The sequence below is a fragment of the Chlorocebus sabaeus genome, chromosome 16 (assembly GCF_047675955.1).
Source record: "Chlorocebus sabaeus isolate Y175 chromosome 16, mChlSab1.0.hap1, whole genome shotgun sequence".
In the NCBI taxonomy this organism is placed as follows: domain Eukaryota; kingdom Metazoa; phylum Chordata; class Mammalia; order Primates; family Cercopithecidae; genus Chlorocebus; species Chlorocebus sabaeus.
Window position 1 is genome coordinate 49,958,318 of NC_132919.1, and position 260,436 is coordinate 50,218,753.

Here is a 260,436-nt window from a genome sequence, read left to right on the forward strand (position 1 = left end):
GTGGTGGCTCACGCCTGTAATCTCAGCACTTTGGGAAGCCAAGGTGGGTGGATCACAAGGTCAGGCATTCGAGACCAGCCTTGCCAACACAGTGAAACCCCCGACTCTACTAAAAATACAAAAAATCAGCTGGGCCTGGTGGCGGGTGACTGTAATCCCAGCTACTCAGGAGGCTGAGGCAGGAGAATTGCTTGAACCTGGGAGGTGGAGGTTACAGTGAGCTGAGATCACACCACTGCACTCCAGCCTGGGTCACAGTGCAAGACTCAGTCTCAAAAAAAAAAAAAAAAAAAAAATAGCTGGGCGCAGTGGCTCATGCCTATAATCCCAGCACTTTAGGAGACTTAGGCAGGCAGATCATGAGGCCAGGAATTCAAGACTAGCCTGACCAACATGGTGAAACTCTGTCTCTACTAATAATACAGTAATCCCAGCTACTCAGGAGGCTGAGGCAGGAGAATCACTTGAACCTGGGAGGTGGAGGTTGCAGTGAGCCGAGATTGTGCTACTGCACTCCAGCCTGGGCAACGGTGTAAGACTCCGTCTCATAAAAAAAAAAAAAAAGCATTTCCAGCCCCTCCCCTTGCCCTTGGGTCCTGCTGGCCTGGTTGGAGGGGTCAGAAGAAGCCCACAGTTGGCAGGCAGTGGAGGCCTGTGTCCAAACAGGCAGAGGACTCCGGGGAAGGGATTGGGGTGCAGCAGGGTAAGTCCTGCCATTCAGGAGCCCAAACTCAATATACTGAGAGGGTGGACCAGGAAACAAGAGGAGTGGGGTGTTTCCCAGGCAATCACAACAAACCACCACAACCTGCGTGGCTCAAGGCAACCGGAATTTATTTCTTCACATTCACCCTGCTCAAGGGGAGGGGCTGGAAGTGCTGTATTCAGGGCACCTGGGCGAATGTGCCCTGCCCTGCATTTGACTGATTGTGGATCTGTTGATAGCCTCAAGAAACAGTGAAGAGGGAAGGGGTTTGGCTACAGGGACACCTGATGCCAGTCCTTGTTTATCTATTTATTTTATAAGAAAGAGGGCATCGCTCCATCACACAGGCTGGAGTGTGGCGCTATGCTCATAGCTCACTGCAGCCTCGATCTCCTGGGCTCCAGCGATCCTCCTGCCTCAGCTTCCTGAAGGCCAGAAGTCTGAAACCAAGGTGTTGATAGGGTCCGTTTCTTCCAGACTCTAAGAGATAAACCACCCCATGCTTTTCTCCCAGCTGCTGGTAGCCCCAGGCAGCCCTTGGCTTGGAGTGACATCACTCCAGTCTCTGCCTTATCTCCATCTGGCCTTTTCCGGGTGTATCTCTGTGTGCCTGAATATCCCTTCTCTGGTAAGGACACTACTCATTGATTTAGGACCCACCCTAATCCTACAGGACCTCATCTTAACTAGTTAAATATGCAAAGACTCTAGTTCCCAATAAGGTCAGAGTCTGAGGTTCTGGGAGGACATGGATCGGGGAAGACACTGTTTAACCCACTACAGGGACCTAGTTCAAATGACCAGCATGGTGAAAGACCATCAAGGGCGGCACCCCCAAAGGGGACATGCTGCCATCGTGTTTGTGTGACTGTGGGCCCAGTTATTTCAAGAGAAGCCAGAAATCTGGACTTCTCCTGTGAAGTCGCATAATTTTAAAATGTAGGCTCAGTATTTTTAGAACATTGTGCAAGACCAATAAAATCCACTGGAAGGCCTGCCATCTGGGCCCCCTGCGGGTGTCACTGGAGGGCAGAGCAGTGAGCCCACCAGCTCCCCGACCTGGCAAGTCCAGCTTCCCTGAACTACCCCACCACCCTCAAGCCTCAGGCCAAGCTGCCCAGCCACCTCTCTGCCCCAGGGAGGAAAATCAACTCTCCTAGGTGCACTCTGGGGGCGGGAAGGCTAGGTTGCTTCCTAGGAAGCCCTGGACCCCCTCACTGGTCCTGCTGGAGCCTCACTGGGCATCAGAGCCTCGACTGCCACTCCTACCTTCTCAAGGCTTGAAGGTTGTTTCTGGAGCTCACAGACGGGGCCTGGGGTATGCAGAGGGAGAAGAGAAACAAGCCGTTTACCATGTTTGAAATCCCCATTTAATGTGATCTGACTGCAGCAGCACACAACGCATTACTAGGCAATAGGCCATTGTCCTTTGCCAGAGTGTGCAGCATTAATAATGACATAACAGCATTTACTGACACTGCGTACAAATCAGCAACAGCGGCACTGTGCGAGGACAACTGGCCCGCACACGCCAGCCACCTCGAGTGCAGAAGCCGCGAGGTAGGGAGAGTTGCTTCTCCAATGCGTATTTTATGCTTTCTGTTTTGCAACATTTGGCTAATCCTCTGATTGAAAGGCAGCATCTAGGATTTATTTTTATTTATGACAGAAGGCCATTCTACTGCACAGCTTGTGGGAGCTGGGAGCAGAGCTATTATACTTGCCCTGTTCTGCAGGAAAGATAACCACTGTGTCTGGGGTGTGTGTGGCCAGCCAAGCAGGCACTAACAAGACAGGCAGCCCTCCCCCTCCATAGAGGCCCCATCCCAGTGCTGGAAACACAGGTGAACGCTTTATCGTGATCAGGAGATTCCATTTATTGAGCATCTACTATATGCCAGTGATACAGTTTGGCTCTGTGTCCCCACCCAAATCTCATCTGGAATTGTAATCCCCATAATCCTCACGTGTTGAGGGAGGAGCCCTGTGGGAGGTGATTGGATCATGGAGGTAGTTTCCCCCATGCTGTTTTCAAGATAGTGAGTGCATTCTCAGGAGGTCTGATGGTTTTATAAGGGGGTCTTCCACTTCATTCCTCACTCTTCTCTCTGCTGCCACCTTGTGAAAAAGAAGGCTGCTTCCCCTTCCACCCTAATTGTAAGTTTCCTGAGGCCTCCCCAGCCACAAGGAACTGTGAGTCAATTAAATTTCTTTCCTTCATGAATTACCCAGTCTCAGGTAGTATCTTTATACCAGTGTGAAAACAGACTCATACAGCCAGGAAATGAACCAGGGACTCTAAATGTGTTACCATGTTCACGTTGTTATTTAGATTTGCTTTAGCAGGGCAACTTTTTTTTTTAATGACCCTGATATGGTTTGGATTTGTGTCCCCACTCAAATCTCATGTCAAATTGTAATCCCCACTGTTGGAGGAGGAGCCTGGTGGGAGGTGACTGAATCAGGTGGCAGATTCCCCCCTTGCTGATAGTGAGTGAGTTCTCACAAGATTCAGTTGTTTAAGAGTATGTAGCACCTCCCCCTACCTTCCTCCTGCTCCTGCCATGAAGTCACACCTGCTTCCACTTTCTTCCATCGTGATTGTAAGTTTCCTGTGATTGTAAGTTTCCTGAGGCCTCCCCAGTCATCCTTCCTGTACAGTCTGTGGAATAGTGAGCCAATTAAACCTCTTTTCTTTATAAATTACTCAGTCCATTCTCACATTGCTATAAAGAAACACTAGAGACTAATACAGACCCCCTTTCTTTCTGAACAGTTTCTCTGGTTGCATCACAGATCACTGCAGAAATATGGGATCAGCAGAATCACCCCCAAAGATGTCCACCTGTTAATCCCCAGAACCTGTGAGAATTAAGTTGCTAATCAACTGAGTTTAAAATGCAGAGATGAGGTCAGGCATGGTGGCTCACACCTGTCATCCCAACACGTTGGGAGGCTGAGGTTGGTGGATCACCTGAGGTCAGGAGTTCAAGACCAGCCTGATCAACATGGAGAAACCCGTCTCTACTAAAAATACAAAAATTAGCCAGGCATAGTGGCACATACCTGTAATCCCAACTACTTGGGAGGCTGAGGCAGGAGAATTGCTTGAACCCAGGAGGCGGAGGTTGTGGTGAGCTGAGATCATGCCATTGCACTCTAGCCTGGGCAAGAGCGAAACCCCATCTCAAAAAAACAAAAACAAAAACAAAAAACAGAGATTATCCTAGATTATCTGGTTGGGCCTGCAACCGAACTCAGGTTTAGCTGCTTGCCACCGAAAAGCCAGACATGAGCAGTAAGGTTGGAGGGAGGAAAAGCACGGTTTATTCAGGAAGCCAGCAAAACCAGGAAGATGGTGAACTAGGGTTCAAAAGTAACAGCTCCAAGTTTTTAGGCTGGCCAGAGAGTTTTTATGGGAGGGGGATATGGGGAAGAGGAGAGTGTTGGAATCTAGAGGTGATGAAGGACCACAGACATCCAGACATCAGTGAGGGTGAGAAGAGGTTGGGAACTTCTTTGTCCTTGGTCCAGTCACAGTGTGCCTGTAAACCTTCAACAAAACATAGCTAGTTGTTTACAGACTTTGCCTTTAATCCCAGAGTTAGTTTCAAAAACTACATGATTGCTGTTTTGCATTTTGTCTCAGCGCTCTAAAATTATCCTAGCAGACGTGCAGGAATGAGTAAAGGCCTCTTAAACACAAATAGAGGGAGTGATGTTTGTTCTTTGCTTCTTCACTGTTACAGGCCTAATGTAACCCCAAGTGCCAGAACTCAGAAAATGACACCCCAAAATACGGTGCTTTGACATGCTAAGTACAGTCACCCCTCAGCATCCATGCAGGATTGGTTCCAGCACCCCTGCAAGTGCCAAAATCTAAGGCTGCTCAATTTCCTTATATCATATTTGCATGTTATCTGTACACATCCTCCCATATACCTTACAGCATCTCTAGATTACTTATAATACCTAACACAACACAAATGCTATGTAAATAGTTATACTATATTTTTAAATTTGTATTTGTATTTGTATTTTTTTTTTTTTTTTGGAGACTGAGTCTCACTGTGTCACCCAACTCACTGCAACCTCTGCCTCCCAAGTTCAAGCGATTCTCCTGCCTCAGCTTCCCAAGTAGCTGGGATTATAGCTGGGCACCACCAGGCCCAGCTAATTTTTGTATTTTTAGTAGAGACGATGTTTCACCTTGTTGGCCAGGCTGGTCTCAAGCTTCTGACCTCAAGTGATCCACTCGCCTCAGCCTCCCAAAGTGCTGAGATTACAGGCATGAGCCGCCATGCCTGGCCAGTATTATTTTTAAATGTTGTATTGTTATGATTGTTTTTTTATGTTTTCCATTCACAGTTGGTTGAACCTGCAGATGTGGAACGCACTGATGCAGAGGGCTGTATTTTGAACTAAAGAAGCAGCCTCAGAACCAAGGTCTCTCTGCCCTTCTCCAGTCTCCATCCTGTCTCCATCCCTTCTTTCCCAAAGCACAGGGAGGGGCTTTCCTGAAGCTTGCCTTATCTAAGGGAAGTTCCTCCAGAAGGAATGCAATTTTCTTGTCCCCGGAACCTACATACGCTAACCAGAGGAGAGACGAATGCCTTTGTTCCCAGTGCAGCTCCTGCCCTCACCCTCCATCGCTGGTCGCCACCACCCTCCAGGAGCCTGTAAGCCCCTAACTCTTTATGTAGCTCAAAATGCTATTTAAGCTTCAACCCTCTGGTCCTTCTTGGAGGCGCCTACCCTGTGTGACTCCTGTGCACATGTACCTCATAAATGTGTGTCTTTCCTCCTGCTTATCTGTCTCCTGCTGAGTGCATTTTTCAGGCTCGAATATTGAACCTCCAGGATTACAGGCACCCGCCACCACACTGGGCTAATGTTTTTTGCATTTTTAGTAGAGACTGGGTTTCACCATGTTGGCCAGACTGGTCTCAAACTCCTGACCTCAGGTGATCCACCCACCTCGGCCTCCCAAAGTGCTGGGATTATAGGCATGAGCCACTGCTCCAGGTCGATCTGATGGTTTTAAAAAGAGAATTTTCCTTGCACAAGCTCTCTCTTTGCCTGCTGCCATCCACGTAAGATGTGACTTGCTCCTCCTAGTCCTCCGCCGTGGCTGTGAGGCCTCCCCAGCCATGTGGAACTCTAAGTCCAACAAACCTCTCTTTCTTTTGTAAATTGCCCAGTCTCAGGTATGTCTTTATCAGCAGGGTGAAAACGGACTAATACAGAGGTGATGGAAATGTTTTAACTGGAAAGTGACGTTTGCGCAATGGTGAATATACTAAGAATTTATAAATATACTAAAAACCACTGAATTGTATACTCTCAAGGGGTGAATTTTATATGAATTATATCCCAGTTTGTTTGTTTTTTTTTTTAATGAAGTAACTTGCCCATGATTACACAATTAGTAAGGAAAGTCGGGATTTGAACTCAGATTTGATCTCAAAGCCTGGGCTCCCTGGCTGCCCTGTGCTCTGACATCTTAACAGACATGGTGTGTTGGTTAATATGTAGGACCGGCACTGAATAAATGTCGCATCTCTGATGAGAGCTTAATAAAGAGAAAACAAGGAAGAAAGACTCGAACCCATCCTTGAATTCCCATGGTGAAGACAGCCCTCATTACTGCTGGCCACTAAACCCTCACAAGGGCCTCTGACATATTATTTTGGGCACTTAAACCTTTCCTCCTAGAATATGGGTCATAAGCCCTTTCTCTCCCCCATCTTCTCTCCTCTGACTGATGACAAAGAATCTTAATTAAGTGTCCCTTGGCTGCTGGTTTAATTTGATAAATATAAAATTGAAGCATGTTAATAAAGCCATCCATCATCCCAGATCTCAGCAGTTCTTTGAGCTGAAGGCTCTACTTTTTTTTCCCCTAAATCAATATTTAGGATGATAATGGATTGGGTCTTGTTCAGGAATATAAGAGAACACAGGGACTCAGTGAGATGCCAGTGGGGGCTGCTGGAGACCCAGGAAAAGGGGACACCTCCAGGGACCTCTGACCCCGTTCTCCCGAACTCTCTCTCTCTCTCTCTCTTTTTTGAGACAGAGTTTCACTCTGTCACCCAGGCTGGAGTGCAGTGGCACGATCTCAGCTCACTAAAACCTCCGCCTCCCGGGTTCAGTTGATTTTCCTGCCTCAGCCTCCTGAGTAGCTGGGATTACAAGTGCCCTCCACCATACCCGACTAATTTTTGGGTTTTTTTGTTTTTGTTTTTGTTGTTTTTCCTGAGATGGAGTCTCGCACTGTCGCCCAGGCTGGAGTGCAGCGGCATGATCTGGGCTCACTGCAACCTCTGCCTACCGGGTTCAAGTAATTCTCCTGCCTCAGCCTCCTGAGTAGCTGGGATTACAGGCACCCGCCACCATGCCTAGCTAATTTTTGTATTTTTGGTAGAGATAGGGTTTCACCATATTGGTCAGGCTGGTCTTGATCTCCTGATCTCAGGTGATCCACCCGCCTTGGCCTTCCAAAGTGCTGGGATTACAAGTGTGAGCCACCGCGCCCAGCCTAATTTTTGTATTTTTAATAGAGATGGGGTTTCACCATGTTGGCCAGGCTGGTCTTGAACTCCCGACCTCAGGTGATCCGCCCGCCTCAGCCTCCCAAAGTGCTGGGATTATAGGTGTGAACCACGGCCCCTGGCACCTGCCCCCAAACTCTCTTCCAGAACCCCATAATGCCCACCCCGTCCGTCCTTCCCACACTTTCCCTCCACCTACCCCACCATGTGGCCCATCCCCCACCTCCGCACCTGGCCCCAACCCCTCTGCCTGTTCCTCTAACTGCCAGGCCCAAGCCCTTATCAGGTGCCTCTCCCACCTCCTCGCCCAGCTTCTAGAACTGCCCCCTCTTAGTTCCACGCCCTCACTCCATGGAGTAGAAAGCATTTTGTGTGACTTGCAAGTCTCAGAGAAGCCAGCCCCAGCTCCTGGGCTGTGCTCAGCCCCACCAGGCACACCTGAGCCCCAGGCATAGCTCGTCCAGTCCTAGCCTTACCCTTGGCCGAGCTCAACAGCCTTGGGCGGTAGGATGTCCTGACTCTGTCCTTAGCGGCTCTTGCCTTGGAGGAAGAATTGAGTCAACACAGGCAGGGACCACTCAGACATGTAGGGGCTGCCCTCCAAGTTCCCCGTCCTGAGTTGTCCAAATTTCTGTTTGCCTCAGGGCTTCTGTCATCCAGGGTCCCGGATGGCTCAGCATTATTCTCTTTCAAAAGGCCCCTCCTCGGCTTCCTGACAATCCCGCCTGTGATATTTGAAGCACGCAGAAATACCACTCGCACATGGTTGAGAAAAAGGTCATTGCCTCACAATGAGTGCATGGTCAGCTCGTGCTGCAGTAACAGATCAAAGACCAGGGACTTAAACAACGGGCCTCACTTTCTCACAGGTCTGGCTGCCGGAAGCCCAGGATCAAGATGTTGGCGGATCTGAAGGCTACTGAAGGACTGTCTTTCTGGCTTGCAGGTGGCCTCTCCTTGTTGTATCCTCACTGGTGGAGAGCGGAGCGGAAGCAAGCTCTCTCTCGTCGTCTTTTTATAGGGGCTTTCATCCATCTACGCAGGCTCCACCCTTTTGACCTAATTACCTCCCCGAGACCCCATATTCAAATGCCGTCACGCTACTTGGGGTTTCAACATATGAATTTGGCAGGGGCAGGAAGCACACACTTCAGCCACAGCCCTGAGGTGACCCTAAGACCACCCAGCATAGAGGCGGAGGTTGCAGTGAGCTGAGATCACACCCCTGCACTCCAGCCTGGGCAACAGAGCAAGACTCTGTCTCAAAAAAAAAAAGAAAGACTCCTTAGTGTAGTATCTCATGTAAAAGCACAGACTTTGGATCAGACAGCCCTGGGTGCACATCTCAGCACTGCCACTTACAGGTTGCATAGGCTGGAGCACCTCTCCTGCCTGGTTGGGCTTGGCCTCCTCAACCATATAAATGACATACATCATAATGCTGGGCTCAGTGGCTCACACCTGGAATCCCAGCACTTTGGAAGGCCAAGGTGGGAAGATCGCTGGAATCCGGGCTTTCGAGACTTAGCCTGGGCAACATGGCGAAATAAAAAATACAAAAATCAGCCAGGTATGGTGGTGCACCTGTGGTCCCAGCTCCTAGGGAGGCTGAGGTGGGAGGATCACTTGAGCCCAGGAGTTTGAGACTGCCGTGAGCCATGGTTGTGCCATTGCACTCCAGCCCAGGTGATGGAGCAAGACCCTGTCTCTAAATAAGTAAATGAATGATGCCATAAAAGCACCTCCCTCCAGCCAGGCGCGGTGGCTCACACCTATAATCCCAGCACTTTAAGAGGCCAAGGTGGGCAGATCACCTGAGGTCAGGAGTTCAAGACCAGGCTCAGGCTGACCAACATGGAGAAACTCCATCTCTACTAAAAATACAAAAATTAGCTGGGCATGGTGGCAGATGCCTGTAATCCTGGCTAAGGCAGGAGAATTTCTTGAACCTGGGAGGCGGAGGTTGCAGTGAGCCGAGCTCGCGCCATTGCACTCCAGTTTGGGCGACAGAGCGAAACTCCATCTCAAAAAAAAAAAAAGTACCCCCTTCCTTGGGCTGTGGTGAGGACTGTGGGGCACTCAGCGGGGCCTGCACATATAGCTTTCAGGATTCATATCTCACAGGGGAGCCCCAAGGTTCTGGCGCCTTCTCTCTTTCTCCGCAGCTAAAACCAAAGCCTTGACAGCCACCAAGATCTGTCCTCCCGGTGCTGAGGCCCCGCTTCTCCTTCTAATTTGGTGGTTTTATCAACCAAGTCCAGAGTCATCCTCAGGCCTAATGGGTAGAGATAAGAATAGTCTTCATTCCTGTTTCTTAGAGAAAGCAGCCACTGCCTGGAGGGACCCGAAGTAGATGGGCTTGCAGTTGGCTCCCCGGGTGACACTGACACTTCCCTCAGTGTCACCATCTGCGAGCCGTGCAGTCTGGAGATGCTGCAGGCCTGAGGTTAATGGCAGACTCTGTCATTTCCTTGTACATTCTGCAACTACAGCTATTTGTAAGACACGGCTGGGAGTTTGCCCCTAAGAGCTATTTTGGTTGGTTGCTGGTTAGGTGTATGTATGGTGCATCACTGCATTTAATTGGCACGATGGTGTGCACTGTTGACATACTCCCTTTGATGTCTGGAACCTGGGAAATCCAGGGACCAACCAGGTCAATGAGTGCAGACACGGGGCCCCAGTGTGCACTTGGCCAGGGCACCGAGAATTCCAGTCCCTCTAGAGCTCACGGTAATGATGGACAGGGCACTTCCCCCTGAGCTGAACCTTACCAGAGCATACTCTGCTTCTTGTTTAAAAACAACAACAACAACAACAACAACAACAAGGAGAAATTCACATAACATAAAATTAACCATTTAAAAACATACAATTCGGCCAGTAATCCCAGCACTCTGGGAGGCCAAGGCGGGTGGATCACCTGAGGTCAGGAGTTCGAGACCAGCCTGGCCAACACGGTGAAACCCTGTCTCTACTAAAAATACAAAAATCAGCCGGGCGTGGTGACATGCACCTGTAATTCCAGCTACCCAGGAGGCTGAGGCGGGAGAATCACTTGAACCCCGGGGTGGAGGTTACAGTGCCTACTTCACTCCAGCCTGGGAGAAAGAGCGAAAGTCCGTCTCGAAAAAAATAAATAAATAAAATACAATATACAGTTCAGTAGCATTTAGTACATTCACTTTTTTTGTGCAACTACCACTTCTATCTCCAAAACTTTTCATCACCCCAGAGGAAGACTCCATTCCCACTAAGCAGCCAACTCTCCTTCTTCCCTCCCCCAGCCCCTGGGGACCACTAACCTGCTTTCTCTCTCTATGATTTACCAATTTGGGATATCTCACGTACATGGGATTATAAAATATGTGCTCTTTTATGCAGTTTTCCTCTTTTTTTATTGAGACACGGTCTTGCTCTGTCACCCATGCTGGAGTACAATGGCATGATCACGGCTCACTGCAGCCTCCACCTCCTGGGTTCAAATGATCCTCCTACCCCAGCCTCCCAAGTAGTTGGGACCACAGGTGTCCACCACCCAGCCTGGCTATTTTTTTTTTTTTTTTTTAGAGATGAGGTTTTCCTATATTGCCCAGGTTGGTCTCAAACTCTTGAGCTCAAGCAATCCTTCTTCCTTGGCCTTCCAATATGATGGGATTACAGACATGAGCCACCATGCCCGGCCTTTTGTGTAATATTTTCAAGGTTCATCTACATCGTAACAGATATTAGAACTTCATTCCTTTTTATGACTAAATCATATTTCATGGTATGGCTACACCACATTTTGTTTATCCATTCATCAGATGATGGACGTTTACTGTGAATAATGATGCACTGGCTCTCCACCACTGCCTCCTCCTTCTTCTCACCCTCCTCCCCCTTGTCCTCCTCCTCCTCCTCTTCATTTTTCTCTTTCTCCTTCGTATGATTATTCTTATTCCTCTCCCTCCCCCTCATCTCCTTCCTCCTCCTCCTCATCTCCTTCCTCCTCTTCTTCCTTCTCTTCTTCTTTGTTTTAGTTAAAAATTTTGGCTGAGTGAAATAGCTCATGTTTGTAATCCCAGCACTTCAGGAACCAGAGGTGGGAGGATTGATTGCTTGAGCCCAGGAGCTCAAGACCAGCCTGAGCAATGTAGTGAGACTCCCATCTCTACAAGCACTCAAAAACTTAGCCAGGCATAGTGGCATGTGACTGTAGTCACAGCTACTCAAGAGGCTGAGGTGGGAGGATCACTTGAGCCCGGGAGGTTGAGGCTGCAGTAAGCTGCGATCTCAGGAGGCTGAGGTGGGAGGGTCACTTGAGCCCGGGAGGTTGAGGCTGCAGTAAGCTGCGATCTCAGGAGGCTGAGGTGGGAGGGTCACTTGAGCCTGGGAGATTGAGGCTGCAGTAAGCTGCGATCTCAGGAGGCTGAGGTGGGAGGATCACTTGAGCCCAGGAGGCTGAGGCTGCAGTGAGCTGTCATCACACCATTGCACTGCAGCCTGAGCGACAGAGTAAGACCCTGTCTTTAAAAATAATAATAGTAAAATAAAATAATTTTGCTTGAAAAAGTAATACTTGTACATAGTACAAAATTCAAAGGGCTCTCATAGGGCACATGGTGAATTTCTTTTCCACACCTGCCCCCCACAGCCATCCAGTTCCCCTCCATGGAGCCAACCTATGGCACCAGTTTCCTGTACCTTCCTGTATCCTTAGCACTGTTTGTAATGTGTGGCAATAGGCACTAATACAGACCCTTCCTGCTTTGTGGGTTGAATGTTTGTGGAAAGCATCTGGAAGAGCTGTCCAGTTAGAAACAGTTCATTCTCTTCCTGGCTAGAAGCCCCCTCAAGAAAGAATCCAAGCCTCCAGTGAAGACCCCATTATGGAGGTGTTAGAAAAATGTATCCAGAGTGGTAGAAATGGTATGAACACAGCAATAAATTAAGAGTCAGTTGTGGCCAGGCGCTCACGCCTGTAATCCCAGCACTTTAGGAGGCCGAGGCAGGTGGATCACCTGAGGTCAGGAGTTTGAGACCAGCCTGGCCAACATGGCGAAACCCCATCTCTACTAAAAATACAAAAATTAGCCAGGCATGGTGGTGGGCGCCTGTAATCCCAGCTACTTGGGAGACTGAGATAGGAGTATCGCTTGAACCCAGGAGGCAGAGGTTGCAGTGAGCCAAGATCATGCCACTGCACTCCAGCCTGGGCAACAAAGAGCTAAACTCCATCTCAAAAAAATAAAAATAAAATAAAATAAGTCAGTTGTGAAGATGGGAAGACTAATTAGCAGAGGGAGAGGCTCTTCAAAGCAGGCACGGAGAGCCTCATGCAACAGCTGTGCCTTAACTACGATGGGAGGTCCCCATGGCAGGGAGGGAGGAAGTCAAGGGTCGTAGCTGGAAGAAAAGTGAGCTGAGAGGAAAGCAACCCCGTAGTTGATCATTTATTTGGGAGAGCCGGGCCACGTCCCGACTGAGAAAAGACCTCGTGGACTTGAGGCCCAGGGCTGCTATCTTTAAAACAGTCCGGCCGGGCGCGGTGGCTCAAGCCTGTAATCCCAGCACTTTGGGAGGCCGAGACGGGTGGATCACGAGGTCAGGAGATCGAGACCATCCTGGCTAACACGGTGAAACCCCGTCTCTACTAAAAAGACAAAAAACTAGCCGGGCGAGGTGGCGGGCGCCTGTAGTCCCAGCTACTCGGGAGGCTGAGGCAGGAGAATGGCGGGAACCCGGGAGGCGGAGCTTGCAGTGAGCTGAGATCCGGCCACTGCACTCCAGCCTGGGCCACAGAGCGAGACTCCGTCTCAAAAAAAAAAAAAAAAAAAAAAAAAAAAAAAAAAAAACAGTCCGCCCACGAGGTCAGCTCTGAGCTGGCTTCTGGGAACTTGAACCATTCCTCCATTCCCTGGCTGATAAGGGTGACTCACTGTGCCTAGCCTGTATATGCAAACAATATGGGTTAGGATAAATAACTGCTTTTTTTCTTTTCTTCCTTTATTTATTTATTTATTTATTTTTGAGACAGTGTCTTGCTCTGTTGCCCAGGCTGGAGTGCAGTGGTGTAATCTTGGCTCACTGCAACCTCCACCTCCCAGGCTCAAGTGATCCTCCACCTCCTGAGTAGCTGGGACCACAGGTGCATGTCACTACGCTGGGCTAATTTTTTTATTTTATTTTTGTACAGATTGGGTCTTGTAATGTTACCCAGGCTGGTCTAGAACTCCTGAGCTTAAGCAAGCCTCCTGCCTCGACCTCCCAAAGCGCTGGGATTACAGGCATGAGGCATTGAACCTGGCCCAACACCTGCTTTTCTTATGGGAGGGTTTTTTTTTTAAGTTGCTCAGCAGGGATTGCCTATGTGACCAACCGTCAGTAAAAACCCTGGGTGCTGAGTCTCTAAGGGGTATCCTTGGGCAGACATAGTGCACATGTGTTTTTCATGGCTGGGGAAGGAGCATGCTCTGTGAGCACCCTTGAGGGAAGGAGGAAGCCCCTGATGGCTGTAACAGAATTCTGCAAACTCCACTGGGTCCCATGAGCCCTTCTGGCAAATCACCAAGTGTGTGGGCCGTCCCAGGGACCGCCACAACCCAGCACCAAAAGGAAAGATGGAAACTGAGTAGCAATCTAACAAAAACTCTCTGGGGAATTGAGAATCGGTTTGTGCTATATTTATGGGTTGCCTTGGTTACGAATAGTCAAAAAATTTAGAACCCCTGTGGGCTTAGCAGAGCAGTCATGAAAGACTGGCCTGAGTGAGGTTCATGATGAGAGAATGCAGAACAGGACCTAGGAGAGGCATTGCAGGGAGTTGAGCCCTCACAGAACTGCCCAGCATACCAGGTTCCAGGTCCAGCACGGCTGTACTGTCTGCTGTTTGAGGACCATCAGCCATTCTTCACTGTTAAGACAGGAGCACCCCACAGCAGCCTGACCACACCCCCCACTCCAGGTCATCCCTCTTCATGTCATAGCCCTTTTCCAGGGCTGTCATTCCAATCTGTCCCGCAAGAGGTCTTTCTGGTGACTTGTCTCCATATCCATCCCCCTTCTCTCTTCCCCAGAATACATTCAGTCGTCAGTGATTCCTCCCAAGGGCAAATCTCCCAGGCCTGGGGCCTGTCAAAGAACCCCACCTGCCTCTTGTCTTGGTCCACAATGCATTTAGGGCATCACGATTTTGCAGTGACCTTCAGAAGGTCTCTATAATGAGAGTGCCCAGCAGGCACGACTGTGACCATGGAGGTGATGGCAAGAGTATGACTCAGAGTTCCAGAGGGGCCGGGAGTCATCAGCAGCTCTGCACAAGCTCCACTCCTGCCTCTGGCACCACAGGAAAGACCATCTGGGACAGGCACATTTCAGGAAACACAAGCTGAACTCAGCCGCTCCTGCCCCAATGGGACACCTATTGATTTTCTGAGATCCTCGTAGAAACGGTGCACTGTGTGCTCTGTGGGCTGGGGAAGGGATCTAAGCTTAATTGCTAAGCCTGACCAGTCTCTCCTGTTTGAACACACAGAAGCACACAGACACATTCCCATGTGCACGCCTGGCACCTGCATGGGTCGACTGGCTGTGATGCAACTGAGTCCCCTTCCCCAGGAGGCCACCAGATGTCCCCAACTCCAGGGTTAGGCCAGCAGAGGGGCCCAGCTTCATTTGACCACCCCAACTGCTGGTCCTGGAGCTGGGTTCCCAGGGGGGCTTCCTCAGAGGCAAAAGTGCTTCCTGCCTCCCAGACAGCAGCTGCATGGCTCCCTCCCAGCCGAGGATGCTAAAGAGCCACAGACCACGTGCCTTAACCAGCAGAAATCTATTATTTCACAATTTTTCTTTTCTTCTTTTAGAAACAGAGTCTCACTCTGTTGCTCAGGCTGAAGTGCAGTGGTGCAATCATGGCTCACTGCAGCCTCGACCTCCTGATCTCAAGCTATCCTCCCACAGCAACCGGAATAGCTGGGACCACAGGTGCATGCCATCATGCCCAGCTAATTTTTTTTTTTTTTTGTAAAGATGGGGTTTCAGCTGGGTGTGGTGGCTCATGCCTGTAATCCCAGCACTTTGGGAGGCCCAGGCTGGTGGATCACCTGAGGTCAGGAGTTCGAAAACAGCCTGGCCAACACGCTGAAACCCTGTCTCTACTAAAAATACAAAAATTAGCTGGGTGTGGTGGCGGGCGCCTGTAGACCCAGCTACTTGGGAGGCTGAGGCAGGAGAATCGTTTGAACCCAGAAGGTGGAGGTTTCAGTGAGCTGAGATCGCGCCACTGCACTCCACCTGAGCGACAGCAAGACTCCATCTCAAAAACAAAAAGATGGAGTCTCACTATGTTGCCCAGGTTGGTCTCAAACTCCTGGCCTCAAATGATCCTTCTGCCTTGACCTCCCAAAGTGCTGGGATTACAGGCAGGAGCCACCACAACCAGTGATTTTTCCACAATTCTGAAGCCTAAAAGTCCAAGTTCAAGGCGTTAGCAGGGTTGGGTTTTTGTTCACGCCTCCTACGTTGGCTGCATGACCTTCACCGGGTCTCCCCTCTGTGTCCCTCTTAAGGACACCCATCGTGTTGGATTAGGGTCCCTTTTCACCTAATTACCTGTTTTATTTTATTTTATTTTGAGACAGAGTTTCACTCTCGTCGCCCAGGCTGGAGTGTAGTGGCGCGAACTTGGCTCACTGCAACCTCCGCCTCCCAGGTTCAAGTGATTCTCCTGCCTCAGCCTCCCAAGTAGCTGGGATTACAGGTGCTGCCACCACGCCCAGCTAATTTTGTATTTTTACTAGAGACAGAGTTTCAACTGTTGGCCAGGCTGGTCTCAAACTCCTGACCTCAGGTGATCCACCCGCCTTGGCCTCCCAAAGTGCTAGGATTACAGGCGTGAGCCACTGCACCTGGCCTAATTACCTCTTTTTTCTTTTTTCTTTTTTTTTTTTTTTTTTTGAGACAGAGTCTAGCTCTGTTGCCCAGGTTGGAGTGCAGTGGCTGTGATCTCAGCTCACTACAACCTCCACCTTCTGGGTTCAAGCGATTCTCCTGCCTCAGCCTCCCGAGTAGCTGGGGTTACAGGCACCTGCCACCATGCCCGGCTAATTTTCGTATTTTTAATAGAGACGGAGTTTCACCATGTTGGCCGGCTGGTCTTGAACCCCTGATCCCCCCACCTCAGCCTCCGAAAGTGCTGAGATTACAGGTGTGAGCCACAGCGCCCGGCCCTAATTACCTCTTTAAAGACCCTGTCTCCAATGGTCACATTCTGAGCTACGGGGTTTGGGGTTCTAACGTACGAATTTGGTGATGGGAACGCAATTCAGCTCTTAACAGGTGCCCACTCAGAAAACTGCCACCCAGCAGCAAAAGGGTTAAAGGCAGAAGCCGGGTAGGGGTGGAGAGTTGGGGGGAGTGTGTGTCTGCATTAAGTAGATTAAGGGGGAGGGACTGCTCCCAGGCTCAGCTATAATTAGAGAAATTAAAGTCAGGGCTGGAAAGAGCAGGAGCTCTCCTGCCTTATCATTAGTGGGGAGTGTGCTGGTGCTCCGGGGGAAGTTTGGGTTTGCTGCCGCTGGGATCTGTAATAAGGGGAGGAAGTGAGCCAACTCCAGCCAAGGTGCTTGACGCTTGGCTCAGAATAGACCTGGGTGAACATGAGACCATCCTAAGGTCTCTGGGAGACCAGCCTGCAAGCCTCCGGGTGCCCCCAGCCAAAGTCCACCCCAAGTGTTCCCCCCACACTCTACCAGAGGAGCACTGGCCGGTCCAGCTCCGACTGCTCAGAGCACTCGACCCCTCTCCCCACAAACAGTGCAATTTGCTGCCTGAGCTACAAGAGGTGTTTGAAACGTGAAGGTACCGAAAGGACTGATCCAGGTGCCCTGGATGCACTGGGTACAATGGGAAACTAGTCCCTTCCAGAGGACGCTGCTAGAGGGGGTGGGGTCGGGTCCCATAAGGAGCAGAGTGGAACCCCCTTGTGTGGCTACATCAGAGGCCACCCAGGGGCCACAGCATGAGCAGTCACAACTTCAGTGTGGGGCAGTGATGACTTCCCTTGCTCAGGAATTCCAGCTTTTGTCTTCCTTCTACCCTTCACCCAAAAGACAGGAACGGGGGAGAAAAAAAGGGAGTGTCCTGGGGCAAAGGGAGACACAGCCCTCCACAGACGTGGGTGGGTAGGGGTAACAAAAGGAGAGAGGGCGGGGGAGAGACTGAGAGGCAGAGGCAGAGAGAGAGAGGGAGGGAGAGGCAGAGAGAGGGGAGGGGGAGGGAGAGACAGAGGGAGAAAGAGACGGAGAGACAGAGAGGCAGAGAGAGAGGGAGAGAGAGACAGAGGGAGAAAGAGACGGAGAGACAGAGAGGCAGAGAGAGAGAGAGGCAGAGAGACATAGAAAGAGGGAGAGAGAGGAAGAAAAGAGACAGAAATAGAGAGAGAGAGAGGGAACAACAGGGCGGGGAGAGGAGAGAAAGAGACTGACAGAGGGAACAGAGGGAGTCAGGGAGAGAAGGAGGGAGAAAAGGAGAGAGAGGAAGGGACAGGTGGGGAGAGAGGGAGGGAGAAAAGGAGAGAGGGAGGAAGGGATAAAGAGCTTGGCTCAGGCAGGCCAACAAGACTGTTTTACCAGGAACACAGTGATGAGAACAGAGCTCTAGCCTGGAGGGGCTGATGCACCCTGTGGAAGTCACTTCATCGGAGGGGCTGCGTGCTGTCTACGAAGAAGACGATGTGCTGCGCTAGTGCGTGGTGGGACAAGACCTCTCTGAGGAGGTAACACTGAATTCAGACTGGAGCGAGAAGGAGACACAAAGGCGCGGTGGGGAGTTCCAAGCAGCAAATGCAGGAGCCCTGGGTGGGAGTCAGCACTGGGCACTGGAGGGGAAGAAGGCCAGGTGCCTGGACCCCAGGAAACTAGAAGGGGAAGGAGGAGACAGGGTGGGAGAGCTGGGCAGGCCAGACCACAGAGGAGCTGGGATGGATTCTAGTTGCATTTGGGGGTGCAGGGAATGAGGTGCTGGGATTTGTGCTGTAGCCGGGTCACTCTGGCTGCTGGGCTGGGGGACACGGGAGAGGAGTGGAGAGGCAGAGAGCTGGGAGGGCCAGCCTGATCCGGAGTGGGCTGAGGCAGTGGGGGTGGAGGGAAGTGTAGGTTGGGATATGTCTGGAGGGACAGCCTAGGTGACTGGCTCAGGACAGGAGAAAGAAGGAAATAAATGCAACTCCTGGGTCTGGAGGCTGTGCAGTGGCAGGTGCTGTTCCCTGCAATGGGGAAGGTGGGATCAGAGAATTTGCACATGCTCAATTCATGGGCCTATCAGCACCCAGGAGAGGTGTCAAGAATAGATGGGTCTCATGGGGGCTCAGGGGAGGTGTCAGCGCCAGGAACAGAAATGCAGAAGACAGTGGCAGATGCTCCAAAAAGGCATGGCACAGGTATTAACAGCCTCCTAGGAGGCGCTGTCCAGCACCGCAGCCAGCAGCCACTGTGGCTTTTTACATTTAAATTCATTAAAATGAAACAAAAAGGAAACTTCGGGCTCAGTACGGTGGCTCACGCCTGTAATCCCAGCACTTTGGGACGCCGAGGCGGGTGGATCACCTGAGGTCAGGAGTTAGAGGCCAGCCTGGCCAACATGGTGAAACTGTCTCTAATGAAAATACAAAAATTAGCTGGGCATGGTGGCATGCGCCTGTAATCCCAGCTACTCAGGAGGCTGAGGCAGGGGAGAATCGCTTGAACCCACGAGGCAGAGGTTGCAGTGAGCCGATATCATACCACTGCACTCCAGCCTGGGCGACAGAGGGAGATACTCCGTCTCAAAAAAAAAAAAAGGAAACCGGTTTCTCAGTCACAGTGGCCACCTTGCATGTGGCTCATGGCTACTGTGTTGTACAGCACAGAGAGAACATCTCCAACATTGTAGAAAAATGGGGCTGGGCATGATGGCTCACATCTGTAATCCCAGCACATTGGGAGGTGGAGGCGGGCAGATCACTTGAGCCCAGGAGTTTGAGACCAGCCTGAGCAACAGAATGAGACCCTCATCTCTACAAAAAACAAAAAATTAGCCCAGCGCGGTGGTGCATGCTTGTAGTCCCAGCTGCTCAGGAGGTTGAGGCCTCAGTGAGCCATAATTGTGCCACCGCACTCTAGGCTGGATGACAGAGCAAGACCCTGTCTCAAAAACAAGAAAAAACCCCTGCTGGACCATGCTAAGACAGAAAAGAGAGCCAAGGGTTGAGCCAGGCACAGGCCAGCATTGAGTGTTCAGAAAGGACACCTGGAAAATGTGCTGTCTGCGGGGCCTGGAGCTGAGAGGTAAGGTCACTCATCAGAGACCTGGTCAACGGCCAGCTTAGTGAAGAGTGAAGCAGACTGAAGTAGCGGAGGGGAGGAAGTGTAGACCATGAAAGGAAAGAAATAAGCATCAGGCCGGGCGCAGTGGCTCACGCCTGTAATCCCAGCACTTTGGGAGGCTGAGGTGGGCAGATCAAGAGGTCAGGAGTTCGAGACCAGCCTGGCAAACATGGTGAAACCCCGTCTCTACTAAAAATACAAAAATTAGCCAGGCGCAGTGGCGCGGGCCTGTAGTCCCAGCTCCTTGTGCAGGAAAATCACTTGAACCCAGGAGGCGGAGTTTGCAGTGAGCCAAGATCGCACCACTGTACTCCAGTCTGGGCAACAGAGCAAGAGTCCGTCTCAAAGGAAAAAAAAAAAAAAGGCATTAGCTCAAGGGTGGTCACCTAGGAGGTGTCATTGTCACAGGGGGAAGGACTGGAGTCTTCAGGCCTCTATGCCATTGACTGTTCACAGCCTGGCTGACCCCTTTCTCAGGATGTCCTACAACAGCTGGAGCCCAGAGGACAGAGCCCAGGCTGAGAGTCAGCAAGGGGAGGGGGCACTCTGCCCTGAAGCCCGGGCTCACTCCCTGCACCGTGAGTTAAAGGTGGCACTGAGCTGTCTTTCTGCTTATTCTAGATCCAGGTTCACTGGCGCTGGCCACATTCAAGGCCAGGGCCTGAGCTCACCAGCTGAACTGGAACCTGTCTCAGGGGGTCCAGGCCAGCAGAGCCATTTCAACAGCGTCGTCTTCTCAGCCCGGGGCAGACCCCAGATACAAAAGGCTCCCACTCCAGGGCCCTGTGCCAAGGCTCTGAACCACTTCCTTACACCGTGTGCTCAAGGCGAAGGTGGGCAACCCCAGACAGGGCCCGGGCACAGTGTAGGTGGCCTCCTACGTCTTTCCTGTGTGCCCCTTCCCTACTGTCTCTTTGTCTTTGTGTGTCTGAATTTCCTCTTCTTTTCTTTCTTTTTTTTTTTTGGAGACAGAGTCTTGCTCTGTTGCCCAGGGTAGAGTGTAGTGGTGTGATCTCAGCTCACTGGAACCTCCGCCTCCCAGGTTCAAGCGATTCTCCTGTCTCAGCCTCTCGAGTATCTGGGATTACAGGTGCCTGCCACCACGCCTTTTAGTAGAGACAGGGTTTCACTATGTTGGCCAGGCTGGTCTCAAACTCCTAACCTCAGGTGATCCACCCGCCTTGGCCTCCCAAAGTGCTGGGATTACAGGTGTGAGCCACCGTGCCTGGTCTGAATTTCCTCTTATAAGGACACCAGTGAGACTGGGTTATCACTCGCTGAGCCTCATTTTAATTTAATCACCTCTTTAAAAGCTCCATCTCGAAATAAACTCACATTCTGAAGTACAGGGGTTAGGGATTCATTATGAATTAATTTTAATTTTTTTTTTTTTTTTTTTTTTTAGAAATGGGGTTTTACTATGTTGGCCAGGCTGGCCTGAAACTCTCGGTCTCAAGCAATCTTCCCACCCAGCCTCCTGAGTAGCTGGGATGACAGGCACATACCACCATGCTCAGCTTTCATCACGAATTTTTTTTGAGAGGGACAAATCAGCTCCTCACACACAACCTCAGGTCCTATTCCAGGACACTGTCAGAATGTGAAGAGATGAAAAGCCAGAAGCCCCTTCCTCACTTGGCCTGTCTGAGCTCTGGGTTCAAATCCTGCTCTAGAATATAAAACGGCACAGACAATACGACTCAGGTTATGGAAATTAAATATGAAGACAAAGCAAATATTCTAAAAGATTAAATGGCAGGCTTATATGGGTAGATTGATTTTTTCATTTTCCATTTTTTTGTATGGTATGTATTAGCTGTTGTTTTTAATAAAGAAATGTTTTTATTTTTTTATTTTATTTTATTATTATTTTTAAGAAATGTTTTTAAAAATCCCAATTCAGCTGCTTAATGTAAAACCATGGACAAATTACTTTTTTTTTTCTTTTTTTGGAGACAGATTCTCACTCTGTCCCCCAGGCTGGAGTGCAGTGGCACAATCTCAGCTCCCTGCAACCTCCACCTCCAGGGCTCAAGTGATTCTCCTGCTTCAGCCACCTAAGTAGCTGGGATTACAGGCATGCACCCACCATACCTAGCTAATTTTTGTATTTTTAGTAGAGACGGGGGTTTCACCATGTTGGCTAGGCTGGTCTCAAACTCCTGACCTCAGGTGATCCACCTGCCTCAGCCTCCCAGAGTGCTAAGATTACAGTATGTGCCACCACGCCCAGCTAATTTTTGTATTTTTAGTAGAGACGGGGGTTTCACCATGTTGGCCAGGCTGGTCCGGCCTCAAGTGATCCACCCACCTCAGCCTCCCAAAGTGCTGGGATTACAGGCGTGAACCACTGCACCTGGCCAAGACATGCTTTTTAAATTCCAACTCAGTTGCTTAATGTAAAATCAAGGACAAATTCCTTCTGAAAGGCTTCCCTTCTCCATCTGTGAAATCGGGTTTATGCTGCCTCCCATAAAGGGAATCGAAGGATTAAATGATATAACTTATATCAGTGATTTTCTAACTTACTGGCCATAGAATCCCTTTACTCTCCTAAAAATTATTGAAGCCTCAAAGTGCTTTTGTTTCTATGCATGTTACTCACCAATATTTATTATATTCGAAATTAAAACAGAAATTTAAAATTTTATTTAACTCCCTTACAATAACAACAATAAACCACTAATGCTAACATAAGTCACATCTTTCTATGAAAAAAAAACTATGTCTTTTAAAACAACACAATGTTAGTCAGAAGGTGCTGTTTTAAAGTAGTGCAAGTCTGGGCACAGTGGCTCACGCCTGTAATCCCAACACTTTGGGAGGCAGAGGTGGGCAGATCACTTGAGGTCAGGAGTTCAAGACCAGCCTGGCCAACATGGCGAAACCCCGTCTCTACTAAAAATACAAAAATTAGCCGGGCGCCGTGGAGCGCACCTGTAATCCCAGCTACTCAGGAGGCTGAAGCAGGAGAATCGCTCGAATCCAGGAAGAGGAGGTTGCAGTGAGCTGAGATCACACTACTGCACTCCAGCCTGGACAGGAGAGTGAGATTCCGTCTCAGTAAGTAAATAAATAAATAAATAAAGTAGTGCAGATCTCTTTAATGTCTGGCTTAATGGAAAGAAGCAAGTGGACTCTTCTGTCTGCTTCTACATTCTGGCCATTGTGATATGTTGTTTTGATTGAGAAGAACGAAAGCTTCCTTGCGACTGGGCATGGTGGCTCGTGCCTAGAATCCCAGCACTTTGGGAGCCCGAGGCGGGTGGATCACCTGAGGTCAGGAGTTCAAGAACAGCCTGACCAACATGGCAAAACGCCGTCTCTACTAAAAATACAAAAAATTAGCTGGGCGTATTGGCAGACGCCTATAATCCCAGCTACTTGGAAGGCTGAGGCAAGAGAATCGCTTGAACCTGGGAGGCAGAGGTTGCAGTGAGCTGAGATCGTGCCATTGCACTCCAGCCTGGAGGACAGAATGAGACTCTGTCTCAAAAAATAAACAAAATAAAATAAAAACGCCTTGGGTCTCAGAGGGTCCCACTTTGAGAACTGCTGACTTACACAAAGCCCCTGGCATAGGGCTGGGTGAGGTGCCCCCAGCCTGGGTCCTACAGGGACAGTCAGGACTGTTCTGGTCCCGATTCCAATTCAGCAGCACAGGATTGGCCTCCCAGGGACAATGGCAAGTGACAAGAGCCGCGAAGGCAGCTTGGGAGGTGGTGATGACAGAGGATAGAATCGACCCAGAAAAGCAAACTTTGATTTGCTAAAAATATCCCTGAGTTAGGAAAGTCTCCCCCTAACGGCCCCTCCCCATTCAAATCTATGAAAAGGCAGATGCAAGGCACCAAGCCAGGATTGAGATCAGGCAATTAGACCATTTCAGACAAGCTTACAAAGCTCTCAGACGCACAGACATTTCAACCGCACAAAGAAAATGTGCACTTTGTGGATACAATGACAGCAAATCATTTTCTCTTTTTGTCCCTCTTCTTCGTCCCCGTTCATAGACAAATGATGGAGAGAAATAAGCATGATTCTGTGCAGACGAGACGAAAATAAGTTTAACAACAAAAGGAACATCTTTTAGGGAAGCTTTAGGGCTGATGCAGCCCCGTCGGGGTGGGGAGCAACTTCCCACCCCCCTCCCCCGCACAGCCTGCTGGGGTCTGCCTGGCCCCTGAGTCCACGAAGTCCCTGGATGACAGAGGCTTGGGTGGGGGAGCATCTGCCCTGATGTGGGGTGCACAAGGGGACCGAAGGCACCAGCTGGAATCAGAGAGACCACTCTGTGGACGTCCTTGCCAAAGCTGCAGGTGTCAGGCTGGAGAGGACCCCAAAGAGCCTCTCACAGACTCTGTAGTAATGGAATTTGCAGCCGGCCACTGGACGAACATAATCTAATCACTGCTCTGAGATACCTACTGAGCTCGGCCCCAGCTGACTACCCATATGCCTTTCTCTCAACTATGAGAGGCCACTCAGTATCAGGGGTTCCCAGCCACGCCTTACTGTCCCCCTGGCCATTCCTTCCTCTGCTGAACAATAAGCAACCTTTTCCCAAGAAGAGTGCCTCCACTCCCCTCCTCTGCTCCTGGGTCCCAGCCTCCAGCAGGAAGAGACATCCCATAGCCACACCGTGTGGGAACTGCCAGCCGCAAGGCTCAGCAGGGGCTGCTGGGAAGCCTCTCTCTCCTAGTCGGCTCCAGCTACCGTTGCAAACTACAGATTGGGAGGCCTCTTGACAGGCATGTGTGTCTCATGGAGCTGGAGGCTGGGAAGTCCAGGATCAAGGTGTTGGCAGATTGTGTTCTCAGGGAAGACTCTTTTTCTGGCTCGCGGCTGGCCACCTCCTTGCTGTGTCCTCACATGGCAGAGAGAATTCAAACACAACCTCTCTGGATCTCTTCTTATAAAAGCACTAATCTCATGGATAGGGACCCACCCTCATGCCTTATCTAACCTAATCACTTCCTAAGGCCCGTCTCCTAATACCATCATACTGACAGCTATGGTTTCAACATAGGGATTGTCAGGGGCACACAATATTCAATCTAGAGCATTCTGTATGGCTCCTCCACCATCCCCCACCGCAGCTCTTCACAAGGGACTCTCCACCATCCCCCCAACCCCTCACAAAGGACTCAGCCATAGAACTCACTGCAGAGGAATTGACTGGGCTGTCCTGGGGAAGGGCTGGATCAGTGCCACCATCTGTCCTGCAACAGGAGGCCCCGCCCTGGACAGCATGGTCATTTGCAGGGAGACACGATGCTCTGTGCTCCCTGTCTCCATTGAGCCGCCCTCCCAGCCCCTGCAAATGCATACGCTCTTTCCACCTTCCTCACTTCCCACACAGAAAAGAACGTCCTTCTGCAACAAGCTCCACGTGAAAAGTCAGCATTCAATATTAGGAGAAAGGCTTTGTTTTGGGGAGGAAGGAGGAGAGAGGAGAGAATTGAAGAGTCATGTGACCCTAATATGTCTAGAGCTCTGGTGGGGGCTTTGTATCTATGCATTATCTCATTCTCACACATCTCATGAAGTAGGTGGCATTATCCCCATTTTACACAGGGGAAATCTAAGTTCTCACAGCTGGGGAGTCAGGAGGCCAGGATCCTCAAGGGTCTGTCCAGTCCCAAAGTTATTCACTTTCTTTCTTTCTTTCTTTTTGAGACGGAGTCTTGCTCTGTCTCCCAGGCTGTAGTGCAATGGTGGGATCTCGGCTCGCTGCAAACTCTGCCTCTCCTGCCTCAGCCTCCCAAGTAGCTGGGATTACAGGTGCCCGCCACCACGCCCAGCCTGCAGGTGCTATTAACATCTGCATATTTGTAGATCAGGAGCATTCTCTAGGCTATCGGAGGAGCCTCATTTGATGGTCCATTAATTTATTTGACTTGTATATTTTGCAAACAACTTGCTCCTGCCTATGATAGAACATCCAGTTGAAATCCACAAATTACAGATACGTGTGACAGCAGGCAGCTGCACATTCTTGAAAACATCAGTTATGAAATGTCAGCATGAAAAGATGTTTTACCAAAGATCGTAGGCTTCTAGATGGGGGCTCTGCCTGAAAGGTGGGTGAGACTTTATCCTTCAGGGCAGCTGGGTCAATCTGCATTAATGAATCCACAGGCTGGTGCTTGTCCTGGACATCAAGGTGGTAAGAATTACTTGGCAAGCCTCATCTGACCCCACTGAGCAGGCCAGGCCAGCTCCTTAGCAACTGGGCCGAGTACTTGGGGACAGCAAGCAGTGCCAGACCACTCGTTTGCTTTCCCGAACAAAAACATATTTTACTATTTTTTAAATAATTTTTGTTTTTTCTACCACACTTGGCTAATTTTTGTATTTTTTGTAGAGATGAGGTCTCACTACGTTGCCCAGGCTGGTCTGGAACTCCTGAGCCCAGCAATCTGCCCGCTTTGGCCTCCCAAAGTGCTGGAATTACAGGTGTGAGTCACCGCACCCGGCCGAAAGTGTATTTTATTATTTTATTTTATTTTACTTTTTGAGAGAGTCTTGCTCCATCGCCCAGGTGGGAGTGCAGTGGCATGATCTCAGAGGCTCACTGCAACCTCTGCCTCCCGGATTCAAGCAATTCTCCGGCCTCAGCCTCCAGAGTAGCTGGGATTACACACAAGTGCCACCACGCCCGGCTAATTTTTGTATTTTTAGTACAGACGGGGTTTTACCATGCTGGCCAGGCTGGTCTCGAACTCCCAACCTCAGGTGATCCACCAGCCTCGGCCTCCCAAATTGCTGGGATTACAGGCATGAGCCACCATGTCCGGAAAAAAGCATATTTTAAAGCAACTCAGAGTCCTGGGAATGTTCAGGGTAGGCCTTGGGCGTGTTGTCCCACTCCATTTAACTAAAGGGGATGTATTGGTCAGGGTTCTCTAGAGGAACAGAACTAATAGGATAGATGTATATATGAAGGGGAGTTTATTAGGAGAATTGATTCACACAGTCACCAGGTGAAGTCCCACAATAGGCCATCTGCAGACTGAGGAGCAGCGAAGCCAGCCTGAGTCCCAAAACCTCAAAAGCAAGGAAGCCGACAGTGTAGCCTTTACTCTGTGTCCGAATGCCTGAGAGCCCCTGGCAAATCACTGGGGTAGGTCCAAGAGTCCAAAAGCTGAAGAATTTGGAGTCCAATGTTTGAGGGCAGGAAGCCTCCAGCACGGGAGAAAGAAGAAGGCCGGAAGACCCAGCGAGTGTCCTTATTCTACTTTCCTCTGCCTGCTTTATCCTAGCCACGTTGGCAGCTGATTAGATGGTGCCCACCCAGATTGAGGTGGGTCTGCCTCTCCCAGTCCACCGACTCAAACGTTCATCTCCTTCGGCAACACCTTCATAGACACACACAGGAAGAATACTTTGTATCCTCCAATCCAATCAAGTTGACACTCAATATTAACCATCACAGGGGACACTCCAGGCGGATCACGAGGTCAGGAGATCGAGACCATCCTGGCTAACACGGTGAAACCCCGTCTCTACTAAAAAAATACAAAAAACTAGCCAGGCGAGGTGGCGGGCGCCTGTAGTCCCAGCTACTCGGGAGGCTGAGGCAGGAGAATGGCGTGAACCCGGGAGGCGGAGCTTGCAGTGAGCAGAGATCCGGCCACTGCACTCCAGCCTGGGCGACAGAGCGAGACTCCGTCTCAAAAAAAAAAAAAAAAAAAAAAAAAAAAAAAAAAAAAAAAAGAATAATCACCTTAGGTCAGCACTGTTGGCCAGACATGACTTCTGCTTCTGTACCCCATCCCTTCCCCCATCATCTTCTGCACTTTGGGGGAGGCCCTGCTCAACCTGGGGGGGAGCTTCCAGTTATTCTAAAAGTGTGATGTGGTGGAAAGTGAATGACTTGGCCAGGCGCGGTGGCTCATGCCCATAATCCCAACACTTTGGGAGGCCGAGGCGGGTGGATCACCTGAGGTCAGGAGTTTGAGACCAGCTTGGCCAACATGGTGGTACCCCACCTCTACTAAAAATAGAAAAATTAGCTGGGCCTGGTGGCCTGTACCTGTAATCCCAGCTACTCGGGAGGCTGAGGCAGGAGAATTGCTTGAACCCGGGAGGCAAAGGTTGCAGTGAGCCGAGATCAAGCCATTGCACACAGCCTGGGCAACAGAGCGAGACTCCATAACCCAAAGAAAAAAAAAAAAAAAGCACCTGCAAAACCAAAACCGCATGCCTCTCCTGCCAGCATGTATACACTTCCCTAACCAGTAGAGATGAGGCAGCAGCCTCCCGCATGGCCGCAATGGTCCTCACCTCCTGGTCTCCATGCCCTTGTGGAATCTCCTTCCCTTATGTGTGGGCTGGACCTGCTTCCAACAAATATAACACAAAAATGATGTCACTTCCAGGTTACAAAAAGAAACCATGGGCCAGCATGGCGGCTCACGCCTGTAATCCCAGCACTTTGGGAAGCCGACGGGGGAGGATCACTTGAGCCCAGGAGTTAGTGACCAGCCTGGGCAACATGGCAAAACCTCAACTCTACAAAAAATACAAGAACTAGCCAGGCGTGATGGCACATGCTCATAGTCCCAGCTACTCGGGAGGCTGAGTTAGGAGGATCACTTGAGCCTGGGAGGTGGAGGCTGCAGTGAGCTGTGATCACACCACTGCACTCCAGCCTGGGCAATGGAGTCAGACCCTGTCTCAAAAAAAAAAAAAAAAAAGGGAAAAGAGAAATAAATGGTGGCTTCTGTCCACTTGCCCCTCTCTCACTCTCACTAGCTCTGAGGGTGACTCTTCCTGCCATAGCTGCTTTACAAAGAGGCTCTTGCAGCAGGAAACTGAGGGCAGTCCTTGATCAGCAGCCAGCAAAGTACTGAGCTCTGTCAGGAACCAGGGAGCGAGCTTAGAATTAGATCATTCCCCAGTGGAGCCATCTGATGACAATACGACCCCAGCCAACTCCCTGACCACGGGCTTCCTGAGAGACCTTGAGGCAGAGGCACCCAGCTAAGCTGTGCCCAAATTCCTGACCCATAATAATAATGAGATAATACATGTTTGCTGTTACAGGCCTTTGTGTGTTGAGGCGTGAGTTACATAGCAAAAGCTCCCTGATACACAGACATACACACGTGCTATATGGACAATTACCAAGTCTCACATCAGTTCTTACACACATAGTCACAAATAAGAGGTAGAGCCAGAAAAACACGAGCGCAGATTTCTATTATCAAACCTTCAAGGCTGGGTGTTGTACTATTGTGGTTTTTTGGTTGGTTGGTTGGGGTTTTTTTGTGGGGGTTTTTTGTTTTTGTTTTTGTTTTTGCTTGGTTTTGTTTTTGAGACGGAGTCTCGCTCTGTTGCCCAGGCTGGAGTGCAATGGCGCCATCTCAGCTCACTACAACCTCCGCCTCCTGGGTTCAAGCAATTCTCCTGCCTCAGCCTCCTGAGTAGCTGGGATTACAGGCACCTGCCATCATGCCTGGCTGATTTTTGTATTTTAGTAGAGATGGGGTTTCACCATGTTGGCCAGGCTGGTCTCGAACTCCTGACCTCAGATGATCTGCCCGCCTCGGCCTCCCAAAGTGCTGGGATTACAGTCTTGTAATCCTGGCCTTTTTTGTTTGTTTGTTTGTTTGTTTGTTTGTTTGTTTTCAGACAGGGTCTCGCTCTGTTTCCCAGGCTGAAGTGCAGCAGGGCAAACACAGCTCACTACAACCATGACTTCCTGGGCTCAAGTGATCCCCCTGCCTCAGCCTCCCATGTAGCTGGGGCCATAGGCGCACACCACCACACCCCAGCTATTATTGTCATTTTAGTATTTAAACTTTCCAAATTCTTCTAAAGTCAAACAATCCACTAACCCTGAGGCAGGAGGAAGCTGGGCAGGAGAGGCAGATAGCTTTTGTTTTCAGATTTCTTTTTTCTTTTTTGAGACAAGGTCTTGCTCTGTCACTCAGGTTCGAGTGCAGGGGCACAATCACAGCTCACTGCGGCCTCAACCTCCTGAGCTCAAATGATCCTCCCACCTCAGCCTCCCAAGTAGCTGGGACTACAGGCATGTGCCACCATGCCTGGCTATTTTTTTTTTTTTTTTTTTTTGGAGAGACAGGGTCTCACTATATTGCTCAGGCTGGTCTTGAACTCATAGACTCAAGCGATCCTCCCTTCTCAGGCTCCCAAAGTGCTGGGAATACAGGCGTGAGCAACCATGCCCGGCCTGTTTTCAGGTTTCTGAAGCTAAGTAGCTCAGTTTGTCTGACTTACCTACGATGGCTCTCTTTCCCTCTTCTATGTAAAAAACAGCCTATCTGGGAGAAAATTAAGTGCCAGCCAAAGGGGTATCTACCTTGCTTACTGTGGGACATTACTTCTATTCCTAATTCAAGCTTTTAAGAATAATTTTTATTTTAATATCTTGAATGGATGAGAAGAATCCATCCATAAAATAGACTGCTCAATATTTCATTACACTCAGATCCCAGCCGAAGTACCCTGCCAGCTGCCTGCTTTCCCTTGGCCAGGAGGGTGCAGGTGTCCCCATGAAGAGAGGCAGCCTGAACTCCTTGGCTTTGCCCAGTTCCAATGCCAATACCCTATGCCAGGCCCCACTGGCTTCAAAGATTCCCTCCACACCCTGGCATGCCCTACTGACTCATCCTCTTGCTGCAGGATACACATAAGCATCCATCTTCCTGAAAGTCATTTATTAAAAGACAGTCTATCTTAGAAAGAGCTCTAGGCCAGGCACGGTGGCTCACCCCTGTAATCCAAGCACTTTGGGAGGCCACGGTGGGTGGATCACGAAGTCAGGAGTTCGAGACTAGCCTGGCCAAGATGGTGAAACCCTGTCTCTACTAAAAATACAAAAATTAGCCAGGTGCGGTGGCGGATGCCTGTAATCCCAGCTACTCGGGAGGCTGAGGCAGGAGAATCACTTGAACCTGGGATGCGGAGGTTGCAGTGAGCCGAGATCGCACCACTGCACTCTAGCCTGGGTGACAGAGCAAGACTCCGTCTCAGAAAAAAGAAAAGAAAAGAAAGAGCTCTAGTGCCCCAGGAAAGGCCTGCTGGGGTGCAAGCTCAGGTGTGTGTAACTGAGCTGGACTTGGCTAAACTCCAATCGCAGAGGCAGCTTGGAAATTAGCCCAAGGGGAAGGGAGGGTGAGTAAGAAGGCGCCGGAGCAGGGTGGACCTGTGTCCTAGAAAGAGAAATGGGATGAGCACAGCACGGCAAAGGGCCCATGCAGATGAGGCGTCTCCAGTCAAGGTGGCCCAAGAGAAAAATTCTCTGTGGGGACTGATCAAGAACCACCCACGTTGGGAGGCTGAGGTGGGCAGATTGCTTGAGCCCAGGAGTTCCAGACCAGCCAGGGCAACATGGTGAAACCTCATCTGTACTAAAAGTTGTTAAAATTAGCTGGGCACAGTGGCACATACCTGTGGTCTCAGCTACTGGGAGGCTGAGGTGGGAGGATCACCTGAGCCTGGGGAGGTCAAGGTTGCAATGAGCCATGATCATGCCACTGTACTCCAGCCTGGGCGACAGAGTGAGATCCTGTCTCAAAATAAATAAATAAATAAATAAATAAAGCCACTACGTGGGGAGGGGACAGCCAACCTCTTCTGAAGAACCCGTGTCAGGACTGAGGGGTCATCCAGAAGGCTTGGACCAGCACCCTTAGCCTTTCCCACCAGCACAAGGGACTGAAGGTGGATGGGATCATCAGCCAGGAGCTTGGTCAGCCCCGTCCCGGTGGCACCCTCATACACAGCACAGAGAGGCACCCACAAACACCCACACAAGGGCCAGGCGGGTACAAAACACACACTCTTGACGCTCCACAGCCAGATACATGAACCCACGAGCACCGCTGGGACACCCAGGGCCCATGCTCAGATCAGAGCTGCCGTCAGGCATGGACAGGCCACGGCCCCGAGCAGGGGCAGGATGGAAACCAAGTTTCCTGAGGCCTCCCTGCAGAGTGCAGGCCCTCGTCAATGGAAAAAAGAAGGAAGAGGAGGCTCCTACTTCTCTGCAGGAGAACTTTCTAGAGGGTTATTCTGCCGGCCTCTCCCGTGCAGGGCATTTCCAGTTCCCTGTGGCTTCAGGATATGCAAGGATTTAAAGCCACAGAACTGATCAGCTTCACCGCACCCCCTATATGCACGTCCCAGCCCCAGGAGCGTGCCTTCCACCCCCCGCACTCCACCAGAGGAGAGGCCGCAGCACACCTGTAACAAGACGCCACAGTGATGGCTCCGTCTCCTGGAAGCTGGTGAATAATTCAGGAGAAATACTTACTCCCATTTTAATTAATCCACATAGAATTTCAGCAGCAGAAATGCACCATCGCTCCAGCCAGGAAGCAGCAGGTACAGGCATCTTATTACTCGGCATTTGATGGCCCGGCTCTCACTTGGTTGTTAACAGAGGCTTCGCAAGAAGAAACCTCAAACTGCACAGAAATGATGAGGCCTGTGCAGAGCAAGACATCCTGGGGCTCGGATGTGTTCAGGCCTCGTTTCCTCCCCAGCCCACCCTCAGAGCAGAGTGGGGGAGAGAAGTCCTGCTTGCCTCATTTTGGAAAGCAGCCCACCCTTGCATGTGGAAGTTACACACATACACACACACACACACACTCACACTCACAGGGACCTGCGCAGGGAGAAACAGAAATGGCTACCTCCACCCCAGTGCTCCCCTTCTGATCACGGGCACCTGCCACTGCTCCGTCCAGTCCTGCCCTCCACGGTGCCTTGAGGGCTTGTGTGGTGCAGCTGAGCAGGCCAGGACCCAACAAAGAGGTGCCTCCCTCAACATTGTCACATAGCCACAAAGGGGTCAAACTGAGACCCCAGGTCTGTTCACTGCTGGTACTTAACCCCCAGTGGGTCCCTGGATGCTAAACTAGGGAGGGTCATGAGGCTCAGGGAAGGAATTCCCCCACCAATTCCCACTACACCAAATACAGGAGAGAGACAGAGGATGCCAAGACCAGGAAGAGAGACTGTGTAGCTACCAGGGGGCTGTGGGTGCCCCTGGGAAAGCAGGGTGCTTGGCAGATGGCACACAGTAAAGGGGGAAGAGCCCATGGTGGTGAGACAAGGAATGTGACTGGCTTTTCTGGGCAGCCTGGGAGCTAAGGAAAATTAGACGAATGGAGTTCAAGGGGTCATGGTCTTAAGAAAAACGGTATTTTGGCCCAGTGCGGTGGCTTATGCCTATAATCCCAGTGCTTTGGGAAGCCAAGGTGGGCGGATCACTTGAGTTCAGGAGTTCAAGATCAGCTTGGCCAACATGACAAAACCCTGTCTCTACTAAAAATACAAAAATTAGCTGAACGTGGTGGTGGGCACCTGTAATCCCAGCCACTTGGGAGGCTGAGGCAAGAGAATCACTTGAACCCAGGATGCGGAGGTGGTAGTGAGCAGAGATCGCACCACACCACTCCCGCCTGGGCAACAGAGCGAGACTCCATCTTAAATTTAAAAAAAATAAAAATGGTCTTTGGTTTGTTCATATGTTCAAGAGGGAAGAGTTTATAAAGTGAGGCAAAGGTGCTGGAGAGAGGGAGACAGGAGAGAGAGGCTGCCCCAGGACACTGCAGCCCCCCTTGTAGAGAGCCCTTGGAGGGGAGGACAGCTCAGAAACACAGCTGCCGCTGCACCTGATACACACGCGCCTCCTCTGCAGTGGGCTGGACAGTGGCCCCCAAAAAGCGACATCCACATTCCAGAATCTGTGAACAAGGCCTCACTTGGAAAAAGATGATTTGCTGATGTAATTACATTAAGGGTCTAGAGATTTAAGAAAATCCACCTGGATTTTCACTGGAAAATGAACATTTTCTCTCTCTCTCTCTCTCTCTCTTTTTTTTTTTTTTTTGAAAGGGAGTTTCACTCATTTTTTGAGACAGAGTCTCGCTCTGTCACCCAGGCTGGAGTGCAGTGGCATGATCTCAGCTCACTGCAAACTCCACCTCCCAGGTTCACGCCATTCTCCTGCCTCAGTCTCCCGAGTAACTGGGACTACAGGCGCCCACCACCACGCCCAGCTAATTTTTTGTATTTTTAGTAGAGATGGGGTTTCACTGTGTTAGCCAGGATGGTCTCGATCTCCTGACCTCATGATCCGCCCGCCTCGGCCTCCCAAAATTCTGGGATTACAGGCGTGAGCCATCACGCCCGGCCTGGAGTTTCACTCTTGTTGCCCAGTGGCGCGATCTCAGCTCACTGTAACCTCTGCGTCCCAGGTTCAAGTGATTCTTCTGCCTCAGCCTCCCAAGTAGCTTGGATTACAGGCATGTGCCACCAGCCCAGCTAATTTTTTTTATTTTTAGTAGAGACGGGGTTTCTCCATGTTGGTCAGGCTGGTCTGGAACTCCTGACCTCAGGTGATCCACCTGCCTCAGCCTCCTAAAGTGCTGGAATTACAGGCGTGAGCCACTGCACCCAGCCCATTTTCTCTTATAAGGACACTTGTCATTGGAGTTAAGCTCCAGTGACATTTTCCTGAATGGAAAATCCAGGAGAACGGAGGAGGAGGCCATGTGAAGACCAAGACAGAGATTGGGGCAATGCAGCCACAAGCCAAGGAGTGCCTGGAGCCCCCAGATGCTGGAGGAGGCAAGAAACAGACCCTCCCCTCGAGCCTTCAGAGGGAACATGGCTCTCCCACACCTTGATTTTGGATGTCTGCCTTCCAGAACTGAAATAAATGCCTGCTGTGAGCCGGGCGCGGTGCTCACGCCTGTAATCCCAGCACTTTGAGAGGCCAAGGCGGGTGGATCACGAGGTCAGGGGATCGAGACCATCCTGGCTAACACAGTGAAACCCTGTCTCTACTGAAAATACAAAAAATTAGTCGGGCGTGGGGGTGGGCACCTGCAGTCCCAGCTACTTGGGAGGCTGAGGCAGGAGAATGGCGTGAACCCAGGAGACGGAGCTTGCAGTGAGCCGAGTCTCCCATTCCAGCCTGGTAGACAGAGTGAGATTCCGTCTCAAAAATAAAAATAAAAAAAGAAAAAGAAAAAGAAAAAAATACCTGCTGTCCAGACATCCAGTTTGTGGTCATTCATCACAGCAGCCACAAGAAACCAACACTCCTGCTACGCTCAGCCCCATGAAAGGACAGGAATCAGTCAACTGATGGGCCATCAAATGGCAGGGAGGGAGGGATCCTACTCAGCCTGGCTGACCGTGAGGAAACGAGCTGAAGAGGGAAATGCAGGATGACATTGAGCTCAGGAAAGCACGAGGTGAACCCCAGAGCCGGGGGTAGGTTTATGGTGGAACACTCAAGGCGGGTGGAAGGAGGTTGAAGGCAAGGCTGTGGGCAGCTGAAGGACAGTCAAGAGGAGACACAGCCCAGGAAGGGCAGCTGGGGTCGGGGGAGCAAAACGGAGGGTGAGCAGATCAACTCCACTTCCAGATGTGTCTCGGCGAAGCTCAACCATCCAAAAGCAGGAGCAGGGGGGACCAGCAAGGTGCTCTTGGCAGGTGCGTGTGTGCAGAGGTGTGCAGGCAGGGAGTGTGTGTGGTGTGTGGTGGTTGAGTGTTTGAGTGTGTGCAAGACTTTATGAGGGGCCTGGCGTGGTGGCTCATGCTTGTAATCCCAGCACTTTGGGAGGCCGAGGCGCGTGGATCACTTGAGGTCAGGAGTTTGAGACCAGCTTGGTCAACATGGTGAAACCCTGTCTCTACTAAAAATACAAAAATTAGCCGGGCCTGATGACGGGCACCTGTAATCCTAGCTACTCGGGAGGCTGAGGCAGGAGAATCGCTTGAACCCAGGAGGCGGAGGTTACAGTGAGCCAAGATCATGCCATTGCACTCCAGCCTGGGTGACAACAGCGAGACTCTGTCTCAAAAAAAAAAAAAGAGTTTATGAAGGAGAGTGTGCAAGTGTACAAGCGCATGTGCAAGTGTATAAGCGGATGAATGTGTGTATGTGTGCAGAGGCACCCAGGAGAGACGAATACAGAATCAAGAAGGTTAAAGGAGGCCAAGTGCAGTGATTTACGCCTATAATCCCAGCGCTTTGGGAGGCTGAGGCAGGAGGATTGCTTGAAGCTAGAAGTTCAAAATCAGCCTGAGTAACATAGCAAGACTATGTCTACACCAAAAAATTAAAAGTTGGGCCAAGCACACTGGCTCACACCCGTAATCCTAGTACTTTGGGAAGACAAAGCCGGAGGATCACTTGAGCTCAGGAGTTCGAGACCAGCCTGGGAAACATAGTGAGACTTCAACTCTGTTTAAAATAATTATGGCCAGGCGGGGTGGCTCACGCCTGTAATCCCAGCACTTTGAGAGGCTGAGGCAGAAAGATCACTTGAGCCCAGGAGTTTGCGACCATCCTGGGCAACATGGCAAAACCTCACCTCTATACAAAAGAAAATACAAAAAGTAGCTGAGCACTACGGTGGGTACCTGTTAGTCCCAGCTACTCGGGAGGCTGAGGTAGGAGGATTGCTTGAGCCTGGTTGGTTGAGGCTGCAGTGAGCTGTGATCGTGCCACTGGACTCCAGCCTGGGTGACAGGACAAGACCCTGTCTCAAACAACAACAAGAAAAAATACTCACTTCTCCTTGCCTTGAATGCTACTGGGTGAAGATGGTGGTTAGAGTTCATCAGATCAACTCAGTTGAAGTAGAAATGTCCCAGGGGGCCCCTAAGACATGCCACTGAGAGTGGGAATTCCAGGTTTCCCAAAAGCCGTCCTGCCACTTCCCAATACCCACCTCCTCCACCTTCCACCTCATTCTAAAGCCTAGGCTCATACCCAGAGGGAGCTAGACCCAGTGGCCCACATACTCCTCCTCCTCACTGGCCTCCTTCAGAGGCCCAGGCGCCAGCTGGGCAGTGCTTGTGGGCGATCTCAGCATGAGCACCCAGGCTTTTAGCTGCAGAAGACAGGAGCTTGAACTAGATGATTGCAAAGATGAGGGATAGCTCCAACATAACGCTGCTGGCTGTACACTAACAAAGTGCCTTGAAGATCAGGGGCTTGATGTCAACATAAAGCGATGCTGAGTGGAGGCCAGCATCCGCTGACCCCATGCCAGAAAGGAACAGAGCCTCCCACACTCCACTCTGCCGGATCCAGAGCTTTGGAGCCTCTCTGCCACAGCCAGGGCTGACCCCACCCCCTTTCCCATCCTGACCCAGGCCTCCAGGACCCCAGCTCCAGATTAAGTGGCAAAATCCATTGTTTAAAAGGAAAAGGTGGGCCGGGCATGGTGGCTTACGCCTGTAATCCCAACGCTTTGGGAGGCCGAGGTGGGTGGATCACCTGAGGTCAGGAGTTCGAGACCAGCCTGGCCAACATGGCAAAACCCCATCTCTACTAAAAAATACAAAAATTAGCTGAACAAGGTGGCAGCCGCCTGTAATCCCAGCTACTCAGGAGGCTGAAGCAGGAGAATCACTTGAACTTAGGAGGTGGAGGTTGCAGTGAGCTGAGATTGCACCATTGCACTCCAGCCTGGGAAACAGAGTGAGACTCTGTCTCAAAAAAAAAAAAAAAAAAAAAGGAAAAAGGAAAAGATAGGCTGGGCCCTGTGGCTCACGCCTGTAATCCCAGCACTTTGGGAGGCCGAGGCGGGTGGATCATTTGAGCTCAGGAGTTCAAGACCAGCCTGGCCAAGATGGTGAAACCCCATCTCTACTAAAAATACAAAAATTAGCCAGGCATAGTGGCAGGCACCTGTAATCCCAGGGAGGTTAGGCAGAGAATTGCCTGAACTTGGGAGGTGGAGGTTGCAGTAAGCTGAGGTTGGGTGGAGCCTTCGCTATCCCCTCTCCTGCAAGCCCAGAGGAGGCAGCTCAGAGCAGAAGGGAACCTCTGAACTCTCAGAGCTTGGCCCCAGGTTAGGGCAAAGGGGATCCAAAAGGATCCAAGTCTCTCCTTTCAGAGCAGGTCTCACCCGGGCCAAGCACTCCGGGGCCCTCTAGAACAACCCTTGCTATTTGCCCTCCCCACCAGGAGCGGCTGCCGAGCTCCTGCCCACCCCATCTATCCAACAGCATGGGACCTGGCAATTATGGCAAGCTGGGAAGTTATCAAAAGGTAAAGTCTATTTTTAGGAATTCAACAACAAACTGAGGACAAGGTAGGATAAAACAATATCCACCTTCTGGGACTTTGCAGCTTCTGACACATGTGATTGGGCCTCAAGACGTAAGCAGCCCACTCTGGCTGCGAAGTGAGGGAAGAGGCAGCCCTCCACCCGCCAGGCATCCCCAGAGCAGAGCCTGCTGGGAGGTGACCTCTGGGAGGAGGAGAAGTGCCAAGGGAAGTCTGCAGTGGCCCAAGGGAAACGGACACAGAAGGGATGCATCTAAAAACGAAGTCCTAGAACATAAATTATTCAAAAACAGGATTATTTAACTGGAAGTTAAAAATGAGAGAATCATTACACATCCTTGCCCAAATGTTAATGCCTTAAAGAGAAGGTGTGTTATTTTCCTCGGGTCACCATAGTAAACTATCACAAGCTGGGTGGCTTAAAACAACAGACACGTCTTTTCTCACAGTTTGGAGGCCAGAAATCTGAAATCAAAGTGTTGGCAGGGCCGGTTCCTTCTGGAGCCTCTGAGGAAGAATCCACTCCATGCCCTCTCCCAGCTTCCAGTGGTTCCCAGCAATACCTGGAGTTCCTTGGCTTGTCGATGCATCGCTCCCATCTCTACCTTCATCTTTTTTTTGAGACAGAGTCTTGTTCTGTCACCCAGGCTGGAGTGCAGTGGCATGATCTCGGCTCACCACCACCTCCACCTCCCGGGTTCAAGTGATTCTCCTGCCTCAGCCTCCCAAGTAGCTGGGATTACAGGTGCACACCACCACGCCTGGCTAATTTTTGTGTTTTTAATAGAGATGGGGTTTCGCCATGTTGGCCAGACTGGTTTCGAACTCCTGGCCTCAAGGGATCCACCCACCTCGGCCTCCCAGAGTGTTGGGATTAAGGTGTGAGCCACTGTGTCTGGCCTCTGCCTTCATCTTCATGCCACCTTTCCCTATGTGTCTCTGTGTCTCAAATCTCCCTCTCCTTTCTCTTATGAGGATGCTAGTCATTGGATGTAGCAGGTACTCTGAATCTAGGATGATCTCCTCTGGGGATCCTCACCTTAATGACATCTGCAAAGACCATATTTCCAAATAAGGTTAAGTTCACAAGTACCGATGGTTAGGGCTTGGACCTATCTTTCTGGGGGACACTACTTCACTCACTACAGAGGCATAATTGACTCACCCTAGAAAGAGAACAGGGAAATTCATCTAAATTCCAGCAAGGGCCGCTTAAGTTGGATGGCACCTACGTCTTTCTGATGGCAAATGTTGAGGATGGGAGAATCTATTCCTTGAATGCGGGTGAGGGACAAATGACCTTGGAGTCAGCCTGAGGATTCCCATACTAAGTTCACGTAGAAAAGCAAAGGGGCTGGGCTCGATGGCTCTTGCCTGTGATTCTTGCAATTTGAGAGGACAAGGCAGAAGGATGACTTGAGCTCAGAGTTCGAGATCAGCCTGGGCAACATAGTGAGAAGCCATTTCTTAAAAAAAAAAAAAAAAAAAAATTGTAATTAGCTGTGCACGGTGGTGCACACCCTCGGTCTCAGCAACTTGGGAGACTGAGGTGGGATAATCACTTGAGCCTGGGAGGTTGATATGGTTTGGATTTGTGTCCCCACCCAAATGTCCTGTAAAATTATAATCCCCAGTGTTGAGGGAGGGGCCTGGTGGGAGGTGATTGGGTCATGGGGGTTGACTTTCTCCTTGCTGTTCTTTTGCTAGTGAGTTTTCATGAGATCTGGTTGTTTAAAAGTGTGGGGCCCCTCCCCCTCTTCCTCCTGCTCTAGATATGGAACTTCACCTTCCACCATGATTGTAAGTCTCCTAAGGCCTCCCCAGCTGTGCTTCCTATATAGCCTGCAGAACCGTGAGCCAATTAAACCTGTTTTCTTTATAAATTACACAGTTTCGGGTATTTCTTTATAGCAGTGTGAGAATGGACTAATACAGAGGTTGAGGCTACAGTGAGCTGTGATTGCGCCAGTGCACTCCAGCCTGGACAACAGAGCAAGACCCTATCTCAAAAAAAAAGAGAAAGAAAGAAAGAAAGAAAGAAAGAAAGAAAGAAAGAAAGAAAGAAAGAAAGAAAGAAAGAAAGAAAGAAAGAAAGAAAGAAAGGAAGGAAGGAAGGAAGGAAGGAAGGAAGGAAGGAAGGAAGGAAGGAAGGAAGGAAAAGGGATTGCAGCAGTCACTGAGGGCTAGAGGAGAATGTTATTGAATGACTACAAGAAGCAAAACTCCCCAGCAATAAGGGCCACCAAAAAGATGACAATGGTAAAGACACCAATGACAGTGGACTAAAGTCTCTACTGTGAGCACAACTTTTCACTCTTCAGCCTCCTCTTAGCAAACCTGCGGCAGGATTAAGTGTTTTTGTTGTTGTTGTTTTTGAGACGGAGTCTTGCTCTGTCATCCAGACTGGAGTGCAGTGGCGTATTCTCAGCTTACTACAACCTCCACCTCCCAATCATTCAAGCAATTCTCCTGCCTCAGCCTCTCGAGTAGCTGAGATTACAGCCACCCACCACCACGCCCGGCTAATTTTTATATTTTTAGTAGAGATGGGGTTTCACCATGTTGGCCAGGCTGGTCTCAAACTCCTGACCTCCGGTGATCCATTTGCCTTGGCCTCCCAAAGTGCTGGGATTATAGGCGTGAGCCACCCCACCTAGCCTAAGTGGTTTTGATGTAAAAAAAAAAAATATATATATATATATATATATATATTTTTTTTTTTTTTTTTTTTTTTTTTTTGAGACGGAGTCTGGCTCTGTCACCCAGGCTGGAGTGCAGTTGCCGGATCTCAGCTCACTGCAAGCTCCGCCTCCCGGGTTTACGCCATTCTCCTGCCTCAGCCTCCCGAGTAGCTGGGACTACAGGCGCCGCCACCACGCCCGGCTAGTTTTTTGTATTTTTTTTAGTAGAGACTGGGTTTCACCGTGTTAGCCAGGATGGTCTCGATCTCCTGACCTCGTGATCCGCCCGTCTCGGCCTCCCAAAGTGCTGGGATTACAGGCTTGAGCCACCGCGCCCGGCCTATTTATTTTTTATATTTTATATATAAATATATATATTTATATTTTTATAAATATATAAGTATATATACTTATATATATACTTATATACATATATAAATATATATACTTATATACATATATAAATATATATACTTATATATATAAAAATATACCTGTTCTACTGCAGGAATTCTAGTGCTGGAGAAAAAAAAAAAGACTCTTAGTTCAAAATGAATTTATATATTTGTTTTAACTGTGACTTTCCAGGCTTCCGGTTAGGTGTTTTCTTCTGAGGTCAAAGGCAACAAGAGCTAAATGAATCTCATTCTTACTAGAGCTTATTTGCTGTTTTTTTTTTTTGGCAAAACCACTTTCAAAAGAGTAATATCTGGAAAGGTTTTCAATTTTCCATGAATTGAGTTCTCAGTGCCTTTCAAAGAGGAAATGAAAGATAAGGACAGTGTATGAACTCAGGATTTAAATAGGAACATCGGATACCTCCATGCCACCTCAGAGAAGAATTGAGGAGCGGTGTCAGGAGAGTGCAGCAGAGCCTCATTTGAAAGGCTGCACTGAAGTTTAAATTGCATTTTAATTTACTATGCCAGTTCAATTCCTCTTCCGTCCCAGCCCTGGGGGTTAGTCACACAAAAAGGAGGCCCACTTCACAGCAACTCCCTCCCAATACAGAAAATCCCATTGCAAGAGTGGGTCGCCCTCTGCAGGGCACGAAAGGACATGAGCCTGGTCTCCGATCCCTGAGGTATCTTTCATGCAAGACTCCAAAAACAGCACAGTAATTCCTACACACTTCAAGAGACCATTTCTGCCTGGAACTTGTTAATTTGGCAAGCCACGAAGGATTAGAAGGCCAGAGGACCGTGGCTAAAATTTTTGTCAAGGCCTTTGGAATTCATCTGAAGCTACTAGCTAAGGGTTGGTAGTGCCTGGTTGACTAGGGACATAGACACAAATAGTGGTAAGCATGGGTCCTGCAGGGGCTCTGCCTGGGTGAAATTCAGAATATTTTCTTTTTCTTTTTTTTTTTTTCAGATGGAGTTTTGCTCTTGTTGCCCAGGCTGGAGTACAACGGTACCATCTCGGCTCACCACAACCTCCACCTCACAGGTTCAAGTGATTCTTCTGCCTCAGCCTCCCTAGTAGCTGGGACTACAGGCATGTGCCACCATGCCAGGTTAATTTTGTATTTTTAGTACAGACTGGGTTTCTCCATGTTGGTCAGGCTGGTCTTGAACTCCCGACCTCAGGTGATCCACCCGCCTTGGCCTTCCAAAGTGCTGGGATTACAGGCATGAGCCACCGTGCCCAGCCAAATAAGAGCGTTTTCTTTCTTTCTGTCCTTCCTTCCTCTATCTCCCTTCCTTTTCTTTCTTTCTTCTTTCTTTCTTCCTTCTCTCCTTCCCTCCCCTCCCTTCCTCCCTCCCTCCCCTCCCTCCCTTCCCTCCCTCCCTTCCTGTCTCCATCCCTTCTTTTCTTCCTCCTTTCTTTCCTCCCTTCTTTCCCTCCTTCTTTCCCTTCCTTCCTTCCTTTCTTCCTTTCTCTGTCTTCTTCCTTCATTTTCTTTCTTCCTTCCTTCTCTCCTTCCCTACCCTCCCCTCCTCCCTCCGTCCCTCCTTTCCTTCCTTCCTCCTTTCCTCCCTTCTTTCTCTCCTTCTTTTCCTTCTTTCCCTTCCTTCTTTTCTTTCTTTTTCTTTTTCTCTCTTCCTTCCTTTTCTTTTCTTTCTTCCTTCCTTCTCTCCCTCCCTCCCCTTCCTCCCTCCCTCCCTTCCTTCCTTCCCTCCCTCCCTGTCTCCCTCCTTTCTTTCCTTCATCCTTTCTTTCCTCCCTTCTTTCCCTCCTTCTTTCCCTTCCTTCCTTCCTTCTTTCTTTTTTTTGAAATGGAGTTGTGTTCTTGTCACCCAAGGCGGAGTGGAATGGCACAATCTCGGCACACTGCAACCTCTGCCTCCTGGGTTCAAGCGATTCTCCTGCCTCAGCCTCCCGAGTAGCTGGGATTACAGGCACCCGCCACCATGCCCAACTAATTTTTGTATTTTTTTAATAGAGACAGGTTTCACCATGTTAGCCAGGCTGGTCTTGAACTCCTGACCTCACGATCCTCCCACCTTGGCCTCCCAAAGTGCTGGGATGGATCTTGCTCTGCTGCCCAGGCTGGAGTGCAGTGGCACAATCAAAACTCACTGTAACCTTGAACTCCTAGGCTCAAGCCATCCTCCCATCTCAGCCTCCTAGGTAGCTGGGACTACAGGTGCATGCCACCATACCCATCTAATTTTTATTTTATTTTTTGTAGAGATGGGGGGGCTTGCTATGTCACTCAGGCTGGTCTTGAACTCCTGGCCTCAAGCAATCCTCCCGCTTTTGCATCCCAAAGTTTTGGGATTACAGATGTGAGCCGCCACGCCAGGCCCAGAATATTTCTTGACTAATAGACACCCTGGAAGCCGTAATGTCCAAATCTTTATTTTCAGATGAGGATATTTGGTCCTAGGGTGTCTATGACTTGCCTACAGATGCCCACGTGGGACCAGAATCCAGGTTTCTCTGTTGTCATCCTTCTTCGGACCCCAACAGGGCAAGCAACAAACTGGAGGAAAGAGGAAACCTTGGGTGAGAAAACCTGCGCAGGGGTCAGGCATCCTGGAACTTGGCCTGGCCTTGTTTGACATAGGACTTTGCTAGGAGCTGAAAGCCCAGCTCGAGTGTTTCATAAGAAAGTTGCGTTGTTTTATCCGGGCAAATCCTGGCTTGTTCCAGGTGTGCAGACTGTGCATCGCCAACGTTGCTGAAGCTCTCTGTGGGATGCTGTGCTGGACTGCAGGTTCTGGGAGGGCGCCGCTCTGTGGCTTTTGCTCTCTGGTGTATTCCTTTCCTTTAAACTACAGTAGGGGCTGGGGATTTGCAGAATTTATCCCAATAAGGAGGCATGCCTTAAACATTTTTCATACAGTTGGGGTGATTTTTACACTGACCTTTCTTGCCTGCTCCTCCTTATAACAAATAATAGACAGCTGGCCAAAGTTCTAGGTGCTGGGTGAAGCTGCGCGGGAATGACACTGGGTACCTACTGAGTAAGCTGATCCCGACAATGCTAGCATTTCTTGTGGTTCACAGTCTGCATTAAACGTAAAATTTTGCTGGGTGCCGTGGCTCATGCCTGTAATCCAAGCACTTCAGGGGACTGAGGCAGGTGGATTCCTTGAGGCCAGGAGTTTGAGACCAGCCTGGGCAACATGATGAAACCTTGTCTCTACAAAAAATACAAAAATTAACTGGCATGATGGTGCACACCTGTAGTCCCAGCGTCTTGGGAGTCTGAAGTGGGAGGATCACTTGAACCTGGGAGGCAGAGATTGCAGTGAGCCAAGATCACACCACTGCACTGCACTCCAGCTTGGGCAACAAAGCCAGACTTTGTCTCACAAGAAAAAAGAAAAAGTAAAATTTTGCCCAGTACACTGGCAATTTCAGGATTTCGAGAGGACCACATGGGTAAATTGCTTGAGCTCACGGGTTACCAACCCGGGCAACATGGCAAAACTTTTTTTTTTTTTTTTTTTTTTCCCCCGAGATAGAGTCTTGCTCTGCCACCCAGGCTGGAGTGCAGTGGTGCGATCTCAGCTCACTGCAACCTCCGCCTCCCCGGTTTAAGCAATGCTCCTGCCTCAGCCTCTGAAGTAGCTGGGATTACAGGTGTGTGCCACCACTCCCAGCTAATTTTTTGTATTTTTAGTAGCGACGAGGTTTCACCGTGTTGGCCAGGCTGGTCTCGGACTCCTGACCTCCTGATCCACCTGCCTTGGCCTCCCAAAGTGCTGGGATTACAGACATGAGCCACTGCTCCAGGTCTGGCAAAACCCTGTTTCTACAAAAAATTCAAAAATTAGCTGGGTGTGATGTTATGTGCCTATAGCCAGTGGCTGAGGTGGGAGGATCACTTGAGCCTGGGAGGCCTCAGGCTGCAGTGACATTGCAGGGAGCCAAGAGTCACACCATTGTGCTCCAGCCTGGGGCAACAGAGTGAAACCCTTTCTCAAAAAAAAAAAAAAAAAAAAAAAAGTAAAATTTTGGTGAAACTATTCTATGTGACACTATAATGGTGGACACATGCCATACACATTTGTCAAAATCCATAGAATCGAGAGTGAACCCTCGCGTGAACTAGGGACCTGGGGAGATGACGATGTGTTAATGTGGGCTCATCAGTTTTGTTTTTGTTTTTTTTTTTTGAGACAGAGTCTCGCTCTGTCGCCCAGGCTGGAGTGCAGTGGCTGGATCTCAGCTCACTGCAAGCTCCGCCTCCTGGGTTTATGCCATTCTCCTTCCTCAGCCTCCCGAGTAGCTGGGACTACAGGTGCCCACCACCTCGCCCGGCTAGTTTTTTGTATTTTTTAGTAGAGACGGGGTTTCACCATGTTAGCCAGGATGGTCTCGATCTTCTGACCTCGTGATCCGCCCGTCTCGGCCTCCCAAAGTGCTGGGATTACAGGCTTGAGCCACCGCGCCCGGCCAAAATAATGTCTCTTTTTAAAAAAAAATTTTTTTTTTTTTGAGACAGGTTTCTGTCTCTGTTGCCCAGGCTGGAGTGCAGTGGCATAAACTCAGCTCACTGCAGTCTTGACCTCCCGGGCTCAAGCAAACCTTCCACCTCAGCCTCCCAAGTAGCTGGCACAACAGGCACACACCACCACGGCACAACAGACACACACCACCACAGCACAACAGGTGCACACCACCATGTCTCGCTAATTTTTGTATTGTTGTGTAGAGATGGGGTCCCACTACATTGCCCAGGCTGGTCTGGAACTCCTGGGTTCAAATGATCTGCCCACCTCAGCCTCCCAAAGTGTGAGATTACAGGTGTGAGCCACCGTGCCCAGTTTCTTGTTTCTGCCTCTGACATGACATCATCACGTCTCCTTCTCTGACTCTGACCCTCCTGCTTCCCTCTTACAAGAGCCCCATGATGACATTGGGCCCACCCAGATAATCGAGGACAATCCCCTCCTCAAAATCATTAACTTAATCACAGCCGAATAAGGTAACAGGGTCTGTGTATTAGGACATGGGCATCTTTGGGCACATGATTCTTTCCACCACACCCACCAAACAATTAAGTGCTAAATTATGTGAAAACTTTTTTTTTTTTTTTTTTTTTTTTGGAGATAGGGTCACTCTGTTGCCCAGGCTGGAATGCAGTGGTACAATCTTGGCTCACTGCAACCTCCACCTCCTGGGTTCAAGCAATTCTTGTGCCTCAGCCTCCCAAGCAGCTGGGATTACAGGCACCCACCACCACGCAGGCTAATTTTTTTTTTTCATATTTTTAGTAGAGATGGGGTTTCACCATGTTGCCCAGGCTGGCCTCGAACTCCTGAGCTCAAGCGATCCACCTGCCCTGGCCTCCCAAAGTGCTGGAATTACAGGTGTGAGACACCACACCCAGCCCATGGAGACAATTTTACTCAAAGAGATAAGTTTGACTCATTCCAAACCCCAGCAGTTCCTTTTCAATTCTGAGTGCCTCAGAAGTCTTCAGACTCAGCTAACTCTTGCCACTCCCCACAACAGTGCCGCTCAGGGAGCAAGGGAGACAGTTTTGCTCCCAGGAGACATTTCACAACACCTGGGGTGGTTCTGGTTGTCATAACTTCAGGAGGGGGAGCTCCTGCCATCTACTGGACAGAGGCCGGGGGCACTGCTCAACATCCTGCAATACACAGGACAGCCCCCCACGACGCCATATGCAACCACAAAAAATGATGAACTCTGAATGTCAAAGGGGCTGGGCTGAGAAACCCTTCTGAGAATACAGAGAGGAATATCCAGGGAGCGCTGTAGCTCACACTTGCAATCCCAGCATTGTGGGAGACCGAGGCACGAGGATGGCTTGAGGAGTTCAAGACCAGCCTGGGCAACAAAGCAAGACCCCACCTCTACAAAAAAGAAAAAAAATTAGCCAGACATGGTGGCACACACCTGCAGTCCCAGATACTTGGGAGGCTGAGCAGGAAGATCGTTTGAGCCTACGAGTTGGTGGCTGCAGTGAGTTATAAGTGCACCACTACACTCCAGCCTGGGCAGCAGTGCAAGACCCCATCTCTTAAAAAGAATCCCAGCTGGGTGTGGTGGCTGACGCCTGTAATCCCAGCACTTTGGGAGCCTGAGACGGACAGATCACCTGAGGTCAGGAGTTCAAGACCAGCCTGAACAACAAGGAAAAACTCCATCTGCACTAAAAATACAAAATTAGCCAGGCATGGTGGCAAATGCCTGAAATCCCAGCTACTCGGGAGGCTAAGGCAGAAGAATCGCTTGAACCCGGGAGGCGGAGGTTGTGGTAAGCTGAGATGGTGTCATTGCACTCCAACATGATGAAACCCCATCTCTACTAAAAAGACAAAAATTAGCCAGGTGCAGTGGTGTGCCCCTGTAGTCCCAGCTACGCAGGAGGCTGAGGCAGGAGAATCACTTGAACCTGGGAGGCGCAGGTTTCAGTTGGCTGAGATCATGCCACTGTATTCCAGCCTGGGCGACAGAGCGAGACCCTGTCTCAGAAAAGAGAAAGGAAAAGGAAAAAGAAAAGGAAAAGGAAAGGAGGGCAAGGATCCGGAAACTAGGAAGGCCGGCAGCTGCTGCAGAATTGAAAACACATGCCTTCAGATCAACCAGCAGCCTAAAAACCACAGTGACAGGGACAGCGACTCCAAGAGGCGTCTCTCTGACCTGAAGACATATTGACTGTGTAACTCCCACCTCCCCCTTCTTAGGCAGCACAGAGCGGCCCAGACATTGAAGTACCCTGCTCGGCACACACCCTGCTCCATTGATCACTTCTCCCCTGCCACCTGGGACTGCTGGTTTATTCGCCCAGTGCTGGCACTTGAAGATACTTTATTGCCTTGAAATATTTTTAATCTCGCTTTTCTTCGCATGAAATGAAATTCATTCTGCATCTCCCCCAAGGTCATTTTTCATTTTTCATCTCTTCACTCCTGGCAACACTGGTAAAGAGAGCTCTGAGGCCTTTCTTTGGCAGGCTCTATCACTTTATCCATTTTCAAGCAGAAGTATTAATTAATGCTTGCAGGCTCGACTGAGTTTAAATTGGCTTTACCGGCAGGGCACTGTGGCTCACGCCTATAATCCCAACACTTTGGGAGGCTGAGACGGGCGGATCACAAGGTGAGGAGTTTGAGATCAGCCTGGCCAACATGGTGAAACCCCGTCTCTACTAAAAATACAAAAATTAGCCAGGTGTGGTGGCGGACGCCTGTAATACCAGCTACTCGGGAGGCTGAGGCAGGAGAATCCCTTGAACCCGGGAGGCAGAGGTTACAGTGAGCCAAGAAGCTGACATTGCGAGAATCCGTCTCAAAAAAAAAAAAAAAAAAATTGGCTTTACTGTGGATACCTTGCAGTTTCCAATAACACAGAGAGACAAGTGGTAAAAAAAATCTGCACAGGACGGCCGGGCACGGTGGTTCACACCTGTAATCCCAGCACTTTGGGAGGTGGAGGCAGAATGGCTTGAACCCAAGAGTTCAAGACCAGCCTGGGCAACATAGTGACACCTTGTCTGTATAAAAAATAAACAAAATTAACCAGGCATGGTGGTCCACACCTGTGATCCCAGCTACTCAGGAGGCTGAGGTAGGAGGATCACTTGAGCACCCGGAGATCAAGGCTGCAGTGAGATCACGCCACTGCACTCCAGCCTGGGCAACAAAGCAGGACCCTGTACCCAAAGAGGAAAAAAAAAAAAAAAAAAAAAAAAAAGATAGTTAACAGAAAAACCAAACTCCGTAAAATGTTTTAAAGAGGTTTATTCTGAGCCAATAGGAGTGACTGTAGCCTGCGGTAACAGTCTCGAGCAGTCTTGAGAAAGTGTACCAGAAGTGGTTGGGCTACACAGAGTTGGATTTTTTTTTTTTTCTCCTGAGACAGAGTCTCGTTCTGTCACCCAGGTTGAGTGCAGTGACATGATCTCAGCTCACTGAAACTTTTATCTCCCAGGTTCAAGTGATTCTCCTGCCTCAGCCTCCCGAGTAGCTGGGATTACAGGCACGTGCCACCACATCCAGTTGATATTTTTTATTTTTGGTAGAGATGGGGTTTCACCAGGTTGGCCAGGTTGGTCTAGAACTACTAACCTCAAGTGATCTGCCCGCCTCGGCCTTCCAAAATTCTGGGATTACAGGCGTGAGCCACTGCGCCTGGCCTACAGTTTGATTTTATACATGGAAGGTATACATTGATTTCGTCCGAAAAGGTGGGATACCTTGAAGTAGGGTAGGGGCTTATAAATCATAGATTCAGAGGGTTTTTTTTTTTTTTTTTTCTTTTTTCTTTTTGAGGCAGAGTCTTTCTGTCACCCAGCCTGGAGTGCAGTGGCACAATCATAACTCACGGCAACCTTGATTTCCTATGCTCAAGCAATCCTCCTGTCTCAGCCTCCCAAGTAGCTGAGGCTATAGGAGCATGTCACCACACCCAGCTAATTTTTAAATTTTTTGTAGAGATGGGGTCTTGCCATGTTGTCCTGGCTGGTCTCCAACTCTTCAACTCAGGGGATTTTCCTACCTTGGCCTCCCAAAGTACTGGGATTATAGGTGTGAGCCACCTTGTCCAGCCTCAGAGATTCTTTTTTCTTTCTTTTTTCTTTTTCTTTTTTTTTTTTTTATGACAGAGTCTCACTCTGTCACCCAGGCTGGAGTGCAGTGATACGATGTCAGCTCACTGCAACCTCCGCCTCCCGGGTTCAAGCGATTCTCCTGCCTCAGCCTCCCTAGTAACTGGGACCACAGGCACACACCACCACTCCTGGCTAATTTTTGTATTTTTAGTAGAGATGGGGTTTCACCCTGTTGGCCAGGCTGGTCTCAAACTCCTGACCTCAAGTGATCTGCCTACTCTGCCTCCCAAAGTACTGGAATTACAGGTGTGAGCCACCACACCTGGCCTACTCAGAGATTCTTTAACCTGCAATTGGTTAAAGGAACATAACTTTGTCTAAAAACTTGGAGTTAGCAAAGGCCAGGCACGGTGGCTCACACCTGTAATCCCAGCACTGTAAGGGAGGCCGAGGGGAGTGGATCACTTGAGGTCAGGAGTTTGAGACCAGCCTGGTCAAAATGGTGAAAGCCTGTCTCTACTCAAAATACAAAAATTAGCTAGGGCGTGGTGGCGAACGCCTGTAGTCCCAGCTACTTAGGAGGCTGAGGCAAGAGGATCACTTGAACCTGGGAGGTGGAGCTTGCAGTGAGCTAAAATCACACCACTGCACTCCAGCCTGGATGACAGGGCAAGACTCCATCTCAATAAATATAATTAAATAAATAAATAATAAATAAATAAATAAAAAACTTAGCAGAAAGGAATGTTTAAGCAGAGTCAGCCACAATATGACCTGTACAATATGATCAGGTTACAACGTGCTGGATGGCCCACAGGCATGACTTAGCCCTAGCCTGCCATAGCCTTATATCTTGTTTATAATTTGGTGTCTTATTGCTACAGAGTCTGTTTTATCAGCCTCCTGATCTCTATTTTATTGTTAACGCTGGTAAGTTGCGGCTCCAAAAGAGAGGAGATATAACAAGGTGTGTCCGACCTCCCTTCCCATGATGGCCAGGAACTCCATTTTATTTATTTATTTATTTGAGACAGAGTCTCGCTCTGTCACCCAGGCTGGAGTGCAGTGGTGGGATCTCAGCTCACTGCAGCCTCCACCTCCCAGGTTCAAGCAATTCTCCTGCCTCAGTCTCCTGAATGGCTGGGATTACAGGAACCTGCCACCATGCCCAGCTAATTTTTGTATTTTTAGGAGAGATAGGGTTTCACCATGTTGGCCAGACTGGTCTCAAACTCCTGACCTCAAGTGATCTGCCCACCTCAGCCTCCCACAGTGCTGGGATTACAGTTGTGAGCGATCACGCGTGGCCAGGAGCTCAATTTTAAAGGTTTCTCTGGGGTCCTCTTCACCAAGTGGGGGTCTGCTCATTTGGTGGGGGGCTTAGGGTTTTTAGTTTACAGTGTCATATGCTTAATTCAACTTCTGAAATTCTAGTTCGTTCGACTGTATTTAGTAAGCACCTGGGCAAAGGCTCTGTGGAGAGGCAACTGAACACAAGTGCAGGGCAAGGAAGCCCATTTTGGAGCTGGCTGTGCTGCCCACCTGTCCTCAGGCAGGTCCCCATCTCTCTGAGCTCGGTTCCTGAGCCATCACATGAGGATACAAATCCATTCCCTAACTGGGGAGCTCAAGTAAGGATATACTTGAAAGGACTCTGAAAAGTCAGATTCTGCAAACTGCTGTCTTATTCTACAGGGCAAGGCTGTGGGAGGAGACTTACTTTCACTCAAAAGCACAGCAACAGAAATTGCCTGGGGCACACAAAATTCCAGGGAGAGGATAGAGCCCAAACCTGAACTTGACCAAGCTGACCCAAGTCCTCACAGCAGTTTGGCTGACTCACCCTTCATGTGGGTCATGTAATTTAACCTCCTCTGTGTCATATCTTCACGTTAATAACAGGAAGAAGGGCCAGGCGCAGTGGCTCACGCCTGTGATCCCAGCACTTTGGGAGGCCGAGGCAGGTGGATCACCTGAGGTCGGGAGTTCAAGACCAGCCTGACCAACATGGAGACACCCCATCTCTATTAAAAATACAAAATTAGCCGGGCATGGTGGCGCATGCCTGTAATCCCAGCTACTTGGGAGACTGAAGTGGGAGAATCGCTTGAACCCAGGAGGCAGAGGTTGTGGCGAGCCAAGATCAGGCCATTGCACTCCAGTCTGGGCAACAAGAGCGAAATTCCATCTCAAAAAAAAAAAAAAAAAAAAAAAATGGGTAAGAGTTGTTTCTTGCGTTTGGGGTAAGGTGTTTTAGCGAGGATGAAGCACTCTGCTAAAGTGGGTAGTATTTCTTCACATCTGGCTGGGTGTGGTGGCTCATGCCTGTAATCCCAGCACTTTGAGGGGCCGAGGCTGGTGAATCGCTTGAGGTCAGGAGTTCGAGATCAGCCTAGCCAACATGGTGAAACCCCGTCTCTACTTAAAAAAAAAAAAAAAAAATTAGCCGGGCATGGTGGCATACGCCTGTAGTCCCACTGCACTCCACCCTGGTCAGAGTGAAACCCTGTCTCAAAAAAAGGTAAAAATGGCCCAGGCGCCGTGGCTCATGCCTGTAATCCCAGCACTTTGCAAGGCCAAGGCAGGCAGATCACTAGAGGCCAGGAGTTTAAGACCAACTTGTCCAAACCGGTAAAATTCTGTCTCTACTAAAAATATAAAAAATTAGCCGGGAGTGGTGGCAGGCACTTGTAATCCCTGCTACTCAGGAGGCTGAGGCAGGAGGATCGCTTAAACCCAAGAGGCGGAGGCTGCAGTGAGCCGATATCGCACCATTGCACTCTAGCCTGGGCAACAAGAACAAAACTCTGTCTCAAGAAAAAAAAAAAAGAGAGAGAGAGAGAGAGAAGTATTTCCTCGTGTCTCACCTAGTCAAAACCCAGGGCCCACACACCCTATCCCATGAGTGTGAGACGCTCACCCTGTCAACATAAGCAGTCCCTTAGTATCACCTCATTACCAATAGCAGCACAAGTCAAGTTAGAGGTGAAGCTCAGTTCACTAATCAGGTTATTCTAATTTGGATCAGTTAGAAGGAAAGGCAGGAGAGGCCCATAGCTTGAAAACAGCGCTCATTTGCATACATAAATACTTAATGGCCAAGCGTGGGTTCCATCAATACAGAAGTAGTGTGCATTCACTCCCCACTGTGTTCTGTGAATAGCTCTTCTCTTGGTGCTCTAAATTACATTTCCCACATTAACAAAAAGGACAGATGTGTAGCACAATCTATCAGAGGCAGTCATAAAAGTCTTTAAAGTCTCTGTCGCCAAAAACGTGGTCCCTATCCAAACCCTAAGGGAGGGTTCCTGGATCTTGTGCAGGAAGGAATTCAAGGCAAGTCACAGAGTGCAGTAAGAAGAGATCATTGGCCAGGCGCAGTGGCTCACACCTGTCATCCCAGCACTTTGGGAGGCTGAGGCGGGTGGATCACAAGGTCAGGAGTTCAAGACCAGCCTGGCCGACATGGTGAAACCCTGTCTCTACTAAAAATACAAAAATTAGCCGGGTGTGGTGGCAGGCGCCTGTAATACCAGCTTCTCAGGAGGCTGAGGCAGGATAATCACTTGAACCCAGGAGGCAGAGGTTGCAGTGAGCCAAGATTACACCACTGCACTCCAGCCTGGGTGACAGAGCAAGACTGCATCTCAAAAAAAAAAAAAAAAGACACAGACAGAGAGAGATCATCTTTGAAAGCTACTCATTTTGCAAGTAAGCCTTACGATATAAAAAATAAAACTAATTTTTTAAAAAATAAATAGTAAAGCTACTCAGTTAAGCAGGGTGTGGTGGCTCACATCTGTAATCCCAGGACTTTGGGAGGCTGAGATGGGGGGATCCCTGAAGCCCAGGAGTTTAAGACCAGCCTGGGCTACACAGCAAAACCCCATCTCCACAAAAAAATACAAAAAAAAATAGCTGGGCATTATTGTAACTACCCAATGGGCTCACCTTGCCCACGGCCTAGACAGAGCCAATTTATCAAGACAGGGGAACTGCAATACAGACAGTGTAATTCAGGCAGAGCCGGCTGTGCAGGAGACCAAAGTTTTATTATTACTCAGATTAGTCTCCCTGAGCATTCTGGGACCACAGTTTTTAATTCAGGATAATTTGGTGGGTGGGGGAAGGCCATTGAGTCAAGAGTGCTGACTGCTGGGTCAGAGATGAAATCATGCAGAACTGAAGCTGTCCTTTTGTGCTGGAGTCAATTCCCAGGTCAGGGGCCACAAGATCAGATGGGCCAGTTTATGGATCTGGGTGATGCCAGACGACCCATCAAGTGCGGGGTCTACAAAGTATCTCAAGCACTGATTTTAGGAGCAGTTTAAGGAAGGTCAGAATCTTGTATCCTCCAGCTGCATGACTCCTAAACCATAATTTCTAATCTCGTGGCTAATTTGTTAGTCTTACAAAGGCAGTCTAGTCTCCAGGCAAGAAGGTGCTTTGTTTTGGGAAAGGGGTGTTATCGTCATTGTTTTAAACTATAAACCAAGTTCCTTCCAAAGTTAGTTCGGTCTATGCCCAGGAATGAACAAGAACAGCTTGGAGATTCAAAGCAAGACGGAGTTGGTTAGGTCAGGAGATCGAGACCAGCCTGACCAACACAGTGAAACCCCGTCTCTTCTAAAAATACAAAAACAATTAGCTGGGCATCGTGGTGGGCGCCTCTAATCCCAGCTGCTTGGGAAGCTGAGGCAGGAGAATTGCTTGAACCCGGGAGGCGGAAGTTGCAGAGAGCTGAGATCGTGCCATTGCACTCCAGCCTGGGTGACAGAGCAAGACTCGGTCTCAAAAAAAAAAAAAAAAAAAAAAAAACAAATGCTGCTCTGCCTATGCAGTTGCTATTATTTCCTTTTCTTTCTTCTTTTTTTTTTTTTTTCTTTTTTTGAGATGGTCTTGCTCTGTGCCTCTGGCTAGGAGTGCAGGCCATGCTCTCAGGTCACTGCAACCTCTGCCTCCTGGGCTCAAAGCTGGAACCACAGGTGCATGCTACCAAGCTTGGCTAATTTTTTAAGTTTTTTGTAGAGACAGGGTTTTGCCATGTTGGCCAGGCTGGTCTCAAACTCCAGGCCTCAAGTGATCCACTCTCCTCAGCACCCGAAGTGCTGGGATTACAGACATGAGGCACCACACTCGGCTGGAGTAGCCATTCTTTTATTCCTTTTTTTTTTTTTTTGAGACAGTCTCCCTCTGTTGCTCAGGCTGAAGTGCAGTTTGCAATCTTGGCTCAAGTAGCTAGGATCACAGGCACGCGCTGCTGCGCCCAGCTGATTTTTATATTTTTGGTAGAGACGGGGTTTCACCATGTTGCCCAGTCTGGTCTTGAACTCCTGGCGTCAGGCGATCTGCCCACCTTGGCCTCCCAAAGTGCTAGGAATACAGGTGTGAGCCACCGCACCCGGTCTGAGTTTGGTATTAATACAGGGATAAATACAGGAAATTCTAAGCATACCCTCTACACTGAAACATAGAAACACATCTTAAGGTTATTTTACTGCAGTCAATCAGTTCTGTAGCAGCAAGAAAAGTGTATAGACAGCTATGCACTGCCCTCACTGTTCTGTAGCCAGAAAACAAACAATAATGTACCATTAAAGGGCTTTTTCAAACAGGTTATTACGTGTGTCATTTTCTTTCTTGAAGAAAAGATTAATAGCAGCAACAATCCATTGCGAGTTGGCTATTTCCCACAGACAAATGGCCCCACCGATATAGAGAGACTACAGCACAAAGGAGAAGGCTGTTTAATTGGAAAGGATTTCATAGGTGACCATTACGAAGTCAATCCTTCCCTCTGTGCCATTTTAAGTGATTTCTTACTGGACACGTAAGCCAGCTTTTGGACTTTTTACCTCCCTTAAGGATACCACTTCAGTACTAGCTCCAAGAAAACCCTTTTAGCCAGATACTTAGCAAAAAGAGAAAACAGAAAAACCAAAGGCTAAGCCGATCATTTTGGGAGGCCGAGGCAGGTGGATCGCTTGATGCCAGGAGTTCGAGAGCAGTCTGGTCAATATAGTGAAACTCGTCTCTACTAAAAATACAAAAATGGGCCAGGAGTGGTGGTGGGTGCCTGTAATCCCAGCTACTTCGGAGGCTGAAGCAAGAGAATCACTTGAATCCAGGAGGTGGAGGTTGTAGCGAGCTGAGATCGCACCACAGTACTTCAGCCGGGGTGATGGAGGGAGACTCGGTCTCAAAAAAGAAAGAAAAAAAAAAAAAAAAAGGAAAGAAAAGGCTATAGGAATGGCTGGAATAGCAAGAAGAAATGCAGGAGAAATCATGGGGAAAGGGGGTATGAGATGATGCATCTGATCAGATAATAAAACATGCTGGAGTTTGTTTTCCCCCAGTAGAAGATTTAGGTGACTTTTAAGCTTTAAGCTTTGGGCAAGTTTGCGGTGGGAACAAGGTGAGAGAAGAGAAATGCTTTGCAATAATGTTTAGGACACAGAGGTGTGATTCTGCAATATAATTAGGAACCATGAGCCCAGCGCGGTGGCTCACGCCTGTAATCACAGCACTTTGGGAGGCCAAGGTGGGTGGATCACTTGAGGTCAGGAAACCCCGTCTCTACTAAAAAGACAAAAAATTAGCTGGGTGTGGTGGCACACACCTGTAATCCCAGCTACTCAGGGGGCCAAGGCAGGAGAACTGCTTGAATCCAGGGGGGCAGAGGTTGCAGTGAGCCGACATGGCATCGCTGCACTCCAGCCTAGGTGACAGAGCAAGACTCTGTCTCAAAAATAATAATGAGGCAGGGTGTGGTGGTTCACACCTGTAATCCCAGCACTTTGGGAGGCCGAGGCATGTGGATCACTTGAGGTCGGGAGTTTGAGACCAGCCTGGCCAACATGGTGAAAGCCCATCTCTACTAAAAACACAAAAATTAGTCCGGCGTTGTGGTGAGCACCTATAATCCCAGCTACTTGGGAGAATGAGGCACGAGAGTTGCTTGAACTGGGATGCAGGGGTTACAGTGAGCCAAGATCGTGACACTACACTCCAGCCTGGATGACAGAGTGAGACTCTCTCAAGAGTTCCCTAAGTTTTAAATGTCCTCCAAGGTTCCTTATGTGTCTACATCTTATGATTCTGAATCTATTGCATTTCCGGTTTTTTTTTTTTTTTTTTTTTTTTTGAGATGGAGTTTCACTCTTGTTGCCCAGGCTGGAGTGCACCAGTGCGATCTCAGCTCACTGCAACCTCCGCCTCCTGGGTTCAAGCAATTCTCCCGCCTCAGCCTCTCGAGTAGCTGGGATTACAGGCATGTGCCACCATGCCTGGCTAGTTTTGTGTTTTTCGTAGAGACAGTGTTGCCATATTAGTCAGGCTGGTCTCAAACTCCTGACCTCAGGTGATCCTCCTGTCTCAGCCTCCCAAAGTGCTGGGATTACAGGCATGAGCCACCGTGCCCAGCCTCGAATTCTTTCTCGTGTGAAATCCAAGAACCCTCTTTTGGGGTCTGCATCAGGATCCCTTTCTGCTAATGGTAGTCTTGTGGGACTGAGCTGTTACTTAACCTGTGGGGTCTGTGCTAACTCCCGGTAGTGTCAGGATTGAACTGAATTGTTGGACACCCAGCTGGTGTTGCAGAGTTGGTTGGTGTGGAAGGAAAACCCTCAGAGACTTGGTGTTGGAAGTCATCAGACTAGTCAATGTAGAGGATATTAGACTGTAGACTGTATGATGTAGACTGTAAATGACAGTCCTTCCCCCCAAGAGTTAATGTAGTTGTGAGAACAAGAAAAATGTGTGGGGAAAAAGGAAGCAATGCAAGACGAGGTGTGATTCAGCCTGTGGGAACTTCACTAAAGTCAGGTAAAAGCTGCTGTGGTCCAAAAACCCTTCACAGGGAGGTGGCACTTATGTCAGGTCCTGAAGATAAATAGGATTTGGATAGAAGGAAGGAGAAAGAGAGGTCATTCCACAAAGAAATACAATATGAGCAAAGGCAGAGATGTTGAAGTAAAATGTATTCATGAAACGAGAATAAAATAAACGTGTCTAGAGAAAAGGGTATGTTTTGGAGACTGGCATGGTTTTGCAGTCTTGAAGTTTTGGTTTTGCATGGAGCAGGTATGGTTTTGCAGGATGAGGTTTTAGGAATTGTTCAGTGTCAGGCAAAGAAGTATGGGCCTGATCAGCCTGGTGCAATGGCTTTCGCCTGTAATCCCAGCACTTTGGGAGGCCGAGGCGGGTGGATCACGAGGACAGATGATCGAGACCATCCTGGCTAACATGGTGAAACCCCGTCTCTACTAAAAATACAAAAAGATTAGCCGGGCATGGTGGCGGGCGCCTGTAGTCCCAGCCACTCGGGAGGCTGAGGCAGGAGAATTGCTTGAACCTGGGAGGCGGAAGTTGCAGTGAGCCGAGATCGCGCCACTGCACTCCAGCCTGAGCGACAGAGTGAGACTCCGTTTCAAAAAAAAAAGTACATTTTCTTCAGATGATTTTTTTTTTTTTTTGAGACAGAGTCTTGCTCTTGTCCAGGCTGAAGTGCAGTGGCGTGATCTCGGCTCACTGCAACCTCTGCTTACCAAGTTCAAGTGACTCTCCTGCCTCAGCCTCCCAAACAGCTAGGATCACTGGTGCATGCCACCACACCTGGCTATTTTTTTTTTTTCTTTGAGACGGAGTCTCGCTCTTTCACCCAGGCTGGAGTGCAGTGGCATGATCTTGGCTCAACTGCACCCTCTGCCTCCTGGGTTCCAGCGATTCTCCTGCCTCAGTCTTCTGAGTGACTGGGATTACAGGCGCGTGCCACCACGCCCGGCTAATTTTTTAGTAGAGATGGGGTTTTGCCATGTTGGACAGGCTGGTCTCAAACTCCTGATCTTGGGATCCACCCGCCTCGGCCTCCCACAAGTGCTGGGATTACAAGCGTGAGCCACCACACCTGGACATAATTTTTGTATTTTTAGTAGATACGGGGTTTCACCATATTGGCCAGGCTAGTCTTGAACTCCTGACCTCAGGTAACCCACCCACCTCAGCCTCCCAAAGTGCTGGGATTACAGGTGTGAGCCACTGCGCCCAGCCCAGATGAGATTTTTAAAAATCCATCTCTCCTTGTATTAGCCTGCTATTGCTGCTGTAGCAAATTCTCACACTGAGTGGCTTAAAGGCAACACAAATTTATTATCTTACACTTCTGGAGGTCAGAAGTCCAAGATGGGTCTGCTGGTGCTAAAAGTAAGGTGTCAGCAAGGCTGCTGCATTGCTCCTGGAGGCTCTAGGGGAGAAGCTGTTCCTTTGCCTCTTCCAGCTCCTAGTGGCCACCTAGATTCCATGGCTTGTGGTCCCTTCCTCTGTCTTGAAAGCCAGCAGCAGTGACTGAATCTCTGTCCCACTGCATCACTTTGACTCTGACCCTGACCCTCCTGCCTCCATCTTCCACTTGTAAGGACCTGACATTATATTGGGCCCATTCAAGTAATTCCAGAGAATCTCCCCATCTCAAGGTGAGCTGATTAGCAGCCTTAATTGCACCTGCAACCTCAATCCGCCCCCCTTACCATACAACTAACATATTCACAGGTTCTAGCAATCAGGACATGGACAAATTTAGGGGGGTCCTTATTCTGCACTTACCAGCTCTGCCATCTTGGACATGTTACTTGATCTCTCTGTGCCTTGGTTTTCTCATCTATAAAATGGGTATAAGGGTTTCTAGCTGATAATTACTTGTAACGTGCTTTAAAGAGAGCCTGGAAAAAAAAAAAAAAGAAAAGAAAACTAAAAGAATGCCCAGACTGGGGACGGTGGCTCATGCCTGTAATCCTAACACTTCAGGAGGCTGAGATGGGCGAATCACTTGAAATCAGGAGCTCGAGACCAGCCTGGACAACATGATGAAACCCCCTCTCTACTAAAAATACAAAAATTAGCTGGGCGTGGTGATGCATGCCTGTAATCCCAGCTACTCAAGAGGCTGAGGCAAGAGAATCGCTTGAACTCTAGAGGCGGAGGTTGCAGTGAGCCAAGATAGTTCCACTGCACTCCAGCCTGGGCAATAGAGTGAGACTGTCTCAAAAAAAAAAAAAAAAAAAGGGTGCCTGGTATATAGGTAAGCACTCAATATATATTAGTGACGTCTCTAGCAGAGAAAATTCGCTTTGGAAGGTCAGGCCGTGGAGGGCACCATGACACTGTATGAAATGTGCTGGGCTCATCTAGCATATTAAGGATTCAGTGTTGAATAGATGTGAATGCCCTGCACAGGATTCTTCTTCTTTCACTGGTTTCAATGGTTTCTGATCCAGAAAGGGATAAAATGAAAGAGCTGATCTCTCGGGGGGCGGGGGGCGGGGGAGGGGGAAGAAAGAAAGAAAGAAAAGAAAAAACAAGCAAAAAAACAAAACCCAGCTGTACAGCAAACCCAAGGCACTTCATTCTGCAAAATAATGGGACAGGCCAAAATGGTTCCTAAGTCAAAGGGTTTGCCAGTGCCAAGGCAATGCTCTTTAGTGGAAAGCAAGCTCTGGCTGCCAAACAAATCATTTCCTGCAGAATAGGGTACAGCTTGGGGGGGCAGCCACCTGTGGGAGGACAGCCAGCCCAGACAACCCGTGCGGCTCCCCCACGGCACGTGAATTCAGCAGGCTACCTCCCCAGCGCGCCAACCACAGACATCACTCTGCTCCTCTTTCATTTGAATGGCTGTAACCACAAACAAAGAAGTAGAGAAGAAAACATCTGTCTTTTTCCTCAACATGTTCTCACAGTGTCTACAATGTGAGTCATCAAACTGCTTTCGGTTCAGTCACAATTATCCCAAAAGATCCCTTTCTAAGATATAAAATTGAGAGAACTAAACCAATTAAAAAAAAAAAGTTAAACAGGCTTAGAATGTAAACAAAAAAGATGGAAGAATTGGAAATATCTGACAACATTTTCAGGAAGAAAAAGGAGGAGGACCTGCGAATTGAAACGAAGTCAAAAACAAATGCTCAAAGAAGCCTCCTCTGGACTAGACTTCTCTAAAGCTGCAATCTGCTTGTTATCTAAATTATCACACAGAAATAGGGCAGAACTACTCTTGATAAGAACATCAAAACTTTCAGATTTAATAGCAGCTCAGAAAACAAATAAACTTAGCCTGATGCTGCGGGGAGGTGTCCATGGCACATTCAGACTATTTGCACACAAAGTTAAAAAGAAGGTCAAGTTTGATCTTCTACCTTAACACAAACATACAACCTAGTATTAAGATTTAGTATATTGCTGATCAAGGACCAAAAAACCCACAAAACACACAAAATGTCGAGTTAGAATATTTCTTTTTTTTTGACGTGGAGTCTGGCTGTCGCCCAGGCTGGAGTGCAATGGCATGATCTCGGCTCACTGCAACCTCTGCCTCCTGGGTTCAAGGAATTCTCCTGCCTCCACCTCCCGAGGAGCTGGGACTACAGGCGTGCGCCACCATGCCTGGCTAATTTTTGTATTTTTAGTAGAGATGGGGTTTCACCATTTTGGCCAGGATGGTTTCAATCTCTTGACCTCATGATCCACCTGCCTCGGCCTCCCAATGTGCTAGGATTACAGGCGTGAGCCACCATGCCTGGCCGAGTTAGAGTATTTCTAGGGAGTATGTTTCCGATATCTATCAAGAAATATGAGTTGTAGGCTGGGCGTGGTGGCTTATGCCTGTAATCCCAGCACTTTGGGAAGCTGAGGCAGGTGAATTGCTTGAGCCCAGGAGTTCAAGACCAGTGTGGCCAACACGGCAAAACCTGTGGTGGGTATGGTGGCGTGCACCTGTAATTCCAGCTATTCAGCTATTGAGGCACGAGAATCACTTGAACCTGGGAGGCAGAGGTTGCAGTGAGTTGTGATCACACCACTGCCCTCCAGCCTGGGCAACAGAGTGAGACAGCGTCTCAAAAACAAAAAAAGAAAAAGAAAAAAAAGAAATATGAAGCCGAGCATGGTGGCTCATGCCTGAGGTCAGGAATTTGAGACCAGACTGGCCAACATGGTGAAACCCTGTCTCTACTAAAAACACAAAAATTAGCCAGGCATGGTGGCTCACACGTCAGGAGGCTGAGCCAGGAGGATCACTTGAACCCAGGAGGCAGAGGTTGCAGTGAGTCAAGGAGCCAAGATCACGCCACTGTATTCCAGCCTGGGCAACAGAGTGAGACTCTGTCTCAAAAAAAAAAAAAAGAAAAAAAGAAAGAAATATGAGTTTTAGAGAAAGGAGTTGTCTAATTATTTTACATGCTGGAAACCCAACCAAAATAACCCAAACGAACAAGCCAAAGTCATTATGTTATATTTTAATGAGAAATTAACTTTTCAGAGTGAACTATCTCTTAACTAATAAACATAATCCATATTCACAACCATACTGATAAACAAAACCAAACCCTGTAAGATATTTAAAGAGGTTTATTCTGAGCCAATATGAGTGACCATGGCTGGGAGAACAATCTTAAGAGGTCCTGAGAAAGTGTGGTCAGTTACAGCTTGGTTTCACACATTTAGGGAGACAGAAATTGCAGGTCAAGATATAAATCAATACGTTAGAGTGGGTAGTTACGCAGAACTGGGTAGGGCAGGAGAGGGCCCCTACCAGCTCGTCAGGCAACCATCAGGTGATGGTCAGGCAGTTGTTAAACTGTGTCTCTAAAATGATAATTGGTTGCAGCTGGTTCCAGGGACCCGCAGTCTCCCAGTAGATAGAAAATACCTGGAGCTAGTGATCAGCAGCTTCCTGATAAGATCTCAGGCGCTGGGCGAATCGGTTCACACATGTGCACTAAGAGGCAAAATGGGAGTTGAACTGGCATATGACCTTCCTCTGGGAATGTTCGACTGGTAAGAGAAAAATGCCTCAAATAAGCATACACACAACTTCAGTAAACACACTGCACATACGGTCCCTCCCAAGTGCTGGCAGGTCACTGTGCACACAGACAGCCTGCCCCAAGGGGAAAATCAAGGGAAGAAAAACACAAACCCTGGAACCATGCCAATGTATAAAACCCCAAGTCCAAGGCTGAACAGGGCACTTGGATCCTCATGTTGCCCACTTGACGCTCTTCCAAGTGTACTTTGCTTCCTTTCATTCCTGCTCTAAAACTTTTTCATTTTTTATTTATTTTTTATTTTTTTGAGATGAAGTCTCTGTCACCCAGGCTGGAGTGCAATGGTGTGATCTTGGCTCACGGCAACCTCCGTCCCCTGGGTTCAAGCGATTCTCCTGCCTCAGCCTCCCTAGTAGCTGGGGTTACAGGCGTGCATTACTACGCCCAGCTAATTTTTATATTTTTAGTAGAGATGGGGTTTCACCATGTTGGCCAGGCTGGTCTTGAACTTCTGACCTCAGGTGATGCACCCACCTCAGCCTCCCAAAATGCTGGGCTTACAGCCGTGAGCCACCATGTCCGATCTTATTTATTGATTTATTGATTGAGACGGAGTCTCGCCCTGTCACCCAGGCTGGAGAGCAGTGGCACAGTCCTCTTCCTGAGTTCAAGTGATTCCCCTGCCTCAGCCTCCCAAGTAGCTGGGACTACAGGTGCGTGCCACCATGCCTGGCTAATTGTTTTCTTGTTTTTAGTAGAGATGGGGTTTTGCCATGTTGTCCAGGCTGGTCTCGAACTACTGACCTCATGATCCACCCGCCTTGGCCTCCCAAAGTGCTGAGATTACAGGCATGAGCCACCACGCCTGGCCAGGAGTAAGAGTTTATTAAAAAGTTTGGCCAGGTGCAGTGGCTCATGCCTGTAATCCCAGCACTTTGGGAGGCAGAGGCAGGTGGATCACCTGAGATCAGGAGTTCGAGACCAGCCTGGTCAACATGGTGAAACCCCGTCTCTACTAAAAATACAAAAATTAGCTGGCCATGGTGGTGGGCGCCTGTAATCCCAACTACTCAGGAGGCTGAGGCAGAAGAATTGCTTGAACCCGGGAGGCAGAGGTTGCAGGGAGCCGAGATCATGCCAATGCATTCCAGCCTGGGTGACACAGTGAGACTCTCAAAACAACAACAACAAAATATATACATACATATTTTGGGCTGGGCACAGTGTCTCATACCTATAATCCTAGCATTTTGGGAGGCTGAGGTGGTTGGATTGCCTGAGCTCAGCAGTTTGAAACCAGCCTGGACAACATGGCAACACCCCATCTCTACTAAAAATACAAAAAATTAGCCAGGTGTGGCGGCACGCAACTGTAAACCTAGCTACACAGGAGGCTGAAGCATGAGAACCTCTTGAACCCAGGAGGTGGAGCTTGCAGTGAGCCAAGATCATGCCGCTGCATTCCAGCCTGGTGACAAGCCACTTCACTCCACTCTCTCAAAAAAAAAAAAAACAAACACGTATTTGGGGGTAAAATATTTGTATTTCCTTCAGGTCTCCTATCTGTCATGTGATGCTATGCCAGAGTCAGGCTGGAACTTGGTATCTTATTGCTACAGAGTCTGTTCTGTCAGTCTTATGATTTGTTTTAATGTTAATACCAGTCAGTCGTGCCTAAACTCCGAAAAAAGTGGGTATAATAAGGCGGCTGACCTTCTTTCCCTGTCATGGCTGGGAACTGTTTTTCAGGTTTCTCTAGCATCCTCTGGACCCATTAAGGGGTCTGTTCAGTCAGTTTGGGGTTGGGGGTTAGGGTTTTATTTTTGGTTTTCATATCATTTCACTGTTGATTATATAACAAAACCTCATAGTATTATATTTACCCAACCATATGGCTGAAATTTGATCCAGCTTGATCAAGTCTTTCATTTTCTTAGAGGATCAAAAGTAACAGAACTAGATACCTGGGCCATACTGCAAAGAATATTTTCTTTCAATTACATAATGAATCTCTCAGTTTGAGAAAATAAGGAAGGATGTCCATGTTCTGCTGAAATCACTCATATCCAGTCAGGCATGGTGACTCACACCTGTAATCCTAGCACTTTGGGAGGCCAAGGTGGGCGGACCGGCTGAGGTCAGGAGTTCAAGACAAGCCAGGCCAATATGGTGAAACCCCATCTCTACTAAACATACAAAAAATTAGCTGGGCGTGGTGGCAGGCACCTGTAATCCCAGCTACTCAGAAGGCTGAGGCAGGAAAATTGCTTGAACCTGGGAGGCGGAGGTTGTGGTGAGTCGAGATCACACCACTGCACTTCAGCCTGGGCAACGAGTGAAACTTCATCTCAAAAAAAAAAAAAAAAAGAAAGAAAAAGAAATCACTCACATCCTGTTGTCCTTTGATACCTGTTTCTGGGAGTCATGCCTAGAAATAGGGGTTTGAGAGACATGAGAACCCTTGAGAACAATTTTGTTGTATTGATACAAAGCCTTCATGGGAAGATGTAGGATGGGGGAAATTAGAGATTCTCACCTATTAAAGTCATATACATAGCTTTCAAGAACAAGACAGAACAAATTTAAGAATTTGTGGCTCTAAAGGAAATGCCCAACAAAAATAAAACCAGGGCTAATGTCAAGGCATTTTCCTCTATAGGATTTCCTCCATCATTTGTGATAGGTGGAAGTAATCTAACCTTGTTTATAAGCCCATTACGTAACACCAATTTGGCATCGTGCAGAAAAAAAGGTTAATACCACAGAAAAAATGGTTAATACCTATTGTTTGCAAGGTTGGTCCTTGGCTAGCCCCTGGGCTCAGAGTACTCCTCAACAATAGCTCACTGATAAGAGGGCTCGGTTTGCCTAGACTGGATAGTAAACACTGTGGCTAGCGGCCTGCAGGCCTGCACAGTGGTTCACACCTGTAATCCCAGCACTTTGGGAAGCCGAGGAGGGTGGATCATCTGAGGTCAGGAGTTCAGGACCTTCCTGGCCAACATGGTGACACCCCATCTCTACTAAAAATACAAAAATTAGCCGGGTGTGGTGGTGCGCCTGTAAATCCCAGCTACTCGGGAGGCTGAGGTGGGAGAATTGCTTGAACCTGGGAGGCAGGGGCTGCAGTGAGCCAACATCACACCACTGTACTCCAGCCTGGGTGACAGAGTGAGACTCCGTGTCAGAAAACAAAAATACAAAAAACACTGTGGCTAATGCTAAATTCACACCTGCTTTCCTTCTGGAGTATGGAATTTTGGTACCAGCCAGGCAGAAGCTGCCTATGTGACCAGACTTCAGTAAAAACCTTTGGTGCTGTGTCTCTGGTGGGCTTTCCTGGACAGAAACATGGCATACACACACATTTCTGCATCTTTGTTGCTGGGGGAAGAGTGTGTTCTGTGTGACTCCTCGGGTTGGAGAGGGCATAGGAAGCCTGTGCCTGAATTCCTGCATGCTCTGCTGAGTCCTTTTCCTTAATATCCAGCTGTGCATTCTGACTGCGTCACTGTGAGTTCAACACGTGCTGAGACTTGTCAGTCCTAGTGAATCCCCAAGTTAAGAGGGGGTCCTCGGCCAGGCACGGTGGCTTATGCCTGTAATCCCAGCACTTTGGGAAGCTGAGGTGGGCAGATCACTTGAGGTCAGTTCGAGACCAGCCTGGCCAACATGGCAAAACCCTGTATCTATTAAAAATACAAAAATTAGCCGGGCATGGTGGTGCATGTCTGCAATTCCAGCTACTTGGGAGGCTGAGGCAGGAGAATTGCTTGAACCCAGGAGGCGGAGGTTGCAGTGAGCTCATATCGTGCCACTGTACTTCAGCCTGGGTGACAGAGCAACACTCTGTCTCAAAACAACAACAACAAAAAGCCGGGTGTGGTGGCTCACACCTGTAATCCCAGCACTTTGGGAGGCCGAGATAGGCGGATCACGAGGTCAGGAGATGGAGACCATTCTGGCTAACACGGTGAAACCCCGTCTCTACTAAAAATACAAAAATTAGCCAGGCGCAGTGGCAGGCGCCTGCAGTCCCAGCTACACGGGAGGCTGAGGCAGGAGAATGGCGTGAACCCGGGAGGCGGAGCTTGCAGTGAGTGGAGATACGGCCACTGCACTCCAGCCTGGGTGACAGAGCAAGACTCCGTCTCAAAAAAAAAAAAAAAAAGGAAGAGCTCCAGGAGTGCTTGTGTCTCAGGTACTCAAGGAACACCTCTTTTTTTTTTTTTCGAGACAGAGTCTTGCTCTGTTGCCTATGCTGGAGTGCACTGGCTCAATCTCGGCTCACTGCAACCTCTGCCTTCCTGGTAAAAGTGAGACTCATGCCTCAGCCTCCTGAGTAGGATTACAGGTGCCCACCACCACGCCCAGCTACTTTTTGTATTTTTAAGAGACGGTATTTTACCATGTTAGCCAGGCTGGTCTCAAACTCCTGACCTCGGGTGATCCACCTGCCTTGGCCTCCCAAAGCGCTGGGATTATAGGCACGAGTCACCATGCCTAGCTGTTAATTGTGATAAAATACTCATAAAATTTACCATCTTAACCATTTTGAAGTGTACACTTCAGTGGCATTAAATACATTACAATGCTGTGCAACCATCACCACTGCCCATCTCCAGAACTCATCTTGCACAATGGAAACTTTGCACTCTTTAAACACTAGGCTGGGCGCAGTGGCTCATGTCTGCAATCCCAGCACTTTGGGAGGCCGAGGTGGGTGGATCGCTTGAGTCTAGGAGCTCAAGACTCCTAGGTCAGTTAGAGACCAGCCTGGCCAACATGGCGAAACCCTGTCTCTACTAAAAATACAAAAATTAGCCTGGCAACCTGGTGAAACCCTGTCTTTACAAAAAATACAAAAAAATTACCTGGGTGTGATGGGATGCGCCTGTGGTCCCAAGCTACTCAGGAGGCTGAGGTGGGAGGACTGCTTGAGGCCAGAAGTTGGAGGCAGAAGTGAGCTATGTTTGTGCCACTGCACTCCAGCCAGGGTGACAGAGCAAGACCCTGCCTCAAAAATAAAAAATGAAGACAATAAACACTACCTCCCCACTTTTCCGCCTCCACCAGCCCACCATTCTACATCTAACTCCATGGATTTGTCTACTCTAGGTACCTCATATAAATGAAATCAAGCAGTATTTGTCTTTGGGTGACTGGCTTATCTCACTTAGCACAATAATGTCCTCAAGGTCCATCTATGCTGTAACATGTGCCCAAATTTCCTTCCTTTGAAGGCTGAATCATACTTCATTGTATGGACATACATTTGGTTCCATCCACTGACGAACATTTAGTTTCTTCCCACTGTTAGGTAATTGTGAATACTACTGCAGTGACTGTGGGTGAAAAAATATCTCTGAGACCCTTTCAACTATTTTGTGTATATGCCCAGAGTGAAACTGCTGGATCATATGTAATTCTATTTTTAGTTTGTTAAGAATAACTCTTTTTTTTTTTTTTTTTTTTGAGACAGAGTCTCACTCTGTTGCCCAGGCTGGAGTGCAGTGGTATGATCTCTGCTAGATATAACTTCTGTCTCCTGGGTTCCAGCTATTCTCCTGCCTCAGCCTCCTGATTAGCTGGGATTACAGGCACATGACACCACACCCAACTAATTTTTATATTTTCAGTAGAGACAGGGTTACACCATGTTGGCCAGCCAGGCTGGTCTCGAACTCCTGACCTCAAGTGATCCACCCACCTCAGCCTCCCAAAGTGCTGGAATTACAGGCGTGAGCCACCATACCTGACTTGAGGATAACCACCTTCTATGGCTGAATACTATTCCATCATATGGAGAAACCACATTTTGTTTATCCATTCTTTTTTTTTCTTTTTTTTTTGAGATGGACTCTCACTCTGTCACCAGGCTGGAGTGCAGTGGTATGATCTCGGCTCACTGCAACCTCTGCCTCCCAGGTTCAAGCGATTCTCCTGCCTCAGCCTCCCAAGTAGCTGGGACTACAAGCGTGCGCCACCATGCCCAGCTAATTTTTGTATAGTAGAGATGGGGTTTCACTGTGTTGGCCAGGATGGTCTTGATCTCTTAACCTCATGATCTGCCTGCCTCAGCCTCCCAAAGTGCTGGGATTACAGGCGTGAGCCACCATGCCCGGCCTGTTTATCCATTCTTCTACAGATGAATAACTTGAGTTGTTTTGACGTTTTGACAATTGTGAATAATGCAGCTATGAATATGGGTGTACAAATATCACTTCAAGTCTGCTTTTAACTCTTTTATGTATATACTCAGAAGTGAAATTATTGGATCACATGGTATTTCTAGTTTTTTGAGGAACTGCCATACTGTTTTCCCAGTGGCCTCACCATTGTACATTTCCACACACAGTGCACGAGGGTTTCAGTTTCTCCACATCCTTGCCAACACTTTTCTTTTTTCTTTTCTTTTCTTTTTTTTTTTTTGGATAGCAGCCATCCCAATGGGTGTGAGGATACAAAAAATTTGACTATTAATGGAGACTTATTTGTATTTTTATGAACTTAAAAACTCGCAAGGGAATTGGGTGTGGGAGCTCACGCCTGTAACCCCAGCACTTTGGGAGGCCAAGGTGGGCGGATCATGTGAGCTCAGGAGTTCGAGACCAGCCTGGCCAACATGGTAAAACCCCATCTCTACTAAAAATACAAAAAATAAGTTAGCTGGGCATGGTGGCAGGCGTCTGTAATCCCAGCTACTCGGGAGGCTGAAGCAGGAGAATAGTTTGTAACCAGGAGGCAGAGGTTGCAATGAGCCGAGACTGTGCCATTGCACTCCAGCCTGGGCAACAAGAGTGAAACTCCGTCTCAAAAAACAAAAGACTCCCAAGGGACTTACTATAAGTCAACAAACAACAAACCAACCAACAAAAACTCCCAGAGGAAAGAAATCCTCTGTGTGGGCAGCCGAAGCCCAGGTTTAAAGGCCTTCAAGTTGGGGTATGGGTAAACTGGGGAGAGGAGGGGGAATGTTTTCATACTCACAGAGAAAAACACCTGTAGTTCAATAAACGTTGCTCAAGGTCTAAGCCAAATCTAAATATAGACAATATGAAACCTGCAATAAAAGAGCAGGACATCCACACACACAAACAAGCACATACCCAGTATGAAACTTGCAATAAAAGAGCAGGGCATCCATACACACAAACAGCTACGGCATTTACTTACCTACAAGTATGAAGACAAAAGTTTTGAACAGCATATATAAGACAAGCATAAAAATTAAACTATTTCATTGTCACATTTCATCTTTTTTTAATTTTTTTTGAGCTGGAATGCAGTGGCGTGATCTTGGCTCACTGCAACCTCCACCTCCTGGGTTCAAGCAATTCTCCTGCCTCAGCTTCCCGAGTAGCTGGGATTACAGGTGCCTGCCACCACGCGGCTAATTTTTGTATTCTTAGTAGAGATGGGGTTTCACCATGTAAGCCAGGCTGGTCTTGAACTCTTGACCTTGTGATCTGCCTGCCTCGGCCTCCCAAAGTGCTATGATTACAGGTGTGAGCCACCGTGCCTGGCCCCACATTTCATCTTTAAGTCAAGTAATGCAAAGAATTTAAAAGATGACCTTAATGTTATACAGTCATCTAAAGAGTTAACTAAGATCAAACTATAGACACAAGAACTGAATAAAAGCAGCTGGGCACGGTGGCTCACGCCTGTAATCACAGCACTTTGGGAAGCTGAGGTGGGAGAATCATGAGGTCAAGAGTTCAAAATCAGCCTGGCCAACATGGTGAAGCCCCATCTCTACTAAAAAATACAAAAATTGGCCGGGCATGGTGGTGTGCACCTGTAGTCCCAGCTACTCGGAAGGCTGAGGCAGGAGAATTGCTTGAACCCGGGATGTGGAGGTTGCAGTGAGCCGAGTTCATACCATTGCACTCCAGCCTGGACAACAGAGCGAGACTCTGTCTCAAAAAAAAAAAAAAAAAAAAAAAAAAAGGCTGGGCGTGGTGGCTCAAGCCTGTAATTCCAGCACTTTGGGAGGCCGAAGTGGGCGGATCACCTGAGGTCAGGAGTTCAAGACCAGCCTGACCAACATGGAGAAACCCCATCTCTACTAAAAATACAGAATTAGCTGGGCGTGGTGGCACATGCCTGTAATCCCAGCTACTTGGGAAGTTGAGGCAGGAGAATCGCTTGAACCTGGGAGGCAGAGGTGGCAGTGAGCTGAGTTCACACCATTGCATTCCAGCCTGGGCAATAAGAGTGAAACTCCATCTCAAAAAACAAAGAACTGAATAAAAGCAAAACAAACTCCCCACAGGGGGAAAAAATAAAAAAGAAAGCATAGTAGCTCATTCCTATAATCCCAGCACTTTGGAAGGCCGAGGCAGGAGGATCACTGGAGCCCAGGATTTCAAGGCCAGCCTGGGCAAGATAATAAGACACTGTCTTTACAAAAAATAAAAAAAATTATCCAGGCATGGTGGTACATGCCTGTGGTCCTAGCTACTTGGGAGGCTGAGGCAGGAGTATTGCTTGGCCCAGGAGGTCGAAACTGCAGTGAGCCATGATTCTGCCACTGTGATCCAGCCTGGGCAACAAAGTGAGATGCTGTCTCTAACAAAAAAGTGAGTACAAAACTGAAAATGAATACTACAGCACAAAGCAAGTAGGAGGCAGCCTAGGAAAAGTTGGGTTCCTGCCATACTGCATACAGCACTTCACTCCATTTCCTTTCCCTGTTGACAATAATCACCAGGAATCCTAGGGGTGACAAGATGCCATGGCTTCCTCAGATTAAAATTCTCAGTGTCATTAACAGAGGTGGCTTCACCTCCTTCTGCCAGCAGGATTGTGAGCAAATTGTGAGCAGATCCATTATGAGCAAACAGAACAAGGGCCTGGAGAATGCAGGCCTTGGGAAAAAGGACCCAGCTGTTACCTTCCATGTAAGTCTCATTGTGACAGGTGGCAAGGTGGGCAGCCTTGTAAGATGCTCCCCACAAATGCCCTCCCCTGAGGATAGGCTGGAACTAGTGACTGGCACCAAACAGACAGAGTGCAGCAGTGATGAAGTTATGAGAGACTGCAGCTTTTGTCTTGCTCCGCTCTCTCCGGCTGTCCTTGCTTGTGTCCTTTGATGGAGACAGCTGCCATGCTGTGGGCTGCCCTGAAGACTACTCCATAGCAAGACGAAGGGCAGAGGGCAGTCTTTAGCCAATAGCCATAAGAAACCAAGACCCTTGGCCTGACAGCCTGTGAGGAACTGACTCCTGCAACAACTATACGAGTGAGCAGAGAAGCAGGCCCTCCCCCAGCGAAGCCTGGAACACACCTTCACTGCAGCCTGGAGGGACACTGTGCCCAGGACTCAGCTCAGCCATGCCTAGATTCCCCACCCACAGAAACTGTGATGAAATAGATGTGTGTTATTTTAAGTGGCTACGTTTTGGGGTAATTTGTTATGGCACATTAAAAAACTAATACACCTTGATAAATAATGTGCTTAAAGAGATAATAAATCACTACTTTTAAGTCTAAAAGGGCATTTGTAAATTATTTATATAGGATCGACTAAGCCAATGGAGGTTATATCAACTTCAAAAAGGAAAACCAGAATTTCAAAATCTGGAACCACCGGGTGCAGTGGCTCACACCTGTAATCCCAGCACTTTGGGAGGCTGAGGCAGGTGGATTGTGAGATCAGGAGTTCGAGACCAGCCTGACCAACATGGTGAAACCCCATCTCTACTAAAAATACAAAAATTAGCCAGGTGTGGTGGCACATGCCTGTAATCCCAGATACTCAGGAGGCTGAGGCAGGAGAATCGAACCTGGGAGGCGGAGGCTGCAGTGAGCTGAGATTGCACCACTGCACTCTAGCCTGGACGACAGAGTGAGACGCTGTCTCAAAAAACAAACACACATTCACACACACACACACCCCACCAAAAAAACAACAAAAAAAAGTGAGCTCTTGCTAGGCACAGTGGCTCTTGCTTATAATCCCCCCAGCACTTTGGGAGGCCATGGTGAGAGGATCGCTTAAGCCCAGGAGTTCAAGACCAGCCTGAGCAACATAGGGAGACTCTGTCTCTATTAAGATTTTGAAAAAACAAAAAACAAAAAACTGAGCTCTCTCATTTACATGAAATGTTCAGAATAGGCAAATCTATAGAGACAGAAAGTAGATTCGTGGTTGCCATGCCAGATGAGAAGGAATGACTGCTGACAGGCAGCAACTGCTTTTTGGGGTGATAAAATGTCCTGGAATTAGATCATTGTGGTGGTTATGCAACCTTGTGAATGTACACTTTAAAATGGGACATTTTTATGGTTTCTGGATTTGATTTCAATTTAAAAAAAAAATTAAGTGAACTCTTATGGAGGGAAGCTAACACTTCCATTTCAACATCTCCCCAAATAGTTATGCTCCATTCCCGCACACAAGATGACAGACTGGCACTGATCGAGGGGGACACATAAATGATGGCATGACGTTGGCCTGATGACACAGCTCAGATCTCACTCCCGGTTTGTTTGGGGGTTTCTGCATTGCATCTTTCCAGGAAAATTGCTAGCAAAAGTCCTCCCCCAGTAAATACGTTTGTCTTTTTCAATGTTTTTGTTGTTACAGATGTTAGATTCCTGTTCTTAAGACTTAAAGGACCGGGCGTGGTGGCTCACCCCTGTAATCCTAGCACTTTGGGAGGCGGAGGCAAGTGGATCACCTGAGGTCAGGAGTTCCAGACCAGCCTAGCCAACATGGTGAAACCCCATCTCTACTAAAAATACAAAAATTAGCCAGGTGTAGTGGCACATACCTGTAATCCTAGCTAGCTGGGAGGCTGAAGCACGAGAATTGTTTGAACCCGGGAGGCAGAGGTTGCAGTGAGCTGAGATCGCGCCACTGCACTCTAGCCTGGGCAAACAGAGTGAGACTCTGTCTCTAAATAAATAAATAAAAATTTTAAAAAAGACTTAAGACAATTTTTACCTTATTTCATAATACTTAATTGGCCACTCTTTGCTATGAGCTACAAGGTAAGAAAACTTATCAAACAAAACATTTACAGAGGAAGACATATTTTCAAAATCGAGATTTCATTTTAGCATCTTGTTATTTGTTTTTCATTATTTTAAAAAATTATCATTATTATTCTTTTCTTTTCTGTTTTTTTCCTTTCTTTTCTTTTCTTTTGAGATGGAGTTTCGCTCTTGTCACCCAGGCTGGAGTGCAATGGCACGATCTCAGCTCACTGCAACTTCTGCCTCCCAGGTTCAACCGAATTCTCTTACCTCAGCTTTCCTAGTAGCTAGGATTACAGGCATGCACCACCAAACCCAACAAATTTTTGTATTTTTAGTAGAGATGAGATTTCACCATGTTGGTCAGGCTGGTCTCAAACTCCTGACCAAAGGTGATCCACCCACCTCAGCCTCCCAAAGTGTTGCGATTATATGCATGAGCTACTGTGCCCGGCCTATTATTATTTTCAAGACCAGGTCTCACTCTGTTGCCCAGCCTGGAGTGCAGTGGTGTGATCACAGCTCACTGCAGCCTCAAACTGCTGGGCTGAAGTGATCCTTCTGTCTCAGCCTCAAACTCCTGGGCTGAAGTGATCCTTCTGTCTCAGCCTCCCCAGCAGCTGGGAGTATAGGTGTGCACCACCACACCCAGTTTTGCTATTTATTTAAATGTCATTCCCCAACACATACCGGGAGTGACATATGCCTCCCATTATTACATAGCAAAACATACTCCATAGCCAGAAAAAATATTTATATGACATACGGCCTAGTATTCTAAATCAAGGCAGGATCTTCCAACACGAGCAGGAGGGAGAAGAAAACATTTACATTCTATAACATGATTATAAGAATGAGATAGATGAAATGAAAAACAACATCTTTGAACAATTACAGTTGACAGAACAGCTTTCCCTTATTCCACTTGCTTTAAATAACTCATATCTGTAAACTTGAACACCAACTCTGGCTGATTTAACAGTCTTAATCCCTTGATTTTCCATACTGAACATCACCCAATATATAGTGAAGATCAAAGGCGACTTCTTCCACCAAGCTCTGTGTCCAGCTGTGTTTCTGAGGTCACACGTGTCCCCTCATGGACACCAGATCAGATACTTCGGTAGTCAGAGCCGCGGGCTACAAAGGTGGCAGCTTCCCATTCCACAGTGAAGAATGAAATTGTTCCAAAAAACCCAAATATCACCATGACCAGGAGTTGCCAGTGAAGAAGAAGGTAGTTGCTGTAGAAAAATGCCACGGCTGCGCAAATAGACTAAGAACAAACAAAACAAATCACAACGGGCACACCGGGGGCCACACTGAGCCACAGTTAGCCCCTAGCCCCACTCCTATCCGGCCCCAAGGACACCTGGAACTGGCAGTGCTTTCTATTCTTTCTGCATCTAGGTATGACTTCCTCAGTTACTGACTCACAAACATGCACCATAAATTCCTGCTACAGTCCCTGGTATTTAAAACAGCATTTTGGCCAGGTGTGGTGGTTTATGCCACCCAACACTTTGGGAGGCCAAGGTGGGAGAAATGCTTGAGCCCGGAAGTTCAAGACCAGCCTGCACAACATGGCAAGACCCCATCTCTATAAAATAAAATAAAATGAAAAAAGAAAACAACAGCATTTTGTGGAAAATTGGAGTAACAAGAATGTACAGAGTAAGAAATACACTTGTCTGTATTATGAATGAATAGAATTCTGGTATCTAAGGAAGGAAATCTCATCAGAGCCACAGAGACCAGAATGTAAAATCTGTTATACAAAACATCTTACTGCTTATTGCTTCCTAATTCTATTCAAAAATCCTTTTTTTTTTTTTTTTGAGACGGAGTCTCGCTCTGTCGCCCAGGCTGGAGTGCAGTGGCCGGATCTCAGCTCACTGTAAGCTCCGCCTCCCGGGTTCACGCCATTCTCCTGCCTCAGCCTCCCAAGTAGCTGGGACTACAGGCGCCTGCCACCTCGCCCGGCTAGTTTTTTGTATTTTTTAGTAGAGACGGGGTTTCACCGTGTTAGTCAGGATGGTCTCGATCTCCTGACCTCGTGATCCGCCCGTCTCGGCCTCCCAAAGTGCTGGGATTACAGGCTTGAGCCACCGCGCCCGGCCTCAAAAATCCTTTTAAAGGATGTCCCCAACTTTTGTTTAAAAAACACAAGACAAAAGCAAAAAAAAAAGAAAAAAAAAGAAGAAACAAAAAAATAAAATAAAATAAGAAACATAATCTAGCCGGGGCGGTGGCTCATGTTTATAATCCCAGGACTTTGCAGGGCCCAAGCGGGCGGATCACTTGAGGCCAGTAGTTTACGACCAGCCTGGCCAAAATGGCGAAACCTCATCTCTACTAAAAATATAAAAACTTAGCTGAACGTGGTAGTGCATGCCTGTAATCCCAGCTACTTGGGAGGCAGAGATTGCACTGAGCCAAGATCGTGCCACTGCACTCCAGTCTGGACTACAGAGTGAGACTGTCTTTTTTTTCTTTTTTTTTTTTTGAGACGGAGTCTCACTCTGTCGTCCAGGCTGAAGTGCTGAAGTGCAGTGGCACGATCTCGGCTCACTGCAAGCTCCGCCTCCTGGGTTCACACCATTCTCCTGCCTCAGCCATCCAAGTAGCTGGGACTACAGGCACGTGCCATCACGCCCGGCTAATTTTTTTTGTATTTTTAGTAGAGATGGGGTTTCACCATATTAGCCAGGATGGTCTCAATCTTGTGACCTTGTGATCTGCCCGCCTTGGCCTCCCAAAGTGCTGGGATTACAGGCATGAGCCATGGTGCCCAGCCGACTTTGTCTTAAAAAAAAAAAAAAACAGGCCAAGTGCAGTGGTTCACGCATATAATCCCCAGTACTTTGGCAGGCCAAGGCGAGTGGATCACCTGAGGTCAGAAGTTCGAGACCAGCCTGACCAACATGGTGAAACCCTGCCTCTGCTAAAAAGAAAAAAAAAAACACAAAAATTAGCCAGACGTGGTGGTGTGTGCCTGTAATCTCAGCTACTCGGGAGGCTAAGGCAGGAGAATTGCTTGAACCCAGAAGGTGGAGAATGCAGGGAGTCAAGATTGCGCTACTGCACTCCAGCCTGAGTGACAGAGAGACTCTATCAAAAAAAATAAAAGGAAATAAAAATTAAAACCACAATACAAATAACCAAGGAAAACAAGGTAATACACAAAGGAAAGAGCCCTACGTCAAACACAATCGCAATCTGAAGAGGTTACCTGAACAAACTTGAAGATGGCAAATGCCGGGGCGCTGTCTTCAGAATACAGAAAGCCCAAGATACTAAGCAGCTGGGTATTAAAGCAGCTGTCTCCAAGGCCCAGCAGAAAACTGCAGAGAATGGCAACTTCTTTGCTGAAGAAAACAAAAATCAATTTAGTATGAGCAATATCTGCTGAGCCATTTAAAATATACAAGCAACCCACCCACAAAAGCATTCTACCTGCAAGTTTTAAATCCCATGAAACAAAAATAAAGACGAAGCTGGCGTGGTGGCTCATGCCTGGAATCCAAGCACTTTGGGAGGCTGAGGTGGGCAGATCACTTGAGGACAGGAGTTTGAGACCAGCCTGGCCAACATGGCAAAACCCCACCTCTACCAAAAATACAAAAATTAGCTAGGCATAGTGGCGCGTGCCTGTAATGCCAACTACTCGGGAGGCTGAGGCAGGAGAATCACTTGAACCCCGGAGGCGGAGGTTGCAGTGAGCGGAGATCGCGCCACCTCAGGAGGCTGAGGCACTAGAATTGCTTGAACCCCGGAGGTGGAGGTTGCAGTGAGTGGAGATAGCGCCACTTGTATTCTAGGCTTGCAGACAGAGTGGAACTCTGTCTCAAAAAAATAATAATAATAAATAAATAAATAAATAAAGACTAGAATTTACAAGGTAAGAATTTGTGCTCACATGCACACACCTTTACATTCTAACAAACTCTGGTCTCAACCATTTGTGAAGAAAACACAGGTTGAGTATCCCTTATCAAGACCAGAAGTGTTTCAAATCTTCTTTTCAGATTTTGGAACACCTGCATTATACTGACCAGTTAGGTATTTTTAATCTGAAAATCTGTAATCTGAAATGTTCTAATAAGCACTTCCCTTTGAGCATCATGTTGGCCCTCGAAAAGTTCCCGATTTTGGAGCATGTTGGATTTCAGATTTTCAGATGCGATATTCTCAGTTTGTATAGTTTTGTGGGCTGGGCTCCCCTTGGATTTGTGGAGCTGGACATAAATGTCTGCATTTATAATGAACTTGAGAGTTGAATGAGCTAAACCAATATCCTCAAACATTATATAAACTGCTCTGGAAGGACTGAATGGCCTCCCCAGTTGCCAGGTTTTCCCTCGCTCCTCTTTATTCTTCCTCCAGGCCCTAATATCTGGATATTTCACTGCTCAAGAAGCAGAGATAAAAAATTCAAATCAGATACTCATGTGTTCCTTCAAGGATCAAGAAAAAGATTTAGGGGGGGAAAACGTTAAAACCAACCATTACAAAAATAACTTAGGATTCTCTAAGGATTCCTATTTAAACTCAGTCTGACTCCATGAACACTTGACAGATGACCTTAGAGACACACCAGGCTCTCTGAAGAGGATTAACTGCTCCACTTTCAATATCTAGCCATCCGTTACCTCCCACCCGTCCTCAAGTGACTAGAGAAATGACAGCCACTATACCTGGATTTGATGTAAGCACTGCTGTCAGTTCCTTTAACAGGAGCAATCGGGGCATCTCCGGGCATGTTGAGAAATATTAGATAAAAAGCTATAAAGTGCACCAGGATGCCCAACAGCACAACTGGATTTCTACCAAAACGATTGTTCTTGCTCAGCAGGCCGAAGAGGCTTCCACCTACAAGTCAAGACGGCAGAAACGTCACTAACGTTGCTGAAACATTACACACCCAGGCCTGAGCTATCCACCAAGGAGCCGAGGAATAAACATTCTCACTTGTTAAATTTCTTCAAACAATCCAACACCTCAGCACTTGCAGACAATGATAATGATGACCAAGCATCAGCAATTAGAACAAAAAAGTAAGGTATCAAAATGACTTGCATTTCTATCCAGGAACATTCTTGTATTTCTTCTCTGTGAATTATTGTACCCTGCAAGCTATCCCCTTTGACCTGTAGCTTATAACGGAAATAAAATAAGGACACAACTTGTCATTACGACCATGTTTTTGTTGTAATCATAGCCAAACAAGCCAAAGTATCACACTGAAAGGCCGTCATTATGGATTCCGAGAATTATGTGTGAGCTCCGAAGAGGAGTCGGAGAGGCCTAGGAAGACTCAGCAGCCAGAACAGCTAAGGATGTCTCAAGAGCTGACAGGAGAGTCCTCAACAGTGAGAAGGGAAGAACTCTGTAACTGAAAGGAAGAAGACTATGGGGCATGACCTTTACAATTTTTAAGTGATTTATACCCCAGAAATCTATACCAGCAAACCTATATATCAAAAGTGAAGGATGGCTGGGTGCAGGGTCTCATGCCTGTAATCCCAGCATTTTGGGAGGCCAAGGTAGGAGAACTGCTTGAGGCCAGGAGTTCCAAACCAGCCTCAGCAACACAGCAAGACTCTTTTTTTAAAAAACAAAGAAAACATTGTATATATATTTTAAAAAGTGGGCCAGGTGCGGTGGCTCACACTTGTAATCCCAGCACTCTGGGAGGACAAGGCGGACAGATCACCTGAGGTCAGGAGTTCGAGACCAGCCTGGCCAACATGGTGAAACCCTGTCTCTATTAAAAATATAAAAATTAGCCAGGTGTGGTGGCACATGCCTGTAGTCCCAGCTACTTAAGAGGCGGAGGCAGGAGAATCACTTGAACCCGGGAGGCAGAGGTCGCAGTGAACCGAGATCACGCCATTGCACTCCAGCATAGACACCAGAGTGAGACTGCCTCAAAAAAATAAAAAAAATAAATTTAAAAAATGAAAAAAGTTGCTGGGCGTGGTGGCTCATGCCTGCAATCCCAGCACTTTGGGAGGCCAAGGTGGGCAGATCATGAGGTCAAGAGATCAAGACTATCCTGACCGACATGGTGAAACCCTGTCTCTACTAAAAATATAAAAATTAGCTGGGCGTGGTGGCATGCGCCTGTAGTCCCAGCTACTCAGGAGGCTGAGGCAGGAGAATCGCTTGAACCCAGGAGGCGGAAGTTGCAGTGAGCCAAGGTTGCGCCACTGCACTCCAGCCTGGCGACCGAGCGAGACTCTGTCTGGGGAAAAAAATAAAAAAATTTAAAAAGTGAAGGTGAGCAGTAAAAACAAAACAAAACAAAAAAACCCTGCCTAGAAAATGGGCAAAAGATATGCACATACGTGTCACCAAAGGAGACATAAAGAGGGCAATTAAACACATGAAAAGATGTTCAACATCATTACCCATTAAAGAAAGTAAAACCACAATGAAACATGACTACACATCTATCACAATCGCTAACATCAAAAATAGTGATAACACCAAACGCTGGCAAGGATTCAGAAAAACGGAATCACTCGTACATTGCTGGTACAGCCACTCTGGGAAATATTTGGCAGTTCCTCTCAAGAGTAGGCAACAGAGGGAGAAAGAACCCAGGCGGAGCCCAGCAGCCTCCATGGATTGAAGAGACGGGGATGTGAATCTAGGGATATCAGGGTAACTAGAGTTCACAGACGACGGTATCAGAAAGGAGAGCGACACAGAAAAACAATTCCAGAGAGCTGCAGACAGTCCCCCTGAGTCTTCAGCTGAGGACTGATCAGCACATAAAGGGAGTAAATTAGCAGAAGCCTGGGAAAGAACCAGCCAAGAGGATTAGTGGTACTACGGCCCCGCCCTCAGCTGGGTATAATGTCTGGCCCACCAGCCACTTAAAAGCTTATGATTCACAGGAACTGGGTGGAGCACACAGAAGGGTCTTCCCTTAGAAGCAGGAAATAATTAGCTCTAGACTGAGTAATGCTGCAGTCTTGCGCAACGAAATCTTAAAAGGTACGCTGTTTTCAATTAAATGAACTACATCTAAGAACAAAGCTCAAAAATACTGACTGACAGGAGGGCCGGGTGCAGTGGCTCATGCCTGTAATCCCAGCACTTTGGGAGGCCAAGGTGGGTGGATCAAGAGGTCAGGAGATCAAGACCAGCCTGGCCAACATGGTGAAACCCCATCTCTACCACAAATACAAAAATTAGCCAGGTGTGGTAGCGGGTGCCTGTAGTCCCAGCTACCTGGGAGGCTAAGGCAGGAGAATTGCTTGAACACGGGAGGCGAAGGTTGCAGTGAGCTGAGACCGAGTCACTGTACTCTAGCCTGGGTGACAGAGCAAGACTCTGTCTTTAAAAAAAAAAAGAAAAAGTAAAGAAGGGAAAGTGTTAACAATAGGTGAATCCTGTTAAAGGATATTCAGATGTTCTTTGCACTATTCTTATTTTTGCAATTTCTTCTTTTGTTTTGGTTTTTTGACTTTTTTGAGACAAAGTCTTGCTCTGTCGCCCAGGCTGGAGTGCAGTGGTATGATCTGGGCTCACTGCAACCTCCTATTTCAGCCTCCCAAGTAGCTGGGACTACAGGCATACGCCACTACACCTGGCTAATTTTTGTACTTTTTTTGTAGAGATGGGGTTTTGCCATGTTGCCCAGGTTGGTCTCAAACTCCTGAGCTCAAGCAATCTGCCCACCTCAGCTTCCCAAAGCGCTGGGATTACAGGCGTGAGCACTGCGCCTGGCCTATTTTTGCAATTTCTTATCAATTTGAAATTATTTTTTTCAAAAAAGCAGGCAGCCTACAGAAAGTGAGTTTCTTCCCAGGTAGTCTACAGGCAGACACTAAACAAGCACTTACCAGACAGACTACCCTGCACCGACTCACCATGGCTAAGCTTCGTCTGCCATTTATATACCCTTAACTCCCAACATCAGTCTCCGGCCCACGAGTCCCTCCTGAGCATCAGCCTGCATTTCCCACTGGACACTTCTCTATTTGGGTGCCTCTCTGGTACTTAGAGGTGTTCAAAATCCCATTCAGCAGATCTCCCCAAACCCCATCTCCTACAGCATTTTCTCTGCTCAGGTTACTCTCATCAACCTGGTCATCATTCTAGACACCTCTCCTCACCCCGCCATGCAACCAGTGACTAAATTCTGCTGAAACCATGTTCTCATTATTCATTCAACACATTTAACTCATCTATTGGATGCCCAATAATATAGACCTTGTCCTGCTCCCGGTGTTGGCAATAAGGCAGGGACCAAAAAACCAAAACAAACAAACCCTCCAAAGTCTACTTGACCCATGGTGCTTACCACTGCCTGACATGCAAAGTCTTCTGTTTTTATTGTCTGTGTTCTTCCTGAGTAGAATATAAGCTCTATGTGGGCAGGTGTTTTTGTCTGTTTTTTGACACGACAGATTACAATAAATCTTTGTGGAAGTTCCTCATATCTAACACAATATTCAATATACTGCAAGTGCTGAACAAATCTTTGTTGAATAAGAGTAACTAGTGGAGCATAATAAAAATATTTATTTGGTCTTTGCTGCTAGTTCTTGGCACAGAAATCCTAAAAGGTCTGGAATTTCCTCAGTGATATGAGGGACATTAGTTATTCAGAAGGAGCCACTTTCAATCATACCGAAGTTTATGCTAAGGGGGCAACTCTTGGGGACATAGGGGTTGGCCTGGGATAGAGCTTCAGGATGGGGCTGGTTCCCAGAAAGACCAAGCCCTGAGGGCTGGAACTTCTAGGCCCCTTTCACTCCCCCTTCAGGGAGGGAAGGCTGGAGATTATATCAATAACCAATGGCCAATGATTGTTTTTTGTTGTTGCTGTTAAGAGACAGGGTCTCCTTATGTTTTCTAGGCTGGTCTCAAACTCCTGGGCTCAAGCAATCCTCCTACCTCGGCCTCCCAAAGTGCACGAGCCACTGCACCAGGCCATGTGGCCAATGATTTAATCAATCATGCCTATGTAACAGGATCTCCATAAATCCCCCTAAAAAGGGTTAGAGGAGCTTCTGGAGTGGTGAACCCAAAATCCACGGAGACAGAGGCTCCTGCACTTAGGGACCCTTTCAGACCCCACCCTTTGCACCTTCTCATCAGGCTGCTCATCTGTATCCTTTATAATAAACTCTAATAGTCAGGAGAGCATTTTCCTGAGTTCTGTGAGTTGCTCTAGGAAATTATCAAACCTGAAGGGGGAAGAGGGCTGTGGGAACCTCCAAATTTGTACCCAAGTCAGAGAGATGTGCCTGAGGGGCCTATGGACCCATGTCTGTCTGTCTGTCTGTCTGTCTGTAGGACTGAACCCTTAAACCTGTGGAATCTGACACTAACTCTGGATAGGTAAGTGTTAGAACAGGACTGAGCTGTTGGACACCCAGTTGGTGTCAGGGAATCAGAGAATCAGAGTCAGGAATTCCAAGACATTCTAAATATTTTAAGAGGAAAAGTGGGGAGACACTGTATGTTTTCTAACACAGGGTTTCCATCTGTGAATTATTTTGCAAATGTTTCATAATTTAGTCATATTAGAATAGCAATAATAGGCCGGGAGCGGTGGCTCACGCCTGTAATCCCAGTACTTTGGGAGGCCGAGGAGGGCAGATCACGAGGTCAGGAGATCGAGACCATCCTGGCTAACATGGTGAAAACCCGTCTCTACTTAAAATACAAAAACAAAATTAGCCGGGCACGGTGGCGGGCGCCTGTAGTCCCAGCTACTTGGGAGGGTGAGGCAGGAGAATGGCGTGAACCCAGGAGGCAGAGCTTGCAGTGAGCCGAGATCGCGCCACTGCAATCCAACTCTAGCCTAGGCGACAGAGTGAGACTCCGTCTCAAAAAAAGAAGAATAGCAATAATAGAAAAATAAAAACATACATGTTTGGGTAAAAATAAGTAGAAAAAAACAGAAATTCAAGGACAAAGGTGAGGGGCACTTAAAATTTCTATTTTACCCATAATAAACCAATATTTTTAATGCTAATGCTTTTTTTAAAAACCAACCTAAAATTTCTCCAATGCCGATGAAAATGCCAGAAAGTCCAATAAGGCTTTTCTCTTCTGCTCCAAATTTATTTATAGCACCAATACAAGTTCCATATACACCAGAGAAGAAAGTTAATTCCAGACCTTCAGTTAAAAAAAAAAAAAACATGTAATTTATACATTCACATTTTTGTTTATCTTCCCATCCAGTAGTATCTGACAAAAGAATACTTAAGTAGTAAAACACATAAAACAAAACTCATAGAGACTGAAATATTAATCCCCAAGCAGAGCATAATTTGATGTGATGTAACTGATGAAATGGAATTAGCTTCATGCTATGGACTAAATGTTTGTGTCCTCCGGAACTGTGAGAAATAAATGTCTGTTGTTTAAGCCACACAGTCTATGGAAATTTGTTATAGCAGCTAAAATTAAGATACCACAAGACGGCATCTGCCATATATTTCAGATAAAAGTATATAACTCAAATGAACAGATATCCTTATGTTAAAACCTATCACTCTCCATGCAGGTGGAGATGGGCAGAGGTGATAATTAACGTAACTTTGTAATAGTGAAGACTAATGTGCTCATTAACGTTGTTACTAGCTTTCCAAAGAAACACGAACATTCCTGTTTTTTTCTGAGAGAGGGTCTCACTCTGTTGCCCAGGCTGGAGTGCAGTGGCGCTATCTCAGCTTACTGCAACCTCTGCCTCCCAGGTTCAAGCAATTCTCCCTGCCTCAGCCTCCCAAGTAGCTGGGATTACAGGCGTGCACCACCACACCAGGGTAATTTTTCCATTTTTAGGCATTTCACCGTGTTGGCCAGGCTGGTCTTGAACTCCTGACCCCATGTGATCTGCCCACCTCAGCCTCCCAAAGTGCTGGGATTACAGACATGAGCCACTGTGCCCGGCCCCTATTGGATTATATTCTCACTGTAATGGAAAGCCAATACATACTATACAATGTGTCTTAAAAGCACTATAATGTTTTAATTAAACCCTTTTTTCTAGGAAAAGAAAATTCCTAAGATTAAAAAATTAGAGTAAATCAGTAGGGGACCTTGATTCCCTAATGCTACAAAACCTTAACTGTTAAAGATGTTTAATGTTTATTCTATTTCACCTAAAAATACGTTGCACATAAAAGGAAAAGAGCAAATTACAGCATTTTTTAAAAGAAAACAAATTTCCTTATCATTCTTGACTTACGGGTACTCCACCTGTTATCATACCACATTATGACATGCTTCTATTTCATTAGAAATTATTTTTATTTTATTTTATTTTATTTTATTTTTTTTTTTGAGACAGAGGTCTTACTCCTGTAGCCCAGGCTGGAGTATAGTGATGCTATCTCAGATCATGCAACCTTGACTTCCTGAGCTCAGGTGATCCTCTGATCTCGGCCTCCTGAGTGGCCGGGGCTACAGGCATGCACCACCACACTTGGCTAATTTTTTGTATTTTTAGTAGATATGGGGTTTCGCTATGTTGCCCAGGCTGGTCTTGAACTCCTGGGCTCAAGCAATCCACCCACCTCAGCCTCCCAAAGTGCTGGGATTACAGGCATGAGCCACTACACCTGTCCAGAAATGATTTTAATCCATATAAAGTTACAGATTTCTTCATGGTTATTTTCTGTAGTGCTCTGTGTTGCCCTAAAACCACTGGTCCCAATGAGCCATGTGTCCTGGTTTTTCTGAACCTTGGGCGGAATCCTTCCACATTGAATTTGGGCCAACCCTGTGATTTGCTGTCACCAACAGAATCCAATAGAAGTGATGTTGGGCTAGACTGTAGCTTGAGCTTTAAGAAAGTCTGGTACTCTTTCCCGTTGCCTTTTTTGGAGCCATCAATCCATTAACTAAGGGTTCTGGCTATCCTGCCGGGTCACAAGGTGATCTTATAGAGGGGGTCATGTAGATGGAGAGCAGCTCTGAGACTACACAAAAAGAGAGATACTCAGCCTTTCATCTGACCACAGTGAAGGCGACACGTGAAGGAAACCAGCCACAAGACACCCCAAGTGACACCATTAGAAGAACCATTCACTGAGCCCAGTCAATACACAGAATTGTGAGAAATAATAACGTGGCTATTGTCTTCAACCCCTTATTATCATTATGAAGCAAGAGAAAACAAGAACAGTAATTCCATTACCTGTATAAGCAGTTGTAATACTAAGAAGGAGCATCTCCTTGGTGACACATAACTTAAAAGACTTTTCTGTAAAGAAAAAAATTTAAGAGTACTTAATTAGATTTTAGTTAATAAAACAAACATTCTAAAACAGTCCTTCAACCAAAACACCCCTTGTCAATAATGCCAGTAAACGAACACTTTGGGATAGAAGTTTCAGATTAAAATGCTTAAGGCATGCACTAAATTTGCCCTATAAATAAAATGTTTATTTCAAGTGCTTAAATATATTCTACAGTTGCATTTCCTCAGCACATTTTCCAGCTCATATAACAAAAACATGAAAAGGAGGAAAAAAAATAGAATCAAACAAAACAACAAAGTACTTCGAAAGGCATGATTAACTGTTAGGCTCTTGAGAGAACCAACAATCAGCAAAGCACTGACTTCCCTAAAGAATTATCACGGAGCAGCTTTAAGATTGGACTCAAGATCAGAATCACAGGGCAGGTTTTTGGCCATACAGAAGCTGGGCACCACTTCCCAAGATTCTGACTCTGTAGCTCTGAGGACTGAAACTTGCGTTGTGCATATTTGTTTCTAGTCACTTTAGTGTTTGTTTTTTACACTGTTTATTTAGTTGAAATCTGCAATGGATGATGCATTTCTAAAAACTCTGCATTTACCTGACTTTTTTGGAACCTATTCACATTTCATAATTTAAGGACCACTACTCTAGTACATAAAACTAACAGTGGATCCAGATTTTAATTGTGATTTATCTGCTGGCCACGAAACTTACCTAAGTCACAAACACTGTCCTAAATCTCTGCATATGTAAGAAAGGATACTTTATTCTCTAATTTCACTGAACTATACTAAGAATAAATATAAGAAGACATTTTTTACCAATCACTTTCAAGTATTTCCAGGAAAAAAATACACGACCAGTGCAAAGTTTAAAACAATACTTTTAACTTAAAAAACTGCACTAGCAAAGCATGTTCATTTTACTTTATTTATTTATTTAGTTTTTGTTTGTTTGTTTGTTTTGAGACAGAGTCTCACTTTGTCACCCAGGCTGGAGTACAGTGGCGCGATCTTGGCTCACTGTAGCCTCTTCCTCTAGGGTTAAAGCGATTCTCCTGTCTCAGCCTCCTGAGCAGCTGGGATTATAGGCGCATACCACCACGTCCAGCTAATTTTTTTGTACTTTTAGTAGAGACGGGGTTCTGCCATGTTGGCCAGGCTGGTCTCAAACTTCTGACCTCAGGTGATCCACCCACCTCGGCCTCCCAAAGTGCTAGGATCACAGGCGTGAGCCACCGCTCCTGGCCACATGTTCATTTAAGAATAATCAGAAGACTTAGTTAACAAAAAGAAATTCTAAGAGATTATCTAGTATGATCCTATTATGACATATGCATGTCATTATATATTTGTACAAACCCATAAAACGTACCACACCAAGAGTGAATCCTAATGTAAACCATGATCTTTAGGTGATAACGACATATCAGTATTGGCTCATTATAACAAATGTGCTCTGGTGGGGAACATTAATAACAGAGGGAAGTTACGTATGTGTAGTATAGGGGCCACATAGGAACTCTATACTTTCTGCTCAGTCTTGCTATGAATAGTAAAACGATCTAAAACATAAAGTAAAACATAAAGTAAAACGATCTAAAACAAAAAAACCATCAATCTATTTGCAGAAACAGATTGATCCTAAAATTCATGGCCAGACCTGGTGGCTCATGCCTATAATCCCAACAATTTGGGAGGCTGACTTGGGAGAATCGCTTAGCTTGGGCAACATGGTGAAACTCTGTCTCTACAAAAAACTACAAAAATTAGCCAGGCATGGTGGTGCACACCTATAGTTCTAGCTACTTAGGAGACTGAGACGGGAGGATCGCTTGAGCCTGGGAGGTTGAGGCTGCAGTGAGCTCTGATCACGACACTGTACTCCACCCTGGGTGGCAGAGCAAGACTCTGTCTCAAAAAAAAAAAGGGAAATCCAAGGGACCCACAACAGCCAAAATAATCTTGACAAATAACAAAGTTGGAGGATTCACACTTTCCGATTTCAAAACATACAGTAATCAACACAGCATGGTACTGGCATAAGGATACATCTATCTATCTAGAGATAAACATTTATATTTATAGTCAACTGATTTTTGACAAGAGAGACCAAAAAACAGACTTTTCAGCAAATGGCACAACTACAACAGGATACTGACATGCAAAAGAATAAAGCTGGAGTCCTATCTCAAACCATATGTAAAAATTAACTGAGAATGAATCACAGACCCAAATGGAAGAGCTAAAACTAAAAAAACTCTTAGAAGAAAATATAGGAGTAAATTTTCAGGACCTGGGGTGAAGCAAAATCTTAGGACATCAAAAGCACACACAACAAGAGAAAAACTAAACAAACTGACTACATCAAAATTAAAAACTTATCAAAGCCACAGTAAGATATTCCCTCCCACCTGTTGGGATGGCTATTATCAAAACGACAAAACATAACAAGTGTTGGTGAGGATGTGGAGGAAAGAGAACCCTTGTCTGCTATTGGTGAGAATGTAAATTGGTACAGCGAATATGGAAAACAATATGGAAGGTCCTGAAAAAACTAAAAACATGTTATGATTCAGCAATTCCACTTCTGGGCATATATCCAAAGGAAACGAAAGCAGTATCTCAAAGTGATAGCTGCACTCCCATGTTCATTACAGCACTATTATATGTGTGTGTGTGTGTGTTTATTATGTAGCAAAGACATGGAAACAACTAAGTGTCCTTAAACAGATGAATAAAGAAAATGTGGTATATACAATGGTGTATTATTCAGCCTTATAAAAGGAAATCCTGCCATTTAGGGCAACATGGATGAACCTGGAGAGCATTACACTAAGTGAAATAAACCAGACACAGAAAGACAAATACTGCATGATCTTACTTATATGTGGAATATTAAAAAGTTGAACTCATAGAAGCAGAGAGTAGCATCGTGGTTGCCGGGGCTGGAGGGTGGGGGAAATAGGGAGATGTTGATTAAAGAGTACAAAGCTTCCTTTAGGCAGGATGAGTGAGTTCTGAGGATCTAGTGTACAACTTGGTGTTGACAGTTAATAACACTCTATTGTACACTTGAAATTTGGTTGGAAAGTAGATCTTAAATATTATCATTACACACGCAAAAAAAAAAAAAAAAGATAACTATGTGAGGTGATGGATATGTTAACAAACTTGTGTGTGACCATGATGTCACAATATATACATATATCCAAACATGTGGCCGGGTGCTAAGGCTCACGCCTGTAATCCCAGCACTTCAGAAGGCAGGAGAATTACTTGAGGCTCAGAGTTCAAGACTAGCCCGGCCAGCATGGTGAAACCCCATCTCTATTAAAAATACAAAAAAATTAGCTGGGCATGGTGGTGTACCCCTGTAATTCCAGCTACTTGGGAAGCTGAGGTACCAGAACCGCTTGAATCCAGAAGGTGGAGGTTGCAGGGAGCTAAGATCATGCCACTGCACTCCAGCCTGGGTGACAGAGCAAGATTCTGTCTCAAAAAAACAAAAACAAAAACAGAAACATGTTGTACATCATAAATATATACAATTTCTGTCAGTTACACCTCGATAAAGTTGGGGGAATTTTTTTTTAAGTTTTGTGCTTCAAAGATTCCATCAAGAAAATGAAAAGTCAACCTATAGAAAGGCAGAAAACATTTGTCTTCCTAGAGCGCTTGCTGAAACAAAATGGGAGAAAATATTTGTAAATCATACATATAGAACTTTTTTTTTTTTTTTTTGAGACGGAGTCTCGATCTATCACCCAGGCTGGAGTGCAATGGCCAGATCTCAGCTCACTGCAAGCTCCACCTCCCGGGTTTAGGCCATTCTCCTGCCTCAGCCTCCCGAGTAGCTGGGACTACAGACGCCCGCCACCTCACCCGGCTAGTTTTTTGTATCTTTTTAGTAGAGACGGGGTTTCACCATGTTAGCCAGGAGGGTCTCGATCTCCTGACCTCGTGATCCGCCCGTTTCGGCCTCCCAAAGTGCTGAGATTACAGGCTTGAGTCACCGCGCCTGGTTAGAACTTTTATCTAGAATATATAAAGAACTCTTACAACTCATTAATAAAAACAGAATCCAACTTAAAAATGGGCAAAGGATCTAACTAGGGCCAGGCGCGGTGGCTCACGCCTGTAATCCCAGCACTTTGGGAGGCCGAGGCGGGTGGATCCCTTGAGATCAGGAATTGAAGACCAGCCAGGCCAACATGGTGAAACCCCGTCTCTACTAAAAATACAAAAGTTAGCCGGGAGGGGTAGCGCGCACCTGTAATCCCAGCTACTTGGGAGGCTGAGGCAGGAGAATCACTTGAACCTGGGAGGTGGAGGGTGCAGTGAGTTGAGATTGTGCCACTGCACTCCAGCCTGGGTGGCAGAGCGATACTCCATCTCAAAAAAAAAAAAAAAAAAAAAAAACAAAACGGAAAATAACTGCAAGCAGGTAGAAACACTGGCAAACTCATCCTCTGCTAGTAGAATGTAAAGTTGTGTAACAATCTGGCAGTTCCCCCACAGGCTAAACAGTGAAATACCACATGAAGCAGCAATTCCACCATTTCTAGGTGTGCATCAAAGAGATCTGAAAACACATCCACACAAAAACCTGTACACGGACTTTATGTATTACTCACTGTGGGAGTTCAGTCAGGATGGAGAGGAAAATTATAAGACGCAGACCTTCTTGGAAGGCCTGGGGCATCTGCATAAGCTCCAGTAATAAACTTAGCTGAAGGCAGCCTTGTCCCCTTAGTTAAATAAATTAGAGTAGAAACAAAGGAATGTGGGGAGTTAAAAAAAAAAAGAATGTGGGGAGTTTCTCTAACTAGCTTGTTTACTCATGTGGTCCTAAGACTAACCTTTGATTTACTAGGGGTGCTTAATTATTTTCTATTGGGGCAGTCCATTCATAATGTCAATTATCCTCTAGTGGTGTTGACTCAAGCCTTTGTCAATTAATCTTTAAAGGCTGCAGTCGCAACTGTTTTTCGTTTTTCCTTTTTTTTTTTTTTTTTTTTGGAGACGGAGTCTGGCTCAGTCGCCCAGGCTGGAGTGCAGTGGCGAACTCTCGGCTCACAGCAAGCTCCGTCTCCTTGGTTCACACCATTCTCCTGCCTCAGCCTCCCGAGTAGCTGGGACTACAGGTGCCCGCCACTACACCAGGCTAATTTTTTTGTATTTTTAGTAGAGACGGAGTTTCACCGTGTTAGCCAGGATGGTCTCCATCTCCAACTGTTTACAGCACTCTGCGTGGAGTCTTGTAAGCTGCCCGGATGCTCAAACTGGTAAAGCAGAATATCTGTGTGTCAGTGTACTTTATTCATCCGTTGTTGGGTCAGGGTCGGCAGGACAGACCCCTGAAACTCATAATACACAAAATATAGAAATGACACAAATTTTATAATATATTGTGACACGAATGAGCCTTGAAACCATTATGTTAAAAGAAACCAGGCACAAAAGACCACATGTTGTACAATTCTATTTATATAAAATGTCCAGAATAGGCAAATCTATAGACAGAAAGTAGAGGAATGGTTGCAACAGTAGTGAAAGGGGAGAAAGTGGGAGTGCCTTAGGGCGGTTGGATTAGGAGGCTGGAATGAGAAGTGACTCTAACGTGCATAGGGAAAATGCTCTAAAATTGAGTAAAGTGATGGCTACGCAACTCTGAATATAATTAACTCATACTGAATTTGCAATGGATTCTTTAAATTGATTAAATGGGTGAACCATATGCTATATGAATTATATATCAATTTTAAAAAGCAGAATCTAACACCTTAATGAATCTCCTTCTAGACTTTTTCTATGCATTTTTTACAAAAATAAATTCTACTATATATATTTTATCATTTGTTTTCACATAATACACAGCGGAATTTTTTGAACATTCACAGAGATAATTTTTATGGCTAGGGTAATCTATTATACAGATGTACTAATGTCTAACAGTTGAATACTTAAATTATTTCCAGTATCTCACTACTATAAACATCTTAGTAGCTAGATCTTACCACAATATTTAATTATTTCCTGAGGATAATCTTATTAGTGAAATTGGTTATTCCACTGGGGCAAAGGTTATATTTTTATCGCTTTTGATACCTAATGACAAATCACTTTTTTATAAAGTAATACAAGTATATATCAGCAATGTAGTCTTCCCTGAGACAGAGTCTTGCTCTTGTCACCCAGGCTGGAGTGCAATGGCATGATCTCAGCTCACTGCAACCTCTGCCTCCCAGGTTCAAGTGATTCTCCTGCCTCAGCCTCCTGAGTAGCTGGGATTACAGGTGTAAACCACCAAGCCTGGCTAATTTTTGTATTTTTAATACAGATGGGGTTTTGTCATGTTGGCCAGGCTGGTGTCAAACTCCTGACCTCATGATCTGCCCACCTCAGCCTCTCAAAGTGTTGGGATTACAGGCGTGAGTCACTGTGCCCGGCCAACAATGTAGTCTTATGCATGTAATTACCTGTCCCCCCACCCATAATATTGATAATTATGTTTTATCTTTTGAAATCCAATAGAAACTGTTTCTGGCCAGGCACAGTGGCTCACCAGCATAATCCCAGCACTTTGGGAGGCAAAGGCGAGCAGATCACCTGAGGTCAGGAGTTCAAGACTAGCCTGGCCAACATGACAAAACCCCATTTCTACTAAAAATACAAAAATTAGCCAGGTGTGGTGGCGTTCACCTGTAATCTCAGCTACTCAGGAGCCTGAGGCAGGAGAATCCCTTGAACCCAAGAGGCGGAGGTTGCAGTAAGCCGAGATTGCACCACTGCATTCCAGCCTGGGTGACAAGAGCGAAACTCCCAAGACTCCGTTTAAAAAAAAAAAAGAAAGAAAGAAAACTGTTTCTAATTTGCACTTTAGTTACACAGTTGACCCTTGAACAACATAGGTTTGAACTTTAGGGGTCCACTTCTGTGCAGACTTTCTTCTACCTCTGCCAACCCAGACAGCAAGACCAACCCCCTCCCTCCTCCTCTTTCTCAATATGATGATGAAGATCCAGATGATCCACTTCCACTCAACAAAGAGTAAATATAGTTTCTCTTCCTTACAATTTTATTTCCTTTTTTTTTTTTTTTTTGGAGACAGAGTTTAGCTCTTTTACCCAGGCTGGAGGGAAGTGGCATGGCTCACTGCAACCTCTGCCCCGCCACCACCCCCACCCCAGGGTTCAAGCAATTGTCCTGCCTCAGCCTCCCAAGTAGCTGAGATTACAGGCACCCACCACCACGACCGGTTAATTTTTTTGTATTTTTATTAGAGATGCGGTTTCACCATCCTGGCCAGGTTGGTCTTGAACGCCTGACCTCATGATCCACCCGGGATTACAGGCATGAGCCACCACACCTGGCCTGAGAACATTTTTTTTTTTTTTTTTTTTTTTTTTTTTTGAGACGGAGTCTCGCCCTGTCACCCAGGCTGGAGTGTAGTGGCCGGATCTCAGCTCACTGCAAGCTCCGCCTCCCGGGTTTACGCCATTCTCCCGCCTCAGCCTCCCGAGTAGCTGGGACTACAGGCGCCCGCCCCCTCGCCCGGCTAGTTTTCCGTATTTTTCAGTAGAGACGGGGTTTCACCGTGTAGGCCAGGATGGTCTCGATCTCCTGACCTCGTGATCCGCCCGTCTCGGCCTCCCAAAGTGCTGGGATTACAGGCTTGAGCCACCGCGCCCGGCCGAGAACATTTTTTTGGCTGTTTTCAGACATTCATCCTAGCAGATGAACTTCAGCATTGCTTCCTCAAGATCAAAAAATAAATGTTTAAAAACTTTGCAAATATATTTTAGAAGCACACTAAACATACAAATTCAGTTCGGAAATTAAGTGCTTTTAGATAGTATGTAGGAACCTTCTCTGTACAACATCCATCATAGCCCCAACCACAGGAATGTCATGATTAATTAATAAATGAAGCACTAGCCACACACAGGTCACGTGAAGCCTTGCCATTCATTCTCCCTCTCTCCCTGTGCCTCTGGCTCCCTTGCCACCTCATGACCTCCTGTTGTGCCCCAATTGCCCAGGAACTGGCTCCTGAATCTACTTTCCCTGCAGCACCCTATGTGCCATACCTCATTTGGCTGCTGCCTTCCTTCTCCCTATTCAAACCCGACAGCCCGATATCCTATGACAAATCAATCCTATCAAGTAACTGACCAGCTCCGTAATGCAAAGCATGTGGCCCAAAATGTGTCAGTGCCTCCTTTTACAGACAAAATTGAGGCAAAGTCTGTCCAACTGTCTAGGTGAGATGTCCTGAATCTGGTGAACATTAAAGACAGCCAGAGGTGGAGCTATGATGGAGCAGCCTCACCATGGCTGGGGACACTATCCCATAAGCCAGGTCATCTACCTCCCTTTAATGACTCCGAGCTCACCAAGTAAGCCAATGTGGCTTTCTAGCCTGCTGACAACAAGAAGGAAATATCCATGAAAGGGCTCACTAAAAAATGTCAAGTGCCATCAAAAATGGTTAAATTGCCATTTCTATGAGTTTAGCTTGAGTCCTTTTCCCCTCCGGCCTCTGCGATCAATAATGGGTATTCTTTTTTTTTTTTTTTCCTGAGATGGAGTCTCACTCTGTCACCCAGGGTGGAGCGCAGCGGCGCAATCTCGACTTACTGCAACCTCTGCCTCTCAGGCTCAAGCGATTCTCTAGCCTCAGCTTCCTGAGTAGCTGGGATTACAGGCACCCGCCACCATGCCTGACTATTTTTGTATTTTCAGTAGAGACGGGGTTTCACCATGCTGGCCAGGCTGGTCTCGAATGCTGGACCTCAAGTGATCCTCCCACCTCAGCCTCCCAAAGTGATGGGATTACAGGCATGAGTCACTGCACCCAGCCTAATAATGGGTATTCTAACAGACAAGTTTCTAGGCCTGCAAAGATGAAAGCCAAACTTTTGACAGTGATTGACCTCCTATCTTGCTAAGGGAGTCAGAGTACAGTCCTTTTAATTATAACGTGTGGCTCAATTTATAATTATAAATGTATTCCCGATCTGGGTGTGGTGGCTCATGCCTATAATCCCAGCACTCTGGGAGGCCGAGGCGGGCGGATCACTTGAGGTCAGGAGTTTGAGACCAGCTGGCCAAAATGGAGAAACACTGTCTCTACTAACAAATACAAAACTTAGCTGGGCATCGTGGCATGTGCCTATAGTCCCAGCTACTTGGGAGGTTGAGGCAGGAGAATCACTTGAACCCAGGAGGCAGAGGTTGCAGTGAGCCAAGATCATGCCAGTGCACTCCAGCCTGGGCAACAGAGCACGACTCTGTCTCAAAAAAAAAAAAAAAAAAAAAAAAGGCAGGGCGCAGTGGCTCATGCCTGTAATCCCAGCAATTTGGGAGGCTGAGGCAGGTGGATCATCTGAGTTCGGGAGTTCGAGACCAGCCTGACCAACATGGAGAAACCCCATCTCTACTAAAAGTACAAAAATTAGCCAGGTGTGGTGGCACATGCCTGTAATCCCAGTTACTTGGGAGGCTGAGGCAGGAGAATCGCTTGAAGCCAGGAGGTGGAGGTTGCGGTGAGCCATGATCACGCCATTGCACTCCAGCCTGGGCAACAAGAGCAAAACTTCATCTTAAAAAAAAAATATATATATATATACACACACACAGACACACACACACACACGTACATATACATATATATACATATATATGCATATATACATACATATATATAAAAAACTATGAATATATTCCTGAAACAATATACTATGTATAGAAGACTCAGACTCTCATGCCCATAGACCCTTTCTAAAAAAAGAAGCTACAGGCATTCCTGGCCGAGAGTTAACATGCTTTGTGTCATCTGAGCCAGGCCATGGCTGATTAGATCAACAATTTGCACTTCAGCCCAAGGAAACCTAGAAACTAATCGTAAGTGCTCAAGGGCCATAAGGGCCATATGTCATTAAGACCCTGTGGCCTACAATAGGCTTAATGAATACACATGGTCCCAAAAGGGTGCTCCCTTCTTGAGAATAACTGCCCCAGTCAGATTCCCTCTCCTGGGAAGACAAAGAAGCTGAGAGAGCCATAGGCAGAAGCAAAAGGGACTCACTGGAAGTTTCTGAAGGAAATTATAAGAATCTGGCTCAAATCCCAACTCAGCCACCTACTAACTGGTTGACCTTGGGTAAATTACTTAATTTTTTCTTTTTTTTTTTTTCTGAGATAGTCTCATGGCTGCCCAGGCTGGAGTGCAGTGGCGTGATCTCAGCTTAGGGCTACCTCCACCTCCTGGGTTCAGGCGATTCTCTTGCCTCAGTCTCCTGAATAGCTGGGACCACAGGCATATGCCACCACACCTGACTAATTTTGTATTTTTAGTAGAGACAGGGTTTCGTCATGTTGGCCAGGCTGGTCTTGAACTCCTGACTTCAAGTGATCCACCCACCATGGCCTCCCAAAGTGCTGGGATTACAGGTGTGAGCTACTGTGTCTGGCCCCTAAATTACTTAATTTCTCTAAGCCTCAGTTTTCTGTTCTGTTAAACTGAGCCAATGATAGGTGTGTATTATATAATATATAACAGAATTGCGAAAATCACATAGAGTAAAAAACAAAGAATTCAGCAGAGTCTTTGGCCAGGAAGACTTCTCAATGCATGAACATAATTATTCGTACTACCTTCCGGGTTACTGGAGCTACTGCTGTGCTCCAACTAGCAAGCAATCTGCTTTTTTGTTGTTGTTTGTTTGTTTGTTGAGATGGAGTCTCCCTCTGTCACCCAGGCTGAAGTGCAGTGGGGCAATCTCGGCTCACTACAACCTCCACCTCCCAGGTTCAAGCGATTCTCCTGCCTCAGCCTCCTGAGTAGCTGGGACTATAGGTGCACCCCACCACGCCCGGCTAATTTTTTACATTTTTAGTAGAGAAGGAGTTTCGCCATGTTGGCCAGACTGGTCTCGAACTCCTGACCTCAAGTGATCCACCTGCCTTGGACTCCCAAAGTGCTGAGATAACAGGCGTGAGTCACTGCGCCCAGCCACAGTCTGCTCTTAATTACCCTGCAAAAATCCCAGGAAACACTTAACTCCAGGGAGAACCTGAGTGCTGTGCGGCCTCTTTCCACTTCCCTCACACACCTGGGCAGGTGGGCAGTCATACCATCATCCATCCCTCACAGCCCCCATGTTAGAGAGATGTTGATAAGGAAGATTAATATACTTCAGAGCAGCATACCTGGAAAAATGCAAACCCTGGGGTGTCATCAATCCAAAGTTACCAGGGAAATGGGGAAAGGCAAATGCGGAAGTTGTTCCTGAACAGTTCTTGCATTTCGGATACAGAAAATACTTACTAAAAGCATCTACCGCCTTTGTCAGATTGTTCTGGGCAGACCTGAGAAAATAAAATTTAAAAAAGTTTTTTCTTTTTGAAAATAAAAACAACAAAAATACAATCTACATTTTCATTTGTTTGTAAAAACCCTGTCCTCTACCAGGTCTGGGATGCATTTCCAGTGACCTGAATGATCCTTGCCCCAGGGTGTCCCTCATGGCCACGCCCTCGCTCCAGGTGTTTAAAGTCCCACCTGGGCACCTTTCTGTTAACTATGGAAGATGATTCTTTCAGATTACGCTTACTGTACATGTTTATGCACGTCTTTTTCAGAAATGATACTTCAAGCAGTACAGAAATACTTTCTATTCTGTTACTTTCATTTTATTTCTTTCTTCTTTTTTTTTTTTTTGAGACAGGGTTGCACTCCATCTCCCAGGCTGGAGTGCTGTGATGCAATCTCGGTTCACTGCAACCCCCACCTCACAGGCTCAGGTGATCCTCCCACCAGCGATCCTCCCACCTCAGTCTCCTGAGTAGCTGGGATTACAGGTGGGTACCACCACACTCAGCTAATTTTTTGTAGTTTTGGTAGAGATGGGGTCTCACCGTGTTGCCCAGGCTGGTCTTGAACTTCTGAGCTCAAGAGACCCACCTGCCGCAGCATCCTAAAGTGCTGGGATTACAGGCGTGAGCCACCACACCCGACCTATCCGGTTACCTTCAAACTGTGAAAATATCTGTGAGTACTCAATTTTCCACCGCCCTTACTATGAAAAATAAGTTCTTTGGCATTAAAACCCATCAGAGACTTTTGTTATTTTCTGCATCCTGAGAGGTGGTTGCTTTGGATGTGGTATCATGAAAGCTTTCTTGAAGTTAGCTTTCATTCATCTCCTTGCTGCTATGACTGTTTGGGGATCGAGAACCAAGAGACTTTGACAGGTACTGTACTCTCGATTGGCTTCACATCAAAATTCAAGCACTGACAGGTGACGACTGCTATGTGCTTTCTGATGAAGTGTTTTTGGGAACTAGATGTCCTATAACCAATGTGTGTCAAGATTTTTTTTTTTTAAATATGGAACACTTCACGAATTTGCACGTCATCCTTGTGTAGGGGCCATGCTAATCTCTGTATTGTTCCAATTTTAGTATTTGTGCTGCCAAAGTGACCACAAGATTTTTACATGTTATATGTTTCTATACCAACAGTGACATCAAATCTCAGCTTTTAAAAGGGAAGGTTATTTTAAAATCTATACTAATATTTACCTCAGGAACATTACCAAGGCAAAGGATTCATGCCTATCTCCTGTCCTGCTGAGAGAGGTGGGTCTTCATTGCAATCTGCAATTTCATTTATCCATACAAGGCAGGCCAAATCACAGACTTGGGCAGGGCTCAGTGGCTCATGCCTGGAATCCCACCACTTTGGGAGGCCAAGGCGGGCTGATCGCTTGAGGTCAGGAGTTTCATTCAGATCAGCCTGGCCAAAATGGCGAAACCCTATCTCTACTAAAAATACAAAAAAATTTAGCAGGGTGTGGTGGTGCACCCCTGTAATCCCAGCTACTCAGGAGGCTGAGACATGAGAATCACTTGAAACCAGGAGGGGGAGGTTGCAGTGAACCGAGATCATGCCACTGCACCCCAGCATGGGCAGCAGAACAAGACTCCATCTCAAAACAAAAAAAAAAATCTCTGACTTTTCCAGTTTACCAAGACTACTGCCAAAACACTACTGTGTGCTTGAAATCATGCTCCAAAGCTTAAAACGCATTTTTCTTATTCATCCACCAAGATTGATGAAGTCAAGGAAGTGCCTAACATTAGATCATTGTATATCCTATGCCTCATTTTCTCTTCAATGGGAAATGCAAGTGGGTTATATAAGGTGATATACAGAACAACTGCAGCTGTCTGAGGACTGAGCAACAACATGCCTAAGCTATAATACTGAGGATGGCAGAGTTCTTATTGATACCATTATCAGTTTCATTAATCTGCAATGTTCATAAAGCAGACATTTCCTTCTATGAGTCCTTTGGAGAAATAAGTTTTTAATTATACTAGAATCATATTCAATAACACTCTTCAAAACCATGAATGCCCTCCTTGTGTCATGGCTGGGATGCACAATGATCTACTGGTTGAAACAAGGGCTTTGGAGTCAGAGGCCTGGCTTTACCGCTAATTAGTTGTGTGATTTTAGACAAGACAAGTGACTTCATTTCTCCAAGTATTATTTCCTCATTCATCAAATAGGGATGCTACGACTTACCTGTGAAAATTAAATAAGATGATGCAAGTTAAATATAATTGTTAATAAGATTACAAGAAAGTTTTTACAAATATTTTTTCCTTAAAATTTTTTTTTTTTTTTGGAGACAGAGTCTTGCTCCGTCGCCCAGGCTGGAGTGCAGTGGCGTGATCTCAGCTCACTGCAAGCTCCGCCTCCTGGGTTCATGCCATTTTCCTGCCTCAGCCTCCCCAGCGTCTGGGACTACAGGTGCCCGCCATCACGCCTGGCTAATTTTTTTGTATTTTTAGTAGAGACAGGGTTTCACCGTGTTAGCCAGGATGGTCTCGATCTCCTGACCTTGTGATCTGCCCGCCTCAGCCTCCCAAAGTGCTGGGATTACAGGCGTGAGCCACCGTGCCCGGCCTCCTTAAATTTTTAAAGATTTTCCTTTTTTTTTTTGAGACCGAGTCTTGCTCTGTCATCCAGGCTGGAATGCTGGAATGCACTGGCACAATCATGGCTCAGTGTAGCCTTGACCTCCTGGGCTCAAGTGATCCTTCTGCCTCAGCCTCCCAAGTAACTGGGACTACAAGCATGCATTACCATGCCTGGCTAATTTTTAAATTTTTGCAGAGATAGCGCTCCACGAGGTTGCCAGGCTGCTCTGGAACTCTGGGCTCAGTGATCCCCTGACTTCAGCCTCCCAAAGTGTTGGGATTACAGGCGTGAACCACCACACCCAGCCTAGAAACATTTTTTTTTTTTTTTGAGATGGAGTCTCCCTCTGTCGCCTAGGCTGGAGTGCAGTGGCGTGATCTCAGCTCACTGCAACCTCCACCTCCCAGGTTCATGACATTCTCCTGCCTCAGCCTCCCAAGTAGCTAGGACTACAGGTGCCCACCACCACGCCCGGCTAATTTTTTTTGTATTTTTAGTAGAGACGGGGTTTCACCATGTTAGCCAGGATGGTGTCGATCTCCTGACCTCATGATCTGCCTGCCTAAACCTTCCAAAGTGCTGGGATTACAGGCATGAGTCAATGTGCCCAGCCAAAAGATTTTTAAAAGATTACATTTCTCACCTGTAATCCCAGCACTCTGGGAGGCCAAGGCGGGTGGATCACTTGAGGTAAGGAGTTTGAGACCAGCCTGGCCAACGTGGTGAAACCCCACCTCTACTAAAAATACAAAAATTAGCCAGGCGTGGCAGGCATCTGTAATCCCAGCTACCTGGGAGGCTGAGGCAGGAGAATCACTTGAACATGAGAGGTGGAGGTTGCAGAGAGCCGAGATCGTGCCACTGCACTCCAGCCTGTGTGACAGAGCAAGACTCTGTATCAAAAAAAAAAAAAAAAAAAAAAAAGATTACATTTCCTATTCTAACAGTCAAGTCTACTCCTGTATCTCTAAATGGCATTTTTACCAAAAAAATGAATGCAAAGGAGATCTCGTTAACTTAAGAAACAAAAGGAATCTAATGGTGATCCAATTAAGTTAAAAAATTACTAACGCACTGCCGGGCACGGTGGCTTATGCCTGTAATCCCATAACTTTGGGAGGCCGAGGCAGGTGGATCACGAGGTCAGAAGATAGAGACCATCCTGGCTAACATGGTGAAATCCCATCTCTACTAAAAACACAAAAAATTAGCCAGGCATGTAGTAGGCACCTGTAGTCCCAGCTACTCGGGAGGCTGAGGCAGGAGAATGGCGTGAACCTGGAAGGTGGAGTTTGCAGTGAGCTGAGTTCACGCCACTGCACTCCAGCCTGGGTGACAGAGTGAGACTCCATCTCAAAAAAAAAAAAAAAAAAAATTACTAACACACAAAAAAATGGTATGCTCTAACCAGCAAGAAAAGTTGTTTCCTCATCATAAAACTCACGCCTTCCCTGGAAGCAAATACTATTTAGATGACATTAATTGGTAGTACCCTCATTTTACACTTGGATAGGATTCCATGTAGGATTCTAATATTTTACCCTTCAGGCCCCAATTAACTGATTTATACTCTACAGACCACTAAAATACAATAATTCAGCTGCAAGTCACTTCCAATTTAATTCAGTGAGTTGTTTACCATTTAAGTTAGATCACTGTCAGTCCTCTCTTAAACCCTCCAATGGCTTACCATTCCCACTCCAGGTAAAAGCCACACCTGGCTCACCTCTTTCAGGCCCTGGCTTAAATGTTACTTTCTCAGCCTTCCCAACTCTATAACTGCAACAACTCCCCTTCCACCCCCCTACTCTCATATTTCTCTATTACTTCTCTGCTTTTGGTTTTTTGGGTTTTTTTTTGAGACGGAGTCTTGCTCTGTCACCCAGGCTAGAGTGCTGTGGTGCGATCTTGGCTCACTGCAACTTCTGACTCCCTGGTTCAAGCGATTCTCCTACCTCAGCCTCCTGAGTAGCTGGGATTACAGGCACATGCCACCACACCCAGCTAATTTTTGTATTTTTAGTAGAGATGGAGTTTCACCACATTGGCCAGAATGGTCTCAATCTCCTGACCTCATGATCTGCCCGCCTCGGCCTCCCAAAGTGCTGGACTTACAGGCGTAAGCCACCGTGCCCAGTTCTTTAAATTTTTTTTATTTAAAGAACCAGATGGAGATCAGCTACAGCATACATTGTTCCTTCTTTTTTTGTTTTTGTTTTTGTTTTTGTTTTTAAGGCAGGGTCTCCCCCCGTCACCCAGGCTGGAGCGTGGTGGTATGATCATTTCGGCTCACTGCAACCTCCGCCTCCTGGGCTTATGTGATTCTCCCACCTCAGTCTCTCAAGTAGCTGGGAGCAGAGATATGTGCCACCATGCCTGATTAATTTTTGTATTTTTTTTTTTTTTTGGTAGAGATGGTGTTTCACCATGTTGCTCAGGCTAATCTCAAATTCCTGGGCTCAAGCAATCCGTCCGTTTCGGCCTCCCAAAGTGCTATGATTTTTATTACCTGGAACAGGAACCACAGGCCAAGCGTGGGCCATCGCATCCTTCCTGTGGCTCCTTTTTGGGGTAATAAAAGTATTCAAAAAATATTCTAAAATTGGTTTCAATGATGAATGCACAACTCTGTGAATATACTAAAAAGCACTGAAGTGTATACTTTAGATGGGTGAATTATACGGTATATGAGTTATATCTCAATAAAGCTATTTTTAAAACCTGCCTGTTTCTTTTCTCTCTGTCACCAACTAGAAAGTAAGCTCCATGAATGCATAAACTTCTGTTTTGTTTAGCACAATGCTTAGAATCAGAGAACCTCAAATATAGGGAAAGGAAGAAAAGAAGGGAGAGAGGGAAGGGAAAGAAAGGATGAATGGAGGAAGGTAAGAAATGAAAGGATGGAGGGAGGAAAGAAGAGACGAAGAGAGGAAGGAAAGAATACAGGGAGGGAGGGGAGAAGGAGGATAAAGGTAACTGCCAATGAAGAAACACCTAGAGATCACCCAGCTAACAGGTCCTCAGAGATGTAAATTGTGCACTTGAGACAGACGACAATTTTTGTTTTTGTTTTTTTTTTTAAAGACAGGGTCTTGCTCTGTTGCCCAGGCTGGAGTGCAGCGGCGTCATCACAGCTCACCGAAACCCTGAATCCCTTTGCTGAAGCTTCCCCCTACTCAGCCTCTCAAGTAACTGGGACTACAGGCATGCACCACCACACCTGGCTCATTTTTTTTTTAAGTAGAGACTAGGTCTTGCTGTGTTGCCCAGGCTGATTTCAACCCCCAGGACTCAAGCAATTGTCTTGCCTCAGCCTCCCAAGGTGCTGGGATTACAGGCAGGAGCCACTGTGCCCAGCCAGAAGACAGACAGAGCTGTCTCTTTGGAGCTCTTCAAATCTTTCAAGTCTTCTCATCTTTTCCTGTGAGGCCTTTAGGTGGGAACCTTTAAAATAGAATTCTACGTATACCCTCAACAGCTTCTAATCACACTAAGAAGAAAATGCAAACCTCCTTATCTTGGCTCACATAATCCGACCCTGCCTACTGCTTCCGCTTTTTCCCTCTTGGAGCCCAGAGCCCACCACACCCTTCCCACTGCCTGGCTCTGGCAAAGGCCACCCGCTGACCTTCATGTCTCACCAGGCAGGTCTCAGGGAGCCACCCCACTCTCCAACCCCCTCCTCTCCACTCTTCCCCCCTTCCCTCCACTCTCCCCCTCTTTCACAGTCTTCCTAACGCTCGCTTTGCTATTTTCTTACATGTGTATTGTCTACCACCCCCTCTAAAATTAAGTCCCATAAGAACAAGGACTTATCTGTCTTGTTCACGCCTATATCCCTCAGGCATAGAAGAGGGCTGCCACAAGTCTGTGCTATTTGTAGAACAAAGACACAGAAGTTCCAAATTTAGGAGACGATTCAGGAAGAGAGAATGCTACAAAGGCTGAGCAGTATTTCTAGAAGAGCACCTGCTCACAGTTACAGAACCCCTCATCCACCTCCCCAACTTGGCAGTTCGTTGAAAACAGGGATGGGCAGCATTTATCCTCTAGAACCAACACCAAACATGTGCTGACTAAATGGGGGGTCAGTTTTTGTTGAATTTGTGATATTCATCTTCACAGACTCCTTCTCTAATAACTACTGGTGTGTGCTTTAAAACAAAATGTTTTGCCAGGCGCGGTGGCTCACTCCTGTAATCCCAGCACTTTGGGAGGCCAAGGCGGGTGGATCACGAGGTCAGGAGTTCGAGACCAGCCTGGCCAACATAGTGAAGCCCCGTCTCTACTAAAAATACAAAAATTAGCCAGGTGTGGTGGCATGCGCCTGTAGTCCCAGCTACTCGGGAGGCTGAGGCGGGAGAAACGCTTGAACCTGGGAGGCAGAGGTTGTAGTGAGCCAAGACCACACCACTGCACTCCAGTCTGGATGACAGAGTGAGACTCCATCTCAAAAAAAAAAAAAAAAGTTTCACCATGTTGCCCAGTCTGGTCTCAAACTCCTAAGCCCAAACAATCCACCTCCTTCAGCCTCCCAAAGTGCTCGAATTACAGGCGTGAGCGACTGTACCCAGCCCCAGGCACAGATGTTCTTAATGTGACCTACCCAGAATGATGACTCCTTCTCAAAAGGTTTACAATTTACTTTGCTTAGATCTGAAGAATCATTATCTATGGCAGCTATATCCTCAAGAAATGTATTTCTTAAATAATAAGACTTGAAAGTTGAAATCAGTCAGGCATGGTGGCACACGCCTGTAATCCCAGTTACTGAGGAGGCTGAGGCAGAAGACTCTCTTGAACCTGGGAGGCAGAGGTTGCAGTGAGCTGAGATCCCACCACTGCACTCCAGCCTGGGTGACAGAGCAAGACTTTGTCTCAAAAAAACAAAAGCTGAAATTACTCCTTGATCCAGGGGCTGCAGAACAAATGTTGTTAGAAGGCATGAAAACAACATTCATCTGCTTGTACACCTCCAACAAAGCACTTGGCTGATCAGGTACATCGTCAATAAGCAGTAATATTTTGAGATGAATCTTTTCTTCTCAGCAGTAGGTCTCAACAGTGGGCTTAAAATAGTCAATAAGCCATGCTGTAAACAAATGTGCTATCATCCAGGCTTTGTCATTCCATTTCTAGGGCCCAGGCAGATTTAGCATGATTCTTGAGGGCCATAGGGTTTCTGGAATGGTAAATGAGCACTGGCTTCCACTTCAAGTCATTAGCTGTGTTAGCCAATAACAAGAGTCGGCCTGTTCTTTGAAGGTTTAAAGCCAGGCATTAACTTCTCTCTAGCTATAAAATTCCTAGATGGCATCTTCTAATGTAAGACTGTTTGGTCTACATCGAAAACCTGTTGTTCAGTGCAGCTACCTTTGTCAATTATAATAATCAGATCTTCTGGATAACTTGCTGCAGCTTCTCCATCAGCACTTGCTGTTTCACCTTGCACTTTGATGTCATGGAGATGTTTTCTTTCCTTGATCCTCACAAACCAACCTCTGCTAGCTTCACATTTTTCCTCTAAAGATTCCTCACATCTCTCAGCCTTCACAGAATTGAAGAGAGGGCCTTGCTCTGGATTAGGCTTCAGAGAATGTTGTGGCTGGTTTGATCTTCTATCCAGACCACTAAAACTTTCTCCGTATCAGCAACAAGGCTGTTTCACTTTCTTATCATTAGTGTGTTCCCTGGTGTAGCTCTTTTGAGTTCCTTCAAAAACTTTTCCTTTGCATTCAGAACTTGGCTGTTTGGTACAAGAGGCATAGCTTTCAGCCTATCTCAGCTTTCTTCATGTCTTCCTTGCTAAGCTTAGTCATTTCTTTATTAGTCATTAGCCGGGTGTGGTGGTGCATGCCTGTAATCCCAACTACTCGGGAGGCTGAGGAAGGAGAATTGCGTGAACCCGGGTGGCAGAGGTTGCAGTGAGCCGAGATCATGCCACTGCACTCCAGCCTGGGTGACAGAGTGAGACTCCATCTCAAAATAAATAAATAAGTAAATAAAGTGAGAGACATGCATCTCTTCCTTTCACTTTAACACATAGAGGCTATTGTAGGGTCATTAACTGGTCTAATTTCAATATTGCTGTGTCTCAGGAGAAGAGGGAGGGAGATAGGGGAATGGCCTGCAGTGGAACAGTCAGAACACACACAACACTGATCAATTAAGTTCACCACCTTATATGGATCCAGATTGTGGTGCCCCAAAACAATTGCAGTAGTAACATCAAAGATTACTGATCACATCTTCTAACAGATGTTATAAGATTATAACAGATGTCATAACGATGAAATGTTTGAAGTATTGTGAGAATTACCAAAATGTAACAGAGAGACACAAAGTGACCACATGCTGTTGGAAAAGTGGCACGGATAGAAAGACTTGCTCGATGCGGGGTTGCCACAAGCCTTCAATTTGTAAAAAACCCAGTGTTTGTGAAGCACAGTAAAGACTAAGAAGGCAGGGCACGGCAACATATCCAGACCAAAGCACTGCCTTGCTTCTGCTTTACGCAAACTTACTGCAAATCTGGAGCATCTAATGCTCCTATGACTGGACAATTTTAGGCCCTTTCTGGATTACAAAGTCAGCATGGGATACTCAATGCAAAAGTTTTAACAACAGATAAAATGCTGTAAGGCAATCTTAACAATTTATCAATTCACAAAGCAAAACAAGGGTGACAGAGATTAATTTCTCATCTCTCCTTCCTCAAATCTAAATGATACTGCAGATCACTAGCCTGTCATGCTTAAATAGTGTCACCTGCAACTGAAATGTGCTTAGGTGATTTACAATTTTTACAAAACACAGGGTTGTATACTTATTCCCCCATTTGGACTACTCTAGGGAAAACCACCCATGTAAGTTAGTGCAAGAGCCGGACACTATAAGCAAGAGCCTAGCGATAACCAAGGTTCATCTGTGACAACCATCACTGGCCCTGCCACTCACTCATACCACAAGAACAGGAAAACTTTAGAGCTGGATCACAGAAACAGTAACCAAGGTCAACACTGCCTTCTATTTTCTTGCCCATGAAAACATACTGATTGAGTGAGAAAGCTCAGGCCTGGAGACAGGATAGGAATTGCTGCCACTGTCCAGGATCACATACACATCAGTGGCAAGGCCAGGAATAGACTCAAAATTCCCTGTGCACCTTTTCACCACCTCCCTTCCACTGGTGACCTTTTTTTTCTTCCTCCCTCGCAGCTCCTCCTTTATTTTCTTCCTTTTCTTGCCTGTGGTAACCTACAGAGAGTACTGGATATCAGTTAGGGCTAAACAGGTGGGTAATCTCTAGACTAGATCTACTCAAAATCTATTTTAAAATAAAATGGAATGTTCCCAACATCTTACTCGTTGACTTCCATGTCCTGGTCATCAGAAGACTCATCTTCTCCTAGGACATTTTCAGAATCTGGTTTCCGAATGAGAAAGAACAGAACTGTCCCCACAAGGCTAATAACCGTCAGCGCAATAAACACTGTTCTTCGGTCACTCTCTAAGGAGAAAAAAGAACAAACTAGATAGTATCGACCAAACAATTCCAGAATTAGTATCATAGTACAAGGGTTGCTTATGACTGTCAACACACTTTCTCGTTACATTTTTACTTTAATGCATCAGTAAAAACTTAGGAAAAGGAGATAAATAGGATACCTTCACCTTTGTCTTTCAGTTAGAGAAATACAAATAAGCAAAGAAAAACAGCACAAGAGCTTAATCGCCTTCTTTTAATCAAAGAAGGGTCCAGAGAAAACAACTGAGCATTCAGAAGTCTTCTGAGAACCATATACTCGTGCACAGTATTCTCGTACGCCTGTGCAGAGCATAACCTCCCCTTAGACCCTGAGATGCCACTTAAAGCATAGTCATAACCTATAATCCTAGTTTAATAATAGAAACCAAGCTGGGAGCGGTGGCTCAGGCCTGTAATACCAGCACTTTGGGAGGGTGACGAGAGCGTTGAGACCAGCCTGACCAACATGGAAAAACCGTCTCAACTAAAAATACAAAATTAGCTGGGAGTGGTGGTGCAGGCCTGTAATCCTAGCCACTTGGGAGGCTGAGGCAGGAGAATTGCTTCAACCCAGGAGGCAGAGGTTGCAGTGAGCCAAGATAGCGCCATTGCACTCCAGCCTGGGTAACAAGAGTGAAACTCTGTCTTAAAAATAATAATAATGAATAATATAAACCAAGGAAAAGGCTTACTAAAAGCTAAAATCTGCAAGAACTTGAGGTGTCAGGGTTCATGAGAACAATGCTTGAATAAAGCAATAATGGGTATTTCTGTATAACTCTTATTATGCTTTGAACATATCTAAATAAAGCAACGTGGATAAAACAAACCTGATATCTGAGTTTTCCCTTGCCAGGCAAAATATATGTAGAGATTCCCAAAGAACAAGCTGGGGGAAGAAAAGGGAGGATAGGATGTTGGGAAATTATTTTAATATTTATGATTTTTTAAAAATAATTATTCCCATTATTTGTTGTAAGACAGGGAGAGAGAAGGACATCATTTTTAAAGTATCTACCTGTCCTGGATCATTTAAAAGTATCAACTTCATCTGGACTCTGATAAACTTAATTGCCCCAGATGGAATTCAGACTCCTTCCATGTGACAGTAACCTGATTCAGAGGCACCCTTCAAAGAAGAATTGACTCACTTTGAAACATGTGATTTACTGCAACTCTGGAAATGACTCCCTGGAAATAAGCTTAAGCTAAATTTTAAAGAATCTGTTTCCAAAAATCCATGATTTAGTTATCTGCATCTAATCAGATACTTTCTTTAGCATACTTTCCTGAAGAATCATTCACTTACACACTAGTTTCTTAATATATAACCCTTTAAAATGTAACATTTGCATTTGTTAAGCCTTGTCAAGGCCAAAATTTTAGGCACGGTTCATGAGGGTAATTCCTCAGGAGAGATTCCAGAAATCCAACAGTCAAGAGCAGAATAGCCATTTTGCTTTCTTCTTAAGAAAACATTAAGGCCAAGCGTGGTGGTTCACGCCTGTAATCCCAACACTTTGGGAGCCCAAGGCGGGCGGATTACGAGGTCAGGAGTTCGAGACCAGCCTGGCCAACATAGTGAAACCCCGTCTCTACTAAAAATACCAAAAAAAAATTAGCCGGGTGTGGTGGCGGGCACCTATAATCCCAGCTACTCAGGAGGCTAAGGCAGGAGAATTGCTTGAGCGTGGGAGGCAGAGGTTGCAGTGAGCCGAGATCACGCCACTGCACTCCAGCCCAGGTGACAGTGTCAGACACCGTCTCATTAAAAAAAAAAAAAAAAAAAAAAGGGCCGGGCACGGTGGCTCAAGCCTGTAATCCCAGCACTTTGGGAGGCCGAGATGGGCAGATCACGAGGTCAGGAGATCAAGACCATCCTGGCTAACATGGTGAAACCCCGTCTCTACTAAAAAACACAAAAAACTAGCCGGGCGAGGTGGCGGGCGCCTGTAGTCCCAGCTACTCAGGAGGCTGAGGCAGGAGAATGGCGTAAACCCGGGAGGCGGAGCTTGCAGTGAGCTGAGATCCGTCCACTGCACTCCAGCCTGGGCGACAGAGCGAGACTCCGTCTCAAAAAAAAATTTTAGTATGCTCTATTCGGTATTGGTATAAATAACCCTGAGTAGCTAGTGAGCCAGCATACTCAGCCATCATTACAAGCAATTCTATAAAATTGGAATCATGTCACATTTAGCTAGAACTTAAGTCACGTAACATGGAAGATCCAAATTGTCAAAGACCTAAAAAATGGTATGACAAAAAAAAAAAGAAAGAAAGGAAAGACTGAACTTCAAAAGGGAAATTACCTAGACTGCAGAAGTGCCCAGAAAATTCCACTGTTTCTCCCAATGGTGTGCTCATCCGAATTTATTGTCAGGCAGTTTCCTTGTGCTGTCCAAAGCACTAAAATTCAACCCAAAAGTTTATCAAGAAAAAGAAACTCACTTAGAGTTATATACTAAACACATAAATAATACCCTTAGATAGGCCCCAGAAAAGAAAGCAGATAAGTTAAAAATCAAAATGCTTACCAGCAGCAGCAATTCCAATGAAAACAGAGGCTGTGTAGAAGGACCATGTGAAAGGCTGGATAAAAACGGCAATGTACATGCTAAAATATAACAGGTCAAGGTATTATAGTCAAACGATACCTGAAATAGAGTGCCAATTATGCCTTCTAGGAATCAGTTCTGACATTCTCTTCTTTTAAAACTCAACCTATAAAGGATCGCTCCAGTTTTGAAAAACAGAACACAATCAAGTTTCTCATTTCTTATTTAATTACTTTTTTTGAGACAGGGTCTCACTCTATTGCCTAGGCTGGAATGCAGGGGCACCATTACAGCTCACTGCAACCTCCACCTCCTGGGCTCAAGTCATCCTCCCACCTCAGCCTCGAAAGTAGCTGGGACTACAGGCATGTGCCACCACACCCGGCTAATTTTTTTTTATTTTGGTAGAGACAGGGTTTCACCATGTTGCCCAGGCTGGTCTCAAACTCCTGGACTCAAGTGATCCTTGGCTCAAGCAATACCTTGGCCTCCCAAAGTGTTGGGATTTACAGGTGGGAGCCACTGCGCCTGGCCCATAATTTATTATTTCAAATTTGTAAAATCAGACATTTTACAGGTTTGCAGTGTTCTTTGCCAAGAGCTTAGCACATCATGGAACTATAGTTCTAGAGTTCAGAGAAACATTTAGTTATTTCATTTGAATCCCCACTTATTTTCAGTCAACTGACAGAAAATAAGATTATTTCATAGACGGTTCTTTTCAACCGTCATAGAAAGAGACTTTTGGATACTATTTTTATCAACAGTGAAACAAAAGCAGATATAGATATATCCTATCACATTGGAATATGATATCCCGGCCGGGCGCGGTGGCTCACGCCTGTAATCCCAGCACTTTGGGAGGCCGAGGCGGGCGGATTACGAGGTCAGGAAATCGAGACCATCCTGCCTAACACGGTGAAACCCTGTCTCTACTAAAAATACAAAAAATTAGCCGGGTGTGGTGGCGGGTGCCTGTAGTCCCAGCTACTTGGGAGGCTGAGGTGGGAGAATGGCGTGAACCCGGGAGGCGGAGCTTGCAGTGAGCCGAGACTGCGCCACTGCACTCCAGCCTGGGTGACAGAGCGAGACTCCATCTCCAAAAAAAAAAAAAGAATATGATATCCCTCAGCAACAAGTGCTGAGCCAAAATTCCTAAAACACCACCTATATTTTATTCAGTCCAAGTCTACAAATTACTGTGAAAAGTTTACTATCTACTTGAAAGATCCTGAAAAGTGTTCTAATTAAATAAATGCAAGATTACACTACTCACCTGTAAAATAAACCACTGGCAAACATAGAGAGTTGAGGTCCTACAATGGCAACCACTGACGGTGTAATCAAATTTGAAGCAGAAAACACTCCGTAGATAATAGCCATGCTGCACATATAATACACAAATTGAAAAAAAAAAAAAAAAGAACAAAGCCCTTGTACACTGTGTCACTTTTTAAAATCCATCTGAGTTTATAGATTTTACAATAAACACTTATATTCTTTAGTCAGAATTTATGATAGTCATATCATTAAATTCAATACCATATAAAAGTTTTCATTTGTACAAAATATTGAAGCCCCCCAACTGTGCCTTGGGATCAGTTTGCCTACAACAATACATTTTTTACATACTGGTAAGTCATAGTAACAGGAACTGTGCCAAGTACCTTATACATATTTTCTCTTTTAATCCTAGCAGCACTACAAAGAAGATATTGTTATTATCCTCACGTTAAAGAACAGAAAAAGGAAATACAGTGGGGTTAAGTAATTTGCCAAAAGTCCAGCTGGGTGGCTGGTGAATGTCCACAAACTTAGCCTAGAACTCCTGGCAGCTTCATGACATTTCTCTGCTATAAATAACAGCACAGAGTTACAACTTGCTTGAGCCAGAATTTATTTAACTCAACCTAATGGTCTCACTTGAACATTACTCAGTTACTATTGACCCAGCCCTAGTACATACGTCTTGTATGAAGTGTGACTAAAACCATTTCAAAGGCCCTGAATTCATTTACTAGACACTATTCATAAATACAAAGTAAATTATTCTTTGGTTTTTATGAATCTCTCAAATATCAAATGTGTTTTTGCATTTGTTCTTTAGAACACACATGAAGACATAGTAGTACAAAAAGCTGTGCTACTAATCACTTAGAAAAACGGATAGTAACATCCCTTCATTCTCAAATATGACATACAAGGCTTAGGATAGGGATAAAGAACCAAGTATAAGTTATGGATTTGTTGGGGGTCGAGGGGGGTGCCATGATCCAGTCTCTAACTCTAGAGAAATTAGGAACCTGTTTCTATAGCTCAATGTAGCCATTCCACGGCACGTATTTCAAAACATGTTGTACACAACAAATAATATGCAATTTTCATTTGTCAATTAAAAAATCTAATTTTAAAAACGAAAAACCTGTTTGTGCATATATATCGGTACATATTACATTCCCAGCTCCAATTACAAGGTTCTAGTGACTTATGAAGATCTTTTCATTTTACCCATCTGTAAAATTGGTACTAAACACCTTAACGAAAATCTAAAAGCTCCTGACATACGTATATTAATCGTTATGAAATTACAAAACCAGAAGAACCAAATGCTCAAGAATCACAACATCTTCTGTTCAGGACTAGGAATTCTAATCACGACAATACTAGAGTGCTTATTCAATGCCACGCACTGTGCCCAGAGACGCATTGTCTGAGCTAGGAAATTGGGCTCGTGGAAACACTTGCCTAAGATAACAGTGCAATAAATACCTTGTAAAGTCAGGATTTCAAACCTAGTGTCTAATTCCACAGGAAACCTAAACTCATCAGCTTTATTCTATTACGTTCTCTCAGTCTAGGTACGGAGAAGAGAAAATGCAATCACCACTAATTCAATCGCAACATTCTATTGCTGGTGATTCTGATCAGATTTAAGCAACTACTGTTAAATATAAAACAAAATCAATCATACGGTACAATACCTGGTATATCCACTGCCGTGAAAATCTGTGCTATTTAAACTCCTGATGACCGTTTGCTGTGTGGAAGATAAAACTCATCAACGAAAACGTTTTCCAGTCTCCCTCCCCCACTTCGGAAGTGTGACTCCAAGTACTCAGCAAGAGAATAAAGTAAAAGTTCATAATGTACCTAACACTGAAGTCCATTATGAGAAAAGAAAAAGGACAACATAACTGGAGAAGGCAAACCAATGACAGGGACGGGGGAGGACAACCAGCTGTAACTACGCCTTGGGTTTCCTTCCTTAACCATCCAAGTACTAAGGAAGAGCTTAATGCAGACAAGAAATAAAATAGGTTAACATCCAAACCCCTAATCAAATCAGATAAACGGTAATGCTTAACTCCCCCATATAAGAGAATGTCTGACACAAGAAATCAAACCTAATCATAATAAATGAGGAAGCCTGGGTGGGAAAAATAAAAGATGCAATTAAAGCGCGCTATTAGATATAATTAACGTTTATTATCATTTCTGTAATGCATTATGATGGGCACTTCAAAGGAGGGAGGACAGATTCCAACTCACCGCCACATTTCCACAAGTTTGAAAGGCAGTGAACATAAACATAAAGGCAACTCCTAAAATAATGATGTTGAAAAGCTTTTTAGATTCCGGGGACATTTTGGCTCAGCTCTGCCGGAGGCAGCAGCCCAGGGCAGTCAGCTCTCCTCGAGGCGAAGCCACTGACAATCCTAGAGAAAGAAATGAGATGGTGAGTGGAGAAGGCAGATGCAGGAGCCAGGCAGCCAAGCTGTCAACTTCCAGTTCCTGGATCAGAATCCCAGGTTTAGGGCGCAGTTCTCCCCACCGGCAGTTAGATTATTCCTAAGAAGCGATCCGAGTACGGAAGAGCACAACCCCCGGCGAAGCCCCAAGAACGTGGCCGCTCCAGGTTGAGGGGCCCACGAAGGGGATTAAAGGGCCAAGGGCGAGCCCCAGCAGCCGGCGCGGCCCCGCCCTCCCGGCCTCACTCACTGCGGTCAGGCGACCGGGTCACCTGACCGCAGCATCGGCGCCGTCCGCTCGGCCCGCTGGGAAACGTAGTCCCGGATGGCCTGGCACGCGCAGGCGCTCCGCGAGGACTCCCCACCGCCAGGACGCAGAGCCGACTGAGCTCGCGGGCTCTGGCGAAAGGGTATTGGGAAGCAGACCCCGGCGAAGAGTAGTCAGGAGCTGTTGGACGGGGCCGAGAGACGACGTAGTGGAGTCTGAAGGGGCCGGGGTCACAGGGAGAGGCATATGAGGGCAGAAGCACCCTTCTCACAGACGGGGCTGACGGTTGAGCAAAAAAGGGGCGTGAACTTTGAGTATTTGCATGAAAAGAAGGTGGAGCCCAGATGGGGAGCACCTCCTCTTCCTCCTGCCCGAGCGCGGTCGTCCTGCCTCCCAGGCGGAAAAAGCATTTCGCGGGCTTTCCAACTGCCCGCTAATTCCGCTCCCCCTCCCTCCAGCCGTGACTCCGCGCTTTTTGGCCCGCCCGCCGGGCTGTGCGCAGGCGCTTCGGGTAGGGGCGGGGCGCGCGTCATGGACGTTACTGGGGGGGCACGGCAGGCCAATCAGAGGATTTCATTTCCGGGTGGCGCGGGCGCCATTTTGTGAGGAGCGATATAAACGGGCGCTGGGGCCGGCCACCCGCTCAGTTGTTGCTCAGGTGCGCTCGCTGGCGGAGCTTTTCTGCCGTGTTTTCCTGCAAGGCCTTTCCCAGCGTCCCCACGCGGAAAGCAACTGCATAAGAGGCGAGGCGTCGCACCGCCCAGAGCTGAGGAAGTCGGCGCCAGTTCGTGGGGCTCCGGGCCGCCAGTCAGAGCCATGAGCTACGGCCGCCCCCCTCCCGATGTGGAGGGTATGACCTCCCTCAAGGTGGACAACCTGACCTACCGCACCTCACCCGACACGCTGAGGCGCGTCTTCGAAAAGTACGGGCGCGTTGGCGACGTGTACATCCCGCGGGACCGCTACACCAAGGAGTCCCGCGGCTTCGCCTTCGTCCGCTTCCACGACAAGCGGGACGCCGAGGACGCTATGGATGCCATGGACGGAGCCGTGCTGGACGGCCGCGAGCTGCGGGTGCAAATGGCGCGCTACGGCCGCCCCCCGGACTCACACCACAGCCGCCGGGGACCGCCACCCCGCAGGTATGGGGGCGGTGGCTACGGACGCCGGAGCCGCAGGTAAACGGGGCTGAGGGGACCGCGGGAGGCGGGGCGGGGCGCGCGGGAGGCCCGGGCGGCCTCACAAAGGTCCGCGGCGAAGCACGTGGTGCGGGCCCGGACGGGGCGGGGGCTGCACGCCGCGTCCCGGACCCTGCGGCCGCCCCACGAGCTTCCGCCGTCGGCGACCCGGGAGTGGCCGGGGTGTGGGCGGCGCGGGGCGGAGGACCCCGCCTCGCGACTGGGGAAATGGCGTCTGGCGGCGAGATAATGGCGGCCTGGGCGGGAGCGCGCGGGCGGGGCCGGCCCCGCTGCCTGGAATTAACCCCGCTGTGCTTGCTCGTCCCGCCTGCAGCCCTAGGCGGCGTCGCCGCAGCCGATCCCGGAGTCGGAGCCGTTCCAGGTCCCGCAGCCGATCTCGCTACAGCCGCTCGAAGTCTCGGTCCCGCACTCGCTCTCGCTCTCGGTCGACCTCCAAGTCCAGATCCGCGCGAAGGTCCAAGTCCAAGTCCTCCTCGGTCTCCAGATCTCGCTCGCGGTCCAGGTCCCGATCTCGGTCCAGGAGTCCTCCGCCGGTGTCCAAGAGGGAATCCAAATCCAGGTCGCGATCCAAGAGTCCTCCTAAGAGTCCTGAAGAGGAAGGAGCTGTGTCCTCTTAAGAAAATGGTAATGTCTGGGAATCCGAGACACAACCCTAATTCATAAATGGGATTTGGGGTAGGTCTTTTTGAGCCGTGTTAATGTAAGAATGACTCCTGTCGTTAGGAGTGCTGCTCGGAGGTTACTCACCTTTGGGAGTAATACTGAAGAGAGGGGTCTGCAGAAAGGATGTGTATGAAGCTTAGATAATAATGGCTGTTTCATAAACTGTTTGAGACCTATTAATGAAAATGACTATTTCTTGCTGTTTTTATCCAACGTCTGCATTTTCCCCCTTTAAAGCTGCGGTCTCCTGTTTGATAAAAGAATATTGGCCAGTATTGCAGATTTTAACTGATTTGGCTGATCCTCCAGGGACCAGTTTCTGTGGGCGTGTATTGGAGCAGGTTTGTCTTTAAATGTTAAAGATGCACTATCCTCTTAGAGAAACAATCAGTTCAACTATTGTTGTACTGACTGGGACTTCATATTCTAATGGATGTGGCAAACGAATTGCAGTAAGAAGCAGTGAACATTTGGAACCCCAAAAGAAAGTTACAGGTATTGCACTGGGTGGGGAAAGGATAGTGTGTCTTTAACTCTTAAATTGTTTGGTCCTATTTTTTAAAAAGGAAAGGGCCCTAAGTAGCTCAGATATTAAAGTAGTATTCTCAATTACCAATGTTTCATTTGAAACAATTTATCTTAATGAAATATAGACCAATTCTCTCATTTCGAGTTGTTTTTGTTTGGATACAGCCCTTTTTTTTTTTTTTTTTTTTTTTCTTTTTTTTTTTTTTTCTTCCCCTTACCTTTCTTCACCTTGGTTATTTGGCCAGGAATATGTAAATTCAAACTTGTACATGCTGATGGTAGCCTTTGTGAAATTTTCCTAATTGGGCCTTTAAAAAACATGGCTGGGTGGAACATTTCTGTACCCTACTGGTTTCACCAGAGCCTTAGTAAGTACATGCCTGAAACTGAAACCATGTGCACTTTAATGGAAGGTGAGCTGAACTTCTTTCTTTTCAAACCTAGATGTATCGGCAAGCAGTGTAAACGGAGGACTTGGGGAAAAAGGACCACATACTCAGTCCATCGAAGAAGAGTCCTTGGAACAAGCAACTGGCTATTGAAAAGGTTATTTTGTAACATTTGTCTAACTTTTTACTTGTTTAAGCTTTGCCTCAGTTGGCAAACTTCATTTTATGTGCCATTTTGTTGCTGTTATTCAAATTTCTTGTAATTTAGTGAGGTGAACGACTTCAGATTTCATTATTGGATTTGGATATTTGAGGTAAAATTTCATTTTGTTACATAGTGCTGACTTTTTTTGTTTGAAATTAAACAGATTGGTAACCTAATTTGTGGCCTCCTGACTTTTAAGGAAAACGTGTGCAGCCATTACACACAGCCTAAAGCTGTCAAGAGATTGACTCAGCATTGCCTTCATTCCTTAAAATTAAAAACCTACAAAAGTTGGTGTAAATTTGTATATGTTATTTACCTTCAGATCTAAATGGTAATCTGAACCCAAATTTGTATAAAGACTTTTCAGGTGAAAAGACTTGATTTTTTGAAAGGATTGTTTATCAAACACAATTCTAATCTCTTCTCTTATGTATTTTTGTGCACTAGGCGCAGTTGTGTAGCAGTTGAGTAATGCTGGTTAGCTGTTAAGGTGGCGTGTTGCAGTGCAGAGTGCTTGGCTGTTTCCTGTTTTCTCCCGATTGCTCCTGTGTAAAGATGCCTTGTCGTGCAGAAACAAATGGCTGTCCAGTTTATTAAAATGCCTGACAACTGCACTTCCAGTCACCCGGGCCTTGCATATAAATAACGGAGCATACAGTGAGCACATCTAGCTGATGATAAATACACCTTTTTTTCCCTCTTACCCCTAAAAATGGTAAATCTGATCATATCTACATGTATGAACTTAACATGGAAAATGTTAAGGAAGCAAATGGTTGTAACTTTGTAAGTACTTATAACATGGTGTATCTTTTTGCTGATGAATATTCTGTATTATAACCATTGTTTCTGTAGTTTAATTAAAACATTTTCTTGGTGTTAGCTTTTCTCAGAATATGTCCTGGTCTTTTTTTCCCCCATTTATTTGAAGGAACTATGCAATTTTGTGATTGTTGCTGACTGCATAGTATGGAAGTGGAATGTTTAGTGCCTATCATTTCCTAAGTTAAAGTGGAAATGCCAGTTGAACACCTAAAAGCAATGCTTTAATGTGGCACTTTTGAGGTTGTGATACCCCCTTCTCAACCTAATTTATATCCTATTTAATGACAAAGGAACAATCCGAGTACTTGTAATATGTATTTTAATTTTTGTTTCATATGAGTTAATGTAAGTGTTGTCTAAGTGACATCAAAATCTGATGCAAACAGACTTGACCATCTTCAGACCCACTGCATTCTCAAGCTGAAGTGGTCTGCTCATAGTTTGTGTGCCAGGTTGCTCATCAGTATTGATATTGTCCCAGAACAGGTTGTAGGTGTAATTCAGAGAGTGTCCTTTGCAAAGGAAATGACCAGCATTTCAACTGTATGTCTTCCTGGAAGGGCAGATTCTGCTATATCTTCTTTGTCTGCATCAAAAGATTCCAGAGGAATATGGACACATTTCATATCCCATTTGTAGAGTAAAGCTTCAAGTGACCAGTCAGCACTTAAAAAAAAAATAAATGGTTTTTTTAAAGTCATGCCTTTTCTGTTTTGCTTCAGATATATTTTATTAAATTATACATTGCATGGGTAGAGTAGAGTAAGGCTTAAGTTACATACAAAAAGTAAGTTAGGGTTATCCATACTTGCCTTCTAACTTGATAAGTAGACCACAATTGGACCTTGGGGTTCTTGTGCATCAAAAAATATATTGTAGTTAAAATGTCTTCAAAATCTGAGAAGAAAGGATTTATGAATGGACTTTCATACAGCATCGCTGGCCAAATGTACTATTGAGCCAAAAAAGTTTACCTTCTGGTTCAAAGAACACATCAGATGCAAGGATAATATCTTGTGGTGGTAGAGCCAGAAGATCCCAAGATACATGACCCCATGTGAGTCCTACCACCTGCAGCTGTGGCAGGTTATTCATTTGGCAGCTTTGCCGACAGACTTCCAGACAGTGAGGCAGTTCTGAGCTGTCTGACAGTATTACTTCTGCACCACATTTGGCAGCCAAAATTCCTGGAAGGCTCACTCCAGCTCCAATCTAGTTAGAAAAGATGGCATTTAACAATTATACTTGGAACTGCAAAAAATTGGGAATCTTAGTACTTTTTCATTCTTTCATTTTTAAGTGAGCATAGTCAATCTTTCTGGGTTTCTTTCTGTAAAATGTGTACCATAACATTACTATAAACATGGCAAAAGTGCATTCCTTATGAATCGACTGTGCTAAAGGGTAAAAGCTGAACCCTTCAATTTTAACATTAAAGGGCCATGTATCGTAACTGGCAGTTAATTGCTATGCACACAGTAGTAGTTTTGGGGCACTTGATTCCTCTGCCATGATTTTCATTTTTGGGTTTTTTTGTCTGTTTTGTTTTTTGTTTTTGAGATGGAGTCTTGCTCTGTTCCCCAGGCTAGAGTGCAGTGGTGCAATTTCGGCTCACCGCAACCTCTACTTCCCGGGTTCCAGTGATTCTCCTGCTTCAGCCTGCTGAGTAGCTGTCTACCAAGCCCAGCTAATTTTTTTTTTTTTTTTTTTTTTTTTGAGACAAGTGTTTCATTCTTGTTGCCCAGGCTGGAGTTCAATCTTGGCTCACTGCAATCTCCGCCTCCTGTGTTTGAGCAATTCTCCTGCCTCAGCCTCCCAAGTAGCTGGGATTACAGGCGTGCACCAAGCCCAGCTAATTTTACATTTCTTTAGTAGAGACAGGGTTTCTCCATGTTGGTCAGGCTGGTCTCGAACTCCAAACCTCAGGTGATCAACCTGTCTTGGCCACCCAAAGAGCTGGGATTACAGGCGTGAGCCATGATGGCCAGCCACCTAGCTAGTATTTTGTACTTTTTAGTAGAGACAGGGTTTCACCATGTTGGCCAGGCTGGTCTTGAACGCCTGACCTCAAGTGATCTGCCAGCCTCAGTCTCTCAAAGTGCTGGGATTACAGGCATAAGCCACAGCACTTGGCCTAGTTTTTACTTCTGTTAGCATGTTCTATAGTTGATTGCTCTTCGTAGCTAAAACCTAACAAGTCTGTAACATGGCTTTCTAGTAAAGATTTTCCAGTTGGGCCTTGAAAGTGGCAAGACGCTTTGTAGACACTAAGAAATAATACCAGAGAATGCCTTCATAAGTATTAGCATAAACAGAAGCTTCCCATTTTCCAGTTCAAGGAAGGACATAGAGATTAATTCTGAGTGCCTAGCAATTACAACTAGGGCCAGAGGTGTGTGCCAAATCCTACCCCTAATTTCATTTACTTGGTGTAGTAAAAGTTACGAGTGGGATGTTAAGCTTCTGGTTTGTCTATTTAGCCTTTGGTCTTAAGTATGGTGTGAAAGTCTATTTCTGCAAATGTGGTAAAATTTGTTTTTCCAAGCTTTCACCAGTCTGAGGCCAGATAGGTTAGAAAGAGAATGGGATACATTTTTTACACTAATCTCAACATTTCCAAAACCAGAAAGGGCTATACTACGGTCTGAATGTTTGTGTTCACCCAAAATTCATATGTTCAAATCCTAATTACCCATCTGATGCGAGCCTTGGGGGGCAATTACATAAAGGCAGAGTTCTCATGATTAGTGCCCCTATAAAAGGCGCTGGAGAGTTGCCTTGCTTCTTAAGGCACTTAAGAACACAGAGGGTACTGAACTAGAATTCTGGCCCTCACCAGACACTGAACCTGTAAGGACTTTGATCCTGGGACTTCACTGCCTCCAGAACTGAGACACAAATGTCTTTATTTTTAGATTTTTGAGATGCAGTCTTGCTCTGTCGCCCAGGCTGGAGTGCAGCGGCATGATCTCAGCTCACTCCAACTTCCACCTCCCGGGTTCAAGCGATTCTCCTACCTCAGCTTCCTGAGTAGCTGGGACTACAGGCATGTGCCACCAGGCCTGGCTAATTTTTTCTATTTATAGTAAAGATGGGGTTTCACCATGTCGGCTAGGCTGGTCTTGAACTCCTGACCTCAGCTGATCTGCCCACATTGGCCTCCCAAAGTGCTGGGATTACAGGCGTGAGCCACAGTGCCCGGCCAGAGACATAAATTTCTGTTATTTATAAGCTATCCAGTTTATGGTATTTTGTTACAGCAACCTGAATGTAAAAAGCCTGCATGACACTGCTGGGACACCTAAAACAATGGCCTTAAAGACTGCCACAGCCGTGGAAGGGATTCAGGGGCTTCATCTAGAATAGCGGTCAGCAAACTAAAGGGCTAGAGAGTAAATATTTTAGGCTTTGTGGTTCACCTATAGTCTCTAACACTTCTTTCTTTTTTCTTAGAGACAGGGTTTCACTATGTTGACCAGGCTGGTATCAAAATCCTGGGCTCAAGAGATCGTCCCACCTCAACCTTCCAAAGTACCAGGATTACAGGTGTGAGCCATCACACCCAGTGTCTTTTTTAAAAAACCACTTCTTTTTTTTTTTTTTTTTTTTTGAGACGGAGTCTCGCTCTGTTGCCCAGGCTGGAGCGCAGTGGCCGGATCTCAGCTCACTGCAAGCTCCGCCTCCCGGGTTCACGCCATTCTCCTGCCTCAGCCTCCCAAGTAGCTGGGATTACAGGCATGCACCACCGTGCCTGGCTAATTTTTCTATTTTTAGTAGAGAAGGGGTTTCACCATGTTGGCCAGGCTGGTCTCAAACTCCTGACCTCAAATGATGCCCCCGCCTCGGCCTCCCAAAATGCTGGGATTACAGGCGTGAGCCACCGTGCCCAGCCAAAAAAACCACTTTTTAAATGAAAAAAAGTTCCAGGATTATCTCTGTACCTTAAGACAAAAACAAAACAACATTCTTAGCTCACAGACCTTACAAACTAGTTAAATTACCCGATTTAAAAATACTTAACAAAAGCTAATAACAAGCAATATACACATGTAAACTTAACACATCTGAACATAACCCAGAACTCTGGAAACTTCAGGGGCATTTGTACCTCTAAGATGGCCTTGCCTGGCAGAGATCTTCTGTGAAACCAAAGGTACTGGGCCAGGACCACAGCACAGGGCCAAACATACATTCCATACTGGAGATGCAGGACCTGAAAAGAATGTTTTTGTGTGCCATAAATAATTTAGCTGCTGGAAGTTGGAATCATTTATACAGCAATTTCTGTCAGGCATTGGCATCCATTACAAAAATGGCAACCCTGTTCACCAATCCATGACCTTTGGGAATATAAAACTGCAATGCAATGTGATAGAAACTCTTGATAGCATTCTTCATTCAAAAAGTGCTTCTAGTGTCAGAGTATCAGGGACCATTCTTAGACTGGGGATGTAGCTCTCCCTGAGCACATACCCTACTGTAGAGAGACAGGCAATGAGCAAGCAAATAAGTTTTAGTTAGGGGCCGGGTGCGGTGGCTCACGCCTGTGATCCCAGCACTTCGAGAGGCTGAGGCAGGCGGATCACCTGAGGTCAGGAGTTTGAGACCAGCCAAATTAACACAGTGAGACCCCCGTCTCTACTAAAAATACAAAAAAATTCGCCGGGCGTGGTGGCACGTGCCTGTAATCCCAGCGACTCGGGAGGCTGAGGCGGGAAAATCGCTCGAACACCGGAGGTGGAGGTTGCAATGAGCCGAGATTGCGCCACTGCACTCCAGCCTGGGAAACAGTGACACTACGTTTCAAAAAAAAAAAAAAAAAAAAAAACCACAGGCCGGGCGCGGTGGGTCACGCCTGTAATCCCAGCACTTTGGGAAGCCGAGGCGGGCAGATCATGAGGTCAGGAGATCGAGACCATCCTGGCTAACACGGTGAAACCCCGTCTCTACTAAGAATACAAAAAAAATTAGCCGGGCGTGTTGGTGGGCACCTGTAATCCCAGCTACTCCGGAAGCTGAGGCAGGAGAATGGCGTGAACCCGGGAGGCAGAGCTTGCGGTGAGCCGAGATCATGCCACTGCACTCCAGTTTGGGTGACAGAGCAAGACTCCAACTCCAAAAAAGAAAAAAAAAAAAGAAAAGAGGCTTCTATTCTCACAGGCAGTACCATCACCCCCTACATTTAGGAGGAAATGCAAGTGTATTTAAACGTGAAGCCAGCCAGGCACGGTGGCTCACGCCTATAATCCCAGCACTTTGGAAGGCCGAGGGGGGTGGATCACCTGAGGTCAGGAGTTCAAGACCAGCTTGGCCAACACGGCAAAACCCCGTCTCCACTAAAAATACAAAAATTAGCCAGGCATGATGGCGGGCGCCTGTAATCCCAGCTACTGGAGAGGCTGAGGCAAGAGAATCACTTGAACCCAGGAGGCGGAGGTTGCAGTGGGCCGAGATCGTGCCATTGCACTGCAATCTGGGCGACAGGGTGAGACTCCATCTCCAAAAAAAAAAGAAAAAAAAAAATCCCTGAAGCCAGATTAGGTGTGGTGGCCAACACCTGTAGTCTGTTACTTGAAAGGCTGAGGTGGATCACTTGAGCCCGAGGTTGAGGTTGCAGTGAGCCCACCACTGCACTCCAGGGCAAGAGAGCCGGCGTCTGGGTCAAAAACAAAAAAACGTGAAGCTGTTTGGAGACAATCAGAAATAGCCTCCACTCCAATCTTTTGGTTTTTTTCCTCTTTTTGACAAGGTCTTGCTCTGTTGCTCATGCCTGAGTGCAGTGGCCTGATCACAGCTCACAGCAGCCTTGACCTCTCTGGCTCAAGCAATCCTCCCACCTCAGCCTCCGGAATAGCTGGAACTACAGGCACACGCCACCATGCCTGACTAATTTTTCTATCTTTTGTAGAGACGTAGTTTCACTATATTGCCCAGGATGGTCTCAAACTCCTGGTCCCAAGCGATCCTCCCGCCTCTGCCTGCCATTTAACTTCTCTAAAGCTGTTTCTTCAGCATGGGACATGCCTCACAGGCTGCTGTTAAAACCAAATGAAATACAGCAACGTGAAAGTGCTTTGAAAAACCGAAGACAGGCAGGGCATGGTGGCTCACTCCTGTAATCCCAGCACTTAGGCAGGCGGGAGGATCACTTGAACCCGGGAGTTGGAGGTTGCAGTGAGCTCTGATCGCGCCACTGCGCTCCAGCCTGGGCGCCAGAGCGAGACAGTGTCTCAAAAAAAAGAAAAGAAAAAGAATTATCATTGAGAGTTTTGTGGCTGCTATGAGCTTAGAGAAAGAAGCGAGGTCCAACCGAAAAAACTATTAGGGCACCAAATAAAACTGGAAACCCTGGTCCCAAAACACACACAAAAGTGAGAGACAAGGATGAATCAAGAAACCCTTGAACAAGATCAAAAGAAGCATTAGAGGTCAGTCAAGAATGTCACTTTCCTGGAAGGAGAGATTCGATGTGGAGAAAGCCGGCCCGGCGCGGAAGCTAACGCCTGTAATCCTAGCACTGTGGGAGGTCGAGGCGGGAGGATCACTTAAGCTTACAGTTCGAGACCAGCCTGACCAACATAGTGACCAGGGTCACTTCTTGGCAGGGTCTCCAAAATTCTTACTGAGAGACATTTAATGCACCGAAGGGACTCATAGTCGACGTTTTCGCTCCGGGGGCCAACCTAAAGCAGGAAGCTGCGCAGCTGAGCGTCCGCATCCCGCCGTCCCTCAGGACCCCAGCCAAGTCAGCCGAGAACCGCTCCTGCCCTCAGGCGCCTCCCGGCGGGTGCTGCTACACGCACCTGCGGGACGTGAACCTCCAGGACGGCCCCGTCGGCTCCCGGGCCCGGCTCCTCCGAGAATCGAAAGCGCTGGGCCCGGACCTCCTGTCCTCGGAAATCGTGCTCGCTCAGGGGGGCGTCGTTGGGCCCCGGGTGGGCGGGGGACCGTGGAAGGCTCCGGGCTGCCAGGCTGCGCAAGCGGGAAGCCCCGGGCCACGTGGCTGTAGCACCTGACTGCAAGAAGGGGAAAGCACGGCGCTGGTGATAACCCTGCCGCGCTGCAAGCGAAGAAACCCCGGAGCAAGGCGAAGGAGACACAGATGCGCAAGACTGGCAACCGGAGGCTGGCGCGACCGGAAGTGATGCGCACAGCGGCCGCGCGGGAGGGGCGGGGCGGGGCGGGGCGGGGCGGGGCGGGGCGGGGCAGTGACGCAGCCGACGTGACCTTCCCAACATGGCGAAGGCCCGCCGTGTGTGAGGGCGGACCCCAGGGGCGCCGAAGCCAATGGCAGACCGCGAGAGGCGTGGGGGCGGGGAAGACGGCGGCCGCTTGCCCAACCCGAGACTCGGGAGGTGGCTGGGGAGTGAATTTTCTGGAAGGCGACTTTAAAGGCGCCGGGACTGAGCGAAGGGCGTTTTGGTGCTGCCGTCGTCGCCGCCGCCCAGGCCGGGGAGGGGTGCGTTAGTGGCAGGAAGCGGGCTGCGCCGAGGTCGTAGCGGAACCAGCTGGCGACCCCGCAGAATGAACCACAAGAGCAAGAAGCGCATCCGCGAGGCCAAGCGGAGTGCGCGGCCGGAGCTCAAGGACTCGCTGGATTGGACCCGGCACAACTACTACGAGAGCTTCTCGCTGAGCCCGGCAGCCGTGGCGGTGAGCGGGTCTGGCGGGGGTGGCCAGGCCGGGCATCGGCACCTCCAGCCGCTGCGCACTTTTCTCTGGGCCCGGGGCTGCCGTCGCCCGGAGCGCGGCACCCGGGACCTTGTAGAGGCTCAGCCGCACCCCGCGGAGTTTGGGGTCCCCGAGGCGCGGATTCCGGGGCGGGCCTGCTTCCTCCCATGCTGTGGCCGCTCGTCTGCTCCGGCGGACGACGGGAGTCCCATGCCTGTGGCGCTCTCAACTAGAAGGCCGGTCGTCCCTGACTCCTTTGGGCGGCGGGTCCCCTCGGGGACCTGGCTGTCAAGGTTCTCCAGGGGGTGGCTGTAGGAACGACGTGGCGTCACGCACGCGCCCTCCCCCCACCCCGGAGGAGCCAGATGAGAGTCAACTTCCTTCGGTTTGCCATTACCAATTAGCCTTGGGGACACCCTTATCTGCCACTGGACTTCTTTTTTTCGTTTTCTTTTTTTTAACTGGACAGGTCTTTTCTAATTCCCTCAGGATAACGTGGAAAGGGCAGATGCTTTACAGCTGTCTGTGGAAGAGTTTGTGGAGCGGTATGAAAGACCTTACAAGCCCGTGGTTTTGTTGAATGCACAAGAGGGCTGGTCTGCGCAGGAGAAATGGACTCTGGAGCGCCTGAAAAGGAAATATCGGAACCAGAAGTTCAAGTGTGGTGAGGATAACGATGGCTACTCAGTGAAGATGAAGATGAAATACTACATCGAGTACATGGAGAGCACTCGAGATGACAGTCCCCTTTACATCTTTGACAGCAGCTATGGTGAACACCCTAAAAGAAGGAAACTTTTGGAAGACTACAAGGTGCCCAAGTTTTTCACTGATGACCTTTTCCAGTATGCTGGGGAGAAGCGCAGGCCCCCTTACAGGTAAAGTATTCTGCAGCTAAGTGGTTAAAATCTTTTTTTTGAGACGGAGTTTCACTCTTGTTGCCCAGACTGCAGTGCAGTGGTGCGATCTCGGCTCCCGGCAATCTCCATCTCCCGGGTTCAAGCGATTCTCCTGCCTCAGCCTCCTGAGTAATTGGGATTACAGGCATGCGCCACCAAGCCCAGTTAATTTTGTATTTTTAGTAGATACGGGGTTTCACCATGTTGGTCAGGCTGGTCTCGAACTCCCGACTTCAGGTGATCCGCCCGCCTCAGCCTCCCAAAGTGCTGCGATTGCAGGTGTGAGGTACGTGCCCGGCCTGTGGTTAAAATATTATCTACAACAGCATTTGCTCACTGAGTTCAGTTGGTAATCTTTTTTCGAAACAGTGAGTACTCCCTCGGCTGTACATTGAACTCACTTAGGGGGCTCCTGAGGCCTGTCTGGGCCCTGCTGGGGAGACTGATTTAATTTGGGTGATGCCTGGGCATCAGAATTCTGAAAACTCTTCAGTGACCTGAATGTGCAGCTAAAGTTGAACCACTGATCTCTTTTTTTTTTTTGATATGGTGTCTTGCTCTATCGCCCAGGCTGGAGTGCAGTGGCGCGATCTCGGCTCATTGCAAGCTCCACCTCCTGGGTTGATGCCATTCTCCTGCCTCAGCCTCCGGAGTAGCTGGGACTACAGGTGCCCGCCACCACACCTGGCTAATTTTTTTTTTTTTTTTTTGTATTTTTAGTAGACACGGGGTTTCACCATGTTAGCCAGGATGGTCTCGATCTCCTGACCTCGTGATCTGCCCGCCTCGGCCTCCCAAAGTGCTGGGATTACAGGCTTGAGCCACTGCGCCCAGCTGAACCACTGATCTCTAAGGGAAATTTTAATAAAGTCCAGCAATAAACCACATTAGTGATTTTTCTTTTTTTTTTTTTTTTTTGAGACGGAGTCTTGCTCTGTCACCCAGGCTGGAGTGCAGTGGCCAGATCTCAGCTCACTGCAAGCTCCGCCTCCCGGGTTTATGCCATTCTCCTGCCTCAGCCTCCCCAGTAGGTGGGACTACAGGCACCCACCACCTCGCCTGGCTAGTTTTTTGTATTTTTTAGTAGAGAGGGGGTTTCACCGTGTTAGCCAGGATGGTCTCGATCTCCTGACCTCATGATCCACCCGTCTCGGCCTCCCAAAGTGCTGGGATTACAGGCTTGAGCCACCGCGCCCGGCCTCTTTTCTTTTTTCTTTTCTTTTCTTTTCTTTATTGAGATGGAGTCTCCCTCTGTTGCCCAGGCTGGAGTGCAGTGGCACGATCTCGGCTCACTGCAGCCTCCGCCTCCCGGGTTCAAGCAATCCTTCTGTCTCAGCCTCCTGAGTAGTTGGGGTTACAGGTGCCCACCACCACACCCAGCTAATTTTTGTATTTTTAGTAGAGATGGGGTTTCACCATATTGGTCAGCGTGGTCTCGAGCTCCTGACGTCAGGTGATGCACCCGCCTCGGCCTCCCAAAGTGCTGGGATTATAGGCGTGAGCTACCGCCCCAGCTGATTTTTCTTATTTTGTTAGGAATCAGTCCATGAAAAATGCACTGTTTCTGTGTACCAGAATTTATATAATCTCTGAAATAAAGATGATATAATATATCACAAAATTAAAACCCAGCCAGGTGCCGTGGCTCAACCCTGTTATTCCAGCACTTTGGGAGCCCAAGGTGGTTGATCACTTGAGGCCAGGAGTTCGAGACCAGCCTGACCAACATGGTGAAACCCTGCCTCTACTAAAAATACAAAAATTAGCCGGGCATGGTGGCATGCGCCTGTAATCCCAGCTACTCAGGAGGCAAAGGCCGGAGAATCGCATGAACCTGGGGAAGCAGAGGTTGCTGTCAGCCAAGATCACACCACTGCATTCCAGCCTGGGTGATAGAGCAAGACTCTCTCAAAAAAAAGAAAAACTAAAAACTTACTGTTTTGTGTGGTATGTGCGTAACTAAATTACACTTCACATCTTGGATATCTCCATTCTGTAGGTGGTTTGTGATGGGGCCACCACGCTCTGGAACTGGGATTCACATCGACCCTCTGGGAACCAGTGCCTGGAATGCCTTAGTTCAGGGCCACAAGCGCTGGTGCCTGTTTCCTACTAGCACTCCCAGGGAACTCATCAAGGTGACCCGAGAGGAAGGAGGGAACCAGCAAGACGAAGCCATTACCTGGTTTAATGTTATTTATCCCCGAACACAGCTTCCAACCTGGCCACCTGAATTCAAACCCCTGGAAATCTTACAAAAACCAGGAGAGACTGTCTTTGTACCAGGTATAGATGAACTGGAAGAAAGTACATTCTTTGATTTCAATATTTTGTCATTTTGGAGCAGAACTGTTAGAGAGTGAGTCCAAAAAATCCTTTGGATGCTGCCTGGTAAATGAACTGGTACTTACCTCTGACAGTAATGTATCTATAGCGTCACATACTTTGGGAGCTCTTGTTCACATTTTACACGGCTGTAAAACTCTTGATAAACTATGTAGGCCGGTTGCGGTGGCTCACGCCTGTAATATCAGCACTTTGGGAGGCCGAAGTGGGTGGATCACTTGAGGTCAGGAGTTTTTAAGACCAGCCTGGCCAACATGGTGAAACCCTGTCTCTACTAATAATACAAAAATTAACCAGGCGTGGTGGTGGGCGCCTGGTTAATCCCAGCTACTCAGGAGGCTGAGGCAGGAGAATCACTTGAATCCAGGAAGCGGAGGCTGCAGTGAGCTCAGATTGTGCCACTGCACTCCAGCCTGGGTGACAGAGCAAAACTCCATCTCAAAAAACAAGTTGTATATAAACATGCAACTTTATCTGCAGTAGTCACCTATTGTCTTTGTATATGGGTAGCAACTTGTTTGTGTTTCTGTAAATTGGGGTTTAATTCCTTTTTTTCTTTTTGAGATGGAGTCTCGCTCTGTCACCCAGGCTGGAGTGCAATGACACAATCTCGGCTCGCTGCAACCTCCACCTGACAGGTTCAAGCGATTCTCTTGTCTCAGCCTCCCAAGTAGCTGGGGATACAGGCGCATGCCTCCACGCCCAGCTAATTTTTTGTATTTTAGTAGAGATGGGGTTTCATCATGTTGCCCAGGCTGGTCTTGAACTCTTGAGCTCAGGCAATCCACCCACCTCAGCCTCCCAAAGTGCTAGGATTACAGGTGTGAGCCACCACCCCCAGCCAGGGTTTAATTCTGTAAATTGAGTTGGAGGTCTCACTGTCCAGGCTGGCCTCCTTGGTGCAAGCAAGCCTCCTGCCTCAGCCTCCCAAAGTGCTGAGATTATACGTGTGAACCACTAAGCCCAGCCTAAATTGGGTTTTTGATGCACTGTAGCACTGTCCGGGTTGAGTCAGGAAATCCCACACCAGACAACTGCACTTTGGTAAGTGAAGGAAAGTGAGCGTATTTAAAGTAGGTGTGCTCTTCCTAGAAGCTGAAGAACTTTACGCTTTTGCACTTTTGGTCACAGCTTTGGATTAACAGGAGTGAACAAACTTTTTCTATAAAGGGCCAGGGAGTCAGTATTTTAGGTGAGCCAGACTGTCACAACTACTCACCTCTGCCCTTGTAGCTGGAAAGCAGCCCTAGACACTCCGTCACCAGATGGGCATGGCTGTGCTCCAGTACAGCTTGATTTACACAAACAAGTTACTTGCAATCCCTGGATCAGAAGGAACATTTACTACCCTGTATGTCTCTGTAGGCTCTCCCTTATGGATAGGAGTTCCCAATTTCTGGTGTGTGTGTTACACAGTAATTAGATAGGATCAAACCTTGTTTAACTGTTTTTGTTCGTTGGATTTCAGGAGGGTGGTGGCACGTTGTCCTCAATCTCGACACTACTATCGCCATCACCCAAAATTTTGCCAGCAGCACCAACTTCCCTGTGGTATGGCACAAGACGGTAAGAGGGAGACCAAAGTTATCAAGGAAATGGTATAGGTGAGAGTCATTTTGTTGTTATTTCTGCTTGGTTTCAATTTCGACCCCAGAGATAAAATGGCGAGTCCACTGCTGCGATGTTGTGTGCGCATTGCAGACAGGCCTGGGCAAAGCTGGGGCTGCCGATCCTCTGGGTAGAGGAGAGAGGGGCCAAGGTCAGGGCGAGTCCTCAGGGTGTTTGCCAGCCTCGAGGTGGCAGGGTGAGACTCTGCATGTTGAATCCAATTCAGTCAGTCAAAACGTCATAATTGGGATTGTTTCTCATTTTGTTTTGTTTTTTGTTTTTCAAAGCTAGCGCTAGCTAATTTTATTTGGGTTTTATTTGGGTTATTTATTTTTCTTACCCAGAAGCATTTTTCCCATTTGAACTTAATACCTTGAGTTCTTGTGAGTGAGGTGACTGCCCTGGAGACTTAGCTCCTCTGTTTATCCACAGAACAGATACAGCACGGGCAGCGGCAGTGCAAGCCACCCACAGCCACCCCGTGCCACTGTGTCCCAACCCTGACCTGGAGGGACCAGCTCTCGGGGTAAGAGAGGGATTCTGGCTTGTTCTGTGCTCAGCCTCCCTGCTGAGAGGGCCAGTAAGGGTGGTGGCTTCTGTTCTCCCTGGACTCTTGGGCATCTGAGGCCCACTTACCTCGCCCCGTAGGCCACTTCGTGCTGTGATCTGGTCACACCGCAGGCCTTATCATACAACAGGCCTTTTGTCACTGGTTACAGTGGATGCCAGACAAGGTTTCTGAAGGGGAAGGCTGCTGCTCTTCAGTTCAGTTTTACGATCCCAGTGAGGGGGGACCATCTCTGTTATTTGACACCTCGTATTTCTTACAAATCTAATTGTTTCTGCTCTTAGAAATAGAATCTAACCAGTGCAGCTCTGATCATTGTGTGCCGTGCTGTGGAAAGGAAAGATTTTTTAAAAATCAGCTGGGAAAGGTTCAGGAAATAAAACTAGGAAGAGGAACTTTTTCTCCCAAGGGAATAAAACTAAGACTAAAGGAAAATTGTGCCTCGTGTGTTGGTGGCATGGCTGGCTCATTTGTGCAGGTGGTAGTATATTGTGTGTAGTTAGCGTAGTTTTCCTTGCAGAAAAACTTGGGCACCGTATTGGGTTTCTCTTGTTCCCAGCCTGGGGTTTTGTCCTCACCATTATACAGTACCCATTCTGAATGGACACACCTGGCATTCCCAGGTGTTTCTGAGAGACACAGGCCTCAACTCTGAGTGAGTCTTTGTGAGTGGGTATGGCTGTCAGTACACTGAGAACAACACTTCTTGCTTCTCAGGATCTTGAAGCAAGAGCACCCCGAGTTGGCAGTCCTGGCAGACTCGGTTGACCTTCAGGAGTCCACAGGGATAGCCTCCGACAGCTCCAGCGACTCTTCCAGCTCCTCCAGCTCCAGTTCGTCAGACTCCGACTCAGAGGTGAGGCCTTGCTCGCTCGCTGGCTGGCTGGCTCCTGGAGCCTCCAAGGCTCATGTCACTCAGTCACAACCAGGTGTGACTCTTCCTCCTCCTATCCAGGATAAGGATATGGAAGTTTTTCCACCTTGTTCTAAGGGTTACAGTTGTCACCATTCCTACTGAGTGGTGTATCTTGCCCATTTTACAGCTTCGCACATGTGCGTGAATTGTTTGTTTGTTTGTTTGTTTTGAGACTGAGTTTCACCTTTGTTGCCCTGGCTGGAGTGCAATGGCGCGATCTCGGCTCACTGCAACCTCTGCCTCCCAAGTTCAAGTGATTCTCCTGCCTCAGCCTCCCTGGTAGCTGGGATTACAGGCGCGTGCCACCACACCCACCTTATTTTTTGTATTTTTAGTAGAGACTATAAACTCTATATACTTTAGTAGGTTTCGCTATGTTGGCCAGGCCGGTCTCAAACTCCCGACGTCGGGTGATATCCGCCTCAGCCTCCCAAAGTGCTGGGATTACAGGCATGAGCCACCATGCCCAGCTAAGAACTGTTAAAACAGCCTCGAGGTATCGGGTGTTTGGGGATTTAGTGAAGTAAATGGCTTAAGATGAAGTAGCAGTGTCAGATTTCAAACTCATCCTTCTGACCTCAAAGCTCATATGAAGAATTTCCCCCATGGATGGTGAATTGTAAGCCTAGAAATTCAGCAAATCCAGTGACCTTAAACTTGAAGCTGACAGTAATACTGGGTGAGAGGGCCGTGTACCTCGAACAGGTGAAATTTCTATCTCAGTCTGGCGCGGTGGCTCACGCCTGTCATCCCAGCATTTTGGGAGGCCAAAGTGGGTAGATTACTTGAGGTCAGGAGTTCAAGACCAGCCTGGCCAACATGATGAAATCCCATGTCTACTAAAAATACAAAAATTAGTTGGGCGTGGTGGTACACACCTATAATCCCAGCTACTCAGGAGGCTGAGGCGAGAGAATCGCTTGAACCCAGGAGGTGAAGGCTACAGTGAACCAAGATCACACCACTGCACTCCAGCCTGGGCGACAGAGTGAGACTTCATCTCAAAAAAAAAAAAAATTCTGTCTTTTCACACAGTCTACTGATTGAGTCTTTTCTCGTCAGGCAGGAAACGGGCTCTGGGAATGTTCAGTGCTGTACCTACTTCCTTTCATGCATCAGGCTCTGTTGGTAGAGTGAAATCTCATAATGCACTTTCAGAATTCTGACTAAAAGATTTTTACAATGGGTATCGTATTCAGACAAATAACTGCACCGTTAAGACAACAGTGGGCCGGGCGCGGTGGCTCAAGCCTGTAATCCCAGCACTTTGGGAGGCCGAGATGGGCAGATCACGAGGTCAGGAGATTGAGACCATCCTGGCTAACACAGTGAAACCCCGTCTCTACTAAAAATACAAAAAACTAGCCGGGCGAGGTGGCGGGCGCCTGTAGTCCCAGTTACTCGGGAGGCTGAGGCAGGAGAATGGCGTAAACCCGGGAGGCGGAGCTTGCAGTGAGTTGAGATCCGGCCACTGCACTCCAGCCTGGGCGACAGAGCAAGACTCCGTCTCAAAAAAAAAAAGAGAGACCAGTGGAGGGATACTTGGCCTCTGAGGGAAGTTTGAAATTCTTAGGGAGCCAGGAACATCCAAGGAGGTGGCTATGAAGGCTGCATTGTGGAGCTCCCATAATGACTGCTTTGCATCTGGGAGAAAGTGACCAGTATCTGTGCCGTCTCCCGAGGTCAGAGGTTTGTTGAATGAGGAAGTGGGTTGCGTCCAGGTTGACTCCTTGTTTTCTCTCCTCCTGTGTCTAGTGCGAGTCTGGATCCGAGGGCGATGGGACAGTACACCGCAGGAAGAAGAGGAGGACGTGTAGCATGGTGGGAAACGGGGACACCACCTCCCAGGACGACTGTGTCAGCAAAGAGCGCAGCTCCTCCAGGTGACCCAGCAAGGCTATTGTCTGTATGGAAGGACACGCTCGCGGCAAGGGCAGGGCCTGGGGAGGGCGGCCTGTCCAGTCCTGCAGACAAGGGGAGGCCTGACAGAGCCTGAGAATGAGGACGCCCTCGGCATGGGAACCCATTCACTTAGCGTTTGCTCCAGTAGCTTTCCCTCTGCTACCGATGCAGATAAACGCGGCTTGTTTTACTCAGAAAGGCAAGAGAATGTGAATGGTGCCAAAAAAACCCTTTATTTAATAAAAATTGAATCCATTTTCTATCTTGGAAATGTTTTCCTTTGAGAATACCAGAGCATTCCCTTATTGCTCTTCTCTTGATGGCCTTGAGGGAAAGCAGTGACTGCTGCTGCGCCTCCTTGACTGTGGAGCCGTCGTCCCAGCAGTGAAGGGAGAGCCATTGGAAAAGTCACCGGGCGTCTTCTGCAGAGCCTGAGGCACGGCCTCTTGCGTTTTCTCCCAGTGTGCCATTGCTGCTTGAGTGCTCAGCCAAATCAGACAGCAGCAGAGAACTCTGATTTATCAAATCTTTCTTTTTTTTTTTTTTTTTTTGAGACAGGGTCTCACTGTGTTGCCCATGCTGGAGTGCAGTGGCATGACCATGGCTCACTACAGCCTCAACCTTCCAGGCTCAAGCGATCCTCTTGCCTCAGCCTCCCAAGTAGCTGACTATAGATTCACCCCACCACACCCAGCTAATTTATTTATTTATTTTGAGACAGAGTCTCGCTCTGTCGTCCAGGCTGGAGTGCAGCGATGCGATCTTAGCTCACTGCAACCTCCACCTCCCAGGTTCAAGCAATTCTCCTGCCTCAGCCTCCCGAGTCGCTGGGATTACAGGCATGCGCCACCACGCCCAGCTAATTATTTTTTTGTTTTTAGTAGAGGCAGAGTTTCACCATATTGGCCAGGCTGGTCTCAAACTTCTGACCTTGTGATCCACCCACCTCGGCCTCCCAAAGTCCTGGGATTACAGATGTGAGCCACCGTGCCCGGCCAGCTAATTTTTATTATTATTTTTAGTAGTGACGAAGTCTCTCTGTGTTGCCCAGGTTGGTCTTGAATTCTTTGCCTCAAGTGATCCCCCCACCTCAGCCTCCCAAAGCAGTAGGATTATTACAAGCATGAGCCACCTCACACAGCTTTTATAAAAACTTAATCACATCTCCAAGTACAAGATTGGATCTAAATAAGTTAAAACTTAAACATCTGTTTGCAAGCACCTGGGCATGTAACAGGCTCATAATGAAATTTGTTCACTCTCTGCATTTGTCTGCGGTCTTTAAATGCTACAGGCCTTTGATGTGCTGGTTGAAGTGTTAAGAGAGATTGTTGGAAGATAGTAAAATACTGAAGTTGAAGCTGGGCATGGTAGCTCAAGCCTGTAATCCCAGCACTTTGGGAGGCCAAGGCAGGGGGATCGCTTGAGCTCAGGAGTTCAAGACCGACTTGGAGAATATAGTGATACCCTGTCTTTAAAAATACATATATATATATGTTTTAATACTGACGTTCACAGGATTTTGAATGTCTGAAGCCCTTGACTGCTGAAGGTGACATTCCTGTTACATTCTCTCCCCCAGCAGCCGAGTCTTTCTTAAATGCATTGGGGAAGTGCAGGACCCACAGTCCCTCCTATCGTGTATTCTCTATTCTCTGTGGGTTAGCTGAAATTCAACGGGGAAATTCAAGTGACTTAATCAAACTAGAATGTGCATTTCTCAACCTTTGATGTCCTTTCACAGCCATACTTAGACTCTTTTTGCCTTTTTAAATTGTTTCTATTATTATAGATTTATATCTGCACTTGATCTGTGACTTTGTAATTTGTAAGAAAACTCTGTAGAAAGCCCTGCCATGACTTCCACGTGGGGTCCCGGGGGTCCTGCTTTTAACATTGCCTTCCAGCTTTGCACCCAGCATGCTGTCTACGTGCTGATTACAGGCAGTTGTACTTTCCTTGGCAGGATTAGGGACACTTGTGGAGGCCGGGCTCACCCCTGAGCAGATAAAGAGACTCTCCCTGAGGTGGCTTCAGCGTAAGCTTTTGGCAGCCACCCAACTCAGTTCTCACGTCTTCTACTCCTACCTTCTCCTCTGTCTTCTTTGAATTTGGATATTCCTTCCCTGGTCCAAGCTCCTATCTTCAGTCAAATGCTGTTTTTACTGCTTCCTAAGGATAGATTATCAAGAAGTTTAACAGCTCGGCCAGCTCAGTGAAACACTGAAGCTAATGGGATGTTGGGTAAGAAGGTTCTGTGCCGTCTCATTGAAAACCGAGCCGGTCAACCACAAGGCTGGCGGGGTGTGATCCTTGTAACGTCTTGTTGTGTCTGTTACTCACGGATGTCGGTAAGGAGCTTCCACAGAGCCAGCTGTGTACCACAGAGACACTGAGAGTGGTGAGTGGACTTTGTGTGTGAGCCAGTCATGTCGGAAGGACTTGGAGTCCACCCTCCTTCCAGTCTGTCACCATCAGCCCACAGATGCATTCAGTGGCAGTGACCCAGCACCATCACCCACTGCTCAGTCTGTCTTAGGATTCCTTATCTTTTTCTCCATCATCATAGAGACTGAAATTTCAGGGGTGTTTTTGTGTAGTGTATTTTTTTGGGGGGGTGATACATTGGGATTTTTTGTTTGCATAGAGTGGGAATGGTGTGCAGTGTGCTCTTACCACAGAACTTAAAGTATGAATAAGCTCCATTCTTCCCCACCACGGGATCCCTAAGAAGCGCTCACTTTGCAAGGTACTCTGAGATTGGCGTTCCTCATTTGTTTGACCTACAGACGTTAAGTGGGTCGCTTGTGTTACACATGGGGAGTAAATTGGAGATGGCAGCTCTAGTCTTTGAGGTCTGTTGATACTTCTAAGTAACTGGATGACTTTTTGGGGATTGACCAGCAGATGCCATCTCTTGCCCTCTTGATTCACCTGCTTGCCTTAATTTGTCCCTAAATTCAACTAAACTTAAATAAAAAATAAGAGGGGTTGTCAAGGCCATGGTGCCCACTTGGAAGCACTGCCTGGGCTGGAGCGTTGGAGGCACTGGCAGGCAGGTGGGAAGGAGCTCTCACTGCAGTGTTCACAGGCGGGGAGGCTGCGTGTGGATGCGTTAGAATTGTGTGCTGTTGCCTCTCAAAGTATCCACTAGAAACAGGTGTAACCAGGAAAATACAGGTCTCTGCCCACTGTTATTAACAGACTGTCATTTCCTGACATTGGGTCATGTGGCTTTAGGAGGCTGGTTCTCTATTTTTTGTCTTAGTTCAATTTCAATTTTTTGCATCCTAAAATGCCAAACCCAGTATGTGGCTGGGTAGGTAGAACTGTGCTGCCTGCCTGCCATGGGGGCTGCTCTCCCGCCTTACCCTCACGCCCACAGCTCCCTTGGTTCTGTGGTGGGCACAGGATGTGTTTGGCTATAAAGTCAAACTCTGAATGTATAATCTCTTGGTAGTAACGTCTGAGTGGTGTTGCTCCTCCTGCTTTTTAAAAAGACTTTTCTTGCCATCTACAAAAAGCTTTTTTCTTTTTCCCAGTATTGCTCCTGTGCTGCCACATTTGCCCTTTTTCCTTACCTTCCTCTCAATTTTCTATCAACCACTCCTCTAAACTTCAGTTTAAAATTAAAATAAAGCCCAAAAAGGCTATTTGCCACCAGGGGGCGTGGTAGGACACGTTGCCAGTGGTCTGGATAGTAGAGCAGAAATTTTGAATTTTAAAAATTAGCCACCCAGGCCAGGTGCAGTGGCTCACACCTGTAATCCCAACACTTTGGGAAGCTGAGACAGGGGGATCGCTTGAGTCCAGGAGTTCAAGACCAGTCTGGGCAACATGGTGAGATCCCATCTCTCAAAAAAATAATCTAGAAAATAAAGATTAGCCACCCGGTTTTCCTTCTCCAGATGCTAAAGGTGATTCCTGTTTGGTAACAGTATTCCAGAAATGAGGGGAATAACATACCTGATAGGCCCAAGTCAGCTCTGGATAGTACGGGGTCTGGATAGTACAGATTATGTGCTCCTGGGACATGCTTTGTTTATTCCTGCCAGGCCAGGAATTCAGCAGCCCTACCCCCTACCCTGCTTACTGTCACTGTGGGCTAGCCAGGCTCTCTGTTACGTAAGCACAGCAGGGGCAAGGTGGGGAAACCGTGTGTGAGAAAGGAGTGGCGTGGTGGCAGGTGGCCAGTGTAGAGTAGGAAGAGTGGGTACCCAGAGACCACTTGTTCAGAAGTTAACTCTTCTTCCCATCTGGCGTGAGTTACTCCACTGAGTGGTGCCAACAACAGTTAAGTGAAGGAGATAATGTTAGATTATTTTCAGGGATGATTCTCCAAGGTGACAGCAGATCTTAAAACCAAAGAGCTGGGTCCTGGAAGAAGGGGTCTTGGACTATTAACTTCTGATGGAAGGACCAGAGTGGGAGAGACATGAGTTGGGGACTGAGAACATCAGGAGGACCCTGGGTATGAGGACCTTTGGGGATGAGGCTTCACCATCAGCTGGAAGAATCCATGCTGTATACATGTACGTGCCTCTGCAGTTAGTGGTACTGGGATGTTTAGGGTGACATCCTTGAGGGGAGAGCCACTGAAAAGAGGAACATTATTCACATTTTGCTGTATTCTTGCAGCTGTCCATGTCTTAATAATTCAGGCGTTCAATAGGTGTTTGAGGGCCAGGCACTGCTCTTGAGGTGCTGGAGATGTGGTGACAAACCCAGATCCCTGACAAGCTTAATGGACTGTGAATGTGCAGCTGTTCACAAGGCTGCTGGTGAGGGCAGGTAGAAGGAAGTGCAGACCTTCTTAAATGCAGGTGTACGGGCTCTACATGAAAGAGCGTAATTAACACCGCTGTATACTTAAGGTAGTAACAGCTTCTTCATAAAGTAGCAAAACTAAGGATCTGTGGAAAAGTTGCTGGTGCAAGTGCTTTACAAACTTACTGGAGACTCAGCCTTGGATTTAGGACTTTCAACAAGAGTATAGGATGGAACAAAATTTTTGCAGTAAATGTAAAAAATGCTGTGTAGGAGGTAGGTGTATAAGGATGCCCCAGCTGTAGGTTCTTTAGATTGTCTTTAGTATTCCCACAAGTACGTTGTTTTTGATGCGTGTACTGGTATTGCTGGTAGATTTGAAGTGGAGTCTGGCAGCTTCTTCCACACTCCCCTCCCACTAGCTTGTGTCAAGGTGTGACATCCTATACAGCAAAACTAGATGAACTTGTGCCCCCAGGCGGTGGCTCTCAACTTTCATTGTTAGTTTAGAAATTTTGGTCAGGTGCAGTAGCTCGCCCCTGTAATCCCAGCACTTTGGGAGGCCATGGCGGGTGGATCACTTGAGGTCAGGAGTTCAAGACCAGCCAGGCCAACATGGGGAAACCCTGTCTCTACTAAAAATACAAAAATTAGCCAGGCGTGGTGGCATGTGCCTGTAGTCCCAGCTACTCGGTCGGCTGAGGCAGGAGAATCACTTGAACCTGGGAAGCAGAGGTTGCAGTGAGCTGAGATCATACCACTGCACTCCAGCCTGGGCAACAGAGCGAGACTCTGTCTTTAAAAAAAAAAAAATTCATCTAAGCCCCAGTGAACCTCCTGGAAGGAGAGCCAGCCCTGGCCAGCTGTCTCCAAGGTGACTGGATGCTACAGAAGAACTGGGACTGTCTTCTGCGCACTCGTGCCTCCTGGAGTTGTCAGAACACTGTCCTGTGTCTGTCTAGCCATGGGGTCTGCCATGAAACGCCTGTGGATCTGTCACTGGGTTGGTATTTTTAACTTTCACTTGGGTGAAACTTGTTCATCATTTTAAATAAAGCAACATGGAGTTGTGTTTTTGGCATTGTTTTGTCCTTATTTTCTTTCTTACTCATTTGAAAGTCAATAGAATGTACTTTGTCAGCAGAACAGGACTTTTTAAAAATGTAATTTATACTTTAAAACAAAGAATGGGGCACAAAATTAAGACCCTGGGCCAGAAGCATAGATGCACAGCTATAATCCCAGCTGCCCAAGAGGCTGAGGCCAGAGTATCACTTGAGCCCAGGATTTCGAGGCTGCAGAAAGCTATGATCATGCCTGTGGATAGCCACTGCACTCCAGCCTGAGCAACATAGTGAGACCCTGTCTTTTTAAAAAAAAAAAAGAAAAAAAAAAAAAAGGACCCAGTCTCTTTAAAAAAAGGAAAGAAAGAAAGAAAGGTCAGCTGGGCGCGAAAGCTCATGCCTGTAATCCCAGCATTTTGGGAGGCTGAGGCGGGCAGATTGCCTGAGGTCAGGAGTTCGAAACCAGTTGGACCAACATGGTGAAACCCTGTCTACTAAAAATAGAAAAAAAGTAGCCGGGCGTGGTGGTATGTACCTGTAATCCCAGCTTCTCCGGCAGGAGTATCACTTGAACCTGGGAGGCGGAGGTTGCAATGAGCCAAGATAGCGCCACTGCACTCCAGCCTGGGCAACAGAGTAAGATTCCATCTCAAAAAAAAAAGAAAAGAAAGAAAAAAATAGTAAGGCCCATACACTGACTGAAAGTTCCACAGTGGTCAAAAGCTAGTTGCCCATAAAGAAAGCCTATTTCACATTTTATAGTTGGGGGCTCTTTTCATCAACCACCACTAAAAGGAAATGCATGGCCCTTTTAATATCATGCAGTGCAGCAGAATTCAGCTCTCCCTGTTGCTGGGGGGGTCTTGTTTGTATACATTTAAAAAGAAGCACTTCATCTCACATCTTGGTTTATATCACAGATCAGCTCAGGCACTGTAATTTTCCCAAAAAAGTATTAAATGCATCCTCAGCAAAAACTGGAACCGTGTTTTTTTAACATTAGGCCTTATGTTTGGCATGATACCTGACATGCCCGTCTTGTGTTTATTTAAAATAACTAAAGAGTGGGTGGGGCGTGGTAGGAAAATATGTTTTTGGTTACAACGTGTTTACCTCAAAATCCACTGTTCAGCAACAGAGGCCTGGGAGGATCTGGAGAAACAAAAACAATAGCCTTCATTTCCTTCACTGCACCCTCCCACCCTGCATGCATTCTGGAATTGTGCAAAGAAGAAAGTCCGGTAGGAGGAATAGCGTTGACCAAGGACCTGCAGCTGAATTTCAGGTCTGGGGGCGGGGGAGCCATGTTACGTTACAGGGCGGCCTGTGTTGAAGACTGCTGGCCTCAGCGCCGAAGGGAGCATTCACTGGCCGGGATCTGGAGATGTCCTCTGTGAAAGTGCATTAAGGCAACCCTAAGGATTAAAAGCAACTCCTGACATGCCTATAAAAACGGCAGTGGCTAAACGTAATCCGGCTTTTCATTGTTTTACAAGGCAATCCAGGCTGCTGTTTCCATGAATCTTCCCGGGTTTGCTTGTCTCTTTGCATTCCCCAACTAGCACTGCTATTTCCAAAATGCTCTAAGACAAACTGCTGTACTAAGGCCAAAGATGACAACCTCAGGGCACATCATACAGTATTTCAAACTGAACCTGAGTTAAATGTGCCCCAAAGCGTCAAGGCTGCCCAGGCTGGGCAGGGGTTGGCCCTCCTGTGCCTCCCAGGGGGTCAGGGCTCTGCCCCCCTACACCCCCGCTTACAGCCTGTGCGTCACCACCGGGGGCCGGAGGATGCCGAGGGCGGGGCGCGGGCGACGGGGGCTCCGCCCCGGGGCGGGGCGCGGCGACCGGGCGCGGCGGGCTCCCTCGGGGTCCCAGCGGGCCGGCACTCGGCGGCCGCGGCGCAATGGAGGCGCCGGCCGAGTTGCTGGCCGCCCTGCCTGCGCTGGCCACTGCGCTGGCCCTTCTGCTCGCCTGGCTGCTGGTGCGACGTGGGGCGGCCGCGAGCCCGGAGCCTGCCTGCACGCCCCCGGAACCCGCGCCCCCGGCCGAGGCCACCAGGGCCCCGGCGCCGTCCTGCCCCTGCGCCCCCGAGCCGGCGGCCGCGCCCGCGGGGCCAGAGGAGCCTGGGGAGCCCGCGGGGCCGGGGGAGCCCGGGGAGCCTGCGGGACCGGGGGAGCCCGAAGGGCCAGGGGATCCCGCGGCGGCGCCAGCGGAGGCGGAGGAGCAGGCGGCGGAGGCGAGGCAGGTACGCACCGGGGCCCCTGCGGCCCTCTCCCCACCCCCGGGGCTCCAGCCCCCGCTGCCGTTCCCCGCCAAGCCAGGGAGCGGGACCGCAGCCTCCAGCCCAGGCTGCCCCCGGGAAGCGCAGAACTCTCGGCCCACAGGAAATGCAGGTCCCGCCATGCTAAGCCGCAGGCCCGCAAAGTCGCCGCCCTCCCCCAGAAAGTGTGGCGAGGGGCGACCCCGAAGGAGTTTGTTTGGAGGTGTTTTGCTCTCCCCTCACCTCGGCCTCTCCCAGCCCAGGGCGTGCTCCGCAGCTGCTGGCTCCCAGGCCTTGCGACCGGGACTTGGAATTTTGCTCCACACCCACCTCTGACCCCTCCCGCCCACCGGTTCCCAAATCCACGTGCCTACGGCTTATTTCAAGGCCTGCCATGAGAGTTATCTTTCGTTTAAAAAGTAGTACTTTCGGGGGGCGAGGGAGGAAAGCTGGCTTTTCTTTTTCAGTCAATTTGAAGTCAGGATTTCAGAGTCAGTGCTGTGGTGTTTTGTGAAGCCCGTAGGCTGAGACTGAAAGAAAAGGCACCCGAGCCCAGCAGTTCTTTTTATTGTCCTTTTAAGCTACACATCTCTTAACACCCTCCTACCCCCACTCCCCCGGGTTGTAGGTAAGCTGGGCCTGGAGTGAAGATGCAGGATAAAGCCCTCCTGGAACACCAGTGAGCACCCCAAAGCGGCCCTCCCTGCCTCTGCCCCAGGCCTCCCACCATGCTGTCGGTCAGCTCGGCCCTGGCCACCCTGTCCTGCCTGTGGATATCAGGAGAGGAATCGGATTTCCCTCATCCACTCATCCTCGTCCCTACACTCTAGACTGGAAAGCTGTGTGCTCATGTTCCCAGGAGTTCACCACGCTTGGCTGGTCCAGGCCACCGCCATGGTCTCCAGTCGGATTGTAATCCCTTGTTCTTACCCCTGAGCTCCTTTTGTTGGAAGGGAGGAGAGCCGGGATGCGCGTTGTCTGCGTGCCTACGTGCCCACTCTGTCCTGTGCTGGACACAATGGTTTACCCTGGAGAGAAGCCCTTCGGGGAGGAGGAGGCAGCCAGGCTGTGCTCAGAGGCATTTCTCTTTGCTGAGTAAGTGCGCCAGACCCCATCTGAGCAGGCGCTTTGCTTGACAAGTGGGTGACTAATTGTGTCATTAGAGAGGATTCTAACCAGCCCGTTTAATGGGGTGGGGGGTCGAGGGGCAGGCCCTACCGTTCTTGCTTGAGGTGGGCTTGCAGACCTCACCGGGTGATGGTGGAGGGGGGCGGTTTGGACATGTGCTGACCTGTTGTGTTTGCTCCCATATTTGGGATTCCTGCCTCCATCGAGGTCTCGCGGGAGCAGGAGAGGCCTTTAGACAGTTCTGGAGCCGTCATGCACCCTCAGTCAGTCAGCCCTGGCCTTACAGGGCTGTCCCTTTATCACCCACACCAGGCTCTGGACTGCAGTGCAGAATGTCCTTTAGCAGCGCCCTGTCTTATCTCAATCCTGTGGGGCACGACGCTTAAAGAACTTTTTACAAGGCTTTCGGCTCTCAGCACATGATACCTACAGGAATAGGTTCATTGGTGTTTAAATAGGGCCCCTCGCATAATTTTCCTCTGTCTGGGCGAATGCACATCCTCTGAGGCTGAATGGGTGCTCTGAAGGACAAGGCAGTACGGGGGTTCACATGCCAGCCAGCCCCCATGACATAGGTGCCAGTGAGGATGACTTGAAGCTTGTGTTTGTCCTCCCGGTAAAGCACCCTCCAGAGGGAACCCACCCAACAGGAGAATTCAATTGAAGTTAGTGTCCTTCCCCTTTGGGCTCCAGTCCCCAGGCCTTCCTGAGCTGGCCAAAGCTCCCCCAAAACTCCTGCCTGCAAACATTAAGCCAGGTGCTGTGGGGACACAGATACTGTGTCATCCCACCCACTCCCAGTGGTGGCATTACTTAAGAAGCTGCTTAGAAATTGTCTTAATGAGCTTCAAGTCAGTGACAAGTAAAAAAAAAAAAGAAGGAAAAGAAATTGTCCTGAAGTGTACTCCAGCATTTCCAAGAGCTTCCAGTGCTTTCTTCTGATGATCACACTGCTGGGGCTTGGAGGACAGATCAGGAAAAAGGCCCCCTGGGGAAGACAACTCAAATCGGGGTTGGGAAGTGGGGCGATGCCCTCTGCCAGCCTCCTTCTTCCTCCCTCCCTCCCTCCCTAAGCAAACCCCATCAACAGCAAGGGAGGAGGGTAACACCACCTGCTGTTAGCTCGGAAGTCACTGCCCTGGGGAGCAGCGTGTAACTTACCTCTCCCCTCCCTCTTCATTTTCCATTAACTGCTTCCTTTCTAATCCAGTCCTCTCCCTTCCCAAAGATGCCTGGGCTGGCTGGGGCAGCTGCTGCCACCGACTACAAAGCTGATTATTGAGAGGATCTCTCACCCCGGGAAGCAGCCTTCAGCTGCTGTTGGGGATCACTTAGGAGCGTCCCCTAGGTGCACGGTACCCTCTTTGGCCAAGGACAAAGTAGTGGGGAGGGGCCACTGTAGGCTGAGACCCTGAAAGTGGACCAAAGAAATGGGGATGAGATCAGTGCAGCCTCCCCAGGGCAGCACAGGCCAGGGCAGGGAGGCTGAGGAGAAGCAGAAAGATACTGCTGGAACCTCTTTTTTTTTCTCTCCTAAGGATTAGCGAGGGGTGGGCTGTGAGGAAGCATTACAGGCAAGTGCTGTTCACACAAAGAATCATGAGCCAACGAAGTCAAGAACAAGAGCTGGCCTCTTTTCAGGCCAGGACTCGGGGCTTTCTTGGTGCTCTTGTGTAGGTTGGGGTTTTAGGATTGCCAGGCCTCTTACCTAATGGAGTTGTGGATTCGAGCAAGACTGGATGGTTGGATTCCCAAACAGTGGTCATTGGCAAAGCGTCAAGGGTCATTTGAATAGCACTAGAGTTAAATCTCTTGTCTGTGCCAGGACTCAAGTATCTCGGCACTTGGGGCCTATCTCTGCTCAAAGACAGACTAGAGGCCAGGCATGATGGCTGAACCCCGTAATCCCAACATTTTGGGAGGCTGAGGCGGGAGGATCACCTGAGGTCAGGAGTTCAAGACCAGCCTGGCCAACATGGCAAAACCCTGTCTCTACTAAAAATACAGAAATTAGCCAGGCATGGTGGTGGGCGCCTGTAATCCCAGCTACTTGGGAAGCTGAGGCAGGAGAATCACTTGAACCCAGGAGGCTGAGGTTGCAGTTGAGCCAAGATTGTGCCATTGCATTCCAGCCTGGCGACAGAGCGAGACTCTGTCTCAAAAAAAAAAAAAAGACAAGAGTAGGGACTTCCTGCAAGGCAGTGGGCCGGTGTCATGCACAGAGAGACTCTTCTAGATTTAATTGGGATTTAGGAGATTAAAGCAATATGACACATAAATACAATCTTGATCCTTGATTGGATTCTCGATCAGGGATGGGAGTAGGGAGCTATAAAAGACATACTAGAGATAATTGAGACATTTTTTAAATAAATGGGTGTGTTAGGTAAGCTTATTGAATCAACGCTGAATATTTTGTGTACAATACCGGCAGATGGCTGTGTAAACAATGTCCTTATCCTTAGGAAGATGCACGCTGAAACATTTTGGGATGACATGTCATGATTCAAATAGTTACAGGCACATTCACACACACAGTGTGGGTGTGTATGGAGAGAGAGAGAATGCAAAGATGGCAAAATGTTAACAACTGGTGAATCTAGGTGTAGGGTGTATGGTATTCATTGTATTATTCTTTCAACTTTTCTGTAGGTTTGGAATTTTCCAAAAGACAATGTTGAAACAAAGAAGCCCAGTGGGAAATTTCTTGGGAAAGGGGTTGGTTTTTTAGCCACTCTGGTGGTGGTGGTCTGAGTGGGTAGCACAGCCTCCATCCATCTGTCTTCACCATGTGACTTGGCCCTGGTCCCCTGAAGTCATCCTGCTGTCAGGTCCACCTGTGTCCTCTGCCCTCACCAACCTGTTCACCGTAGGTGTGGGCTCTGGAAGCTGCGGAGACCCCAGCCTTCCCAGAATGACCCAGGAGCGGGTGAACTTCCCCATCATTTGTCCTGCGTTTGTGATGGCAGTGTGGGCCTTTGTGATGGCAGTGTGGTCCTACTTTGTGTTCTCTTAGCAAAATCTCAGAAGCCAAGTAGTGGAGGGCCAAGCAGATATTTGCCAGTTGTTTATATCACTTTAGGTCCTTGTCTTTAAGCAGCTTAGGCTAATATATCAAAATACCACAGACTGGGTTGCTTAAACAACAGGCATTATTTCCTACACTTTTGGAGGCTGGGAAGTCCAAGATGAGGTATTGGCAGATTCTGGTTTTGGTGAGGGCTCTCTTTTTGACTTGCAGACAGCCACCTTCTTGCTGTACTTTCACATGCCAGAGAGAGAGGAATGTCTCTTCCTCTTCTTATCAGGGCCCTCATAGCATCGTAGGGGCGCCACCATCGTGACCTCATCTAAATCTCACCTCCCAAAGGCCCCCACCTCCAAATACCATCACACTGGGGGTTAAGACTTCAACAGATGGATTTGTAGGGGACACAAATATTTAGTCCAGAACAGGCCCAGCGACTTACTGGGGAAAAAAACTAGAAATAATCCAAATGTTCATTAATTAGCACATTGGATTCATTAGCAAGTTAGTATGAAATAAGTAAAAAGGTAGAACGTAAAATATTGCATTCACAATAATTATAATGATATAGAGCAAATGAATAGAAGATGCCTTGGAGGGCTGTCAGTGGACTTCTATATTCAGTAGTTCCAGTGGGTATTTTTTTGTAAAGTTGTTTGAGCGCATAACTTAATTTTTTTCCACATATGAAAGAAGTCCAGGGGCTTTCCTAATAGCTAAACTTTGTTCTTTCAGAGAGAGAGAGTCTTGGTTACAGACTCATGTCAGCTAGAATTTTCTGCTTAGCAAGGAGTACGTTTTTAAAGAATATGTCTTGAGAAAAAAGCCAGCTAGCTTTGGAGAGCTACAAATGAAATGGTGAGCATGCAAACAGTTTCTGTTTTGTAGCCCTGCTCTTTCCCAGTCAGTCCAAACCACAGTGTGGGAGGAGGGAGACCAGCCTGGGCCTCTGGTGGACAGCCTTCCGGAGAAATGCCAGATCCCTGATGGTAAGGAGTATTTCTGAAACAACCTGCATTTGGCCACACTGGGTTTGCCACTGTTAAGGACAGATGTATGGAACAGGACGAGGAGATCAGGTTCAGAAGCCCCTTCTCTAAGGGGGCCTCATGCAAAGCTCTTTCCAGCATTCTTTTTTTGTTTTTGAAATGGAGTTTTGCTCTTGTCACAAAGGAGTGCAGTGGTGCAATCTCAGTTCACTGCAACCTCCACCTCCCGGGTTCCAGCAATATTCCTGCCTCAGCCTCACGAGTAGCTGGCATTACAGGCATGCACCACTGTTTGGCTAATTTTTGTATTTTTAGTAGAGATGAGGTTTTACCATGTTGGCCAGGCTGGTCTTGAACTCCTGGCCTCAAATGATCCTCCTGCTTTGGCCTCCCAGAGTGCTGGGATGACAGGCGTGAGCCATCACGCCCAGCCCTGTTTTCGGCATTCTTACTGCTTGCTGCTTGGTCAAAAGACTGGAAAGGGCCAAGCGCAGTAGCACTTTGGGAGGCCAAGGCGGGAGGATCACTTGAGTTGTGGCAGTAGAGGCTGCAGTGAGCTGTGAAAGCACCACTGCACTCCAGTCTGGGTAGCAAGACCCTGTTTCAAAAAAAAGAAAAAACTGAAAAGGAAGCTGGAGGGTGCTGCAGCAGTCATTCTAGTCATTGTGTCCCTCGCTGCGGGGCGGTAGAAGCGATGCTGTTTTCTTTTTCTTTTTTTCTTTTTTTTTTTGGAGACAGAGTCTCCCTCTGTTGCCCAGGCTGGAGTGCAATGGTGCAATCTCAGCTCACTGCAACCTCTGCCTCCTGGGTTCACATGATCCTCCTGCTTGCCTCAGCCTCCTGAGTAGCTGGGGTTACAGGTGGCCACCACCACGCCCAGCTATGATGCTGTTTTCTGGACACAGGGTTACATTGGCTAAAAAATGGCTACATGAGATTTAATGGCTCAGAGAAAACCCATTGCAGGATTCATGGAACTTATCTTCAAATGTTGCCTCTGAATTGCCGTAGGACTTACAGAAGTGATTGTCCACTTTCCAGGCATCAGTCAGCTCCAGTTTTTCTGTTTGGTTTTTTCAATGTGTTCTTTTTTTTTTTTTTTTTTTTTTTTGACCTAGGGCCTCGGCTGGTCCAGTGGTGTTGGGTTATCAGAATTTGTTGACATTAGTGTCACTAAACTTGATATACAACCCCCTACTGCTAAAGTTAACTGGCTTTAAAAAAAAAAAACCAGGTTCTCACTCTGTCGCCCAGGCTGGAGTGCAGTGGCACAGTCTCAGTTCACTGCAACCTCTGCCTGCTAGGCTCAAGCCATCCTCCTACCTCAGCCTCCTGAGTAGCTGGGACCACAGGCACGCACCACTACGCCTGGATAAATTTTGTATTTTTTGTAGAGATGGGGTTTCACCATGTTGCCCAGGTTGGTCTCAAAGTGCTGAGCTCCAGCAATCTGCCAACCGCTGCCTCCCAAAGTGCTGGGATTACAGGTGCGAGCCACTGCGCTCAACCCTTCAGCTCCAGTTTTGTGGCCTGTGTATGTGTGTATTTAATGTTTTCAAGTGAGGACTCCTTGCACACATTTATAACCCGCTGACCAACCTGACGTCTGGGTGAGACAACCCTGGCAGATTCTCAGCAAGGGCCTTGTGTGATGACCTTGGTATTAATCGTTTTTCTCCTGGTCTGATTCTTATTTGCTGAGGACTCAGAGTCTGAGATAAATCTCGCTGTTTTGAAACAAGGTCTGGTTCTGTCACCCAGGCTGCAGTGCCGTGGTGCAATCTCAGCTCACTGCAACTTCCACCTCCTGGGCTCAAGCCGTCCTCCCACCTTAAGAGAAGAAAATGCCACCAGCTCAGTGGGGTTCTGCTGGAGATCTACTATGGAGTAGCAAACCCCACTCCATAGTCAAGTCAGCTGTTAGCCTTTCATGAAGTTCTTCCTATGGTGAGGGCTCCTCAAGATGTGTGTGTGTGTGTGTGTGTGTGTGTGTGTGTGTTAAGAGGGAGTCTCGCTCTGTCACCCTGGCTGGAGTGCAGTGGCGCAGTCTCAGCTCACTGCAACCTACACCTCCCAGGTTCCAGCGATTCTTCTGCCTCAGGCTCCCAAGTAGCTGGGATTACAGGCGCCTACCACCACGTCCAGCTAATTTTTGTATTTTTAGTAGAGACAAGGTTTCGCGGGTTACAGGCCAGGCTGGCCTCAAACTCCTGCCCTCAAGCGATGCACTTGCCTTGGCCTCCCAAAGTACTGGGATTACAGGCGTGAGCCACTGCACCCGGCCCTCAAGAGATTTTAAAAACTGACCACCTGCCTTCTTCTTCTTTTATTTGTTTATTTAGAGAACCAGGCTGAGGTGCATTGGCGCAATCATAGGTCACTGCAGCCTTGACCTCTTGGGCTCAAGTGGTCCTCATGCCTCAGCCTCCTGAATAGCTGGGACTGCAGGTGCACACCACCACACCCAGCTAATTTTTTAACTTTTTGTAGAGATGGTGTCTTGCTGTGTTGCCCAGGCCTGGTCTCGAACTCCTGGCCTCAGTTCAGCCTCGTGCCTCTGCCTCCTGAGGCTCTGGGATTACAGATGTGAACTGCTGTGCCCAACCCTTATCTTCTGTTACTATATTTAAAGCTGGTCGTGGTCAAAATTGTTCAACCTGGTTTTCTCCAATAAAATTACACCATTTTCTCCAACCCTCTTCCATCAGATTTTATTCATCTCTTAGTTTTCTTCTCTGTCATATATTTTCTCTATCCCAAAATGTAGCGCCTAGAATTCGACCTGATATTCCCTGACAGGGGTTGCGGAGAGTACAGATTGCTGCCCAAGAGTGTTTTGTCTTTTTTTTTTTTTTTTCCTTTTTGTGGAGAACGGGGTCTCGCTATATTACCCAGGCAGGTCTCGAACTCCTGGGCTCAAGCTGTCCTCACCGCCCGGGCCCCAAGAGTGTTTTGTTGTTGTTGTTGTTTTCCTTTTTTGTTTTTTAAATGAAGCTTTTGATGTCCTCTAAATCTTCTTTGTAGGAACTTGCCAAAAACTGTTAATCTGATAGGATTGAATCTGGCATGCTCCAGTCATCTGAGCAAGAGAGTTTGTTTAGGGCTTGTGAATGTGCCCTTGATTGGGATGTGAGGTTGGAATGCAGAACGACGCTTTTGGTCTGGACATTGGAACACAGCGGTCGGCCCTAGGCGGGGGTGGGGGCCCAGATGGGGTCATGCTCCTTGCAGAAACAGTGATCCGGTCTCTCCCCAGACACCCCCACCCGCAACACACTCCCTCCTTGTCAGCTGCTTCCCCAGCACACTCTTTGCCCTGCTAGAAGAGCTCATGCCCATACTATCAACTGCAGGACTCCTGGACCAGGCCCGCCTTGCTGCCTTCCAGAACACACCTGCCGCCCCATCCTCCTGATCAACAGCTAATGGTGCCCACATCTATACGCCCAGCTCTCGCCTCCCCTGAGCTCCCTGGCCCCTGGCTTGTCTATGTGCACCTCAGCCCAGCACGCTGACCAGTGTCTCATTTCTGCTGCCCGCACCCGGCATTTCTCATCTCATCCCAGACCCACCCCCAACGCTCAGCTGCTCAGCCCAAAGGCCCAGGCTCGTCCTTGTCGTCCTGCCTCCCTCTCGCCCTGAAGACCTGCTGTCTGCAGTTCTGCTCACCTCTCTCCAGAGTGTGTCCCGAGAGCAGCCCTCCCTCCTCCCATCTTTCTGGCGCCTGCTTCCGTGGCTGTTCGGTGACCTCCTCACTGGCCTCCCTGTTTCCCATCCTCCCCACCCCTGCCAGGCTCTCCCAGCAACCAGCATGACCTTCCTAGCACAGACAGCACCCCCAGCAGCCCCTGTTCACAGCCCTCCACGTGCAATTCCGAACGTCCCACAGCCCCAGGCCCGGGAGCGCCCTGCCTACTCGGCCTCTACTCCCAGCCCTCTGCGGCCACAGATTCCTTTCTGGTGCTTAGACCTGCCAGCCCTGCATCCACGTCAGGACCCTGCCCAGCACACCCCTCCCTGCCTGAGCCTCCACGCAATCAGTCCTCACCTCTCTCCCCTCCATGTCCTTGCCCCAGTGAGCGGATGTAAAGTACCCCGCCCCCCGCCCACTCTCTCTCCAGTGCATCGTCGCGTTTGGCTTTCTTCATAGCCCTTCGTCCGGTCTGAGGTCATCTTTTATTTCAGTGCGCGTTGTCTGCCGCAGTGGAACGCCTGCTCTGGAGAGCAGGGCCCTTGCCCGCCACATCCCAGCTCCTGCAACAGGCCCGCACGCAGTAGGCACCTGTTGAATAAATACACCGCAATGCCACAAAAAGAAAGAACGGAAATGGCAGGGCCTGTCTCATTGTCTCCCACCTGGGGCAGCAGGAAGGCATCTTGCTTCTCTCCCTGCCCAGGCCTCTAGCCCAGTGCTCTGCACAGCCGCCTGCAGTTCTTGCCCTCGAGCTGTGTGTTACACCTCAGAGAGGAAGACTGCTCGGTAAGGTAGTGAGTTCCCTGTGCCGGAAGTGTTCAAACAGAGATGGATACCAGCAGTTCATCCCAGGTTCCCTCAGCAAGTGTTTTTCCTTAGGCGGAAGCCACATTAGGTCAGTGGTTTTCCAACATTTTCTAAAACACTGGATCCTGGCCGTGTCCAGTGGCTCATGCCTGTAATCCCAGCACTTTGGGAGGCTGAGGCGAGCAGATCACCTGAAGTCAGGAGTTCGAGACCAGCCTGGCCAACATGGCAAAACCCAGTCTGTACTAAAAATACAAAAAGCCAGGTGTGGTGGCGCATGCCTGTAATCCCTACTTGGGACTAATCAGCTACTTGGGAGGCTGAGGCGGGAAAATCGCTTGAACCCAGGAGGCAGAGGTTGCAGTGAGCCAAGATTGTGCCACTGCACTCCAGCCTGGGTGACGGAGTGAGACTCCGTCTCAAAAGTAAATAAATAAAAAATAATAATAAAACACTGGATCCCTTCTTGCCTCTTCAGTGTCACATGGAAGCCCAGGACATAAAGCAAAAACAGAGCTGCTCTGGGTGGCAGTCTAGGCTCCTTCTACTCTGTCCGCTCCTCCTTGCAGCAGTCTCTGCAAACCTAGAGTAGAGTTAAAGGGCCTCCAAATCAGGTCCTGTGACCTTGGGGGACCCCTGCCCAGACAGAGGAAGGAGAGGGGTGCAGAGGTGAATGTGGAAGGACAGCCTCATGGTTCCTGAGGCCATGGTGCAAACAACACCCCGAGTCCCAGCCCACCACCCCCACCTAGTGGCACCCCCGGTTCTTAGCCGTCAAGGAGAGAGACCTGACCTAATCTGATGGCAGGAGAATCTGGAAGTAGAACTTGGAGAAACAGAGATTATTATATTGAAATTGAACAAGGTTGGGCAATGTAGGCAGGTGGCATGGGTTTTGAGCAGGAAAAGCATTATGAAGCTAGCATTTGAAGATACTCTTAAAGCTGGATGAGGGCTGGGTGTGGTGGCTCATGCATGTAATCCCAGCACTTTGGGAGGTTGAGGCAGGAGAATGGCTTGAGCCCAGGACTTTGAGACCACCCTGAGCAACATAGTGAGACCCAATCTCTTCAAAAAATAAGAAAACTAGCTGGGAGTTGTGGCACACGCCTGTGATCCCAGCTACTTAGGAGGCTGATGGTGGAGGATTGCTTAAGCCCAGGGAGGTTGAGGCTGCAGTGAGCCATGATTGAAACACACACTGCAGCCTGGGATACAGAATGAGACCATCTCCCAAAAAAGGATGAATTGGAGGAGAGCAGATGTAGGTGCCACATGAAGTCATCGAGTAGTTGTAGCAGGAGAACAGAGAATAAAGGGGTGAAGCCAGAAGCCTGTTGGAATGAAGGGGAGACTCTAGAATTCAGAATAGATGGGAAGTCAGTGCCGGGCACGGTGACTCATGCCTGTAATCCCAGCACTTTGGGAGGCCGAGGCGGGCGGATCACTTGAGGTCAGGAGTTTGAGACCAGCCTGGCCAATATGGCAAAGCCCTGTCTACTAAAAATACAAAAATTAGCTAGGGGTGGTGTACTCGGGAGGCTAAGGCAGGAGAATCTCTTGAACCCGGGAGGCAGAGGTTGCAGTGAGCAGAGATCGCACCACTGCATCCCTGCCTGGGCAACAGAGCGAAACTCTATCTCAAAAGAAAGAAAAAAAAAAGGAAGGAGATCAGGTTGGAATCAACATTCCCAGGCCATGTTAAGGTGTCAGAGATGCTGTGGCTGCCAAGAAAAACTGGACAAGTGAGAGGGGTTCAGTTTGAGACTTGGGTTACTAGGTTCTGGACAGAAGTTCCTGGGACATGTCTCATCCAGTTGCAAATATGGATTTAGAGAGTGGAGCCTGCGTGTCCCCAGCCTGGAGTTGTAGTTTGGAGGAGGAGATGGCTGAGTTGTTTTGCTAGGTGTGGAGGAACAGTGGTGACCCCTGCCCCAGCCTGTCCTCCCTGCCCACCACCAAGCCCCCAGAGCTGATGCCAGCTGGGCTTTGCTGCTCGCCCTGCAGCTGGTGCTCCCCCTGCCCCCATTGCAAAAGATGAGCAGCCAGTTGGCTAATGGAGTCCTTCTGGAAGGAGTGAGAGCATTGTCAGGCACTCTGGAGGCAGCCCTGGGCCTGGCCCATTCTGGGGTGAGGGAGGCCTTTTGTGGCCTTCCTGTTATTTCCGTCCTTGCCTGCTGCAGGCAGGGGAGGGACAGATGCCCTCTTGGGAGTTAGGAATGGCCTGCCTCCTGGAGCCACTGTCCTCTAAAGTCATTCTGGATTAGCCAGTGGGATTGGTGCAGCACAGCAGGCAGCAGCTCTGGTGGCCACAGGGCCACAACAGACCCTCTTTGCACTGCCCTATAGCAGAACCATCTCCTTGGGCAGCTGACACACAGACAGAAATCTGTCTCTATCACTCTCTGTCTCTCTGTTAGTGTTTCTCTCTCTCTCTCCCCACCCCACTTCTCTTATCTAGCCCTCTCTTCTCTTGCCTCCCACCTCCCCTCTCTCCCTCTCCCGACTTCAGCACTTTGCGTCACGCTTGAATCAGTTTGAATCAGCCAGGGCAGCCATAAATGGCAGCGTGCAGCCTGCAGAGCATGAGTGTGGTTCACTGTCTCTCCCAGCTACTGCAGCCTGGCCGGGCCCCTCAGCTTGGCCTCCGGGGCACCCTGGTCCTAGGCTCCTGACACTGGGGAGGCTGTCAGGAGGCACGTCCCCTTTGCCTTCCCCCTCCTGCCTCCACCTCCTCCATGGGAGGGAAAAGCTAAATTAGAAAATTATCCCAGAACATGACATTAAAACGTGGTCTCTATTCAGTCATAAAATGCTGAGGCTCTGGTCAGTGAAGTGATGGAGCTTTGTGGCTCAGCCCAGCCTGCCCTGGGGACCAACCAGCTGCCTGTCTCAGTTCACTCTTCCCATGAAATGGATTGACTTTCATCAGAAACATGATGTATTCGTTTGCCAGGGCTGCTACAACAAAACGCCACAGACTGGGCACCTCCAGCAACAGACGTTTCTTTTCCCAGAGTTCTGCAGACTGGAGGGCCAAGTTCAAGGTGTCCGCAAGTTTGGGTCCTCCTAAGCCCTGTCCCCCTGGCTTGCAGTTGGCCTCCTTCTCTGCCTCCTCACATGGTCTTTCCTCTGTGCACTCACAACCCTTGTGTCTCTGTGTGTGTTCCAGTTTCCTCTTATAAGGAAGCAGTCCTTGGGTGAGGCCCACCCTAATGGCCTCATTCTAACCTAATCACCTCTTTAAAGGCCGTGTTTCCCAATAGAGTCAGGCTGAGAGGTAGTTGGGGCTAAGGCTTCAGCATATGAATTGGGGCGTGAAACACAGTTTAGCCCATGAGCTGAGTAGCCTGAACACTCCTGGGACCAAGGGCATGGACAGGAACTCCGCAGTGATGAAGGCCTTGGGTGAGGTTTGAGTCAGCGCTCGAGCAGCTGCTCTGTTCCGTTTCCTTTAAGACCCCAGGAAGAATCAGCTGCATACTCTGTTGGGTTCCTGCTGCCTCCAGGAAATGATCCTGGTTGCACCCAGCATGGCACAGCTGCCTCGTGGTGGGAAGGACTCAGACCATGAGACCCTGGAGAGATTGCCTTTGGCCGGCCACACCTTTACTGATTCATTCAGCGCTGAGCTGAAGACCAGATGCCTTTAGCATCGCAGTGTGGGCCTTTACCATCTCTCCCCTGAGCTCCGTACCCTCTTCTCATAGTTCCTCCTGCCTCTTCTCTTGCCCCTATTGCGATCCTCCCACCTCAGTCTCCCAAGTGTGCTCTCATTCTGTTTGTCCCTATTTATTTTTTTGTTTGTTAAAAAATTTTGTATTGATACCTGTTTTTTATTTTTATTTATTTTTTTAGAGGCAGGGTCTCCCTCTGTCACTCAGTTGGAGTGCAGTAACACCATCATAGCTCACTGCAGCCTCAAACTCCTGGACTCAAGCGATCCTCCCACCTCAGCCTCCCAAGTGCCTGGGGCTACAAGCACATGCCACCACCCCCGCTAATTTGTTAACTTTTTGTAGAGATGGGGGTCTCACTTCATTGCCCAGGTCGGTCTCAAACTCCTGGCCTCAAGCGACCCTCCCACCTCGGCCTCCCAAAGTACTGGCATTACAGGTGTGAGCCACTGCGCCCAGCCTTGTTTGTCCCTATTTGAAAGCTTCAAGTGGTTTCTCACTTCCTGAAGAATGAAACCAAATGCTTTAGTGTCTTGTATACGATCTCTGTGGTTGCAGACCCTGCGTTTCTACGCAGTTTGTTTGTTTGTTTGTTTGTTTGTTTCTTTCTTTCTTTCTTTCTTTCTTTCTTTTTCTTTCTTTCTTTCTCTTTCTTTCTTTCTTTCTTTTCTTTCCTTCTTTCCTTCTTTCCTTCTTTCCTTTCTTTCCTTTCTTTCTTTTCTTTCTTTTTGTATTTTTAGTAGAGACAGGGTTTCACTGTGTTAGCCAGGATGGTCTCGATCTCCTGACCTCGCGATCCACCCACCTCGGCCTCCCAAAGTGCTGGGATTACAGACAAGAGCCACCGCACCTGACCTCTTCCTTTTTTTCTTTTTGAGACAGAGTCACGCTCTGTCACCCAGGCTGGAGTGCAGTGGCACAATCTCGGCTTACTGCAACCTCTGCCTCCCGGGTTAAAGAGATTCTCCTGCCTCAGCCTCCCGAGTAGCTGGGATTACAGGCATGCACCACCACGCCCCGCTAATTTTTGTATTTTTTTAGTAGAGAAGCGCGGGGGGGGGGGGTCTCACCATGTTGGCCAAGCTGGTCTCGAACTCCTGGCCTCAAATGATCCACCTGCCTTAGTCTCCCAAAGTGCTGGGATTACAGGCAATGAGCCACCACACCTAGCCTCTGCACACTATTTCTGACCATGTCACACCCACCCTGCCATCGTACCCAAGTCTGTGGAGTCACTGGAAGAGCCGAGGTGTTCCGTGCCTCCATGCCTTTACATGGGCTATACACTCCGCCCAGATGCCCTTCTCTCTGCATCTGCCTGGCAAGCCCATCTTGGACCCAGCGTGACTTTCTCATCCACTCTAAGGCCTTGCCTGCTCCCCGCAGGCACAGCTGAGCTCCCTTTCCTCCAGGCCCCCACCGTGCACATTCCTGAAAACATAGCTGCAAACTTGAATGTGCCAAAGCGGAAGGAAAGACAGACATGCCATGAGGGAGGCACGAAGGTGAAATCCTTAGTGCCAGCTCTCTGTTGGGCACAGCCTTAGACAATGGAGCTCTGGTATTTCGCATGAGGTTTTGCTTTATCCCTTCCCATCCCATTGCACACACACCTGAGGCTGAAGAGCCACCCCTTGCAGAAGGGTTTGTGTCTTTGTCTCCATTGCACTGCGTCTGAAACCGGCACTTCTTACTACTGGACTTAGCACTTTCACTTTTCTATTGTGTACACACTTTTATAAAATCAGGGCAAAATGAAATCAACACTGGTGTTTTTTTTGTTTTGCTTTTGAGATGGAGTTTCGCTCTTGTCGCCCAGGCTGGAATGCAATGGCGTGATCTTGGCTCACTGCAACCCCCGCCTCCCAGGTTCAAGCGATTCTCCTGACTCAGCTTCCCAAGTAGCTGGGATTACAGGCGCCTGCCACCACACCCAGCTAATTTTTTAGTAGACACAGGGTTTCACTTTGTTGGCCAGGCTGGTCTCGAACTCCTGACCTCAGGGAATCCACCCACCTCAGCCTCCCAAAGTGCTGGGATTACAGACATGAGCCACCGTGCCCGGCCCCCATTATTTTTTTAAAAAGTAAAACACAGCCGAGAGCAGGGAGGCTGAGGCAGGCAGATCCCTTGGGCCCAGGAGTTCAAGACTAGCCTGGGCAACATGGCAAAACTTCATCTATACCAAAAATAAACAAATTAGCCAAGCTTCGTGGCCTGTGTCTGTAGTCCCGGGTACTAGGAAAGCTGTGGTAGGAGGATTGACGGAGCCTGGAAGGTCAAGGATGCAGTGAGCTGAGATGGCATCACTGTAACCCCAGCCTGGGTGACAGTAAGACCCGGTCTCAGTAATAACAATAATAATAATTGGAATTCGTTCAGTTATTATTAGTATAGTCTCTAAAAGCCTAACAAGTTACCCAGGTAAAAGAATGTTATTTCCAGTAGAAGCCCAGGTGTGAGGCTCTGGGATGCCTCCATGGGGTGCAGTTTGATAACCACTCTGAAAAAAAACATTCCATGGCTATCCAACCCTTGATCTCGGTGGAGCTGAAATTTGATGCAGGCAAATTTGAGATGTTCTTGGCATACAAAGGGTGAATATGGTGAGTGGTGGACAGGAGAGGTGTCAGTGGATGGTGGACACGGTGGTCCAGGGACTGTGGGAGTTGGAATGGAGCGGCTCTTAGGCAGGGTGGAACGGCCTCAAGACAAGCACACAGTGGGAAGGGGCCTCTCCAATGAGCCTCTCCACCCGGGCCCACTCTAGGCCGCTCACTGCTCTGGGCCCAGAGGGTCCTTGTCCCCCAAGCAGAAATTGGGCTCCTGGGCCTATGCCCTTGCCCATCCAGATAAGTAGATGGAAGGGGGAGGGTTTGACTGCCCCAGCTGGGGCCACAGGATTCAAGGGACAACTTCCAAAAGAATAGGGGATTTCTGCACAGACAAAAAACAAAATAAATGGCCAATTCAGCAGTGTTTTCAAACTTTTTTTTTATTAGGTGTCACTATAAGAAAGAAATTTTAAATTACCTCCTGTATATAAAGTCACACAACTACACCAGAAGTTTTTTGTTGTGTTGTTATTTTGTTTTCTTTTGTTTGAGACAGGCTTTCACTCTTTCACCTAGGCTGGAGTGCAGTGGTGTGATCTCGGCTCACTACAGCCTTGACCTCCTGGGCTCAAGTGATCCTCCCACCTCAGCCTCAGCTGGGACCACAGACACATCCCACCATGCCCAGCTAATTTTTGTAGAAATGAGGTTTTGGCCGGGCCCAGTGGCTCACGCCTGTAATCCCAGCACTTTGGGAGGCCTAGGCGGGCGGATCACAAGGTCAGGAGATTGAGACCATCCTGGCTAACACGGTGAAACCCTGTCTCTACTAAAAATACAAAAAAAAAAAAAAAAAAAACCAGGCGTGGTGGTGGGCGCCTGTAGTCCCAGCTACTCAGGAGGCTGAGGTGTGAACCTGGGAGGCGGAGCTTGCAGTGAGCCGAGGTTGCACCACTACACTCCAGCCTGGGCGACAGAGCAAGACTCCATCTCAAAAAAGGAGAAATGAGGTTTTGACATGTTGCCCAAGGCGGTCTCAAACTCCTGTGCTCAAGCAATCCACTTACCTCAGCCTCCCAAAGTGCTGGGATTACAGGCGTGAGCCACAGCGCCCAGCCTCGTCTTCTGTTTCATTCTGGGATACAGGGGTGTCCCCAGAGTCTTAGTGCAGTTTTAATAACTTCAGACATTTAAATGTACAAACCTACAAAACATCAGTTGAATATTTGCTTATTTAAGTTTCTTTTCCACTTAGTTTCCTGACGTCAAGTGCTAGATTTTTCATTTTAATTCTCTGCATGTGCCAGTGGCTGGATGGACAGGCAGGCAAAGGAGCCCTTACCTGGGTTAATTGACCTCCCTTGAGGTCAGTGGCCTGATTGACCTCCCTTGAGGTCACATGTGCACCAAATCCAGTTCTTTAGAACATGGTGAGGCTGGAATCACCAGTGTTATCTTTTTTTTTTTTTTTTTTTTTTTTTTTTTTTTTTGAGACGGAGTCTCGCTCTGTCGCCCAGGCTGGAGTGCGGTGGCGCAATCTCGGCTCACTGCAAGCTCCGCCTCCCGGGTTCACGCCATTCTCCTGCCTCAGCCTCCCGAGGAGCTGGGACTACAGGCGCCCGCCACTGCGCCCGGCTAGTTTTTTCTATTTTTAGTAGAGACGGGGTTTCACCATGGTCTCGATCTCCTAACCTTGTGATCCGCCCGCCTCGGCCTCCCAAAGTGCTGGGATTACAGGCGTGAGCCACCGCGCCCGGCTAGGTGTTATCTTTTCTCGTTGCTGACCAACAGTCGGTAAAAGTTTTTTCGAAGTTTGAAAACCAACTAGAGCAATGTATCGCACTGGGGGGGTATTGTAAGAATCTGAGTAAGAAATATCAAGGTATTTTAAATGTAAATAACCTTTCAAATGTCATTTTTTTGTACATTTGTAGCATCTATACTTCTGAAGTTATTAAAGCTTCAAACTTCACCAAGACTTTGGTAGCCCTTTTTTTCCCCCCCCCCCCACAATACTAGTAAGGCCTTCTCATTTGCTTTCCTGACCCAGCAATGGGTCACGACCACAGCTTTTTAAAAATCAGACTTCCAGGCCGGGTGTGGTGGCTCACACCTGTAATCACAGCACTTTGGGAGGCCAAGACGGGCGGATCACCTGAGGTCGGGAGTTCAAGACAAGCCTTACCAACATGGAGAAACCCCATCTCTACTAAAAATACAAAAATTAACCGGGTGTGGTGGCACATGCCTGTAGTCCCAGCTACTCGGGAGGCTGAGGCTGGAGAATTGCTTGAACCCGGGAGGTGGAGGTTGCAGTGAGCCAAGATTGCACCATTGCACTCCAACCTGGGCAGCAAGAGCAAAACTCCATCTCAAAAAAGAAAAAAAAAATCAAACTTCCAAAGACAAGTACAGTTTCGTGTGTGTGTGTGTGTGTGTGTGTGTGTGTGCGCGCGCGCGAGACAAGGTCTCATTCATGCCCAGGCTGGAGTGCAGTGGCACCCCCGTGGCTTACTACAGCCTCAACCTCTTGGGACCCAGTGACCCTCCTGCCTTGGCCTCTCAAAGTGCTGTGATTACAGGTGTGAGCCTCTCTGCCTGGCCCAAAATCTAAATGTATACCAGCCTCTCTCTGGTCAGGAGGGCTTGGGCACGCCAGCTGATACCGGGTCCTCTGGGGATACAGATCTGCCCCGGCTCATGGACTCCTCGCCCTGGATTGCAATTATTTGTTTGTCTTTCCTACTGGACCACGAGCTCCATAAGGCAGGGACTGTGCTCATTGTTGCTGTTGTTTATCATTTAATCTTTGTGTCCCTTGCACATAATAGGAGAACTGGCCTCCTGTCTATTCTTGATATTGGGCTTATTTCTGGGGCCCTGCCCTGAATAGGTCAGTGGCTATTTGTCAGTCATTAAAGAAAGACATCAACCATGAGAAAAACCAACTGTTTTTCTGTCCATGCACATAACACTCCACAGAACCCTTCACTTCTGATACCGAATATGCAGGCAGCCTCACCCCTACAACCAGCGCATTCTCCAGCCACCCAGACGCCAAGTGTGTATCCTCCACTTCAACCCTGACCCTAACTCCCCGGAATCAGGGCAGACCCCACAGGTCAGGGCCCAGTCCCACAGACTGCCCCCCACTTCAGGGGCCCATCACACGTATCAGGTCCCCTCGTTCCTCACACTTTGGTCCTACTTGGCTACAACTCAGGGGTTCCACGAACCCCTCCTCAAGTTCAGTACTTGCTATGGCATCCCACAGAGCTCAGGGAAACGCTTATGTTAACTGGTTTATTAGAAAGGAAATGATAAAGGCTACAGATGAACAGCCAGATGGAGGTACCTAAGTAGAGTAAGGTCCAGTAGGTAATGGATGCAGCAGCTTCTGTCCTCATGGAGTTGGGGTATGCCATCCTCCTTGCACAGGAATGCATTCAGCAGCCTGGAAGCTCTCCAAACCCTATAGGGATGTTGACGGAGGCCTCATCACATAGGTGTCATTGATTCTTAACTCAGTCTCCAGCTCCTCTCCAGTCTCTGGAGGAAGCTGGGTGGGGGCAGGGCTGAAAGTTCCAAGCTTCTCATTGCAGCTTGATCTCTCTGGTGATCAGCCCACCCAGGAGCCCATCCGGAGTCACCTCATTAGAACAAAAGACACTCCTATCACCCAGGAAATTCCAACGGATTTAGGAGCTCTGTGCCAGGGACTGAGATCAAAACCAAATGTTAGAACAAAACATGCTCCTAGCACCCCTGTAACTTAGGAAATTCAAGGGATTTAGGAGCTCAGTGTCAGGGCTGGGCATGGTAGCATGCACCTGTGATCCCACTCCAGAGGCAGAGGCAGAGGCAGGAGGATCGCTGAGCCCTGGAGGTCGAGACTGCAGTGAGCTGTGATTGCACCACTGCACTCCAGTCTGGGTGACAGAGCAAGACCCTGTCTCAAAAGACAAACAGACAAAATAAAAACTGTGTCAAGAACTGGGGGCAGAAACCAAATATATATATATATGTATATATGATGTTACGGTCATTCTTTCTACTTTTTTTTTCCAAGTGATCCTTCTGCCTCTGCCTCCTGAGTAGGTGGGATCACAGGTGCGTGCCACCTATGCACGGCTAATTTTTAAATTTTTAGTAGAGTCGAGGTGCGTACTATGTTGCCAGGCTGGTCTCGAACTTCTGGGCTCAAGCCGCCCTCCCACCTGAGCCTCCCAGAGTGCTGAGATTGCAGGCATGAGCCCCCACACCTGGCCTCTTACTTTTTCTTTTTTTTCCCCCTCTTTTTTAGAATATATAAGAAAATAAAGAAAAAATGGGGTCTTTGGATCTCACTGTCCAAAGACGCCATTAGCATTTTAAAAATATATTCAGTCATTCATGCATATTAATGGAAAGTCCAAATTATACTGAAATGTATAAGATGGAAAGGAAAAGCTGCCCCCATTCTCCTCTCCCGAGAGGTAGCCACTGCTGACGGTTTCTCGTGCGCCCTTCCAGAAAACAAACCTCTTCTCTGCATTTTCGAGCACATGCATCCCCTTCCACTTTGCCACTTACAGCAAGATGACTGTGCTGCTCACGTGGGACTGCTGCTTGCATTTTTCCCTCAATGTATCTTGATGCACTTTTCACATCAGTACCTATCAACGCCTCCTTTTTTTTTTTTTTTTTTTTTTTTCCTTTTTTTAAGATGGAGTCTTGCTGTGTCACCCAGACTGGAGTGCAATGGCACAATCTCGGCTCCCTGCAACCTCTGCCTCCTGGGTTTAAGTGATTCTCCTGCCTCAACCTCCCGAGTAGCTGGAATTAAAGGCACCTGCTACAATACCTGGCTAATTTTTTTGTGTTTTCAGTAGAAACAGGGTTTTGCCATGTTGGCCAGGCTGGTCTCGAACTCCCAACCTCAGGTGATCCACCCACCTCGGCCTCCCAAAGTTCTGGGATTACAGGCATGAGCCACTGTGCCCAGCCCCCAATTCTGTCTTTTCAACTGCACGCTGTCAGAGTCATTATATAAAAATCCTGATGGACACTTCTCCAGTCTGGAGCAGATCCCTAGAAGTGAGTTTGCTGTGTCAAATGGAGTGGCTCCTCTTCCTGCCCTCTGAAGAGGCCTACCTACCCCAACCTCAGCCACAAAGATACTTTGCTGTGCAAAATTTGGGAAATGTCAGGACACCCAAGCACCACTTCGCCATAGACAGCACTGAGTCTCTGTGTACAAACTGCTAAACGGGGAAGAGACCCTGTCACCTGCGCAGCTCCCCCCAGGTGGCATTTTGTGTAGTCAAGAAAGTCCCTCAAGCCAGGCACAGTGGCTCACTCCTGTAATCCCAACACTTTGGGCGACTGAGGCAGGTGAATCACCTGAGGTCAGAGGTTCGAGACCAGCCTGGCAAACATGGCAACACGCCATCTCTACTAAAAACACAAAAAAATTAGCAGGGCTTGGGTGGCGGGCTCCCATAATCCCAGCTACTCGGGAGGCTGAGGCAGGAGAATCACTTAAACCCAGGAGGCAGAGGTTGCAGTGAGCTGAGATCGCGCCACTGCACGCCAGCCTGGGCAACAAGAGCCAAAACTCTGTCTCAAAAAAAAACTCAGAAAAAAACAAAAAATAAACAAAAAGTCACTCAGAGGAGCTCAAGGTCCCTCTGGGTTTGCCACTTCCGACCCGCCATGGGGCTTGTAAAACCTTTGCCTCCCAGCACAGCTCCATGTTTTGTCAGGAGCCTCCCTGTGAGCTGCCAGTGCTGGCTGGGCTCCATGGATCAGCTGGGGCTACCCATTCATTCATTTCCACATCTACCCACTGGGCTTCCAAGTTGAAGTTCCTGGGGCCCCGTGTCCCCTCCCCACGACCTTCAATCCCACAGAGCCCATGGGCACGGCACGTCGCTCTCATCCTCTGACATTCCTGCAAGCTGAAGTCACTTCTTCCTTCCACCAAGGCCATCCCGGGCCATTCCTCCGATCATCTGTTTATTGTGTCTCTGTGTGGGAGAGAACTGGCTGAAGAGGTGGGGCTCCAGTTTTGGAACATGGACACTGAGAGAGTTGGGGATGGAAAACAACATAGAAGGAAGCAAAGCCAGAGGCTTCGATGGCCATGCTGCCTGGCCCTGGTCCCAGATACCCCAGCCAGCTTTTCTCTTGCACCCTTTGTCTACTCACCACAGTGACACAGTGGGAGTCCCAGGCCCACTTCTCCAAATGGCACACAGATGCCTCAAAAGGCACCCACCTGGGAAAGGCCAAGGCCGAGGGCTTGGGGTCACAGTCAAGAACATGCCTCAGCTCAGCATTTGTGAGCCGAGTTACCTTGGTCCATCATTTGTGCACAGCCCCCGCCTGCTGGTTGACCACGACCACAGGGCAGGCACTGCCGCAGGGCACAGACAGGCTGGACCTTCGAGGCCCTCCTCTGTCTCCCCTACCTTCTGCCCCTCCCCCACCACTTCCCGTCACCCAGTCTGTGCCAAGGGCACTGACCCTGTCCTTGTCTTGCAGAAAGAGGAGCAGGACTTGGATGGTGAGACGGGGCCATCATCAGCAGGGCCAGAGGAGGAGGACGGTGAGTGGGACCTCTGTGCTCATGACGGGGCCTGACCGTGTCGGGGGTGGCCTGTGCTCTGCTGGGGATCCCAGGAGCTGAGGTTCAAGTGCCAGGGGGAGGGATGGGGTGGGACAGTGGCCTGAGTTGGGCACTGAGAGGTGGAGTTGCACCATGGATGTCCTGCCCTGGCCTGCCTGGACTTTGGGGCCCCCTCACGCCCCCTTGGACTTTGGGGTTTGGCTTTCCCATCCCAGGGGCCCCTCTTGAGAACACACTACACGCCCTGCCCGGCTCTGTCCCACGCTGCCTCCTAACTCCCCTCTTGTGACCACACTGTACATTTCACGATTCTCTCCAAACATCTCTGACCTATTTTACTGAGACGAAAACCACTCACACGGCCTCCCCCGTGCCTTCTTCGTAATGAAGGCCCCGGGAGGGGACACGCCTGCTTTCTGAGCAGCTCTGGCTGACTGGCCACAGGCCCCAGCCATGAGACTGAGAGGAGAAAGGGAGTGGCCGAGAACAGGGGAGACACGGCCAGATCTGACCCCGCCAGGACATACAGAGGCGGAACAAAACGCGGAGTGGCTTCTGCTGGGTCCGTCCGCTGATTTCTCTAGAAAAGAAAGCGGAGGCAGACATGCAAGATGTCAGCGTTTGTTGTTGCCTCTGTATGGCAAGCACAGGGAGGATTAGTGCTTTCTGCATTTTTGTATGTTTGAAATATTTCATAATTTTAAAAAAGCAAGACTGTTGCTGTGACCTTAAGTCGGCTGCTGGCAGGAGCAGTGGAAAGAGAGTTTCAGGAATGCAGGAACCAGCTCCTTCGGGCAGGCTGGGCTGGGGTGCAGAGCTTCCCCTGAGGCCGGGCCTTGGTTTCATCAGCACAGCCTGGAGCAGGAGGGGAGACTGAAGCTTGGGTGCAGGCGGTGGACTACAGGTGGGGACATTAGTCCCTTACCAGGAAGGACCCTTGCTCCCTGCTTTTGGGGACGGGGGACTCACTGCAGCCGTGGCCCTGGCATCTGTCCCTGCCACGTGGCCCGAGACAGCTGAAGGGATGCAGGGATCCTGTTAGTGACTTGGGGACACGGGAGGGAGGCTCGCAGACCCGTCTCCCTGGCGTAGCTGCCAGAGGGCCCAGCCCCCCAGGGCTGTCACCAGCCTCCCTCCTTATCTGCGCCGCTGCGCCTGCACATCCCCCACCCCCAGCGCCTCCTGCCACCTTAGCCTCCCGCCATCTCTAGCAAGGCAGGGAAAGGAAAGGTTTATGCCTCCAGCTGTTGGAAGACTGCGTGAGCAGCCCCCAGCCCCTCTGCAGCGCAAGGCAGCCTCAGAGGCTAATTGATTAGTGTCGCTAAAATGACTTCCCTGAGCGACTGGTGGATTCACAGGAGACTGGAGGAAGAAACCTCCCCCGTCCTCGGAGGCTGTCACATTGAACCCTCCTGGCCTAGGAAAATTGGATGTGCTGCCTGGTGCACTGCATGGGATTGAGTGAAATCCTTTTCAAGCCGTTTGTTCTGTCTGGCTCAGAAAACAAAACTAATCAGACTTGCCCCGTAAATTGAAACCTAAGACTGGGGCCGGGCTGGCAGGATTTTGTATGTTTTCTTTTTGGGAGGGGTGTTGGGGGGATACTGGAGTCTCACTCTGTTGCCCAGGCTGGAGTGCAATGGCACAATCTTGGCTCACTGCAACCTCCGCCTCCCAGGTTCAAGCTGTTCTCCTGCCTCAGCCTCCCGAGTGGCTGGGCTTACAGGCATGCACCACCACGCCCAGCTAATTTTTGTATTTTTAAAAGAGACAGGGTTTCACCATGTTGCCCAGGCTGCTCTTGAATTCCTAGCCTCAAATGATCCACCTGCCTCGGCCTCCCAAAGTGCTGGGATTACAGGCGTGAGCCAGTGCACCTAGCCGGATGTTTGGGTTCTGAATTCACATCTAGAACCTTCTTCCTCTCACCCTGAGAGCCCTTCGTCTCCCCATCGGTCTGCATCAGCCTATCTGGTAGCATGAGGGCTGCAAGCTAGAGGGGAGGGGCCTGGCTTTTTGGGCTATTGGACAGGATGTGGAGGGACAGAGAGGGCAGCACTGCCAGAATAGCAGCTGAGGAGCTCTCTATACCTCCCTCACTGGGTCCTTTAGTTAGTGGAGGTCGATAAGAGGCCAGGCAGCTCTGCCCGATACTTGTGGATTCAGGAACCAAGAGATTGCTCCCCCACGAGGCTTTTCCTTCTGGGAGGTCAGCTTTTCTCTCCTCACCATGGCCCATGTGCTCGGAGCCTGTGTCCACTCCAGGCCACAGGTCCCGGCTTCCTCTGTGCCCACCACCTACCCGTCTATGTGCCCTCTTCAGGCCTCAAGATCTGTCTCTTTTTTGCAGGCAGCGATGGGGTGTCTGCCCTCAGGGACTGGCAAATCAGGCTCCGCCTCTTCAGCAGTACACAAGTCAAACCCGCCGTGGCAAATCCCGCATCCCTGGCCTGGCCACTGTGGGCTGCCTGGATGCGTGTTTTCTGATTTCCAATAGACACAGGGGGTGGGGGGATGACACAAGCCTCCCCACACCCAGGCAAGCGCGGTGTGTGTTCCGAGATGAGCTGTGCTCTGCTTGCCGGAACTGTTGCCTGTGAGCTCAGTAGCTGAGAGGACCCGCTGGGCAGGGCCAGGGCAGGCGGAGCACTGCAGATGCCGGGAGGGACGCAGTGTCTGGAGACAGCCGTGGACCAGGAGCGGGACCGCTTTCTCTCTGGCTGTCTCGCTGTACGATTTAAGGGAAAGCTATGGAGTGAGAGGGGGTATAGGCGCTGGGGTGAGAAGATGTCTCTGACAGCCGGATGCAGCCTCTGCCTGAGGTCTTCCTTTTTAAACCTAGGGAAAGGGGGCCAGGGTTTGCGGGGGCTCAGCCTCTACAGCACTCCCTGGCACTGACTGGGTCCCCTCTCCACAGAAGAAGGCTTCTCCTTCAAATACAGCCCCGGGAAGCTGAGGGGAAACCAGTACAAGAAGATGATGACCAAAGAAGAGCTGGAGGAGGAGCAGAGGTAGGCTGCAGCCCCTTTGCTGGTGCCTGGCGGGCTCTTAGGGGAGGGGGGTGCCCCTCTGAGCCCTTCATGTTCTGCCTCTTGGCAGAAGGGTGCAGAAAGGAGGTGGGGCTCCTACAAACTCTGCCCAACCACTGCCCCACCTTCCCAGTTTAGTTCTTTCCTGCCCTGCTCAGCCAGGTTCGTGCGCCCCTGGAACCCCTCCCTGGCACTGACCAGGAGAAAGTCACTGGTGATGGGGGACACAGAGCCCATTTACTGAACCCCCCGCCCCCTCCACACCCCACTGCTCCCGTCTAAAGAAATCAGATGCCAGGAAAGAGCCTGGAGCAGACTTGGCTGCCACTCACACACAGAGTCCCCAGCAGAGCTGATTTCTTGATTTCTCCTTCGGGACACAGCGGGTTCTTGGTCCCCATCATTCAGCGGCCTCCCAGGCTGGCGCCTGTAGCAGCGCCTTGTCGCTCCGGGCGGTGCAGCTGTGGCTTCTCGTTGTTGGAACTGGCTCCCCCTTCCCATCTGGACACCCCCTGCACACCCACTGGGCTCCCCTCCACATTTTCCCTCCACTCCATCCTGCCGGGTGGGGAAGGGGTGTGCTAGGTGCGGTGGGACAGCTGGGGAGGCCTCGGCAGACAGACAGGCATTTGCAGAGGGACAGTTGTTTGCACCAGGCCCAGCAGGCTCCTGGTGCTCACCCACATTGCTGCCCTTCTGCAGCATGGCCTGGAGTCCTAGGTGGTAGCTGTGCCACTTTCCAAGCCTGGTGACCCAGAGCAACTCATCGGAGTCACCCCCTACTTGTCAGCAGAAGCCAGCAGTCTAGGGTCTGAGCGGAAGGGGAGGTTTATGATTTTGGAGTCAGAACTCAACCGCCCTTTCATGACTGCGTGCGAGGCCACCCACCAGGCAGCCCTCTAACCTCAGAGCTGCTCTGCTGGTGACAGGCCCTGTCTCCCCTCCCGGTGCTGGCATCAGCTCCCTCGACCCTCAGCAGGAAGGCTCTTCACCCTGGCTGGGTGGGGGGCGGGCAGTGTAAGCACAGCCAGGAGGAAGAGCCCTGGCAGGAGCCCCAAGTCCTCAGGTGCTGAGGATGCTGCCTCTTGGCATGACCAGGTTTGCTGCATTTATATTTCAGGATTGAGCTGACCTCTGACCTCACTTCCCTGTAGCAAGTTCCTTAGGTCCTGAGCCACAAATATTCTTGCAAATCCTTTTGGTAAGGACACTGATTTCTTAGACTAGTGGCGCTCCCCTCCTACTGCGTGCTAACGTGCCCCCAACACAACTGACGCGGCCTCAACCTCCCCTCCTCCATCGCCTTCATAACCGATTAATACATTTCCCACCTGAGCCCTTCTCATTCTTCTCAAGCACGAGGAATCACTGGCAGAAAAGGCCCCGTGTGGGGACAGAGGTTCCTGGAGGGGAGTTAAGTCCCTGAGTTCCTAGAGGCGGCCTAATGGGCCAGTGGGTTGGGGTGCTAGTGCCCCCTTGCAAGGCTGGGAGAACTGTCACCCTAGGACCTCAGGCTTCAGGAATGTGGATGTCGTCACCCTGCAGCCTTGGGTCTCACCCTGAGAGGGTGAGGCAGCTTCTGCACAGTGCACAGCAGATATCCTGACAGCGGTCCATGATCCCAAGCTGTGAGACAGGCAGGTTCTTATGATCAGGGCAAGGATTAGCAGACGACAGCCGGGCCACATCTGATCCCCCACCTGCCTGTGTCAACCCAGCGTGGCAGGAACAGCAACACCCATTTTCCTGTGGTCTGTGCCCCTTTGTGCCACAGTGGCCGAGGTGAGTCACTGCAGCAGAGACCACACACTCCCCCAAATCGAAATAGTATCTGGCTCTTTGCAGAAAAAGGTTGCAGTCCTTGGACAGAGGCTAGAGGGGGCTGGACACAACTGCCAGCCCTTGAAAGTCCCTGGGGACAGAGGCTGCTCAGGCAGATGGATCTGGAGGGCCTCTTAGAACAAGAGAGACCAGGCCTCAGGCTAGGGGTGAAACTGCCACTACCACCCACGTCCCGAGCTGGGACCTTGGCAGTGGGGAGGGAAAATCCCTTCCCCTTATTTTCAGAGAGTAGACCCTGTGCTGCCCATCCCTCCCCGCTGGATCTTCGGAGGTCTCTAGACCACCAACCCACACTTGGCTGTTCCATGGGATCGAGACTGTGCCTGAGGTGCTGTTCCTGGGACGAGGGACTCCTCTGCACGCTGCAGTTACCACTTTGTGCCCTGAATTGAGAAGGAGGGGCCGGAGGACTTCTTGGGGCAGGACTGGAGTTCACGTTCATTCCCATCACTGCCCAGCCCGCATGCTCCCTGTGGCTCCCAGGCATGCTGGTGGCATCTGCTTGCTCCCTCACACCTCTGCTCCCTGCATGTGGTCGCCCCTCGCAGCACTGCGTGGGGTCCCCACGGCTCCACACCACGCTGTCCTCACACGGTGATGCTTGGGGTTGCAGAGGCTGGTCAGTTTGGCTTTGGCTTTTCATCTTCAGCATGGTGGTTCTCATGGGGATGGGGAGCGCTGGCAGCTGTGAAGACAGTTCCGGTCCCAGCCGAGTCCAGGGAACCACCCTAGATCATCAGTATGAAAAATAACATGCCTGTTATTATCAAACCACTAAAACCACAGGCCAGCTAGCAGGGTGCTGTCTCTCCACCCGTCAGGTTCTACCCTCCCAGAGGCCCTCCGTGCCTCTGATGCCTTTCCCAGCTCTCAGGGTCCACAATCGAGTTGCAACTAAAAGCTACATGTCCCCTGACTTTAAATTTACCGACTCAGCCAACAGATCGCATCTAGAACCTGAAGCTTTAGTGGTTGCCGGTTCCAACACTCCCCAGGAGCCTCAATTCACAGGCTTTCATGACAATTAGGAAGGGGGACTGGAAGCAGGAGGTCCCAAATTAGTTCCACCACATGCTGAAGTGGGCAGTCTCATCCTTGAACTACTCACAGATCAAATTCCTTCCGCCTGGGGCCAGAAAGCAGTCAGGTCTGTAAATCCAGAGGCGGCTGCTGCTTAAGATCCCTCTTGCCGCGTCTGCCGGCCTTCTCTGCTCTCCCCTCGGGCCGGAGGTTCACACACTTCATGCCTCTGGTGGCGTCCCTGGGTTCTGCTGAAGCTGCTGTGGGAGGTGCCACCTCCAGTTTCACAGTGTGGCTAGGACAGTGGGCTTGCAGGCTGGTGACAGCTCCCCTGAGCAAGAGGCCTCCTCCTCCTCCTCCCCCAGAGCTAGGGAGGCTGGCAGGGCTTGGCTGGCTTCACAGCTTGGCAGGAGAGAGAAAAGGCACGGCTGTCAGCTCCTCTCCATCACTTCTTCCCACCTTCTGGTCTCAGAGGGAAAAGGAACCCAGGCTGTAGACTATACTGACTCTGATAGATCAGGACCCACCCCTCCATTTGAGGTCTGCAGGGCTGTTTTGACTCCTCTGGCAATGGACATGACTCTAGAGGAAGGTGATAGTGTGATAAAACAGGGAAGGAGAGGAAGAGGCCAAGGAACCACAGCTGTGGGGTAGTTCTGGTTCTTCTATCTGATGTATGCAAGAAACGACAGAAACAATAGACCAGAGAGTGTGAATTTCCAGCTCAGGCTGGAAATGCGTGCTGACTGTGACCACCAGGAGAGGGCGCCAGAGGGACAAGATCAGACCTGCTGCTTTCTCAGTGGTCTCAGGGCTGGCGATGTGTCTTGGTTCATAAAAGATGGGCACACTGTTGGCTCCATCTGGAAGCGTGCATCCTAGGGTGCCAATATCCCCCGAGGGGACAAAACTCAGCCAGCGGGAATGGGAAATTATCTAGGGTGATAGGAATATTGTCAGCACAGCCACACAACCCAAGATCAGAAAGGCCCTTGGCAACTCAACTGCTCCAGTTCCTTCCTTAAGTACCCTGCAGAGGCTGAACAGGTCTGTGGGCTGCAAGGTTCTGTGCGGGATCAAGGGGAGCTCTGCGAGCTCTGGCCAGCTTTGTGGCACAGACTGTCTTGCCGCAAGCGATGAGAAGCAAATCAGCAGTGGTTTGAGACACCAGAGTCTAGCGCAGCTTCTGCAATTCCAAACATTCTCCTTCCTCGTCCCCATTTCCCCCTTTCCTCGTCCATGGTGCAGGATGGAATGAGTAAAATAAATTATCTTTTTCTCCCCATTTCTCTTTACAGAACTGAAGAATAACGAAGTTATCCTTAGCGTCCTCCCAAAGGCTTTTCCTTTTGGCATCTTAAAAGCTTGAGAGATAAAATGGAAACCCCAGAGAGGAGTCTGGCAGGCTCCCAGGGTGCATGCTGCCTTCGTAAATCTGCTGAGCTCTAGACCCTCAATCAGGACTTGTCCCTTGGCTAGCAGGATCCTGGGAACACCTTTGGCCCTGCCCTGTAGCGAGATGTTCATGTCCATTTCTGTGGGTCACTTTGTTAAGCTGAAGCGTTTTAAGAGTTTGAGCTCAGACCCTGGACTGGGATTTTTCTTACCACTCAAACTTGCTATCCACACACCCTGCACACCTTAGATAAAACAAACATTTAAAAAGCAGAGTTCACTTTCACTCCAGTGCCCCCATTTTGTCCTCACTGAAGCCAAACCACAAAAGACTTTGAGGAATGAGAGACAAATGAGGTAGGGCTCACCTGTGCTCACCAGCTCTGTCAGAGTGGTCAGCCGACCCCTTTCCCTGGGAACCCCACCTCTCTCTCTGGCTAGCTTGGTTGTTGGGGGTGAGATGCCATATTGATTAGAAGGCAGCAAAGAACCAGTACCAGGAATTGACTTGACCATTCCCCTTACTTTTCATCTAGAGAAATCTTGGATTCAGCCCATTTATTGCTAAGACACCTTTTCACTGACGTTCTTACCAGCTCAGCCAGATCTCCACTCTGCTATAGCAGAAGCAATAATGTTGCTTTAAAAAGATTTCTTGACTATGCCTTTTCTTAGAAAGGTTGATAGATTAGTTGGAACTTCAGATCATCAGATCAGTCTCAGATTCGTTTCTTGGAATTTTATATTTGACAGTATTTATACTATACCAAACTCATTTGCAGTTCTTAGGTTTGTTGGTTAAAACATTTTTTTAAAGCAGTAAGTTTATAGAAAATGTTTTCATTTAATGGAAGGCTGGGGAATGTCCAGCATCAGCCCCTATGGCATGCATTCCCGGTGGCTTTCTCCATCTCAGCCTGAAACCTTTGGTTCAGGGCTTAGGGGAGAACAGGCCACATGGCAACAGCCACATAGTCATTGCCTTCAACACAGAGCCACGGGGTGAATGGATGTACTTCTGTGTCCCCAAACAGCAATAGTCATGCCCTTGTCCAGGCTGGGATCTAATTGATACAATAGGTCGTTGACTCCCTCTCAGTAGAGCTATCTAGGTTTGTCTGGAAAATTTCCCACCATGGCTTATAGGCACCACACCTCATGTACTCCTGATGGCTTGGATCTCTGTATTCAGCCTTTGTTCAGTCCAATAAACTTTGAGTAGATGATCTCAATTACTGTGTGTTTTTTCAGTTTGCTTTGTTTAAAAAAAAAAAAAAAAAAACCCTTTGGAACCCATTAAAGTTTGACCTGTCTTTCATTGTGATGCCTCGTACTCTGCAGCAGAGGACAAAGCCATCCATCCACCCTGCCAAAAATACGCAGTCACCACAGCTGTCTAAACCACGTGACATGATCTGTGTTCACTCAGGGACATGTGGATTGTGCTTGCATCACAGAGCTCGGCGCACCCTTTCTCTTCACAGGAATTCCTCTTTCTTCTTGAGACAGGGCCTCCATCTGTCGCCCAAGCTGGAATGCAGTGGTGCAGTCACAGAGCTCACTGTGGCCTTGACCTCCTGGGCTTAAGTGATCCTCCCGTCTCAGCCTCCCAGGTAGCTGGGACTACAGGTGCTCACCACCACACCTGGCTAATTAGAGACAGGGTCTGACTATGTTGCCCAGGCTGGTCTCAAACTCCTGGGCTCAAGTGATCTTCCCATCTTGGCCTTCTAAAGTGCCAGGATTACAGGCATGAGCCACTGCACCTGACCCTCTTCCTTACAGGAGGCACAAAGCACACATCATAGGCTGCTGCTTCTCAGACAGGGCAACCAACTGTAGACACAACTTTCCCAGAGGACAAGGGAGGCTGGGAAGTGGGGCTTCAGTATTTCAACTGCTAGATGCTGCTCTAGACAGAAACCTCTGCAGGATGGAAGATGCATGGTGAGGAGAGGAGGGAAGGGTGAAGCAGAAGGAATATGGTAGCAAAAGTATGGGAGCGAATGTGGAGACCACCCCTCCAGGCAGCGTTGGGGATGCCAGTGGCCCAGGGCTATGCTGAGGTCCTGCAGTTGCAGAGCCTGTAACGTGCTTATAGCTGACCCAGCTGCAGGGTGGGGCTGAGAGGTCCAATGCTGCAATGTGGTTTACGTTCTCTGAAGGCACTGAGCCCGTGGTGTGGTGTGGAGGGCAGGAACTCCAGAAACCAGAAGAGTGAGATGCAGCCAACATGCAGTGCCCAGCTGGGCTGAGGAGCACAGGGCACCAGAGCAGAACAAACAACAAACATACGGCTCCCTGGGTTTGGCAGCCGCCTCGCCCCACCTGAGGTGTTTGTGCTGCGGGAGTTGTCCTGTGCTGGTCAGATGGTGTAGCTGAGCCTCATAAAGATAACAAGACATTGCTCCCAGCACAAACATTTAGGCCAGTCTTCCTCCATACCCATCCCTTGGTAAAAGGGGCAGGGCCGCCGCCTGCCATAGGGTGTCCTTGTGCAGATTAGGAAAAGGCACCCCCCTTTCTCTGGGCAGTGAAACCCCACAGGCTGCCCTCCTCGCTCCTTTGCCAAGCACCGTCTTGCACACATCTGTATGCTCCCTGATTTCCCAGCTGATGTTTTTTCTTTCTCCACTTCCGGCTCATTCCTCTCAAAGAAGGCTGTTTCTAACCTACTTCTTCATAGTACTACCTCAAGCCGCTTCATGGAGCCTATCTTCTTCCTCATTACGTCACTGTTGGATGTGCAGTCAACAATCAAATGAGGCCCAAAGGGAAACTGAGGCACAGAGCACCTAAGTGATACCTGGGGTCCCCAAACCTCCCCGGCAAACCTGAGATTTCGCATCCCAGCTTTTAGAGCCCTCAAAAGTTGCGTGTGTCAGACCCAACCAGCTCCTATGTTCTAAGCGGGTTTTATTTATTTTCGTTTTCTTCTTCTTCTGAAAAGCAACCACAGCCACACAGGAGAGAGGAGAGTCCCAATTCCGCCAGCTGCACACAGGCTGTCTCTCTCCCCAGTGGGCTAGGAGCACCTTCTTCCTCTTTGTCCTTTCTTCTCGACAGAGTTCAGAAGGAACAGCTGGCTGCCATCTTCAAGCTCATGAAAGACAACAAGGAGACGTTTGGCGAGATGTCCGACGGCGACGTGCAGGAGCAGCTCCGGCTCTACGACATGTAGACTGCGCCCACGGGATGCACAGTGGCCATGCCTGACGCTGTCCCCACCCCTGCCCCACACCCTTGTTCTTTCCAGACTTCTGTAGGCCTAATTTGCCCTTATAAACATAGATGCAGGCGTACATTCTATACGTACTTGCCCAGTTCTTGCAATGTGTATATTACTTTACAGGAATCAAAACTGTTTTCTCAGAGGACAAAGTCCCTGATCCCTCTGGCTTCTGCTTGCTGGTGAGGTTCCAGCTGTTATGGGGCTCTGAGACCCTCTCTTGATCCAAATCTTTTTTTGTTTGTTTGAGATGGGGTCTCACTCTGTTGCCCAGGCTGGAGTGCAATGGCGTGATCTCAGCTCACTGCAATCTCCACCTCCCAGATTCAGGCGATTCTCCTGCCTCAGCCTCCCCAGTAGCTGGGATTACAGGCATGTACCACTACGCCAAGCTAATTTTGTATTTCTAGTAGAGACAGGGTTTCGCCATGTTGGCCAGGCTGGTCTCAAACTCCTGACCTCAGGTGATCCGCCCGCCTTGGCCTCCCAAAGTGTTGGGATTACAGGCATGAGTCACCTTGGCCAGCCAATAACTACACTCTTATTCTGCCTTATGAGGATTTCTGGAAGCTTCTGTAATTGTAGGGAAGCAAGCTGTGGGGGAGCATTCTTAATTTTTTTTTTTTTTTTTTTTTTAAGAGACAAGGTCTCATTCTGTCACCCAGGCTGGAGTGCAGTGGTGCCATCATGACTCACTGCAGCTTTGACCTCCCAGGCCCACAAAATCCTCCTGCCTCGGCCTGAGTGACTGGGACTACAGGTGTGTACCACCACACTCAGCTAAAGAAAAGTGTTCTTTTCTTTTCTTTTTTGAGACAGAGTCTCACTCTGGTGCCTGGTCACTGCTTGAATGCTTCACCTTCTGGGTTCAAGCGATTCTCCTGCCTCAGCCTTCCTAGTAGCTGGGATTACAGGCATGCGCCACCACACCCAGCTAATTTTTGTATTTTTAGTAGAGATAGAGTTTCACCATGTTGGCCAGGCTGGTCTCGAACTCCTGACCTCAGGTGATCCACCTGCCTCGGCCTCCCAAAGTGCTAGGATTACAGGTGTGAGCCACTGTGCCCAGCCAGGAGGGCTCTTTTAGCAAAAAGCCTAATTCAGAGACTCACCTTTCATCCTGGCACTAAACAATGGTACTAGAGGTAAGATCTGCCAAGAATTTCTCTCACTTAAGCAGAATACTTACTTTAAATATAATTAGGCAAGACTTATTTGAGTACTTGCCTAATTATATTTCATTAGAACTATGCTAGACACTGTAGACAGAAGAAATAAAACACCCCACCTGGTCCTTACCTTTCAGCAGGTTAAAGGCCTTTAGGGAAGAAAAGCCCGTGTGCAGGGAAAGAGATGTCACCAGAAAGCACTCAATAAAATGCCAAAGTGATCTTACAGAACAGTGCCTGTGACACTGGAGGGGATTGTTCCATCTTCATGAGTGAACATACAATGATGGGGATAACTGGTCCTTCACACCATGCAGGTCCCATTTCTGATCACCCCACTGGCAGAACAATTCACAGTTCTTCAGCAAACTGAGTTAGGGAGGGTATGCTAAAGACAGAACCTATGCAAGTTCTTAGCAATAGTTTTTGTTTGCTGAAAGAAAGCTCAATCAACACACTACATGAAAAAAAGTGGAGCAGTGGCATTTCCATGCCTCATGCTCACCATTACAAGGTTAACTTCCCGCCATCACCTCTTGCCTGCCAGGGGCTTTTCAGAAGCCCCTCTCTGTTCCACCCTTTTGCTTCTTTGCTGACCATTCACTCTCTGTGTCTGTTGTTGGATCCAAATATGAGTGTTTGTCTTTTGTGGTGAATGCTTTTTTCCTTCTTGAAATTGTTTTAATGTGTTTTGTCAAAAGCATTTAACCATGTTATGATTTAAGAATTCTTTGTTCACTTGAGGTCAGGAGTTCAAGACCAGCCTGGCCAATATGGCGAAACCCTGTCTCTACTAAAAATACAAAAATTAGCCCAGCATCCCCTGAACAAATGACCATCTGGAGGAGAAGGTAACTGCATTTCATTGGGGATCTGTGATAAAAGGGAGCATGGGTGTTGGGGAGACACCTGTTCCACCTCAGTTTCCTATGAGGTCCAGGACAGGGCTTGGTGGGCACTCGGAAGCCAGTGTCTGAAGTGCTCAGCATCCTCCTCTTCCTCGGTGGTAGGTGTCTACTGCCCAGGCCCCACCCCTGGCCGTGGACACTTCATGGAAACACTGCTGGTTTGCTATGGTGTTGGGTGGCTCTTGTCTATTCCCCATAAGTGCTGGCCTCTGTTGACACCATTTCTGCCACCTCATCTGAGATTGCTCTCATCAGCTCACAGAGATTCAGTTCAGAGAATGAACCAAATCTAAGCTAAAAAGCATAAAGGAGGGCAGAAAGAAACAGCAGGGTGGGAGAAAGAGCGCAAACACCGAGGGAAAGATGTCTACCTGGCAGTCACGTCAGAAAATCACCAGTATGTACGTCACTGCCACCAAGAACCTAGAACCACAGAGGCCTACAGAAGCCAATCCCAGTGGAACTCTCTCCGGGTGCGGGGGCTGAGAGAACCTAAAACATTCAGGTAGCCAGAGCTTCTTTCCAATGATGGGAACCAGTCTCAAAGCCTTTACATCTCTCCCCCGCCCTCCCTCCATCACTCTGCTGAGAACTCTGCCCCACGCTGGCCTCTGCCGACATGACACAAATAGCAGTGGCCTGTCACTCATCAGTATCTGCAGTTCTGTTTACCAAAGCCTGCTTGCTAGAGACTTTTCAGGGCCTCCTTCCCTCAAAGTGTCCATTGTACCTCCATCTGGATACAATTAGCTGGCTCCCCACTTCCTGGACTGACAGTAACCACCTTTTCCAATGACCCTGAAGAAAACACGCAATCTAAGCTGCTTTACGAGTAAACCTACAACTGAGGACAAATTTTCTATCAACCCCCAGTACCCCTCTCTGCTGTGGCTGATTTGTTAATGGTTTTCTTTTTTTTTTTATTTTTTTCAATTTGAAAACGTAAATAATTATACTAAGACTAGATCACTCTGAGATTGTTTTATTCTAATTTATCCTAAGGACCTGCCTGTACTTAGAGCCTGATACAAAGCCCAAGTTGACCTACTGGGCAGCTCTCTGGGCCTGGAAGGAAGAGCACATGACAAGGCTTCAACAGTACAGCCTGGCTAGGTCCAGGCAGACCATGACTTCTGAAGGCAACAGCATGGTCCACATGGAATCAGGCTGCTGAAGAACAGCAGCGAGAGGCTGCCTCTGAATCACATCTGCAGGGTCACCTGGGCCTGGTGGAGGCCCACAGTCACCCATTAGGCCCCAGTATCCTATGTGGGAGTATCCATGTCTAGTCTCTACTTCTCACTGCAGGAGAGGTGGCAGATGAGGAGGTTTCCTACTTTAAAGCAGGTAGAAGTTGTTTCCTTTCTTCCCTCCTCACAGCCTGGAGGGGGAGGTTGTGCCTAGCCTGATAGCAGCTGCCTTGCCCAAGATTACATCCTGTTCTGGGGGCAGCCCACCAAACCAAGTCACTGGTGGGGTACAAAGGCCTGCCTTGTCTGCCAAAAAGACAGTGCTGATGGACCATTCCAGTTCTAGAGTTCCCAAAGAGATGTCTTTTTGGAGAGGGGCAGGGTACCAGAAATCCTTCACTCAGGCTATAGCAGGGCCTCCAGTTATAAAGTAACTTGAGTCCCACCCAGCCAGACATGCCTTTCCAGGTCTAGTGCTGGGTTCCAGAACAGGAAACCTGACAAATTCCTATTGCCACAGATATTTTTTACTATTATTATTATCACCTTATTTTTCTATTGGTGGAAACCCTCTAGGGCTTCCACCAGATTCTCCATCATTTACACTATCATTTTTATCAGTTTTGGTTTTATTGTTTCAGTGCTGCTTCTTGCTAACGGTAGCAGCCAATATACATCATCTCTGGCGACAGATCACGCCATAGAAAATATTGTCGTTTTCATTTTTCTTAACGCCACAGAGTCAGCTGGGCTGTAGTACCAGCCCGGATGTACCAGTTTACTCAGCCATTCCCCCTCTCGTGGACATCTGCATGGTTTCCAGTCTTGCAAATTTATATAGTGCTGCTACAAATAAAAGCTTGCGCGTATGCTGTTTCATGTTTGTGTAAGTTTACTTTCAGAGTAGATTCTACAGGTGGATTGCAGGTCAAAGGTAAATTTGCACTCCCTCCCAGCAATGCAGGGCCGATCAAGTTTCTGTATTGTCCTTAACAGTGGTACTTTGTTAAACTTTTGGATTTTTGACAATCTAATGGATCAGAAGCCTTAGCTCAATGAAGTTTTGTTTCTTTTTTTTCTTTCTTTTTTTTTTTTTTTTTTTTTTTGAGACAGAGTCTTGCTCTGTTGCCCAGGCTGGAGAGCAGTGGCCGGATCTCAGCTCACTGCAAGCTCCGCCTCCCGGGTTCCCGCCAGTCTCCTGCTTCAGCCCCCCAGTAGCTGGGACTACAGGCGCCGAATACCTCGCCCGGCTAATTTCTTGTATTTTTAGTAGAGACGGGGTTTCACTGTGTTAGCCAGGCTGGTCTCGATCTGCTGACCTCGTGATCCGCCCGCCTTGGCCTCCCAAAGTGCTGGGATTACAGGCGTGAGCCACCGCGCCCGGCCTCAGTGAGGTGTTCGTTTGCGTTCTTCTGACTATGAAAAAGGCTGAGCGCCCACTTAAATGTTTAGGGGCCCCTTGCATTTTTTTTCCTGTAAACTGTCCACTCATGTCTTGTCCCATTAAATACCATCCATCTAATCTCCGCTTTAGCTCACTGAGTTGCGCACATTTCCGACGATTTTGGCGGTAATCTGGGCTCAGCGCGGTAGTTCTCCAACCCTGACGCTGCACGGGGAGGGAGTGCTTTGACGAAGGTAACGAAAGAGAATCTGAGTCATTCCAGGGAAAGCCTACTAAAATCAGGAGGCTTTGTGAGAGCCAAAATACTAACTTTCAAAAAAGCAAAAATACTCCCAAACCTCACCGGCAGCAGCTTTACTTACGTGTTATTTTATCTACGGTGCCCATTTTATCTACTGTGGGGACCACCACAAGGAGAAAACCACCCACCCGCGAAGTGAACCAATCACAGCCATAGCGCCGGTGTCGCTCTGCGGCATTTCAGTGGTTCAAGCACCTGCCAATCTGCCGCGAAGCCAAAGGCCTTGATTTGTGGCCATTGGGTATCGCATCCTTCCATCTTCCCCACCTCAATCCCACCTCACGCGGAGGGTGGAAAGCCCCGGATGTCCGGCCACACCCAAGGTCGCATTTCCTCAGTGATTGACAAGGGCCATCGTCCAATGAGGAATGCGGCGCGGCCCGGGCAGCCCTGCAGTAGGCACGCGCCTGGCGCCTCAGCCGTAGAAGTGGTCGGGCGCTTGTGGCCCAGCCTATGCTAAGGCCGGCTTGCTGGGGTTCCTCACGGCCGGGTGAGCGACCCCCGGGCTGCCTGGGAGCCGGAACCGAGCCGAGCCGAGCACAGGTGGGCTGGCCCGCAGCTGCCGCTGCTCTGCTCTAGCCGAGAGATTCGCGCCTGCAGCGAATCCCCGGCCGCGTCGAGCTGTGGCCTGGCGTGCGGTGCCTGCCCGAGGCTGGCTCCTGAGTGCCACTCGCGGGACAGGGCCCCGCGTCCCGCATTCGCAAGGTGGGACTAGGGGAGGTTGTTTGTTTTTTTTTCTTTCCCTGCCTCAGGTTTCTTAGTACAAATAACACAGGAGGACCCCACCCCATACAGACGGCAGCCGGGTGGAGGGGGGGTCGCTCCAGTCCTCCTGTCCTCACGTTGGTAGACAGAAATATCTACTCTTTAGCCTTTGTAGGGGCTCGGGCACCTTTGGGAGCCTGAGCTGGAACTGAAGCTGGAGCTGCAGCCCGGGCCTTGGTTTGATCCTTGGCCTCGGCCTTTGGCCGGCACAGCCTGAGCCCCTAGGCAAGGCGGGCACGAGCACGCTTCCCAAGCTTGGAGTGGGCAGTGTTGTGCTTCTTGGCAAAGCGCATGTTCCTCAGGAACTTGGGGTCCACCCCCTTTAAGAGATTCGTATCTTTGTGATCTGAGTTTCTTGATACCATTTCTGTGCCATTTTCGGCACTGGTTGGGTGTGGTGTGGTTCTTTTTTTTTTTTTTTTTTTTTTTTTTTTTTGAGACGGAGTCTGGCTCTGTCGCCCAGGCTGGAGTGCAGTGGCCGGATCTCAGCTCACTGCAAGCTCCGCCTCCCGGGTTTACGCCATTCTCCTGCCTCAGCCTCCCGAGTAGCTGGGACTACAGGCGCCCGCCACCTCGCCCGGCTAGTTTTTTTTTTGTATTTTTAGTAGAGACGGGGTTTCACCGTGTTCGCCAGGATGGTCTCGATCTCCTGACCTCGTGATCCGCCCGTCTCGGCCTCCCAAAGTGCTGGGATTACAGGCTTGAGCCACCGCGCCCGGCCATGGTGTGGTTCTTAGACTTGGCCATGTTTGCATCTTAAGCGGCGGCTCCCAAAGCGTCTAGAACTGGGAGCTTTTTTTTTTTTTTTTTTTTTTGAGACGACGTTGTCTCGCTCTGTTGCCCCGGTTGGAGTGCAGTGGTGCGATCTTGGCTCACTGCAACCTCTGCCAGCGGGTTAAAGCGATTCTTCTACCTCAACCTCCAGAGTGGCTGGGACTACAGGTGTTCGCCACCACGCCCTGCTAATTTTTGTATTTTTGGTAGAGACAGGGTTTCACCATGTTGGCCAGGCCGGTCTCAAATATCTGACCTCAAGTGATCCGCCAGCCTTGGCCTCCCAAAGTGCTGGGATTACAGGCGTGAGCCACCGTGCCCGGCCTGGGGGAGCATTTCATGAGCTCCACAAACGGTCTTTGGGTACCAAGCTGGGCCCCGGAATACAAAGATGAGGTGAAACCAGTCCCTGCCTTCTAAGACACCCGTGTCTCCACCTTCCTCCCCCTGACGCTCCCAGGCTTGCCCTCGAGCAGATTCGGAGGGTGGCCCAGGGTTTCAGGGGGTTTCAGATGGTGGTACTGCAGCTGGACCCAAGACACACACACACACACACACACACACACCCCCCTTGCTTTTCACATTCCCTGTTGTCCCAGGCCTAAGGTAAAAGCCAGCAGTTCTGTACACACCCAGCTTCACATCTTCAGGTGGGCTGGCAGTCACACCTTCCCTCACCTGTGCTTGCCCTGCTGCAGGCACCTCAGCTGGGCTTTACCAGAGCAGGCTGAGTACAGGCTGAGTGCCTGTGAAATGGGTTGGACTTACCATTCGGCCAAGTGATCACATTGTTTCCTTTTCTCCACCCAGTTGTGGCCCCCTGCAGGCTCCACATCCCAGGGGGTCGCCCCACCAACCTGGAATCTTTGGTCCTGATGGTGGCCTGGGTCCTCTACAGGTGAAAATTCCTCAGACCAGAGTTGCTGAACTGTGTTAAATAACTCAGTCTGCAATCAGGGTTTTTGAAAATCTCCCTTTTCTCATTCCTTTAAGTACTTTAATTACTTTTTGTGGCTCTCACTAAGATGGGACGGGCTATGCTCACAGACTGTAGACACTCATTTCCTTCAATGGTTCACATTCACCTCGGGACTGCCATAGGTGGTGTCTTTGGTTCTCTTTGTACTCAGCTTCAATGATACTGCAAGTTAAATTTCAGAAGAGGAGGCAGCTGGCAAGGGGAATAAAATTAAGAAAATTGTTCCAGGAAGAAAAGGTTCAATGAAAGAAATGGGAGAAAGGGGGCAAAGCACAGAGGATTCAGATTTGAATATTGAATGGTGGGAATTGGCCCATTTACTCTCAGACATTTATTGAGCCTGTCTTCATGCAAAACACTATGGTAAGTGACATAATGCAGAACGAACTCGGCTTGGTTTCTACTTGCAAGGCAAGGTGACAGGAAGGTTCGATAACTTTTTGGAGTGCATGCCAAGTGCCCTGCAGAGCGCTGTGCTGTGTGCCTTGCAAATAAATGTTCTCTCATTAATCTTCACTACTCTATAAAGGCTGTAACATTCTCTTACAGATGAAGAAAACAAAACTCGAAACACTGAATAAGACTCAATAAAGGAGCAAAATATCTAAACAGACATTTTCCCAGAAAAGATATACAAATAGCCTATAAGCACATGAAAAGATGCTCAACATGTCAATCAAATGCAAATCAAAAACTGCAACAATGAGACACCACTTTACATCGCGAGGATGGCTGTAATAAAAAAGATAATAACAAGTGGTAGGGAAGTGGAGGAATTGGAACCCTCACACACTCTTCATGGAAATGTAAAATGGTGCAGCTGCTTTGGAAAACTCGCAGTTTATCCCAATATTAAAGTGATACCAAATGACGCAGCAATTCCGTTCTTAGGTGTATACACAAAAGAATATATATGTACTCTTAGGCGTATACCTATGAAAACATATGTCCATGCAAAAACTTGTACATGGATGCTTAGAGCAGCATTATTCATGATTTGCCAAAAGCGGAAATAATAGCTAAAAGATGGCCGGGTTCAGTGGTTCACGCCTGTCATTCCAGCACTTTGGGAGGCCAAGGTGGGCAGATCACCTGAGGTCAGGAGTTCAAGAACAGCCTGGCCAACGTGATGAAACTCCTTCTCTGCTAAAAAAAGATACAAAAAAACAACAACAACAACAACAGCAACAAAAAACTAGCCAGGCATGATAGTGTGCCTGTAATCCCAGCTACTGCAGAGACTAAAGCAGGAGAATCACTTGAACCCAGTAGGCAGAGGTTGCAGTGAGCCAAAATTGTGCCACTGCACTCCAACCTGGGTGACAGATGGAGACTCTGTCTCTAAAAATAAAAATAAAAAATAAAAGGTGGAAAGAACATCCATCAACTGGATGCATGGATAAACAAAATGTGATCTATCCACATGATGGAATATTCAACAGTAATAAGGAATGAAGTACTGATATATTCTGTAACATGGATGAACCTTGAAAACATCATGCTGAGTGACAGAAGTCAGACACAAAGACCACATAGTGTATGATTCCATATACATGAAATGTCCAGAATAGCCAAATCTATAGAGACAGAAAGTAGATGTATGGTTGCCAGAGGCTGGGGGTGGGGTGGAGGGAAGAGAAGTGCCCGCTAATGGGTACAGGGGTAAAAACCCAAACTGTTCTAAAATGATTAGAGTGATGGTTGCTCAACTCTGAATGAACAAAAAGCCATTGAATTATATGCTTTAAATAGATTAATTGTATGGCATATGAATTGTATCTCAATAAAGCATGTATATACCTATGTATATACATACATATAGCATTGAAGATAAAAGATCCCAGTCAGAATGGCACCATAAGCACACATTGTGGTCTCTCCTTGGGACTTTTTCTTTTTGTTTTGAAACAGAATCTCGCTTTGACACCCAGGCTGGACTGCAGTGGTGCAATCTCCCCTCACTGCAACCTCCACCTCCTAGGTTCAAGCGATTCTCCTGCCTCAGCCTCCTGGGTAGCTGGGATTACAGGCACGCACCACCACACCAGGCTAATTTTTGTATTTTTTGTAGAGACAGGGTTTCACCATGTTGGCCAGGCTGGTCTCAAACTCCTGACCTCAAATGATCCTTCCACCTTCACATCCCAAAGTGCTAGGATTACAGGCATGAGTCATCGCACCCAGCCCCCTTTGGCCTCTTGAGAGGAATTTTATTTATTTTTTCATCTATAACCATGAGAGAAAAGAAGGTATAATGATAACAACCAATGTTTATTGTTCTCTGTGTGTCTGGCTCTGGGATAAAAACTTTATGTTCTTTTTTTTTTTTTAGATGAAGTGTCTGTCGCCCAGGCTGGAGTGCAGTGGTGCAATCTTGGCTCACTGCAACCTCTGCCTTCCAGGATTCAAACAGTTCTCGTGCATCATCCTCCCGAGTAGCTGGGATTACAGGCATGCCTGGCTAATTTTTGTATTTTTAGTAGAAACGGTTTCACCATGTTGGCCAGGCTGGTCTTGAACTTCAGACCTCAAGTGATCTGTCCGCCTCGACCTCCCAAAGTGCTGGGATTACAGGCGTAAGCCACAGCGCCCGGCTTAGAACTTTATGTTCTATGTGATTTAGTTCTTGTGAGAAACATGATATGTGGCAGGTTGAGTCCCCAGGAAGCCAACTGAGGTGGAGGTCGGCATGTAAGAGGTTTGTTAGGGGTGCTCCCAGGTCAAGACCTGCAGGAGGAGGAGGAAAGAGAGAGGACTCAGCACAGGGAGGAGGGAGAGCTGTGATGCAGTAGAGGCTGAGCAGACACTGTGGGGAGTCATTTTGAAACTACTCTCTCCACTGAAGTAGCACCCCCACCCCCCATAGATGCTGACAGTGGAGACTTTGACAGCAGCACTCCCAGAACTGGGGGAAAGATCTTTAAAGATCCTTCATTCCTAATGAGAGTTATGGGTGGCACAGCAAAGTACCCACTATGATTATTAGTGTTAGCATCTTTTTTTTTTTTTTTGGTAGGCAGGACCTTGCTCTACTGCCCAGGCTGCAGTGCAGTGGCACCATCACAGCTCACTGCAGCCTCAATCTCCTTGGCTCAAGTGATTCTCCCACCTCGGCCTCCCAAAATGCTGCGATTACAGTTATGAACCACCACACCCGACCTCTGCATGTTACAGGTAAGAAAATCCAAGCATAGAGAAGCTAAGTAACTAGCCCAACTTAGTGAATACGAAGCAGGAGGCATTCAAATCCACTCTGCCTGGTGCAGAACTGGGGGCTGTTAGCTTTGAGGCTATGCTGCTTCCACCCTGAGGAGTCCTTGAGAGGCATGAAGAAGGGAACCCCTGTCCAGGCATACTGAAGAGGACTGCCCCCTCTAGGGGGGCTGCACAGCTGGGAGTGAGGAATCCCTGGAGCATAGAGCCATTGGGACAACTGCCTACTTGCTAGAGGTATCAGGCCAGTGGATCCTACACAACCCGCAAGGCTTTGGATCTGCCAAAAAGCAAGCAGCCCTCATCTTACCCTCAGCGAGATAAACCAGACACAAGAGAACAGATATCCTATGATTCCACTCATACAAGGTATCTAGATTGGACAAATTCATACAGACAGAAAGTTAAAGGGTGATTGTCAGGGGTTGAGAGGAGGGGAAACTGGAGAGTTATTATCTTTTTTTTTTTTTTTTTTGAGACACAGTCTTGCTCTGTTGTCCAGGTTGGAGTGCAGTGGTGTGATCTTGGTTCACTGCAATCCCCACCTCCCAGGTTCAAGCCATTCTCGTGCCTCAAGCTCCAGAGTAGCTGGGATTACAGGCACATGCCACCACACTTGGCTAATTTTTGTATTTTTAGTAAAGATGGGGTTTCACCATGTTGGCCAGGCTGGCCTCAAATTCCTGACCTCAAGTGATACATCCACCTCGGCCTCCCAAAGTGCTGGGATTATAGGCGTGAGCCACTGCACCTGGCCTGGAGGATTACTGTCTAATGGCTAAAGAGTTTCAGTTGGGGGAGATGAAAAAGTTCTGGGGATGGATGGTGGCCATGGCTGCACAACAATGTGAATGTATGTTATCCACTGAAGGAGTTAAGGATGATCAACCTGAAAATATGCAGACTGGGGCCAGGTGCAGTGGCTCATGCCTGTAATCCCAAGAGTTTGGGAGGCTGAAGCGGTAGGATTACTTGAGCCCAGGAATTCAAAACCAGCCTGAGCAATAGAGGGACCTCAACTCTACAAAAAAAAAAATTTTTTTTTTTTTTAAATTAACTGAGTGTGGTGGCACGTGCTTGTAGTCTCAGCTACCTGGGAAGGCTGAAGTGGAAGGATTGCTTGAGCCCAGGAGGACACAGCTGCAGTGAGCCGTGACCAGCTGCACTCCAGCTTGAGTGGCAGAGCGAGACCCTGTCTCAAAAAAGAAAAATGTTGGCTGGGCGCTGTGGCTCACACCTGTAATCCCAGCACTATGGGAGGCCCAGGCAGGTGGATCACGAGATCAGGAGATCGAGACCATCCTGGCTAACATGGTGAAACCCCGTCTCTACTAAAAAAAAAAAAAAAAAAAAAAAAATGCAAAATATTAGCCGGGCGTGGCGGCGGGTGCCTGTAGTCCCAGCTACTTGGGAGGCTGAGGCAGGAGAATAGTGTGAACCTGGAAGGCAGAGCTTGCAGTGAGCTGAGATCACGCCACTGCACTCCAGCCTGGGCGACTAAGCGAGACTCTGTCTCAAAAAAAAAAAAAATTGCAGATTTAGTAAACTGATTATTTCAGGTTGAAGGCATTTGAGAAACTGCAGTTGCAGTTCAGCACAGCAGAAAAAAAATTATACACACACAAAAATGTCTAGGTTTTGTTTACCTGGGTATTTTATTTTCTATTTTAAATTGCAAAGAAAGAAAAGAACATAGCAAAGGGTATGAAAATTCATCAAAGCAAATGGCCAATAAATATGAAAAAAGATTCTCAGCCTCAGTAATCAGACAAATGCAAATGAAAGCAATAATCTTTTTTAAAATTTTTAAATCATCAAAGCAGCAAAATATTGAAAGGTTGATAATGTCGTATTTTGTCAAGGGTATAGGAAAAGCCATATTACAATCTGCTAATGGTAATATAATATAATTATTAAAATTGTATCAAATAACTTTAATAAATGGTCATGTAATTTTATATAATTTATTAAAATTTAAACAAGATACACTATGATGCAATAATCCTACCTATATCTGCCCTAGAGAAATATTTTGGAGTCCATGGAAATATGTCCAAGGATGTTCACAACAGCATCTGTGTGATAAGAAAAATTAGGAACAGCCTAACATACAGGCTATTATGCAGCAGTTAGCAGCAGTTAAAAGGGATGAAGCCATGCTACCTACCTACAAGGAAAGATCCTTAAGACACATGGTTGGCCAGGCGCGGTGGCTCACCTCTGTAATCCCAGCACTTTGGGAGGCTGAGGTAGGCGGATGACGAGGTCAGGAGTTTGAGACCAGCCTGGCTAACATGGTGAAACCCCAACTCAACTAAAAATACAAAAATTAGCTGGGTGTGGTGGCGGGTGACTGTAAGTCCAGCTACTCAGGAGGCTGAGGCAGGAGAATCTCTTGAACCCAGGAGACGGAGGTTGCAGTGAGCCAAGGTCGTGCCACTGCACCCCAGCCTGGGTGACAGAGCAAGACTCTGTCTCAAAAAAAAAAGGAAATAAGATAATCTAAATTGCAGTCTTGGTGGGGTGCAGTGGCTGACGCCTATGGCAGAAGGATCACTTGAGTGGAGGAGTTCAAGACCAGCCTGGGCAATGAAGTCTACAAAAAATAAACAATTTAGCTGGACGTTGTGGTGCTGCTGTAGTTCCAGCTACTTGGGAGGCTGAGGGGGAAGGATTGTTTGAGCCCAAGAGTTTGACGCTGCAGTGAGCTATGATTAAGCCACTGCACTCCAACCTGGGTTACAGATGAGATGCTGTTTCTAAAATAAGAGCATTTAAAAAAAACATAATCACCATATAATTGTCACCCTTAATACATGTAATAATTCCTTAATGTCATTTATTATCTGGTTATTGAAATTGGTTGGTTTAGGGCGCATAGGCTTGCACCTGTAATCCAGCACTTGAGCTAAGGAGTTTGAGACCAGCCTGGGCAGCATGGTAAAACCCCGCCTCTACTGAAAATACAAAAATTAGCCAGGTATGGTGGTGCGTGCCTATAGTCCCAGCTACTTGGGAGGCTGAGGCAAGAGAATTGCTTGAACTTGGGAGGCAGAGGTTGCAGTAAGCCAAGATTGCACCACTACACTCCAGCCTGGGTGACAGAGTGAGACTCTGTCTGAAAAAAAAAATTTTTTAAATAAGAAATTGGTCGGTTTATTCAAATCAGAATCCAAACAAGAGTCACCCATTGCAATTAGTTGTGCCTCCAAGTCTCTTTTATTCCACAACCGTCTTCTCGTCTTTTTTTTTTTTTTTTTTTTTTGAGGCGGAATTTCGCACTTGGTGCCCAGACTGGAGTGCAATGGCACAATCTCAGCTCACTGCAAAGTTCACCTCCTGGGTTCAAGCAATTCTCCTGCCTTGGCCTCCTGAGTAGCTGGGATTACAGGCATGTACCACCACACCTGGCTAATTTTTGTATTTTTAGTAGAGACGGGTTTTCACCATGTTGGCCAGGCTGGTCTTGAACTCCTGACCTCAGGTGATCCATCCACCTCAGCCTCCCAACTGCTGGGATTACAGGCGTAAGCCACCATGCCCAGCCTCCTTTGTTAATTTTTTTTTTAGTTTGAAATAAGACTTACAGAAAAGTTGCAAGGTTAATACAACAGACTCCCATATGCCCTTTATCCAGATTCCCCAGTTGTTAGCATTTTACCACATTTGTTTAATTATTTTTCTCTCATATGTAGGCATACATACATATATCATTTTAGCCACTTGAGAATGAATTGCAGTGTCCCTTTCCTCTAAATATTGGAGTAAAGAACAGAACATACTGTTAAATAGTCGTGAGCAATGATCAATATTAGGAAACTTATATTCATACAATTCTATTATTTAATCTATGAGTTATTCATACTTTGCCAGTTGACCAACAATGTCCTTAATAAAAAAGAAAAAAGTCTGTTCCAGGATCTAATCCATGATTAAACACTGCATTTATCTCTGTGTTTTTAGTGTCACTTACTCTGGAACAGCTCCTCAGTCTCTGTCTTTCATGACCTTGACATTTCCTAAGAGTACAGGCCAGTTATTTAATAGATTCTGTGAACTTGGAACAAATTTGTCTTTGATAATTTCTTGCTCTCTGTCATAACAGGATGCCCCACACCCATGTACATTTCCTGGTCCTGATTCTCAACGACCATTTCTTGCATGGGAAAGAAATGGGCCGGGCGCGGTGGCTCAAGCCTGTAATCCCAGCACTTTGGGAGGCCGAGGCGGGCGGATCACGAGGTCAGAAGATCGAGACCATCCTGGCTAACACGGTGAAACCCCGTCTCTACTAAAACTACAAAAAAACTAGCCGGGCGAGGTGGCGGGCGCCTGTAGTCCCAGCTACTCAGGAGGCTGAGGCAGGAGAATGGCATGAACCCAGGAGGCGGAGCTTGCAGTGAGCTGAGATCCGGCCACTGCACTCCAGCCTGGGCGACAGAGCGAGACTCCGTCTCAAAAAAAAAAAAAAAAAAAAAAAAGAAATGGGACCTGAGGCCAGGCAAGGTAACTCACACCTGTAATCCCAGAACTTCGGGAGACTGAGGCGGGCGGATCACCTGAGGTCAGGAGTTTGAGACCAGCTTGGCCAACATGATGAAACCCTGTCTCTACTAAAAATACAAAAACTAGCCAGGCACAGTGGTGAGTACCTATCATCCCAGTCACTCAGGAGGCTGAGGCAGGAGAATCGCTTGAACCTGGGAGGTGGAGGCTGTAATGAACCGAGATCACACCCCTGCACTCCAGCCTGGGCCACAGTGCAAGACTCCATCTCAAAAAAAAAAAAAAAAAAAAAAAAAAAAAAAAGGGACCTAAATCCTGATGATAGAGCTATTGATTGGGGTGAGATGCAAGTGGGGACTGGGGTTGCAACCAGCTGAGCATCCCGGGACTGCCTCTCCTCCAGCCCTGGAGACTCCTCATTCTGGGGAATGGCAGCTTCGTGCTGGTCTCTGTGGATGAGTTTCTCAGATGCCTGGGTGACACCAAGGTAGAGCGGGGAACCTGCAGACCTCGTCCCCTGCATAGTTCTGGGTGTGGCTCATCCAGGATAACCCTCGAATTTCCTCGTACCCGTTTTTTTATGACAGATTTTATTGCATTTTAGGGCTTGAGAGGTTTACTTGTTTTTTCTTATCTAATATTATTGATTTACTGTAACCACCAGCAGGGCAAACACAAAATTGGGGTATCCACATGCTGTCAAGGAAGTGTCAAAATATGTGATAAACATAGGGTGACCCAGCAAAACAACTCAGACTGTAATTACACAGTGAACGCACCCTGCCGCAGAGGACTTGCTCTGTCCCAGGCAGTGCGGGTGGCTGCTCATCCACGGAGGCGATTGTTCTTGGCAGGTCCTTCCTGCGGGGATGGATGCAGGGCAAAGGGTTACTGACTCACAGAGAATGGCTGCACTCACTGGCAAAATCCTCTCTCTGATTTTTGTAAATGTTCTCACAGAAGAAACTCCTAAGTGATCTGCAGTCTCAGGGCTAGATTCCTACCACTACGCAGTTCCTGGGCCACAGCTCCCAAGGAAACAGGGAGTCTGCAGGAACAGGTCAATAACTTATTGTTGCACCTCTGGTTTCTGAGTGTTCCAAACAGAAGGGTAGCAGAAAGTGCTGCAGGGCTGTTCGGGAAGAGGGCCTCAGGACAGAACTGCCAGTGTCAGAGAAGAGGCGGCCTGGGGACATCAGAGGAGAGGGGAAAATGTATCCAGACAGGAATCTAAGTGCAGTTGTTTTCTTGAGAAGTCTCACCTCACTGAGACCTCACCTGAACATGAAACTATTTTTTTTCTTTCTTTTTTAATTTTTGAGATGGGGTCTGGCTGTTGCCCAGGCTGGAGTGCAGTGGGGTGATCTTGACTCACTGCAACCTCTGCCTTCTGGGCTTAAGCCATCCTCCCATCTCAGCCTCCCGAGTACCTGTAGTAAGGCACACACCATCATGCCCGGCTAATTTTTGTATTTGTAGATATGGGGTTTTGGCCGGGCATGGGGGCCCACCCCTGTAATCCCAGCACTTTGGGAGGCTGAGGTGGGCAGATCACTTCAGGTCAGGAGTTCAAGGCCAACCTGTCCAATGTGGTGAAATCCCATCTCTACTAAACATATAAAAATTAGCCAGGAATGATGGTGGGTACCTGTAATCTCAGCTACTCAGGAGACTGAGGCAGGAGAATCGCTGGAACCCAGGAGGTAGAGGTTGCAGTGAGCCAAGATCATGCTACTGTACTCCAGCCTAGGCGTCGGACTGAGACGCTGTCTCAAAAAAGAAAACAAAAAACAAGAGATGGAGTTTTGCCATGTTTCCCAAGCTTGTCTTGAACTCCTGTGCTCAAGCGATCTGCCTTCTTTGGCCTCTCAAAGTGCTGGGATTCCAGGCATGAGCCATGGTACCCAGCCCATTTTCTATTTTCTAATCACTGCTTCCAATCACTCTATGCCAACTCCCTTCAGTCCTTTAGCAATATCTTGGGCAGATTCATCACTTTAGCCTGGTAAAGCTCAGACCAGCCCTGTTTCAAGCCCCACTCACATATCTGGTTCACAGTGCTTCACCTCCTCTTCCCAGCACAACCTGGGCACTCACACTGCTCGCTGGGAGAATGAGGAGATTGGGGAGTGGGCCTGGTCCAGTTCTGTGATACCTGCTGCCTCCTCTCTTTACAAGGCCTCGCTTCCTAGCTGCCTGGTGTAGACAGCAGGAAATGGAAGTGGTCAGGACACAGAAGAAGGCAGCAGAGGTGTCTTAATGTAGCTGGCTATAGGTCCAAGGTGAGGAGGCCCCAGATCCAGATGGACTTGGTTCCATCTATTGCTGCTGGCCTCTGTGGATAGGGTGGGCTCTGCATAGATGGTGTCCCCTCTTTAACAAAGCCCTGCTCAGAAAACCCAGCCTAGTCTTCCCTGGCCCCACCAGGAAATCTACTTTCCAATCTCCAGAGGGGGGTCCTCTTATTTGTTTCAGAGGCCACCTGGACAGCGTGTGAGCTCTGCCCTTCCTCTCAACTTTGTGCTTCTTCCTATGGAGATGCTGAGGCTTTTCTGCACCTTCCAGAGGTCATGGGAGATGGCCTGGGGGTGCCCCCTTCTTGTTTCTCAACTCAGACAAGGTTTTCAAACCCTGCCAGCACGGGCTGCGCTCGTGGATAGGTAGACTGCCTTCATCAATCACAGCACTGTCAATGCTTGATTCCATTTCTAAATCTGTTTCCCAGGCTGGTCTGGAACTCCTACATCTGGGCCACAGGCATAAAAGAAGCTGCATGTAATTAGTTTACTTCTTTCCATAGACCTGTTTGTTGAAATGGAGTATTCTTCTGGCAAATCATCACATAGAAAAAGCGGTGGGTACAAAGGGCCCAGATGGAAAGCCTGAAGAAAAAAACAAACTCTTTTTTGGTCTGATTTGGGTAGAAATGATATTCCGAAGCAGAATATCAGTTGCAAAGAGATCATTATCCTCACTCCCTAAGTAAATATCCAGGGGACAGACATTCTTTTCATCTTGGACGATTTTCACAAGCTGTATACCTCTGGGGATATTGACAAAGACATTTTCAACAGAACAAAAATCAATGATAATTATAGTTTGTGGCCTTTGAAGCAAAATAAAATGAGACCTATCAAGACACACCAAATCATTTACACCCCTTTTAAAACCAGTAAGAAGGCTAGTATGTCCAGGACAATAGCAAACTAGGGGCCTCAAAACACGTTTTTGGTCAGGCACAGTGGCTCATGCCTGTAATCCCAGCACTTTGGGAGGCCGAGGTGGGCAGATCACCTGAGGTCAGGAGTTCAAGGCCAGCCTGGGCAACATGGTGAAACCCTGTCTCTACTAAAAATACAAAAATTAGCCAGGCATGGTGGCAGACACCTATAGTCACAGCTGCTCGTGAGGCTGAGGCAGGAGAATCACTTGAACCCAGGAGGCGGAGGTTGCAGTGAGCCGAGATTGCGCCACTGTACTCCAGCCTGGGCAATAGAGTGAGACTCCATTTCAAAAAAAAAGAAAAGAAATCTGGTTGTTTAAGAGTCTGGGACCTCCCCCTTCTCTCTCTCTCTTACTCCTGCTTTCTCCTTGTGATGCGCCTGTTTCCCTTCACCTTACGCTATGACTGTAAGCCACGCGAGGGGCTCATCAGAAGCAGATGCTGGCACCAAGCTTCCTGTACAATATCCAGAACCATGAGCAAATTAAACCTTTTCTCTTTATACATTACCCAGCCTTTATAAATTTCTCATGGCTTACTTCCTCCTTTTACCTGGTCACTTCCTCAGAGAGGCCTTCCCTAACCACAGCTCTTACTCCATGCTTCATTTTTCTTATTTGTTTGTTTATTTATTGAGACAGAGTCCCATTCTCTCGCCCAGGCTGGAGTGCAATGGTTTGATCATAGCTCACTGCAGCCTCCAACTCCTCAGCTCAAGCAATCCTCCTGCCTCAGCCTCCCCAGCAACTGGCACCACAGGCATGAGCCACCACACCCAACCCATTTTTAAAATTTTATGCACAGATAGGGTCATACTATGTTGTCCAGGCTAGTCTCAAACTCCTGGACTCAAGCAATCTTTCTGCCTCCGCCTCCCAAAGTGCTGGGACTACAGTCATGAGCCTTGGTGCCCTGCCACACATTTTTCCTCATAGCATGGATTATTATCTGTCTAATTGATTCTCCACTGTCTCTGTTCTAGGAGCTTACCTCAATGAAGGCAGGACTGCTATATTTTGTTCATCACTATGTCCACGGCAACAATAGTGCCTGGTGTTGGAGAAATAATCATTAAAAATAAGTCTCCTGCTACTCCAGAAAACTTCTCCACAAAGGCGCCTTTAGCACACAGCTAGAATTATTGTTACTACCTTTTAATGTGGAGCGCTTCACAAATTTGCGTGTCATCCTTGCACAGGGGTCATGCTAATTTTCTCTGTATCGTTCCAATTTTAGTATATCTGCTGCCGAAGCAGGCACAGCACAGGTTATTAATATTGCAGGCTAAGTACAATGTGGCCATTAATTTTCAACCCTTCCTTTCTGGGGACTGGTGGCCAGGGTAGAGTTTTCCTGCTGGAATCTCATCCTCTGCCTTTCGTGTGCTGATGCCCCGTGTTACTCCGTGAGCCTCACTGGCCAGGTAGGGAACACTGGATAGGGAACCTTCCAGTACCTGAGCTGGCCAAGTGCCCCTCCTCTGTGTCTCTACTGGCCCCGTGTGTTTTCTGTCACTCATTGACATAACAGTTTACAGTACTTACCCCAGGAGTTAATATATAGTAAACTCTTAGGAAATGTGAACTGAATTAATTCACAAGCAAAACCTTTGAGTTCGTGTCACATTTCTTTTAGATTGCACCCATTACCACAATACTGGGCTGTGGTGTAGGCCTCCCTTGCTATCAAACTCATTCTTCTAAAAGGAGAGTACATGGGAAGGTGGAAGGACTTCCCATGTCCCAGGAAATGGTTGGCTATAATCTTAGAAAATGAACTAGGGCCCGGGCGTTTGAGACCAGCCTGGCCAACATGGGAAACCACTTCTCTACTGAAAATACAAAAATTGGCTGGGCGTGGTGGCGCACGCCTGTAATCCCAGCTGTTTGGGAGGCTGAGACAGGAGAATTGCTTGAACTCGAGAGGCAGTGGTTGCAGTGAGCCAAGATGGCACCACTGCACTCCAGCATGGGCAACAGAGCAAGACTTCCATCTCAAAAAAAAGAAAATGAGGCCAAGCGTGGTGGCTCATGCCTGTAATCCCAGCACTTTGGGAGGCCGAGGTGAGTGGATCACCTGAGGTCAGGAGTTCAAGACCAGCCTGGCCAACATAGTGAAATCCCATCTCTATTAAAAATATGAAAATTAGCCAGGCATGGTGGCGTGTGCCTATAGTCCCAACTACTTGGGAGGCTGAGGCAGAAGAATCGCTTGAACCCGGGAAGTGGAGGTTGCAGTGAGGCGAAATCGCGCCACCGCACTCCAGCTTGGGCAACAGAGCAAGACTCCGCCTCAAAAAAAAAAGAAAATGAACTAGGGTTCTTTGGTCATTATTAGAGCCTTAGGAGAACAAGAAATACGGCAATTGTATTCAGAGACCAAAGAAATGTTGTCAAACAAGTCTATTAGGGCCTGTCTGACTTTTTCAGCTACCTGAAAGACCAGCTGCTGCAGCCTAAAGGGACTTCAATCAGCTGCCCAGCCCAGGTTCGGTCTTCCAAGTCAGCCACACCCGACGATCACGACCATCCAGGAGGTAGAATGGTCTGTAAGGAGGAAACACCAGAAAGCTCACTTAATATTGAATCCTTGCCTAGGGCACCTTAATTATCTATTCCTTTATTAAACAACAGAGTCACAAATTAACATCTTTTCTCTTTTTACCAGTTGGCATTATTTTTGCCTTTGTGTTACTGTGCAAATATTCTAAGAAATAGATATGCCTGTTGAGCCTGTTACAAGGACAAATATTGCAGTTTTAGGAGCCAGGGGCATTGTTAGAATTGTTAGAAACAAGAAAAAAGAAAACACTGGCCGAAGAGGAGTGTAAAACCATTTCACCTTTATACTTGCACAAGAAGAGTGCCATTCCTGGACTTCGCACTTTAGAAAACCCCAAATCACAGATATACAAATGGAAAATTACTAAAGAACAACAAGAACCTGGCCGGGCATGGTGGTTCATGCCTGTAATCCCAGCACTTTGGGAGGCCCAGGCGGGCAGATCACGAGGTCAGGAGATCAAGACGATCCTGGCAAACATGGTGAAACCCCGTCTCTACTAAAAATACAAAACATTAGCCTGGCATGGTGGCGGGTGCCTGTAGTCTCAGCTACTCGGAAGGCTGAGGCAGAAGAATGGTGTGAACCCAGGAGGCAGAGCTTGCAATGAGCCAAGATCGAGCCACTGCACTCCAGCCTGGATGAAAGAGCAAGACTCTGTCTCAGAAAAATAAAAAATGAACAGCAGGCACTTATGTTGCTTGGATCTGGTGAACGGTGATAGTGCAGCACAATCTAGAGCCTTCGACACAGGCATTTGTGACTCACACTGTTCAGGCCCCAGAGAAAGGCTTCTCCACATCACTTGCCCTATGTCTTCAGAATCAAAGGTGACAGTGTCTGGCTGCTATCTAGATTTGTGGGTTCTTTGGAGGCAAGCACTGACTCAGGATGTGGGAAGAATGTGAGCAGCACAGGTGCTTGGTAATAAAAAGAATTAATAAGCTTGTCAATTCCTACTTTCAGAGAGCAGAAATACAAATGATTTTTGTATAACAAAACACATTTCCCTACTCTTTTTTTTGAGACAGTCTCGCTCTATTGTCCAGGCTGAAGTACAATGGCATGATCTCAGCTCACTGCAACCTCTGCCACCCAGGTTCAAGCAGTTCTCCTGCCTCAGCCTCCCAAGTAGCTGGGGTTTCAGGTGTGCGCCACCACACCCAGCTAATTTCATATTTTTAGTAGAGATGGTGTTTCACCATGTTGACCAGGCTGGTCTCGAACTCCTGACTTCAGGTGATCTGCCCACCACGGCCTCCCAAAGTGCTGGGATTACAGGCGTGAGCCACCGCGACCGACCACATTTTCCCACTTGTATTGATTGTCCAATTCCTGATTCTGGAGGTACTCCCAAATCAGTGCAATATTTGTCACAGTTCTAAAGAATATTTGTGGCTACACGTGGTAGCTCACACCTGTAATCCCAGCACTTTGGGACGCCAAGGTACGAGGACTGCTTGAGCCCAGGAGCTCCAGACGAGCCCGGGGAAACATACTGAGACTCTGTCTCTACAAAATTTAAAAAATTAAATTAAACTAAATTTTGCAATAGTAAAAACCTCATATCACTTCTAGGTTTGGATAAATTGGATCTAGATGTAATGTGTGAAATGTGATGCCATTTCTTTATGTTGGCAATTAGATGGACATTGAACACTAAAATTGTGGACAGTTTCTTTTTGCATAAAAATATTTTTACAGGCATATCTTGTTTTATTGCATTTCACTGTATTTTGCAGATAGTGCAGTTTTACAAGCTGAAGGTTTACAGCAACCCTCCATCAAGTAAGTCTATCGGCCTCATGTTTTCAACAGCAAGTGCTCTACTTCATGTCTGTGTCACATTTTGGTAATTCTTGCCATATTTCAAACTTTTTCTTTCTTTTTTTTTTTTTCTTTTCTTCTTTTTTTTTTTTCTAGACAGAGTCTCGCTCTGTCGCCCAGGCTGCAATGCAGTGACGTGATCTCGGCTCACTGCAACCTCCACCTCCTGGGTTCAAAGGATTCCTCAGCCTCAGCCTCCCAAGTAAATGGAACTACAGGTGCATGCCACCATGCCCGACTAATTTTTGTATTTTTAGTAAAGATGGGATTTCACCATGTTGGCCAGGCTGGTCTCGAACTCCTGACCTCAAGTGATCTGCCCGCCTCAGCCTCCCAAAGTGTTAGGATTACAGGCATGAACCACTGCACCCGGCCACCAAACTTTTTCTTTTTCTTTTTCTTTTTCTTTTTTTTTTTTTTTTGAGATGGAGTCTCACTCTATCGCCCAGGCTGGAGTGCAGTGGTGCCATCTTGGCTCACTACAACCTCTGCCTCCTGGATTCAAGTGATTTTCCTGCCTCAGCCTCCCAAGTAGCTGGGATTACAGGCACGTGCCCCCACGCCTGGCTAATTTTTTGTATTTTTAGTACAGATGGGGTTTCACCATCTTGGCCAGGTTGGTTTTGAACACCTGACCTCGTCATCCACCTGCCTCGGCCTCCTAAAGTGTTGGGATAACAGGCATGAACCACCGTGGCCGACCCAAACTTTTTCATTATTATTATATTTGTTATGGTAATCTATGATCAGTAATCTTTGATGTTCCTATTGTAATTCTGGGGGGCACCAGGAACCATGCCCAGTAAGACGGCAAAACTTAATAAATATTGTAGTCTGACTGCTTAAGTGAAAGGAAGAATCATGCGTCTCTTGCTTTCAGTCAAAAGCTAGAAATGATTAAATTAGAAATGAAGAAGGCATGTAGAAACCTGAAACAGGCTAATAGCTAGGCCTCTTGCACCAATTAGCCAAGCTGTTAATTCAAAGGAAAAATTTTTGAAGGAAATTAAAAGTGCCACTCCATGGAACACATAAATGATAAGAAAGTGAAACATGGCTGGGCACGGCAGCTTGGCTGGGCACAGTGGCTCACACCTGTAATCCCAGTACTTTGGGAGGCCAAGCTGGGTGGGCAGGTCACTTGAGGTCAGGAGTTCGAGACTAGCCTAGACAACATGGCAAAACCCCGTCTCTACTAAAAATACAAAAAAAATTTAGCTGGGTATGGTGGTGCACACCTGTAATCCCAGCTACTCTGGAGGCTGATGCACAAGAATCGCCTGAACTGAAGTGGAGGTTTCAGTGAGCCAAGATTGTGCCACTGCACTTCAGCCTGGGCAATAGAGCAAGAATCTGAAGAAAGAAAGAAAGAAAGAAAGAGAGAAAGAGAGAAAGAGAGAAAGAGAGAAAGAGAGAAAGAGAGAAAGAAAGGAAAGAGAGAAAGAAAGAAAGAAAGAAAGAAAGAAAGAAAGAAAGAAAGAAAGAAAGAAAGAAAGAAAGAAAGAAAGAAAGAAAGGAAAAGAAAAGAAAGAAAGAAAGAAAGAAAGAGAAGGAAAGGAAGGAAAGGAAGGAAAGGAAGGAAAGGAAGGAAAAAGGAAGGAAAGGAAGGAAAGGAAGGAAAGGAAGGAAAGGAAGGAAAGGAAAGAAAGGAAAGAAAAAGAAAAGAAAGAAAAGAAAAGAAAGAGAGAGAGAAACAGTCTTATAGCTGTTACAAAGAAAGTTTAGTGGTCTGGATAGAAGATCCAGCCAGCTACAATATTCCCTGAAGCCATAGCCTATTCTGGAGCAAGGCTGGAACTCTCTTCAATTCCATGAAGGCTAAGAGAGGTGAGGAAGCTGCAGAAAGAAGTTAGAAGCTAGCAGAGGTTGGTTCATAAAGATTACGGAAAGAAGCCATCTCCATAAATGAAAATACAAGGTAAAACAGCAAGTTTGGCTGTAGAACCTGTAGCATGTTATCCAGATCTAGCTAAGATCATTGATGAAGGTGGCTACAGTAAATAACAGATTTTCAATTTAGAAGAAACAGCCTTACATTGGAAGATGCCGTCCAGGACTTTTCTAGCTAGAAAGGAGTTAATGCCTGGTTTCAAAGCTTCAAAGGACAGGCTGACTTGTTAGGAGCTAATGCAGTTGGTGACTTTTAAGTTGAAGTCACTGCTCATTTACCATTCCAAAAATCCTATGGCTCATAAGAATCATGCTAAAGCTACTCTGCCTGTGCTCTGGAAGTGGAATGACAAAGCCTGCATGACAGCACATCTCATTTAGAGAATGATTTACTGAATATATATATATAGAAGAAGTCTCACTCTGTCGCCCAGGCTGGATCTTGGCTCACTGCAACCTCTACTTCCTGAATTCAAGTGACTCTCCTGCCTCAGACTCCCGGGTAGCTGGGATTACAGGTGCATGCCACCACGCCTGGCTAATTTTTTGTATTTTTAGTAGAGATGGGTTTCACCGTGTTAGCCAGGATTGTCTTGATCACTTCACCTTGTGATCTGCCCACCTCAGCCTCCCAAAGTGCTGGGATTACAGGCGTGAGTGACTGCACCCAGCCAGATTTACTGAATATTTTAAGCCCACTGTTGAGACCTACTGCTAAGAAGAGACTCTTTTGAAAATATTACTGCTCATTGACAATGTACCTGGACACCCAAGAGCTCTGATGTAGATATACAAGAAAATTAATGTTTTCATGCCTGTTAACACAACGTTCATTCTGCAGCCCATGGAATAAGGAGTAATATTAACTTTCAAGTCTTATTATTCAAGCAATATATTTTGTAAGGATATAGCTGCCATAGATAGTGATTTGTCTGATGGATCTAGGCAAAGTAAGTTGAAAACCTTCTGGAAAGGATTCATCATTTTAGAGTCCCTGAAGAACATTCATGATTTGTGGCTAGAGGTCAAAATATCAACATTAACAGGAGTTTGGAAGAAGTTGGTTCCAACCTTGGTGGATGACTTTGAGGGACTTAAGACTTCAGTAGAAGAAGTCACCACAGATGTGGTATAAACAGCCAAGAGAAGCAGAATTAGAGGTGGAACCTGAAGATGCGGCTGAGTTGCTGCAATCTCATGATCAAACGTCTATGGATAAGAAGTTGCTTCTTATGCATGCACCAAGAGGGTTTCTTGAGATGGAATCTACTCCTGGTGAAGATTCTGTGAACACTGTTGAAATGAAAACAGCCCCCGCTGGCTGCTCTGAAAAGCCATGTTTGCATTGTTCCTCGTCTGACTCCTTGGTTCCTCCTCCACCACGGACTCCAGCAGCTTTATTGCCACAGTCCTGGAATTCTTGCTTTCTTTTTAATCCCCTGCATTGGATCACCGGCGTGCCCCACCATGTCAGATGCAGCCATAGACACCAACTCCAAGATGACCACCAAGCACTTAAAGGAGAAGAAGAAAGTTGTGGAGGAGGTGGAAATGGAAGAGATGCCTCTGCTAACAGGAACGCTAATGAGGAAAATTGGGAGCAGGAGGCTGCTCCCAGCCTCCTCATTGGGACAATGAGGTAGATGAAGAAGAGGAAGAAAGTGATGGTGAGGAAGAGGATGGAGATGAAGACGAGGAAGCTGAGTTTGCTACAGGCAAGTGGGCAGCTGAAGATGATGAGGATGATGATGTCAATAGCAAGAAGCAGAAGACTGATGAGGACGACTAGACAGCAAAAAAGGAAACATTAAACTAAAAAAAAAAATGGCTGCGACCTAGTCACCCTCCACTTCCCATCTCAGAATCCAAATGTAGTCACCTTCAAGTAGAGAGACCGCCTGCAGATGACACGCGCTCTCTACCACCCAACCCAAACCATGAGAATTTGCAACAGGGGAGGAAAAAAGAACCAAAACTTCCAAGGCCCTGCTTTTTTTCTTCAAAGTACTTTAAATGTAGCCATAAAAAAGAATGAGTTCATGTCCTTTGCAGGGACATGGATGAAGCTGGAAGTCATCATTCTTAGCAAACTAACACAGGAATAGAAAACCAAACACCGCACGTTCTCACTCACAAGTGGGAGGTGAACAATGAGAACACATGGACACAAGGAGGGGAACATCACACACTGGGGCCTTTCGGGGCAGGGATAGGGGGTGGGGAGGGAGAGCATTAGGACAAATACCTAATGCATGCAGGGCTTAAAACCTACATGACAGGTTGACGTGTGCAGCAAAGCACCATGGCACACGTATACCTATGTCACAAACCTGCACGTTCTGCACATGTATCCCAGAACTTAAAGTAAAATTTAAAAATTTTTTTAAATTTAAAAATCTTGTTATAGGAATATTACTATGATTATTAGTATAAATTCACCTCCATAAAAAAATACTTAAAAAGGAAATTTGTATTTTTTACTTACATTTTATATTTTTGTACATATTATTAGGGTCAGCCTTTTTTTGTGAGACAGAGTTTCTCTCCTTGTCCCCCAGGCTGGAGTGCAGTGGCATGGTCTCAACTCACTGCAACCTCTGCCTCCCAGGTTCAAGCGATCCTCCTGCCTCAGCCTCCCAAGCAGCTGGGTTTACAGGCTAAGTCACAGCACCTGGCCTAGGGTCACCCTTTTTTTTTTTTTTTTTTTTTTGTTTTTGAGACGTGATCTCAGATAACCAAACCAACCTTTGGAGCATTGTCTGTCCTACTTCTGACTTTACTTATGGCGTGACCATGTTCATTATAATCTCAAAGGAGCAAAAAAACCTTGGAAAAAAAAAAAAGACAATAGAAAAACAATCTTACTCTGAGCATTCCAGTAACTTGTTTGTGTATGTACTTAGTTTGTATGAGATGGTTAAAAAGGCTAAAGATAAAAAATTTCTTTTTTTTTTTTCCTTTCTTGTCTATGAAGTCGCCGCATTTGTGTGTGTGTGTGTGTGTGTGTGTGTGTTTTGGTCTGTTTGATATACGTGTGAAACAATGTTGTCTAACAATAAACAGGAATTTTATTTTGCTGAGTTGTTCTTAAAAAATAAAAGAAATGAAAACAAAGAATAAGTAATATTACATAAACTTAGTTCATAAAGCGGCAGCAGGGTTCAAGAGGATTTTCTTCAATTTTGAAAGAATTTCTACTATGGATGGGCAAAATGGCATCAAACATCACATGTTACAGAGAAAACTTTCAATCTGTGCAGCAAGTTTTACTGTTGTCTTATGTTATTTTATTTTATTTTTTTGAGATGGAGTCTCATTCTGTCACCCAGGCTGGAGCGCAGTGGTGTGATCTCAGCTCACTGCCATCTCTGCCTCCCGGGTTCAAGCAATTCCCCTGCCTCAGCCTCCAGAGTAGCTGGGATTACAGGCGCGCGCCACCATGCCTGGCTAATTTTTGTATTTTTAGTAGAGTGGGGTTTCACCATGTTGGCCAGGCTGGTCTCAAACTCCTAACCTCAAGTGATCCGCCTGCCTTGGCTTCCCAAAGTGCTGGGATTATAGGTGTGAGCCACCATACCCGGCTATAAAGTGTTTATTTATTTATTTATTTATTTTTGAGATGGAGTCTGGCTCTGTACCCCAGGCTGGAGTGCAGTGGTGCGATCTCGGCTCACTTCAAGCTCCGGCTCCCGTGTTCGCACCATTCTCCTGCCTCAGCCTCCCGAGTAGCTGGGACTACAGGCACCCGCCACCATGCCCGGCTAAGTTTTTGTATTTTTAGTAGAGACGGGGTTTCACCGTGTTAGCCAGGATGGTCTCAGTCTCCTGACCTCGTGATCCACCCGCCTCGGCCTCCCAAAGTGCTGGAATTACAGGCATGAGCCACTGCGCCCGGCCTGTAAAGTGTTTTTAAATTAACACATGTACATTGGTATTTTAGACATAATGCCATTGCACACAAAAGAAAACATTATAGTGGCTGGGAACGGTGGCTCACGCCTGTTTCCAGCACTTTGGGAGGCTGAAGTGAGTGGATCACCTGAGGTCAGGAGTTCGAGATAAGCCTGGCCAACATGGCAAAACCCTGTCTCTACTAAAAATACAAAAAGTAGCCGGGCATGGTGATGGACACCTGTAATCCCAGCTACTCGGGAGGCTTTGGCAGGAGAATCACTTGAACCCAGGAGGCGGAGGTGGTAGTGAGCTGAGACTGTGCCACTGCACTTCAGCCTGGGCAACAGAAGTGAAATTCAGTCAAAAAGAAAGGAAAGAAAGAGAGAGAGAGAGAGAGAGAGAGAGAGAGAGAGAGAGAGAGAGAGAGAAGAAAGAAAGAAAGAAAGAAAGAAAGAAAGAAAGAAAGAAAGAAAGAAAGAAAGAAAGAAAAAGAGAGAGAGAGAGAAAGAAAGAAAAGAAAGAAAGAAGGAAAGAAAGAAAGAGAGAGGGAGAGAGGGAGGGAGGGAGGGAGGAAGGAAGGAAGGAAGGAAAAAAGAAGGAAAGAAGGAAAGGAAGGAGAAGGGAGGGAGGAAGGAAGGAAGGAACTAAGGAAGGAAGGAAAGGGAAAAGAAAGGAAAGGAAAAGAAAAGAAAGAAGGGAGGGAGGGAGGGAAGGAAGGAAGGAAGGAAGGAAGGAAGGAAGGAAGGCTGGCCGGCCGAAAACATTACAGTGTAAACATAGCTTGTATAAAAAAATTTCTGTTACTCACTTTGCTGCAATTGCAGTGGTCTAGAATCAAATCCACAATATCTCCAAGGTATGCTTTTAAAATATTTAATTACATTTTCAAAATCAAATTTAAAATTTCGGTTTTATTTAAGTAACTTTGACTTAAAATTTGATATGTAACTTTTATATGCTAAAACATATGTGTGGGGACAAAAGCGACTTTATTTTAAATGCTAATCTGCCTACCTACCCTGAGTCAGAGAATGCCTTCCAAATGTCTAGTTGATGTATTACTCTTTAGGTAGGAACACCTATTCATCTTAACTTTCACTTTTCCTTCAAGACAATCCGAGATGCTATTGCAGACATCATAGGTATAGTGATACTCATAGCCACCTACACATTCCTTCCAGAGCACATATACTTTTCCCCAAGACAGAAGCCCTAGATTTCAGGGGTTGCAGTGTAGAGATCTACATGTCTGTGGCCCCCCAAGACCGTGCTTTTCTGTCTGTAAATTTACCCAGTAAGTCATCCTATGCTGAAAAACTGGATTTGTCTGCCTCCTCCTCTGGTTGATTGACTCCTTTCAATCAACCAGGTTGCTTTGTAGATATGGCCCTTTCATGGAGCAATAGGCCACGTGGCCTTCTTTTATGCTCATATCATTCCACCACAAGAGTTATGGGTAGACCATCAGAGATGGCTATGTGAGGAACTCAGCAGTCCTTTCCCTATAGAAGAGCCATTTAATTGGTGAAAATTATTTGTTTGTTTGTTTGAGACAGGGTCTGGCTCTGTCACCTAGGCTGGAGTGCAGTGGTACCATCTCAGCTCACTGCAGACTTGATCTCCCAGGTTCAAGCAATCCTTCCACCTCAGTCCCCCAAGTAGCTGGGACTACAGGTATGCACCACCACGCCCAGCTAATTTTTGTACTTCTTATAGAGACAGGGTTTCACCATGTTGCCCGGGCTGGTCTCCAACTCCTGGGCTCAAGTGATCCTCCCACATCAGCCTCCCAAAGTGCTGGGATTACAGGTGTGGGCCACTGCACCTGACCTAATTGGTGAAAATTATTTAAATAATTAAAATAAAATTATGTTGTCCTAAGGACATACCACAAATGAAGAAATATTTATTCAAGAAAATCTCCTGAATCCCAGTAAGAATAAAGAGTCTGTGGCACCTGAGTCACATCCCCCTCCTATCTTCTTCCTAAGCAGGTGTGGCTTCCCAAGAAGATGGGGGGCTCCCTCTGCCTCCACTCCAGGCTACAGTTTCACTCTAAGAAGGGCATGCCACTGGTGTCTCTCATCTCTCCCAGCTCTGTGCTGCAAAAACTGTATTCCATGCAGGTGTGGCCAAGAGGGCTGGGGCTCCCTTCCCCGACCCAGAGCCCACTTGTAGGGTGGAAACTGTACCAGACACAGTGGTTAAGAAACTCAGCAGAAGGCCAGGTGCAGTGACTCACACCTGTAATCCCAGCACTTTGGGAGGCCGAGGTGGGTGGATCATGAGGTCAAGAGACTGAGATCATCCTGGCCAACATGTGAAACCCTGTCTCTACTGAAAATACAAAAATTAGCTGGGTGTGGTGGCACACGCCTGTAGTCCCAGCTACTCAGGAGGCTGAGGCAGGAGAATCATTTGAACGCAGGAGGCAGAGGTTGCAGTGAGCCAAGATCGCGCTACTGCAGTCCAGCTTGGTGACAGAGAGAGACTCCATTTCAAAAAAAAAAAGAGAAAAGAAAGAAACTCAGCAGAAACATCAGAAATTGTACACTCTGCACACAAACCAGGAAATAGGCTTCATAGAATTAGTTCAGAATTAAATAAACAAATGCCCAAACAAACAACAGTTCCACCAAGCCCCAATGTAGTGGGGAATTCAGCATCTAGAGTTGCTACAATATATTATCTAAAATGTCTGGTTTTCAACAAAAACTTATGACACGCAAATAAACTGTGACAAATACACAGGAAAAAATGTCAGGCAATAAAAAGTGCTTTTGAAGGGACCTAAATGTTGGACACATTGGAAAAAGACTTCAAAGCAGCTATTATAAATATGTTTTAAAAATCGAAGTAGACCAGGCATAGTGGTTCACGCCTGTAATCTCAGTGCTTCAGGAGTTCTAGGCAGGAGGATTGCTTAAGGCCAGGAGTTCAAGACCAGCCTGGGCAACACAGTGAAAACCTGTTTCTACTATATATATATATATATTTTTTTTTTTTTAATAAGTTAGCCTGTAGCCCTAACTACTAGGGAGGTTGGGGAGAAAGGATCACGTGAGGCCAGGAGTTCAAGGTTATAGTGACCTACCATTGCACCACCGCACTTCAGCCTGAGTGACAGAGCAAGACTTTGTCTCCAAAAAAAAAAAAAAAAAAAAAAGTTTTTAATGTAAACTATGTTTAAAGAATTAAAGAAAGGCATGGTAATAATGACTCATGAAGAATGTTAACTAAAAAGATATAAAAAAATTCTTAAGTAAATGGAAATTCTGAAGTTGAAAAATAAATAATCAAAATGAAAAATTCACTAGAGGGGATCAGTAGTAGATTTGAGTTGGCAGAAGGAAGAATCAGCCAACATGAAGACAGATTAACAGAGATGAAGAACACTAAGAAAAATAATAAGTAAAAATGAACAACGCCTCAGAGAAATGTAGAATACTGTTAAGCACACCAACATACTCATCCTAGGAAAGAATGCCCAAGAGGCAGAGATAGAGAGAAAAAAATATTCAGACAAATAATACCTGAAAAATTCTGAAATTTGTTGAAAAACACGAATACATAGATGCAAGAAACTCCAAGTGAATAAATGCAAGGAGACCCATACAGACACATCGCAGTCAAAATATTGAAAGCCAGAGATAGAGAAAAATCTTGAAAACAGCAAAAGAAAAACAATCTAAATTACTTTGTGCTCATGCACTTCTCTTTTGAATTGGTTATTATATCTGCCTGGTTCTCTCATGAGTAGAATCAAATCTTTAGCACATTTTTATGTCCTATGTCTATTTGAGTAATGATTTTACCTTTTACAGAAAAATTATCTTTTAATAAGTCTTATCTGCATGTAAGTTCTCACATGTCCCATCAGCTGATATATACTAAAGTTCAAAGCTTTCGTTTAAAAAGGAGAAAAAGTTTTTGCCATTGAGCTTAAGAGAATAAAATAAAATAATAAAATAATAAAAAGGAGAGAAAAGTAGATCTTACCAAACACAAAATCGTGATGATGTTTAAAAAATAATTGGCGGCTGGGCATGGCGGCTCATACACGTGACTCACACGAAGTGCTTCCAGCACTTTGGGAGGCTGAAGTGGGGTCGCTTGAGACCAGGACCAGACTGCACAACATAACAAGACCCCTCCATCTCTAAAAAAAAAATTTTGCCAGGTGTGATGGCACGTACCTGTAATCCCAGCTACTTTTAAGGGAGGCTGCCACAGGAGGATCTTGTGAGCTCAGGAGTTCAAGGCTTCAATGAACTATGATTGCACCACTGCACTCCAGCCTGGGGGACAGAAAGAGGCCTTGTCTCGAAAAACAAAAACAAAACAATTGGAAAGTCAATTTATCCTAAAACATACACTTCTCTGGATCCCACATTCTGCCCAGGCACATGCTACAGCAGCAGCGGGCTGGAACCTGAGAACCAGGAAACTAGGACTCTGGATTATCCTGCCACACCAGCTGGCCTCAAAGTCTTCAAGTTCAACCTGCCTCTAATGTGGTGAGAGGGACAGATTGTCCACAGTAGCTCAGCTTGCACCCAGGAGCTCAAGTGGATCTCCACGCCCTGCGGAAGGCAGCGAGCACCGAGAGCCAGTGCCTTCTTCAGAACATAGGGTGCGATGAAAGAGATACTGTGTTTAGTCACACCAGTACTGTGAGTAAGAAAATGCCTTTTCACTGTGCACTTATTTGCATAGCGTTGCAAGCAGGCACCAGGATACAGGAATATAATTGTACATGTCAAGTGCATAAGGGAACCTAGGATAAGGGGCCAGTTAGGACAAAGAGTTATGACTTGATACAGATCAATTCAGAAAATGTTTATAGAGTTAATGTACGAGTGTCTGTAGGTTAGGCACAGTGAGAGAGAAAGAGAGAGGCTGAGTCAGTACTAACAGAGATGTTTCTCCTTGCTACCAGCCCATGCCTTGGAACAGAGCTGTGAGTTGCAGTGTATGGTAGGGGATAAATACAGACATCAGTTGTCTGTATTACTCTCAGCTGCTCAGACGTATGTTCCTGCCGTTTTCGTCCTCCCTGAGGATGGTGGTTTAATCATTTATTGGTGCATGCCATGGGTGAAGGCCAAGAGCCTTGTGTACAGAACTGAAAACTGTACATTAGGAAAAACGCCACTGCCAGGTGTGAACAACAAGCCCAGGCCCCAAAATCTTTCCCACAGTTCAACACACTGGACAATATTTTTATAAAATGACTAACCCACAGTACTTTATGGAGGGCTGCTTCTCTGAATTTTTAAAGTTTTCTACAAATGGTCTTGATGTTTTTCCTCTGAGGTGTACTTTTTTTCCCCAAGAATTACGTGGGTTTTGTTTTGCATTGCTTTGATCAAGGTAGAGTGAATGATTTCTCGTAGGTGCTACTAAGCAGTGGGTAAGAATACAATCGGCCGGGCACAGTGGCTCACACCTGTAATCCTAGCACTTTGGGAGGCCGAGGTGGGTGGATCACGAGGTCAGGAGATTGAGACCATCCTGGCCAGCATGGTGAAACCCCGTCTCTACTAAAAGTACAAAAATTAACCACGTGTGGTGGTGGGTGCCTGTAGTCCCAGCTATTTGGGAGGCTGAGGCAGGAGAATCACTTGAGTCCGGGAGGCGGAGGCTGCAGTGAACCAAGATTGTACCAGTGCACTCCAGCCTGGTGACAGAGTGAGATTCTGTCTCAAAAAAAAAAAAAAAAGAAAAATGCAATCACGGCCGGGTGTGGTGGCTGATGCCTGTAATCTCAGCATTTTGTGAGGCTGAGGTGGGAGGATCACTTAAATCCAGGAGTTTGAGACCAGCCTGGGCAACATACTGAGACCCATCTCTATTTCTTAAAAAAAGAATGCAACCTCCAGGTCAGTTGGATCTGGACCCCAAGCCAGTGGCTCACCGTGTGATCTTGGGCTGGCAGTTTGTTCTTGGAGACCGTTTCCTCCTCTGTGAAATGGAGATGATGACAGCACCCAGCCCCTAGAGTGGCTGTGAGGGTTCCATGAGTGCCTGTGAAGACTCACCAGTGCCCGGCTCAGAGTGAGCCCTCATACGTGCTGGTCATTGTTGTAATGGTCATGATTTCAGATGAGAAACAGGGAAGGTTGAGCTAAAGTGTTGAACATGTGTGTTGGGTGCCTACCACAAACAAAGCACTGTCCATGGTGGCCTCAAGGTGTCTTCGTGATAATCCCACAAGGAAAATAACTGCTTTTTCCATTTATATGGAGGCAGATGGGTTAAGTAACCTGACCAAGATGAGATCGCATATAATGTGGTTATTTTTCTCATAAAGCTTGACTTTCAGATATTGGCTTCAGAGACAAAGAAAAGGAAGGTGAACGTGTTTGAACATAAGGAGTTTCCCTTCCTTCAAGCCACGCCAGCCTATAAGCCTTTATAAAGCAGTGAAGGCGGTTCCTCCCTTCCCTGGCAGAGACTGATAAACTCAGCACTTGCCGGAGTGGCTCATTGTTAAGACAAAGAGTGTGCACTTCCCGGCCAGGAAACTTGAGCGGTGAGACTCCCAGCTGCCTACATCAAGGCCCCAGGACATGCAGAACCTTCCTGTAGAACCCGACCCACCACCATGAGGTCCTGCCTGTGGAGATGCAGGCACCTGAGCCAAGGCATCCAGTGGTCCTTGCTCCTGGCTCTCCTGGTCTTCTTTCTCTTCGCCTTGCCCTCCTTTATTAAGGAGCCTCAAACAAAGCCTTCCAGGTAAGATTCTCGTCCTTTCCACTCCTCTTATTTCATTCATTTGAGGAAACAGAAAAATGATAGCCCAGGGAGGACAGGGAAAGTCTGAGCCACCTGTGTGTCCACACGGGAGTGTCAGGGGTCAGGAATGTTCTCAAGAACCACTGGGAAGAAAGACTAATGGGAAAACTTGCAGGGAACAGAAGGGGTGGCAGTGGGGAACTAAGACGCCATGGGATGAACATGTCCAGATACCATGGGACCCGTACAGGAGTTTGAGAACTGATGGGTTAGGTCTGCAGAGTGCAGACAGAAGATATGACTGCTTTCCCCTCTGGGACTGTGAGTAATGGCAGCAGCATTGGGTTAGTTCTTACATGCCATTCTCTATGTCCTGAAGTGAAAGAGCCATCCTGTGTGTTCCACTTGTTTCAGACCCGGACTCACCCTTAGTTTGTGGGTAAAATGGAGGGCCTCCCTCTTAGGGAGGCAGTTTCAATTGTGGACACCAAGTTAATCTTTCAAAAAAACCTTCTAGACCATTTTTCTTAGAAAATACACACATCTCCAGCAGTAAGAGGCCCTTTTCTTTTCTTTTCTTCTCTTTTGTTTTTTGAGACAGAGTCTCACTGTGTTGCCCAGGCTGGAATGCAGTGGCGTGATCTCGGCTCACTGCAACCTCCACCCCCCAGGTTCAAGCCTCAGCTTCCTGAGTAGCTGGGACTACAGGCGCATACCACCAGGCCTGGCTAAGTTTTTGTATTTTTAGTAGAGACAGGGTTTCACCATGTTGGCCAGGCTGGTCTTGAACTCCTGACCTCAAGTGATCTACTCACCTCGGCCTCTCAAAGCACTGGGATGACAGGCATGAGCCACTGTGCCCAGCCAATAATTTCATTTCACTGTTCTTAAACGTTGAAAGTAATGCAGGTTCTCGTAGAGTTAAAAAAAAATACAGAAAGGTGAAGCAGGAAGTGAGTCTCCCTATTATACCTCCACTTCTGTCCGCTCTTAAACGTGAGCACTCTTGACACTTGAAGGTACACGGAATTCTATTATTATGCAGCTAACACTGCTATAGTATTTACTATGTGCCAGCCCCTATTCTAAATGCTTGATGTACGTTAACTCACTAATTCTCATTATTAAGAGGACACTGAGACACACAGAACTGAAGTGATTCTTCCAAGATCACCCTGCTAGTATGTGGCAGGGCCAAGATTCAAAACCAGGCATTCTGGTGCCATAGCCTGTGCTCATTACCTTTATGCTATACAAGCCAGATAGATAGATAGATAGATAGATAGATAGATAGATAGATAGATAGGTAGATGGACAGATAGATGGACAGATAGATGGAGATATAGATATCTACATATAGCATATAGATATACATACTATATATGCTATATATTGATATACTATGTCAATATGTAGCATGAGACATATATGTATACATAGATATTGTATATAGAGAGATCGATATATACACACATATATATATCGCATGTATCATATAGATTTACAGATATATGCACAAAAGTTATATATATATCTCATATATATGTATATATACATATATATGTATCTCATGCTATATATTGTCCCACAGGTTGACCTTGTAAGTCACACTATATCATGGACATCTTTCCATGTCGGGACATACAGGTCTACTCTCTTCTTTGAACAGTTGCTTAGCATTCCACAGGATAGGTACCGTTTACTTAACCAACCCCTATCAAGTTTCTTACATACCTTTGAGCACTTGCGTAAGTGATTTCTGGGTAGATTTCTTGAAGTGGAATTGCCAAGACAATGGATATGTTTACATGAAATGTCAATGGACACCATTGAATCATTCTCTCAGAATGCTACACCAACAGGTGTGAGTTCACTTTACCTCCCAGGACCACACTGGCTTTCATTAAGGTTTTGAAGGTTTAATCATCTGATAGGTGAAAGTGTTTCTCTTTTTAATTTGCATTTCTCAGATCACTGATGAATTTGAGGATCTTAACTTTATTAGTCATTTGTATTTTTCCATGAATGACCTGTTCATATCTTTTCTTCTTTTTTTTTAAGTTATTTATCTTTTTCATATTTGTAGGAGCTTTTTGTGTATTAGGGATGTTAACCTTTTTTTATCATATATGTTACAATACTTCGAAATGCAGTGGGATAATTTAGGAATCAGAGAGACCGAGGGGTTGAGGAGGATTTATTATTATTATTTAGGTGCACCGGCTCAGATTAACATCCAAAAAAAACTGAGCCCCAAACAAAGAGTCAGGTTACCTTTTAAGCATTTTGTGGGGCTGGGGGAGATCTGTGCAGGGGGAAGCGTATTACAGAAGCGAGAAACAAAGTCAATTGAGACATACATTACATCATTTCTTACTTTTCAAGAAGAAATATGTTTTACGACTTGAGTTTATTTGCCTAGTGACCTTGCAGCTGCACAGCTAGAGAAACAGGGTCTTCGCCATGCCTGGAAAAGGAGAGATAAGGCTCACTAGCCACAGTCTGAAAAACAGGCAGTTAATTTTTAGAGGACTCCACCTCTTTTTCTTTCTTAGGAGGAATTGGGTTTTTTTTTTTTACATACATCTGAGTTTTTGCTTACACATTCTTTAATTTCTTTTAATTCCTATTTCAAAATATCTTGTTCAGCCTGACATTTGTTCAGTTGTATTTCATTGTTTGTGATATCGTATGTCATACAGAAGTCTCTCTTTTCCTTTATGGTCAGTGGACTTCGTGCAATTTTTAGGAAGGTCATTCCCACCCCTAACATTATATACATTTTCTTTTACACTTTCTACTGATATTTCTGTACTTTTGTTCTTTAAGCTTAATAGGAATCCATCAGAAATTTACTTTTGTGGCCAGGCGCGGTGGCTCAAGCCTGTAATCCCAGCACTTTGGGAGGCCGAGACGGGCGGATCACGAGGTCAGGAGATCGAGACCATCCTGGCTAACACGGTGAAACCCCATCTCTACTAAAAAATACAAAAAACTAGCCAGGCGAAGTGGCGGGCGCCTGTGGTCCCAGCTAGTCAGGAGGCTGAGGCAGGAGAATGGCGTAAACCCGGGAGGCGGAGCTTGCAGTGAGCTGAGATCCAGCCACTGCACTCCCGCCTGGGCGACAGAGCCAGACTCAGTCTCAAAAAAAAAAAAAAAAAAAAGAAATTTACTTTTGTGTATGATGTGAATATAGGTTTGTATTTGTTGGAACTCTTGATTGCAACTGACAAAAACCCAAGACAAGCTAGCTTAGATAAGACGACAGGGGAGGAGAGAAGCTCAGAGGGTTAGAGTCCTTCTGGGGCAACGTTTTGGGGTGGGAGTGGGCTGCCCGAGAGTCACTCATAGTGACCAGGCCTGGCCTTCCCAGCAGATACCACATGCCCTGGAGTTGAGGGGCAAATGTTAAGTAGAGTGGCATCTGGTTCTGGTCTAGAGATTTCTGAAGGCAGGAAGTTGTTGGAACTGTCCACAATGTAATGTACCTGGGAAGAGACAGAACCACCCTGCCCCTCCCTCCCAGGTCTTCACAGCCCAGAAGGCAGTGGAAGGGAAGTTCAGCGCTTCCTGGTGGGAGGGCAGAGACCACAGTCCTCACCTGCCCAGTTACCTGCTGGAGCAATAATGGGACACTCACTCCAGATCAGTGTTTGGGGACACTAAATGCCACAGGGGGCAGTGGGAGACATTATCCTAGAAAGGACCCTCCTGCGGGGATTCTCAGTGTAAAGGAGAACCCCTCCCCAGAGAAACCACATTTACTAATGTGCAGAGACCACCAAGTGCGCAGGGGCCCCCAACATCAGACAGAAGCTGAATGAACCTCAGGGCAGGCAGGGACCCCCAGCCCCACCCTCCAAGACAGGCGCTCACTTAAGTAACCATACAGGAGGAGTTCCAACTTGAAAAAAGAGGGGGAGTTTTCTTTTACTGCCCCCCTCTCTCCAACTCCCCCAATCTCCCCCTCATCTCATCCCCCATGTCTCCTACCTCCACTCCCCACCTCCAGCAGCCAAGGTCTGAGCTCTGGCCTGGCTGGCTTGGTGGAATAAAAGAGTTTAGAGCCAGGTAGAGCACCTAGCGTGTGTGTGTGTTTATCATGTAATTACATGAATTTGTGAGATTACATGGATTATGTAATTTATTTTATTTATTTATTTTTCAAGATGGAGTCTGACTCTGTCGCCCAGGCTGGAGTGCAGTGGTGCGATCTTGGCTTATTGCAACCTCACCTCCCAGGTTCAAGCGATTATCCTGCCTCAGCCTCCAGAGTACCTGGAACTACAGACGCACACCACCATGCCCGGCTAATTATTGTATTTTTAGTGGAGACGGGGTTTCGCCATATTGGCCAGGCTGGTCCTGAATTCCTGGCCTCAAGCGATCTACCTGCCTCAGCCTCCCAAAGTGGTGGGATCACAGGCATGAGTGACTGAGCCCGGCCGGCATTGTCTTATTGTCTGTGTTTCCTCAGTGCTTTGAACAGGGCCTGGACCCAGTGAAAGTGCTTTATAAAATGCTTGTTGATGAAAGAATGAATTTGTCACCTTAAAAAACATGCCAAAACGTTTAAACTTTATGGCTCTCAAAAACTTTAGAGTAAGGGAGTTAACTTGAGTAAATTCATGCTTTATGCAGAGTACTCTGTCAATAGATTACAGGATGGATGATCGGGGGAACGTGGTTTTAGAGGGGATAGTTCAGAGGCCATTGCAATGGTTTAGGATAGCATTAATAAGACCGTGAGCAAGGACAGTGTGAATAGGAAGAAAGGACTGAGAAGAAGTCAGATCAGCTGGACTTGGCAACAAATAGGATGGTGGGAGGAGTGTAGCAGAAGAACTTCAAGACAATTCTATGAGGTCGGGCACAGTGGCTCACACCTGTAATCCCAGCACTTTGGGAGGCCGAGGCGAGGGGATCACCTGAGGTCAGGAGTTCGAGACCAGCCTGACCAACATGGTGAAACCCTGTCTCTCCTAAAAAATACAAAAATTAGCCAGGCATGGTCCAGTGCCTGTAATTCCAGCTACTTGGGAGACTGAAGCAGGGAGAATTGCCTGAATCCGGGAGGCAGAGCTTGCTGTGAGCCAAGAGCGTGCCATGGTACTCCAGCCTGGGCAGCAAGAGTGAAACTCTATCTCAAAAAAATAATAGTAATAATTAATAAATAAATAAAAACACAAAAGTTAGTCAGGTGTGGTGGCGGTTGCCTGTAATCCCAGCTACTTGGGAGGCTATTATCGCTTTTATCACAGGAGAATCACTTGAACTCAGGAGGCAAAGGTTGCAGTGAGCTAAGATTGCTCCACTGCACTGCAGCCTGGGTGACACAGCAAGACTCTGTCTCAAAAAAATAAAAATGAAAAAGCCAATTCTGTGATTTCAAACCCATCGGGCTATCTCTCATATCATCTTAGACACACCCACGTGCATCATGTGTTCACTGATGTGTAGATGTCATCTAAGACTATGTCTCTGCTTGGCTTCCATCATCCAGTGTAAATGTTTTGGAAGATCTATGCTTGTTTTAGCTTTGGAGATGGTAATTAAGAGTGAGCTGTAAAAACAGACCTATGGGTTCTGTTTGTCAGTTTCTTGCTGTCACTTTATTTTCTCCAGTCTGGCCAGCATGGCAAAAATTCCATCTCTACTAAAAATATGAAAATTAGCCGGGCACGGTGGTGCGTACATGGAATCCCAGGTACTCAGGGGGTTGAGGCAGGAGAATCGCTTGAACCTCGGCTTCCAGTGAGCCGAGATCATGCCACTGCACTCTAGCCTGGACAACAGAGTGAGGCTCTGTGTCCAAAAAGAAAAGAAAAGAACTTTATTTTCTATCACCTCCTGATTGCTGATTCTGAACTCCCATCCACCAAGCTTCAGGAAAACTTAATCTCAGTTGTTCCTGCTCCTCTGCAGGATGTATTAAGGGCTCTAGGACAGCCGATGCCGTGCCAAGGCATGAGAGTGGGTCGCTGACTCGTAGCTATTGAGTCGCTGCTGAAACAGTCATTGTTCCTGCTGCTTGGCTCTTTCAGGTCCACCTGGCTTATATGTGAGAGACTTTTCTTTTTTTTTCCTTTTTTTGAAAAGGAGTCTCGCTCTGTTGTCCAGTCTGGAGTGCAGTGGCACAATCTCGGCTCAGTGTGAGACTTTTCTGACACTGTCTGTGGTCCTCTCTTCCTAGGCTCAGGATTCATTTTTTTTTCAGGGGTCTTGTTAGACCCTTGGAACACTGCCAGGAAGCAGGGTCCTCTGACCTTGGAACCCACAGATCCTTCCTTCTCTCATTCCCGCCACCCAGCAGAGTAAATCTTCCCAGGGAAAGGACAATGGTAGGAGGAAGTAATAAAGTCCTTCCCTCATAACTTCTCCAAGATTGATCTGTTTCACTACATCTTGAACGTGGAACCGAATCTTAACTGCTGGGGGCATGGGAGTGGGGTGGAGAGGGAAACAATTAAATAACATTTCAAAATATTATATAATTATATTCAAAAGCATGACAGGCGTAGAAAAGGGATCCAGCTGTTCATGCCCTCAGGTACTAACGAGATTCTTTGAAAGGACTGGGATAATAGGAGGTTGCTATCCTTTCATGTTTGAAAGCAGCTTCTGCTTGTTCCGTAATAAGCACACATTGCTTTTATAAAAATAAAAATAATTCATAAAAGTTCCCTTCTGAAGACTCAGGAGAAAAAGACTCAGCTTAGGTAACCCCTCCATACCAAAGTATCCCCCCGAGCAGAGCTGCCTCCCTAGGCTGTCACCACAGCCTCGCATACATATGACTAATATCATCACACCGATGACACTTTAAGGCAGCTGATTATACTCATGTCTGTATCTCTTATAGACTGTGAGCCTCTTAAAACCAGTGACCATTGCTTTTTTATCTTTAATCTCTAGCAGATACCTCTGCATGCCTGACATGTCATGGCTACTCAATGAATATTGCAGAATAAACATTGCATTGTGTTTTCAAACTCTCATAGAACTTTCCATAAGGTGTCTCATTTAGTTAGTTTGTTGTTGTTGTTGTTGTTTTGAGACAGAGTCTCTCTTTGCTGCCCAGACTGGAGTGCAGTGGTGCGATCTCTGCTCACTGCAACCTCCACCTCCCAGGCTCAAGCAATTCTCCTGCCTCAGCCTCCTGAGTAGCTGGGATGACAGGCATGCACCACCACACCCAGCTTATGTTTGTATTTTTAGTAGAGACAGGGTTTCACTGTGTTGGCCAGGCTGGTCTCGAATTCCTGACCTCAAGTGATCTGCCTGCTTCAGCCTCCCAAAGTGCTGGGATTACAGGCATGAGCCACCACACCTGACCTGTTTGTGTATTTTACAGGCAGAGGACATCTAACTTTCAAACCAGCTGACTGGCATTCTGGCCCACAGTGAGTTCAGCTAGGTGAAGGGCATCTCTTAGAATGCTGGGGACCCATCTGTTCAGGGGGAGCACTGGAAGGTGGATCCAGCCACTGAAGTATGATGAGCAGCAACTGACTCATTTTTCCTGTTTTCTCTCAAGTCTCAGAACATAACATCCCCACTAGGATCTCACCACTAAGACTGAGGTGGCTGAAAACCACCACACAGGCTTTGATTTCAAAAAAGAACACTCAGAATACAAGAGAATATGGATTTCTGCCATTTTTTTCCAGTATACAAAGAGAATTGAGGCAATCATATAGCTTTTAGTCACAGAAGCAGCATATAGACACATCCAAAGTCAAAGTAAAGTTGTAAAAATAAAGCATTCATTTGCTTTTAGAAAACTTTCAGGATTTTCCAAGGAAAATAAACTTTGGAGTTTGTTTTTTGTTTTCGTTTTTTTGAGACAGAGTCTTGCTGTGTCACTCAGGCTGGAGTGCAGTGGTGCAATCTCAGCTCACTGCAACCTCTGCCTCCTGAGTTCAAGCGATTCTCCTGCCTCAGCCTCCCAAGTAGCTAGGTTTACAGGTATGCGCCACCACGCCCAGCTAATGTTTGTATTTTTAGTAGAGACGGGGTTTCACCATGTTGGCCAGGCTGGTCTCGAACTCCTGACTTCAGGTGATCCGCCTCCCCGCCTTGGCCTCCCAAAGTGCTGGGACTACAGGTGTGAGTCTTCACACGTGGCCAACTTTGGAGTTTGAAAAGAAAAGCAGAATATGGCTGGTTTCTATTTCACATGAGACAGGAGACCCTGAGCGCTGATCAAACACCAAAAGGGGGCTGGAATAGCCTCCGTGGATACCAAGGGGGTCCTGGAAACTCCAGGCCCGGCTAACAACATGGGGCACAGGAGGCAGGAGCAGTTGAAGGTAGAGGGCTCCGCAGCAGGGAGTGGAGAGGGACACAGGGCAGAGCGAAGGGATGGTTTGTCCTCCTTTCAAGGAGAAGCAGCAACAAAGCTGTGGGAACCAAATATGAAACCTGGAAGAGGAAAGCTTGCCCAGCCTGGGGGCCTGAGATAAAATGAGGACAAAGTTGATGGTGGGGACTGAGAGAGACCCCAGGAGTTAGGGACCTGAATAGAGGCGAATCTGTGTGACCAGCCATTCGCCACATACCAGGCGCAACTCACCTGCAGCCACTTCCGGTCTCCGTGCCATAGAAGGCGGGAGCCCAGGTGCAAAATTATTCAGAGAATCAAAGGAATCTTTTCAGCTCTTTTCTTATCCTCCATAAAATAATCTTCTACTCCTACTGGCTTTATTAGTCAGTGACCTTTGATTGCGGTATTTTTTTCAAATTTCAGTTTCAGCCTCTTCAATATCCTAGTCAACTTCAACATTTCTGTGTTATCCCTTGTACTATATTCTTGGAAAATACCGCTCTCTGGCCAATAGGTGTGTCATGGCTGCAGGCATAAATGAACTTTGAACCTTTTGCCACATCTTCACTTCCAGGTATTTCCAGGTAAGGAAATGCCTATCTCAACACCCACACCCTTTGGTGATGTGCACTTAAGAATATAGAAGGTAGCTGGGCCTGGTGGCACATGCAACTGTAGTCTCAGCTACTCAGGAGGCCAAGGCAGGAGACTCATTTGAGCCTGGGAGGTCGAGGCTGCAATGAGCTGTGAACACGCCACTGCCCTCCAGCCTAGGCAACAGAGACTCTGTCTCAAAAAAAAAAAAAAAAGAAAAAGAAAAAATATATATACAGAGAGGGAGGAGGTTGCCAAACAATTATTTTCCTGTTTATTTGTGCAAGTCTTATTCATGATAAATCGATTGATTGTTATTACTATTTGAGATGGAGTTTCACTTTTGTTGCCCAGGCTGGAATGCAATGGCATGATCTCGGCTCACTGCAACCTCCGCCTCCCAGGTTCAAGCAATTCTCCGGCCTCAGCCTCCCAAGTAGCTGGGATTACAGGCATGTGCCACAATGTCCAGCTAATTTTGTATTTTTAGTAGAGACGGTGTTTCTTCAGGCTGGTCTCAAACTCCCCACCTCAAGTGATCCACCCACCTCGGCCTCCCAAAGTGCTGGGATTACAGGCGTGAGCCACCATGCCTGGCCATTATTATTATTTTTTAATTGAGACAGAGTCTTGCTCTGTCGCCCAGGCTGGAGTGCAATAGCACAATCTCGACTCACTGCAACCTCTGCTGCCCAGTGTGCCTCAGCCTCCCAAGTAGCTGGGACTACAGGTGCGTGCCGCCATGCCTGACTAATTTTTTTGTATTTTTAGTAGAGACGGGGCTTCACCATGTTGGCCAGGCTGGTCTTGAACTCCTGACCTCAGGTGATCTGCCCACCTCGGCCTCCCAAAATGCTGGCACTACAGGTATGAGCCACCTCACCCAGCCCATAAATTCATTTATTAAAGTACATTTTATATTTTTACTTCCCCAGTAGATTACGATTATGCAGGTAAGTTGCTTTTTGCTTGGGTATGATCCATGGTTAATTTTCCTGTGCCTCCGGACTAGAAGTCATTAATGGAAAAAAGCCTTCCCACACCCCAGCCCAGCTCACAGGGTCAGACCACACAGGGCCGAACACGTTGAATACAGGGCACTCAGCATATGGACACAATTTGAGCATTTAGTAAATACCATGCATGAGAATAAGGAAATGCCTCTCTCAACACCCCAGCCCTAGCAATCATAAGTGTATTTAATTATAGGGAATTAAATGAAACTTAATTACATAATTTTGTCACTACCTGGGTTATTGCTGTGACTTCCTGCAAAACCTGAACGAGTCATCAATCAATTGTGGATTTGTGGTGGAAGAGGGCTTCCAGGAGTCACTGCGCCATTCCTGCCGCTAGACAGGGTTCCAGGGAGGAGTGCCTTACCTCTTCAGGGTCAGTTTGGCCACTAAGCAGACGGCCAGCTGTCCGTGCTATGTGGCTTGAGATGTGTGATGTCAAAAACTACCCTTGCCTCCTCATGTCTCCCCGCTACGGCCAAGTTAAGGTGCCTGCCAGCCAGGCAGCTACGTCCATGAAAATGTTCGAGATAGGGAAAATGTCGTTCAGCAGAATTCCTCTCTGCAGAGTGCTGCCGGAGTTTGGAAGGGAAGTTTCCATAGGCTTCTTGAGGTTGGGGATTGGGAAATGAATCCACCAAGAGGCTTTGCTGGGTAACAAGAGCTGTTTGTTAAACCGAGTGAACAGCTTGATTTTTGCTGAATGGCCCAAGCGAGCTTGGAGCTTACACTGAGTAGTCAGACCAAGAGGAGTGGCGAGCCTCACACCCGCCAGCCCACAGCACTCAGACCTTCTACCAGGCAAATGTGGAATGAATTGATCCAGAATGTGTTCTTCACTCACTCAGGTTTTTCACTCTGTGTTGAGTGGCATTCTTTCAGAATGGATACTTTGGGGGTGTCTTCCCAGTTCATGAACCAGTAACCCTCTCTTCCTCTTGAAAGTGTCCTCCTCCCTTTGGGCCGGGCGCAGTGGCTCACGCCTGTAATCCCAGCACTTTGGGAGGCCGAGGCGGGCGGATCACGAGGTCAGGAGATCGAGACCATCTTGGCTAACACGGTGAAACCCCATCTCTACTAAAAATACAAAAAATTAGCCGGGCGTGTGGTGGGCGCCTGTAATCCCAGCCGCTGGGGAGGCTGAGGCAGGAGAATGGCGTGAACCTGGGAGGCGGAGCTTGCAGTGAGCCGAGATCGCGCCACTGCACTCCAGCCTGGGCGACAGAGTGAGATTCTGTCTCAAAAAAAAAAAAAAAGAAAGAAAAAAGAAAGTGTCCTCCTCCCATGCACAGAGTGAGCCCCAGAATGTCACATAGTATGTGACCAAGACCCCTGGAAAGGGATGGAGATAGGACCCAAGGGGGCCACAGTCTTCTCCTGCAAGAGTGAAAAATTGGGAGCAAAGAGAGTCCACAGTCCCCAGCACAGGTGTTATGGGGTGGCAATCTTCCCCCAGCCCGTGGGCTGGAGAGCAGAGGAGACCTGTCTGCAGAGACAGAAGGAAAGAGAAGAAAGCTGATTCAGAGGGAGAGGTGAGATGGAGACAAAGCCTTAGACAGAGATTCCTGGTTCCAAGCCCTCCCAGAGGCTCAACTACTTCCTGCCCTTGGGTTCCTTAAAACACCTTCTATTCTTATAATAAATTTTTCCTTTTCTTTTTCTTAGTTGAAAATGAAAAATACAGAAAGAATTAGGGTTTGAAGCCCATTAGCCTTTTTGGGATGCTCCATATCTCAGTCCAACCCTGAGGCCCATCTCTCCTTTCTGGTCAGAAATATCTCTCATCTTGATCGAGACCATCCTGGCTAACACAGTGAAACTCCGTCTCTACTAAAAAATACAAAAAACTAGCCAGGCGAGGTGGCGGGCGCCTATGGTCCCAGCTACTCGGGAGGCTGAGGCGGGAGAATGGCGTAAACCCGGAGGCGGAGCTTGCAGTGAGCTGAGATCTGGCCACTGCACTCTAGCCCGGGCGACAGAGCGAGACTCCGTCTCAAAAAAAAAAAAAAAAAAAAAAAAAAAGAAATATCTCTCATCCAAGCTACTTCTTATAACAAAGGCAGAGGCATTTTCTATGCAAGTCCAGTTAAAAATGTGTGTGTTTAGGCCAGACGCGGTGTCTCACGCCTGTAATACCAACACTCTGGGAGGCCGAGGCCAGAGGATCACTTGAGGTGAGGAATTTGAAACTAGCCTGGGCAACACAGTGAGACCCAGTCTCTAAAAACACAGATGCGCACGCCCGCACGCACACCGCCCCTGCCCCCCTCCCCCACATACACACAGATTAGCTGGGCATGATGGTGCATGCCTGTAGTCCCAGCTACTTGAGAGGCTGAGGCCAGAGGATCACTTGAGCCCAGGAGTTTGAGGCTGCAGTAAGCTATGATGCGCTACTGCACTCCAACCTGGGCGACAGAGAAAGACCCTGTCTCTTAAAGAAAAAAAAAAAAAAAAAGGTTGGGGGCGGTGGCTCACACCTGTAAAATCCCAGCACTTTGGGAGGCCGAGGAGGGCAGATCATGAGATCAAGAGATCAAGACCATTCTGGCCAACATGGTGAAACCCCATCTCTACTAAAAATACAAAAAAATAAAGTGGCCAAGCATGGTGGCATGCGCCTGTAATCCCAGCTACTCGGAAGGCTGAGGCTGGGGAATTGTTTGAACCAGAGAGGTGGAGGGTGCAGTGAGCTGAGATCGCGTCACTGCACTCCAGCTTGGGCGACAGAGCCAGACTCCATCTCAAAAAAAAAAAAAAAAAAAGGTGTTTCAAGGAAGAAGGATCCCTGGGAGGTAAGGAGGAAGAACTGTCAGCTGTCAGCCCTTTCCTAACACCCTTGGGAAATTTAGGCTTCAGTTTCAAGGTCAGAATAGAGATTGCCCCCGCTGGAAACCCTGAATAAATGTGTTGCTCTGAGGCTGAGAAAGGCTGGAAATACCAGCCAGGGTCAGCTGCAGCTCAGGCGGGCAGGCCCTAATGGAGGAAGGGCTCGCCTAGGTAATCAACCTGCTTCCAATATTGCCTTGGCCGGTCTTGCCTTTCTCCAGTGATCAATGACCTTTGTTTCCTGCCTTGAATAACAATAATCGTGTATTACATAGGTCCAAGGTCTGTGCCTTATTCAAATTTGTATTCCCAGTGCCTGCACAGCACACTGCACAGAATAGACATTTAGTAAACGTTTGTTGGATGAGATGCTCTCTCGTATGTCCTGCGTACGTATCTCAAATTCTATTCCGCTTTTGTCTGAATCTATTTTCTGGCCAGGCGCAGTGGCTCACACCTGTCATCCCAACACTTTGGGAGGCTGAGGCAGGTGGATCACTGGGCAGGTCAGGAGTTTGAGACCAGCCTGGCCAACTTGGTGAAACCCCCATCTCTACTAAAAATACAAAAATTAGCCAGGCTGGTGGTGGGCGCCTGTAATCTCAGCTACTCGGGGCAGGAGAATCACTTGAACCCAGGAGATAGAGCTTGCAGTGAGCTGAGATTGCACCACTGCACTCCAGCCTGGGTGACAGAGCAAGACTCTGTCTCAAAAAAAAAAAAAAAAAAACTACTTATGCTTCTGACCTGTTTCCACAATCTTCAGCCTTCATCAAAGGTTATCTCTGTCCCTAGGCATCAACGCACAGAGAACATTAAAGAAAGGTCTCCACAGTCCCTGGAAAAGCCTAAGTCCCAGGCACCCGCAAGAGCAAGGAGGACAACCATGTATGCAAAGCCAGTGCCAGAGAACAATACCCTCAACATACAAACCCAGCCCAAAGCCCACACCACCAGAGACACAGGAAAGGAGGCCAACCAGACACCACCGGAGGAGCAGGACAAGGCGCCCAACACAGCACAGACGGCAGCATGGAAGAGCCCAGAAAAACAGAAAACCACAGTGAACACACTGTCACCCAGAGGGCAAGAAGCAGGGATGGCCTCTGGCAGGACAGAGGCGCAGTCATGGAAGAGCCAGGACACAAAGACGACCCAAGGAAATGGGGACCAGACCAGGAAGCTGACGACCACCAGGACGGTGTCGGTGAAGCACCAGGGCAAAGCGGTGACCACAGCCAAGACGCTCATTCCCAAAAGTCGGCCGCTTATGCTGGCCCCCACAGGAGCAGTGTCAACAAGGACAAGACAGAAAGGAGTGACCACAGCAGTCATCCCACCCAAGGAGAAGAAAGCTCAGGTCACCCCACCCCCTGCCCCTTTCCAGAGCCCCACGACGCAGGGAAACCAAAGACTGAAGGCTGCCAACTTCAAGTCTGAGCCTCGGTGGGATTTTGAGGAAAAATACAGCTTCGAAATAGGAGGCCTTCAGACGGTGAGTCTTTGCCACCACCCCTTCCCTCTGGCTCCCAGCTCTGAAGCCCCTCCTGAGAGGCAGCCCAGCCCACCCTCTCCTCAGCTCCTGGGCTCTGCTTCTAGACTTGGTCTTGTCCTGCCCCAAGCTCATTATGAGGCAGAGCTCAGCCCTACAAGACTCTGCCCCACCCATCCTTCCAATGATGGCCACAATGGGGGAGGAGGAGCAGCAGGCCCCGGACCCCTGGTGTGAACGGCATAAGCGGGGTGAGTGAGATGGGACCTGCCCTGGAGCTCCTGAGTCCTGGAGGTCATCCATCTGGGGTAACAGAGTGTGTTCTACTCTGGGGCTTGGCCCCTGAATCCCCATCCTCTCGCAGGGGCTGCAGGGGAGGGACTCACAGACAAGGATACCCCAAGCTCACGCCCAGCTCTGGCCTCCAGGAATGCCTTGTCTTCCCTGCAAAGCCAATTCCACAGCCTTCACTCTCTCCCAACCCTAAGGAAACAGTCTGACTTAACCACACCCAGTCTGACTTAACCACACCTGCCCACATGGTCCTTCTCACCTGTCCTTGCACAGAGGGGCAGTATCCAAAATGTGTATGTTGCTGGGTATACGCCTGCAGTCCCAGCTACTCAGGAGGCTGAGGCAGGAGGGTCACTTGAGGTTAAAGTGAGCTATGATGGTACCACTGCACTCCAGCCTGGGCAACAGAGTGAGACCCTGCCGGGAAGAAGGAAAGAAGGAAGGAAGGAAGGAAGGAAGGAAGGAAGGAAGGAAGGAAGGAAGGAAGGAAGGGAGGGATGGATGGATGGAGGGAGGGAAGGGAGGGAGGAAGGGGAGGGAGGGACGGAAGGAAGGGAAGGAAGGGAGGGAGGGAGGGAGGGAGGGAAGGGAAGGGAGGGAGGGAGAAGGCCCACAAAATGCACACGTTTATACACATATGACTGCAAGCATGGCCCTGACAGCACACCGGACACAAGCCATATTCCCAAGATGCGGCCCCGCTCACACTTACAAAGGTGCATTTGCCTGGAGGGCCGAGAACACCCATTTTCCAGAACCCTCAGGACCACAATGAGCCCAGACAATGGGGAGGGGAGGGTGAGCAGACCCTCAGAACAGGATGGAAGAGGTAGCAGAGGCTGTGCCTTCCAAACTGTGAGCCCCAGCCCTTCTTGCAGTGGTGCAGCTCCCGGCCGATGGCCTTTCTGAGTCTCTCCCTTCCTGACTTCGTCCTCCTACATATAGACTTGCCCTGACTCTGTGAAGACCAAAGCCTCCAGGTCGCTGTGGCTCCAGAAACTCTTTCTGCCCAACCTTACTCTCTTCCTGGACTCCAGACACTTCAACCGGAGTGAGTGGGACCGCCTGGAACACTTTGCACCACCCTTTGGCTTCATGGAGCTCAACTACTCCTGTGAGTCCTCACCCCAGGGGAGGGTGTGCAGTAGGCCGGGGCAGAGGGCAGAGGGCAGAGGGCAGAGGGCAGCTGGCTTTCTGGTCTGCCTCTTCCCTGGGGTTGGCCAGACCTGGGAGGAATGAAGGGTCAGACTCTTGTCCCTCCCAGGGCTCTGAATACAGCACCCCCACTCTTGTTCCAGTGGTGCAGAAGGTCGTGACACGCTTCCCTCCAGTGCCCCAGCAGCAGCTGCTCCTGGCCAGCCTCCCTGCTGGGAGCCGCCGGTGCATCACCTGTGCCGTGGTGGGCAACGGGGGCATCCTGAACAACTCCCACATGGGCCAGGAGATAGACAGTCATGACTACGTGTTCCGGTAAGCTGTCCCCACCCAAGCTCCTCTCTCCTGCCCCTCTCCTGCCCCTCTCCAGCCCCTCTCCTGCCCCTCTCCTGCCCCTCTCCTGCCCCTCTCCTGCAGACATGGACTCTTCTGAGAGACCCATAGGATGTTCCATGGCTGCATCTGGAAGGTGGAATTCCTGGGCTCTCCAGAGAATTTCAGCACGTAACTGCTACCTCCCCCATTTCTCCTTCCTTTCCACATCCACCTACACAAATCTCCCTCCTCTGCTCACTTGTTCCATCTGATTGTATCTTTCCGCACAGATTGAGCGGAGCTCTCATTAAAGGCTACGAACAGGATGTGGGGACTCGGACATCCTTCTACGGCTTTACTGCCTTCTCCCTGACCCAGTCACTCCTTATATTGGGCAATCGGGGTTTCAAGAACGTGCCTCTCGGGAAGGTGAGCAAAGAGGAAGGAGCCTGGCCACAGCCAGACTCTGGATGAGGGAGCACACAAGGGAGAAGCGAGAGGAGAGGCTTTCCTCCGGATGGAGTCTGGATGAAAGGGCAGGAGTGGGGAGGACAGTGAGACCAGTCCAGGGGAGAGCAAGTGGGCAGTTGGAGTCAGAGCTGGGCCCCAGCTGGTTGTCCTGAAGGCAGTACTTTTGGACCACTCCCTGTCCTTGGTCCTCAGGACGTCCGCTACTTGCACTTCCTGGAAGGCACCCGGGACTATGAGTGGCTGGAAGCGCTGCTTATGAATCAGACGGTGACGTCAAAAAACCTTTTCTGGTTCAGGTACCCATTTTCCTCCTGCCCTCCCCTTATCCCAGGCTGAGCCATGTCGTGAGTGGCTCTAAAGGGTTGGACAGGTGGGGACAGCCTTAGCTATCACCTGGAGATGGGATACCAGTCATGCTCATGACCCTGACTTGGCCCACCCCAGGCCAGGTAAGGGAGCTGGGTCTGAATGACCCCTTCCTAACCACAGGCACAGACCCCAGGAAGCTTTTCGGGAAGCCCTGCACATGGACAGGTACCTGTTGCTGCACCCAGACTTTCTCCGATACATGAAGAACAGGTTAGAGCAGAAAGCACATGACATGTAGCCCAGGTCCCTGTTATCCTTGCAGCCTCCTGACAGTTGGGGGCTTGGGGCATTTCACAGGTTTCTGAGGTCTAAGACCCTGGATGGTGCCCACTGGAGGATATACCGCCCCACCACTGGGGCCCTCCTGCTGCTCACTGCCCTTCAGCTCTGTGACCAGGTAAGGCTCCACTGCAGCTACAGAAATACCTGAAGAAACAGCTCTGGGGCTATTCCTGGGCCTGCTCAGCACAGGACAACGGATGGGCTGGGTGCACAGCCCTGGTGGGAAGGAGGGTGGGCATGAGTATGGGTGCATGCAGTTATGTGTGCGTGTCCAGGGACCTGCACCCAGACCCCTAGGGATGGAGCCGGGGAAAAGAACCCCCACCCCCCAACACAGAATTAGCCATGAGAAGAAGCCTGGGTGACAGCAGCTACAAGCCCTGTTCCTCCTCCAACCTTGATGTAGGTGAGTGCCTATGGCTTCATCACCGAGGGCCACGAGCGCTTTTCTGATCACTACTATGATACATCATGGAAGCGGCTGATCTTTTACATAAATCATGACTTCAAGCTGGAGAGAGAAGTCTGGAAGCGGCTACACGATGAAGGGATAATCTGGCTATACCAGCGTCCCGGTCCTGCAACTACCAAAGCCAAGAACTGACCGGGGCCTGGGCTACCGTGGTCTCCTTGCCCGCTCGAAGGCACAGGATACAGTGGGACTCTTGAGACTCTTTGATCATTTCCCAGGGTTCAGACCAAGCTCCAAGCCCTTCAGGAGTTCCGAGGGAACACTTGAACCAAGGACAAGACTCTCTCAAGATGGCAAATGGCTAAGGAAGGTTCCGAAGTTCTTCAGTACACTGCTGTCAGTCCTGGTGGAGATTCCTGAGGCCAGGGATTTTTAACGGAATGGGGTGATGAGTGGTGAATACCACAATTCCTGGTGAAAACACTCTTCCAGCCCAAAAGCTTCTTGATACACAGAGAAGAGCCTGGATTTACAGAAACGTACAGATCTGGTTTGAATTCCAGATCGAGCTTGCAGTTGTGAAATCTTGAAGGTATTACTTAAATTCACTACAGATTGTCTAGAAGACCTTTCTAGGGGTTATCTGATTCTAGAAGGGTCTATACCTGTCCTTGTCTTTAAGCTATTTGACAGCTCTACGTGTTGTAGAAAACTGATAATAATACAAATGATTGTTGTCCATGGAAATGCAAATAAATTTTGTACAGTGAAGATGCACCTTAGTTGTTACTCAGTGGATAGGTACCAGTTTTGCACGTGGTCCCTTTCTTTCTTCTATTCTCCCCATTAACCTTCTTTCTTTCTCAAACCCCCATGACGAGAACTGAGCTAAGCCAAAGACATTTCAGTTCACTTTATCCTTTGAGCTCTATCTGCATGATTTGGACTCTGGAGCCTGGAACAACCCTAACAATTCTAAATAAAATAAAGTGGCCAAGCACGGTGGCCTGTAATCCCAGCACTTTGGGAGGCCGAGGCAGGCAGATCACTTGAGGCCAGGAGATCGAGACCAGCCTGGCCAACATGGTGAAACCCCATCTCTACTAAAAATACAAAAGTAAGCCGGGCGTGGTGGTGGGCGCCTGTAATCCCAGCTACTCGGGAGGCTGAGACAGGAGAATCACTTGAACCTAGGAGGCGGAGGTTGCAGTGAGCTGAGATTGCACCACTGCACTCCAGCCTGGGCGACAGAGAGAGACTCCGTCTCAAAAAAAAATAATAAAAAAATAATAATAAATACATAAGTAAATAGAATAAAGGACCCTTGGTAGGAGAGTGGAAGCGAGACAGAGGAGCTACCCTTTAGACTTCATGGTAGAGGGGACCAATGGGACAGGGATTTGCTTTGCACGAAAAGGGTGCAGTGCCAGCTCTGGGCGGCAGGTGGCGGCAGCTCGGTGCCCTGTTGTTCGCGGGGCCCTGTCCTCCGCGGCACCCCAGGCTCCTTAGATTCTGCACACGGGTGGAAGGAAGCGCCACCCACGTGCAGAACTCCGCCACTGTGGCTTCTATACACCGCGAACCTTGGGATGGACAGAGCCGATTTGGCACGGCGCTGATCGGGGGTGCGCTTGGGGAAGAAGGGCCATTGGCGCCGCTGCCGCAGGTGCTTTCGCGTCGGCCGCTCCAAAGGAGGAGCTTGCGCGCGTGGGCCGGGCGGCGGTCAGCCTCTGCCCCGCAACCTGAAGGACTAAGCTGCGTGCGGGGCTGAGAGAGGTGCCGGCAGCGAGCGGAGAGTGAGGAGAAGACGCGAGGTTCTAACCATCCCCGGGGCTGCAGGCCCGGGCGCGACAGGCCAGAGGCTGGGACCGGACGGGGTCCAGGAGTTTGCAGGGGGTTGGGGGCGGGGGGCGGGGGGAGGCGGCGGCTTTGTGCTGGCAGCTGAAGGTCGGATCCGCCCGGGTTGCCCCCTTCCCGGTGCCCTGCACCCTGCAAGAGGCGGGTGGGCCCCGGACCACCCCGGGGAGACCAGGCCAGGGGCGTTTGCAGCCTAACCCTAGTTTATCTGGTCTGAAGAGCAATAAATGCTTTTCCCCAACAAAGCTCTAGTCACAACGACTTTGACAGGGTGGACACCACATCAGGTCAGAGCAGGAGAGAAAATGAGTAGCCACGGGCAGAGAGCCCCTTACCCCCATATTGGCCTCCTCAAATTTAAACTCAGGCTACCTAAACTTAAGGACTGAGCCTCACTGAGTCTACTCTGTGTCCAAAGTAGAATACACTGATGGGTTGGCTCACTCTACTAGTATAAGCCAATAGAATTAGAAAAGATAGGTCAATTAGAGGCATAAGAATTAGAAAAAGAAGAGGAAAACTGTGATAAATAGGCTACATATTATAGTAAGTTAGCAGATATAAGATTAACATATGGAAATCAATAACTCATAAACATAAATAATAATCAAGTAGAGGATATAATGTAGAGAAAACCCATTTACAAGAGCAACAATGTCTGTATGAGGAAAACATTAAAACACTCCTCAAAGACACAGAAGTAGATCTGAATAAGCCAAATCATCTTATGTTCTTGGAAAAGATGACTCAATATCATAAATATGTCAGTTCTCGGCAAGTTAATTAATAAACTTAATGTGATTCCAATAAAATGCCAAAACATTTTTTCTAGAGCCTAAACTGATACACATATTCATATGGAGAATAAAAATGTAAGAAGAGCTAGGAATACCTGCGAAAGAAAAGCTATGAAGGTCTACCTCTACCAAATATTCAGACATATTATAAAGTCTCTATAATTAAAACAGTGTGGTACTGAAGCAGGAACAGACAGACCAGTGGAATGGAATAGAAGGTCCAGAAATAGACCCAAGCCCTGTGATTAACGGTGCTCAGAGAGCCAGGTGGTCATTTAGAAAGAAATCAAACTAGGTCTGTAACTCCCATCAACAATTAAATTCCAGATGGTTCGGAGATCTAAATGTAAAAAAATGAAATGACGGAGGCCGAGGCAGGCGGATCACAAGGTCAGGAGTTCGAGACCAGCCTGGCCAATATGGTGAAACGCTATCTCTAATAAAAACACAAAAAATTAGCCAGGCCTGGTGGCACGTGCCTGTAAACCCAGCTACTCAGGAGGCTGAGGCAGGAAAATCACTTGAACCCAGGAGGCGGAGGTTGCAGAGAGCAGAGATCGCAACATTGCACTCCAGCCTGGGTGACAGAGCAAGACTGTCTCAAAAAAAAAAAAAAAGAAAAGAAAGAAAGAAATGACAAGAGTTCTAAGAATTCATAGGTAAGTAGCTCTTTGACCAGAATGTAAGAAAAAGATTTCTAATTAGGACTCACAATCCAAAGGCAATACAAGACTGGTAAATTTTACTACATAAAATTAATAAAATGGGCCAGGCACAGTGGCTCATGCCTATAATCTCAGCACTTTGGGAGGCCAAGGTGGACGGATCATGAGGTCAAGAGATCGAGACCATCCTGGCCAACATGGTGAAACCCTATCTCTACTAAAAATACAGAAATTAGCCGGGCATGGTGGTGCACACCTGTAGTCCCAGCTACTCAGGAGCCTGAGGCAGGAGAATTGCTTGAACCCTGGAAGCCGAGGTTGCAGTGAGCCTAGATGCATTTCAGCCTGGTAACAGAGCGAGACTCCGTCTCAAAAAAAAAAAAGAACATTAATAAAATGTTGCATGATGAAAAAAATCACCATGAGGTCAAAAGACAAAAAGTGGGAGAAAATATTTGCCACATGTATCATGGATAAAGGATATATATAGAGAGAGAGTAAAGGACTTTGAGGAAAATAGACTGAAAACCAAATAGAAAAATAGGCAAAAACAATATGAACAGCAACTCCCCAAAAAAGATGTAAAAATTATTCTTAGACATGTGAAAAAAATGTTCAGTTTGACTCATAGTAAGAAATGCAGGCCAGGCGCAGTGGCTTACTCCTGTAATCCCAGGACTTTGGGAGGTTGAGGCAGGAGGATCACTAGAGGCCAGGATTTCAAGACCAGCCTGGGCAACATAACAAGACCCCCGTCTCTATTAAACAAAAACAAAAACAAGGAAAAAAAAGAAAAGAAAAGAAAACCTTTAAACAAATTAAATTTAGAAGATTTGTTGAGCAAAGAGACAATGAATCAGGCAGCACTCTGAACCAGTAAAGGTTCTGAGAGCTCTACCCAGCGACCTGGGTAGGCAGTACTTATAGACAGAAAAGGGAAGTGATGTACAGAAACAGCTGGATCAGGCCGGGCGCAGTGGCTCATGCCGGTAATGCCAACACTTTGGGAGGCCGAGGCGGGCGGATCACCTGAGGTCGAGAGTTCAAGGCCAGCCTGACCAACATGAAGAAACCCTGTCTCCACTAAAAATACAAAATTAGCCAGGCGTGATGGCACGTGCCTGTAATCCCAGCTACTCAGGAGGCTGAGGCAGGAGAATCGCTTGAACCCGAGGGGCAGAGGTTGCAGTGAGCCGAGATCGAGCCATGGCACTCCAGCCTGGGTGACAGACCAAGACTCTGTATAAAAAATTAAAATTAAAATTAAAAAAAATTTTAAAAACCCAACAATATTAAAACCTAATTCATAACCCCACAGAAGGGGCAAAACAATATTTCAATTATATATCCTCAGAATAAAGACAAAAAGGATAACAAACATTGAACTCTAGTTGGTGGGGAGGTTTGTTTTTCACACTGCTTTATCATTCTGAAGCCACTTTCAATGAATTGTAGGATTCTACAAATAAGAAAATATGTTAAGGAAAATGGGACTCCTGTGTCTCATTGTCAAAAAAAGTTACAATTATGGAAAGAGGCAAGACAATAATGAACAATGAACCCTCGGCGTTGGACTAGAATTGAAGGTATCAGTATGAACTTGTGGTTTTAGATCTAAGGAAGAAATCTATGGATGGGGATCTGCCTATAAACATGCACACACGTATACATGTATTCCCTGGATCTGTCATGGATCTGTCAAGGAATAGAGTCCAGAATCAACAAAACTCCGTTAACAGTGAGCACGTGTAATCTTGGGTTCCTAGATAGCATTCTTCACTATAAGCAACCAGGACTCCTTAGAGAGAAATGGCTGATTCCAGGGCTGGGGTAGGGAAGGTACAAAATAAACCTGGAGCATTTTATTGTTCTAGAAAGTAAGGAAGTGCTTAAAGAACGGGACACATGAAAAGAACACAGAAGTCAGCCTGAAGACGCTCCCACTGGCTCAATACAAGATTATTTGAGAATGAAAATTGGTAATGATGGTAATGAATTTCAACACATTCAACAAATGGTAATCTAGGAGTCCATAGTGATATAAATAAATACATACACACATACATAAGAAAGAAAATCTTTTTCTTTTGAGGCAGGGTCTCACTCTGTCATCGAGACTGGAGTGCAGTGGCGTGATCTCAGCGCCCTGCAACCTCCACCTCCTAGGTTCAAGCAATCCTCCCACCTCAGCCTCCTGAGTAGCTGGGACTACAGGCGTGCACCACCACGCCTGGCTAATTTTTTTTTTTTTTTTTTTTGAGATGGAGTCTTGCTCTGTCGCCCAGGCTGGAGTGCAGTGGCATGATTTCAGCTCACTGCAACCTCCGCCTCCTGGGCTCAAGTGATTCTCCTGCCTCAGCTCCTGAGTAGTTGGGACTACAGGCGCCTGCCAACCCACCTGGCTAATTTTTTCGTATTTTTTAGTAGAGATGGAGTTTCACTCTATTGCCCAGGCTGGTCTTGAACTCTTGGGCTCAAGTGATCCACCCATCTCAGCCTCCCAAAGTGCTGGGATTACAGACATGAACCATTGTGCCCAGCCAAAAAATCTGTAGCTTTAAATGCAGTTCAAGATCAACCTAAAATTACATACACATTTTCCACGAATTATCTTCCCTATTGATAAACTGTTTTTTCTGTCCTCCAGATGGTTTGTACGATAAAGGGGAAGATTAAGGAATCTCTCTGAAACTGTCTGAAACATGACAGACAAGTCGGCAAATTCACGTCCTGCCAGCCTGCCCCACACCCGCATTCTCCTCAACCCTTCTAGCTGTGTCTGCTTCTTCCCTACATAGGAAGAAATAGAAGTCTGGAGGGAATAATAATAGCCGGATACCCCATACTGATGGCCTCATGAAACCACCTGCTTATTGTCTGACCTGCTTTTCATCCGTGAATACATACAAATGTGGCTATGTTCATTAGCATTAAGGACATAGAACCGGGAAATCTTGGTTGCTAAAATCAAAGACCATGACAAGCTTTGCTGTTTGAAGTCACATTAGTGAGAATGGAACAAGCCATTCTTGCCCAGAGGATGGAACATCCCACTCTTGCCTCGGCAGCATGCGGGTCCTTTGACACACAGAAAAGCCCCAATCCCAACCCAGGTGCAGAGCTTCAGATAACCAGAATGAGCACAACATTCTACATTTTTCTTAACTACGTCAAACAAACAGGACCTTGAGTCAATTTTGAGGACCAGGCCTTCAACTCCAGTCTGAAGTTATTCATCCAGCAAATTTCTTTTTTTTTTTTTTTTTTTTTGAGACAGGGTCTTGCTCTGTTGCCCAGGCTGGAGTGCAGTAGCGTGATCTCAGCTCACTGCAGCCTTGACCTCCTGGGCTCAAGTGACCCTCTCACCCCAGCCTCCTGAGCAGCTGTGATCACAGGTGCATGTCACGACACCTGATAATTTTTAAAAACTTTTTGTAGAGACAAGCTCTCACTATATTTGTTTTAAACCTATCAAATAACTGGTTCATTTACATTTTACCGCCATTCCATCCTTCCCCAAATCCTATAACCAATAACCACATGTCTCTTATTTTGCATGGGGAGGCAGCCCACAGTGCCTCTAGTGTGAACCAGTAACTCCCCTGCTAGAATAAGCTAATGAATCTAATTTGTGGACATATGGACATGTCCCCCATGGTCTTTATCAGATGAGTTTGACCACATCACTGAAGAGAACTACCACAAGCCAAGACTCCAGGTCTCTCCCATTCTCCTCCCAAACACTGGACGCAGCATGGCCTGTGACTGTGGTGAGGGCACCAAGAGACCGAGGTTCCCCAAGAAATACAGTGTGGCAGGCCAGAGGATGCCACTCCAAAACACGCAGGCTTGTTGAACTGAGGGCCGTTCTGAAGCAGCAGGTCCAGAAAGCTCTGCCCACCCTGTTTGCCTAAAAGCAGGACAAGGCCCGCGTGGTGGACCACACCTGTAATCCCAGCACTTAGGAAGGCCGAGGTGGGTGGATCACCTGAGGTCAGGAGTCCGAGACCAGCCTGGCCAACATGGCGAAACCCCGTCTCTACTAAAAATACAAAAATTAGCTGGGCGTGGTTGCGGGTGCCTGTAATCCCAGCTACTCAGGAGGCTGAAGCAGAATTGCTTGAACCCGGGAGGCAGAGGTTGCAGTGAGCCACTACACTCCAGCCTGGGTGACAAAGCAAGACTCTGTCTCAATAATAATAATAGTAATAGTAATAATAATAATAATAATAATAATAATAATAAAAGCAGGACATCAATTTACAGAGACAGAAGCTATCCTGCTCCCCTTCCTACCACGGAGAGCAAAGCTGAAACACTGAGGACATCTTTGTGCTCTTGTGGGCCTGGAGCCAGCTCCAGAGGCATCCACAGGAACAGGCTTCCCCAACCAGTCTGCACCTGCCAGCTCTGTGCCTTCCCCAAGGGGCTGCCCCTCGACACCCAAAGTCCTCTTCCCTGGTAACTTCTCTAAAGATGTACTGTTCTCTAGCCGGGCGCAGTGGCTCACACCTGTAATCCCAGTTCTTTGGGAGGCTGAGGCGGGTGGATCACGAGGTCAGGAGTTCGAGACTAGCCTAACCAACATGGTGAAACCCCATCTCTACTAAAAATGCAAAACTTAGCTAGGCATGGTGGCGGGCACTTGTAATCCCAGCTACTCAGCAGGCTGAGGCAGGAGAATCGCTTGAACCCGGGAGGTAGAGGTTGCAGTGAGCCGAGATCGCACCATTGCACTCCAGCCTGGCCAACAGAGTGAGACTTAGTCTCAAAAAAAAAAAAAAAAAAAAAAAAAAAGATATACTGTTCTCTGTGGAAGATGCCACATGAGCTGAGATTCAAAGCCACTTCTTTGAGAACCAGGCACTCCCAGGGCGTCTCCCGTGCGCACAGGAAATGTGCATGTTGACGAACCTCTGTCTTTCTCTTATTTTTTGGGATGTTGTTGTCGTTGTTTGAGACAGGGTCTCGCTCTTTCTCTTGTTTTTTTTGGTTTGTGTTTTTCTGAGACAGAGTCTTGCTCTGTTGCCCAGGCTGGAGTGCAATGGTATAATCTTGGCCCACTGCAACCTCCACCTCCTGGGTTCAAGCGATCCTCCTGCCTCAGCCTCCCAAGTAGTTGGAATCACAGGTGCGTGCCACCACATCAGGCTAAGTTTTGTATATTTAGTAGAGACAGGGGTTTCACCATGTTGGCCAGGCCAGTCTCGAACTCCTGACCTCAAGTGATCTGCCCACCTTGGCCTCCCAAAATGCTGGGATTACAGGTATGAGCCACCACGCCTGGCCTTGTCTTTCTCTTGTTAATCTGTCTTTTTATTCCAGGAGGCCAGCTCAGCTAAGAACTTACGAGTGGTAAAGGAAAAAAATATTTTTTCTTCCCCTACAACAGCTATGCTGAATTCCATCATAGTAAACAGAGCCCCTGTTCCTCCAGGAAAACGTCACTTTTGGAAGTCAGGTGTTAAAAGCACAGCCAGGCAGCTCCCAGCCCTACAGCAGAAGCCCAAACGCCTCCAGGGTTTTCCATTCATATTCCTTTACCACCTGTTCACGGATCTTGCCTCCGCAGCAAATGTCAAGGCTGTTTTTCTGGGAAGGGTAATACAAAAAAGGGAGACAATTTTGTCCCTTTTTTTTTTGCAAAGTCTTCATCTCTGCTCACTGACACCTGATGTGGCAGCGACCAGCAGCCTTCCGGGCGGGAAAGCCATGCGCCAGAGGGCCCCCTCTGAGATGCTCAAAGTCCGCGTTCCTACAGGGCTCCTTGGCAGCTGTCTCTCTGTACTTGTACAAATGGAATTCAAATTCTTTGTACATCTGGTTATTCTGCTTCTCATCGGGATTGGGGGAAGGTGAGAGCACCTGGCAGCTGAGGAATTCTAGAAGAATCCTGTCAGGTCCAGAAGTCTTAGTAAAGCCACCCTGGAGGTTATAATCTCAGTTACTCAGAAAGGGAAATTAGGAAAGGCACTCGGGTGATTTGTTCTAGGTTGAGGTGTAAAACCCGCCTCCACCTTTGATGGGAAATTCCAAAAACCTCTAAATCCCCCCCAGAGCCACTCTGGGACATCGGAAGTCGTCAGCTCAGGAGCTTCAGAGACTGCCGGTCTCCTTCCAGTCTAGAGGGGGAGATGACTGTCGCTCAAACCTGCAGCCAATCAGGTCCCGCCCCTTTACTTGACCAGTTAAAGAAAAAAGGCCCAGAAGTCACAGCGAGAGCCCCATCCCAAGCCTTTCTGTGATTGACAGGAGCCTCGTCCAATGAGAAGTGAGCCATGGTTATCCCTGGCACGTGCAGTCAGCACCGCGGAACAGTCCCCTGGTCTCCGAGGCAAAAAAAGGCAGTGACTCACAAGCGGCAGGGTCGTTGAGTTGTTCGGTGCACCTGCCTCTCCTCGGTCCCTGGCCTTTGGAGGCCCTCCTAGAGACTGAGGGCCATGCCTCTCTCCTAGCTCCTGGTGCCCTCGCTATCGCTCCAACCTCTGCCTCCACCAGCTCCCTGGTGTGTGTTCATGCTCCAATTTCCCTCTTTCTGTAAGGCCTCCGGTCATTGGATTTGGGCCCAAACGAATCCACTGTGCCCTCATTTCAACTTGATTACATCAGCAAAGACCTTGTAAGGTCATATTCACAGGTTCTGAGCAGACGTGAATTTTGTGGGGACGCTATTCAACCCAGCACAGCCTGGAAGATCTGCTTTCCATTATTTTCAGTTACTTCTTCACCCAGCAAATTTTTTTCCTCTTTTTCGTTTTGTGTTGAAACAGGATCTCACTCTGTTGCCCAGGCTGGAGTTGAGAGACAGGACTAGTTGGATTTCTAGGCTGACTAAGAATTCCTAAGCCTAGCTGGGAAAAGTGACTGCACCTACCTTTAAACACAGGGCTTGTAACTCAGCTCACACCCAACCAATCAGGTGGTAAAGAGGGGTCACTAAAATACAAATTAGGCTAAAGCAGGAGGTAAAGAAATAGTCAAATCATATATCGCCTGAGAGCACAGGGCGAGGGACAATGATCGGGATATAAACCCAGGCATTTGAGCAGGGAGTGGCAACCCCATTTGGGTCCCCTCCCATTGTGTATGGGAGCTCTGCTTTCACTCTGTTAAATCTTGCAACTGCACACTCTTCTGATCCGTGTTCATTACTGCTCAAGCTGAGCTTTCGCTCACCGTCCACCACTGTTGTTCACCACCGTCCCAGACCCGCCATTGACTTCCACCGTCCCAGACCTGCCGTTGACTTCCACCCCTCTGGATCTGGCAGGGTATCTGCTGCATTTCTGATCCAGCGAGGCACCCATTGCCACTCCCAATTGGGCTAAAGGCTCTGTCCCAGGTTTGTCCTAATTGAACTGAACACTAGTTGGTGGGTTCCACAGTTCTCTTCCATGACCCATGGCTTCTAATAGAGCTACAACACTCACCGCATGGCCCAAGGTTCCAGTCCTTGGAATCCGTGAGGCCAAGGACTCCAGGTCAGAGAACAAAAGGCTTGCTGCCATCTTGGGACCGGCCCACCACATCTTGGGACCTCTAAGAACAGAGACTTGCCTGTAACATCTGGTGGCTTGTATGGGATTCTCCAAAGCGGTGAGTAATATTGGACCACTTTCGCTTGCTATTCTGTCCTTCTGTCCTGTCCTTCCTTAGAATTGGAAGAAAATACTGGGCACCTGTCGGCTGGTTAAACACGATTAGCATGGCTGCCGGACTTAAGACTCAGGTGTGAGGCTTCCTGGGAAAAAGTTTTCTAACAACCCCCAACCCTTCTCGATTGGGAGCGTTGGTCTGCCTGGAATCAGCTTCCGCTTTCACAATTTTCCTGGGGAAGCCAAGGGTCGACTAGAGGCAGAAAGCTGTTGTCCCAAACTCCCGGCATTAACCGGTTGAGATCATGGCACAGACAGAAGTCTCTACTCGGCAGTCGTCCATGCATGCACCCCTACCTTTCCTTCTGACCCATACCTCCTGGGTCCCGACCATGACTTTCTTGAAACTGTAGCCCCCAAATTCTCCTTACCTCTGAATCTACTTCCTCCAATCCCTGCCTCCTAGATACTAATGCTTCAGACTTTCACTTCCTCTCCCATGTATTAGAGCAGGTTGTATCTCCAAAGGGATCTAAGGAAGCTCTATGCTGTGTCCTTAGGTATCTAGGCTGTGAACCCAGGGAGTCTTGTCTCTGGTGCCCCTCCTAATGTAGGTATACAGCTCTCAACATGGGCAGTTATGTGGGACCCATTCACCACCACCCTTGCCAGGGCCTTAGAACTGATAACCCAGTACTTTAACCACTGGAACTGGGTCTACAACAACATAATAGATCAGGATGAAAAGAAATTGAGTAAATTAAAGGGAGACGCATATTCCTATAGTGGCAAATGGGGGCAGTGAGCAAACGTTCTTCCACTGTGTTCCCAAAATCCATCTACAAAGAGAGAGAGGCAGAGAGAGATAGAAAGAGAAAGATAGAAGTAGTAAGGAAAAAAACAGTGTACCCTATTCCTTTAAAAGCCAGGGTAAATTTACAACCTATAATTGATCATTGAAGGTCTTCTCCTTGACCCTACAGCACTCCATTACTACCTTGTTGTCACTGTAAACAAGGGTGTAGCCCAAAAGCACTGAGGCCACTGACAACCAGTAGCCTTCCTATCAAAAATCCTTAACCCAGGAACCCGTGGATGGGCCAAATGCATTCAGTCGGTAGCGGCAACTGCTTTGCTAAACGTAGAAAAACAACCTTTAGAGGAAACCTCATTGTGAGCACACCTCACCAGTTCAGAACTATCCTAAGTCAAAAAGCAAAAATGTAGCTTACTAAGTCAAAAATCTTAAAGTATAGGTCTATTATGTTAGAAAAGGGTGATTTAACATTAACCATTGAAAATTCCCTTAACCCAGCAGGTTTCCAAACAGAGGATTTAAATCTTAATTACCATACAAAGGTCCAACCAGACCTAAGAGGAACTCCCTTCAGGACAGGATGGATAGATGGCTCCTCCCAGGTGATCGAGGAGAAAAAAACACAATGGGTATTCAGTAATTGTTAGGGAAACTCTTTGTAGAAGCAGAGTTAGAAAAATTGCCTAATCACTGGTCTGCTCAAACGTGCGAGCTGCTTGCACTCAGCCAAGCCTTAAACTACTTACAGAATCAAAAAATTGTATCTCAATCCTGACCCAAAAGGTTACCTACACCCTCTCTGAAATGAATTTGCATAAGAACTGTTGTTTATGGGAATGCATCTTGATGGGGCAGCTGGGTTGTTATGAAATACTCAGGAACCCAGCCCAGCTCTAGGACTCACCCCTGAGAACAAAGGCAATGTTGGGCAAGCTGGTAAAGGACCACTAGAATCCAGCAGCCCCCTTTCTTTGTGGTCAAGAGAGGTGGAAAAATGGGTACAGGACTGCTACATCAGTGAGCGTAACTAATCCGATAAGCAGAGGTCCATGGGTGGTGACGCACCCTGGAAAGGAATAAGCATTAGGACCATAGAGGACACGCTAGTACTAACGCTCGGAAAATGACTAGGGGTGCTGGCATCCCTATGTTCTTTTTTCAGATGGGAAACGTTCCCCCCAGGCAAAATGCCCCTAAGATGTATTCTGGAGAATTCGGCCCAGTCAGAGTGTATATACCTTTTTCCCTGTCAGACTTGAAGCAAATTAAAATAGACCTAGGTAAATTCTCAGATAATCCTGATGGCTATATTGATGTTTTACAAGGGTTGGGACAATCCTTTGATCTGACATGGAGAGATATAACGTTACTGCTAGATCAGACACTAACCCCAAATGAGAGAAGCGCCGCCATAACTGCAGCCCGAGAGTTTGGCGATCTCTGGTATCTCAGTCAGGTCAATGATAGGATGACAACAGATGAAAGAGTACAATTCCCCACAGGCCAGCAGGCAGTTCCCAGTGCAGATCCTCACTGGGACACAGAATCAGAACATGGAAATTGGTGCCACAAACATTTACTAACTTGCGTGCTAGAAGGACTAAGGAAAACTAGGAAAAAGCCTATACATTATTCAGTGATGTCCATTATAACACAGGGAGAGGAAGAAACTCCTACTGCCTTTCTGGAGAGACTAAGGGAGGCATTGAGGAGGCATACTTCTCTTTCACCTGACTCTACTGAAGGCCAACTAATCTTAAAGGATAAGTTTACCAGTCAGCTGCAGACATTAGGAAAATAAACTTCAAAAATCCGCCTTAGGCCCGGAACAAAACTTAGAAACCCTACTGAACTTGGCAACCTCAGTATTTTATAATAGAGATCAGGAGGAGCAGGCAGAACAGGACAAACAGGATAAAAAAATAAAGGACACTGCTTTAGTCATGGCCCTCAGGCAAGCGGACTTTGGAGGCTCTGGAACAGGGAAAGGCTGGAAAAATCAAATGCCTAATAGCACTTGCTTCCAGTGCGGTCTACAAGGACACTTTAAAAAAGATTGTCCGAATAGAAGTAAGCCGCCCCCTCATCCATGCACCTTATGTCAAGGGAATCACTGGAAGGCCCACTGCTCCCGGGGACAAAGGTTCTCTGAGTCAGAAGCCACTAACCAGATGATCCAGCAGCAGGACTGAGGGTGCCCAGGGCAAGCACCAGCCCATGCCATCACCCTCACAGAGCCCGGAGTAAGCTTGACCATTGAGGGCCAGGGGGTTAACTGCCTCCTGGATACTGGTGCTGCCTTCTCAGTCTTACTTTTCTGTCCCGGACAACTGCCCTCTAGATCTGTCACTATCCGACGGGTCCTAGGATGAGCAGTCACTAGATACTTCTCCCAGCCACTAAGTTGTGACTGAGAAACTTTACTCTCTTCATATGCCTTTCTAATTGTGCCTGAAAGGCCCACTCCTTTGTTAGGGAGAGACATCCTAGCAAAAGCTGGGGCCATTATACACTAGAATTAGGAGAAGGAAAAAGGATAAATATCTATACAGACTCTAAGTATGCTTACCTATACCTCCACGCCCACACAGCAATACGGAGAGAAAGGGAATTCCTAACTTCCGAGGGAACATCTATGAAACATCAGGAAGCCATTAGGAGATTATTATTGGTTGTACAGAAATCTAAAGAGGTGGCAGTCTTACTGCCGGGGTCATCAGAAAGGAAAGGGAAACAGAAGGGAACCGCCAAGCAGATATTGAAGCCAAAAGAGCTGCCAGGCAGGACCCTCCATTAGAAATCCTTATAGAAGGACCCCTAGTATTGGGGTAATCCCCTCCAGGAAACCAAGCCCCAGCACTCAGCAGGAGAAATAGAATGGGGAACCTCATGAGGACATAGTTTCCTCCCCTCAGGATGGCTAGCCACCGGAGAAGGAAAAATACTTTTGCCTGCAGCTAACCAATAGAAATTACTTAAAACCCTTCACCAAACCTTTCACTTAGGCATTAATAGCACCCATCAGATGGCCAAATCATTATTTACTGGACCACGCCTTTTCAAAACTGTCAGATGGTCAAGGCCTGTGAAGTTGTGCCAAAGAAATAATCGCCTGCACTTCAGACCATACATTTCAACCTCCTATCTGTAACCTCCTTCTTAAGTCTGTCTCTTCCAGAATCGAAGCCGTAAAACTACCAATCGTTCTTCAAATGGAGCCCCAGATGCAGTCCATAGATAAGATCTACCGCAGACCCCTGGACCAGCCTGCTAGCCCATGCTCGGATGTTAATGACATCCAAGGCACCCCTCCTGAGGAAATCTCAACTGCACAACCCCTGCTACACCCCAATTCAGCAGGAAGCAGTTAGAGTGGTCGTTGGCCAACCTCCCCAACAGCACTTGGGTTTTCTTGTTGAGAGTGTGGACTGAGAGACAGGACTAGCTGGATTTCCTAGGCCAACTAAGAATTCCTAAACGTAGCTGGGAAAGGTGACTGCACCTACCTTTAAACACAGGGCTTGTAACTCAGCTCACACCCAACCAATCAGGTAGTAAAGAGGGCTCACTAAAATACAAATTAGGCTAAAGCAGGAGGTAAAGAAATAGTCAAATCATATATCGCCTGAGAGCACAGGGCAAGGGACAATGATTGGGATATAAATCCAGGCATTTGAGCAGGGAGTGGCAACCCTCTTTGGGTCCCCTCCCATTGTTTGGGAGCTCTGTTTTCACTTTGTTAAATCTTGCAACTGCACACTCTTCTGGTCCGTGTTTGTTACTGCTTGAGCTGAGCTTTCGCTCACCGTCCACCACTGCTGTTCACCACCATCCCAGACCCACTGTTGACTCTGGGCAGGGTGTCTGCTGCATTTCTGATCCGACGAGGCACCCGTTGCTGCTCCCAGTCAGGCTAAAGGCTCGCCATTGCTTCTGCACAGCTAAGTCCCAGGTTCGTCCTGATTGAGCTGAACACTAGTCACTGGGTTTCACGGTTCTCTTCCATGACCCACGGCTTCTAATAGAGCTATACCACTTACCGCATGGCCCAAGGTTCCATTCCTTGAAATCCGTGAGGCCAAGAACCCCAGGTCAGAGAACAAAAGGCTTGCTGCCATCTTGGGAGCAGCCCGCCCCCGTCTTGGGAGCTCTAAGAACAAAGACCTGCCTATAACAGAGTGATGTGGTGTGATCACAGCTCACTGCAGCCTCAATCTCCTGGGCTCAAGCCACCCTCCCACCTCAACCTCCTGAGTAGCTGGGATCACAGGTGCACGCCACCATGCCTGGATAATGTTTTAAAATAAAGCATAACGAGGCTGTCACTATGTTTCCCAGGCTGGTCTCAAACTCCAAGGCTCAAGCAATCCTCCTGCCTCAGCCTCCCAAAGTTCTGGGATTATTGGCATGAGCCACTGCTCAGGGCCTTTATTCAACAAATTTCTGTTCAGTGCCTGTCCTGTGCCAGGCTGGGCAAGGTGCCGAAAATTGATTAGGAAGGCATACAGTTCCTGTCCTCATAGACTCACTCACATCTAAGGGAAGACAGACAGTTAAGCTAAGCGTGCAGTGTGATGAAATTGGGGAGGGGCAGGGAGCTGTAAGAATAAATAGCAAGAAGATAGTGGTTACAATTTCACAACGTGAATATACCAAACAATCACCTGAATTACACAACCTAAAAACGCAACAAACATCTTATCTGTGTTCTTGGGAAATAAGGAGAATCTTTTAAAAATGTTTTAGTACATAAGACCCACTGTAATAAAGATGCAAAAAATAGAATCCTCCCACTCCGTCACACATCACTACAGACATCTAACAGATTATCTTACACGTCAGGCAGGAAGAAAACAGAACACATTATCATTTAGCATATTCATCAGCTACACTCATTTTATTAACTTGTACTTCAGAAGCTTACCAAGAAAGAGCTGGTGGCATGACAGGGGTGCAGTTAGTGCTACCATCTAGGACACTGTCCAAAGAAACACACAAGATTGGGGGAAGGTGGAATAAGGCACCTGCTTCTGAGAAGGATCATTGTCTTCGGCCTCAAAAAAAGATGACATCTCTTTAGTTAGCGTTTCTAATACCATAGTGCCATAACTTCCTGAATACTATCAAAAGCAGAACTCTGGCTTGTGTGAATAACAGACTATTGCCAGAGACCCACCCAAATGCCCTTTACCAGAAAGCAAAACACTACCCAGCCTAATGGCTGACACCTGTGACCTTCTCTGGAGGCTCCTAGAGAGCCTCTCGCCCTGACGTGCTTGGGACATTCCACCCCATCCCCACTCCTGGGGAGCTGATGTCTCACTTAAGGGGTACAAAAGGTGACAGGACAATTCTGTGTTGGGATCTAGCTTGAGATCCTGGCAGTTCCAGCCAAGCCTTTCACCTGAGACTTCACTTGATTATCTTTTTCTTCTCTCCTTTATAGGTGTTTCCTGACCAGCCCTCCCTCAGTGAACCACATGCCCCAAATTCCTGGCTTAGGCTCTGCTTCTGGGAGAGGCCACGTAATACGGAGGCCTTTCTGGGTGGTTTTAACTCACACAGTTGCCTCTAGTTCTGGGAGTAAGTCCAACCCTGAACCGGACATCCCTTTCTTATATAAGATCACATGGTATTATCTAGTCTCTCTCTCTTGCTATGAAAACTCTCCCAGAAATACATTTAGAACTGGCTTTCTCAGAAGCCTAGTTGTCTCATAAATTTGAAATAAAATTTGGACAGGAACATATAATCTGTTCAATAAAAGAAGCTGCCATAAAATATAGTGCCCACTCTGGCCAGATGTGGTGGCTCATGCCTGGAATCCCAACACTTTGGGAGACAGAAGTGGGAGGATCACCTGAGGTCAGGAGTTTGAGACCAGCTTGGCCAACATAACGAAACCTGTCTCTTCTAAAAATACAAAGAATTAGTCGAGCGTGGTGGTGAGCACCTGTAATCCCAGCTACTTGGGAGGCTGAGGCAAGAGAATCACTTGAACCTGGGAGGCAGAGGTTGCAGTGAGCTAAGATAGTGCCACTACACTCCAGCCTGGGTGACAGAGCGAGAATCCATCTAAAAAACAAACAAACAAACAAAAAACCATAGCTCCCACTCTGGTCAGGTATGGAGGCTCACACCTGTAATCCCAACATTTTGGGAGGCTGAGGGGGAAGGATCACTTGAGACCAGCCTGGGCAATATGGCAAAACCCCTTCACTATTATTAAAAAAAAAAAAAAAATTAGATGGGGCACAGTGGCTCACACATGTAATCCCAGCACTTTGGGACGCCAAGGCGTGAGGATCATTTGAGGTCAGGAGTTCAAGACCAGCCTGGCCAACATGGGGAAACCCCGTCTCTACTAAAAATACAAAAATTAGCTGGGTGTGGTGGCGCGCGCCTGTAATCCCAGCTACTCAGGAGGCTGAGGCGGGAGAATCTCTTGAGCCTGGGAAGCAAAGGTTGTAGTGAGCAGAGACTACGTCTAAAACAAAAAAAAAAATTAACTTTGTAAAACAAAAAAATTTTTTTTTTTTTTTTTTTTTTTTTTTTTTTGAGATAGAGTCTCACTCTTGCCATCCAGGCTGGAGTGCAATGGTATGATCTTGGCTCACTGCAACCTCTGCCTCCTGTGTTCAAGCAATTCTCCTGCCTCAGCCTCCTGAGCAGCTGGGATCACAGGCATGCACCATGCCCAGCTAATTTTTGTATTTTTAGTAGGGACGGAGTTTCACCAACTTAGCCAGGCTGGTCTTGAACTCCTGACCTCAAGCGATCTGCCCGCCTCGGCCTCCCATAGTGCTGGGATTACAGGTGTGAGCCACCGTGCCCAGCCTAGGATCGGCAGTTTTTGATCTTGTTCTTTTTTGCAGTGAGGAATCAGGTGGGGCTTTTCGAAGCTTCTAACAGTGAGAGTAGGCAAAGGGTCCAAAAGTTGCTGCTGGGTTGAGGGTGCATTGGAGAGATCAAGAGAGATTCAGAAGCAGGACAGATGTTTGTGTTAGTAATGTTAGGGGCACTTCAACCACAGTGACTCCATCTTGAATAGGGACTGGGTAAAACGAGGTTGAGACCTGCTGCGCTGCATTGTCTAGGGGGTTAGACATTCTTAGTTACAGGTTGAGATAGGCGCTCACTAGATACAGGTTACAAAGACCCTGCTGATAAAACAGGATGCAGCAAAGAAGCCGGCCAAAACCAAGATGGCAACAAAAGTAACCTCTAGTAGTCCTCACTGCTCATTATATGCTAATTATCATGTATTAGCGTGCTAAAAGACATTCCCACCAGCACCACGACAGCTTAGAAATGCCACAGCAATGTCCGGAAGTTACCTTGTATGGTCTAAAAGGGGGAGGAACCCTCATTTCCAAAAAATCCCCACCCCTTTCCTGGAAAACATAATAATCCACCCCTCATTTAGCATATGATCAAGAGATAACCATAAAAATAGCCACCCACTGGGAGGCCGAGGGCAGGCGGATCATGAGGTGAGGAGAAAAGACCATCCTGGCTAACATGGTGAAACCCCATCTCCACTAAAAATACAAAAAAAAAAAAAAGCCGCCCAGCAGCTCTTGGGGCTGCTCCGCCTATGGAATAGTTATTCTTTTGTTTCTTTACTTCTCTAACAAACCTGCTTTCACTTTACTCTGGACTCACCCTCAATTCTTTATTGCTTGAGATCCCAGAACCCTCTCTTAGGGTCTGGATCGGGACCCCCTTCCAGTGACAGTAGTGGAAAGTCTAAAGTGTACTCAGAGGATAGTGTTGCATTCATGCTGGTCTCCATGGCAATCCTCACATGTCTTGTTGACTGTATGTATTTATTTTTGAGAGAAGGTCTCACCCTGTCACCCAGGCTGGAGTGCAGTGGCGCTGTCACGGCTCTCTGCAGCCTCGAACTCCTGGGCTCAAACGATCCTCCCACCTTAGCTTCCTGCGTATGTGCCACCACACCCTGTTAATTTTCTTTCTCTCTTTTTGGTAGAGACAAAGTCTCATGATGTCGCCTAGGCTGGTCTCGAACTATTGGGCTCAAGCAATCGGCCTCCCAAAGCACTGGGATTAATGGCATAAGCCACTGTTCCCTGCCTTGACTGTATTTAAAAGAAAGCTTAAAGTCAAACATTGTGTTCACAGAAGGAGAAAAGTATACTTTACCAAGCTTGAGCATTTATACTTATCTACAAAATTGTTTGCAAATCAGTTTATACAAAAATGTGGCATTCTCTGGATTATCACATACTGGGTGGACACAAAGAATAGTTCTGTGCTGGCACTGGGGAACTGGGAACCAGAGGCCTGACCCTGACCCCCTTCACATACACACACACACACACTCACACACACACTCACACACACACCAGCTTCCTCAGAATCTCAAGGCAGGTTGGGTGCAGTGGCTCACACCTGTAATCCTAGCACTTTGGAAGGCCAAGGCAGATGGATTCCTTGAGCTCAGGAGTTCAAGACCAGCCTGGGCAACATGGCAAAACCCCATCTCTACTGAAAATACAAAAGTTAGCCAGGCATGGTGGTGTGCGTCTATAGTCCTAGCTACTCAGGAGGCTGAGGTGGGGTGAGAGCTTGAGCCCAGGAGTTCAAGACTGCAGTGAGCCATGATCATGGCGCCACTGTACTCCAGCCTGGGTGACAGAGTAAGACCCTGTCCCCCCAGCTCCCCTCAAAAAAATAAATAAATAAAATAACTCAAGGCAAATAGCACACCCAGGGTGATGCATGACATGGTGTCTACCCTTAGCTGAGCACGAGGGCAGGAAGAAACAGGGTCTGCACACCCTACCATTTCGCGTAAGCACAGCACTCTTGAGCGTAGGAGGAGATGAAAGACAAACTCTTGACATAGTCAACCCCAGGCATGGGTGGAGAATTCCTCTCTTACAGATTCATTGTACTCCTCTAACCTTGCTTGTTGTTTCAGGGGTGTCAGAAAACAGCAATGAGTATCATTGTCTCAGAGTCAGGGGCTAGTGAAATCAGGACCATGTCAGGCGATGCAATTTGGGTCCGGAAGAGACGCTTGGCAAGAAAGGGGTTTGGGCCAAGGGAATAGGTATGTTTCTTACTCAGGCAGACACCATTTAGACAACCAGAGCACAGTCATGCGTCACAGTGCTTAGCTGGGCGTGGAGACACACATCACTTCTGGCTGGGGGCATTTGTGAACGTATAAACATACCCACACATCTCATAAGAACCTCGTCCTCTTGCCAAATTGTCCTCCAGCCTCTAATGTTAGAAACAAGAGAGAGTTCAATGTTAGGCTAATTCTTTTTCCCTTTTAAGGAGATGCTCTTGCCCTTGGAAGCTTGCAACATTTCCTCTTTTTTGTTTATTTATTTATTTTTTTGAGATGGAGTTTCCCTCTCGTCGCCCAGCCTAGAGTGCAGTCGCGTGATCTCGGCTCACTGCAACCTCCACCTCCCTGGTTCAAGCGATTCTCCTGCCTCACCCTCCTGAGTAGCTGGGATTACAGGTGTGCGCCACCATGCCCAGCTAATTTTTGTATTTTTAGTACAGACGAGGTTTCACCATGTTGGCCAGGCTGGTCTCAAACTCCTGACCTCAGGTGATTGGCCTGCCTCAGCCTCCCAAAGTGCTGGGATTCCAGGCGTGAGCCACTAAGCCTGGCAAGGACACTTACTATTATTTGATTAAAGTTCCCATCTGGTCCCTTCCTCATTCTCCTTCAGTAGAGGGCAGTTCTGGGTGTCTCCCTTCCTTTGGTTGTGCAGTCCTCCCAAATTAGTCACTGTCTTTTAACCTGCTTACAGCTTTGTATTTCCCCAGCAACCAGGTCCAGCATCTAGAGTTTCTCAAGAAGTGATGTGATAGCCAGGCATGGTGGCTTATGCCTGTAATCTCTTTGGGTGTCTGAGGCAGACAGATCGCTTGAACCCAGGAGTTTGAGACCAGCCTGGGCAACATGGCGAAACCCTATCTCTACAAAAAAATACAAAAAACTAGCCGAGTGTGGTGGTGCGTACCTTAGTCCCAGCTACTCAATAGGCTGAGACAGGAGGATGATTGAGCTTGGGAGGTCAAGGTTACAGTGAGCTGTGATGGCACCACTGTAAGGCAGCCTGGGAGACAGAGTAAGAGCTTGATTCAGGGAAAAAAAAAAAAAGAGAGAGAGAAGTGATATAAGAAATAATGGCTTCATCTTTGTGGGTAAGGGACAAACAAACAGCACGTCATGAGGTACCTGCTGGAGCCCAGGAAGAAAATGCCACCACTCCTGGGGCTCCCCGGGTGTAAGCAGCAGCTCTACCCTAAAGACAGGGCCCAAGAACAACCTCACTACCTGTGAAGCTGCCCTCCAAGTCTTCCAAAATCTGAAGGTTTAAAACAATGACCGTGTATCTGCTTATGATTTTATAGATCAGCGATTTGTGCTGGGATCAGCTTCTTTCTGCTCCGGCGTGGCGTTTCCTACGCAGCTGCCGACATTCAGCAGGTGGGTAAACAGACTCAGCCTCTTGTTAGGAGGAGTGATAAAGTCACATTGCAAAGGGGTGTGTGTTCAATGCCAATGCCATCTTTGTCAGCAGTCCAACAGATCTGGTGACACCAGGTTTGCATGCAGAGTCCATCTCTTACCCTGTCCGATGCCTGGCAGTGTAGTTCTTCCTCCACAAAGAGTCCAGTCTTTCTCAAGGCCTAGGTCTGTCCCCAACACATCACTTTTCAGTCTGCTCAGGACTGTATCAGCCAACGTTTGTATAACACTTCCTGTTTCCAGAACTGTTGCAAGCACATTTAATGAGCACAGCAATCCTCATGAAGTTGGTACTATCATCATTTCTGTGCTATAGGTGAGGAAACCGACGCATAGAGAGTCTAAGTAATTTCCCCTGGGTTCACACGGTTAACAAATAGAGCTGAGATTGTTGGGCTTTGGAGTCCACTCTCTTAAGTGCTCTACTGCCGTTTGGCGTGTTTGAAGCTCAGAGATGTTCGAAGTGTTCTCTTCCTTGGCATTCCTCCCTGCTTCCTTTTTTATTACAAGGGAACCCAGCTAAGGGATTCTTTGGGAACAGTGGCTGTAGCAGATGTCCCTGATTCTCTCTGTCCCTACAACTGCCTCTCTGAAGTAAGACAGCAGCCAGGGAGGCAATCACACAGGACTTGGCAAGTACATCTGAGATCCAGGGCTCCCTGGGGAAAGGAGCAGGTGAGGACTTGCTTTGTTTTGGTGCTGAGGTGGGAGACTGTCGCTAGGGACCAGCAGCAGAAAGGAGAGCTTGCCTGGTCTTGCATTCTGGGGAAACATGCAGCCTCTGGGAGTTTCCCAAGAGGACTCAGCCAGAGTAGACTGGAGGCTGGGGAGGCATGACAGCTTCAGAGTACCAGCTGGAGGTCACTGGGTGGCACTGCCCTCACCACACACCCATGCCTACACACACATACGATCTCAGTTACGTCCTCTGTTTCTTAATCCAGTTCTCAGTGCTTTCATAGAGTATAAAGTTGGCTTCAAATAAGTGATCATGTGACCAGGCAGTAAGACTGGCATCCAAGATCTTGCCGCTGGAACTGTCCATGTGGGACAACACCATTGTATTGCTGCCACCGGGGATCTGCCACCAGCCCAGTGGACTCTTGATCTATCCATGCACAGTTGTAAGAAACTCTGTTTATCTTGGCCAGGTGCAATGGCTCATGCCTGTAATCCCAGCAGTTTGGGAGGCAGAGGTGAGTGGATCACAAGATCAGGAGATTAAGACCATCCTGGCTAACACGGTGAAACCCCATCTCTACTAAAAATTAAAAAAAAAATTAGCCGGGCGCGGTGGTGGGAACCTGTAGTCCCAGCTACTCAGGAGGCTGAGGCAGGAGAATGGCGAGAACCCGAGAGGCGGAAGTTGTAGTGAGCTGACATCGTGCCACTGCACTCCAGCCGGGGTGACAGAGCAAGACGCCGTCTCAAAAAAAAAAAAGAAAAAAGAAACTCTGTTTATCTCTGCATCTCTGTATCGATCTCTCAAGATTCGAAGTCCCAGGAGCACCCAGGTGGCAGACTCTGCCCTGTGCTTGTGTTCTGGCTGCCATGAGCAGGGAGAGGGCCATCAGTCCTTCAGCTTCCCTGGCAGGAGGGGGACCCTTCCCTCTATGTATTCAACAAGTGCAAACACTATCATGTTGTGCAACCATCACCACTGTCCATCTCCAGAACTGTTTCATCATGCATAACAGAAACTTTGTACTCATTAAACACTAGGCCAGACACCGTAGCTCATGCCTGTACTTTGGGAAGCCAAGGCAGGTGGATCACTTGAGCACAGGAGTTCGAGACCAGCCTGGCCAACATGGTGAAACTCCATCTCTACTAAAAATACATAAAAATTAGCCAGGCATGGTGGCATGCGCCTGTGGTCCCAGCTACTCCTTGGGAGACTGAGGTGGGGGGATCACTTGACTCTGGGAGGTTGAGGCTGCAGTGAGCTGTGGTCGTACCCCTGCACTCCAGCCTAGAGAACAACAGAGCAAGACTCCATCACCAAAAAATAAATAAATAAATACATAATATATTTTTTTTGAGACAGAGTCTCGCTCTGTTACTCAGGCTGGTGTGCAGTGGCGCGATCTCGGCTCACTGCAACTTCCACCTCCCTGGTTCAAGCGATTCTCCTGCCTCAACCTCCTGAGTAGCTGGGATTACAGGCACGTGCCATCACACCTGGCTAATTTTTGTATTTTAGTAGAGATGGGGTTTCACCATGTTGCTCAGGCTGGTCTCGAACTCCTGACATTGTGATCCGCTTGCCTCGGCCTCCCAAAGTGCTGGGATTACAGGCATGAGCCACTGCGCCCGGCCTAAAATACATAAATTTAAAAATGAATTTAGCAAGATCTCAAAACACAGATAATTACACAAACCATTGCATTTCTATATGTCAGCAATGAAAAAATAAAGAAATGAAATTTTAAAAACAAGATTGTTTACAATAACATCAAAAAGCACCAAACAGAGGGCGGGTGCAGGCGCGGAATCTTTCCCATGGCCCCCCTGTTGGAGCCCGGCGAGCCGCACGAAGGGGAAGGTAGAATTAGAAGATCATGTGATGTTGGAGTAGGGGGATTTATCTTGGTGACTTTGGGAAGCTGGTTTCATTGGAGGTATAATTATGCAAAGCAAAGAATCCAGGAAAGAATTGCCAGAGGGCCGGGCGCGGTGGCTCACGCCTGTAATCCCAGCACTTTGGGAGGCCGAGGCGGGCGGATCACAAGGTCAGGAGATCGAGACCATGGTGAAACCCCGTCTCTACAAAAAATAGAAAAAATTAGCCGGGCGCGGTGGCGGGCGCCTGTAGTCCCAGCTACTCAAGAGGCTGAGGCAGGAGAATGGCGTGAACCCGGGAGGCGGAGCTTGCAGTGAGCTGAGATCCGGCCACTGCACTCCAGCCTGGGCAACAGAGCGAGACTCCGTCTCAAAAAAAAAAAAAAAAAAAAAAGAATTGCCAGAGAAGGAATGAAAAATCAGATCTATGAAAGCACCCACCTTGATCCTGAAAGAAAACCAACGGCAACAGCAGCAATCAAACAATCTTGAGCATAGAAAACCAGGCCCCTGAAGTCAGCGTGAACCAAGCTAAGATCAATCACATGAGACATTTGATGTACAATAAGTTCTTAATCAAGTAAATAAAGTATGTTTAAGTTGAAAAAAAAAAAAAAGGACCGACCGGGTGCGGTGGCTCAAGCCTGTAATCCCAGCACTCTGGGAGGCTGAGGCGGGCGGATCACGAGGTCAGGAGATCGAGACCATCCTGGCTAACACGGTGAAACCCCGTCTCTACTAAAAAAATACAAAAAACTAGCCGGGTGATGTGGCGGGTGCCTGTAGTCCCAGCTACTTGGGAGGCTGAGGCAGGAGAATGGCGTAAACCCGGGAGGCGGAGCTTGCAGTGAGCTGAGATCCGGCCACTGCACTCTAGCCCGGGCGACAGAGCGAGACTCTGTCTCAAAAAAAAAAAAAAAAAAAAAAAAAAAAGGACCAAACGCCTAGGTATACATTTACGGAAAAATGAGCACAATTGCATACTGAAAACTATGAAATATTATTGAGAAATTCACCCAAATACATGGAACTATATATAATGTTTCTAGATATCCCATTTACCCAAATTAATCTATAATGTGATCCCAACCAAATCCCAACAGGATTTTTGTAGAAATAACAAGTGGCTTCTAAAACATTTGGAACTGCAAAAGGCCAAGAATAGCCAAGGCAATACTGAAGAAATCCCACAAAGCCAGAGGCCTTACATCACCAGATATCCAGATGTTTACATAGCTACAGTAATGAAGGCAACGTGGTGTTGCCACAATGATAGACTGACCCAAGGAAAGCAGTAGTGTCCAGACAAGATGAAGAAAACTAAGAGAACTGTCCCCAGAACTACCCTGAAAGAATAACTAAAGGAAGCCTTCGAACAAGAAGGAAATGATAAAAGAAGAAAACATGGAACATGGGGAATAAAGAAAACAATGGAGCCGGGTGTGGTGGCTCACGCCTGTAATCCCAGAACTTTAGGAGGCCAAGGCGGGTGGATCACTTGAGGCCAAGAGTTCGAGACCAACCTGGCCAACATGGTGAAACCCCATCTCTACTAAAAATACAAAAATTATCTGGGTGTGGTGGTGCACACCTGTAATCCCAGCTACTCGGAAGGTTGAGGCGGGAGAATCGCTTGAACCCGGGAGGCAGAGGTTACAGTAAGCTGAGATCATGCCACTGCACTCCAGCCTGGGTGACAGAGTGAGACTCTGTCTCTTAAAAAACAAACAAACAACAAACAAAAACAGAATGCTAAAAGTAAAGTAACCTACAGGAAGGCAGGAGAAAAAGGTGATGGTAGGGCAGGTAGAGGGTGGAGGGAAGAAATAGCAAGCCAGGCAAAGAGGAATGCAGAACCAAGCATGGGGCGAGACAGCAACATGCACATGTGGGGCCTACAAGACAGTAGGTGATGCTGTTGCAGAAAATATAAGGCAGGAATCTTACTAGAGCAGCAGGCGGGGTCCAGCTCATTGGGAGCCTTGAATGAGAGGCATCAGAGCTCGGGCTTATTTTCTAGATGCTGGGCCTGGGGACAAAATTCAACTTGTGAATTCCCTGTGAGAATTTTGTTTTTCAAAATCAGTAGTCCCCAGCTACTCTCCTGCTATTTCATCGACACAGAGTCTGCCACTTTCAAATCTTCCAGCTGAGCCTTTGGCATTTACCTCCACACTTTGAAATTACATGTGTGCACTGACAATTCGTTTTAGATATCTACGGATGTCTCCCAGGGAAGATGAGGATCCAGCTCCCAGCCCTGCGCCACCCTCTCACATGTGCACATTTCCTTCGTGCGCATTTCCTACACACGTTTTTCCTCTGCTCTCACTCAACAACAATCAACACAGAAGACTTCTGTGACCAGATGTGTGCGGATCTCTCCCTGCCAACAAGCAAGCAATCAGTTCTGCAGCGGACACCAGCTGGGTGTCCTCTAATTCAGTTCACTTCTGAGACCATCTGCCTGGAGACAGCATCAGACCACGGGTTGAGGGCTCAGTCCCACAAGACTGCTCCCTCCCACTTCCAATTCCCATCGCAACCCCCAGCGGTTGTATTACCTGTGCTACTGACTAACCGGCTATAAATTTGGGTTCCCATGACTCACTCCTCAAGTTCAATTAAATTGCTAGAGCAGCTCACAGAGGCAGGAAACACTTACGTTTACCAGTTTAATTGTAAAGGATATCACAATGGATACAGATGAAGAAATGCATAGGGCAAGGTATGAGGAAGAGACACGCAGCTTCCATGCCCTTCCTGGGCACCCCTCCCTCCTGGAACTTCTACAAGCTCCGCTATCCAGAAACTCCCCAAACTCTATCTTCTTGGGCCTTCTACGAAGGCGTCATTGGATAGGCACGATTGACAACCATGTAGAATTGAGATTAAACAAAAATGGTTTGACCGGGCACAGTGGCTCACACCTGTAATCCCAGCACTTTGGGAGGCCAAGGCAGGTGGATCACCTGAGGTCAGGAGTTTGAGACCAGACTGGCCAACATGGTGAAACCCCATCTCTACTAAAAATACAAAAATAACTGCGGGTGGTGGCACACACCTGTAATCTCAGCTGCTTGGGAGGTTGGGGCAGTAGAATTGCTTGAACCCAGGAGGCAGAGGTTGCAGTCAGTCAAGATCGTGCCACTACACTCCAGCCTGGGCAACAGGAGGGAAACCCAGTCTCAAAAAAAAATTAGTTTCTCATTTATGATAAAATAACTTTTTTTTCAAAATGTTGACATTTTCAAGAAGTTAAAAAAAAAAAAGTCTTCCCATTAATGAGTATACAGAAAAAAATAAAAAAGAAACTTCTTAAACCCTGAAAAGCAGTAGGTTCTAACTGTGTGAATCACAAGTGCTAATAATCCATTTTCTGACTGATCTAGAATATCCGGTTCATATTCAAATTTAAGCCATCAACTGTATTTTCTTTTTCCAAACTCGGTTTCTACTCAGCTTCAACTCAATGCATAAATTTGTCTTTTTATAAACTCTTGAAATACAACTGAAACAATTTTCATCATTGCTTTTCTTCATAAAATAATCAATCATCTAAAAATGGTTTTGATTGAAATGACAGAAACAACCTCTGATACATAATTAGAACATCTAATACATTTTGATTCGGAACTTGCTTGACATTCATGCCAATTTCAGATACTGAGAAATAAATTCATTTTAGTAAAAATGTGTTTTTACAAAATGCTTACACATGGTTGTTTTAGAACATACAGTACTTGAAGTTTTGATATCTTGGTTTTGCAAATCCATAATCCATAGTTCATCTTATGTGAAAAGCATGTATATATACTTTTAAAGTCTTTGATTGAAGTTAAGGATAATCTTATAGTTTTAAAATATCTAATGAAGCATATTTCAGCTAAAAAGAAAAATTTACGTTTTTATTAGGGAAAATTTCAAATATATACAAAAGGAGAGAGAATATTGTAATGAACCCTCATATGCCCATTATGCAGCCCCAACAATGATCCACTCACAGCCAATTCATTTCATCTGTGTCCCCAGCCACTCTCCACTTTCAGCCCAGACTTGGTTATTTTTAAAGAATCCCATATATCATATTCTTTTGTTTATAAATCAATATGTATTACTAACAATAAGAACACTTTTAAAAAATAACCACAATGCTACTATCACACATTTTCTTTCTTTTCTTTTGAGACGGAGTCTCACTCTGTCTCACAGGTTGGAGTGCAGTGGCATGATCTCGGCTTACTGCAGCCTCCGCCTCCTGGGTTCAAGCGATTCTCCTGTCTCAGTCTCCTGAGTAGCTGGGATTATAGGCACCCGCTAACACCCCAGACAAAATTTTGTACTTTTAGTAGAGACAGGGTTTCGCTATATTGGCCAGGCTGGTCTCAAACTCCTGACTTCAGGTGATCTGCCTGCCTCGGCCTCCCAAAGTGCTGGGATGACAGGTGTGAACCACTGCACCCGGCCTCTTTCTTTTTTAAAATAGAGATGGAGTCTCACTAGGTTGCCCTGGTTGGTCTCAAACTCCTCGGCTCAAGATATCTTGCTTCTGCCTCCCAAAGTGCTGAATTACAGTGTGAGCCACCACACCTAGCCACACATTTTAAAAGTTAACAATTCCGGGCCGGGCGTGGTGGCTCACGCCTGTAATCCCAGCACTTTGGGAGGCCGAGGCGGGCGGATCCCGAGGTCAGGAGATCAAGACCATCCTGGCTAACACAGTGAAACCCCGTCTCTACTAAAAAATACAAAAAACTAGCCGGGCAAGGTGGCAGACGCCTGTAGTCCCAGCTACTCGGGAGGCTGAGGCAGGAGAATGGCGTGAACCCGGGAGGCGGAGCTTGCAGTGAGCTGAGATCCGGCCACTGCACTCCAGCCTGGGCGACAGAGCGAGACTCCATCTCAAAAAAAAAAAAAAAAAAAAAGTCAACAATTCCTTAGATTTATCAAACATCCAGCTCAATTTTCCTGATTCAAAAAATAGAATTTTTGTAATCCCACCACTTTGGGAGGCCGAGACGGGCGGATCACAAGGTCAAGAGATCGAGACCATCCTGGCGAACATGGTGAAACCCCGTCTCTACTAAAACATACAAAAAAACTAGCCAGGCGAGGTGGCAGGCGCCTGTAGTCCCAGCTACTCGGGAGGCTGAGGCAGGAGAATGGCATAAACCCGGGAGGCGGAGCTTGCAGTGAGCTGAGATCCAGCCACTGCACCCCAGCCTGGGCGACAGAGCGAGACTCCGTCTCAAAAAAAAAAAAAAAAAAAAAATAGAATTTTAAGATGACAAATCAATGAGGAAGTCAACATTACATTAAAAACCATTGCAGCCAGGCACAGTGGCTCACACCTGTAATCCCAACACTTTGGGAGGCCAAGGCAGGTGGATCACTTGAGGTCAGGAGTTCGAGACCAGCCTGGCCAACATGGTGAAACCCCATCTCTACTAAAAATACAAAAATTAGCCGGGTGTGGTGGCGAGCACCTGTAATCCCAGCTACTCTGGAGGTTAAGGCAGGAGAATTGCTTGAGCCCGGAAGGTCGAGGCTGCAGTGAGCCAAGAGTGTGCCACTTCACTCCAGCCTGGGCAACAGAGTGAGACTGTCTCAAAAAAAAAAAAAAAAAAAAATTGCAAAAGCTGGACTTCCAACATGAGAATGCTGCAGCCCCACTTTCCATGGAAAGTGGACTCCAACCTGGTCAACATGGCGAAACCCTGTCTCTACTAAAAATACAAAAATTAACCAGGTGTGGTGGCACATGCCTAGACACTTCTAAGTAAACAAAAAGAGGATTTATTGCTAGCAGACACACATTACAAGAAATATTAAAGGAATCTTCAGGCTGAAAGAAGATGGTAATTCAAATACACATGAGACAAAAAACAAAAAACAAAAAACAAAAACCTCTGGTAAAGGAAATTCTGTAATTATAAAAAACAGTATAATTTTATAATTATATATTATATAATTATATTTACATACCGTCATCCCTTATTATACATGGGGGATTGGTTCCAGGACTGCCTGTATAACCAAACCAAATCCACACATACTCAAGTCCCATAGTTAGCACTGAAAAACCCATGAAAAGTTGGCCCTCTGTGTATGCAAGACCCTGTCTGTGCGAAAATAAAAATAAAAATAAATTAGAAGGGTACAGTGGCACATGCCTATACCCCTGGCTCCTTGGGAGGCTAAGGCAGGAGGATCACTTGAGCACAGGAGTTTAAGACTGCAGGAGCCAGACAGGCATGGTGGCTCACGCCTGTAATCCCAGCACTTTGCGAGGCCGAGGTAAGCAAATCACAAGGTCAGGAGATTGAGACCGTCCTGGCTAACATGGTGAAATCCCGTCTCTACTAAAAATACAAAAAATTAGCTGGGCGTGATGGCACACACCTGTGATCCCAGCTACTTGGGAGGCAGAGGCAGAGAATCGCTTGAACCCGGGAGGTGGAGGTTGCAGTGAGCCGAGGTCATGCCACTGCACTCCAGCTTGGGCAACAGAGTGACACTCCGTCTAAAAAAAAAAAAAAAAAAGACTGCAGGATCCATGATTGCACCACTGCACTACAGCCTGGACAACAAGAGTGAGACTCTGACTTAAAAAAAAAAATAAGAAAGAAAAAAGTAACGCAGGGCTCCAGGGATGGCCTGTATACATAGTTGAACAGGTGTGCAGCTGATAGAGATCTGGGCCTCAGATGGAGACCAATTCAGGAGTCACAAACAGAAAGCTGGTTGTTGAAACCATGAGAGCAAAGAGTTGCAAGCTGGAGTTACTGGGAGCTAAGTGTCAAATTCAGAGAGACAGATGCAGCAGAATTAGAACCGGAAAATGTGGACTCCCTTTGGAAGGATGATGGTTGCTAGTGACTTCAGTGGGTACAATTTCAATGGCATGGTAGGTAAGGAAGTCAGATGCAAAAAGAAGTGGAGACAGAATAGACTCTCTACCAAGAACGTGAACGAAAGAAAAAGAGAATAACTACGAAGGGGGCCAGCTCAACGGCATTTTTTGTTTGTTTTGCTTCGCTTTGCTTTTTAGGATGAGTTATTTGGGGCATATTCGAAGGCTGTGATAAGGACCTTGCAGAGGGCGCAGGCAGGGCTGCTGAAGCAAGAGCTGAAGAGTGGGAGGTCACAGTGAAGAGGCTGGCTGTCCCTGGGAGGAGGAGAGTCTGGAGCAATAAGGTGAGGGTGCATGGGCCTGATCATGCTGTGAGCAGAGGGACTAACTGCCCTTTTGTTCCGGGCTCTTTTCAAGAATGTTGGTATAGGCCGGGTGTGGTGGCTCATGCCTGTAATCCCAGCACTTTGGGAGGCCAAGATGGGCGGATCACGAGGTCAGGAGATTGAGACCATCCTGGTGAAACCCGTCTCTACTAAAAATACAAAAAATTAGCCGGGTGTGGTGGCGGGTGCCTATAGTCCCAGCTACTCAGGAGGCTGAGGCAGGAGAATGGCATGAACCCAGGAGGCGGAGCTTGCAGTGAGCCGAGATTGCGCCATTGCACCCTAGCCTGGGTGACAGACCGAGACTCTGTCAAAAAAAGAAAAAAGAATGTTGGTATAGCAAACTGCCTTGGAAGATAAAGATAGTGCCTCCCTCTGGAGCAGAGGGCCCATTTCCTCACTGTCCAACATAATAAAGATAATGTCTCCCTCTTGGACAAGGGCAGGTTTGCTTGCAGCCCATTATAAAAGATTGTGGTTCCCTTATCTCAGGGATTCTCAGCTGTCCTGCAATGGCATGGTAGGTAGGTTGTGTGTGCAACACCCACCTGGGCCTCTCTGTCTCACTCTCATGGGGCTTGAGGAGTAAAGAGAAGTGACACAAACATGATGTCTATGTTGCTTGCTGCGCCATGAGTAATAAAGTCCTTCGTCTCTGATCCAGTAGTCTTGTGTCTTCTACCAGCATCCACAGAACTATGGCAGGCTCATTGGTTAGCTTGTAAGTAGAGCAAAATCTGCACAGTTCTTAACAAAAGATGACTTTGAACTTAAGGGCATGGGAAGTTGAAGGTCACTCCTGATGGGCTCCTTTTCTCACAGGTATGGCTGGGAAAAGAGGAGGCTTGAGGAAAGAAGTAAGTTCTAGAATCATTGTTGAGGAAAGAAGCTGGAGCTGAGCAAGGATAAGGAAATGGCTGATGTTGAGAGCCAGCTGAGGCCAAACTTGTGTTCCCAATTCACTCTGGAATGAGCTACCCCCTGCGCCCAACCCCCATGGCACTCAGCCAGGCCAGGGGCAGGCAGCACAGGAGAGGCAGAGGCAAGAGTGAATCCAGGTCAGAGTTCTGCTGGGCAGAAAGCCAGGAACACAAGAGAATCTGGGTTACTGATGCGGGAATAGCTCAGATTATAACCCAGGGAGTCCTGCCTAGATAGGAAAGAAAGCTGCTGAGAGAAGATT

General features: G+C 47.8%; 6 protein-coding genes, 1 long non-coding RNA gene, 2 other non-coding genes and 1 pseudogene across 27 annotated transcripts; 5 read left to right on the forward strand and 5 right to left on the reverse strand.

Moving 5' to 3' along the window:
• Positions 1-61,716: 61,716 nt before the first annotated feature.
• MFSD11 (major facilitator superfamily domain containing 11) lies at positions 61,717-113,931 on the reverse strand. 5 transcript variants are annotated; one of them, XR_012088835.1, is made up of 14 exons: positions 113,009-113,456; positions 112,441-112,496; positions 110,736-110,843; positions 109,439-109,518; positions 109,214-109,310; positions 107,735-107,793; positions 106,742-106,886; positions 96,713-96,753; positions 85,312-85,377; positions 83,160-83,285; positions 77,837-78,011; positions 76,372-76,507; positions 67,028-74,415; positions 61,717-62,160 (listed from the first exon to the last, which is right to left on the reverse strand). XR_012088835.1 is itself a non-coding variant. In XM_008011616.3 (14 exons), exons 2-14 carry the CDS (start codon positions 113,102-113,104, stop codon positions 74,251-74,253), a joined length of 1,350 nt encoding a protein of 449 aa, XP_008009807.2. In that variant the 5' UTR covers positions 113,105-113,175; positions 113,481-113,931; the 3' UTR covers positions 61,717-74,250. The 5 variants fall into 5 exon arrangements, 4 of the variants coding, with proteins under 4 accessions (XP_008009807.2, XP_008009808.2, XP_008009806.2 ...); XM_008011616.3 differs by adding an exon at positions 113,481-113,931 and having other exon boundaries at positions 61,717-74,415; positions 113,009-113,175; XM_008011617.3 differs by adding an exon at positions 113,459-113,931 and having other exon boundaries at positions 61,717-74,415; positions 113,009-113,175.
• Positions 97,769-97,872, reverse strand: LOC119622261 (U6 spliceosomal RNA). Its single transcript, XR_005238924.1, has one exon. It is a non-coding gene; the product is annotated as a U6 spliceosomal RNA (small nuclear RNA).
• A 115-nt stretch (positions 113,932-114,046) lies between the features above and the next one.
• On the forward strand, positions 114,047-117,355 carry SRSF2 (serine and arginine rich splicing factor 2). 6 transcript variants are annotated; one of them, XR_005238868.2, is made up of 4 exons: positions 114,121-114,654; positions 114,989-115,299; positions 115,576-115,679; positions 116,311-117,355. XR_005238868.2 is itself a non-coding variant. In XM_008011624.3 (3 exons), the coding sequence occupies exons 1-2, from the start codon at positions 114,293-114,295 to the stop codon at positions 115,290-115,292; spliced, it is 666 nt and encodes a 221-aa protein (XP_008009815.1). In that variant the 5' UTR covers positions 114,047-114,292; the 3' UTR covers positions 115,293-115,299; positions 116,311-117,355. The 6 variants fall into 6 exon arrangements, 3 of the variants coding, with proteins under 3 accessions (XP_008009815.1, XP_072861094.1, XP_072861093.1); XR_005238869.2 differs by lacking the exon at positions 115,576-115,679 and having other exon boundaries at positions 114,126-114,654; positions 116,311-116,412; positions 116,911-117,355; XM_008011624.3 differs by lacking the exon at positions 115,576-115,679 and having other exon boundaries at positions 114,047-114,654.
• On the reverse strand, positions 116,669-124,431 carry METTL23 (methyltransferase 23, arginine). Of its 3 annotated transcripts, none has more exons than XM_008011620.3 (5): positions 124,092-124,431; positions 121,414-121,501; positions 118,263-118,500; positions 118,101-118,185; positions 116,669-117,954 (listed from the first exon to the last, which is right to left on the reverse strand). In XM_008011620.3, exons 2-5 carry the CDS (start codon positions 121,483-121,485, stop codon positions 117,789-117,791), a joined length of 561 nt encoding a protein of 186 aa, XP_008009811.1. In that variant the 5' UTR covers positions 121,486-121,501; positions 124,092-124,431; the 3' UTR covers positions 116,669-117,788. The 3 variants fall into 3 exon arrangements, with proteins under 3 accessions (XP_008009811.1, XP_072861095.1, XP_072861096.1); XM_073004994.1 differs by having other exon boundaries at positions 121,397-121,501; XM_073004995.1 differs by lacking the exon at positions 121,414-121,501.
• A 215-nt stretch (positions 124,432-124,646) lies between these two features.
• Positions 124,647-133,458, forward strand: JMJD6 (jumonji domain containing 6, arginine demethylase and lysine hydroxylase). Of its 2 annotated transcripts, XR_005238867.2 has the most exons (7): positions 124,647-124,941; positions 125,449-125,837; positions 127,858-128,144; positions 129,673-129,808; positions 130,245-130,338; positions 131,098-131,236; positions 133,052-133,160. XR_005238867.2 is itself a non-coding variant. In XM_037993920.2 (6 exons), exons 1-6 carry the CDS (start codon positions 124,813-124,815, stop codon positions 133,181-133,183), a joined length of 1,212 nt encoding a protein of 403 aa, XP_037849848.1. In that variant the 5' UTR covers positions 124,653-124,812; the 3' UTR covers positions 133,184-133,458. The 2 variants fall into 2 exon arrangements, 1 of the variants encoding a protein (XP_037849848.1); XM_037993920.2 differs by lacking the exon at positions 130,245-130,338 and having other exon boundaries at positions 124,653-124,941; positions 133,052-133,458.
• A 7,411-nt stretch (positions 133,459-140,869) lies between these two features.
• Positions 140,870-175,700, forward strand: MXRA7 (matrix remodeling associated 7). Of its 6 annotated transcripts, none has more exons than XM_037993922.2 (5): positions 140,870-141,279; positions 163,698-163,761; positions 166,703-166,793; positions 167,932-168,012; positions 170,972-172,300. In XM_037993922.2, exons 1-4 carry the CDS (start codon positions 140,938-140,940, stop codon positions 167,963-167,965), a joined length of 531 nt encoding a protein of 176 aa, XP_037849850.2. In that variant the 5' UTR covers positions 140,870-140,937; the 3' UTR covers positions 167,966-168,012; positions 170,972-172,300. The 6 variants fall into 6 exon arrangements, with proteins under 6 accessions (XP_037849850.2, XP_008009819.2, XP_037849851.2 ...); XM_008011629.3 differs by having other exon boundaries at positions 140,874-141,279; positions 166,700-166,793; XM_008011628.3 differs by lacking the exons at positions 167,932-168,012; positions 170,972-172,300 and adding an exon at positions 174,135-175,700.
• A 10,936-nt stretch (positions 175,701-186,636) lies between these two features.
• Positions 186,637-208,803, reverse strand: LOC140708666 (uncharacterized). 2 transcript variants are annotated; one of them, XR_012088837.1, is made up of 3 exons: positions 207,100-207,362; positions 195,164-195,276; positions 186,637-190,368 (listed from the first exon to the last, which is right to left on the reverse strand). It is a non-coding gene; the product is annotated as an uncharacterized lncRNA (long non-coding RNA). The 2 variants fall into 2 exon arrangements; XR_012088836.1 differs by having other exon boundaries at positions 186,637-195,276; positions 207,100-208,803.
• LOC119622254 (U6 spliceosomal RNA) lies at positions 193,884-193,986 on the reverse strand. The gene has a single exon (XR_005238917.1). It is a non-coding gene; the product is annotated as a U6 spliceosomal RNA (small nuclear RNA).
• On the forward strand, positions 199,222-201,378 carry LOC103242999 (prothymosin alpha pseudogene; annotated as a pseudogene).
• A 137-nt stretch (positions 208,804-208,940) lies between the features above and the next one.
• Positions 208,941-228,435, forward strand: ST6GALNAC1 (ST6 N-acetylgalactosaminide alpha-2,6-sialyltransferase 1). Its single transcript, XM_008011661.3, has 9 exons — positions 208,941-209,641; positions 223,202-223,901; positions 225,138-225,306; positions 225,491-225,662; positions 225,953-226,091; positions 226,326-226,429; positions 226,623-226,712; positions 226,800-226,899; positions 227,191-228,435. Exons 1-9 carry the CDS (start codon positions 209,511-209,513, stop codon positions 227,386-227,388), a joined length of 1,803 nt encoding a protein of 600 aa, XP_008009852.3. The 5' UTR covers positions 208,941-209,510; the 3' UTR covers positions 227,389-228,435.
• Positions 228,436-260,436: the final 32,001 nt, after the last annotated feature.

What these genes read in the sequence shown, in the direction of transcription:
- MFSD11 (XM_008011616.3), bottom strand. Translation starts at nt 113,104, where the DNA reads ATGTCCCCGGAATCTAAAAAGCTTTTCAACATCATTATTTTAGGAGTT. An exon ending in CACGGCAGTGGATATACCAG is followed by an intron (nt 110,844 to 112,440) that starts GTATTGTACCGT and finishes TTATATGTGCAG; the next exon opens with CATGGCTATTATCTACGGAG. An exon ending in CAGGACATGGAAGTCAACGA is followed by an intron (nt 96,754 to 106,741) that starts GTAAGATGTTGG and finishes TTATTTTCTCAG; the next exon opens with GTCTGCCCAGAACAATCTGA.
- ST6GALNAC1 (XM_008011661.3), top strand. Translation starts at nt 209,511, where the DNA reads ATGAGGTCCTGCCTGTGGAGATGCAGGCACCTGAGCCAAGGCATCCAG. An exon ending in AAATAGGAGGCCTTCAGACG is followed by an intron (nt 223,902 to 225,137) that starts GTGAGTCTTTGC and finishes TCCTACATATAG; the next exon opens with ACTTGCCCTGACTCTGTGAA. An exon ending in CCCTTCAGCTCTGTGACCAG is followed by an intron (nt 226,900 to 227,190) that starts GTAAGGCTCCAC and finishes ACCTTGATGTAG; the next exon opens with GTGAGTGCCTATGGCTTCAT.
- MXRA7 (XM_008011627.3), top strand. Translation starts at nt 140,938, where the DNA reads ATGGAGGCGCCGGCCGAGTTGCTGGCCGCCCTGCCTGCGCTGGCCACT. An exon ending in AGGGCCAGAGGAGGAGGACG is followed by an intron (nt 163,762 to 166,699) that starts GTGAGTGGGACC and finishes CCCTCTCCACAG; the next exon opens with AAGAAGGCTTCTCCTTCAAA. An exon ending in GAGCTGGAGGAGGAGCAGAG is followed by an intron (nt 166,794 to 174,134) that starts GTAGGCTGCAGC and finishes TCTTCTCGACAG; the next exon opens with AGTTCAGAAGGAACAGCTGG.
- SRSF2 (XM_008011624.3), top strand. Translation starts at nt 114,293, where the DNA reads ATGAGCTACGGCCGCCCCCCTCCCGATGTGGAGGGTATGACCTCCCTC. An exon ending in TACGGACGCCGGAGCCGCAG is followed by an intron (nt 114,655 to 114,988) that starts GTAAACGGGGCT and finishes TCCCGCCTGCAG; the next exon opens with CCCTAGGCGGCGTCGCCGCA.
- METTL23 (XM_073004994.1), bottom strand. Translation starts at nt 121,480, where the DNA reads ATGTATGTTTGGCCCTGTGCTGTGGTCCTGGCCCAGTACCTTTGGTTT. An exon ending in CAGGCAAGGCCATCTTAGAG is followed by an intron (nt 118,501 to 121,396) that starts GTACAAATGCCC and finishes TTTTCTAACTAG; the next exon opens with ATTGGAGCTGGAGTGAGCCT. An exon ending in TGTGTTCTTTGAACCAGAAG is followed by an intron (nt 118,186 to 118,262) that starts GTAAACTTTTTT and finishes CTTTCTTCTCAG; the next exon opens with ATTTTGAAGACATTTTAACT.
- JMJD6 (XM_037993920.2), top strand. Translation starts at nt 124,813, where the DNA reads ATGAACCACAAGAGCAAGAAGCGCATCCGCGAGGCCAAGCGGAGTGCG. An exon ending in AGAGACTGTCTTTGTACCAG is followed by an intron (nt 128,145 to 129,672) that starts GTATAGATGAAC and finishes GTTGGATTTCAG; the next exon opens with GAGGGTGGTGGCACGTTGTC. An exon ending in CGTCAGACTCCGACTCAGAG is followed by an intron (nt 131,237 to 133,051) that starts GTGAGGCCTTGC and finishes TCCTGTGTCTAG; the next exon opens with TGCGAGTCTGGATCCGAGGG.